The 278,765-nt window shown below is 47.3% G+C and overlaps 18 protein-coding genes across 46 annotated transcripts in view; 8 read left to right on the top strand and 10 right to left on the bottom strand.

Moving 5' to 3' along the window:
- Nucleotides 1–3,434, bottom strand: part of socs4 (suppressor of cytokine signaling 4) — a 3,752-nt gene extending 318 nt beyond the window's left edge. The window contains exons 1-2 of the mRNA XM_078085899.1: nt 3,364–3,434; nt 1–2,807 (exon numbers count right to left, since the gene is read on the bottom strand). The exon at nt 1–2,807 is cut by the window's left edge and continues 318 nt beyond it. Of these exons, the coding sequence (XP_077942025.1) occupies nt 1,591–2,787 (1,197 nt within the window). The 5' untranslated portion in view covers nt 2,788–2,807; nt 3,364–3,434 and the 3' untranslated portion in view covers nt 1–1,590. The remainder of the gene's footprint in view (nt 2,808–3,363) is intronic.
- Nucleotides 3,435–9,244: 5,810 nt separating this feature from the next.
- Nucleotides 9,245–13,419, top strand: LOC120810030 (TIMELESS-interacting protein). Its single transcript, XM_040164242.2, has 8 exons — nt 9,245–9,391; nt 10,168–10,303; nt 10,417–10,510; nt 10,708–10,783; nt 10,878–11,000; nt 11,108–11,165; nt 12,195–12,413; nt 13,013–13,419. The coding sequence occupies exons 2-8, from the start codon at nt 10,180–10,182 to the stop codon at nt 13,264–13,266; spliced, it is 948 nt and encodes a 315-aa protein (XP_040020176.2). The 5' UTR covers nt 9,245–9,391; nt 10,168–10,179; the 3' UTR covers nt 13,267–13,419.
- Nucleotides 13,388–22,243, bottom strand: dis3l (DIS3 like exosome 3'-5' exoribonuclease). 2 transcript variants are annotated; one of them, XM_078085897.1, is made up of 18 exons: nt 22,001–22,243; nt 19,767–19,920; nt 19,480–19,608; nt 18,281–18,416; nt 18,019–18,189; nt 17,840–17,918; nt 17,526–17,717; nt 17,183–17,352; nt 16,930–17,091; nt 16,221–16,471; nt 15,993–16,085; nt 15,579–15,867; nt 15,213–15,448; nt 14,875–15,029; nt 14,563–14,741; nt 14,343–14,488; nt 14,076–14,247; nt 13,388–13,873 (listed from the first exon to the last, which is right to left on the bottom strand). In XM_078085897.1, the coding sequence occupies exons 1-18, from the start codon at nt 22,131–22,133 to the stop codon at nt 13,550–13,552; spliced, it is 3,171 nt and encodes a 1,056-aa protein (XP_077942023.1). In that variant the 5' UTR covers nt 22,134–22,243; the 3' UTR covers nt 13,388–13,549. The 2 variants fall into 2 exon arrangements, with proteins under 2 accessions (XP_077942023.1, XP_077942024.1); XM_078085898.1 differs by lacking the exons at nt 19,480–19,608; nt 19,767–19,920; nt 22,001–22,243 and adding an exon at nt 19,072–19,091.
- Nucleotides 22,244–37,736: 15,493 nt separating this feature from the next.
- LOC120808531 (multiple epidermal growth factor-like domains protein 11) lies at nt 37,737–80,667 on the top strand. 3 transcript variants are annotated; one of them, XM_078085891.1, is made up of 24 exons: nt 37,737–37,956; nt 38,544–38,645; nt 39,554–39,654; nt 43,542–43,634; nt 53,910–54,156; nt 55,143–55,263; nt 55,599–55,735; nt 56,634–56,846; nt 56,958–57,132; nt 59,594–59,714; nt 61,153–61,316; nt 61,393–61,495; nt 63,988–64,134; nt 64,969–65,103; nt 70,573–70,701; nt 70,875–71,003; nt 72,029–72,157; nt 72,315–72,443; nt 72,548–72,781; nt 73,183–73,301; nt 74,490–74,559; nt 75,221–75,274; nt 76,743–76,952; nt 78,736–80,667. In XM_078085891.1, the coding sequence occupies exons 1-24, from the start codon at nt 37,823–37,825 to the stop codon at nt 78,918–78,920; spliced, it is 3,381 nt and encodes a 1,126-aa protein (XP_077942017.1). In that variant the 5' UTR covers nt 37,737–37,822; the 3' UTR covers nt 78,921–80,667. The 3 variants fall into 3 exon arrangements, with proteins under 3 accessions (XP_077942017.1, XP_077942016.1, XP_077942018.1); XM_078085890.1 differs by having other exon boundaries at nt 73,150–73,301; XM_078085892.1 differs by lacking the exons at nt 73,183–73,301; nt 74,490–74,559; nt 75,221–75,274.
- Nucleotides 80,668–82,633: 1,966 nt separating this feature from the next.
- rab11a (RAB11a, member RAS oncogene family) lies at nt 82,634–88,530 on the bottom strand. Its single transcript, XM_040201428.2, has 5 exons — nt 88,368–88,530; nt 85,821–86,016; nt 85,364–85,557; nt 84,204–84,284; nt 82,634–83,908 (listed from the first exon to the last, which is right to left on the bottom strand). The coding sequence occupies exons 1-5, from the start codon at nt 88,405–88,407 to the stop codon at nt 83,772–83,774; spliced, it is 648 nt and encodes a 215-aa protein (XP_040057362.1). The 5' UTR covers nt 88,408–88,530; the 3' UTR covers nt 82,634–83,771.
- Nucleotides 88,531–88,872: 342 nt separating this feature from the next.
- Nucleotides 88,873–94,655, bottom strand: sh2d7 (SH2 domain containing 7). Its single transcript, XM_040201416.2, has 6 exons — nt 94,315–94,655; nt 93,045–93,134; nt 92,770–92,935; nt 92,010–92,240; nt 89,455–90,027; nt 88,873–89,365 (listed from the first exon to the last, which is right to left on the bottom strand). Exons 1-6 carry the CDS (start codon nt 94,443–94,445, stop codon nt 89,321–89,323), a joined length of 1,236 nt encoding a protein of 411 aa, XP_040057350.2. The 5' UTR covers nt 94,446–94,655; the 3' UTR covers nt 88,873–89,320.
- An 884-nt stretch (nt 94,656–95,539) lies between these two features.
- Nucleotides 95,540–101,366, top strand: dapk2a (death-associated protein kinase 2a). 5 transcript variants are annotated; one of them, XM_078085894.1, is made up of 9 exons: nt 95,540–95,611; nt 95,736–95,884; nt 97,009–97,230; nt 97,442–97,580; nt 97,742–97,871; nt 98,270–98,345; nt 98,422–98,574; nt 98,646–98,691; nt 99,579–101,366. In XM_078085894.1, exons 2-9 carry the CDS (start codon nt 95,823–95,825, stop codon nt 100,236–100,238), a joined length of 1,488 nt encoding a protein of 495 aa, XP_077942020.1. In that variant the 5' UTR covers nt 95,540–95,611; nt 95,736–95,822; the 3' UTR covers nt 100,239–101,366. The 5 variants fall into 5 exon arrangements, with proteins under 5 accessions (XP_077942020.1, XP_040057297.2, XP_040057305.2 ...); XM_040201371.2 differs by having other exon boundaries at nt 95,556–95,611; nt 95,791–95,884; XM_040201363.2 differs by having other exon boundaries at nt 95,543–95,884.
- A 271-nt stretch (nt 101,367–101,637) lies between these two features.
- herc1 (HECT and RLD domain containing E3 ubiquitin protein ligase family member 1) lies at nt 101,638–163,446 on the top strand. 15 transcript variants are annotated; one of them, XM_078085883.1, is made up of 79 exons: nt 101,638–101,918; nt 104,626–105,596; nt 105,689–105,784; nt 106,013–106,207; nt 106,357–106,668; nt 106,931–107,027; nt 107,145–107,288; nt 107,644–107,771; nt 107,847–107,991; nt 108,412–108,583; nt 129,118–129,252; nt 129,591–129,756; nt 130,297–130,422; nt 130,514–130,753; nt 130,856–131,008; nt 131,100–131,232; nt 131,331–131,522; nt 132,003–132,227; nt 132,327–132,500; nt 132,593–132,707; nt 132,814–132,934; nt 136,723–136,894; nt 137,414–137,714; nt 137,958–138,075; nt 138,386–138,437; nt 139,246–139,517; nt 139,626–139,841; nt 140,234–140,354; nt 140,604–140,841; nt 140,934–141,106; nt 141,426–141,581; nt 141,688–141,794; nt 141,873–141,983; nt 142,070–142,243; nt 142,969–143,208; nt 143,288–143,371; nt 143,470–144,032; nt 144,978–145,560; nt 145,662–145,920; nt 146,211–146,421; nt 146,499–146,665; nt 146,759–146,875; nt 147,160–147,442; nt 147,712–147,824; nt 147,917–148,164; nt 148,608–148,876; nt 149,404–149,456; nt 149,653–149,853; nt 149,931–150,105; nt 150,260–150,527; nt 150,912–151,125; nt 151,604–151,866; nt 151,942–152,069; nt 152,170–152,306; nt 152,715–152,915; nt 153,023–153,153; nt 153,569–153,792; nt 153,894–154,014; nt 154,120–154,266; nt 154,366–154,467; nt 154,564–154,737; nt 155,266–155,565; nt 155,645–155,710; nt 155,823–155,948; nt 156,138–156,276; nt 156,963–157,144; nt 157,230–157,385; nt 157,765–157,887; nt 158,469–158,571; nt 158,760–158,929; nt 159,025–159,163; nt 159,302–159,471; nt 159,604–159,773; nt 159,972–160,137; nt 160,220–160,296; nt 161,155–161,407; nt 161,711–161,863; nt 162,373–162,678; nt 162,911–163,446. In XM_078085883.1, exons 2-79 carry the CDS (start codon nt 104,652–104,654, stop codon nt 163,094–163,096), a joined length of 14,886 nt encoding a protein of 4,961 aa, XP_077942009.1. In that variant the 5' UTR covers nt 101,638–101,918; nt 104,626–104,651; the 3' UTR covers nt 163,097–163,446. The 15 variants fall into 15 exon arrangements, with proteins under 15 accessions (XP_077942009.1, XP_077942006.1, XP_077942004.1 ...); XM_078085880.1 differs by having other exon boundaries at nt 137,390–137,714; nt 142,073–142,243; nt 145,662–145,905; XM_078085878.1 differs by having other exon boundaries at nt 137,390–137,714; nt 142,073–142,243; nt 151,607–151,866.
- A 533-nt stretch (nt 163,447–163,979) lies between these two features.
- On the bottom strand, nt 163,980–166,298 carry LOC144385366 (hyaluronan and proteoglycan link protein 4-like). 2 transcript variants are annotated; one of them, XM_078085873.1, is made up of 4 exons: nt 166,092–166,298; nt 165,214–165,528; nt 165,094–165,132; nt 163,980–164,141 (listed from the first exon to the last, which is right to left on the bottom strand). In XM_078085873.1, the coding sequence occupies exons 1-4, from the start codon at nt 166,165–166,167 to the stop codon at nt 164,083–164,085; spliced, it is 489 nt and encodes a 162-aa protein (XP_077941999.1). In that variant the 5' UTR covers nt 166,168–166,298; the 3' UTR covers nt 163,980–164,082. The 2 variants fall into 2 exon arrangements, with proteins under 2 accessions (XP_077941999.1, XP_077942000.1); XM_078085874.1 differs by having other exon boundaries at nt 165,214–165,525.
- A 3,158-nt stretch (nt 166,299–169,456) lies between these two features.
- Nucleotides 169,457–201,555, bottom strand: LOC120831746 (C-myc promoter-binding protein). 2 transcript variants are annotated; one of them, XM_040197473.2, is made up of 34 exons: nt 201,201–201,555; nt 190,897–191,220; nt 188,800–189,046; nt 188,598–188,667; nt 188,141–188,310; nt 187,300–187,568; nt 186,636–186,702; nt 186,498–186,556; nt 184,548–184,692; nt 184,182–184,357; nt 183,970–184,070; nt 182,812–183,027; nt 182,481–182,626; nt 181,248–181,286; nt 180,328–180,461; nt 180,115–180,247; nt 179,830–180,036; nt 179,617–179,745; nt 178,945–179,086; nt 178,114–178,212; nt 177,889–177,963; nt 177,377–177,469; nt 176,836–176,985; nt 174,546–175,603; nt 174,276–174,459; nt 174,107–174,210; nt 173,823–173,998; nt 173,580–173,732; nt 173,023–173,185; nt 172,492–172,746; nt 171,770–171,887; nt 171,344–171,506; nt 171,203–171,267; nt 169,457–170,983 (listed from the first exon to the last, which is right to left on the bottom strand). In XM_040197473.2, the coding sequence occupies exons 2-34, from the start codon at nt 191,205–191,207 to the stop codon at nt 170,847–170,849; spliced, it is 5,754 nt and encodes a 1,917-aa protein (XP_040053407.2). In that variant the 5' UTR covers nt 191,208–191,220; nt 201,201–201,555; the 3' UTR covers nt 169,457–170,846. The 2 variants fall into 2 exon arrangements, with proteins under 2 accessions (XP_040053407.2, XP_040053423.2); XM_040197489.2 differs by lacking the exon at nt 177,889–177,963 and having other exon boundaries at nt 201,201–201,551.
- Nucleotides 201,556–202,514: 959 nt separating this feature from the next.
- lctla (lactase-like a) lies at nt 202,515–210,936 on the bottom strand. Of its 4 annotated transcripts, none has more exons than XM_078085870.1 (14): nt 210,841–210,936; nt 210,273–210,418; nt 210,041–210,201; nt 209,217–209,304; nt 207,645–207,751; nt 207,418–207,546; nt 207,224–207,319; nt 206,603–206,657; nt 206,353–206,514; nt 205,775–206,049; nt 204,855–205,181; nt 203,901–203,964; nt 203,736–203,794; nt 202,515–202,849 (listed from the first exon to the last, which is right to left on the bottom strand). In XM_078085870.1, the coding sequence occupies exons 2-13, from the start codon at nt 210,397–210,399 to the stop codon at nt 203,736–203,738; spliced, it is 1,650 nt and encodes a 549-aa protein (XP_077941996.1). In that variant the 5' UTR covers nt 210,400–210,418; nt 210,841–210,936; the 3' UTR covers nt 202,515–202,849. The 4 variants fall into 4 exon arrangements, with proteins under 4 accessions (XP_077941996.1, XP_077941997.1, XP_077941994.1 ...); XM_078085871.1 differs by lacking the exon at nt 210,841–210,936 and adding an exon at nt 210,549–210,760; XM_078085868.1 differs by lacking the exon at nt 203,736–203,794.
- Nucleotides 210,937–211,982: 1,046 nt separating this feature from the next.
- Nucleotides 211,983–214,683, top strand: crybgx (crystallin beta gamma X). Its single transcript, XM_040169127.2, has 6 exons — nt 211,983–212,335; nt 212,614–212,662; nt 213,634–213,755; nt 213,907–214,042; nt 214,259–214,398; nt 214,474–214,683. The coding sequence occupies exons 1-6, from the start codon at nt 212,292–212,294 to the stop codon at nt 214,604–214,606; spliced, it is 624 nt and encodes a 207-aa protein (XP_040025061.1). The 5' UTR covers nt 211,983–212,291; the 3' UTR covers nt 214,607–214,683.
- Nucleotides 214,684–214,686: 3 nt separating this feature from the next.
- ccnb2 (cyclin B2) lies at nt 214,687–217,412 on the bottom strand. Its single transcript, XM_078085872.1, has 8 exons — nt 217,279–217,412; nt 217,074–217,184; nt 216,504–216,788; nt 216,270–216,428; nt 215,953–216,189; nt 215,540–215,680; nt 215,331–215,441; nt 214,687–215,254 (listed from the first exon to the last, which is right to left on the bottom strand). The coding sequence occupies exons 1-8, from the start codon at nt 217,303–217,305 to the stop codon at nt 215,144–215,146; spliced, it is 1,182 nt and encodes a 393-aa protein (XP_077941998.1). The 5' UTR covers nt 217,306–217,412; the 3' UTR covers nt 214,687–215,143.
- Nucleotides 217,413–218,984: 1,572 nt separating this feature from the next.
- Nucleotides 218,985–230,952, bottom strand: cars1 (cysteinyl-tRNA synthetase 1). Of its 2 annotated transcripts, XM_040200448.2 has the most exons (23): nt 230,548–230,663; nt 228,541–228,768; nt 227,128–227,219; nt 226,817–226,905; nt 226,498–226,594; nt 226,149–226,247; nt 225,195–225,344; nt 224,813–224,953; nt 224,487–224,575; nt 224,270–224,391; nt 224,070–224,182; nt 223,832–223,960; nt 223,559–223,688; nt 223,024–223,127; nt 222,830–222,927; nt 222,553–222,742; nt 221,927–221,995; nt 221,498–221,579; nt 221,240–221,320; nt 221,079–221,146; nt 220,356–220,415; nt 220,163–220,246; nt 218,985–220,014 (listed from the first exon to the last, which is right to left on the bottom strand). In XM_040200448.2, the coding sequence occupies exons 1-23, from the start codon at nt 230,567–230,569 to the stop codon at nt 219,886–219,888; spliced, it is 2,466 nt and encodes an 821-aa protein (XP_040056382.1). In that variant the 5' UTR covers nt 230,570–230,663; the 3' UTR covers nt 218,985–219,885. The 2 variants fall into 2 exon arrangements, with proteins under 2 accessions (XP_040056382.1, XP_040056389.1); XM_040200455.2 differs by lacking the exon at nt 228,541–228,768 and having other exon boundaries at nt 230,548–230,952.
- pex16 (peroxisomal biogenesis factor 16) lies at nt 230,689–235,581 on the top strand. Its single transcript, XM_040200495.2, has 11 exons — nt 230,689–230,960; nt 231,258–231,293; nt 231,479–231,555; nt 232,164–232,297; nt 232,457–232,557; nt 233,043–233,123; nt 233,660–233,809; nt 234,043–234,115; nt 234,233–234,352; nt 234,434–234,498; nt 234,776–235,581. Exons 1-11 carry the CDS (start codon nt 230,828–230,830, stop codon nt 234,832–234,834), a joined length of 1,029 nt encoding a protein of 342 aa, XP_040056429.1. The 5' UTR covers nt 230,689–230,827; the 3' UTR covers nt 234,835–235,581.
- On the bottom strand, nt 235,132–244,229 carry arfgap2 (ADP-ribosylation factor GTPase activating protein 2). The gene is made up of 16 exons (XM_040200468.2): nt 243,745–244,229; nt 242,730–242,848; nt 242,197–242,269; nt 241,945–242,076; nt 240,965–241,045; nt 240,433–240,547; nt 240,283–240,339; nt 238,172–238,224; nt 237,959–238,077; nt 237,733–237,864; nt 237,511–237,639; nt 237,218–237,370; nt 236,990–237,116; nt 236,791–236,878; nt 236,440–236,564; nt 235,132–235,782 (listed from the first exon to the last, which is right to left on the bottom strand). Exons 1-16 carry the CDS (start codon nt 243,814–243,816, stop codon nt 235,762–235,764), a joined length of 1,596 nt encoding a protein of 531 aa, XP_040056402.2. The 5' UTR covers nt 243,817–244,229; the 3' UTR covers nt 235,132–235,761.
- Nucleotides 244,230–245,320: 1,091 nt separating this feature from the next.
- LOC120809891 (uncharacterized) lies at nt 245,321–259,950 on the top strand. The gene is made up of 13 exons (XM_040164062.2): nt 245,321–245,609; nt 246,240–246,442; nt 249,344–249,481; nt 250,611–250,728; nt 250,814–251,000; nt 251,319–251,460; nt 251,708–251,863; nt 252,156–252,211; nt 252,309–252,484; nt 254,528–254,928; nt 255,043–255,139; nt 257,379–257,610; nt 258,672–259,950. The coding sequence occupies exons 1-13, from the start codon at nt 245,445–245,447 to the stop codon at nt 258,875–258,877; spliced, it is 2,277 nt and encodes a 758-aa protein (XP_040019996.2). The 5' UTR covers nt 245,321–245,444; the 3' UTR covers nt 258,878–259,950.
- A 7,531-nt stretch (nt 259,951–267,481) lies between these two features.
- Nucleotides 267,482–275,685, top strand: LOC120809898 (uncharacterized). Of its 2 annotated transcripts, XM_078085866.1 has the most exons (15): nt 267,482–268,088; nt 269,669–269,874; nt 269,982–270,122; nt 270,534–270,672; nt 270,757–271,166; nt 271,404–271,588; nt 271,932–272,073; nt 272,167–272,310; nt 272,400–272,444; nt 272,586–272,644; nt 272,907–273,091; nt 273,176–273,576; nt 274,250–274,349; nt 274,760–274,967; nt 275,053–275,685. In XM_078085866.1, the coding sequence occupies exons 1-15, from the start codon at nt 267,966–267,968 to the stop codon at nt 275,187–275,189; spliced, it is 2,625 nt and encodes an 874-aa protein (XP_077941992.1). In that variant the 5' UTR covers nt 267,482–267,965; the 3' UTR covers nt 275,190–275,685. The 2 variants fall into 2 exon arrangements, with proteins under 2 accessions (XP_077941992.1, XP_077941991.1); XM_078085865.1 differs by having other exon boundaries at nt 270,757–271,588.
- Nucleotides 275,686–278,765: the final 3,080 nt, after the last annotated feature.

Genomic DNA, 278,765 nt, shown 5'->3' with positions numbered 1-278,765 from the left:
TTTCCCGGATGTTGGATGCGTAATATATATATATATTATTCCTTATCTATCATACTGTAGGCCGTATGTTTACGTGAAGACCGGTCTGAGACCTGGTCACAATACATTTGCATTTTTTAATTTCTGTACACCAGTTTACCATACTTTTATTTTCTCTGTATGTTGTATCATATTTCACGTCCTTATTAACTTGTACTCTCGTGATTTGATTTTTCTCATCGTTGTTATGAGTATACAGTTAAGAACTAAGAGACAATTAAAAAACATGAACTCAAATCCCGACAGGTCAACGGAGGTGATGCTGACAGGGAAAACTTTGATGAATAGAATAACACATAATGTCAAAAAAAGACCACGTGAAACCTGATATCTGACCACAAACACCAACATAAAACGTTTAAAGCAAAAGGCGTGAGATGATTATTTCACGCCAGCGTTTGGATTCAAACGAGTCACCTCGGGGCGGATCTTTCCTTTTTGTTCTGGGATGTGAACGACATGAATCAGTTTTTAGAAAGAGAACTTCGTCGTCCTCTTCATGTCCTTATCTCCTCATTGGCTCCGCTGCAGCGCTGACATTTAGAGGTGTCTTCCCGTCGCGTCCCGTTTGCCACAGAGGGACACGTGGGCCTGCACGGATGGACGCGCACGACTCCAACTGTCCAGAGGGGACACAAAACCTGAGACACAGTCGATGTTCTTTATTGTTATTTTGTGTATCGGTGTGGTGAATAAAACAGAATCCTCGGGGGGGCAGATGACTGCTCTTTGATTACAGTAAGTTAGTGTATTTCTACCATCCAGAAGAGATACTGTGGAAGTCGAAGCCAGTGAAATACTGTATTTTTAAAAACAGTTTCAGCAAATTACTGTACGTTGCTGTATTTCTTCAACAGAGTAGATATACTTGGAGTTCTGTTACAAGCAAACTGGCGGCCAGTAATTTACTGTTTCTTCACAGTAAAAAGTCGCCGCGTCAGATGCAGAAACACTGCAAGTCTCACAGAAAACAACAACTAGTTAAATTCAATTAGTTAAAAACAGATTAGTCCCCTTATATGAAATTGTTGTTTGTTGTGTGATTGAGATTTAAATAGATTTGCAGTGTTTTCTCTTCCTAACTGACGTCATTTCTATCTGCGTGTGCTTTTCTTCTTCTTCCCTGTAAACATTTAGTTCAATAACAGTCCTGGCAATAAGCTGCAGAGGCACGACTGATGTTCAAACATCCAACGAGCAGCAGCTGAGTCCAGGTTCAGGATGGATGGAGTCTAGAGGGAGGGGGGGCGCCACCTGGCGGCTGTGGAGATGAAAGCAGGCCAACAAGGACGGTGCAGTTCCTCTCGTGGCCCCTGGAGGTGACGCGTGACGAATCATTGATTGAGTGGAAGGGAGGAGAATGGTTGCAGATGATTGCAGGTGTCCTAGCAGTATCTGGACTTTGCTCCAGACTCAGTTCAAATCCACTGCATCAAACCGGTTTTGGTTCTTACATCTCCTCAAACACCTCAAAGTCTCCACTGCTGCACCTTTCGGACCTCAGAGTTCTGCAAAGGCCTCTTCGCCGAGCCATCGCGCCACCTTTCCCCCTCACACGGCGCAGGCCCCGTCGCACCTGACGTGGTACTGTCGCAGGTAGTCCCTGAGCTGCGGAGGCAGCGGCAGGTCGTCCACGCCCCGGTAGGTGGTGCGGCTGCAGATCACGGCTCTGCACAGGTGCTGCAGGGTGAAGGGGAAGGACCTCGGCAGCGGCCGGGAGAGGAGCGGCTCGAAGAAGAGGCAGGTGGCCGGGTCGCTGTAGTGCCGCAGCAGGCCCGTCACGCTGGCGTCCCGGTACATGCACGGGTCGCGCACGTCGAAGCTGAAGCGCTGGTCGTTCTGCTCGATGCGCGCGTGCAGCGAGCGGCTGTAGCGGCGGAAGCTGACCGAGAAGAGGAACTCGTCCTGGGCGGAGTCCCGCAGCAGGAACGTGCCCTCCGGTTTGCCCTCCAGCAGCTCCTCCGCCTCGAAGCGGTTCAGGACGCCCCAGTAGCAGCAGCTGTTGTTGATCTGCAGGAGATCCGGGACCAGGATGTAGTCGGTGTGGCCGCCCTCTGGCCCCCCGCGGGGACAAGAGGGGTCCCAGTCCTCCAGGCTGGAGCCTCTGGGCCCGGGGGAGCAGCAGATGTCCTCCCAGGCCGGAGGGGTCTGCGGCGGGGAGGCGGAGGAGGAAGAGGCGCTGGGTCCGAGGGGGGCCTCCGTGTCCTTCAGGGCGCCTGGGTGGGAGGCGTGGCTTTTCACAAGGTGCCAACAACGGGCCAGCTCGGATCTGGGCGAGAATGGACACTTGTCCTGCATGAGCTCTGAGACGTGAACTTTGCGCTTGGACCAGAAGAGCACGGAGAAGGGTCGCGAGGAGCCCGGGGGGACGTGGTGCTGGTGGTGGTGGTGGTGGTGGTGGGGGCGCAGGGGGAAACACTGGCCCACAGCGTCCTGGAACTTCTGCCGCAGAGAGCGCCGGGACAGGGCCTTCCGACACGCCGAGTCCCTGTCGCCGGACGCCGACGTGTCCCCGAGTGCGCCGCAGCTGCACCTCCTGTCCCGGCGCCGCCTCGGACAGGAGGTGGACCGCGCGGCCGGATCCTCCGGGCCGTCTGCCGCCGCCGCCGCCGCCGCCCCCCCGGGACTCGACCCGGGGCGGGAGCTTCGGGAGCGCTTCTTCCCCCGCCAGACGTAACTGTCCGCACTCCAGCTGCGGAGGCCCGACTTGGGAGGCGGGTCCGAGCCCGGCGGCGTCCTCTCCGACATGCCTGCGTCCTCTCGTCGCTCTGTGGCACGTGAATCAATACAGGAGTCACATCAGGACGACAGCGGCCGTCGGCGTTATCTCACAGGCTCACGTCTCATCAGAAAATGACTTTTTACCTTTTCTTACTAATCACAAAGAGTTCAATGAGAACACAAAATATCATTGCGGAAACCTTTTTGTGCCTGAAGGGTCCGATTTTAAAACACGAGTAAATCCCTCCACGGAGCCACTAACTTATCGATGATATCTCTTATTTTTAAATCCATCTAGCAGCTGCATTTTGCTAAGATCTTTTAATTTAATCAACGGTTCAGAACCAACTGGCTTATGTCTTCTAATCACCTCCCGAGGGCGAGAAATTAAATTAACAAAGCCGAGTTTAGAAACGGCCTGCAGACAAAAATGGATCTGCTCCGGAGTTTAAAAAACACAGAAATTGGTTTAACATGTAAGCAGACGGGTCCATCCGGGCCGCTCTGGGAGGAGAGGCTCTAGTGGAGCCGCTCACGAAGCTGGTTTTTGAAAGTCTGACCTCATTTAGCGGCGCTTTAGGAGCTGATTCAGATGGTTCTTACCTCTCAGGCGGCAGCAGACGTCCTCGCTCGCTGCACAGCAGACATGTGCTGCAGCTCCGCTTCCTGTCTGATTGTCATGCAGGATCCCCGAGGGGGGGGGGGGGGGGGGGGCCGTTTCCTCTCTGGGTATGAATGAAGGGAGGGAGGGAGGGATGGGCGAGGTGGAGACGGGAGGGAGGGAGGCAACCAGGCGTCCTCGTCCATTGACAGATTCCATCTTCCCAGCTCCCCGTTCACAAAGTGAGTCCACATTATTAGCTCTTATTCATATTATAAAAGGGCCCATTAAACATCCCCATATGATTCAGTGCAAAAAGAGGGTGTCAAACACGTATTATTGCTTTGTAGTTAAATATTTAACATTTATTCCAACAGTTTAACATAATAAGAACATCTTATTCAAACAATGCAGTATATGAATATATATATATATATATATATATATATATATATATATAACAATATTCTGAATATGACATATGTAACCATATTGTAACTATTCTACATATCCAATATAAATATCATATAATAAATATATTATATTAAAGGATAAATATATTACAATATAAGTGGGCTCCGTCTGGTTAACGATGCGTCCGGCGGAGGAAACAACCGGGCTTTTTAAAAAGCTCCCGCCAAACGGCTCCATCGGTGCAGGGATGTCACGCTCACAGTGCGGATGACATTTTGGGAGATCTATAATTCATGAAACAAATAGACTGCAGCTGTCAGACAAACACGATTACCCACTGGCTCAGTGTGTGCGTGTGTGTGTGTGCGTGTGTGTGCGTGTGTGTGTGCGTTGGAACAGATAACGGATGGTCATCAATAAACGCCCGACGTCTCAGATAATGTAGTGACACTCAGCTCGCTTTTAACAGAATATTTAATGCTCTTCACATTATCACAGGAAGCAGAAAACAGATTTATACAACTACAAAAAAAACGGAGGAGAGAAACTGAAAGTAAACGGATCCAACTTTGGACAAAAGGATCCAACATCCTCAGAAGAAAGTGGAACTGAAAATGAATGCAAATGAAAAGCAGAGTCACTTCACTCAAGATTCTAACGTGTTTATTTCAGTTTTTGATTTCATGGAGCAGCAAACACAAATCTTCCATGAGAAAAAGAGATGTACTGTAGGAGACTTAACTTCTAGGCCGAGCAAAGACACTCGTATAAGGACCAGCTTTTATTTATTTAAGTAATCCGACGACATGAATCGGGGATTACTGTCTGTCCCCAGGCCTCATTGCTTCATGTCACTCATGCAACATTCAGCCTCTTCATTGACAAATCGATTCTGGAGACAATAGTCAGTCACAGTCAGGTGACCTGCAGACGAAGACTTCACTCACAAATGAAACAGGAAAACGGAAAAATTACACTAAGCTTTTCACATTTTATTCATAAGAAGAAACAGCGTTTCGGCCCCTGCTGACTGACGTTAGCTTTGAAAACATTAAGTACATTTTGTTTTGTCTGAACGCTGCCATGAATAAACAATACACGCGTGATGTTTGTCCATTTAAGAGATCGTCACAGAGCGTCGTCTCCACGATGTAACGTCGGTGAGCGGACCGTAGCTAAGTTAGCCAGCTAGCAACACTAGCTAAGCTAACGGTCAGCGACGCCGGAGGTTCAGTCATGGCTCAATTCAAAGGGGGCCCAAACGGGGGGCCCCGGGGGACGCCGGGAGGGGCGTGGCCCGGCCTAACAGAGGTAACTCGGTGGGCGCGGTGCTGGTTTATCCAGGAAGCGGCTCCCGCGTTGGCGAACTCCGGTGGACCCGTTAAACGCGACCCGGGGCTCGCATCGGTCCACATCCCCGCAGGCATCGATCGTGAATAATTGATGCTGTGCTGATTGAACGGAGACTCTGCTGCTTGTACTTTTATATGAAGGCTATTACAGTTTTTGTTAATTCATACTTAATGCAGTAAGGACGATGGAAACTAAAAATGCCTTTTTTATATATTCAGATTATTCGTTTGATGCATATTAGTTATTTAAACTGCTCACAAACCGGCATCTTACGGATGAAGAGGTACAAGCGGCTCTAATGAATATCTTTGCAGCCACAGTGGATTTAATGTCTGTGTTTAGTACATTCGCCTGACTGCAGTTCTCCCTCAGCGCCTTTTGACGGCTTTAAGTCCATGAAAGCTTAAACCTGAACATGAGTTCATGCTCTCAGTCTCATAGTTTGAAGTCTTGTTCAATGTTCATTTAGTAAATTCCGGTCCATTTAGAGTCAAACGGACCATGGAGCAGGGGACGCTTTAGGGCGGGGCTACTCGCTGATTGACAGGAGCCAACTTTAACCCTTTTGCGGTGTGTTTTCACTTCACAGAAGATAAACTGTAAACCGGATGTCTAAAGAACGTCTCGGGGTCGCGGTGACCGCGTCCTCCTCTCGTGTGCAGTCCACGCTTTAACGGCCGGTACAATCATGTGAATTACAGAAATTGAATCAGCAGAGAGTCTCTGGCTCCGCCGGTCTCAGTTCATTGATCTGTATCAGAAGACTCGTCTGACTCCGGGGTCTCATTACATCTCCCTTAAAGAAACATTCCAACATTTCTCATGCCTGTGCGTGTGTGTGTGTGTGTGTGTGTGTGTGTGTGTGTTGGTGCTTGAATTTGGGGATTTGGGGATTTTTTTTTAGGTGTTGGTCCATTTTCATTCGTGATGTTCATGTTTTAAAACACTCCAGTTGTAGGACGTGTTTTATTGGTTCTCTATTTCCTGTTACTCCACCGCACGTTGATGAAATAACAGTCCAGAATGACAATGCTATTTCTAACATCGCTTTCATACCTTAATGACATTAAATGACTTCCTGGAGGTTGAATCAATAAGCGAGCCAAGGTCAATAATGTCTGTATTTATGACTAATAATTCCATTTGCAGTAAAAGTAATAGGATGCCTGCTTGCTCTAAGGCAGGGGTCTCAAACTCCGGCCCGTGGGCCACATCCGGCGCCCGGTGCGGACTGCAACGCCACCCTCTTACCCCGGCGACCGCCAGCGGCGCCCCTCCCCCCCTGCACCTGACCCGCACCTGAACTGAGTTTCAGACCGCTGCTCGAAGGCCTTCTAACTACAATCATCCTTCCAGAGACAATTTATTATTTGTCTCTCTTTTATCCATCGAGTACTTTTACTTTAAACGCTCACTTCTTTACCCCAAAATAGTTTAATTGTGTGAAATGAGGTACGTCAGCACTCGAGGATTCCAATAGCCCACGGATCACATGCCCGTTGTTCAGCAGCCGTGGAGACGCTTGGATGTGAATCTGCTGTGGACACGCGAGCCGTATCGACTTCCTCGGGGGAGATTTATTTATGCCTGCAGCCGCCCTCTTCCCGCAAGCAAGGTGCGTCCTGAGAGGTTTCTCCTCTCCGCCATGTTGGACACGAGGTAACCAAAGCCAGGGGCAGAAATACACACACACACTGTCACGAAGGGCAATTCTGACATTTGAGATATATATATATATATATATATATAAAAGAACATTAAGAACATTAAGTTGAAATATGTCATGGGAAGAAAATGAAAAAAATATTTGGTAAAAAACTGAAAATATATTATTTGAAGAATGTCATGGAAAAAAATTAAAATGTGTGTTTATAAGTGTATAAAAATGTTAGAATGTTCTATGGAAAAAAATGAAGGTTTTGACCAAACATTTTTTTGACATTTTATTGTTACTTTTTCTTCCATTGCATTTTTGCCCAAATATTTTTTATTTGACTTTTTTTCCATGACATTTTTTAACCTCATATTTTTCCTTCTCTGAAAAGAAATACATTGTGTTATAAGAGTTATAAGATTTTTCACATATTACATTAAAAAAAATAATAAAATTGTTTTAAAATATCAAGTAAAAAAAGGAATTGCTAAAAACGTCATGTGATTCCACTTCCGTGGTGGAGGATACTTTTTTACCTTTGTTTGACTACTTGAAGTCTTCCATACGAATGCACTCCACGGCGGAGCAGTGCGGTCTGACGGCTCTTTCTTACTTATTAGAATTGAATCGAGTGCTTCTGGTCCTCTCACGTGGAACACGAAGCTCATATCCTACTGAAACCATTCGTCATGGTAAAAAAAAACAACTAAGATTCCAACTCCAGTTTCCCCCTGAAGGCACCGCCTGAGCATTCTGGCCTCCTCCTCCCGGCCTCTAATGCCCCGAGGAGAGCCAAGCGAAAGCATTGAATGTCTCTCGCTAGTCAACGTTTGCACACAAACCCCCCCACCGACAATCGATAACCGAGAGGAAACCTTCCAGTAACTGTCTGAAGGCAGCTCGCAGCTGGAGGATGCTGACAGAACCTCGGCATCCCTGATGGCTCTTCTTCACAGTGTTAAACATCGTCACAGTCTGAAATGACTCGAAAGGATTCGGTGGGTGTCAGCGGGTGCAATTGTTGAGCAGAAGGTAATGAATTCCAGAACAGGATGCTTCTAGAATAACAAAAAAAACATAAAAACATACGGGGGCTGTTGGACATCAGTTGATGCAGATGTTCCTACTGGGAAATGTCAGCGAATATGAGACATGGAAATTAAAGATAAACATTAAAGATCATATATATAAATGTGTTACATTACAGTACAGGTCATTTAGCTGACGCCTTTATCCAAAGCGACTTACATTGCATTTAGAAAATTATTATTATTGTCTCTTTTGGAAGGTTATTCTTTTGTTTCAGTTTTAGTTTATTTAATTTAATTTAATAATTTAATATTTCTATCTTATCTATAAGACTCACTTGTTCACAGTTAAGTCACCTGCATCGATCTTTTATGTGTTTGCCTTTTACTGTTTTACTGTTTATTTTTATTTTATTTTTATTTTTTTATTTTTTGTTTGTTTTACGTTTGCTTGTATTGTTCTATTGATGCTGTTTTTATCCTGTAAAGTGGCTGGCCACTGGCCTTTAAAAGTGCTGTATAAATAAAATTGACATTGACATTGACATATAACCCATGGCTATTTACATTTTTGCCCAGGGAGCAATTAGGGGTTAGGTGTGTGTGTGTGTATATATATATATATATATATATATATATATATATATATATATATATATATATATATATATATATATATATATATATTTTTTTTTTTTTTTTTAATGCTGATGCTTCATAAACTGTCTATAATCTATAATCAATAATGGAATACTGAAACAACAACAAAACATACTTTAGCAAGTAGGAAGGAGGAAATTGCACTTTCTTGTTTCTTGTTCTCCTGAGTTTGTACCCTATTGTTTGTATGCACTTATTGTACGTCGCTTTGGATAAAAGCGTCCGCTAAATGACATGTCATGTAATGTAATGTAATAAAGTAGATAACCAGTTGGAACGATATGAATCTGATCCGATATTATATTTTAACGTCTTATATCATTTTGTGACAAGACAGTTCTTTATCTAAATGTTGGTCTAATCTCCATTAGTCGACGTTTTGTCTTCCAGCTTTCTGTTGTTGATTGAGCTCGTTCCCCTTCAAAGCTGAGTTTGTAAAGCTGCTTATTGATTCAATTGATCAGATAAATCACAAAAAGCACCTTTTCCTGCAAAGCGTTTTATCCTTCAAAGTAAGAGCCCCAATTCTAAAAAGGAGGACCCAACATAATATTGGTGTAATCATAGTTTAAAATATTTAATGTTTTTGTCATGAATGAAACTATTTTTCATAACTCAATCATGTTCACAATAAATTGACGTTAAAAAACAGGGAATCATAGTCACATCCAGTCACTGCCCTGATTTAGAAATACTAGTCCTGGGATAATTAGGATAATTAGCCCATACAACTTAATACACGTTTGTTCTGCCACCTAAAACGTCTCTACATTAGTATTTTGTCGTTACGTATTGTTATGTTATTGAACTATTAATGAATCTGTGGGAGTTTATCTTGAAAGAAAGAACATCTTGTACCGGAAGTGGTGCCTGCTAGCTTGATAGCACTTGTTGCTTGGCTGAACGGACAGCTTGTGACCGGTAAATACATATTAAAATGTTATACGTCTTTAATTAAAACAATTACGTCGTGTATAATTAAACGCTATGCTTATTTCCTTCACTTGTAGTTGACTCGTTTTGCTTTACTGTTTCGTTGACAGAAGATAACTTACATGTCAGCTGAGCTAAGCTAGCTAAAGTAAAGTTAGCACAGTGTTAGCACAATGCTAGCTTAGTGGTGCTTAGCGAACCTACTGAAACTTACGGCTTTAAGGAGGAAAAATTCTTCTCACTTTGCGTTTATCTAACGTGGCTTTGAAGATTGTTCACTAGTCAAATATGTTTTGTATGTTGCATCGTTGTCGACTTGTTTGGTTTTATTGAATTCAATGTTACTTAAGTTACTATCACTTAAGTTATTAACGTTATACACAAATACCGTTAGTGAAAGAAACACATGTATAACGTTAATATGAATGGATTATAGTATATATTTTAAATTAATGACTACAGATATACCATTAACATGTATATGTAATATTGAAGTGTAAGTATAATCTCAGCCAAACCACCAAAATAAATCAACAGATCGTCACTTCTTTTCTGCAGGAACTTAAATAAACTTCTCGTTCTGTAATTAGTCAAATAAATCAGTGGACTTAATAAAGTCGAAAACCTTTCTTTGATTGTTACATTTTTGCTTAGTTATCGTGTTTAGTTTTTCTCTTTTCTGTGTGTCGTTGGGAAGCGCTCTGATAGTTCTAGTTCATTATTTTGAACACCATTCGTGGATCACGTGGTTACCTTTCCTCCAGGAGTCGCTCACCATGGCCAAAAGCCTGTCTGACCTCCGGGACTATGACAGCATAGAGGACGAGACTTTCGCCCCCCTGCCGCCCCCTCACTCCCCGGGCCACGGAGGACAGGAGGCCGCAGAGCCTTTCGACGATGGTGAGAAAGTCGACTTAACATCCAGCCGACACCTAGAAGGTGGAGAGACTCGACGGAAGGATGTTGACTTGAGATGCTGACGGAGCAGCGGTCATGTGCTGTGGTTAATGCAGGAGAGGACGACGCCGACGGGTCCAAGCTGGCCGACGTCCCGGCTTCTAAGAGACGAGGAGTAAAAAGGCCGCAACCCAAGCTGGACTCTCAGAGGTACCTCGGCCCTCAGCCACGTCTGTGATGGGTTGTAAGGACCTTAGACGCCGGGACGTCATCTCATTCTAGCTCCACTTGAAATCTACAGCTCCAGATTTAGTCATTTCGATTTAAAAATGTTCAATTTGCCCTCATTAATATTTATTTTATGTGTGAACATTGAATCCAATGAGTTCTTGTACATTTTCCTTCAGGCTGACCTCAGAACGAGGACTTCCGGCTCTACGAACCCTGTTCGACAACGTCCGTTTCAAAGGCAAAGGCCACGAGGTGAGAGCCGGCGAGTCGCTCACGGCTGACCGGAACTTATCACGTAACATTGAGCCGACGCCTCGTGGCGTTTGTGTGTGCTCGCTTCCTCCAGGCCGATGACCTGCGGCTGCTGATGCAGAAGATGGAGAACTGGGCTCACAGGTTGTACCCCAAACTGCAGTTTGAGGATTTTGTGGACAAAGTGGAGAAGCTGGGCAACAAGAAGGAAGTGCAGGTGGGAAGAAGACAGCACGACCTCTCATTTCATTCAAATGACCTTTTAACTATTACACAATTCATTATTATTAGGAGTCATTTTATGTTTCCTTTTGTTTCCTGCAGACCTGTCTCAAGCGTATTCGACTGGACATGCCGCTGACCCACGAAGACTTCATGGGGGGTAAGAGAGGAAAACGTTTTTCTTATTTCCATGAGGCCAATGTCAAAGTCTAGCACCAGTTATTCACTAAATTCAGCTACATGGGGGGGTTGCATTTTAAAAACATGTTAAATAAATAGAAATATTTAGGAAATGTGAAATATGTCCAAATATAATTTACAAATCCCACAACAAACTCACTATGATCATTGTAATGTATCTCGATGAAAACACCACAAAGCTTATATCACAGATGCATTTATAGTGGTTCTGCTCCAGTTCCAAACTTTTCCAAATCCTACAGTGGAGCTTTCCTCTGTCATCAGTACCATCCGTGAGAGGTCAGGTGTATTTTATTATGTGAGAAACAGTGTTAATTTCGACAACGAAAACTATGATGAACATTTTTTCCATGAGTTAAGACGACAACGATGTTAAAAAATAAAAACTATGACTAAATCTATTCTAACTTTCGTTAACGAGACGAAGTCACAATACTTTTCCCCCCTAAATTCGCACGCAGCTGACAGACAACAGACAGACAAAGTACGGCGGTTATTAACGCGTCACGATGACGTCATCCACCAACCCAGAACGCTCCCAGCGCTGCAGCGGTGGTTCTTGTGCACCGACTACGGACCGCGACGACTATTTTACGCTTCGGCGAGTTCTATGAGGGACATCCATAGACCTGTCCTAGGAGGGACATCTAATGGACAACCAACTACTGCAAGCTAGACTATTATGCAGCTGTAGACACACCACAGGGGGTCCCTGGGCCTGAGAAGGGAAGAAAAGGAGTTTAATGTGGCTGTTAAATGAGACTAAAACAATTACCTTTTAGTCTAGTTTTCGTCGACTAAAACTAAGAAGGATTAAAATGACTAAATGTGACTAAAACTAATATGCATTTTTCTACTTAAAACTAAATTAAAAAATAGCTGCCAAAATTAACACTGGCTGAGAAAGACCTCGGCGCTGAAGCCACATGGACGAGTTCTCAGCGAGTCCCGTACAACTAAACGCTCCCTTTGATGCGTCTCGGTTCAGGTGAAGCAGCAGCAGATCCAGAGGCTCAACTTCTGGCCGATCCGGATCCGTTCAACAGCTCGAGCTTCACCAACCTGCCGCCTCCGGTGCACTCCACTCCGGCTCCGCCCCCCCCACAAGCTCCGCCCAGCATGACGGAGGAGCAGCGTGAACGCATGGAGCAGAATCGCCGGCGGGCCCTGGAGAGGAGGCTGACCCGCCAGCAGCAGCAGCCGTGCGGTGAGAGGACGTCAAATGATGGAGACGCACGGCTGCATCCACATCAGTTTAGAATATTACAACAACATCAAACCGTTACTATAACATTTAACTCTGTCTGTTCCGATTGGTCGCTTGACAATCACCTAGGTCATGTGACTGATCATGTGACACAGGTGGACTTGAGTGACTCAGCTATGTGACTTGTGAGGGTGTTTGGGAGCACAGCTGCTTTCATTTGACTTAGTACGTGCTGTTGTATTCATTCGAACGGAACATTGTGCTCTTATGCTCGTACTTCTGTGCAAAGGATTGTGGGTCAGAACAACACAACGCTTTGCGTGCTGCGAAACGCATCCTGGTAGTTTTGGCTGACTGCATATTGTAAAATAGAAAACGCTATTCTGGTTTTATGAGTGTATGAACACTCATTATTTCGGGACTTCATTGGAAATTGGATGAAGACAAATATCTTAATCTTAATTATCTTAAAATAATAATTTTGTGTGTTTTTGTTGAAGCGTGTGACTATTGTTCTGCCGCCACTCAAGAGACGGATTGGAATATACCTAATTTAGGGAAACATTGAATGACATCAGATGTAAAATGTCTCCCTCCAGACTCGTCGGCAGATGAAGCCAAATCCGTCTCATCCGCAAGAGTCCTCAACAGTCCTGAAGATCGGGCTGAGGGGGTGGAGCCTGAGGGGGTGGAGTCAGCCAGCAGCACGCAGCAACAGGAAGCAGAAGCAGAAGAAGAAGAAGAAGAGCCCAGCCAGCTTCCCCACACAGACTCTGAGCCTCCTGCCGGACCCCCCCGCAGCGAGAGAGAGCAGGAACCCGTCCTCAGCGAGGACCGTGAGGACGGAGACTAACGCTGCGGGTTTGGGCGCACAGAAATATTCTTCAAAAGTCCCTGTTTTATAATGTATAATTATTTGTAGGGTCTGTACGTCACATTTTATTATCGGTAATATGAATGTCTTTATGCTGATGATCAATAAAAGTTCCTTTTATTAATAAACAAATATTGGCCGAAGTGAATATTTATAATAATACTCACTGATAAAAATACTGTTCGTAATAGTTTGAACCAGATCATCATGTTAAATATTAACACAAATGATCCAGTTTTGTGAAGTCAGCCATTTAAAAACTTCACGCGGTTGCCGCAGCAACCTGCGACACGGCCTCCAGGTCGAGCAGCGCCAGCTCCCGGACCTCCTCCAGGAGGGAGTACAGATTGGGCGTCTGGCTCTGGCTGAACTCTCGCTCCTCTCTGGAGAGCTTGGGCCGGCGGGCCGCCTTCTCCCGGGCCTGCTGGGACGCCTCCTCGGCCAGACGCACCACCTCCTGCACCAGCTGGCTGCGGCCCTGCGCGCCGGGCCGCTTGGGCTCGGCGCCGCGGTGGGGCCGGTTGCTCACCGCCTCCAGGTGGAGGGCGTCGGCGTGGCAGTGGGTGGAGCGCACGGAGACGCAGACCTGCGGAGGACACGACGTCAGATGAACGTGCTGCGGGGAGGCCAGAGCTCAATGTGTGAAGAGTAATTCTTTAAGCTTTAACAAGAATACGTAAGTTGATAAGTGTAACAAAGTAATACATTGCTTTACAAATATTATGTAAATAAATTAGATGCTTTGAAAGTTTTCTAAGCATAAAACGAAAAGATAAATCGACACTCACGGTGATGTGGTCGAACAGGCGGAAGGTGGAGGTGCCGCAGCTGGACGTGGTGCTGATGTGGTCAGACTGACGCCGCACGGCGCCGCTCTGCCACTCACAGAGACCGCCCTCTCCGGTCGCCACCACCTGACCCTCTCGATTCTTCATGTACACCGGCCCTTTAACTCCGTACCTGCGGGGGGGGGAGGAAGAGATGCTGTCTTCATCCTTTTAAAAAGGTGATGACATATGACTCAACGAGGGGGGGGGGGGGGGGGGGGGTCGTACTCCGGGACAAACACCAACACGCCGTTGTCTCGGATGGAGTAGATGACGGCGTCCGCGAGGCAGCGCTGGTCCGACTGAGGGTCTCTTTCCTTGAAGTAGAGACACTGGAACAACTCTGTGGACAGCTTCTGGGCCTGCTGGGAGGCCTGGGGGGGTCACAGAGGTCAAAAGGTCAGAGGGAGTTTATTCACCTACAGCTAAAGGAGAAACGGGCACCGACCCGGTTCTTGTTGTTGATGTGACGGGTCGTCTCCTCCAGGTCTTTGTTGCTGGCCACGGCTCTGCCGGGGTCACGACCCTCGTCCACGTCGATGGCGGCGGTGAGGAGCCGGTGCACCACCACGTCGGCATAGCGACGGATGGGCGAGGTGAAGTGAGTGTAGCGGTCCAGCGCCAGTCCTAAAACAAACAGGAAGTGGATGTTGTCGTGGTGGAGGCCTCCAGGTGGTGCACGAGTGGAACAGGTGTAGAGGAGATGTGGTTAAAACGCAGAGGATTCCCATTGGGTGAAACCAGCGTCCGGAGTGGGTACCGTAATGGTAGAACTGGTCTTGGGACTGCAGCCCAGTGGAGAAGTACACGGCCTGCGACATGGCAGAAGTGGCCATGATCCTCAGCATCCTGTTCACCAGCGGGTCCCGTGGGTCCACAGCGCGATCCAGAGAGTCCGCCAGGGCCTTGTTGGACCTGGAGGAACACGCGTACCGGTCAGAACATGACCGTGCACCCGGGCAGGAATACAAGTAATGCAGAACCTTTTCCCCAAAACAAGTTGCTATGGCGATAAAATGGAGCCGCGGAGGAACAGCTGATGATGTCGTTATCATCTGTCTTCTCTCAGTTGTTCCGCCGGGCCCCTCGAGCAGTCACCTGGTGTCCACGGTGAACCCCCGGGCCGCGGCGCTCTCCACCAGCTGGCTGAAGAACTCCTGGCGGGGGGGCGGGTGGCGCCTCAGCAGGGCCTGGTGGGGGAAGGCCTCCTGGATCTTGCGCGCCACCCAGTGGTTGGCGTAGATCATGCACTCGGCCACGGTCTCGTGGACCTCCAGCGGCTGACGGGGAACCAGCGCCGTGATGTTCCTCTGCTCGTCCAGCTGGGCTCGCACCTGAGGACACGGGACGAGGGACGAATTTAAATCCTGGTTTAGATGGTTTTTATTTACTAATTAATCCTCACGTGGCCGTTTTTACGCGCATCTGCTCTTTTATTTTGAAGGACGGAGGAACCACTCTCACCTCCACCCCTTCCAGCTCCAGCGCCCCCCCCTGGTCCCTGTGGGCCCGGAGGTGCCTGGCCACGCGGGTCAGCGTCTCCAGAGCCCCGGTGAGCTCCGCCAGCCGGGCGTCCCTCTCCGCGGGCCCGAGCCCGCGCAGCTCCGGCACCTCGGCCGCCCCCCCGTCCAGCAGCGCCTGGGCCAGCTCGTAGTGGAGCTGGTAGGAGGAGCGCACCAGCGTGCGCCCGTACCACACCTTCTCCACGGCGAGGGTCTGCGCGTCCAGCTCCCACACCACGCTCATCGCGTACCTGCGGGCGGGGTCACAGGGTCACATGGGATTTACCCGCCATTGTGCGAGGGAGGTTTTTGTTCGGTTTGGAACGCGAAGGAGCGGCTCAGGACGCCGAGCAGAAACCAGGAGGCGTCGGCTGACCTGTCGACCCCCCCCAGCAGAGAGCAGAGGTCCGCGCTGAGCACAGCCGGCAGCATGTCGTAGCGCCGGTCGGCCAGGTAGTACGTCGTCGCCCTGGAGAGGAGAAGAAGAGTTTATTTGTATATTCTGTCCTGACTGAATATATTGATCCCATCATGAGCTCCAGTCCGTCCTCTCTGGGGGGGCGTCACAAACCCCTCCCCCCCCCCACGGCCTCCCTCAGCTCACCGGGCTCGAGCCTCCAGGTCGGTGAGCGAGCCCTCGGCCACGAAGTGGGTGACGTCGGCGATGTGGACACCGAGCTCCAGCAGCGTCCCTCCGGCGAGGCGGCGCACCGACAGGGCGTCGTCCACGTCCTCGCAGCCCAGCGGGTCGACGCTGAACACCAGGTGGCTCCGCCTCAGGTCCCGCCGCTGCGCCGCCTGGGCCGCGTCCACCGCCCACGGCCGCTCGGGGGAGCTCGCCGGCAGCTCCCTCAGCTGGGGAGGGACAGGTGGTTAACTCACCTGCAGGGGGGGGGACTCTTCTCTCCGCGGGGGGGGGGGGCGCTCTCTCTACCTCGTAAGACGAGCAGATTCGTCACGTTAATAAAATAAAACTCCATTAATCTGTGGGATTAAAACAAAGTGACCTTTGGCCTCAGGAAAGGATTCAGGACTCACACCTTTATAATGATGTCATGTGGTGCTGGTGAGCCCCCCCCCCCCCGCATAAACGCATATTTTAGTGAAGAAAGTGTTACGCTTTAATATTTAATAATATAACACGATACGGGTGAGATGAGCCTCATCAATATAAACATGAAATCTTTATTTCAATAAACAACTTCCAGGGAGACGGAATGAAAACAGCAAAATAAATGACATGAAATGTGAGATTGAGATTGCTGGGGGGCGGGGGGGGGGTCGCGGAGGTCACAGCCCCCCTCCCGTCTCACCTGCGCGTCGGAGAACGGGGGCACGTGGATGCCGTTCTCGATGAGGATGGTCTGGACCTCCGTCTCCAGCTCCCCGGCCCGACCCAGCACGCGCACGCTGTGGCCGTTGGGGTACAGCGACGAGCTTTCCCAGGAATCAATGCGCACCACCACCCTGTGGTCCTGTGGGGGGGGGGGGGGGGGGGGTGTTTCATTCTCACAGTAGCGAAGGACTCAACCACGATATCGGGCCTCGTGCGAGCTGGGACCACACCTGCAGGGCGTCGGCCTGCTGGGTGCTGACGCGGATCTTGGGGATGCGGTGGTCCCAGGGGACGGCCAGGAGGCGCTGGGTGTTCCTGCTCTGGGCCTGGGGTCCTTCTCGGGGGGGGAAGGTCACCACGTAGTCCCTCCAGTTCCTCTGCGGGACGCCGACGACGCGGCCTGTGGATTCAGGGTCAGACAGACGGGACTCATTTGGTGTCGGAAAGCAACTTTGCTTCTGCACGTTTGCCTAAAGACGCGCGTCGTCGTCCATTCACCCGTTTCCGTGGAAACCCGCGGGCTCAGTGGCTCATCGCCGAACCGACTCCAGCATTGACGAGTCGCGACCTCACCTGTGGGCATCGGCTTCCTGTCGGCGTCCTCGCCGCGCTTCTCCTCCGCCCCCCCGCCCCCCGGGCCTTCGGCCAGAGCCGAGTCCCTCCCTCGCCACTCGCCCCTCGGCAGCAGCTCCACCACCACCACGTCGCCGTGCACGGCCCGGTTGCGGTTCTTGGCGCCGCAGACCAACACGCCCCAACTTAGATCTGGGGGGGCGAGACAAAGAGACCGTAGGGGGGGGGGGAGGGCGAAGGGGGGGGGGGGGGGTTAGGACTGATGGAAGACAGATCCGTCCGACGAGGTGAGTCCTGCTGCTGTGGTTCTGCACCTGAGTTCTTGGTGGACAAACCCTCGGCGGTGACGGACGCCTCGCTGTGCGCCCGGTGCTTGCTGACATTCAGAGTGCCCTGAAGGGGGAGGGGAGGGAGGGGGGGGAGGGAGGGAGGTCATCAGAACAGCTGCCGGGCACAAACATGAAAAGCCGCGCAGGTGGACTGGTAGCTGCACCTGCACGTAGCGGCCGGACTTGACGCCGGCCTCCAGGACCTCGGCGGGCAGATGTTCGGCGAACTCCTTCTTCTCGGCGACCTCGCTCTCCTTCTCCTGCAGCGCCTGGGACACGGCGGCGTACAGGTCGTGGGCCGCCGTCAGCTCCGGCAGGAAGTTCACCAGGAAGTCCTGGTTTTGCACAAGAGGGACACGAGTGACGACGGGTCTCCAGAGACCTCCGGGAAACAACGGCCACCACTACGCCTTCAGCGCGGCGTACCCGGACGGAGATGACGTAGACTCCGGCGTTGAGGCTGCCGTACCGAGCCGCGGCCGCCTGGTCCTCCGTGATCATCACCACGTCCTTCATACCGGCCAGATGGTTGTAGTACCACACCGCAGTGGAGTACACACACCTACGCGCACACACAGACACACAATGTAGTACAGCTTCAACTTTCACATCCTGTGTTCAGTCATCAAGCACCTGTTGATCACTGCGATAAAAGTCCTTAGACGGGAGAGTAAAAAGTTTGGGGACGACATAAAGCGTAACACCGGTGGAGGACGTCGATCCGCATAATTAAATCTTCATCGGGACAGAAATCACGTTGCTAAGCGCGACTTTACTGTCTGCAAAGATCGCTTCCCCCAACAGGAAGCTTCCAGGACGCCGTTTAATCTCTGCGGCGGACGACCGTTGGATCCACAATGCATTGGTGATGATTATGCAAATGAGGCTAAAGCGCCTTCACGCGCGCATCGATTGTTTGTTTTTTCTCAGTTTGAATGTTGAGATTTGGGTTTTTTTTATCCGTCTTTCTGCATGAAAATGAATTTAGAAAAAAGAATCATCGTCAAACAGTCAACAAAGCGTCACGTTTCTATTTCAACAGAAGAAAAGAATAGTAATACTGTGTGTGTGTGTGTGTGTGTGTGTGTGCGTAACAACAGACAGTACGACAACAAGACAGACAACATGGTGCAAAAGGAATGAACTATAATAAGATGCTATAGGTTAATGTGTTAGTTTAAAAATAAAGGAGCTTCAAAAAAATCTTTAAAAGTTACAAAATAAAGTGCACCAGCGAACAGAAAGAGACGTGTGTGAGCGGTGAGTCAGTCAGTGGGGGTCCGGCTCTGTTGATGAGGTCTTAGTCCTGATGGACCTCAGCCTCCTGCCAGATGGAAGGGGCACAAACAGGTTTTGTCCGGGGTGGGAGGGGTCGGCTACCATCTTTTTAGCTGCTTCAGAGACCTGGAAGCGAACAAGTCCTGCAGGGACGGCAGGTTGCAGCCGATCAGCCTCTCTGCAGAGCGGAGGACACGCTGCAGCCCGCCCTGGTCCTTGGCTGTGGCTGCAGCGTACCAGACGGTGATGGAGGAGCAGAGGATGGACTCCATGATGGCCGTGTAGAAGTGGACCATCATCGTCTTTGGCAGGTTGAATGTGAATCGTGTGAGGAGACGCACACCCACCTGGTCTGCCACTCCTCCTGCCTCTCCCCCTTCTCCCGCGGACAGTACGAATACTCCTGGAACTCGTTGGCGAAGAGCACACAGTCGTGTTGAGGGTCTTTGAGAAGGTTTCGCAGACGGTTGTATTGCCTACACACACACACACACGTGTCAACAAATTAAATGTGACCCGGTGACCTCTGCGACCCCGGTGACCTCTGCGGAGGTTCCAAAGGAGCTGCAGGTCTCTCTGAGAACAACGCGGCCCGAGCGGCTGGACAGGAAGCTGCTGTGCGACGCCGGCGTACCTGCGACCTTTGACGTGCTGCACGGCCTGGCAGGCGGTCTGGGTGAAGACGACGCCCCGCAGCTCCCGGAACTCCAGAACCTCCAGGTAGTCCAGAACCACGGCCACGTCCGGCACCACGTAGTGGGTCAGGTCCCCCGGCAGCACTTTGGCCCCTGGAGGAGACCACAGCGGATTCTCCATCACATGACATCACATGTCATCACATCACGTGTCATCACATCACATGTCATCACATGTCATGTCATCACATCACATCACGTGTCATTTAGCTGACTCTTTTATCCAAAGCGACATTAAGTGCATTTAAACGACAAGGAAACAAACAAGAAAGTGCAGTTTCATCAAATAAGCCGATGTACAACTCGCTGTAGATAAGAACCATTATAAGTCCAATGTAAGTGCTACAGGTAGTTAGTGTGTTAGTGGAGGTAGAGTGTGAAGAGGTGTGTCTTTAGTCTGAAGATGTGAAGGCTCTCTGTGGTCCTGATGTCTTCAGAGACCTCCTTCCACCATTTAGGAGCAGGACAGCAAAGAGTGGAGATCTAGTCGAGTGTTTTGCTCTCAGTGAGGAGGAACAAGCAGTTTATCACATGCAGAGCGGAGAGTGCCGGTCGGGATGTCCTACCGCTGCGCTGTTTACCAGCGTTGTTTACCGATGTGTTGTTTACCAGCGTTGTTTACCGATGTGTTGTTTACCAGCGTTGTTTACCGATGTGTTGTTTACCAGCGTTGTTTACCGATGTGTTGTTTACCAGCGTTGTTTACCGATGTGTTGTTTACCAGCGTTGTTTACCGCTGCGCTGTTTACCAGCGTTGTTTACCGATGCGTTGTTTACCAGCGTTGTTTACCGATGTGTTGTTTACCAGCGTTGTTTACCGATGTGTTGTTTACCAGCGTTGTTTACCGATGTGTTGTTTACCAGCGTTGTTTACCGATGTGTTGTTTACCAGCGTTGTTTACCGATGCGCTGTTTACCAGCGTTGTTTACCGATGTGTTGTTTACCAGCGTTGTTTACCGATGTGTTGTTTACCAGCGTTGTTTACCGATGTGTTGTTTACCAGCGTTGTTTACCGATGTGTTGTTTACCAGTGTTGTTACCGATGTTGTGTTGTTTACCAGTGTTGTTACCGATGTTGTGTTGTTTACCGGTGTGGTGTGCGCGTTGTGTTGTTTACCGGCGCTGTGTGCGTGTCGTGTTGTTTAGCGCTGTTGTGTGCGCGTTGTGTTGTTTACCGGTGCTGTGTGCGCGTTGTGTGCGCGTTGTGTTGTTTACCGGTGTTGTGTGCGCGTTGTGTTGTTTACCGGTGTTTTGTGCGTGTTGTGTTGTTTACCGGTGTTTTGTGCGTGTTGTGTTGTTTACCGGTGCTGTGTGCGCGTTGTGTTGTTTACCGGTGTTGTGTGCGTGTTGTGTTGTTTACCGGTGCTGTGTGCGCGTTGTGTTGTTTACCGGCGCTGTGTGCGCGTTGTGTTGTTTACCGGTGTGGTGTGCGCGTTGTGTTGTTTACCGGTGTTTTGTGCGTGTTGTGTTGTTTACCGGTGTTGTGTGCGTGTTGTGTTGTTTACCGGTGCTGTGTGCGCGTTGTGTTGTTTACCGGTGCTGTGTGCGTGTTGTGTTGTTTACCGGTGTTGTGTGCGCGTTGTGTTGTTTACCGGTGTTGTGTGCGCGTTGTGTTGTTTACCGGCGCTTTGTGCGGGTTGTGTTGTTTACCGGTGTTGTGTGCGCGTTGTGTTGTTTACCGGTGTTGTGTGCGTGTTGTGTTGTTTACCGGTGCTGTGTGCGCGTTGTGTTGTTTACCGGCGCTGTGTGCGCGTTGTGTTGTTTACCGGTGTGGTGTGCGCGTTGTGTTGTTTACCGGTGTTTTGTGCGTGTTGTGTTGTTTACCGGTGTTGTGTGCGTGTTGTGTTGTTTACCGGTGTTGTGTGCGTGTTGTGTTGTTTACCGGTGCTGTGTGCGCGTTGTGTTGTTTACCGGTGTTTTGTGCGTGTTGTGTTGTTTACCGGTGTTGTGTGCGTGTTGTGTTGTTTACCGGTGCTGTGTGCGCGTTGTGTTGTTTACCGGTGCTGTGTGCGTGTTGTGTTGTTTACCGGTGTTGTGTGCGCGTTGTGTTGTTTACCGGTGTTGTGTGCGCGTTGTGTTGTTTACCGGCGCTTTGTGCGCGTTGTGTTGTTTACCGGTGTTGTGTGCGCGTTGTGTTGTTTACCGGCGCTGTGTGCGCGTTGTGTTGTTTACCGGTGTTGTCGCAGTCCGCCTGGCACAGGCCGCTGTAGCAGGGGACGCGCTCGCGCAGGTAATGCTCTCGCACGACACGCAGCTTCCGGCCGCGGCAGCTCTTGAGGTGAAGGATCTTTTCGGTCTTTTTCATCTTTGGTCGGTTGCTGTTGTTTTCTTTCTCAAGCCGCAAGGCGGGAAAAGCGACCGTTCTAAACAATCAACGATGAACACTTCCGGGAAGTGCATAAAAAAAAAAATACTGACGTCATGACGCAAAACGGGTCGCCCTGCCCCTTTCTGCTGCTGCTGTGTTCAGGTGCTCGCGGGAATTGTGGGCGCTCGTATGTGGAGGCAAATGAGATAATAACAAGCATCAGTGAAATGAAACAACGTATATGTAATTCATATTTTATTCATATTTTGGTATTAAATGACATACCCAAATAATTCCACAGCTTGCAGTTGTATATCAACTTGTGTTTGCGTGCACATACGTTTTATGAAAAGAATACACAATAACCCATGTTTTTGAATGTGTAATGACGGTTTTTATAAAATAAATTGATAAACGATGTATACATATAGTGGGATAGAATTGTGAAAGTGTGTATTTTAAACATTGTTGTCTTCAAAAAGCAGTTGACTATGTTATTTTTATTTCAACATTTGTCTTGATTCGATGCCGAAGTGAAACATAAACCCTTCAAAACCCTCTGCGTCATTTTCCCCCCTGCCTAGAAGTGAGCGCGTTTGTGAGCGGGAGATTGTCCTCTTGCCAACACGCCGCTCTTTGGTCACCGTTCAGTCGGCGAGTGGGAGATTGTCCTCTTGCCACCGCGCTCCTCTCTGGTCTCCGTTCAGTCGGTGAGTGGGAGATCGTCCTCTTGCCACTGCGCTCCTCTCTGGTCTCCGTTTAGTCGGTGAGTGGGAGATTGTCCTCTCGCCGCCGCGCTGCTCTTTGGTCTCCGTGAGGAGAGGCGCCGCAGCTGAGAGGACATCTCACAGCTTCTCCTGTGGACCGCCGCGGAGGACTTTACTCCTGTTGTCTACCACATCTTTTTTAGATAAAAAACAACCTCTTTTTATAGAAACATATTCTACTGTCACGTGGGGTCTCGGGAAGCTCCGTGAGCAGTGTGTTCATTTTGGCTCCACGTTGATGAACTTTATTTAGGACGCGTCCCTCATGCAGGTAAGATTTTAATGTGATGCTTTACACTTTGAGTGATAACAAACTGACTCATAGGAAACGCGAGATTTCATTTAAATGATCAAACTAATGATTTTATAATCATCGAACATACTGTTTTATTATTTAATCCTGGTGTGAAACCTGCTGGTTTATTAGTTTATATCATCACTTTGCACCGGATATCCTCCCTTAAATAACCTGCATATTTATCTTTATTTAAGTTTTCTTATTTCTTATGCTAAATGGGCAGAATACTTTATTTCTTTTCTTAATTAAGGACATTGTTTGTTCAGTTGGCTCACATTCTATCCAGTTATTAATCATAATGACTGTCTGGGTTTTATAGTATGAAGCTGGTCTCATAATACTTCCTTGTGTTTGTTGAGGTTTGGTTCTTATTTACTGCGAGAGGAAAAGTTCAATATATTGGCGACTATTATTCCTTGTGAGTCCATTTCTGAAAGAACACGAGTGATTCCAGCCTCCAAATGTGAAGATCTTCTGTTTTATTTCCTCTTCTATGACAGTGAAGTATTAATATTAACGGGAGGAGTCTTCATTCCATTTCACCTTGATATCTACTCTTTTATTCAATAATCACTCCTCTTAATGTAGTGATGAAGTTTCATGTTGATTTCTACTATTTGATCCTTTGATCCACCCGTAGTATCTTCATCACGTCGGCCATAATCTTCTCATCCAGAAGTCTCCTTCAGGAGCTCTTACATCCCATAACTCCACAGCTTCATTCATTCATTCATTCCGGACTGTTCGTATTGATGAGTGTTACTTCCTCATGCAAGAATGTCAAAAATACTTGTTTTCATCAAATATAGAGGTTTCATACCACTGAATATCTTCACGGAACCAAGCTGAAATAAACCAGACCTCGATGAGGAAAGCGCTTCAGTTATGAACCATAAAACGATAAAATACAGGAGAATTCAAGATGTTCATCCACAAAAAACCCACAGGATGACTTGGTGATGTGCGCTCAGCCTCCAGCCGGCATGTGCTGCACAACAGAAGAACACCAGAACTTAAGAGCATGATCCCAAAGAAAGAGGAAAACCTGCTACCTTCATGTTCCTGCTTTCAGGAACATGAAGTCCGAACCCTCGATGACCCGACGCGGCTCAGAAGTTCTCGTCATAAGCACACTGAGAAGGACGAGGACCTTCAGGAGACGCGTAGACGTGGAGGAGGAGTTATGAACCAGACCAGAGGTTCTCTCGCCCTTTAGACGGGGGGGGAGGGAGGGGAGAGGAGGGTCCATTAAGGTTCTCAGCATCTTATTCATCCGGAAACAAAGGACCGAGGAGACGCACAAGAGAGACCGACATGAGAGACTTCTAAGTGTCTCTGCCTGGGGGACAAAACACCGTGAACGCTGCTCCTCTGGGCGAACGGGGGAGGAACACAGTATGTACAAAGCATACAGGGGGGAGGGAGAGAGGGGGAGAGTAGTGAAATAAACCCGTTCATATTTGGATGTCGACTCGTTGAGTAAATGAAGACGTGTTGTTGTTGTTGTTTGGCCTCAATCCAGAAAGTAATCAGGAAAGTGACTGACGGTGGAATCAATAGTCGTTAATCAGTCGCAGTTTCCTCCCCATGAGGTCAGATGTTCCCTCACATCTGCTCCAGCAACAATTTGACTCATTAGTTCACAAGACACACTCATTGAGCCAAACGCAGGGTTCTGTTGCGTCCTCGTGGCGTTGTCATGGAGACAGCGTCTGCGTCGGGGGACACGGCCGAGGAGCTCTGTGAGAACTTTACCGGGAGTTTGTGTGTCTGCTGTTCTGGTCTGAGGGTTCCAGCAGAGTCCTCGATGATGGTAATCACTTGTCCAATAGGGTGACAGGTAATTAGTTGTCCATCTCCTCTGGACCAATTAGAGTCCTGCTCTGTGTCCCGGCGTCCACCACAGGGAGCAGCTGGGATGGAGCCGCGTCACGGTGAAGACGTGAACCTCCCGCTGTCTTCAGCTGAGATTTATTCTTTCTGCGTAGTTCTCGCTGCCTTCGTCTCACGTTGCCCGCGATGAGACCCGCCCTCCTCTGAGACGAGAGGAACCGAAGCACAGCCGAGATCTCCTGGAGACGCCCCCCCCCTCCCCCCTCGATGGGGCTGAGAGTGTCCTCTCAGACAGGAGGAGTCCTTCAGCTGCTTTCTCCTCCACGTGAGACGCTTCTGGCGGCCTCCCTCCGAGCGCCAATTCATAAATACATAATCCCCCCGAGTCCATCACAGCCAGACCGGCTCCTCTTATGAAGTCTACATGATGGTGGTGTCCGGGGGGGGGGGGGGGGATCACCATGATACCAGAACCTCCTCCAGCGGCGTCGATGATGCCGATGAGGAACGCCGTTGCGTCCTCCGGTCGTCACGGCCACCTTCAGACGCTCTCACTGGTTCCTCGACCACGTCAGGAGAGACGAGCTGTCCATCTGCGCGGATCATTTTTGTAGTGGTTTCAGTTTGGAGGACGAGGACCTTTGTTGGTTTTCCTGCTCTTTCAAAGTCACAGGATCAATTTCGTGGACGCGTCCCCCCGAGGCAAAATGTGTGATTTTGCGATATCAACAAATCAATTGAATTGAATTTGCGGCGGGAAAAAGGCCTCGACGTGGCAGCTGGTTTATTACTGCGGTATATATATATATATATTTGAGATAATAAATGTACATAGCGGCTGCTTGGATAATCTGCTGCTCAGCTGCTCTGAACCCTTATAGTGACCCCCCCCCCCCCTTCAGACGACCTTCAGACGACCTCTCTGGTGTGAACCCTGAAGAGGAAGTCGGGTTCTTTTGATTCGGCGTTAGCAGCGGCGCAGCAACAAGATGCTAATCATGAGCGACAATCCTGAGAGATCCTTTTTAATGCCGGTGGATCTGGAGACGTGTGATGAGGGATGTTAGCGTTTAAGGGGCTGCTGGGACGTACTTATGGATTAACTCCCCCCCCCCCTCAAGTTAAGAAGAGATTTGGCTCCCTGCTCGTGTTCGGCGTTTATCAACTCTCAGATGTGGAACATCGTCACTGAATCGGTGCCGTCGGTGTTCGATCCATCAGTCCTATCGGAATCAAACCAGCAAATAAAAACCATCACACATCAGTATCCAAAGGAGCCTTAACTGATTTGTCCATTCACCCCCACACCCCCACACTGAAAAGGTCTTCATAGCCGCGTTCACGTTGGACCAATGACAGAACAGTTTGCGTGACGTTAAATGTTGTCGTGGGAACGCAGTGAGTATTAACTGCCCGTTTCTATTTGTTGTGTTCTAATTATGAAGAAACGCCGGACGGCCACAGTGCCCTTTGACCCCCGTAGTGCCCGTCCGTCGCCTCCACCAGGGAACTCCAGAACAACGGTGGCCTGCAGGTGTTTATACGATCGGTAAAGGTGTGAAAGCTAGTGTCCACACCTCTGGGAGTCTTCTGGTGGGTTCAATGCAACTCGGATTTTAAATGCCTCTCAGTCAATACCAGTTGTTGTATCACTGCACGCATTCCAGTTTATTACATTACATTAAATACAATCATAACTGTACAGTGGTGATAGCTTCAGATGTCCACCTGGTAGCTGACGTTAGCTGTTAGCTGACGTTAGCTGACGTTAGCTGTTAGCTGACATTTTGAATTTTAAATTGTAATCTTAACAAGTCGTGTCTCTATTTTTGTGTAAAAAAAACATATTTATTTTTAATATGAATTATTACTCCATTAGACCACCGTTACATCTTTCCTCTCGCGCCCCCCCCTAGAGGCCGCTCGCCCACCCAGGGGTAAATGGTTTCACCCTAATGCACCTTCTGGACCCCCGACTGTCCTCAGCGGTCTCCAGCTAAATTTAAACATGAGGAGAAAAAAAATGCAGGCTGCACTTTAATATTTTATACATAAAAGTGGTAGATTCTAAAATATGAAGCTGGAGGTCTTAAAACGAACCATCGATCACTAAACGGAATATTTTGAAAAGTCGGTGTGTCCCACGTTGTACGACAAACCGAAGCCTCGCGAAGCCGACGCGCTGAGACTCGCGGACAGATGGAAGAAGCCACCTGAGAGGACGGTTTGAGACACGGCCATTGCTATGCAGCGCGTGCACCGCTCATTAAAGGGACCCTCCTCAACGTGGCTGAGCTAAAGCCTCACGCAGGACACACACACACACACACACACACACACACGGTTCTTTTTGTAACCCCACTGATCCCGCTTTTCATTTCTGTGCCGATCAATTATTAGCCAGTTTGTCTCAATGACAGGTGCTCCGTCCTCTGCGGCGCCGCGTGTGACTTTTTACAAATAGTGCTGATGTGTCTTCTTGCGCGTGGCGCCCTGCCCGGGGGGGGGGAATATCACCGGCAACCTGCAGCCCGCCGGCTTAACTCCTCTGGCGTCCTGGCGATCGGCCTGTTCAGAGGGTTCTGCTCCCCTACGGTTCGTGACTTAAAACCACAGAAGAAGAAGGCCTCTTCTCGCCCTTGCAGGCGGGTACTTGTGTCGCAAATCCTTGTCTTTTTCTGCGATTCTGTGTTAAAATCTGCTGCCGTGGGCGACGGCGGCGCGTCGGCCTGAAAGGTGCAAACGCACGCTCAGCGTTATCGGCTTCTGCGAGCGCTGATCAATACCGGGGCGAGTCCCTCCCCGGCTTACCGTCTCTACAGGAAGCACATGCATATGCAGAATCTAACTCTACGGGAGCTTTAAAGCCGCACTAATCAATACGTTTATATTAACAAAGGGTCAGATTACTTTGTGACAAACCTCCATAAAAAATAATCACCCAATTGATTAATTATCACTCTGCAGTTTCCCTCTGAGAGTTTCTGCATTGATTATAATTCAGGAATATAAATCTGCCAATTGATCCTCCTTCCCAACACCCCTTGGTTACCGTTGCTAGGCCCGTCGATGTGTTTTCAACAATGTCGGTGAGAGATACTGGTACTGTAACAGAGGAGGTAAACAAGTAGACATTTTTTTTTTAATTATTATTATTATTTTTATTTATTTATTTTTATTTATTGTTACTATAATATACAAGTATTGTGAACATATTGTTCGTCTACAACATCCATACTCGATATCCGACATCTCCGAAGCTCAAGTTTAGTGGCTTCCCTGCATTCTTGCTTCTAATTGATCATTTTCGATTACATCAATAGTAATTAGTTTTGTGCCTCCTTCTTTTTTGATTGTTTTATTTACCAATAAATTTAAACTTACTCAAAAATACAGGTGTTTTTAATGTAATCATTATTTGTGACCACGGATGATCAGTTCTTATTTATTATTATTTATCATCCAGTGATTTAAATTAAGTAGCGTGAAGCAGCTGCAACCGACAGATGAACCTTTGACCTTTAGCTCTGCTCGTAGGGAGCCACTAACTAATATAACCAGTCACACAAGTATCAATTCATCTAAACGGGAAACTGACCTCCAGAAAATGCATTTCATTCCAGCTGAACTTATAATAAATATTAAATATTGCAAGCCCGCATATATCGACACAACCCCAGACTGTAAAGAAGTTGTGGACACAATCGTCATCATCGGTTTGTGGACGGATGTCACGAAGGAGTTCCGCAGTTTTCTACCAGTGAAGAGCAAGTGACCATATGAGGACTGAGGAGGCATAGAGACGCCACGTACGTCTCTGGTGGAGACCTGTCAATCAGCGTGTAGACCCGTCCTTAATACCTTAATAAGCTATATTTGCCTCTAACCATAATTAATGAAATGAACATCATGTCGTTACTAATGAATCAAATGAGAGTAACTTTCCCATAGACGTCTATAGAAACAGAAGAAGGGCCCCTCCATCGACGATAACTGGTGGATCACAGTTTAATTTAACACATTCTGTCCTCCAACAATGATAAACAAACCTTTAAAATGTACCACGTGACCGAGTTGCTCTTTCAGGGTTTTATATTTTGAATCCTGACACTCCTGCTGCCATCTGTCCATCAGTCCATCCGTCCATCCATTGGCAAACCGCTTATCCTGCACACAGGGTCGCGGGGGGGCTGCTGTCCATCAGTGTGTTTTTTAAATATCAAAATACAAAGTACCCTTCGTCCCCCTGATTTGCCTCATTTAAGTTACAAATTTGATGGCAAATTCATTAGAAAAACTCAATACCAGAAGAGTCTGAATATTGTAAATAGGTCCTGCAGAGAAGCATTAAATGTGGACGGAACTTTGTTTTCGCCTCCACTGCTGCTCAGCTTGTGGTCCAAAACATTTGGACCTTTAGAAAGCTGAAATCAGAAATAAGAGTCTGTGATTATGTTTCGAGTTTTTGTTGGTTTTGTCAGAACCACAGAAGAACTTTCCACTCTGAGGCCGAACACATCTCTGCTTGTACTCCTTCTTCTCTCAACATGTGGGGGGAGCGCAGCACGGTTTGAGGTAGAAGCTTGTTTCAAACCAGAACTGAAAATATTCAGTTTTATTATGTTCAGATTTGTTGTTTAGGCACCTGAAGTAAGAACAGTTTTTGGACGAAGCAACAAGCTGACGAGTGAAGTCAGAGCTTAAAGCTGCATTCTCTGTAGTGACCAGCGGGGGGCAACTCCTCTGCTCCCATAGACGTCTATGAGGAAATGACTCTACTTCTCTGTAGTGACCAGCAGGGGGCGACTCCTCTGCTCCCATAGACGTCTATGAGGAAATGACTCTACTTCTCTGTAGTGACCAGCAGGGGGCGACTCCTCTGCTCCCATAGACGTCTATGAGGAAATGACTCTACTTCTCTGTAGTGACCAGCAGGGGGCGACTCCTCTGCTCCCATAGACGTCTATGAGGAAATGACTCTACTTCTCTGTAGTGACCAGCAGGGGGCGACTCCTCTGCTCCCATAGACGTCTATGAGGAAATGACTCTACTTCTCTGTCGTGACCAGCAGGGGGCGACTCCTCTGCTCCCATAGACGTCTATGAGGAAATTACTCTACTTCTCTGTAGTGACCAGCAGGGGGCGACTCCTCTGCTCCCATAGACGTCTATGAGGAAATGACTCTACTTCTCTGTAGTGACCAGCAGGGGGAGACTCCTCTGCTCCCATAGACGTCTATGAGGAAATTACTCTACTTCTCTATAGTGACCAGCAGGGGGCGACTCCTCTGCTCCCATAGACGTCTATGAGGAAATGACTCTACTTCTCTGTAGTGACCAGCAGGGGGAGACTCCTCTGCTCCCATAGACGTCTATGAGGAAATGACTCTACTTCTCTGTAGTGACCAGCAGGGGGAGACTCCTCTGCTCCCATAGACGTCTATGAGGAAATTACTCTACTTCTCTGTAGTGACCAGCAGGGGGCGACTCCTCTGCTCCCATAGACGTCTATGAGGAAATGACTCTACTTCTCTGTAGTGACCAGCAGGGGGCGACTCCTCTGCTCCCATAGACGTCTATGAGCAAATGACTCTACTTCTCTGTAGTGACCAGCAGGGGGCGACTCCTCTGCTCCCATAGACGTCTATGAGGAAATGACTCTACTTCTCTGTAGTGACCAGCAGGGGGCGACTCGTCTGCTCCCATAGACGTCTATGAGGAAATTACTAATTTATTCCCTCGGTAAACATGAGTTTGTGGTCTCAATCTCTAGTATCAAGTCTTCTTCTTCTTCTTCTTCTCCTTGTGGTCGTGTCGAGTCAAACAGACCATGAAGGATGCTGGCGTTCAGGACATAGCGGCGGCGTACCTGCACGGAGCAGGCGAGTTGAGGCCGTTGAGCAGCGCAGGTGTAACGTAGCAACTCCGATGAAGTAGTGAGAGATTGTATTCCTGTTGATCGTACTTTGAAGGATGTACTACGATCTGCTGAGAGGTAATCAGCTCATGAGTCACCTTTAACATTGATGTGAAAATATATAAAATAAGTTTCTCTGCAAAACGATTGCATTGAACGCATCGTAATGAAACTCAATGGAACCTGAGTTAACGTTAGCTGCGCCGGCTGCTAACAGCTAACGTTAACTAGCTCTCCCCGTTAACGTACTACAGGTGTGCGGTGGCGGTTTGCGCCTCTGCGTGGTATTTGGTAGCGGCCCGCGTACCGAGGCGGCACCGAGCATCTCTGGTACTGGCGTGTGACAAAAGCCGGTTCTCGGTGTCAGGGGACAATGGTTTTGGTTTAACGAGGATGTGGATACTCATATTGTCCACGTGTGATCAGCGCCGTGTTTGGACCGATGTTGCATCACCACTTCTTCCTGATTACAAGCTTCCAAAGGCGTATTTTTCCGGTCAAAGTCGAGAAGCTCTAGAAGAAGCTGTGCGAGTGTACATGAAATCCATTCGGTGCGATACGCCGCTGACTGAACCCTCTGCAGCTTAAGTGCTGAATCAGCGGCGTGCGCGCGGCTTCTAGTCGATGGTGGAGGCGGCGGCCCCGTGAAGAGACCTCACAGCGACTTGACAGCCTTCACTCATGAATCACGCCGCCGCCCGGCGGACGACGTGTTCTGCGGTGCACGAGTAATGAGTATAAAACAAGAGAATAAAGTTAGAGTTGGCGCTTTGGGACCAGACGTCGTAACTGGTGACAGAGCCGTCGCGCAGGGTCCGACCCCCTGACCCCCGACCCCTCGTTCAGTCAACAGCAGGAACTGGGCCGCCCAACGTGTGAGACTCGGCCACATGAAGTATCGATGCTCCGCGGCCTCATTGAGGCAGCCGTTCAAAGGGAGAGTAACCGCTGGTTGTACAGCGTGTGCTCATTACCCAGATCCTACGTTCATCTTTCTTTCATTGGCAGGACGTGAGTCCAGTTTGCATATTAACGCGGCGAGATCGGAGGTCCGTGGCGATACGTCGCACTCAGCAAGCTCAATGTGTCGCCTGGGAAAGCGGGTCAATTAGCAGGGGGGGATTATTTTATTTTTTGGTGTGAAATGGAATGAGCGAAGCTAACTGGTGGCAGGAACTCAGATTCGGTGTGAAATAGGCTCCATGCTTCCTGAGCGGACGAGGCCCGTGTAGAATCTACTCCGTCATTTATGCTTTTAAAGGGGTATAGATCATATTACCCCCCCGGCTGCAGTGTCCGTACACATTGTACACATTGTATTACCCTGTTTCTGTCACAACTACTTCGTATTTACGGCTCCAAAGGGTTCGAAAGTGTTCAGGTGAGTCCTGATCACATGAAACGACCTGCAGAGGTGAATGATTGGAAGACAACGGTCCTGCCACCCCCCCCCCCCCCCCCCTTTCTCTGTATTTGTTGATTTCGGTCGGGATTTTAAGGATTATGTCAAAAAAAGGCACGTGCCGACTGTCAACAGGAAGCAGGGACGAGGTCGCTTCCTGCGGCCTCATAACGTTTCTATATATGTTCCTCAATGCAACACGAAGCCTTTAAGAGTCCAGCTGCACTCAGGGAGTCCGTGCTCGCGCTTCTGGCTCCTGGGGCCAATTCACTGGAACCTAATGTGTAATAAGCCCCTGGAAGACCCCGAGCTTTTTAGTCCCGGTATCAAGGACAAACAAAGTAATGGCTTTTTAGAGAGAGAGGGAGAGAGAGAGAGAGAGAGAGAGAGAGAGAGGGGGAGAGAGAGCGCTGAGAAAGCATTTCTGCCTTTCAGCTCAGAGGCCGTTGAGTGAAAAGCATTCATGCTCACGTCACACTTCAAAACAGCACGATCTCCTGAACTACAAATAAATCTATTCCTAAAACATCGACCCCCCTCACACACAAACACACACACACACGCACACGCACACACACACACACACACCGCTTGATCAAGAGATTCTTGCAGTGCAGCATTTTCAAGTAATGACGGCGTCGGAAAGAAAAGCTGCGCAGGCGACGTCGTCTCCCACACTCGTCGACGGCCGAAGACGAGATTCCGCCGCGCGAATCTGTGGCGCTCGAGCGTAAACGACGGGAGCACGTCGGGGGTAAACAGTCCGCCTGCTGCTGACAGTCAACGCTGTCTCTGGTCCTCAGGGAGGAGGGACGCAGGGTCCGAGGCTCCGATCCTCAGAAGGTCACGTCGAGCTGAAGCGAGGATGAGTCCGGCTCGCTGGTCTTGTGCAGTGAGGGGGGACGGGGACGAGGGGGACGTGGGGGACGGGGGGGTCCAATGACAGTCAAATACATGCAACGCAGATGTTTAAAGGCACTCAAGGTTCCGCACAGCAACGGTTTGTTTCTGTGTCCATCAAGGCCGTCCTGAAGGGAACTAATTGTCCATCGATCGGCGGTCGTGCTTCGTCTCCATTGATGGAAGTCGTGTAGTAACGAGCCTCTGCAGATCGATGGCGCCGTGCAGACAGATAATCACCTGAGAGTCGATCGAATGAGACCACATCTGTCATTATTACTCATTTCCTACTGAAGGATTAATAAAATCATTACATCTTCACCATCTTCAGGGGGAAACAAATGTCTGACCTACATCAGGTCCCCAAAATGTAACTCTGGTCCTCCAAGTCCGTAGTGTTCATCCTCTGGGGAGCAAAGTGGTCAATCCAACATCTGTCCACCGTGGACAGACCCAGAGACCAGTACACCGTGGACAGACCCAGAGACCAGTCCACCGTGGACAGACCCAGAGACCAGTACACCATGGACAGACCCAGAGACCAGTACACCATGGACAGACCCAGATCCTCCAGCAGAGACCCGAATGAGAGGTTCTGTAAACGCTGTAGGAGACACTACGTCAAACACGCATGACTGTCCTTTGGAGTAGCTCAGTAGCTTCGTCGAGACCAGTCCACCATGGACAGACCCAGAGACAAAGTCCATCGTGGACTGACCCAGAGACCAGTCCACGTGGACAGACCTAGAAACCAGTACACTGTGGACAGACCCAGAGATAAAGTCCATTGTGGACAGAGACCAGTACACTGTGGACAGACCCAGAGACAAAGTCCACCATGGACAGACCCAGAGACTAGTCCACCGTGGACAGACCCAGAGACCAGTACACTGTGGACAGATCCAGAGACCAGTCCACCGTGGACAGACCCAGAGACCAGTACACCGAGGACAGACCCAGAGACCAGTCCACCGTGGACAGACCCAGAGACCAGTACACCGAGGACAGACCCAGAGACCAGTCCACCATGGACAGACCCAGAGACCAGTCCACCGAGGACAGACCCAGAGACCAGTCCACCATGGACAGACCCAGAGACCAGTCCACCATGGACAGACCCAGAGACAAAGTCCATTGTGGACAGAGACCAGTACACTGTGGACAGACCCAGAGACAAAGTCCACCATGGACAGACCCAGAGACTAGTCCACCGTGGACAGACCCAGAGACCAGTACACTGTGGACAGATCCAGAGACCAGTCCACCGTGGACAGACCCAGAGACCAGTACACCGAGGACAGACCCAGAGACCAGTCCACCGTGGACAGACCCAGAGACCAGTACACCGAGGACAGACCCAGAGACCAGTCCACCGAGGACAGACCCAGAGACCAGTCCACCGAGGACAGACCCAGAGACAAAGTCCATCGTGGACAGACCCAGAGACCAGTCCACCGTGGACAGACCCAGAGACCAGTACACTGTGGACAGACCCAGAGACAAAGTCCACCATGGACAGACCCAGAGACCAGTCCACCGTGGACAGACCCAGAGACCAGTCCACCGAGGACAGACCCAGAGACAAAGTCCACCCTGGACAGACCCAAATACTAGTACACCGTGGACAGACCCAGATCCTCCAGCAGAGACCCGAATGAGAGGTTCTGTAAACGCTGTAGGAGACACTACGTCCAACACGCATGACTGTCCTTTGCAGCTCAGCAGCTTCGTCGTTATGAGTCTCACTCACTGGATGTTTCACACACGTCTCCGTATTCAGAGCACATGAACATGTACGTTTCCTGGTAGAATAATTAGAGGACTGTTCAGTCAGGCCTTCGTAATCCTTAATGGTTTTACACCATGGAGTCCCAGCGGGTTAAAGGTTGGACTGTCAGAGCCGAGTGACGGTCTAATCACCCTCTGAGTCTTCACCTGTGATGGAGAACAAAGACCCAATGAGCGCTTTGTGGCGGCTCCTTGGTTCCTGTGGGGATCCCGGTTGTCTCTTCAAGTTTGACTACACGTCAGGTTCTGAGTTCTGCTGAAATAAGAGCGTAGAATACTCTGTACCGCCGGGATGAACCCGAGCGCCGCATAACATATAATGCCAGGGGAGATGCACGCTCATCCTTTAAGCGACTCGGCACATTAAAGATGCAGCGGGGGGCGTTCATCGTGGTTCTACTGAAGCCCCCCCTGTGTGGCTCCCGTGACATGAAGAGTTTATCGAGCGTGTTTTGCAAGTTTAATATTTGAAAACCCTGTGCGATGAAATGCAAAAGCCCTTCAGTCGACCAAAGCAGCGTGTCCTAAAGACAGAACGTCTAACGTGATCAGTGTATCGATTGGGCTCCACGACCATCAGCACCAACCTCCACCTTCTGCGCCCCCTTCGCCTACAGGTGACCATTGATCAGGGCGAGGTGAAGGGCGAGACGGAGACAAAGATTGGTCTCAAAGAGAGAGAGACCATTGATCTGTGAAGAACAACAAGGTCCCTGCGAGTCTGATGTTAACGAAGAGATACTTTTGTTCTTTGTGTATTTCTTTACAATGACAGGAACATCACAGAGATAACGGATTGACATCTGAAGTCACACTCGATGTCGCTGAGAGCTTTGAAAGGGAAACGTGGAAATGTCTTCAACAGGTGACGGCGGCGTGGAGCGCTGTGAGCGTAAAGGACTATGCATTATGTTAATACGTAACATAACCAGAGCTGTGATTCATCATTGCTCATCAGATAATAAATCAGACAATCGGTTACTCATGAGATGATTCCAACCGTTACATTGAGGATCGTTTCTGTCTGAGAAGATCTAAATGACTCCTCTCGTGAGATGAATCTGCTCCCAGGATTAAATCTAGGAAATGTCCGTTTAGTTCAATCAGAGTGCACTCATCTGATTTATTTCATTCTAATGGGGTGATTTCAGATCTTCTTACTTGCCGTGTAACAGCATCGTGTCCTCTGCCCCTTTAAACGCATGAAACCAGCGTCTCTGTAACAGAATAAAAACCCAGAGCTGAGTCATCCACCGGGGCCCGGGGACATGATGTTTGACCACCATAACTGGGTTCTTATTGATTTTTCTGTCACTATGAGTTGCTGCTTATGAAAACCAGCTGAACAGAAGCGTGGCTGAACCTGTGATTCTCCTGAACTACCTCTCATTCCAACCTCGGGAGAATCAAGCTACTGCTGGAATGTGCTGAGGCCGATGGACGTCTGGTGGACGTCTGGTGGACGTCTGGTGTTTAAATGAATAGAGGGATTGTAAATGAATGAACAGATGCTCAAAATGGTGTAATTCAAACAAAGAAGAATGAAATGATTCAGACCTTTGTGCAGGTACATGACAGGAGGGAAGTCTTTGGGAGTCTTTTATTGTGAAACTCTTGACACAAACAGGAAGCTTCCAGCTGCTTTCTTCCGTCTCTGAGCGTCTTTGTCTCTTCCAGCGTGCGGCCTTTGTGTCCTGAAGTGTCTCGCTGTGAATCCTGCCGGTGTTTTCCTCTCCGTGTTCCTCTCAGGAAGCCTCCTGAGGTGCCTCCACACCGGCCTCCACCGGGTGTCTTTCCCCCGTGACCAGAGAACCATCCAACCCCCCCCCCCCCCGCTGCCGCTCCAGGTAACAGACCCCCCCCCAGCTCATAACCGTTGCTCTGTGCACCATCAGCGTTCTCTCCTCCCGACCCCGGGACCATCGTCCCATCGAGCACCAAGCAGCGGCGTCTTTATGCACATGATGAACCTCTGTCTGGGGACGGTGAACGCGTTTTACTGTGAAAACCTGACTGAAATGTGGTGAGCAGTCTTGCCTCCTGGATGTCGCCCCTCCCCCCCCACTGAGAACCCGCGTGGGTTCCAACCATCTCTGTCTGTCCATCACGTCGTTGTCCACACAGAAAACAAACGTTTCGCTGAAAACGAGCCGCGTGTCACACAAAGTCCACCAACCACAAATAAGAAAAAATGCCTTTTTTCTCCCATTTGAGGAGAGATAGAATGTGGCAGCTGGAGCAACGGGCGCTATTCTGTGTGTTTGTGTAGACGAGCAGTTTGTGTGGCGAGCCGGGCACCAGGCGCTGGTATTTTATTTTGCATAAACTACCGGTGAGATCCGCTTTCATTGTAACCCCCCCCCCCCCCAGCAGAAGATTACAGCACCCTCCTTCCTCTCACACATCTGGGGTCCATATTTGTAGCGCAGATCCAGCTGTTGCATCAGCAGCTTGTTTTATTTTATTATTTTATTGCATCGATCTTCATGAACAGTTCGGCCTGTACGCATTCCACGGTGGGTTGACCCCCGTCCGATCGACAGGACCCCAGCCGTGATCACAAGGAGGAAAAAGAAAACTCATTATTGTGACAGGGGTCTCGTTCCGGCTGGGGGGGTGGGGGGGGGTCTACGCGGATCGCAGGTACAAGGTGTGAACAGCTGGTCGCAGTCGGTGAGGAACGCGCCGCGTTCACCTGCTTGACGTCCTGCTCAAAGTTCACCCGTTTGATTGATTCAACAGGATCGCATCTCCTCTTCCGCAGGACGGAGGCAGGGGGGCGATGGGGGCGATGGGGGCGATGGGGGCCGGCGGGGCCTCCCCCCGAGCCCTGCTGGGGCTCAGCCTGCTGGGCTTCGTCTGTCTGGCCTCGGCCCTCAACCCAGACGACCCCAACGTGTGCAGCCACTGGGAGAGGTGAGTAACCCCCCCCCCCACGCATTCAGCCCCTCCCACCAATTCCCAAAGTGAAATAACGGCTGTCAGAAGCCCCCCCCCCCCCTACCTCCCCCCACGCTGCCACAAATCAAGAATCAAGAGGCTGAGGCAATAATCAAATAGGGGGAGAGGAGTTCACTCCTGGGGGGCCGTAAATCCACAGCGATGATAATGTGACTGCTTGAGTGGTCTCAGCACTCAGCGCTGCACTGAGTCAAAGCCCGGTGTCATTTCTGATGGCAGCAACTCGATCAATAACCCCCCCCCCCCCCGTGTGATCGCCGCTGAGGAATGAACGCTTCCCCCGGCGGCTTCCTCGCTTCCTGCAAATCACAACGCTCGGAAATATATTAAAAAAAAGAAGCTTTTTTGTCCCGTCGGGATTCTGTAAAGTCCTGAACGTTTGTGTCTTTTAGAAAGAACCCAATGAAGCGTCGCTCCACGAGGACGCGTCCTGTCCCCCGATCGATAACTCGTCGTGTCCTGCTGCTCCACAATGACCTGTGTGTGTTCCGTGTCCCTTTCCGAGTGACTAATCTGTCCCCGTGTCCTCCCTCCCCGCGCAGCTACGCCGTGACGGTGCAGGAGTCCTACGCTCACCCGTTCGACCAGGTCTACTACACCCGCTGCACCGACATCCTCAACTGGTTCAAATGCACCCGGCACAGGTTGGTAGGTCAGCGGAGAGGCGTCACACCCATCGCTCACTCAAACGAGGGGAGAGGCAGCGGGACGTCTGATGAGGGACCGTTTGCCTTCCCGTGCAAATGATCCCATCAGAAAAACTCCCATTGGCGAGCGGTGATAGCCACAGCCGCTGAGCGGCGATAGCCACAGCCGCTGAGCGTATCAGCATCTTCTTTGAGTCGGTGGTGAATAAATAAATACCGTACCGACCGTCTGTGTGAGGAATCATCCTGTCCTGATGTGTGTGTGTGTGTGTGTGTGTGTGTGTGTTTGTGTTGCAACAACATGAGCATCATTATCTTACGTGAATCGAACCTTCAGGTCAGATAGAGATCGGCGACCTTTAGACCTCTCTGGACCACGATGGCTCGTTCTAAAGACTGAAACGCGTTTACATCACTAGAAACGACTTCTCCAGCCCGTGAATCTAATAAACAGCTCGTTCAAAGTCTCTTTGCGTGGTCCCAGTTAGCGGTTAGCTGTAGCATCTTGATACCTGGCAGTGAAAACCCCCCCAAACCGGGGTGGTCGCGGTGGGCTAACGGAGACGCTAACCCAAGGTACAAAGGAAAACACAAACAATACTTTGAGTGAATCAGACAAACTCACTAGCGCCTCCACAGGTCACGAGTGGTAATGCGAGACAGGGCGCCGCGGTTAGCCGATTAGCACGCTGATCCCAGGACACGTGGAGTTCTCTCCACAGGTTGATGACGGGTTCGTTTGTGTCCAGCGGACACATCGAACATTTAAGCGTCTCTCGTGTTTCAGAAGCGTCCGGGTAAAGCAGCACCACAACCCTTTATTTGAATGAAAAGAAAGCCATGACAATCAGATAAATGTACCTTGTGTGTGTGTGTCTGTGTGTGTCTGTGCGTGTTGTGTTCAGGATCAGCTACAAGACGGCGTACCGGAGGGGGGTGAGGACGATGTACCGGCGGCGCTCCCAGTGCTGCCCCGGCTTCTATGAGAGCGGGAACCTTTGTGTCCGTAAGTTGTGTAACTTCGCCTCCACCGGCTGTCTGCTGCCCGTCGGGAGGTCAGAAGGTCACTCGTTCTCCGATCTTTCTCCCGCTGCAGCGAAAACGTGTACGGACCAACGGCAAATGTTTAGTTGGGTTTGAAATCACGTCGTTACGTTTAGAGTCTTGGACTTTTCTTTAATGTTTGGATCAGAAGAGTCCGGGACAAGTGAAATCTGTCCAGTATTAATATATCGTAAACATTCAATGATGCATTAAATTATTGATGTTAGCATCAGCGTTATGAATGAAGCTGCAGCTAACAGCAAACCAACACCTGCGTCAGGTGTCCGGTTCTAATGATGTCGCCTTTTAATAGACAGATAGACAGACTGATACTTTATTGATCCCTCAAGAGGGGAATTTTGGTGTCACAGCAGCATGTACAGGGAAGAAAATAGAATAAAAAGATACACATTATATACACATTATATACACTATAATAAGATAAAAATATTAAAGTATTAAATTAAATTAAAGTAAATTAAATAAACTAAACTGAACCAAAAGAATAATAATTTGTAAAAGGAGACGAGGAGGAGCAGCAGCATCACAGCAGTACAGGGTTGTTGTTGTTGTTGTTGTTCTTATTTGGCTCTAATAAGATGTAAACCGTCCGCCCGACAAAGTACCAATTCAGGTTGAATCATCAGCATTTGATGGGCACTTTGTGCCAAAGGACGAATGGTTCCATCCGCACGGCGTAACCCAACAGCGCCAGCGAGGTCCGTGGAGGTCTGCTGTGTTTGCTGTGTGTGCACGTCGTGTCCGATGTGAGTGAAACAGAGCCAACGATGTTCTTTCCACTAACGCCAGAACACACGACGTCTGCGTCGTTACCGTAAAACGTCCCACCCGACACACACGGCTCCCCGGCTTGTCTCGTCTATCGATCCGGTTCTGCTCAGAGTCGGAGGAGCTGGGAGGGGGACGTTTGTGACTCGTCTCACTGGTGGCGCAGCAGACAGGTGGCAGATGTTCAGCCTCTGTGTTTACCTGTAAACAAGCCGTCAGCTGCTGCGCTTAATTGTTAGAGAAGGACGTGTCTTCTGGTTCCGCCACTTTTCTATTCATCTCGTCACACATCTGGAGCAGCTCAGGCTGTTGGAACTGTGGATTTAAGATGTTGGCGAGTTTTGTTTATATACTCTGGACTCATTGATACTCTTTTAAATCCCTTAATCACAACATCTAAAGGTCAGAAGTATTGTTCTGTGTTGCGCTGACCAAGCGCTTTTTAAAAATAGATCAATACGAATAAATGTTTTTTCTCCATGACATAGTGACCATATGAGGACCGAGGGGGACGTAGAGACTCTCTGCTAGACACCTGTCAATCAGCGTGTAGCCCCGCCCCAAGGCCTCCCCTGCTTTATGGTCTGTTTGACTCTAATTCACCAAATGAGCATCATGCTGTAATGGCCGCCGAGAAGAAAAACTCCCCATGCAGACGAGAATAATAATGAAATAAAAAGGAAAAAGACCAATTTCAGTGTCAATAAGAAACAAAACCGATGGTGCAGCGATGAGCGAGTGCTTTTCTATTCTCCCTCCATCAGTAGTTAGTAGTAAAAGACACACAAACCTCCGTCCTCGTCCCTACTCAGCGTCCAGCGGGTCAGGCGTGGCGTAAGCGTGTTGGCTGCGCGGCGTGATCAACCCCCACGCAGCTGCTTTTCTTATGACAGAGAAGTACGACCCTTTATGAGAAAAACTACATTTTTCTAGTCGACTACCAAACATCATCGTTGCAGCCCGGAGCAAAATGTCCCCGTCCTCATCTTGTCCGTCCAAAGAGGACTCAATTATCCGCCCTACATGGTAACTTCTATGGCCGCCGAGGAGGTGAACGGGCTCCTCGAGGAGGCCTTGTGTGTCTCTACTCAACGTCTGCTGGTAAACAACTTCATTAGACCCCCCCCCGGGGGAACAAATAACCATCCACTCTATTGTGTGGCTCGCTCTACCGCACACACACACACACACACACACGCACACACGCACACACACACACACAACCTCGCGCCCTAATTCATCCATGCTAACCAGACGCCGGCCTGGTTGACCGACCCTAACAGGCCTTTTGTTGTGTGATATACAGACTGAAATAATGACAGTGTGTGTGTGTGTGTCTGTGTGTGTGTGTGTGTGTGTGTGTGTGTGTGTGTGTGTGTGTGTGGGGCTTTCCTCGTCCTGGATGTTTTCCATTTCCTGTTGATCTCTGTCTTCCGTCCCTGAGGCCTTTTCTCATCTCTTGTCAGGACGATTCCTCCCTCGGTGTCCCCCTTTGTCCCCTTTTACCCCCCCGGGACCGACTGCTGTCCTCTCTGTCCTCCCTTCTGTTCTCTGGATCCTGAGTGCTTGTTTTGAGGTTCGGTTGCCGTGACCTTTGACCCCCCCCCTCCCCTCAGCAAATAGGAAATCGATGTCTGTGTCATTTCTGATCACGTCTCACAACGACAAAAATCAAATGTTCTTCTCTTTAATTAGTAACTTAGATATTTAAAAGTGCGACAAATGCCGTCGGCTCAGGAAATATAAAAAACATCATCAGAATCTCCTTCATTGACCACAAACACACAACAAACACAACACCAAAGGAATTTGACTTTAATTAAACAGAAATAACAGCGACGGTAAAGCTGGGAAGAAGAGTGATGAAGACATTATTGTAAACATAAATAATAAATATTACTAAATAACTGTTATACTGAAAAATTGAAATTGAATTTGAACTTCAGCCTCAAAACAATGTGGCCAAACAACACCAGAGTGAATAATATAAGAAACCAATGAAGAAAACACAAAACCCAACCTGCACCCCCCCCCCCCCCTCTTTACCCAGTGTGCACGTGGCTGCAAGAAGTTTCGTCCCGACGCACAAAGAAAGCTGTAAGACGTTAAGACGTGCCGCGATACATTTAGGAAGTAGGACCCCTCTGCGGCGCCGAGCTGAAGCCCCCCGGCTCGGCCCCCACCTGACGTAGAAGGCAGTATTCCTGCAGCGATCCTCCCGTATGTTGTTGATGATGATGTCAGACAAAGTTCAGCCTTTGCTTTTTTGCAGAGAGGAAAATAAAGCTGTTTGTCATCTGTTGTTTTCATTAAACAAACACGGCTTTCAGGCTGATGGGTTCAGATCCCAGCATGCATTGGGCTCAGACTTCTTTTAACACTCTCACAGCCACAGCTGGCGCGTCCCGCGCATGTCATCACCTGATCATCATCATCATCTTCATCCCTTCCTCTCTTCTCCCCGGTGAACCGTCGGCGGTGGAAAGCAGATAAATGTGTCGGGGAGGCCGGCTCGCAGAATCTCAGCTGATTTCTTCCGGTCGACGCGGATCGCATAAATATTCAGCAGCGCTCAGCGCGTTCCACTCGTTAATATCCGCCTCATTGATGGATCTTATTGTCAGGCCGCAGCCAACTGAAACATTTCCACTGCCCGGCCCGAGATGTGCTCGTAAAGGGACACTTCCTCCTGAGTGAAGGCCTTTTTATACCTTCATTACTCTGGACGCCAAAAGATTGATTGAGATAAACCTCCCGTCTATTGAGGAAAATACAGGAAGCACAATGTTAACCGGATGGCGACCTCCGCATCTTAAAAGGGAGGCGCACAATACGGTGTAGTGACCAGCAGGGGGCGACTCCTCTGCTCCCATAGACGTCTATGAGGAAATTACTGTACTTCTCTGTAGTGACCAGCAGGGGGCGACTCCTCTGCTCCCATAGACGTCTATGAGGGAATTACTGTACTTCTCTGTAGTGACCAGCAGGGGGCGACTCCTCTGCTCCCATAGACGTCCATGAGAAGCTGCTGGTTTTGATTGTGCTGCTCTTCCTCCTCAGCGCTGTGCACTGAAGAGTGCGACCACGGACGCTGCGTCTCTCCTGATACGTGCCAGTGCGAGCCCGGCTGGGGAGGACTGGACTGCTCCAGCGGTGAGTTCACTGTCCTCGCCGAAATGGCAAAGAATCATGTTTGTGGATCCACGTTTTGCGGCCTCAAATTCTGCGATTCCACATGTTGGATTACGATCTGGCGTCATGTTGTTGTTTTTGTGAGCGGTGAACAGGAAGCGACGCAGAGACGCTGTACACGCCCCTGGTAGAGACCTGTCAATCACTGTGTTTGAAGAAGACCAAATTTGCTATGAAAAAATAACGGCGTCTTTTTGTTGGTATCAATGGAGATTTCTGAAATATTCCTGAGATGATGGGAAGCAGAAGCAAGTAAAAGCTGAGATAGAGGAACCTCTTGGTCATGGTGGCTGAGTGTCACATATCGTGCTGATTGCTCCCTTTAAAATGTAAACGCACAACGTACGACAATGGACCACGGATGCAAATCAGCTGAAGCTCTAATCTGATTCCATTAAAAGTGACATTTATGTGCACATAAATGTCACTTGGTCCCTTTTAAATAAACTCTTCAGACCTGTGGTGTCAAACGCACTACGGCCGGCGGGGGGTGCAAGACGAATCGATATAAAAAAAAGACACGAGCCTCTCGTCCCTCGTCCCTCACGACAGCAAAGTCATCCAGACAGGACGCCGAGCCGGATTTGTCGGATTTGTTTGACTCTTTAGACTCTTTAGACTCATTAGACTCTTTAGACTCTTTAGACTCTTTAGACTCATTAGACTCTTTAGACTCTTTAGACTCATTAGACTCTTTAGACTCATTAGATTCATTAGACTCTTTAGACTCTTTAGACTCATTAGATTCATTAGACTCATTAGACTCTTTAGACTCATTAGACTCTTTAGACTCTTTAGACTCATTAGACTCATTAGACTCTTTAGACTCATTAGACTCATTAGACTCATTAGACTCTTTAGACTCTTTAGACTCATTAGACTCATTAGACTCTTTAGACTCATTAGACTCTTTAGACTCTTTAGACTCATTAGACTCATTAGACTCTTTAGACTCTTTAGACTCATTAGACTCTTTAGACTCATTAGATTCATTAGACTCTTTAGACTCTTTAGACTCATTAGATTCATTAGACTCTTTAGACTCTTTAGACTCATTAGACTCATTAGATTCATTAGACTCTTTAGACTCTTTAGACTCTCACACAGACCAGGTGAGATTGAACCACAGGTGTGTGTGTGTGTGTGTGTGTGTGTGTGTGTGTGTGTGTGTGTGTGTGTGTGTGTGTGTGTGTGTGTGTGTGTGCGCGCGTGCGCGTGTGTGTGTGTGTGTGTGTGTGTGTGTGCGTCTCTGTGTATGTGTGTGCGTGTGTGTGTGTGTGTGTGGGGGGAGTTAGAAGGGATTTAAGGGCTGCTGGTGTTTAATGAGTCACACAGCCTTTTCAGTTTGTCTTTGTTATTGGTGTCCCCCCCCCCCCCTCATTGTTTACCTGTCTTTTATTGCTGGGGGACTGTAGGTTCATTTACCTCCACTTCAGGATGTCGAGTTCACTCTGAGAAGTTCACCTCCCCTACGAGTTATTTCCTTCTCTTTTTTCCTGTATTTATTTGCCTTTCTGTGCACATTCAGCAACGGTTTAGTTTCCACCTGGATGTAAACGTAGCAAAGTGAACCAGAGAGCTGATTCCTGATTCCAGGTTAATATAATTAAACACGATCAGTAACAACAAACAAATATATCACTAAAGCAGCAGGTCAGTGAACACAGTGAGACGTCTCTTGAGACGGAGGTTTTTGTTGGGATGAGGGCTTCGTTTATGTATCAGCCTCACGCCGTCACACACAATGTGCTCGTGTTCTGGAGAAGATCCGTTCCAGTGTACATCTCGTGTTCTGGAGAAGATCCGTTCCAGTGTACATCTCGTGTTCTGCGTCTGTCTAAGTGAGAGTTCAGGAGACATCAGGTCTGTCTGACACACAGGTGAAATATAACTCAATGCACAGATTCTTTTAGGTTCTAAAACAGAAGAAGTGATCTGCACCGGTTCTGCTTCTCCTCTCCGGTTCTTCTCTAGTGAGACACTGAGCTCTGCCTTTACATAGAGAACCCAATCCAGCCACTTTCCACATTTCCTGCACAATTTAGTAATGGACTCCATTTAGTGTCTCAGTAATTCACAAGGAGTTTCTGGTGAAGAAATATCAAATCTCTCTCCATGGTTACGGTGCACAGGTCCTGTTGCCTTCTTGAAGCCCACATACGTGGCAGAAGAAACATCTCCCGCATGTAGAATACGAGTGGCTCTCGGAGAAGAGGAGGCCGTGGCGTCCTTTGTCCTCATGCAGTTTATAATAGCTGGGACAGAAGAGGCGACTTGAGGGAGGCGAGAAGACGAGATGCAGAAAAGGGCCTCAAAAGAAAAGCAAATGAAGGAGAAAAAAGGTGGTAGATAAGGAGAAGTGATGATGGAAATCATCATGCGAGGATGGTGATTATGATGAGGGAGATTATGAGGAGAAGATGAAGAGAGGGAACATTGCAAAGATGCCGTTTAAAGATGGCAGAGGTTCTTCATTGAAGTTGCTACTTTGGCAATTTGGGAAGTGAATAATTTGATCAACGTTGATTGCTTCAGACTAATAATTAATTCATTTGTATCAGTGTACTTTATTAATGTGGATGTTTTTCTCTCTGCACGAAATTATGCAGAAGCTGTAGAAATATCTTGTTAGCAGAAATATTAGAAGAACAGTTTGAGACCTAAAAACTAAGTCTCACCCATATCATAGCGGTGGTCCTGAGCGGGACGGGGAAGGTCACCCCAGAAGTTCTAAAAACCGTCGGTAATGAGTTGTGGATTTAGCTGATGAGCGGGGGAGGCAGTCCTCCGCTCTGATTGGTCCGTTTCCTTCAGGTGGAACCTTGTAAAGACCTTAAGGAGAACTAAGAGGAGACCGAGGGATCTGATTTGTAATCTGATGATCCGTCTCGGATGTAATGGTGTCTTTTAAAAGTGTCCTGTGCCCCTGAACCCACCGATAGATGACTCCGAACCCCCGCAGCTCCATCAGTTCATTAGGCAGCTAATACCTGTTGCACCGCGTTGGAGGGGGGGGGGTCAACGGCCATTAGCCAGCCCCCGTCCTCTCGAGCTGCGTCCACCTCTGAACCCCCCACTCAGGTTTTTAAAAATTATTTTCTAATGACGAAGTGAGTCTGTCCTCAGCCGACAGCTTTGCAGGTACGACTGAGGCCGGTCGTATATTGGGGGGGGGGGGGGCAGCACTATGTGCATCTCGGGGATATACAGGTACCCGTGTGCAAACACACGCACACACACACGCACGCACACACACACACACACACACACGCACACACACACACACCCTGCGCACAACGCTGACGAGGGGACTTCCCCAGCTGCCAAGTCCAATTAACGACTGCAGCAGCATCAACAGGCCCCCCCGCGTTTTAATCCAATTTTGCCACGACTCTCCCGAGGGCCGACTGGTCATGTGAGCGTCTGGTGCCGTGAAGCTATGAAGCTATGAAGCTATGAAGCTATGAAGCGATGAAGTTATGAAGCTATGAAGCGATGATGCTATGAAGCGATGATGCTATGAAGTTATGAAGCTATGAAGCGATGATGCTATGAAGTTATGAAGCTATGAAGCGATGATGCTATGAAGTTATGAAGTTATGAAGCGATGATGCTATGAAGCGATGAAGTTATGAAGCGATGAAGCGATGATGCTATGAAGTTATGAAGCTATGAAGCGATGATGCTATGAAGTTATGAAGTTATGAAGCGATGATGCTATGAAGCGATGAAGTTATGAAGCGATGAAGCGATGATGCTATGAAGTTATGAAGTTATGAAGCGATGATGCTATGAAGTTATGAAGCTATGAAGCTATGAAGCGATGAAGTTATGAAGCGATGATGCTATGAAGTTATGAAGCTATGAAGTTATGAAGCTATGAAGTTATGAAGCGATGAAGTTATGAAGCTATGAAGCGATGAAGTTATGAAGTTATGAAGCAATGATGCTATGAAGCGATGAAGTTATGAAGCTATGAAGCGATGAAGTTATGAAGTTATGAAGCGATGATGCTATGAAGCGATGATGCTATGAAGTTATGAAGTTATGAAGCGATTATGCTATGAAGCGATGAAGTTATGAAGCAATGATGCTATGAAGCGATGAAGTTATGAAGCTATGAAGCGATGAAGTTATGAAGTTATGAAGCTATGAAGTTATGAAGTTATGAAGTTATGAAGCGATGATGCTATGAAGCGATGATGCTATGAAGTTATGAAGTTATGAAGCGATTATGCTATGAAGCGATGAAGTTATGAAGCTATGAAGCGATGATGCTATGAAGTTATGAAGCGATGATGCTATGAAGCGATGAAGTTATGAAGCAATGAAGCTATGAAGTTATGAAGTTATGAAGCAATGAAGCTATGAAGCGATGAAGTTATGAAGCGATGAAGTTATGAAGCGATGAAGCTATGAAGCGATGAAGTTATGAAGCGATGAAGCTATGAAGCGATAAAGTTATGAAGCGATGAAGCTATGAAGCTATCAAGTTATGAAGCTATGAAGTTATGAAGCTATGAAGTTATGAAGCGATGAAGTTATGAAGCGATGCAGTTCCGTCTCGTTGTGAAAGCAGAAGCAAAATGATCCTTCAGCATTTTCTTCACACACTCACACACACACACACACACACACACACACACACACACACACACTCACACTCACACTCACACTCACACACACACACACACACACACACACACTCACACACACACACACACACACTCACACTCACACTCACACACACACACACACACTCACACACACACACACACACAGCTCTTCCTCTTTGGTGGAACCAGCGTTACCTAGCGATGAGGAAGGTTTACAGTAGATGTGAATGAAGAAGAAGGAGAAGAAGAAGAAAGTGTGATTGTGAACAGATAGGGACCCCCCCCCCCCCCCCCTGCACATGGCATTTCCAAACTAACTTGTTTATCTCACGGATTCCTTCTTCAAGGCCGACTCGGCTTTGACTTTGAAAGTGACCGAGAATTATTCATCGGCCTCCTTCACATCTGCTCAGAGGAAGAAGCATCTCCTCGAGTCTGCCCCCCCCCCCCCCCCCATCCCGCTCAGCCATTTAGCACTTCAACACTTCTTGACCTCTCTCAAAGGGGCTGGTGGCGCAGAAGAAGAGGGAAGGTCGGCCCGCCGGCTGCAGAAGGACGGGAAGGAGAAAGTGAACAACCGACACACAACCAGCTGCAGGGAGGACGTCACATTGGAGCTTTAAAGCTGCTCACTAATGTTTTTCCTGTGAAAGGAACCAAAGACACAGCAGGGAATTCTACTACCGCGTACACTCCGTATCCAGCGTAGAGTCTTCAGCAGCCAGAGGGACATTTATGTCCCTCTCAGGATGGTGGAGACCAAAACAGAGTGAAGAGGAGAGAAGATAGTGAATATTCTCCAGGTTAAAATGATCAATGTGTTCATGATGGGACATAACATCCGCTCCGTGTAGCCGCTGATGGCGTCTTCTGCTTGGTTGAAGACGTTCGGGCGGGGGGGGCGGGGGGGCGACCCCCGCGCAGTAATCGGCTAGCTGGATGATTGACGTCTGACCCCCGGAACGCGTGGCTTCATGAGCTCTCACCTCCTCACATTCATCAGCGGGTCGGTGGGAGGACGGCCACCTGCTGGGGGCCGTTAGACCTGACCTCAGGATGCACGCCCCCCCCCCCCCCACCCTTCGCAGAAAGGGAGACCATTAAAACGCAATTAGCCGACAGGACGAATCCGACAACCAAAAACTAACAAACATTAGCGATCGAGGGAAAGGTTCTGCAGCGAGCTGATGATGGCCGCTAATGGCGGCGGTCAGAGCACGACGCCAGCAGAGAGACGGCGGCTCCTCGGAGCATCGATGGGAGGACGAGAGGACGCCGCGGCACGCTGACGCCATCCCCGCGCCGCTAAATTGTGTCATCCATCTGGCCTGTCCTCCATGCCCCCCCCCCCCCGCCCCCAACGCCCCCCGCCCCCATCGACCCGCCTCCCACGCGGCCTCAACCACGCTGCCACTAATTACAATTATTAATTGAAAATAGGAAATCAATGTCTGTGAATTAAACACGAGTGTTCGTATGTGTGTCGGCCGTCTCCTGATTAACTTGACACAGTTATCCAGTGACCAGGTCAACACACACACACACACACACACACACACACACACACACTGAGTTTAGTGGCTTGCTACTGCTGCTTTGGTAAAGTGTAGCGTAGTCGTTGGTGTGTGTTTTTAACCGAAGCGCTGCGTTGCCGGGCAACCGGCTGCTGCAGAAATACAAATGCATTGTCGTCAAGCGCAGTCAGTTTGCTGTTGTTTGTGTTTTATCTCTGCGTCCGGTGGGCTTCGTGCCGGCCGTCGACCTTCTCAATGAGCCCGTAGGACGTTTCGGTTGGAAAGCGTTCTGCTGTGATTTAAAGTAGTCATTTGCACTTCCTCTTTATATCATAAAACACTTTTCCTACTTTATTCAGGCCCTTACTCTGCTTGCAGCTCCTCTCCTCCGTCGCACGGAAACAACAATAGCAATTTGTTTGGAATGCATACAAGCGGGTAGTATTTAATAATAGATGTATTTAGGCAGCGCCGGCGGTAAACACAAAGCAGCGACTGTTTATCACCGAAGGTGTCGTGAAAAACAAGCATCCTGCAGATTGCTTCTCTATTCCCGTTCCATAAGTTACTGACAAAGATGCCATTGAATAAAAAATGAATGAATTACACTCAAGGCTGTGTGTGTATGTGAGTGTGTGTGTGTGTGCGTGTGCAATGACTTGCAAGCTCATTGGCTTTTGCTTTGTTCCTCTGTTCAAACACACAAACCGGTTCGTGTCTCCCTGTTGTGTTTTGATTTCATGGACTGTAGAAGAAGTGGACGAAGTCACGGTGACGTCACGCGTTTGTCGGCTGTTAACGAGCCTCCAGTTCAGCATCTCAGTCGCAACCATCTCGGTTTCTGGCTTAGTGATTTTACTTTTATGCAACCAGAAGTAAGACTGGAAGGTGATATGGTCCCGTCCTGTTTCCCCTGCGCGGAGTCCGTCCCAGCAGTGAGACGGCCGCGAGAGGTCCTCCAGCGTGTGGACAGAGAGAGAGATGACGAAGAGGCCACGGAGCGGAGATCAGGAGCTCCACTAAGCTTCATATCACAGTGTGTGTGAGAGAAAAACTCGCTGTTATCTCACGGCGTGGACAGACCTAGAGACATTTGTTGGCGGGTTGGACAGTTTTAGAGACATTCGTTGGAGGGTTGGACAGTTCTAGAGACATTTTTTGGAAGGTTGGACAGACCTAGAGACATTTGTTGGAGGGTTGGACAGACCTAGAGACATTCGTTGGAGGGTTGGACAGTTTTAGAGACATTCGTTGGAGGGTTGGACAGTTCTAGAGACATTCCTTGGAGGGTTGGACAGACCTAGAGACATTTCTTGGAAGGTTGGACAGACCTAGAGACATTCCTTGGAGGGTTGGACAGACCTAGAGACATTCCTTGGCGGGTTGGACAGTTCTAGAGACATTCCTTGGCGGGTTGGACAGTTCTAGAGACATTCCATGGCGGGTTGGACAGACCTAGAGACATTCCTTGGCGGGTTGGACAGTTCTAGAGACATTCCATGGCGGGTTGGACAGTTCTAGAGACATTCCATGGCGGGTTGGACAGTTCTAGAGACATTCCTTGGCGGGTTGGACAGTTCTAGAGACATTCCATGGCGGGTTGGACAGACCTAGAGACATTCCTTGGAGGGTTGGACAGTTCTAGAGACATTCCTTGGAGGGTTGGACAGACCTAGAGACATTCCTTGGAGGGTTGGACAGTCCTAGAGACATTCCATGGAAGGTTGGACAGACCTAGAGACATTCCTTGGTTCAATTTCAATTCAATTCGAATCATTTTATTTTATATAGCCCAAAATCGCAAATTACAAATTTGCCTCAGAGGGCTTTACAGTCCAACATCCTCTGTCCCGAAACCCACCATTGGCACAGGAGACATTCGTTGGCGGGTTGGACAGACCTAGAGACATTCCTTGGAGGGTTGGACAGACCTAGAGACATTCCTTGGCGGGTTGGACAGTTCTAGAGACATTCCATGGCGGGTTGGACAGTTCTAGAGACATTCCTTGGCGGGTTGGACAGTTCTAGAGACATTCCATGGCGGGTTGGACAGACCTAGAGACATTCCATGGCGGGTTGGACAGTTCTAGAGACATTCCTTGGAGGGTTGGACAGACCTAGAGACATTCCTTGGAGGGTTGGACAGTTCTAGAGACATTCCTTGGAGGGTTGGACAGTCCTAGAGACATTCCATGGCGGGTTGGACAGACCTAGAGACAGTCCTTGTCCCGGGTCACAGCAGGCTGCTCCTCATCAGTCATTAGCCGCTTGATTCGGACTCGTTGCTGCTGAATAACCGAGTTGACGCGCTGCCTCACTGGTGAAGGGAACTAAAGGGGAACCCCCCCCTGTGAGCGATGGACACGAGGAGGAGGAGGGTGCATGAAGAAGAAGCTTTGTCTGAGCTCCGTCCCCTGCAGCGCTGATGAAACATTTAACACCCTGATACCCGGTCAGTGTGTTTTTACATGTTTCCTTTGAACTGTTTGGATTGTTTGAGAGCTGCTGGCGCTCCGGGTGCTTCGCTTCCCTTTTGGAGGACGTGGTTCCTCCGTGAGCATCGTCGACCGCAGACGAGACCTCAACACGTCTCTTCTTTTGTACTTGGTTGGGACTTACAGCCCCGCTGCTCAGGTGACGTAGAGCGGTGATGGAGGTCGGATGTGAAGGTCACAGACTCAAAGGACTTTTCACACTGTGTAGCACAGAAAGAAATACACACCACTTTGACACTTTGCTGTGAGCATTGATCCTTTTATTTTAAATTGAGACATAAATTAATAAAAGTATTATTTCTGATATTGTGGCCTATGTTAATGCTCATTAATACGCATTTTATTTTAATAGGTCACACAAGTAAGAGCAAAATGAGAATCTTAGACATAAAATAGAGTTCAAATATATGGTTCAAATTGAATGAGATATACAATAAAGTATATAAAATGCACGTTTGATGATGTAGTAAATATGAATACATGTATGTATGTATGTATTTTTTGTTGGGATTGCACATTTTCATATTTCATCATGGCCCAGTGTAGTTATTGATTACTTTGAGCTCAGTGTGTTTAGTTCTTTCACATCAGGGAGAGGATTTCACCTCAGACCTTAAAGCCTCCTCCCTCGACTCCATCCTGCTGTTGGTGGGTTCTTTCATTTTAAAAGCGCCTCATGCCGGCAGTAGACTTGACTCGGCGCTGAAGAGCTGTCAGACCAGCTGTGCGGGTAAACATCTTTGTTTGCTGATGTCACAGGTGACGCTTTGCAGATATCTGCTGCCCTCCCAGTTCTCCCAGACTCTCCTCCAGGGTTCATGGAGGCTTTATGGACTGTTGACTGCAGCTGTTCATGTCAAACAAAGACCAAACAAAGTTCTTCTTTCTCTGCTGCTTCCACTGACTTTTTAAACCTTTTTGGACTTCGGTGAATACTGTAATTTCTTTAACTTAAGCAACCTGTGTAATTAAAAATAAAGTAACTTTAGCTTTATATTTGCGTTATAATATAAAGGGAGCAACCGGAACGTCAAACAGGCCGTGAAGCAGAGGATGCTTTAGGGCGGGGCTACGCGCTGATTGACAGGTCTCTAACAGAGACGTGTGTGCCGTCTTTTCGTCCTTCTCAGTCCTTGTGTGATGTTGTGGAATATCTCAATAAAACTAGTTGGGGAGAAGAGAATAATTCGTTTCGAGGTTTATCTGAGTATTGATGAATGCCCAATGCCCAATCCTCATCACCAGACCAGATAGATGGCAGGTATTAAACATATGAAACTAGGTATTGAACCCGCTCAGGACCCTTACAAAGAGTGAAAGCTGAAGATGAAGACGAGCCTCCTCGCTCTCCTTTCTTCAGGAGATGTTATGACATATTTGACCATTACAACGGTCACTTCTGTTCACTGGTTTCACAAAGAACACGGTGGTGACGCCGAGACGACCAAAACGTCCTCCTGCAGACCGGCTCCACCTCACCTCCGCCCTCTCTGATAAACACTCCCCACTTCAGCACCATGAATCACCCTCAGGCGTCGTACGTGAATATCGATAACCACACAGTTTTAAATCACATGTTGACCCCCCCCCACCCCCCTCCTCTCTGTCCAGGCTGCGAGAGCGACTTCTGGGGGCCCCACTGCAGCAACCGCTGTCAGTGCCGTAACGGGGCCAAGTGCAACCCCATCACCGGGGCCTGCGTGTGCACCGACGGCTTCCAGGGCTGGCGCTGCGAGGAGCCCTGCGACCCCCACCTCTACGGCAAGGACTGCCTGCTGGAGTGCCAGTGCCTCAACGGCGCCACCTGCCAGCATCGGACCGGCGAGTGCCTGTGTGCGCCCGGCTACACCGGGGCCTTGTGAGTGCAGCGGGGGGGGGCCACGAGTTGAACACCCACACACACTCCTTCTGGGTTTGATTTTGGATTTCGTTGTACCGGTCTTAAAGCTGCGTTTTCTCTACTGTCCATCACAGGGTACGTATACGTCTCTGTCAATCACACTGAGCCCCGCCCTAAAGCACCCCCTGTTTTATGGTCTGTTTCACTCTAAATGGACCAGAATTTACTAAATGAACATCATTGATGACTTGAAACTAGAGACTGAGACCATAAACTCATGTTTACACTGTTTACTGAGGGAATAAATCAAGAGAGAAGTAGAGTCATTTCCTCATAGACGTCTATGGGAGCAGAGGAGTCGCCCCCTGCTGGTCACTACAGAGAAGTAGAGTCATTTCCTCATAGACGTCTATGGGAGCAGAGGAGTCGCCCCCTGCTGGTCACTACAGAGAAGTAGAGTCATTTCCTCATAGACGTCTATGGGAGCAGAGGAGTCGCCCCCTGCTGGTCACTACAGAGAAGTAGAGTCATTTCCTCATAGACGTCTATGGGAGCAGAGGAGTCGCCCCCTGCTGGTCACTACAGAGAAGTAGAGTCATTTCCTCATAGACGTCTATGGGAGCAGAGGAGTCGCCCCCTGCTGGTCACTACAGAGAAGTAGAGTCATTTCCTCATAGACGTCTATGGGAGCAGAGGAGTCGCCCCCTGCTGGTCACTACAGAGAAGTAGAGTAATTTCCTCATAGACGTCTATGGGAGCAGAGGAGTCGCCCCCTGCTGGTCACTACAGAGAAGTAGAGTCATTTCCTCATAGACGTCTATGGGAGCAGAGGAGTCGCCCCCTGCTGGTCACTACAGAGAAGTAGAGTCATTTCCTCATAGACGTCTATGGGAGCAGAGGAGTCGCCGCCTGCTGGTCACTGCAGAGGACGCAGCTTTAAGACCCCACCGCTGGGTAGCCGCCCGGGCCTTCTCACAAACACCTGCTTGTTGTGTCTTCTCCAGCTGTGAGGAGCCCTGTCCCGCCGGTAAACACGGCGCCCTGTGTGAGCAGCGATGCCCGTGTCAGAACGGAGGAGAGTGCCACCACGTCACCGGACGGTGCTCCTGTCCCGCCGGCTGGGTGGTACGAGTCCGCGAGCCAACCAGCTAGAGTGCATGTGCACCCCAGTTCAGCTAGCAGGACGTGTCCAAATGCTTGACCTTTATCCCCCTGGAAGCCTGTTTAGGAACATCGTGGAGCTTTAACATCTACTCTTGCACAAGTTGGGGTTGAGCTGAGACCTTCATGTTATGTTCCCATAGCATTGAAAACCCCACGTCTACCTCTCATTTGATCCCATTGTTTGACATGATCTCAATCATAACTATTTAAGACTTCTTGCTTGAGTCTACTGCAGTTTACTTAAGTTAACATCTCTTAACATCTCCTCCCTTCGTCTCCTCCTCCTCCTCCTCCAGGGTCCCGTGTGTGCACAGCCGTGCTCATTCGGATCGTTTGGCATCAACTGCTCTGAGGAGTGCACGTGTCGTAACGGCGGTCTGTGCGACCACATCAGCGGTCAGTGCCAGTGTACCGCCGGCTACGTCGGAGAGAGGTACGCTACATCGGCCTTTAGTGCTTTCCACTGTGACTTTGTGTGGTGGCTCACGAGGTAGAGCTAGCTAGCTTGCTAGCGATCTGCTGGGTGACGGAGTACGTGAACTCGTGTCTCATTGGATCGGAGATTACTGAAATGCTCTGTTTTTATCCGCCTCGCAAAACAACCAATAATACCAAAGGTGAAATAAGCCCATAAATAATAATAATAAAGTGGCTGTGCACCTCGTACAGAAGATGGAGACTATGTGGGCGGTGCTATGTGTCAACGCTCCTCCCTCCCCACCTTCCAATGCTCATTCGGGGCCATTATGTACTTTTCCTGACCAAGAGCCATTTGAAATAGTTTTGTCCTTTATATTAACTCTTTTATTGCCCCCCCATCTCTCTCGTCTCTCCAATCCCTCCATCCTCACTCTCAATTGAGCCAAATTACCACCATTCATTTGGGCCCCAGACAGGTGAATTATCCTACATGGAATAATTCCTGGATCGAGCCCCCCCCCCCATCCCCCCCACGTCTTCGTCCTAATGGAATTAGCCGAGATAAGAGTCCTCAGGACGTCGGCATGATTTAGACGTGACACAAAGCAGAAATCCTCACTGGGACGTTTTAATTGAGCGATTTGTCTACTTCCAAATGGTTTTCCACTCGCGCTTCAACAACGGAAGCCCAGCTTCTTGTTCAATGGCGCTCCGTGGGCCCGGTCGGGACGTCCGCTCAGAGCCCGCTGATCCTCGCCATGGAAGAATGGAAAAATTGCCCGTTTGAGATGAACGTTGCTGCCACTTCACGGACGTCGGGTGTTATTTGGTCCGAGCTCCTCTGCTGCTTCACTCTGACCTGAGAGGGTTCCTTTAAAGGGACTAAACACAGATTTGTACCCCCCCCCCAGGTGCCGGGACGAATGCCCGGTCGGCACTTACGGGCCGCAGTGCGCCCACAAGTGCGACTGTCAGAACGGGGCCAAGTGCTACCACATCAACGGGGCCTGCCTCTGCCCCGAGGGCTTCAAGGGGCCCAGCTGCCGGGACCGCTTCTGCCCCGCGGGCCTCTACGGGCTCGTCTGCGACAAGTACTGCCCCTGCAAGGCCGCCAACACGCTCAGGTACCCGCGGCGCCCGTCGCTCTACACGCAGATTAAAATGTGGCGATGAGAACGATAACATGACGCGTTACGACACGCCTGACCTCTCGTCTCTTGACTCCTCCCCCCCAGCTGCCACCCTCTGTCGGGCGAGTGCACCTGCGCGGCGGGGTGGGCGGGGCTCTACTGCAACGAGACCTGCCCGGCGGGCTACTACGGCGAGGGCTGCAGGGCGCCGTGCGCCTGCACCAACGGGGCCGACTGCGACGGCGTGACGGGGGCCTGCCTGTGCGCCCCCGGCTTCATGGTGAGACGCCGGGGGGGGGGGGGGGGGGGGGTCAACGGGTCAGACGACTGAGAAACTACTTATCAACCGAAGAGATGAAGTCCAACATGTCAACAAGAAACATTGTTTAATTCCACTTAAGGAGGTCATTGGGTTTCAGAAAAGATGGTGGTTTAGGTCAAAGGTCAAACTCCTCCCACCGAAAACAACAAAGCACACAAACCTTTCTTTGATCCAAAAAACACACGATTCCCACAAATGCACCTGATTCCAAAGAGGATTCGCCCCCCCCCCCCCCCCCGGTGTCCCACGAGCAGGGCTCCATGGCAGCAGGTGCAGGACACGCACAACAACACGCACAACAACACGCCGGGCATGCTCCAAACACGCCACGAATTCATCAACTGCTGCTGAGGCGGCAGGTTCAGGGCCACAGCACATGTTCCTAAATGTGGAACGGATACTGCAGGTGCACTTCTCAGCCAGGCTGAAGGAGAGCGGGTGTGTGTGTGTGTGTGTGTGTGTGTGTGTGCGTGTGTGTGTGTGCGTGTGTGTCATTCAAACAGCTGTAGGCTAAATGCTAACACATTGGACCATTGAGTCAAATACTGTATTTTCTGTTTTAGAAATCGATACTCAGAGTGAGGATTAAAGTGTTAATCGTGGCGTGAGAGACGGATTGAGTCCATGTGTGTGTGCGAGGCCTCCTGCTGGGTGCACGGATCTCACAGTGGCCATGAGACACCTCAGAGCAGAGAACAGGGGGCCGGGTGGGCCGGGGGGGGGGGCTCTGTTTGGTCGGTAGCAGCTGAACTCGGAGGGATGAAAACAGACAGAATCCCGACGAGGTCGCCGATCAATATCTGTAGAGACGTTAAACTCTGAGCCAAATCAGAAAATGTGCCCCCCCCCCCCTTAGATGCTGTTAGATTCCCCTTTGGAGTATTGGCCTCCACTCAATGATTCATTATTAACAGAAATGAAATTTAACGATGAAACAGTAGTCGTCCTCTTTGTCATCTGAACAGTGTGATACGTAATCAGCAGATTGAAACCCGTCGTTTCCTTATCGAGCATCGGCCTTCAATCAGCGCTTTGTGTGATGTCTTCTTTCCACGTGTCCCTGTTATGAGCGCTGGGCCTGCATGAAGTGCTTTTAGTGCTGTTGTAGATAAAATGATGTAAGCGACGGAGCTCGGCTCGGCCACATTGCTACTGTTATTATTAGACCTCCGGTGACCCCCGGTGACCCCCAGTGACCCCCGGTGACCCCCAGTGACCCCCGGTGACCTCCAGCGCTGCTGTAAATACGTCACCACGGCGTGGAAGTGGTTTTCTGACAGGGATCGTTTGGACTTTATCGTTTCTATTGGTGGTTTGTGGTGTTTGTGTGTGTGTTTGGATACGGATCTTAAGAACAGAAGCAAACACTGGATTTATGGCTTGGTTCTAATCTTGGATTTGAGATTCTGAAGAGAAGAAAGAAAACGCTCATGAATATCAGGATGCGTTGTTGGACGTGTACTCGATATTCCAGAGGTCGCTTCTGGAAGCTCCTTCTCTCCCTCGGGAAACTGGGATGATTTTCTTTATCCTTATTTATTCACAAAGTTGTTTTTTTTAGGTCCTTAATTCACCAACTTTTTAACAAGGCTTCTCGCTTCTCCTGTCGTTGCACATTTGGCCGTCTTTGTGAATATTAGATTAATAGCAATTTAAAAGCAGCAGGTTGGAAGCGCAGCGGCTTTAATTAGCGCAGTTTACATGTTGAAGGTCCTGGAGGGTCAGCGGAGGGAGGCGGGACGTCCCGCTGAGGCCGAGCCCCCTCTTGACCGTGCCCTCGGCTGATTGGACGAGCCCAGACGCTATGAAACAGGACGTTTGATTCGTTCAAACTGCTTTAACCACGTCGTGGATTCACCGTTCACTCCAGAAAGGTCCTTTGTGTTGCCTCGCTGTATTCGTATGATGACAATGAAGCCTGAACAATACTACAGCAAAACAATGTCGATACAGCAATATTCAACTTGTCACTGCAATGAATAAATATTTCCTCAGGATTTGTACTTTCGTTATTCACATTTTTTCCATCTTTGTGGAACCAACGAGGTTCAATGAAGACTCGGTACGTCTTCGGGGAGGCAGTTCTGGTCGAGGTGGGCAGCAAGTTATGAGATCTCAAATGGGAGAAAAATAGAAATAAAACACAAGTAAACGGAGAAAGTCAGTAAAAGAAAATACAAAAGAAAATGGGGACAGACGCGGAAATAAAACACCAAAATATGCAGAAATCAGAGGCTAAAAGAATCAGCTCACATTGGAACATCTTGACAACCACAATATTGTTCAGAAAAACATGTGAAGAAAGAGGAAAGTTCAAGATTATTTAGAGAATATTACAAAACGAACTAGACTAAAGGGGCGCGGATGAGATACTACCACAGTTCATGTAATCAGTGTCTCCGTGTCCTTTCGTCTCCAGGGGGACGACTGCTCCGTCCGCTGCCCTGCAGGCCTCTACGGGACCAACTGCAGCTCCTCGTGCTCCTGCCGCCACGCCGCCTCCTGCTCGCACCTGGACGGCTCCTGCGTCTGCACGGAAGGTTCTACGCTCATCTCCTCTCAGATTTCACTCGCGGCTTCTAATTTGCACAAAACAGATCAAATCTCAGACTTTGGGGCAATTTTTTGAGGAAATGTGCAACTTCTTCAACTTCGTTTCATCTCTGACCCGCTTGTTCCTCAGGTCGATTGTTTCAATTTCATCCCACTTCATAAAGTCACCTGTGGAACCCACGATTTACATTATATATATATATATATATATATATATATATATATATATATATATATATATATATATATATATAGATGTATCCTCTATCCTCAGTTTTTACCCTTTACTCTCCGCTTCACCTCTTTAATATCTCTCAATAAAAGCATCCTTAAATATTAATGCCCTGGTGGGGTAATTAAAGCGGAGAGACATCTGAGAGCTCCGGCAGGAAGAAGTGGGCGTCGGTCTTCACCCCGACGTCCTTTTCCTTCAGAGCGGGGAAGTTATCCTGCAGAAGTTCAGGCTGATTAAAGAGCTTCATCACACACGTGTTGTCCGTGTCGAGCAAACATCTGACAATTCGTGCAGCTCAACACACTTTCAGGACTTCTTCCTTAAGAGGCACGAGGCCCGGGGGGTCCCGCAGCCCTGCTATCAAAAGGAATTTTGTCATTTCTTCAAAAGAAAGAGGGGAAATCAGGACACTCAGTCGTGCAATTTGTTATGTAAATTCCAAGTATCAATGTTTTAGCACTTGTTGCTTTCTTTTGGATAATAGCCAGTAATAACTGACACAAATCCCAGAAATCTCCCCAACATCAACATTTGTTTTCTGGGGCTTAACTTCTTTATGAGTAAAGTTTAATGTTTGCTCACTGTCAGTTTTGTCCTCAAACGAAGGGGTTTAAATAATGTTTCACAACAAAAAACTGTAGATGTTACAAAGCTCTGCTCCCATAGACGTCTATGAGGAAATGACTCTACTTCTCTCGTGATTTATTCCCTCAGTAAACATTGTAAACATGAGTTTACAGTCTCTAGTTTAAAGTCTTATTCAACACGACATGATGTTCATTTAGTGAATTATGGTCCATTTAGAGTCAAACAGACCATAAAGCAGGGGACACTTTGGGGCGGGGCTACACACTGATTGACATCTCTTTACCAAGACACCTACACACTTCTCTACTTCCTCCTCCTCAGTCCACACATTTTTTATTTCTTTTTCACTGGTTGCAAAAAAACAAGATGGTGACATCGTTCAAAACGTCCACAAAGCAGTTGAGTGACGTCACCATGACTACGTTCACCCCCTACATACAGTCTGCGTCTAAAGCCGCAGATTGTCATCAATTCATTTATAGTTGTTCCCAGATCTCAGGAAGTACTCGGACGGTTACTTCATCAGAAATCTATCAATGCGAGTTGTGATGACTGTCGTTCCTTTGACCCGTCCGTGTCCTTTGGACTGTGTCCCCGTCCAGGTTGGCAGGGGGTGGACTGCTCCCTTCCTTGCTCCAGTGGCACCTGGGGTCCCAGCTGCAACCAGACGTGCCAGTGCTCCAATGCGGCGGCCTGCGACCCCGTCAACGGCACCTGCGCCTGCTCCCCAGGCTGGAGGGACGAGTACTGCGACCTGCCCTGCCCCGTAAGTGGCGTGCAGCCCGCCATCCATCTCCTGACCTTTCCAGCGGACCTTCCCTAACAATGGTCTCCCTCTCCAGGAGGGGTCGTACGGACTGGACTGCGGGGAGAGGTGCGACTGCGTCAACGCCGACGGCTGCGACCCGGTGAGCGGATTCTGCCGCTGCGCCGCGGGCTGGACAGGTGGGTCCCGGAGGAGACCGGAGAGGAGGGGCGGGTCCATCGTGTGGGGGACCGGGTCACTCAGAGACACTCTGCTCATTGGACGGAGTCAAGTGACTTCTTCTTGGGAAGAAGGAGGATTGAGCCAAATTTACTGCGACTGCGATCCATTAAATGACCACATGGGGCAGTAAGAGCCAATCAACGCACAGAGCTCCAAATGGAATATTTCCATACGGTGGAATATTCCCCCAGGATCCTCTCTGTTGTCTTTAGAGCCGCTCTGACGCACTTGGACATCACGTTCTTATGAATGCGAGGTGTCGCCGCTCGCTAAACTCCACGGCGAAGTGTTCCGCTGCGAATTTAAATTTGTTCTGCTTACGTACCTCCTCCACCCCCTCCTCCTCCTCCACCTCCTCTGTTGTAACTACACCGCCTCATTTTCACCCACTCTAAGGCTCAGAGGTACTTTATTAATTGAGTTATAATGGCTGCCTGTGCCCCACTCTCGTATTCTCTCATTATCCACGTCAAAGGAAGTTTCTAATGAGCTGCGGATCCGCTGATCTGCAGGAGGAGGAGGGTGGAGGAGGAGGAGGGGGGGGCACTGTATTTGCACATGCATTATTCTTACTCCGTCCTTCTGCTTTTCATATATCCCTGCGTGGACGTGAGTGTAACTAACAATGAATTTAATGTGCGTGTCTGCAGACCGTCCCCTGTGAGCACTGAGGGCACACACACACACACACACACACACACACACACACACACACACACACACACACACACACACACACTCACACACTCACACACTCACTCACATGCACACACACACGCACACACTCACACATGCAAGACTGATGAAAGAAAGAGACACTTCAGCAGATCATTAAAAGGCAAAACGTCTCATTGGGTTAATTTGACAGAAAAGCTTGTTTGTTTTCTAAAAACACAGATTATGTGTTTAAACACGGTTAAAGGTTCAGGATTCAGATTAAATTCAGATTAAATTAGTTTAGTCTTTTACGTGACACACAGTTCACATTTCAGCAAAGATGTTGTTTTCTACTGTTCTACTATTAAAAGACAGAGAAAATGAAAGGAGGCATTATGTTTTCAGGGCTGGGTTTATTGAACGTACATATATTACAAAGAAAGAAAAAAGTGAACATCATGCTGCATCATGTTGTAGAAAACTTGAAAGACTGAGACCATAAACTCGTGTTTACAACGTTTACTGAGGGAATAAATCCAGAGAGTAGTAGAGTCATTTCCTCATAGACGTCTATGGGAGCAGAGGAGTCGCCCCCTGCTGGTCACTACAGAGAAGTAGAGTCATTTCCTCATAGACGTCTATGGGAGCAGAGGAGTCGCCCCCTGCTGGTCACTACAAAGAAGTAGAGTCATTTCCTCATAGACGTCTATGGGAGCAGAGGAGTCGCCCCCTGCTGGTCACTACAGAGAAGTAGAGTCATTTCCTCATAGACGTCTATGGGAGCAGAGGAGTCGCCCCCTGCTGGTCACTACAGAGAAGTAGAGTCATTTCCTCATAGACGTCTATGGGAGCAGAGGAGTCGCCCCCTGCTGGTCACTACAGAGAAGTAGAGTCATTTCCTCATAGACGTCCATGGGAGCAGAGGAGTCGCCCCCTGCTGGTCACTACAGAGAAGTAGAGTCATTTCCTCATAGACGTCTATGGGAGCAGAGGAGTCGCCCCCTGCTGGTCACTACAAAGAAGTAGAGTCATTTCCTCATAGACGTCTATGGGAGCAGAGGAGTCGCCCCCTGCTGGTCACTACAGAGAAGTAGAGTCATTTCCTCATAGACGTCTATGGGAGCAGAGGAGTCGCCCCCTGCTGGTCACTACAGAGAAGTAGAGTCATTTCCTCATAGACGTCTATGGGAGCAGAGGAGTCGCCCCCTGCTGGTCACTACAGAGAAGTAGAGTCATTTCCTCATAGACGTCTATGGGAGCAGAGGAGTCGCCCCCTGCTGGTCACTACAGAGAAGTAGAGTCATTTCCTCATAGACGTCTATGGGAGCAGAGGAGTCGCCCCCTGCTGGTCACTGCACAGAATGCAGCGTAAATGGTCTAATCAATATGATGCATCCGGCTTTGATACACTTTATACATTTGAGTTGATACATCCACTTATTTCTTGACAGTGAGAATTCAATATAATATTGAGGCTATATTACAGCTGTTTCCTTAGATACATTGTCTCTGTCACATCTGTCCTTCACCCAACCCCCCTCCTCCCCTCCTCTGCCCCCCCCCCCCCCCCCCCTCCTCCCCCCCCTCCCCGCCTCTCGCTAATCTTATTTCTTTGCATCATTCTCTCTCCTTCAAGTTCAAGTGACACATCTGAAACCTCTGTGAAGTCAGTTCGACTTCACTTAAAAAGCCGGGTAGCTGAGAACAAAGCCCACTTAAAGCTCTGTGTGCGTGTGCGTGCGTGCGTGTGTGTGTGTGTGTGTGTGTGTCTGCCGGTGTGTGTTTTCTGCAGGTGTCCATTGCGACAGTGTGTGTGAGGAGGGCCGCTGGGGACCCAACTGCTCCATCAGCTGCACTTGTGAGAACGGAGGCTCCTGCTCCCCAGAGGATGGATCCTGTGTGTGTGCGCCTGGATACCGCGGCACCAACTGCAGAAGAAGTAAAGGAACGCACACACACACACACACACACACACTGCAGTGCAGCGGAGGAGGTTGTGTGTGAAAGCTCTCCACAAGCAGTTCCATCATCTTTTGTCTGACACGAGGATTCCAGAGTTAGTTTGAAGCACATTTCAGCAGAAGCTCCATGAATATGAAAGTCTCTGGAGGTTTGACTCCGTGCTGACAGTAGGATTGCGGGTAGGGATGCTGAGGTCGGATAATAAGGTCCCCCCCCCCCGCAGTCCAGACACTGGTGGGGGGGCGGATGTTATTTCCTTGTATTTTCCGTGTTGAAGCCGTTCACAAAGCAGAACCGAGGGGATTTATTACCTCGATGGACTGTGTGTACCATCGGCCCCGATTAGACCTCCTCATAGAGGGGGGGGGGGGGCAGCTCCTTCAAGTTGAATTCTTCCCACATTCGTCTGATGGGTCCCAGTGTGAATCCCGGGGGGGTCCAGGCTATGCGCTGTGGGAATCTTATTTCTGGATGTTGATAGATTAGTGATCCGCTTCCCCCTCGTAGATTTAAGGGCTTTTGCTTCACAGTTTAGCCAATTTTCTAAATTCGGAAGAATCCTGCAAGGCCGGAGAGGTGAGGGGGGGGTTATGTAGCATATATATATACTGTATATGTGTGTGTGTATAGGTACGGTGGAGGATATTTAGCTTTCATATATGTGTGCTTTATAAACTGAAATTGAGACTAAGTGGACCATGAAATCCATTATTGAAATGATCAAAGAACTAATCAGAGAACCAATCAGTTCCCTTCAGACTCTGAAATGGACTTTTCTCTCTGCCCCCCCCCCCACTGTGTGTGTGTGCAGCCTGTTCGCCGGGTTTCTACGGACAGCGATGCGCCCGGTCCTGCCCTCAGTGCCTCTATAGCGACGGGGCGTGTCACCACGTCAGCGGCCACTGTGAATGTCTGTCGGGCTTCTTCGGCTCACTGTGCAATCAAGGTAAGTTTATCTTAACTTAAGATTCATTCAGTTTATCTTAACTTAAGATTCATTCAGTTTATCTGAACTTAAGGTTCATTAAGTTGATCTTATCTTAACTTAAGATTCATTCAGTTTATCTGAACTTAAGGTTCATTCAGTTTATCTTAACTCAAGGTTCATTCAGTTTATCTTATCTGAACTTGAGGTTCATTCAGTTTATCTTAACTTAAGGTTCATTCAGTTTATCTTAACTTAAGGTTTATTCAGTTTATCTTAACTTAAGGTTCATTCAGTTTATCTTATCTTAACTTAAGGTTCATTCAGTTTATCTTAACTTAAGGTTCATTAAGTTGATCTTATCTTAACTTAAGGTTCATTCAGTTTATCTTAACTTAAGGTTCATTCAGTTTATCGTATCTTAACTTAAGGTTCATTCAGTTTATCTTAACTTAAGGTTCATTCAGTTTATCTTATCTTAACATAAGGTTCATTCAGCTTATCTTAACTTAAGGTTCATTAAGTTGATCTTATCTTAACTTAAGGTTCATTCAGTTTATCTTATCTTAACTTAAGGTTCATTCAGTTTATCTTAACTTAAGGTTCATTCAGTTTATCGTATCTTAACTTAAGGTTCATTCAGTTTATCTTAACTTAAGATTCATTCAGTTTATCTGAACTTAAGGTTCATTAAGTTGATCTTATCTTAACTTAAGGTTCATTCAGTTTATCTTAACTTAAGATTCATTCAGTTTATCTGAACTTAAGGTTCATTAAGTTGATCTTATCTTAACTTAAGATTCATTCAGTTTATCTGAACTTAAGGTTCATTCAGTTTATCTTAACTCAAGGTTCATTCAGTTTATCTTATCTGAACTTGAGGTTCATTCAGTTTATCTTAACTTAAGCTTCATTCAGTTTATCTTAACTTAAGGTTTATTCAGTTTATCTTAACTTAAGGTTCATTCAGTTTATCTTATCTTAACTTAAGGTTCATTCAGTTTATCTTAACTTAAGGTTCATTAAGTTGATCTTATCTTAACTTAAGGTTCATTCAGTTTATCTTAACTTAAGGTTCATTCAGTTTATCGTATCTTAACTTAAGGTTCATTCAGTTTATCTTAACTTAAGGTTCATTCAGTTTATCTTATCTTAACATAAGGTTCATTCAGCTTATCTTAACTTAAGGTTCATTAAGTTGATCTTATCTTAACTTAAGGTTCATTCAGTTTATCTTATCTTAACTTAAGGTTCATTCAGTTTATCTTAACTTAAGGTTCATTAAGTTGATCTTATCTTAACTTAAGGTTCATTCAGTTTATCGTATCTTAACTTAAGGTTCATTCAGTTTATCTTAACTTAAGGTTCATTCAGTTTATCTTAACTTAAGGTTTATTCAGTTTATCTTAACTTAAGGTTCATTCAGTTTATCTTATCTTAAGATTCATTCAGTTTATCTGAACTTAAGGTTCATTAAGTTGATCTTATCTTAACTTAAGATTCATTCAGTTTATCTGAACTTAAGGTTCATTCAGTTTATCTTAACTCAAGGTTCATTCAGTTTATCTTATCTGAACTTGAGGTTCATTCAGTTTATCTTAACTTAAGGTTCATTCAGTTTATCTTAACTTAAGGTTTATTCAGTTTATCTTAACTTAAGGTTCATTCAGTTTATCTTATCTTAAGGTTCATTCAGTTTATCTTATCTTAACTTAAGGTTATTCAGTTGATCTTATCTTAACTTAAGGTTCATTCAGTTTATCTTATCTTAACTTAAGGTTATTCAGTTGATCTTATCTTAACGTAAGGTTATTCAGTTGATCTTATCTTAACTTAAGGTTCATTCAGTTTATCGTATCTTAACTTAAGGTTCATTCAGTTTATCTTAACTTAAGGTTCATTCAGTTTATCGTATCTTAACTTAAGGTTCATTCAGTTTATCTTAACTTAAGGTTCATTCAGTTTATCTTATCTTAACTTAAGGTTCATTCAGTTTATCTTAACTTAAGGTTCATTAAGTTGATCTTATCTTAACTTAAGGTTCATTCAGTTTATCGTGTCTTAACTTAAGGTTCATTCAGTTTATCTTAACTTAAGGTTTATTCAGTTTATCTTAACTTAAGGTTCATTCAGTTTATCTTATCTTAAGGTTCATTCAGTTTATCTTATCTTAACTTAAGGTTATTCAGTTGATCTTATCTTAACTTAAGGTTTGTTTAGTTGATCTTAACTTAAGGTTCATTCAGTTTATCTTATCTTAAGGTTCATTCAGTTGATCTTATCTTAACTTAAGGTTCATTCAGTTCATCTTATCTTAACTTAAGGTTTGTTTAGTTGATCTTAACTTAAGGTTATTCAGTTGATCTTATCTTAACTTAAGGTTCATTCACTTTATCGTACCTTTACTTAAGGTTTGTTTAGTGGCGCACAAAGTTATCCTCCTCTGTCCTCTGTCCTCTCTCTGTCTGTCCTCCTGTCCTCTATCACCAGAGGTAATGTATCAGATGGAGTGGACGGTGGGGGGGGGGCGGTTAGAGCTTTGTGGTGACCAACTATTCTCATCCTCCTCACAGATGTACCGTTCGCTCCTCTGATCAAACTCCCACAGAGCAGTCAGACCCCCCCCCCCCCCCCCCCCCCGCTCCCTCTAACACCTCTAATTAAATTCAGGTTTACAACTGGAGAAAAAAGCAAAGCACTCGTGTCTACATCTCATTCTGCGGCCCTTGACCCCCCTCACCTCCTGCCCTACCAAAGGTCCCCCCCCCCCACCTCATTATTTCAGAGTGGCTTCAGCTTCAGCTTCTGGGGGGTCAAACAGGTGTTGATTCTCCGATTGGAGGATCCTGAGCGGCGAGTGCGGTGAAATATTCATCGCCATTAAACATGAAGACCGTGTCCCGCATCGTCCATTCTGCTGCTCGCTGCGTCTTTGAGGGGGGGGCGTCCTTTTCTACGACGGCCGCTCAGCTCTCGTTGCCTCCTCAGGCGCTCGTACGTGAGAGGAAACAATAACACATGATGATGACAAAAATAAGTCTTTAAATCAACCTTTTCAAACGAAACAGAAAGAGGAAGTTTCTTCCCACATTAAGTCGCTGAGACCCTTCGGGAACTTAGTTTACAGCTTCATTAAAGGTGCCGTGTTGTTTTAATTGATTTTTCATTGTTTATTGTTTAATTCATCTTTTTGTTTAATCTATATTGAGGTGCAGATTGTACCTGAAAAAATTGAATTTCGCGGATGAGCCGACGCGAACGGTCATGACTGCAGGGTTGTAACGTGGCTCTGGAGCGGGACGCCGCGGCCGGTGGAAAGCGCTCAGAGACATTTGGGTTGGAACAAGTGCAAAACGTGTAGAGTCGGTGGAGAAGGAGTCATCGTCTGGACCCGAGAGCTGCAGACTAATTGTCTCCTGCAGCTCATCGGGGGGGGGGGGGGCGTCCCAACAGTCTGCTAATTACTTCCACGCGTCCCTTTGATCCAGACCTTACACACACCACTCACACGTTGGCCGCGGTTACGTAAGAGGAGGGACTTCATTAAAGCGTTATAATGATCTTTATTGCTCCAACCGCTGGGGAAGATTCTCCTTCCTACTCTAATGAAGACCATACGTTGTGTGCAACAGCTGGAATGTGCTGATGAAATGTGAATGAGCGGAGAAGAGTAATATAAAGTAATGAACATCTACATGAACTTTATATCTATATATGAAACAGCAGCACGTGTTCGTAATGTTTAAAGAGGACGACCATCAGAGTCACGATCACGCAAACATCCTTAAAATCAGGGTAACAAATGTGCCTCACAGACAACATCCTCCGACCTTTGACCCCCCATCAGCGCAGCACAACTCCTCATGGCGAGTGGCAAAGGAGGGATATAATATATATAATACCTCGTAACCCTCCATTGGGATGAAAGCAGCAGTGAGTCAGTAATATTAATGTGACTTCTTCTACTGATGACGACAGCAGCAGTGCAACAACCACCGTGCAGATGTTAACACATCTGTCTTATGCAGGTCCCCGTTCACTCTGAATAGGGTGACGTCATCAGTTGCAGTCCGTATTTATTTTGTCTGTATCACTACGAATTTGTATGTTCAAGATTTTCGTACACATTTTTACCAACAGGTTTTGGAGATCAGGCCGGTCTTATTGCAGAACGCTTTCATCTCCATGAACTCACAGGCTTCAGTTCAGACCGAACTAACCGCTGAAGAGGAGCAGCTTGTCCTCTCCTTCTAATTGGCAATAATCAAAAAGCCCCCGAGCGCATCCACCAGTGATGTCGCTGTGCGACTGCGTCCACGCAGCCGAACATGAAAACAAGTACAAGCATCACATCCTGAAGCTTCCCGGCTCGATCAACAAGTTCTTCTCCCTTTGGTGCTGCGTTCTGCACGGACTCTAATCACATTAAGAACAATCAGAACAAAGATTCATCTCCATGTTTCATGATTGCACATCGCAAAAAACAGCTAGTGAATCAAATTAAAGATACTGTAGGTGCAGCGATAATAGATTAGATTAGATTAGATTCAACTTTATTGTCACTGCACAGGCAACGAAATGCAGTTTAACATCCAACCAGAAGTGCAAAATAGCAAAAAGTGCAGAGTATGTGCATATGTGAAGTGTAATAAGTGAATAAATAGATATGTACAGTAAGCAGACATCTCTTGCTCTGGACGGCCTCGATGGTGGGGAGTGAGGAACCGGTGATGCGTTGGGCAGTTTTCACCACCCTCTGCAGTGGTTTACGGTCCGCGACAGAGCAGCTGCCGTACCATACTGAGATGCAGTTTGTAAGGATGCTCTCTGTGGTACAGCGGTAGAAATCCTCTAGAATCTGAGGAGACAGATGGACCTTCTTCAGTCTCAGTCTCTTAATAGTGATTAATGTGAGTTTTGTGCTGCTTCCTGTTCACTCGAATCAAATCTCCTTTAGATGATTATCGTAGATTATCTTCCTCCTTTTATACTAACGGTTTCCTTCATTCTTGTCTCTCTTTCAGTGATTAGTTTGAAAAATACCAGCTGGAATCTCATCTATTTAAAAAGAAATTGCTGAAAATTAAGATTAATTTAATCTTCCCTTATCTAATGATTTTGTAGTGTTCCAAAAACAACTGATTACGACTACATGAGTCAAATTAAACAGATCTATTGATGACATTAAGTAGTTAGTAGTCAATTATTAGATTAAAATAGTAAATAATTTTTTAGTAATAATAATTTTAGTCCATAAAAATGTTTTTATCAAGAGAATAAAAAAAGTTACTTGAACTGATTTAACAACAATCTGTTAAAAGTTAAAATTATCTGCAAAAGAAATGTGACCAGAGATCTAAAAGAAATATTTTCTCCCGTTTTTTTTCTCCCGATCGAAGAAGCTTAATGATCCTTTGCATCGCTAACCTGCGTGTGTGTGTGTGTGTGTGTGCGCGTGTGCGTGTGCGTGTGTGTGTGTGGTCCTCACAGTGTGTCCCAGGGGGAGGTTCGGTAAGGCGTGTGCTGAGGCGTGTTCGTGCACCAACAACGGCTCGTGTGACCCGGTCGACGGCTCCTGTCAGTGCTTCCCCGGATGGATCGGCGGGGACTGCTCTAAACGTAACACGCCTCCTCTCTCTCTCTCTCTCTCGCTCACTTATCGACCACCCAGGTTGATCATGAACCAATCAGAGAAGACTCTGGGACCAAAATATTAAATGGTGTGTGTGTGTGTGTGTGTGTGTGTGTGTGTGTGTGTGTGTGTGTGTGTGCGTGCGTGTGTGTGTGGACAGCGTGTCCTCAGGGCTCATGGGGTCCAGACTGCATCCACACATGTAACTGCCACAACGGAGCCCAGTGCAGCGCCACGGACGGAGAGTGCGACTGCAGCCCGGGATGGACGGGACTCTTCTGCACTCAGCGTACGCGTCTCACACACACACACACACACAAACACACACGCACACACACACACACACACACACACACACGCACGCACACACGTCCTCGGTCCTCGTTCTCACTTCTTGCCGTTTTGATCCTCTCATGCTTGCACCTCCATCTGCTGGCAGATAAAACTAACTACATCCTTAAAGACGATCCTTCCTTGGATTCCTCCACCTTTCCTTCATCCTTGCTGAGGGTTTCTGCTGCTCAAGTAGCTTCCTTGTATCCTACCCCGTATCTATAAATAATATATTTTCGGGGGGCCCCATTACCTCAAAGATCTCACAGTCAAGTCTGAAAAGTAAAAGCTTCATGTGCAAAAAAGCTGCATTCTGTGTGGTGACCAGCAGGGGGCGAATCCTCTGCTCCCATAGACGTCTATGAGGAAATGACTCTTGACTCTTCTCTCTTGATTTATTCCCTCAGTAAAGATTGTAAACATGAGTTTATCGTCTAGTCGTCTTGAAACTAGAGATAAACTAGTTTATCTCTAGTTTCAAGTCTTCTTCAACGCAGCATGATGTTATTTGGTTTCGTGCTACTGGTATTATGTAGTTATAAATGGCCAAAAAGCCAAGAAACAAACGTCGCCATGACTACGTCCACTTCTTATAATCAATGATTCAGAGCTGAAAAGAGCTGCAGGAATTAAATCTAAAGCCCAGAAAAGAGAACACATGAACACACTTCCTTTTCCCTCATGTGAACTTATTGTGTTGCTGAATTTGTTCTTATTGGATGTCTGCAACAATGTGTTTATTTAATAGTGAATTTAGAAGCTTTTACGTATCTTGAAGTGTAAACGAGCCGATATTCCCTCTTTTGTTTTTTTAGTTAATTTTTTTTGTTTTTTGTAAACTCTCCAGGTTAAATCTGCTTCACATGCAGGAAAAGGGTTTGGTTTAATCTGCCGATCCTGCGTGACGGAACCGATCAGCCAGCCGCAGTGAAAGCTGCTGATCAGTGGCTCATCTCTGATGTGTGACCCCCCCCTTTCCAGGCTGCCCGGCCGGGTTCTACGGCTCCCGCTGTGCTGAAGTGTGCCGCTGTCAGAACGGGGCGGACTGCGACCACCTGGGCGGGCAGTGCTCCTGCAGGACGGGCTTCATGGGACAGAGCTGCGAGCTCAGTGAGTGTGTAACGTGATGTGTGCACTTTTACCGACTCACTTATTTATGCACTTAGGACACCAAGACAAAGAGGACAAAGGACAGAGGACCTCATTTACCTCTGACCTACTGACTTACTTATAGACTAAATAATGACCCCCCCCCCCTTTGATCCAGAGTGTCCCGCCGGGACGTTCGGCTACGGCTGCCAGCAGCTGTGCGAGTGCATGAACAACGGAACCTGCGACTACGTGACGGGGACCTGCTACTGCAGCGCCGGCTTCAAGGGCATCCGCTGCGACCAGGGTAAGAGCGGCGGGGCGGGTTCGATGCCGCGTCCTTCTGCGGCTTACATGAGGACTGGTGGAAGCTGGAGATCCGGTGCTCACCTGCTCTCCGCTTCCCCTCAGCGGCTCTGATGATGGAGGAGCTGAACCCCTACACCAAGATCAGCCCGGCCCTGGCTTCGGAGCGCCAGTCGGCCGGCGCCGTCCTGGGCATCGTCTCCCTGCTGCTGCTCATCGTGGCCATGCTCGGCCTGGTGGTCTGGTTCCGGTACCGGCAGAGAGAGAAGGGCCACCAGGTGCCGAGCGTCGCCTACACGCCGGCGCTGCACGTCAACTCCACCGACTACTCGCTGTCAGGTAAAGATCGCAGGGCGCTCTTCTGTTTCCTTTATCCCTCCCAGCAGGCTGGACCCGCCCAACTACGACCGGAACCTGGTTCTGATTATTTGTTTAGTTTATAAAACGTGTAAAAGCAAAAACACAACAAATGATTTCAGAGAAAATCAGCAAATGATCACGTTTTAAGTGTTTGTCCTCTTCACGTGAACAAATCATCAGGTAAAGGAAATGTTCCTTTCCGGTTCCTCGTCTTGGTTCAAGCCGGCCCTCCTTTCTTTATAACCACCCAGTGTGACCTTGTGCGCCCTCGGGGTGCAGGGTGCTGTGTGTTGCCGTTGTGGGGGGGGGAGGCCCGGTATAAGAAGGTGTGGTTGTGGTGACAGCAGGGCTGCAGTGCACTGGCCTGCTCTCCTCTCCAGAGTCCTCTCCCAGCAGCAGCTCCGTGGGCGGATGCTTCTCCAACCCCAGCTACCGGACCCTGGGCACCTGCAGCTACGCCGGCCACTACGCCCAGCCGGAGAGGAGGGGCGCCGCCAAGGTGGGTTCTGCTTGTTTCACGAGGGACACAACTTTATGGCGTCACGGCTTCCAGCGGTTTGCTTGAACTTGGGTGGGGAGGTTGGATATTGTCAGCAGCAACATGACGCTCTGCGTGGTCGTACAACTAGGAGCTACTCTTATAATACGATATATAGACCATGAAATGAAGTTATGTCAAATGTAGAAAGATATGAACTTATGTACAGTTTAGATAAAACAAAATAATGTCCCTTCATAAAGTAATTGAACTGAACATTACAGATTTACACACATATAGTGTGAACATTGCTGTCCACAAATAGAAACGTATGGCTGAAAAAATGACCCAGCCTTGAAGTGACATAAACCTAGAGTACCTAGAATGCTCTACTTCCTGTAGCTCCTTTAGCTCCTCTCGTTCATCTAGTTCCTTAAGGTCCTCTACTTCCTGTAGCTCTACTTTCTGTAGTTTCTTTAGCTCCTCTAGTTCCTGTATCTGCTTTAGTTCCTCTCATTCCTGTAGCTCCTCTAGTTCGTTTAGTTCCTGTAGCTCTACTTCCTGTAGTTCCTTTAGCTCCTCTAGTTCCTGTATCTCATTTAGTTTCTCTAGTTCCTTTAGTTCCTCTCCTTCCTGTAGCTCTACTTCCTGTACCTCCTCTAGTTCCTTTAGTTCCTGGAGCTCTACTTCCGGTACCCCCCCTACTTCCTGTACCTCCTCTAGTTCCTCTACTTCCTGTAGCTCTACTTCCTGTAGCTCTACTTCCTGTACCCCCTCTAGTTCCTCTACTTCCTGTAGCTCTACTTCCTGTACCCCCTCTAGTTCTTCTACTTCCTGTAGCTCTACTTCCTGTACCTCCTCTACTTCCTGTAGTTCCTGTACCTCCTCTACTTCCTGTAGTTCCTTTATCTCCTCTAGTTCCTTTAGTTACTGTACCTCCTCTACTTCCTGTAGCTCTAATTCCTGTAGGTCCTGTACCTCCTCTACTTCCTGTAGGTCCTGTACCTCCTCTACTTCCTGTACCTCCTCTAGTTCCTCTACTTCCTGTAGCTCTACTTCCTGTAGTTCCTGTAGCTCTACCCCCTCTAGTTCCTTTAGTTCCTGTAGCTCAAGTTGTTCCTCAAACAACCATCAAGTCTCCAAAAGCTTGTTAGTTGTCATTCCTCTGACCATGTTTTTAGCGTGTGCTTGCTAACATGTATTCCCCAGATGAAGAAGAAGAAGCGGCACAGGAACAGCGCTCCGGAGTGGGGGGCGTACTGTAACCTCAGCGAGCTGGGTCAGTCCACTTCCTGTTTGTTTTACTCTAAGAGGAATGGAACAGTTCCTGCAGAACAATGTGAGGACTGAAGGAGAGTTTTAACACCTTTTCCAATCCTTCTGTTTCATGAAGCGATTCCCCAGAAACAGTTTTACAAACGTATTTTTCAGTGTTTTGTCAAGTAGTTATTCCCAAAAATTAGGTCTGATAATTATTTTTTTTATCCCTGTTTGAATCGCACGTATGAAGTTTATCATTTAAAAGATAATTCTGTTTTTTTTTTTAAAAAAGCCCAGTTTTTCATATTGGTCTCAAGTGACCTTTAGCGTGGCAGGGCGGCCGAGTGGCCCCCGCAGAGGGTACGCAGGTAGGATGGAAATACAAATACAAAACCAGAGAAATTCTGTGGGCCAATGACCGAACTTTACTTTAAAGCAAAGTTATTCAGATTTGTACCAATGTGACTCCACCCTGAAAAAGAGACAATACAACAATCGAATCTTTCAGATGGACAAACACCATCGGGAACAGGATCAAAAACGTTTTCACCAAAACAGGGTCCCATGGTGGTCAACAGGAAGGGGCGGGACTTAGGCTGCCTGTGCTGATTCCCAATAACGTGGTATAAATAGTCAAGAGTACATCGAAGTTGTTATATTTTATATTTTCTTTTCTGCAGGTGTTTACTGCATCGACCGGCGCTTCAGTTACCACGTGGAGCCGCGCTACCGAGGTACGGCGCCGGGGGGGCCGGACAGACCCCACGTGACCTCATCAACCTACGACTCCCCGGCCAATCCCCTCGCTTGAACAGTTCCCCTCGGCCAATGACCGCCCCCCCCCCCGCCTGCCTTTTGAACCCCATGTAACGTTGCTTGTAAGCGGTTCGCTCGTCCTCAAGGGTTCATAAAGGGAGATTATCTCATGGATTCTGGAACATTTGATCAGATTATTTATGCAACGATTCAAATAGGACAAAATGTCAGTTCCTAAATGACTTTTCTTAACGTTGGTTTGAAGACACAACGTCAGTATTCAGGCAACTGAAGACATTTCTGACTCGATATCGATATGTTGTTGGACGATAAGTGAATCAACAAAGCGTGTCTCTGTTTACCAGAGCACATGTTTATGTGAATCATATATAAAGAGATCAGAAAAAGATGAACTATTACTATAACTATAGCATTGGAGATTGAGTTAGTTAAGAAAATAACCACGACTTTCAAATCTCAAACACGGGAGAGAGAATTACATTACATTACATTACATTACATTACATTACATTAGAATGACTTAGAGCCGACGTATGAAAAGATCACCGGGACTTGTTTTGTTGGATAAATTCCATAAATAAAAGTGTTCACATAGTGTTTCACACAGCAACCAGAGAAGGGAAGTATTGATGTGAAAAAGGGAAATGAATACATGAATTAGTTTAAAATGAAACTAAATGTTTACTAACGTAAATACATATGAGCTACACGTCTGCATGAACATTGGGACTTAAAGTCTCTTGATGAGAGCTTCACAGAGACGATTGTCCCCCAGAAAGGACGAAAGGACAAAGTGCTTTGACTCACCTGGAAGATGTCAATGTTGTTTTTTAGGAGCTAAAGTCGCCGCGTGGATGAGACGGCGCCGCGTGCAGCATGAACCCCTCTGGGACCCCCCCCCTTGACGCCTCTCCGTCACGCCTGTAACGTGTGTTTGTGTCTCTGCAGGTCCAGACCCCCCCCCACAGTGTGTTTCTCCTTCTCTGCTATGACCCCCCCTCCCAGAACGCACCCTGGGGAGGTCTTTCCTTCTCAATAACTGGATGCTGATCTGCTTATGAATGTTAAACTAACATGTGACCCTCCTGCAGGAACCGGATTCATCCGCCGATAAAAGTAGTCCGAACGGGTTAGATGGCGCAGCTCGTCTGTTTCAGGCTTTCAGGAAACTCTAAAAGTTTAAAGTTCTGCCAGAAAGCTTGTAGAAGCTTGTAGAAGCTTGTAGAAGCTAACTGTCGGTCGCCTTGTCTACCGAATTGACAGACATGTCGGTTGCTATGGTAACCGCTGTGACCACCGGTCAGTATTTCTCAGTAGCTTGAGAAGCGGAAAAGCTGCGTGTTGTAGTTTCTCTGTAAAGCATTTTGCGTCTTGGAGAACGTCACGCTGTCGTAACGCACGCCGCGCCCTTTGACCCCCCCCCAGACTACATGAAGGGCTCGCCGTCCTCCACCTGCTCCCTGAACAGCGAGAACCCGTACGCCACCATCAGCGACGCGCAGGCCTGCAAACACTCCGAGAGCAGCTACGTGGAGATGAAGTCGCCGGGTCACCAGGAGCGCGTGACGCACTGCTGCCCCGCCGCCGCCGCCGCCATCGCCACCACGACGACCACCAGGAACATCTACGACATGGGTACGTCACCTGGAGGCGCCTGTATTTATACAGCACGTAAAATAAGTGAAAATCAGAAAATGTATAGCGAGCTTTCAACGTAATAAATAGACCAGATATTTGTATTATTCCCCTTTTTACTAGATAGATAGACTGATACTTTATTGATCCCTCAAGAGGGGAATTTTGGTATCACAGCAGCATGTACAGGGAAGAAAATAGAATAAAAAGATACAAATTATATACAATATAAAAAGATAGAAATATTAAATAAAATAAAATAAAATAAAATAAACTAAAACTGAAACAAAAGAAAAACCTTCCAAAAGAGACACTAATAATAATTTGTAAAAGGAGAAGAGGAAGAGGAAGAGCAGCAACATCACAGCAGTACAGGGTTGTTATTGTCATTATTTAGCCAGACAATAAGAACCCTGTACTGCTGTGATGTTGCTGCAAATATTTAACAAACAATCAACTATTTATTCATTCTCTGTTTATATAATGCTTCTAACACAACAATTGAGTTATTTCACCGTGTGGATACATTCAAACATTCTACAGCAGCAACAGCAAACAGGATCATTCCATGATTTAACTCCATGTGAGAGAACGACTATATAATAAAAACTACCATTTAGAAGCTAGGACTACATGTTGAAACACCTGTAAAACTGTGATTTGAATGATTATCGAATGATGATCCATGTGAATGTAGTGAGAGTAACGGCTACTGTTACGTATATGAATTATGTCTTACACAGTTTGGATTTAAAGAACTCAAACTCAAACAAATCTAGAGTGAAAAGACAAAAGCGTTCTTCAAATGAAATGTACTGATAACTATTTAAATTTTCTACAAGGCTGAAATGTGTACGATTAGTCTACTTAAAACTGTCCATCTGTCCAAACTGTCCATCTGTCCAAACTGCCCATCTGTCCATCTGTCCAAACTGTCCATCTGTTCAAACTGTCCAACTGTCCATCTGTCCAAACTGCCCATCTGTCCAAACTGCCCAAACTGTCCATCTGTCCAAACTGCCCATCTGTCCAAACTGTCCATCTGTCCAACTGTCCATCTGTCCAAACTGCCCATCCGTCCAAACTGTCCATCTGTCCAAACTGCCCAAACTGTCCATCTGTCCAAACTGTCCAACTGTCCATCTGTCCAAACTGCCCATCTGTCCAAACTGTCCATCTGTCCAACTGTCCAAACTGCCCATCTGTCCAAACTGCCCAAACTGTCCAAACTGCCCATCTGTCCATCTGTCCAAACTGCCCATCTGTCCAACTGTCCAAACTGTCCAACTGTCCATCTGTCCAAACTGCCCATCTGTCCAAACTGTCCAACTGTCCAAACTGCCCATCTGTCCAAACTGCCCATCTGTCCAAACTGTCCATCTGTCCAAACTGCCCATCTGTCCATCTGTCCAACTGTCTAAACTGTCCATCTGTCCAAACTGCCCATCTGTCCATCTGTCCAAACTGTCCATCTGTCCAAACTGCCCATCTGTCCATCTGTCCAACTGTCTAAACTGTCCATCTGTCCAAACTGCCCATCTGTCCAAACTGCCCATCTGTCCATCTGTCCAAACTGTCCATCTGTCCAAACTGCCCATCTGTCCATCTGTCCAAACTGTCCATCTGTCCAAACTGCCCATCTGTCCATCTGTCCAAACTGTCCATCCCGAGTGTCGGCTACGTTTTATCCACCGACTGGGAAGAGAATGAAATGAATCAGTTATCAAATAATAATAATAACAAAGAAAAGATGCAATCTGACTGACTGAACCCCCCCTCCCAGAACCAAGCATCAGCATGGTGCAGGGGCCCGGCTGCGTGCTGGTTCCCGGGTACCCGCAGAACCCGTACGACCTGCCCAGGAACAGCCACATCCCGAGCCACTACGACCTGCTGCCGATGCGCCCGAGTCCGTCTCACAGCCTCGGCCTGGCGCTGCCCGGCAGCCCGACCAGCTCGCTGCTCTAAACCCCCCCGACCTCCCCGACCCCCCGCCGTGCCAGACTGGACTGGACCAGTACCTCCCAGGTTTGTCCAGAACCCGGAAACTGGTGAAGCGGGAGAATCTCCGTCTGATCGACGGACCCATCGACGCTCCATCTTCCTAGTTCCGCCTCGCCAGAGTGATGCGGATGCAGGCGAAGCGAATCTTTCGGGTGGACGATGGCCAGAGACTCGACCCCCGCTGTGCACATTTTGTTTGGGCGGGGACTGTTGTTCCGGGCCGAGGTCCGCTTCAGATCCACGGAACACAAGAAGCTCAGTACCACGTCTCCGGACCGGCACGGCGAGTGACTCTGGAGAGGAAAGGCGCTCGTGGCTCCAACGTTAAAGGACCAGAGTCCTTGTGGTATTTTTACACATTGTTTCTTATTTCCTGTTTAAGGTACCGATGGATCCCTATTTCCTCTGTGAAAAGCTGTCTGTTTATGTTCTGTAGTGGTGAATTGCTGTATTTATTATTGTGATTTCCTTCTTTTCACGTGCATGCCAAATAATAGATACGATATTTAGTCATGAACTATTTCCTCTTGTAAGCTGATTATTGTCATCTGACTCAACATGGGTGCAACTCTGTTTATCAGTTTATCCTTTTCAATTAATCCATTCACTGTTTGGCCTTCAAGAAGAGCAGCACGTTTGCCTGAAAAATTACGTTAGCTATTAATCGATTGTCACAAAGACCTGCAACGATATTTAACTAAATAGCTGCGGCTCCGATGAATTTGTTGTCTGGAGGTCAAAGTTCAAAGCTACGAAAACAGGAGCGGTTTTCAATTTCTCTGGATGTAGCCACATTTTTTTATGCAGCTTTTTTATTACAATGGCAAAATTCAATAAAAACTACGACCATCGCGCAACGAACACGTCACGTTTCATGTGCTCTTTGCGTTTCATCGAGAAACACTGGAGTTCTGGCTCCGAACTCACAGGACTTATCTTCTTATAACTCATATCTTCTATATATTGACAGTGTCTCGGTCTCCAGACGCACGACCTGACAGGAAAGAACTGTTTAAAGTAATTTAAAGACCTCTCTTCAGGCCTCACAAAGGTTCGCAGGAGAAAGGCCACCAGGCTTTAAATTGAACCCAGTGGCCAAACAGTGGAATTACACCGCGGCGGCTAATTATTATTGTCTTGCAATGGGAGCGACGTCTTAACGCTTGAATAGTTTAAATCTTTAGGTCCTGGAAGTTGTTGAGTTATTGTCTTTGACCTTTACATTTTTAAAGTATTTTTTGCTTTACGGGCAACTGAGAAACGTTTATAGGAGTGACTTGGCTCCGCCTCCAACGCTGTATCCAGTTTATATATTCGTGGCGACCAAGGCGTCCGTTCTTCTTCTTCTACTCTGTTTACTGGAGTCACGACAGCAGGGAAACACATTTAACGGATTCATGTTGTTACAGCATCATTGAATTTCGGTTACCAAACTGTGTAATTCTTACTTGTGGCAACTGTTTCTCACAATACATATGAAAAAACGTTTTCTTTTACATAAAATGATAATTATGCTTTGGCGAAGAGCAATGACGTGTCAACGTTGGGACGCAAGTGGCTTTGTGTTTGGTTTTCCAAATGTTGTTCCCTTTGCTCTGATGTTATCTTGCTCGTTTTTCGTCCCACTTTGACCCAAATAGTTTCAGCTCCAGTAGACGTAAAGTGTTGTTTTCAAGCCCTTAACTCATTAAAGTTGTTGTAGCTCAGGTGAGTGATGTCATGTCCTTTTACACCACAGCTGGCGTTTAATAGTCATGTCGCCTCTTTTTAATAACCTTGTCCATCAGTTATGAACATGTCATGTGTATATACTCAATGTATGAGTGTGTGTCGTCTGCAAAGAAGTTGACATCATGTTGAGTTTGTAGGAGGTGACTGTGACAGGAAATCGCTCTGAGCAGATCGTTGAGTGGCCCTTTAAAATACATTTAATCAGATGTCCCACTGTTACTTGCAGTAGATCACACTCACCCATATTCATATCAGCATTATGTGAACAATTGATTTTGCATTAGCCGTTTCTGCAAGATACATTCTTGGTCATTACCTTACGGGGGTCAGCCTGGGCTTTGGAAGGAAATTAAATCCGTCCGTTAGTAAGCAAGAATTGCTAAACCCCATTAGCATTAGTTTCGGTCATCTCCCGCGGTAGACCGATGGCACGCGATCGACTTGTACTGCCTTTGAGATCGACGTATTGAGCACCCCTGGTCTAGGGCCACCAGAGGATCATCATTTGGGATTTTAAGTGGATTGGCTGAATCATGATAACTAGTGACTTCCTCTGACTTTTCATCAACATTTCAAATTGTCCAATTATTTGAGTTATCACCAAAAACTTACAAATCTCATGACATTTGTGTGTGCTAATTAGTTTAGAGCGCCATGTTTGTGCAAGAACAGACAGCTAGCATGACGGAATGAAGCCGACGCTTCATAAAGGCTGCATTCTCTCTACTGACCACCGGGGGCGACGCCTCTGGTCTGTGAGAAAATGACTTTATTGACTCGCTCAGTAAACATGAGTTTATGGTCTGAACCTTGAGTTTCAAGTTGTCTTCAATACAGCATGATGTTCGTTTAGTGAATCCGGTTTACAAACTGGGGGGCTTCTGTAAAGTAGAGAGAGGTTCTGGCTTCACTCAGCAGAATTCAATCTCATGGTTAGCATTTTATGTTGAAGGCGGAATAAACTACTAATAAACCTCAGGAATATCAAGTAAAATACAAGCATATAAAAAGGTTTATGACTGGTGCGCTTTATTAAGATGAACTGATAACTTAAGATATAGACACAATTGTACAATTTATCAATCTGTACAAAAACATAAAACCATTCATTTTGACTCCCCTCTCACATTTAACCCCTTCAAATCCGTTGAAATAACATTTCATTCCAAATACGTTTATACTGGAATTACAGTCAGTTATAGAGTTCAATATAGTAAAAAAAAAAAAGATAACACGGCTTAAAAAAAACAGCAACAAAAAAAAAAAAAAACACAGAACAATGGAGGTACGTGACGCAGGATCAGAAATCAGATTTCCAGGAGGGAGGAAATAGTCCACGGATTGCCGGCTAAGTGAGTCCGGAGGAGCTCGACTGGCGCCGCCGCCGTCTGTTCCAGGAAAAGGAAAGAAACCCCCCCAGAAAACGCCACTGGCGCCGCCAGCCGAGCGCCACACGCTCCAGAGCTACCCATCAACCCGCTGCCTCTAAATACACACACACACACACACACACACACACACACACACACACACACACACACACACACACACACACACACACACACACACACACACACACACACACACACACACACACACACACACACACACACACACACACATCAGGCCGCTAACCCCCATCAGGCATCGCGTCGGTTCGCAGACTCAGCAGTTAGCCTGTCCTGCTAGCTAGCATAGCACTCAGCAGGACGGTGAATGTTAGCTACGTAAGGCGATACGACGCGGAGTTGCAGTCGTAACAGAAAGCCATGCGTTGTGTTGAAGTCAGAGGCAGCTTGGTGCACGGAGGCGTAATGTGGCGGGCGGGGGGCGGGGCTAACGGGGGGGGGGGCGTTTCCTCGACTCCTTTCTCTGAGGTCAGAGGAGTCGAGGAAACAAGGTCGCGAAAGCATCTTTTGGATGTTTTCTCTCTGTTTTTAAAGTGGCACCGAGGTCCAGATTCCCCCAGTGAAATAAATCTTAAATCAGGCAGGCGTGTGAAGATAAGATTGAGTGACAGATTGCGACGGGTTCAGCCTGGCGTTTCCTTTTCCTACTTCCTCTCAAGTGTCTCCTTGCTACGGTCCTGTGGTTCGGTGCCGAGCAGAACTAAGACGGTACTAAATCATTTACTCCTGCTGTGATTTCATTCCTCCATTTGTAGAAGTGCACAAGGACTCCAAACAGCCACGTGCTGGTTTCTGCATAGTTCGTAGTCCAACGTGGCGCTTTCCGTTACGCCGGACTAACGCGTGTCTTTGATCACAACGTTGCCGTGACGATTGGCCCACGAATCCCCGACTTTAACGTTCAGCTGTAAAAACGACACATTAAACTCCAGATTTCACCACAATGTTGTTACATCCGGTCCTGAACTTCTCGTCTGACTGCCGTTACCGCGGCAACGCGCTACGCGCAACAAAGAGCTACAAAAGGTTGAATGTTTCAGTACGCTGCGCTCGATACAATCCATGTGGTTTTTCCAAAACAGTAAATTGCACTAAAGAAGAGAGACTGTGTGTGTGTGTGGGGGGGGGGGGGAGGGGGGGTGCATATGGGAATACACTTCAGAGCAACTTTGATGTGCTTTAAATTCATATACATACCATAAGTAGATATATGAGACAAGAAAAAAAATGGAGAAATCATCAAAGTATAAAGAAAGAAAACAAATCACATTCATATTTTAAGACATTTTGTGACACGTCAGCGCATCTACAGTAATGAAGCTAAAGTGATATGAAACGCCTGCTGTCCTGCAGAAGCCTAACAACAGAGGGGCTCTGCTTGGGGTGGGGGGGGGGGTCACCCCATGCGGTGACGTTTTATACTGGGATGTATTTACCTGGGGCGGTGGGGGGGCGGGTAAGGGGAGGGGAGGGGGGGGGGGGCACAGAGGGGTGCAGAGTCCGGGTCACAGCCTGGAGAGCTGTGGCTCGTCGCTCACACACCACGCAGTACGACCGAGGCAGTCTATTTTCTGGGGGCTTTGGGAAGGGGGGGGGGGGGGGGAGGGGGCTGTGGAGAGAAGGTGGGAGAGGAAGATGGGGGAGGGGGGTGGGGGGGGCAGCAGATAGACCTGGGCTAGATGTTCTGACAGCACTGCATCTTTGGTTTGTTCTCAGTGGGCTGAACCTGGATGTTGACCACGTTGTTGCTAGGCGACATGTCGCTCTCCTGGCGCTCCGACATCTGCTTCTGGGAGACAATGCGGTAGATCTCTGATGGGGGGGGGGGGGTGAACATGTGGAGGACATCATTATTAACCCAGACAACATTTGTGATCTTTCTGAGCAGACAGAATCTGCCAAAACCAAGTGACCTTTAAACCCAGAAGGTCTTCAAAATCTACATTAACTACATAAGTAAATATTTAGCAGCCTAGATACAGGATTTTCAACCTTTTTCTCGGTTTCTTTTGTTTGTTGCCGTTTGGATCAGACGTTTCAAGGTACGTGGAGACCTTGTTAATATACACAGACATAAATAAGGAGGTTGTGGCGGAGGAGGCGTTACCTGTCAGGATGGTCTGGAAGGCCGTCTCAACGTTGGTGGAGTCCAGAGCCGACGTCTCCAGGAAAGATAGGCCGTTCTTCTCTGGGGAGCAGAAGAGGAGCAGCACATCAGATACAACCGCGTTCCACAGATGCGCTGATACAACGGATCAGTTGAAAGATCAAAAAGAGATTCAAGAAAAATCACAGCAGCTGTTGCTGCGGCACGAGGAGTCACAGGATGAGGCTCAAGTTACGCACCACAAATCATTACCTAAAAATATACACGTATAACAATAGAAATCCGTAGTGATCCATCGTACAGCTCATTAGCATACAAACATCACGTTAATGACACACTTCTAACATTCAGTAAAAACATTGGCGATGACGTTGTTAAAGTTTTTCTAGTTTCTGATCATGTGACTTTGTAAACAGCCAATCAGTGTTTCATCAACAGGAGGCGAGCTAGTAACGTTAGCGGCTAACGTCTAACCCATGGAGATTCACTTCAGTCACATTATGATGCGTTCAGGCGCTGCTCAGTGAACATGATCATCATGTGCAGTGCAGTTTGGGCTATAAACTAGCGTGTCGTGGTGTTTTACTCTGTTAAAAGAGTGTTTGTTGTGGGTTCTTCATTGTGGTTATGAGATTAAAAAAAACACAAAAAGACAAGTAGCTCCTCCATGACGTGTTCAAATAAAACCTGCCACCTGCCAAAGAGCAACGTCAGTTGTTGTGGCGCAACACCGGTGTGAGCGGTACGTGAGAAACTCACGCCGTGTGGAAATGTTATGCCGGTACACCGTGCAGCGCTAACGTCGAGCCTCTGTTCGTTTTACTTCCAATGCAAAAGGCTCTTTCATTATTGATGTAACTGACTGCAGCTGGCGGCGCTTTGTTTCTGCGGTCAACTTCCTGTTTATACAAACGTACGTTAACTACGTTAAAAAAAAATGTTGTTGCATTAATCATATAGATTAATACGTTTATGTTGACAGCTCTAATTATTATGGAGCATTCCAAACAATGAATAATCCTATATTTTTCATTTATTATGTGTTTGAGAAAGAAAACTGCACCATAAATGTTAAATAAACTATATTCAGATCATCTAAAGCAGTTTGTCTGCTCAGATTGATTTTTTCCTTTTTGGTTTTTCTGCAGCGTGCGTCTCACCTGCGAAGGCCCGCGCCTCGTCGGTGGGAACGGCCCGCAGGTGGCGCAGGTCGCTCTTGTTGCCCACCAGCATGATGACGATGTTGCTGTCGGCGTGGTCCCGCAGCTCCTTCAGCCAGCGCTCCACGTTTTCGTAGGTCAGGTGCTTGGCGATGTCGTAGACGAGGAGGGCCCCCACCGCCCCGCGGTAGTACCTGCAGCACAGAGGGGGCGCCGGACCCCCGACAGGTGAATCGGGGCTCTCTGGTCACCATTCTGCCTAAAGGGCTTGAAATCCCTGAGGCGTGTTGCAGGAAACACTAATACTTAGTGGAATACTAAGAGCGGATCCGCCCTCACGGGTGAAATAAAGTTCTGACGATAGTTATAAGTTCAATAAAAACCAATTCGAAGATTCAAGAACGACTGCGGCCCGGATCCCTCCCCATCTTCCTCCCTCCTCCCCCTCCCCACTCACGCCGACGTGATGGCCCGGTAGCGCTCCTGGCCGGCCGTGTCCCAGATCTGGGCCTTCACCGTCTTGCCGTCCACCTGGATGCTGCGCGTGGCAAACTCCACCCCGATGGTGCTCTTGCTCTCCAGGTTGAACTCGTTGCGGGTGAACCTGGAGAGCAGGTTGCTCTTCCCCACACCCGAGTCGCCGATGAGGACCACTGGGACACAGAGGGCACGGTTAGCAGAGAGAGCGTATAAAACTTCCACGGTTACTTTAATTAGAGGGCTGCAGCAACGAATTGATGAAATCGATGACGCTAATTTACTAAAAAAGCGCTTGCGACAAATTTCATTATCGATTTGTTGTGTCGCGCGATTATTACGTCACTCACGGCGAGGCGATAAAATAAAAAAGCGCCGAGCCGACCACGATGTGCAAGCATTTCACACTTGACCGTTCATTTTTCAATATGTTGTCTTGTATACATCAATGTGAGCAGGTACTGTACATTATGGCTCAATAATTACACCTTGTGAATCACTCTCAACCAATCAGAAGGCTGGATTTCATCGACCCGTATTATAGATTATAATACAACATTTCTATCAGTAGACATTCAAATGAATTCTATTACTTAGGACCTGGTCTTACAGAGGACACTTCGGAACCTGATAACAGGATTTTAACACTGAATATCTTTTAGGGAATAACTTTAAACTAATACATTATTCATCAGTCTTTTACCTCAATCACCTGTTCCAGTTGGGGGAAGGACCATGAGCACGTCTGGACAGGTAGAAGTACTCCATGAATGCAACATGAAGTGTTACGATCCTTTTAAATATAAATGTGTTTTTTGTTTTTAAACAGACGTTGGGGACAACCTCCCGCTTCAGTACACGGTGGCGTTTTTAGGTTTCATCTTTCTGCCGTGTTGAAGGGAGCGACACAGTGACAGAGGAGCCGTCTTGCATGCGTTTGCTGTATTTTGTTTTAATCATCTCATTTGCTGTGGTTTGGTTGGTTGGTTACTTTGAAGTGATATTCTTTTATATTTTATGACTTTACGGTTTAGACCTTTACACTGACCTCCCGAACGTCACAAGTTAGTCCCACACGGTCCATTGTCTTTGTTTGAGATATTAAGTGAGCAGTATTTAAGCTCTTTTGTAGAGTTCATTTAACCGTTTTTGCTATAGTGGTCTCAGCCTTCAGAATATCACCGGGTCGTACTATTATAACAAAAGGTACTGAGTAGTACTAGTATTTATGCTGCTATTAATACTACAGCTACCACTAATTTTACTACACATACTAATGGTATCATGTCTGCATTTTTAGCAATTCAATTTAGCTTTTCTCACTTCTGCATTTATAGCATTTTTTAAAAATCCACTACGGCTTTTAGCCTTCAGCTTCAATCTTTCAGCATTCCAATGCATTTTCTACTTGTTCCTCTCTACTTGTGCATGTAAACGACGTACAAACACCCAAGGTTAAAAGTAACTCAATACATTTACTTAAGTAGATATTTGTAAGTATTCAAATGTTACTTTATATCGCTGAGGCAGATCTTGTACTTTTGACTCTGGTCTACATTTTTTTTTAAAGATCATGTGTCCAGTTTATGAGATACGACTGATGTCAGAATAAACTTTACTACAGTACGGTAGTAAAATGTGCTGCATGAGCTTCTACATTGTTAATGGGTGAAAGTATTGGTTATATGATGAAAATAATATAACATTTAGAAAGGAACCAAACAAATAATTCTCACTTTAATACTTAAGTCTGATTTGAGACAGTATGTAGTATTACTACTACATGTAACAGTTCTGAATACTGGTAGATAATAAATACACAATAAATATGAAACATGCAAGTTAGCTGCGAGTTTGATCACTTGAAGACGTTTACTGTCTAAAGTTAATTGATAATTTACGAATAGCCACTTAAATAAGGTATTACTGCAAACAACAACGTGACGTCACATCCCGAACATCCACGGTACCGCGCGCTGACCCAAGTTTGTTTACACGGACCGTATGTTGGTCAAACGCAAAGCGTCCGTGAAGTAACGTTATTATCGGCACTAATGTCATAAATGCTAACACGCTGACCCGCACGTCAGCTCATATCCAGCCCATCGTGGCGTGTGTTTCTTGGAGGATCCACGGAGTTCGCTCCGTGGAGATAACGTGATAGCGGCTGACGCGAGGCGTGTCCGACGTGAAGCGGGTCCGCACCCTGCGCTGGCGAGCTAGCGGCGGCTAACCGCTAACGCTACTTAAAGACGCCCCGGTCTTTCTTTAACGATAGCTGCCGCTGCGTATCGATGGCCCTGCTAGTTTCACGCACGCTGTTCGGCGAAAAGTCACGACGAATCGCGCGAGTTGTCTCAACGCGATGACATTCATCAGCAGGCTCGCTGGGAAGCGTTCGGAGCACAAAGGTTGACGGCGGCTACGTTAGCATAGCCTGTCAGCTGGACCGTTTAGCTTGTCAGCTAATCGACTGGCAGGACCGGAGAGACGCCGCGACAGGAACGAGAAGAATTTCACTTTTTACCTTTGAACAAATAATCATATTCGTCATCTCTGGTGCCCATCGTCGTAGCTGAAAACGGTTAGTCTGAGATTTAATGGGAGGACGGCGATGTGAAGAAATCCACTGTTCCAACGGGAATCTGTTTGGGAGCCGCACTTCCGCAATGTCTTCTTCTACTTCTTCTATTCCGGCAGCGCATCAGCGGCACACGAAGACCGCCACCTCGTGGATGGGAGACGGATGTAAAAACACTAATTTGGCAGAATACTCCCTTACAGATATAAAAAAATGAATGTCCTATTATTGGAATATTATTACTTTTTCTTTTACGCATTTTAATTCAACGTGGTGTAGCACATTTGAACTACTTTACATACCCTGGGAAGATTTTATCTGTAGCACCACAGTATCATATTTTTTAAACGGATAATTTGTGTAAAAATGTTGACCTGAAAATGAACTAAATGCTGACACATGAATGTAGAGGAGTAGAAGATGCATACAAATGGACTCAAGTATACATGTAAGGTTACTATGCAGAAAACAACAAACTTTAATTTATCTTTAAACACAGCTACACACAACAAAACACACCAGAGTTAATCAAACGCATAAACTGCTGTGAATTGCCTCTTCATTACAAATCTATAACTGGTCTGTCACTTTTATATAAATATATATGCATAAATAATTCCAATCAAAAGATAAAACTGTAAATAAGACAAAAGTGAGGGAAGATTTGCTTTTAAGTAAAAAGTGAATTTGTTTGTATTTAAAAACAACAAAATACTGAACCACAAAAACTACTTCTAATAAAAATAATGATAACTTTAAAATGATAGAAACATTGTCTTAACTTGGTTCATTACAAAACTTTAAATTTAAAGGAAAGTAACTTTCTTACAATAACTTCTGTGTTCTATGTGACTCTTATCGAATTTATTTTTAATGCATTTCTGTTGCTGCATCCTTTTTCATTTCTTCTTATGATCAGGAAGGAATTTCTTCAATTTGCCATACTGCCAACAGAGAGAAGAGGAGGGATGTTAAATTGTGCATTCCGTGCTTTCAATGACACCGACGTCGCTGATTGATTGTCCCGACTTACGTTCTTCCCCCAGTTGGACTGGGACTTGTTCTTCACGTCCTCCAGGGACTCGTAGGTGTTCCCCTGGACGGCCTCATCCGGGATCCGCTCGTAGGTGTTCTCTGGCAAACCGGTGGGCGCCGGAATCCTGGGGACCTCGGCGTACGTGGCGCCCCTCGGCTGAGCAGGGCCGGGCCCGGCGGAGGTCTGGTACAGCGGGTTGGACCGCATCGACTCCGCACCCGGCTGCTCCGACCCGCCCGGCCCGGAGCCGGATGCGGGCTGGTGGACGGAGTAGGTGAGACAGGTGGTCTTCTTCAGAGGAGCTGTTGAGTGAGGTTTTGGTGCGGGTGGAGGGAGCGTGTCCTCCTCCTCCTCCACGCTGCCGTGTCTCAGCGTCGGCAGAGATGTGCTCCTGATCTCGGAATAAAGCCAGAAGAAGGAGTCTCCGTCGGGCGATGCCATTGGACTCATGTTTTTCCGGATTCCCTCTGACCCCCCCGGGTCGGTCTGGGTTTGCGGTGTTGTGTCGGGCAGAGAGCCTCTCAGGGAGAGCCCTGGGAGAAGGCCTCTCTTTTGAACTGAAGGAACATCCTGAAGGACACGAAGGCAGGACAAGTTATCTCCACACAGAAAGAAGTAGAACCACGGACTGGATATAACCCACTAAACATTGGACGTCGGATAGACGTGCAGATCGTGTCTATATTGGTCCGTCGGTCCATGACCAATTCTGGACATCTATTCGACGTCCATACTAGGTCCACTATTTGGACGTCCAACCATGACCCAACATGGACAACATATTTACGTTCAAAATTTGACCTTCGAAGCGGGTAAGTTTTGTGGACGTCATCTGGACGTCAATGACAGGCTGTTTATTTACAAATATCAACATGTTCCATGATATGAATAGCCTATATTATTTATAAACATAATTTAATATGTGCATGCCTGTTTATTTATTCAGTGGGTAATTTTCCTGTTTTAGTGAAAAAAACCTACTGAACAATACTAATAATAATTTAATTTAAATTTTATTAAATTAATAAATACATTTGAAGTAGCCAACAGGGGGGGCGATGGCCACTGATCTCAAAATAACTAACAACAACAGAAAAGTTACACCCGAGGACGGGCTGGGTTGTCTTGGCGCAGGGGTTAGAGAAGGTGTGCAGGGAAGCACAAGGTTGGTGGTTTGAGTCCAGGCTGCCCCATGTTCCATGTCGAAGTGTCCGTGAGCAAGACACCTAACCCCTAATTGCTCCCCAGGCAAAAATGTGAAAAAGCCACGGGTTTACAGTGTAATGTAAGTCACTTTGGATAAAAGCATCTGCTAAATGACCTGTAATGTAAAAACCAGTAAACGTCACTCTGATTGGCTGGAGCAACACCATGTAATGATGCCACTCGGTCAAGGCAACACGCCAGACATTTGGCACGATTCAGCGTGTTTGATTTCCTCTAAATTGAAGGTAAGTTCGATAAGCCTAGTGAATTCTATGTCCATGCCCTACATCGTAGCGAATGGCCAAGCATGCCTTAACGACACACATTTTTATTTTGCGTTAGCTAAACAAAAGGAAATTAACTGGTACAGAAAACATGTCCCCTACCTTTTAGTTATAGAAGTAGTATAAAACGTCTAAAATTAGTCTAAATTTGACGTTGAAAAGACGTCTAAAACGACCACATTTGTACTATAAATAGCCCTTATATGGAGGTCCCACGGACGTGAACATTAGACGTGCAGTAGACGTCAAAAAAAGACGTCACCTGGCGTTACAAAACAACCCCTTCAGTGGACCAAAATTGGACGTCCAAAATGACCTAGAAAAGACGTCACACTGACGTCACATTGCGCAGTGGGAAGAAGTGGCCACAGTCACTATTACCTCACAAGATCCTACGGTTTTGAATCTATGAAATTGGCATTTTGGCCGTTGCCATCTTGTTTTTTGCAACCAGAAGTGACACGAGAGGGTGGAGCCAAGTACAACGACACACTGAAGAAGACTAATGTCAACTGTCAAAGTCTTTAAGTTGTAAAAAAAAAAAAACACTACCAACTGGCTGGGCCACGCCTTTAGCAGAGACCTGTCAATCAGCATGTAGCTCCGCCCTAAAGCATCCTTCATGGTCTATTTGACTCTGATGGACGATCATACACTAAATCAACATCATCTGTGTTGAAGAAGACGTGAAACTAGAGACTGAGACCATAAACTCATGTTTACAATGTTTACTGAGGGAATAAATCAACAGAGAAGTAGAGTCGTCTCCTGATTGGACATTGACACGCTTTCTCTGGTCGCCAGAGGTGTACAAAACAGAGCGGTGTTTGTCGGTTGCCATGGCGACAGCACACGCCAGTGAGACCGCATGTACCATGTACTATGTATATGTACTATGTAAAGCCTTTTAGAGTCGCTCTCAATCAGCTGGCTGTTTTTAGAGTGTCTGCAGCTACCTACTGTAGCTAGCTAGCTACCTACTGTAGCTAGCTAGCTAGCTTGTTCAGCCCGCCGTGCGTTGATGCCACTGAGGCCTCGTCTCTGCTCCTCCATCCGTCATACCTGCGAGAGGGACACCGTCCCCGTCAGCCTCCTGCTTTTGAGTTTAGTCGGCAGGGCGGGGGGTCCGACCGCCGCCGCCGCGGCGTCGCTTTGCTCCACAGCGCCGTGGTTGCCGTGGAGATCGTGCTTCTGGTCCCACAGAGTCCGCAGAGCTCGGACGCTGAGCCCGGGCGTCTCTTTGGCGCGGTAATTCACCACGTCATACAGCTCGTCTGCGTCACCTGCGCTCACCTGGAAACAGCGAGCAGCGTCATTGCCCCCCCACACAGTGTAAATGAGGCCTCTCGCTAGTGGAAGCGTTACGTTTTGAATGTCTCAGGTTATCGTTTCGTGTTGCATCAGCACAAATGCAATCTTCAGTCCAAAACGTGCATCAAAACAGCTCAAATATAATAAATATTGTGTCCTATGGATATGCATGTGACAACACACATGTTGAATTTAGTCTCGAAATAGACTCAAACGGGAAATTTATTATAAAAAAGCTTTTACATTGCTGAACAACAAAGTTATTTCACATGAAAAGCCCCCAAATAAAGACATTTCTTCTGGATGTTTGACGCTGTCGTAGCCACATAAGAAGTTAACCACCAAAGCCGTTCTTCTAAAAATTCTTCCTTTTGGGACCCCGAATGTCGTGGTTACTTGCATTTTGGTCCGAACAAATGGTGTCGATGACAAATAAATTTACTGTAAACTTTGCGTAAGAAGCTAACAAGCCTGCTGCGGCTAAAAGCCGCCCTACGCGAGGCCCCCTCACCTCGGACCAGCTGGAGGTCAGGTGCTCTCCGAAGGGCTGGATGGGGCTCAGCCTGTAATGCTCAATCAGCTCACCGAGGCTTCCGTGCGGCTGACTGTCTCCCGCTATCACAAACTGTCCCGCCGGGTTCTGGGTGATGACGAAATGGCGGCACCGGTCGCTGCCCCTTTGTTTGGAGGGAGAGAGAGAGAGAGAAGAGGGAAAACAGTTGAGCCCGGTGAGACGAATGAAAAGGTCGGCAAAGGTAAGACTGTATTCATGGGTCTTTCCCTCACTTGTAGGACAGGATGTAGCCGATGGCTCGGTCACTGAGGCGGATGAGGAAACAGCCCGGAGCTTTATCGCTGAGTAGATCCTCCGTCTCCCTGAAGCCCAGAGAGGAACAAATTAAACAAATTAGGCTTTAAAATAACCGGTTTCCTGTGAGAGATACAAGCCGAACAATCGATGGTTGTTTACTCCTAAACCTATATAGACCTCCATCATTAAAAGAGAAGATTTGGGATTCTGGTGAAACCAGGTGACATCATGCAAGTTCACCAGAACCACTTTCTGCTCAGACTCCAGACCATGTCCACCGAGGACAGACCCAGATCCTCCAGCAGAGACCAGTCCACCGAGAACAGACCCAGATCCTCCAGCAGAGACCATGTCCACCGAGGACAGACCCAGATCCTCCAGCAGAGACCATGTCCACCGAGGACAGACCCAGATCCTCCAGCAGAGACCATGTCCACCGAGGACAGACCCAGATCCTCCAGCAGAGACCAGTCCACCGAGGACAGACCCAGATCCTCCAGCAGAGACCATGTCCACCGAGGACAGACCCAGATCCTCCAGCAGAGACCAGTCCACCGAGGACAGACCCAGATCCTCCAGCAGAGACCATGTCCACCGAGGACAGACCCAGATCCTCCAGCAGAGACCAGTCCACCGAGGACAGACCCAGATCCTCCAGCACAGACCAGTCCACTGTGAAGCAGGACTGAGAGGGCTGTGAGACCCTGCTGAGGTTTCTTGAAAGGGACCCGGTGTTAGATACACTACCACTTTAGTCCACAGAGGGCGCCACAAGCAACACTGAATAAAAGTTTCTCGTCGTAAATTTAAGTACATTTTGCTAGTAAAACTTAGTCCCAACATACATGACCTCTGACCTCAAGACGTCTGTTTCCACGCATAAATGTGTGTACATATATTTTATATATACGACATATGTAGATTTTCGGATTTAGAGAGTTCATTGAGCAAATATTCTGGTTACCACATTAAGAAAAGTAGCAATAAGCATGAGTGAAGTCTCACATTGAAGACAACTCATGATGATCATTACATAGCATAATCAATGACATCATCGGATGATTAGAAAAGCATTTATGTGTGAGTAGTAGGTCGGGTACAAGTACTTTGATGAGTACACCAGTTCCATTCCTTCCACCGCTGCATAACAACAAACAGGAAAACATCCTGCGTTCAAACAAACAAACAAACAAACCCAAGGGCGCAACTTCTCCCCCCATGGGCGCGTCTCCATGGAGACCGTACCTTCGGGCCGCGAAGCCCTTGAACCAGTCGGGGAAGGTCCCGTCGCGCAGGAAGAGCGGCGCCTGCGTCTCCGTGAACCACCTGTGCACCAGCTCCCTCTGGCCCCCGTCCTCCGCCCGCATCTTCTCCATCCCGTCCGTGCTGTGAGGAGGCAGAGGAAAGAGGCCGCGCGCTCGGACACCCCGCACGCGCCTCGTGGACCCGCCGAACGAGCGGACGCGTCATTTGCATGTTTCCCTCGTGCGCGGCGGCCGTCTGAACGGCGGCTTTGTTTTAGCGCAGATGACTCAGGACCGGTTCCCTGTTAGTTTGTTCTCTTTTTTATCTGATGAACTTTCTCCGTTACTACGCGTGCAGAATGGAGGAACATGAACGTGCGTTCGCGCGTGTGTGTGTGTGTGTGTGTGTGTGTGTGTGTGTGTGTGTGTGTGTGTGTGTGTGTGATTGTGTTGATCCATGAGTTCAGGAACCAAAAAGGTTCCGACCTGGAACCACAATCCGTATTCAGGTCAGTTGTTAATAAACAAAAGCATTGGTGAAATGTCTTGTCAATAGGAGTCCCAACATGATTCAAATCCGTCCTCCGAGGAACATGAATGTCTGAACTAAACTGAATTTATAATTTTTTTTTATAAGGACCTGTTGCTCTAAATGACAAGTGCAAACCTACTGGTGGCGCTGTGGCTGACAAACAGAGAATTGCCAAATGTGTCAATAGGGTTCATCCTCTGAGGAAGAAGAATGTCTGTATTAGATTTCAAGACAAACCAGCCAACAGTTGAGATGATTCACAAGCCAAACTCGCACAGGGATATTTTATGTCAATTGATCAGAATATCAATGCATCTACATAACTACAAATGTCAGAAGAGAAAGATAAAACAAAAACAAGTGACAACGCGAACCGCAAAGTTCTGATTGTGACCTGAACCCAGATGCTGCGCGCGCACACCGAGGCGGTGACGTCAGAGGCCAGTTCAGAAGGCACGTGCCTTGATCTAAATATCTTCCGACCCGGTAGTGGTCAGTTTTCGAATTCGGCATGAACCTAATATACTTAATTAACTTAAATCCTCTTTAAAAAAAAAGGCCGTTTCATTGCGTGCGGGGAGGCTGTAGCCTTTGAACTGCACACTACATTACAGTCGAAGGCTAAATCAAAAAAATGAAATGATTAGAATAAACGATGAGCAATGGCACTTTAAACCGAGGCGTGACGTCAGTGAGCGGGTCGCGTCCTGGACTCCTCGTGGGGAGACGCAGCTGTCCGCCACCGGGACGGGACGCCTTCAACACCGTATGTGTTTTAATATCATAATGTCACAGTATCAGTCTCGTGCTTCAGGGTCAGTGAGACTGTGTCAGATGCAATGACATGTTTTACAATATTTAACAACAGCCTTCTTCATTTTGCTGCATAGTGTCGCATTTAGTTTAAGAGTCATAATTCCGAAATCACTGGTTTGTCCTCCCGAGGAGACAAGAAATGACGTTTCATTGTGAGAATCATGGACTCATTCAAACAGCAGAGAGTGGAGGACTTCTATCAAATTGGTGAAGAGTTGGGAAGGTAAGAACATCATTTACTTCACCACGGGGGGGATATTTCGTTTATTTCATTTAATCCAATGAAAGGTCTTTAATGGAAATCAGGATCACAATGGCCGATTTTAGTTTTGCTTATTTCAAACTTTCATCAATCAAAATGTATTTATAAAGAATCTATTCGTGGGAAAATGTATCTTTTTGGTTTTAGGACATTGATTCTTACAGAATCTTCTTCCTTCCATTATTTGTATTATATATTGTTGTTGTTGTTATCAAGGAGTCAGACATCTGTAATATTAATATTAAACGCAACCCTGATATCAATAACCACGTAGAGTTTATTCATTGTTCTTTGGAGGTGGAACATTAAATAAATGTGTGAACAGTAGTAATTCAGTTGCAGCTCCAGAGAGGATGAAGTTATCGCTCCATTGAAGCAATAAGCAAATTACACAGTCATCGCCTGCCAATGCTCCTTTTTAACGACAGTCAAACAGTTTGAGCGGAAAACCTGCTTAATTGTAACTCGGACCTCCTGTGCCGCTGTGAAAGCAATGCATTCTGGGAGTCATGACGTCAGCTGCCTTCTCTGATTGTGCAGCACGCTGGTGAAACTGCTAAAACGGCGTCATTCTGTACGCCGTGATCATGGCGAGTGGAGGTTTGAACGGAGGTCTCCACAGTAGGGACACAAACTGTGTGCCGCTTTGGGCCTCGTCTATCTTTGGCTGCAGCTATTTCTGCTCACAGCCGATAAGGAAGTGGAGTGTTATATTACCAGCCAAGTGAATGAAGAGGTGCGGCTGTAACGCCCTGTGACCTTTTGGATCAGAACGACAGCGAGGCCAGTGTGAGTGTGAGCCGTTGGCTTGTGTCGGATGTATTGATCGCCGATGAGAGACGTACGTGCTGGGATGAAATCAATTATTCAATAAGAGCTTGTCTGTGAAGAAAATAAAGTCCTAGTATAATTTGTTTGTATAAAATATAATGATATGGCTGGTATGAGAACAGAGAAAAAAAACACATTATAGTACATCAGAAAATCTGATCAAATTGTGAATGCTGAGCCCACTTTTCTACCAGGAGATGCTAACAAGATGCACGCTGAACATGTCACCGTGTCACTGTCTGTGCGCCGGTCAGCGGGCAGTTTGCCATCGTCAAGCAATGCAGAGAGAAAAGCTCGGGTTTGGAATTCGCCGCCAAGTTCATCAAGAAGCGGCAGAGCATGGCGAGCTCCCGCGGCGTGCGGCGGGAGGAGATCGAGCGGGAGGTGGACATCCTGCGGCAGACGCAGCACGCCAACATCGTCACGCTGCACGACGTCTACGAGAACCGCACCGACGTGGTGCTCATCCTGGAGCTGTGAGTAAAAGCCACGTGAATTGCGTCAAAACAAAAGCAGGGAGGAAGAAATCCTCTTTGGCTTAATAGCTGAATGAAAGCGTAAAACTGCCTGAATGGGACACTTGATACGAAGGATGCTGCATGTTACTGCACGCTAGCCGTTGTGCGGTTCCTCTTATTCTAAAGGTCAGAGGTCTGGACGTCTGGACGATACGTGTCTGTCTTGCAGGGTCTCTGGGGGGGAGCTCTTTGACTTCCTGGCCCAGAAGGAGTCTCTGAGCGAGGAGGAGGCCACTCAGTTCATCAAGCAAATCCTTGAGGGGGTCAACTACCTCCACGCCAAGAAAATAGCCCACTTCGATCTCAAGGTGGGGCCCGACGAGATGATTAGTTCCACTCGTTATATTGTTGTTGGTGCACATGTAAATGTAGAGTCTGCTTCTCATCACAAGGGGAAATTATAGGATAGTGAATGCAGTTTTTTTTTTTTTTGTAGTCTTAATTAAGCGTCATCTTCTCTCATCTGCAGCCTGAAAACATTATGCTGCTGGACAAGAACGCGCCGTTGCCCAGAATCAAACTCATCGATTTCGGCCTCGCCCACAAGATCGAAGCCGGCGTCGAGTTTAAAAACATCTTCGGAACTCCTGAGTTTGTAGGTCAGAAAGAAGAGAAACCCAAGTCAGGTTCTCCAGATGAGCAGCAAAGAGCCATGTTCATGCAGCAAAGATGCTCAAGTCCGAAGTCGTCGTTATGTTGTCGAGAAACAAAGGAATAAAAAGGCCTAAAAACCCAAAGAAAATCCCTGAGCCACATGCTAATATATATATTATATATTTGTTTGCCCTTTTTAGGGGCCTAAAGGTCAACAGCTCTAATAAACTTTGCATACTTTATGTGTTTCATAGTCGGCTGCTCTACAGCTCCACCTGTAAATGTTCAAAGTTGAAGCACCTTCCTTTAAATTGCGCATGCATGAATTGGATTCGGTAAACAAAACGAAAAGACGTCTTCAAGGTGAACCGTGAACTCAATAGGCGCTTTCTGTCCTCCTCAGCGCCGGAGATCGTGAACTACGAGCCGCTGGGACTGGAGGCGGACATGTGGAGCATCGGCGTCATCACCTACATCTTGCAAGTGAACCCAGGACGCACGCTGCGCCTCCCTCAGGGGTCACGACCCTGACGTTGGGTTACGTTCTTGTTGCAGGCTGAGCGGTGCGTCGCCCTTCCTCGGAGAGACCAAGCAGGACACGCTGGGCAACATCTCGGCCGTGAACTACGAGTTCGACGAGGAGTTCTTCGGCCACACCAGCGCGCCGGCCAAGAAGTTCATCAGCCAGCTGCTCGAGGAGGACAAGAAGTAAGAAATGAAGTTAGTGGTCCACAGAATCAGCGCTCATGTGGAATAGTAACATTCCCTTTGTCTTACAGGAAAAGATTAACAATTCAAGATGCTCTTAATCACCCATGGATCAAGGTAGTTAAGACATTATATTCTTTAATCAGCTATTGTTTTCACAGAAGTGATCATTTTCTCATCATTCATCTCTAGTTTCAAGTCTTCAATACAGCATGATGTTCATTTAGTAAATGAAGTCTATTTACTCTCAAACAGACCATGAGGCCGGGGATGCTTTAGGGCGGGGCTACACGTTGATTGACAGGTCTCTAATAGACCATAAAGCAGGGGATGCTTTAGGGCGGGGCTACACGCTGATTGACAGCTCTCTACTAGACCATAAAGCAGGAGATGCTTTAGGGCGGGGCTACACGCTGATTGACAGGTCTCTAATAGACCATAAAGCAGGGGATGCTTTAGGGCGGGGCTACACGCTGACTGACAGGTCTCTAATAGACCATAAAGCAGGAGATGCTTTAGGGCGGGGCTACACGCTGATTGACAGGTCTCTAATAGACCATAAAGCAGGGGATGCTTTAGGGCGGGGCTACACGCTCACTGACAGGTCTCTAATAGACCATAAAGCAGGAGATGCTTTAGGGCGGGGCTACACGCTGATTGACAGGTCTCTAATAGACCATAAAGCAGGAGATGCTTTAGGGCGGGGCTACACGCTGACATGTTTCTACAAACATCTTCTCTTCATCCTCCTCTGTCCAAATACGGTCACTTCCTGTTCACTGGATGCAAAAAGCCAAGATGGCAAACATATAAATACTGCAATACCTTCATCAAGGACCATGTGGGTCCCTTTGTGATTCCCTAAATCCGAAGTAAGATTACAACGTGACGCAGTGTGGAGGCAAAAATTTATCTGAATTCTTTCTATTCTTAGTTGACTAGTGAGGATATTTAATCACTTGAGCTGCTGTATTTGTGTCTACACGCCCGCCCTCCTCCCAAAGCCCAACGAGCACAAGGAGGAGAGCAAAGCTCAGGAACCCAAGAAGCGGGAGCGCCGCCAGCTGAAGACCACGCGCCTGAGGGAGTACACCATCAAGTCCCACTCCAGCATGCCGCCCAATAACACCTACGTCAACTTTGAGCGCTTTGCCCAGGTGGTGGAGGACATCGACCACATGGAGGGCTCCTTCGCCAGTCTCGCGTCGGCCCACGACTCCCTGCAGGAGGACATCGACGCCACGGTGTCCATCTACAACGAGAAGGAGGCTTGGTACAAGGAGGAGAGTGAAGGCGTCCGCCACGAGCTCTCGCAGATCCGCTACGAGTTCCGCAAGGTGGAGGCCCTCAAGAGGAGCCTGCAGGACGACATGCGGGCCTTCGGCTCCGGCCTCGGCGCCATCAGCGCCCGCTACCGCGAGCGGCAGAGCCACTTTGAGGCGCTGCGCCTGGACCTCGGCAACGAGCTGAAGTGGGTGCAGGACGTGATGGGTTCTTTCCCCACGGACGGAGGAGGCGGAGGAGGCGGTTACCCCGGATGCAGCTTCTCCCCCGTCTTCAATGACGACGTGAACGAAGCCCTGAAGGAGCTGCTGAACCGCTCCCGTGGAGGAGAGCTGCTGACCGGGATCAACCTGGACCTTGAACCTGGACAACAGAGATGATGACAGCGGCCGGTAGCTGCCGTGGATTTTGCTACTTTTTTGTCTTCATTTATTGGATTTTTTTCTCATGTTTATCATTAACGTGACAGACATTTGTCAACATCTGCAAAGGAGGCGTGAGGATCACAAGTCGGACCAAACGCCACCAAACTGGGAGGAGAGCCCAGATAGAAGCAAAGCTAACCCAGCTAGCACCTGAGGCTACTCCACTACCCAGCATGCCCCTGGCTTGCTGGAAGGATGACAGCGGGAGGTCCGTGACTGTTGAGTTCACGTCTTCACCGAGACGCAGATCCATTCAAGCTGCTCCTGATGGTGGACACCAGGACACAGAGCAGGACTCTGATTGGTCCAGAGAAGATGGACTCTGATTGGTCCAGAGAAGATGGACTCTGATTGGTCCAGAGAAGATGGACTCTGATTGGTCCAGAGAAGATGGACTCTGATTGGTCCAGAGAAGATGGACTCTGATTGGTCCAGAGAAGATGGACTCTGATTGGTCCAGAGAAGATGGACTCTGATTGGTCCAGAGAAGATGGACTCTGATTGGTCCAGAGAAGATGGACTCTGATTGGTCCAGAGAAGATGGACTCTGATTGGTCCAGAGAAGATGGACTCCGATTGGACCAGAGGAGATGGATTCTGATCGCACCACAGGAGGTGGACTCTGTGTCTACATCATGATGCTTGGTGCTCAAAGACAGAAATCAGAAATGATGCACAACGTTTTTCTTGTATTGGATTTTTGATGATGTTATCTGACCGGATAGTTAGTTAAATAAGGAAATGTTCAAAAAGCGCTCACCATAACTTTTACTGAGTAACGTCATTCTGGAGAAGATGAAGTGGCCTTTTCCATATTTACTACAAGAACTTGTATTTATTGTTGATTGTAGTGCCCCTTGAGGACTAACGTGGTAGTGTCTCCTACCACAGAAAGCTTCTTATTCTTTAGCTGGGGGCCTGGTTGTTATATTATGTATTCATTATGACTCATTACTCAAAACCCAAGCAACTATATTCTATATGTTCATATATACAACCAGACATATGTATGTATGTATGTATGTATGATACATGGATATAAAAAGATAGTTATATATGTATTAAATGTTGTATTTATCACAATCCCGGTGTATAATATGTTCATGAGTGTGAGAGGAATCGTTCTTTAGGGTGTTGTTTTTACACCATAGTATAACTGAATATACACAAAGGAAGCTCATCTTCCTCACTTCCAGAATCCGACATGTCTTTGGATTTGTGCAACAATTCATAAATACGTTCAACCCTCTTGGGGAAAGTGAAATGACAGAATCAGGAATTAGGAATTACGACATTAAAGCAGATGGCATCACTTATTGATCCCTTTGTCCACGTGGGCGTGAATGTGGCTCATAGACAGACAGGCAGGAAAACAGACAGACAGACAGGCAAGCAAGCAGACAGGCTGACGGACGGACGGACGGATCAGGCAGCCCGCAGCCCTGCGTGTGTGCGCGTGTACGCGGACCTGCCGTTAGCTGCAGTGGAAGGGGAGAGGCGGTTCGGGAGAGGCATGGAAACACACCCGCGCATGTCTCCTTTCACCGTAACGTTTACCAACACCGGAGTGTTCGTGACGCCCGCAGCGTGAAACACAACGCACCTACGAGGACAGGCCCGTTGGCAGTTTAACCGGTGAGCCAGTTGGTGCTATTTTATATTTATTCAGGCTAACCAGAGAGCGGTAGCTAGCATGCTAACCTAGCCACGGTACAGCAGATAAGCCAGTCTTAGTTCTGGAGCTGAATTGGCTTCGTCGGGATGGGGATGCGACTGACCGCGGTAACTCGACTGTCACCTCGCTGTCGTACCTGCTCGGTATCGCGTCCGTGCTTAGGTGTGTTGCGCTCTGCTAGCTGAGTGACGTGAGGAAAGTTAGCTAACGCTAGCTAGCTAACATTAACAGTGGCGTCGGTTGACAGCGGTTACAAAACACACTAACATTAACTGTTACTAACTACATTTAATAACGTCACTGTAACCGTGGTGTGTTTGTAAATGTCACGCTGTGGATGTCAGTGATGTTTGTGAACCCGGTTAGCCGTCGGTGCTTATCATAACAGGGAATCTCGCCCCTTCTAATCTGACACAACAAGCGGGTTAGCTCAAAGATAGCGGTCTGATGTAAGTGGTTAGCTAACCCTCTGGTTAGTTAAGGGCTAACGACCTCAGATAAAACCGAAAGTAAATCAATGTTCGCATCGTGAACCTGTCCGTATCAGCATGAGAGGGTGAGACCATGTAGAGATATATCAGCATGAGAGGGTGAGACCATGTAGAGATGTGATATCAACATGAGGGTGAGACCATGTAGAGATATATCAGCATGAGAGGGTGAGACCATGTAGAGATGTGATCAACATGAGAGGGTGCGACCATGTAGAGATATATCAGCATGAGAGGGTGAGACCATGTAGAAATATATCAGCACGAGAGGGTGAGACCATGTAGAGATGTGATCAATATGAGAGGGTGAGACCATGTAGAGATGTGATCAATATGAGAGGGTGAGACCATGTAGAGATGTGATCAACATTATAGCGTGAGACCATGTAGAGATGTGATCAACATGAGAGCGTGAGACCATGTAGAGTGATCAGCATGAGAGGGTGAGACCATGTAGAGATGTGATCAGCATGAGAAGGTGAGACTATGTAGAGATATATCAGCACGAGAGGGTGAGACCATGTAGAGATGTGATCAATATGAGAGGGTGAGACCATGTAGAGATGTGATCAACATGAGAGCGTGAGACCATGTAGAGATGTGATCAGCATGAGAGGGTGAGACCATGTAGAGATGTGATCAACATGAGAAGGTGAGACCATGTAGAGATGTGATCAGCATGAGAGGGTGAGACCATGTAGAGATGTGCTCAGCATGAGAAGGGGAGACCATGTAGAGATGTGATCAACATGAGAAGGTGAGACCATGTAGAGATATATCAGCACGAGAGGGTGAGACCATGTAGAGATGTGATCAATATGAGAGGGTGAGACCATGTAGAGATGTGATCAACATGAGAGCGTGAGACCATGTAGAGATGTGATCAGCATGAGAGGGTGAGACCATGTAGAGATGTGATCAACATGAGAAGGTGAGACCATGTAGAGATGTGATCATCATGAGAGGGTGAGACCATGTAGAGATGTGATCAACATGAGAAGGTGAGACCATGTAGAGATATATCAGCATGAGAGGGTGAGACCATGTAGAGATGTGATCAACATGAGAAGGTGAGACCATGTAGAGATGTGATCAGCATGAGAGGGTGAGACCATGTAGAGATGTGATCAGCATGAGAGGGTGAGACCATGTAGAGATGTGATCAACATGAGAGGGTGAGACCATGTAGACATGTGATCAACATGAGAGGGTGAGACCATGTAGAGATGTGATCAACATGAGAGCGCGAGACCATGTAGAGATGTGATCAACATGAGAAGGTGAGACCATGTAGAGATATATCAGCACGAGAGGGTGAGACCATGTAGAGATGTGATCAATATGAGAGGGTGAGACCATGTAGAGATGTGATCAACATGAGAGCGTGAGACCATGTAGACATGTGATCAACATGAGAGGGTGAGACCATGTAGAGATGTGATCAACATGAGAAGGTGAGACCATGTAGAGATGTGATCAGCATGAGAGGGTGAGACCATGTAGAGATGTGATCAACATGAGAGGGTGAGACCATGTAGAGATGTGATCAGCATGAGAGGGTGAGACCATGTAGACATGTGATCAACATGAGAGGGTGAGACCATGTAGAGATGTGATCAACATGAGAGGGTGAGACCATGTAGACATGTGATCAACATGAGAGGGTGAGACCATGTAGAGATGTGATCAGCATGAGAGGGTGAGACCATGTAGAGATGTGATCAGCATGAGAGGGTGAGACCATGTAGAGATGTGATCAGCATGAGAGGGTGAGACCATGTGTTCACATGGACCACCTGTTATGCAAAGGTCTACATGTGTGTAGTGGATATATGATATCGGTACAAGTACGAAAGATTCTGTAAAGCTGTATTCAACTACAGAGCAGTGCTCTCTACACCATTAATTTACTGCAGCACGGTATAATGCTGATATATGTAATATTCATTCAGCCTGACGTCTTTTGTCTGACCAATATAGATAACCTACTTTATTTTCTATATATTGGGTTTTGTTGATTCACAATATCATCTGGTGCAATCATGCAATCTGAAAATCTTTAATTACCTCAAACTGAAGATTGTTTTTTCTCATTGATATAACCCTATTTTGCAAATACAAATTACCGCAAAGCTCGATATCGCCAGTTAGCATGATGCCGACTCGATGCTTTCAGGACCGATGGCTCCAGAGTGACATGTCATGGCTTTAATGATCCCCCCGGTGAAGCTCAAATGGCTGGAGCACCTGAACAGTTCCTGGATCACCGAGGACAGCGAGTCAATCGCCACGCGGGACGGAGTCTCGGTGCTCTACTCCAAGCTGCTGGCCAGCAAAGAGGCCGTGCTGCTGCCCCAGCAGGTGCTGTGCCTGAAAGGACCCCAGCTCCCGGACTTTGAGCGCGAGTCCCTCTCCAGCGATGAGCAGGAGCACTACCTGGACGCGCTGCTCAGCAGCCAGCTGGCCTTGGCCAAGATGGTCTGCTCCGACTCTCCCTTCGCCGCTGCCCTGCGCAAACGCGTGCTGGTGCTGCAGCGCATCTTCTACGCGCTCTCCAACAAGTACCACGACAAAGGAAAGATCAAGCAGCAGCAGCACTCCCCGGAGAACAGCTCCGGCTCGGCCGACCTGCACTCCGTCAGCGAGCGGCCGCGCTCCAGCACCGACGCCCTCATCGAGATGGGCGTCCGCACGGGCCTCAGCCTCCTCTTCGCCCTGCTGCGTCAGAGCTGGATGATGCCCCCGGCGCCCGGCCCCGGCCCCGGCGCCGGAGGCAGCATAAACTTGTGTAACGACGTCATTCACACGGCCATCGACGTAGTCAGCTCGCTGCCGCCGCTCTCTCTGGCCAACGAGAGCAAGATCCCGCCGATGGGCCTGGACTGCCTGGCCCAGGTCACCTCCTTCCTGAAGGGGGTGACCATGCCCAACTCCGGGGCGGACATCTTGGGGCGGCGGCTGGCCTCGGAGCTGCTGCTGGGGCTGGCCTCCCAGAGGGGTTCCCTGCGCTACCTGCTGGAGTGGATCGAGATGGCGTTGGCCGCGTCAGCCGTGGTCAGCGCTATGGAGGAGAATAAGCTGAGCCAGGAGGGGCTCATCGGATACGATTGTTTCATGAACATCCTCATGCAGATGAGGCGCTCCTTGGTGAGTAGACATCCACGCTGCTGGCAGAGTGGGAGAATGGTAGTACTTTCAGTCATGTGTGGTCTGACCATGTAAATGTGAAACCGTCTCAGGGCTCCTCGGCCGATCGCAGCCAGTGGAGAGAACCCACACGGACCACCGATGGCTTGTGCTCTCTGTACGAAGCCGCACTGTGTCTCCTAGAAGAAGTAAGACCCTTTGAGAAGTGTTTTACAGATCATTATACTGTAAATAAGACACTTCAACATGCTGATAGCCTTCACTTAGATCCGTATGAGTAACTCCTGCAAGCCACCTGGTGCGTTGTGCTCTTTGTTACTTTGGAAGGAAAACTCGCATTAAGAAACGCAAATCAGAAGAGCTGGATCGCTCACAGCTTCTCACAGCTTCTCCAACCACCGCCCTTCTCCCCCCAGGTGTGCCGAATGGCGTCGGACTACTCTCGCACCTGCGTCAGCCCGGACAGCATCCAGACTGGCGAGGCCGCCGTGGTGTCGGAGACCTGCGAGGTGTACGTGTGGGGCAGCAACAGCAGCCACCAGCTGGTGGAGGGGACGCAGGAGAAGATCCTGCAGCCCAAGCTGGCGGCGAGCTTCGCAGACGCACAGACGGTGAGAGAGAGCGAAAAGAAGAACAACATTGCTATACTCTAGCAAACTATTAGACAGCATTAGTCCATATTAAGTGTACTTTTGGTACTGTATCACTCCCTCCCTCATTCTCTCCCCCCCTCTGTCACTTACTTCCCCCCCCCGGGCAGATCGAGGCGGGCCAGTACTGCACCTTTGTGATCTCGTCCGATGGCTCCGTGCGGGCCTGCGGTAAAGGCAGCTATGGCCGCCTGGGCCTGGGCGACTCCAACAACCAGTCCACGCTGAAGAAGCTCACCTTCGAGCCCCACCGCGCCATCAAGAAGGTCTCCTCCTCCAAGGGCTCGGACGGCCACACGCTGGCCTTCACCACGGAGGGGGAGGTCTTCAGCTGGGGGGACGGGGACTACGGCAAGCTGGGTCACGGCAACAGCTCCACGCAGAAGTACCCCAAACTCATCCAGGGCCCGCTGCAGGGGAAGGTAGGACCTCACCCGCAACCTCTGGAGTCCAGATGCAAAGCAGCAGCGACGTGATCCAGATGTGAACGTCTTTTAGAGCTGGACTTTAAAAAACTCAGGATATCTATTAGATCCTATTGGTTCTTAATAAATATCAGCTGAATATTAAAATGCATTCAGGCATAAAATGCATTTTTTGATAAAAAAAGAAAATGAAAAGGTGTGTTTTAGTGCTTGGTTTTGATTCATTGTGCGTGTGTGTGTGTGTGTGTTGGGGGGTCAGGTGGTGGTGTGTGTGTCTGCCGGCTACAGACACAGCGCTGCAGTCAGTGAGGACGGAGAGCTGTACACGTGGGGGGAAGGAGACTTTGGGAGACTAGGTAAGTCCCAGAACTCCTTCATCCTTCTTTAGGTGGACAAAAGGATGTCTTTGATATTCAGCTGTTTCTTCCAGATGTTTCGCCGTCACGGTTAAAACAACGTTTTCTTCTGTTCAGGCCACGGCGACAGCAACAGCCGCAACATCCCCACCCTGGTCAAAGACGTCAGCAACGTGGGGGAGGTGTCGTGTGGCAGCTCCCACACCATCGCTCTGTCCAAGGACGGACGCACCGTGTGGTCCTTCGGAGGAGGGGACAACGGTGAGGACCACCCCCCCTCCCCCAAACAGGACATCCCCAATGTTATGATTTACTGTTACTTCAATTTAAAAGTTTACATTTTTAAGTTGAAGAACTTTGTACGTAGTACTTTCAGTTTTGTTATTTTTCTGCTTCTTTACATTTACAATTTTACAAAAATTTGAATATCAACAAAGTTTATTCATTTCCTGCGTTTATGCATTTTATTTCTGCTTTTTAATTCTTAAACTAACTTTAATTCTATTTCTAGCTTGTTTAGTGTTTTAATAACTTGTTTTTATATTCCCCTTTCTTTTGCCTTCTGTTTTGATGCTTTGACGTTTTACGCGAATAAACTCACCTCGTCATCCTTCAGGGAAACTGGGCCACGGCGACACCAATCGGGTCTACAAGCCCAAGGTGGTGGAAGCCCTCCAGGGCATGTTCATCAGGAAGGTGTGCGCGGGGAGCCAGTCGTCTCTGGCCTTGACCTCCACCGGACAGGTAGGACCTCCGTCGGGTGTAACCACGGCGCAGCAAAGGGCCCGGTGTGCTGATGGCTCGCGCCTCGCTCCGCAGGTGTACGCGTGGGGATGCGGCGCCTGTCTCGGCTGCGGTTCCTCCGAGGCCACGGCGCTCCGGCCGAAGCTCATCGAGGAGCTGGCCACCACCCGGGTGGTGGACATCTCCATCGGGGACAGCCACTGCTTGGCCCTGTCGCACGGTAGAGTTTCCCCTCTTCTGTCTGTCCCTCTGGATCCACTGAGAGAACTCACTAGGTCTTCAGTGCAGAAGAACACGGTTCCACTGACTGAAATCGGTGTCAAGCATCTCTCCCCTGTCAACAAAGGGGTTTCAATGGAGGGAGGAGTTCCTCAAAGCTCCTCATCTGTCTCAGATGAATCAATGGTGGCTTCATAGTTTCTCTGAGGGGGTCAGAATTGAATGTTTTTTTAGGAGCGTCAGAAACAAACAAAGTTTTTCCTACAGCGCCTGGCTGATAAATGGAGAAGAGGGTGGAAGGTCTCTAGCGTGATGACATGACTTATTTGTCCAAGCTAATACTTAACCGAAGCTCAACATAAAAGCCGCGTTTAAGTACTTGATTATCTGATCTTGTGTCACTTCCCCGACCACCATCCAGACAACGAAGTGTACGCATGGGGCAACAACTCCATGGGCCAGTGTGGCCAGGGCAACTCCACGGGGCCCATCACCAAGCCCAGGAAGGTGGTGGGCCTGGACGGAGTTGCCGTCCAGCAGATCTCAGCCGGGACGTCCCACAGCCTGGCGTGGACCGCCCTGCCCAGAGACAGGTCAGCTGAATGGGGGAGGGGAGGGGGGCGGGTATTGCATAATGTGAGTCAAAGGTCAGAGAGAAACGAGAAACCCTTTCTCTTTGCTTCGGTGTGGCGCTTCCTTTAGGTGTGTGTCACTTTGTCTCCTGATGTGTGAAATGATGTGACACATAAATGAGACGGATCTGAATAATTGTTGGAATGCATTGAGATGCATTCCAAGTATTGTTCTTCGAATCTTTATTGTTGGAATGCATTGAGATGCATTCCAAGTATTGTTCTTCTAATCTTTATTTCCGACTTATTATTCTATTTCTTCCGCGCCCCCTTTCAACTCCTTCACACTTTCAGCTATTAAAATCCTTCAAATATTAAAATGTTCAGCTCCTTTCTGGCTTGAGGGCTATGACTTTTCAGCTTTCTACCTCTTAAGCTTGAATTTATATAAATCAATAATCATTAATATTTTAACATGGTTTTCAAATGGAGTTTGCTTTCAAATCCTCCTAAACTTCTTCAACTTTCAGATTTTTCAGCTTTGCAAATCTTTCAGCTACAGACACCATTTAAACTTTTAAATGTTGACACAAGTCTTAACTATTTTATGAAAAAAACTGCTTCTTGATATCTATTGTACTTTTTTCATAATCACTGATTATGTTTCACTAGTTCTTCGCTCCGTTTCTGACTTTTACATGAGTGTGTATTGCGTCTGCTAGAGTGGAGAGCTCGAGGCTAGAGGCTGAAGCAGCGCAGAAATCTGGTTAAAAAAGTATGGAACTTCTGTCCTTGCAGCCAAAGTATACACTCTAGAGGCTTCATTTCTTCAGATTAATGAGGGTATGGTTGTGCTGATTGGATTAATGTGTTCATGGAATCCCAGAGTTCTTTAGTTTTGGCGCAAGGAGTGTTTGAGTGACACAACCTCTGCCAAAAGCCCCATAGGCTCCAATACAAATCTGCCGACATATTTCTCACAAAAATCCACAAGGTACACGTTTTGTCAACGGCCATAGGAGCCGTATTTATTACCGGACAGACATAAAAACACATCCACGCGTTCGGTAGAGTCTTGGGTCTCATACAAACGCCGTATTTTTTAGATAGCTGTTATAGTTTTGCGCTGGTTCTCATTTGTTTGAGGTGTGGATTCTGTGTAACTCGCTGTCCTGTGTCTGCACTTTTGCAGCCGCACAGGTGCGCCGTTGTCGTGGTTACGAGCACTCACATGCTGCAGGATCTGTCTGTGGCTCACAGCTGCTCGCTCCTATGACCTGATTAGTGGAGTCACATGACGCAGCTATGCTTTCTGTCAACAGACCAATATGATAAAGACACTAGCCCCCCCTCCCCCCTCCCCCCTGACCTCTACTTACTGTTAATCACTCTCAGTCAGTCAGTCAGTCTAATTCTCCTCCCCTCTCCCTCTCTTCCTCACCACCATTCCCTTCCTCACCCTCTCACCCTCCCTCCCTCTATCTACACCCCCCACCCCACCCAATGCAATAGGTGCGCCGTTGCCGTGGTTACTCGTAAACACGCTGCAGTATCTCTGTGTGTGACTCACAGCTGCTCCAATGACGTGATTAGTGGAGTCACATGACGCAGCTATGCTTTCTGTCAACAGACCAATATGATAAAGACACTCGCCCCCCCTCCCCCCTCCACCCTGACCTCTTCTCACTGTTAATCACTCAGTCAGTCAGTATGTCTGTCTATTTCTCCTCCTCTCTCTCTCCCTCTATCTCTTCCTCACCACCCCTCCCTTCCTCACCCTCTCACCCTCCCTCCCTCTATCTACACCCCCCCAACCCACCCAATCCAATAATTTCAAAATAAAAGCCACATGGAGGGAATTTTTACTGTAATGTTTGTGATGAGGCCTATTAATTAAAAACTTCTTAGTTTGAATAACAAACATTCTGTCTCCCACTACGAATATTACTCGTACTTCTAGTACTACAACTGATACTTCTACTACCATACTACTAGTATTTCTACTGCTATTAATACTACAACTACTACTAATGTTATTACAAATACGACTATGGCTAATAGTATTACAGCTGTTTCTACTGCTATTGATACTAAACCTACTATTACTGCTAGTACTACTAATACCACAATTATAACTAATACTACTACTAATATTACTACAAACAATTTTAAACAAATTTAAGCTCCTGCAACTTCTGTTTTTAGAAAATCTATTGAAATTCAGCTTCCCCACTTCCTGTATTTTCAGCAGTTCTTTAAAATAATTTCAGCTATTCTTATGCCTCTATCAACAGCAATTTTTCACTATTCATTTCTGTATTTTTTTGCAATATTTCAAATTTATTTCAGCTGTTTTCATTTCTGCTTTTTCAGCAAATCTATTGAAATTCCTTTCAGCTTCTCCCATTTCTGTATTTTCAGCAATTTCAAATTCATTTCAGCTTTTCTAATATCTATAATTTCAGCAAATGTATTCAAATTCCCTTCAACTTTCTGTATTTTCAGCTATTTTAAAAAGTTCATTTCAGCTTTCAGCTTTTTGCATTCCAACGCATTTTCAGCAGGAAATGCATTTTCTAGTTCATTTTGTAGAGTAGTCAAACTCTTTTATTGTTGGAATGCATTAACGATGCATTCCAAGTATTGTTCTTCGAATCTTTATTTCCGACTTATTAGTTGGAATGCTTTAAGCATTCCAAGTATTGTTCTTCTAATCTTTATTGTTGGAATGCATTAACGATGCATTCCAAGTATTGTTCTTCGAATCTTTATTTCTTCATCTTCAACTTCTTCTATTTCTTCCGCGCCACCTTTCAACTCCTTCACACTTTCAGCTATTAAAACCGTTCAAATATTAAAATGTTCAGCTCCTTTCTGGCTTGAGGGCTATGACTTTTCAGCTTTCTACCTCTTATGCTTGAATTTATATAAATCAATAATCATTAATATTTTAACATGGTTTTCAAATGGAGTTTGCTTTCAAATCCTCCTAAACTTCTTCAACTTTCAGATTTTTCAGCTTCGCGAATCTTTCAGCTACAGACACCATTTCAACTCTCAAATGTTCACACAAGTCTCAACTATTTTATGAAAAAAACTGCTTCTTGATATCTATTGTACTTTTTTCATAATCACTGATTATGTTTCACTAGTTTTTCGCTCCGTTTCTGACTTTTACATGAGTGTGTATTGCGTCTGCTAGAGTGGAGAGCTCGAGGCTAGAGTGTGGGGCAGCGCAGAAATCTGGTTAAAAAAGTATGGAACTTCTGTCCTTGCAGCCAAAGTATACACTCTAGAGGCTTCATTTCTTCAGATTAATGAGGGTATGGTTGTGCTGATTGGATTAATGTGTTCATGGAATCCCAGAGTTTTTTAGTTTTGGCGCAAGGAGTGTTTGAGTGACACAACCTCTGCCAAAAGCCCCATAGGCTCCAATACAAATCTGCCGACATATTTCTCACAAAAATCCACAAGGTACACGTTTTGTAAACGGCCATAGGAGCCGTATTTATTACCGGACAGACAAAAAAAGCACATCCACGCGTTCGGTAGAGTCTTGCGTCTCATACAAACGCCGTATTTTTTAGATAGCTGTTATAGTTTTGCGCTGGTTCTCATTTGTTTGAGGTGTGGATTCTGTGTAACTTGCTGTTCTGTGTCTCCCCTTTGCAGCCGCACAGGTGCGGCGTTGTCGTGGTTACGAGCACTCACATGCTGCAGGATCTGTCTGTGGCTCACAGCTGCTCCTATGAGCTGATTAGTGGAGTCACATGACGCAGCTATGCTTTCTGTCAACAGACCAATATGATAAAGACACTCGCCCCCCCTCCCCCCTCCACCCTGACCTCTACTTACTGTTAATCACTCAGTCAGTCAGTATGTCTGTCTATTTCTCCTCCTCTCTCTCTCCCTCTATCTCTTCCTCACCACCCCTCCCTTCCTCACCCTCTCACCCTCCCTCCCTCTATCTACACCCCCCCACCCCACCCAATCCAATAATTTCAAAATAAAAGCCCCATGGAGGGAATTTTTACTGTAATGTTTGTGATGAGGCCTATTAATTAAAAACTTCTTAGTTTGAATAACAAACATTCTGTCTCCCAACCCCCCCTCACCCAATTCCATCATTACAAACTAAAAGCCTCAATGATTATCTGTACCTTAACCATGAAGCGGTTTCGTTGAAATACGCATTGCTCTTTCAAATACTATAACCACTACGAATATTACTAGTACTTCTAGTAGAACTACAACTGATACTTCTACTACCATACTACTAGTATTTCTACTGCTATTAATACAACTACTACTAATGTTATTAAAAATACTACTACGGCTAATAGTATCAGTATTCCAGCTGTTTCTACTGCTATTGATACTAAACCGACTTCTACTGCTAGTACTAATACCCAAATTACAACTAACATTACTACAAACAATTTTAAACCTCTTTTTATTCATCTCAGCTTTTGTTATTTCTGTACTTTTTAAAATTCATTTAAGCTCCTGCAACTTCTGTTTTGCAATATTTCACATTTATTTCAGCTGTTTTCATTTCTGCTTTTTCAGCAAATCTATTGAAATTCCTTTCAGCTTCTCCCATTTCTGTATTTTCAACTATTTCAAATTAATTTCAGCTTTTCTAATATCTTTTATTTCAGCAAATGTATTCAAATTCCCTTCAACTTTCTGTATTTTCAGCTATTTTCAAATATTCAGCAAATGTACTCAAATTCCCTTCAACTTTCTGTATTTTCAGCTATTTTCAAATATTCAGTGCAGCTTTCAGCTTTTTGCATTCCAACGCATTTTCAGCAGGAAATGCCTTTTCTAGTTCCGACTTATTCCTCTATTTCTTCCGCCGCACCTTTCAACTCCTTCATACTTTCAGCTATTAAAACCATTCAAATATTAAAATGTTCAGCTTCTTTCTGGCTTGGGGGCTATGACTTTTCAGCTTTCTACCTCTTAAGCTTGAATTTATATAAATCAATAATCATTAATATTTTAACATGGTTTTCAAATGGAGTTTGTATTCAAATCCTCTTCAACTTCTTCAACTTTCAGATTTTTCAGCTTCGCCAATCTTTCAGCTACAGACACCATTTCAACTCTCAAATGTTCACACAAGTCTCAACTATTTTATGAAAAAAACTGCTTCTTGATATCTATTGTACTTTTTTCATAATCACTGATTATGTTTCACTAGTTCTTCGCTCCGTTTCTGACTTTTACATGAGTGTGTATTGCGTCTGCCAGAGTGGAGAGCTCGAGGCTAGAGTGTGGGGCAGCGCGAAAATCTGGTTAAAAAAATATGGAACTTCTGTCCTTACAGCCAAAGTATACACTCTAGAGGCTTCATTTCTTCAGATTAATGAGGGTATGGTTGTGCTGATTGGATTAATGTGTTCATGGAATCCCAGAGTTTTTTAGTTTTGGCGCAAGGAGTGTTTGAGTGACACAACCTCTGGCAAAAGCCCCATAGGCTCCAATACAAATCTGCCGACATATTTCTTACAAAAATCCACAAGGTACACGTTTTGTCAACGGCCATAGGAGCCGTATTTATTACCGGACAGACATAAAAACACATCCACGCGTTCGGTAGAGTCTTGGGTCTCATACAAACGCCGTATTTTTTAGATAGCTGTTATAGTTTTGCGCTGGTTCCCATTTGTTTGAGGTGTGGATTCTGTGTAACTTGCAGCCATGTCTCTGCATTTTGCAGCCGCACAGGTGCGGCGTTGTCGTGGTTACGAGCACTCACACGCTGCAGGATCTGTCTGTGGCTCACAGCTGCTCCTTGTGACCTGATTAGTGGAGTCACATGACGCAGCTATGCTTTCTGTCAACAGACCAATATGATAAAGACACTCGCCCCCCCTCCCCCCTCCACCCTGACGTCTTCTCACTGTTAATCACTCTCAGTCAGTCAGTCTGTCTAATTCTCCTCCCCTCTCCCTCTCTCTCTTCCTCACCACCATTCCCTTCCTCACCCCCTCACCCTCCCTCCCTCTATCTACACCCCCCCACCCCACCCAATCCAATAGGTGCGCCGTTGTCGTGGTTACTCGCTCACACGCTGCAGGATCTCTGTCTGTGGCTCAAAGCTGCTCCTTGTGACCTGATTAGTGGAGTCACATGACGCAGCTATGCTTTCTGTCAACAGACCAATATGATAAAGACACTCGCCCCCCTCCCCCCTCCACCCTGACCTCTTCTCACTGTTAATCACTCAGTCAGTCAGTATGTCTAATTTTCCTCCCCTCTCCCTCTCTATCTCTTCGTCACCACCATTCCCTTCCTCACCCTCTCACCCTCCCTCCCTCTATCTACACCCCCCCACCCCACCCAATCCAATAATTTCAAAATAAAAGCCCCATGGAGGGAATTTTTACTGTAATGTCTGTGATGAGGCCTATTAATTAAAAACTTTTAAGTGTGAATAACAAACATTCTGTCTCCCACTACGAATATTACTCGTACTTCTAGTACTACAACTGATACTTCTACTACCATACTGCTAGTATTTCTACTGCTATTAATACTACAACTACTACTAATGTTATTACAAATACTACTATGGCTAATAGTATCAGTATTCCAGCTGTTTCTACTGCTATTGATACTAAACCGACTTCTACTGCTAGTACTAATACCCAAATTACGACTAACATTACTACAAACAATTTTAAACCTCTTTTTATTCATCTCAGCTTTTGTTATTTCTGTACTTTTTAAAGTTCATTTAAGCTCCTGCAACTTCTGTTTTGCAATATTTCACATTTATTTCAGCTGTTTTCATTTCTGCTTTTTCAGCAAATCTATTGAAATTCCTTTCAGCTTCTCCCATTTCTGTATTTTCAGCTATTTAAAATTAATTTCAGCTTTTCTAATATCTTTTATTTCAGCAAATGTATTCAAATTCCCTTCGAGTTTCTGTATTTTCAGCTATTTTTAAATATTCAGCAAATGTACTCAAATTCCCTTCAACTTTCTGTATTTTCAGCTATTTTTAAATATTCAGCAAATGTATTCAACTTCCCTTCAACTTTCTGTATTTTCAGCTATTTTTAAATATTCAGTGCAGCTTTCAGCTTTTTGCATTCCAACGCATTTTCAGCAGGAAATGCCTTTTCTAGTTGTTGGAATGCATTAACGATGCATTCCAAGTATTGTTCTTCGAATCTTTATTTCCGACTTATTGTTGGAATGCATTAAGATGCATTCCAAGTATTGTTCTTCGAATCTTTATTCAACTTATTATTATTATTCTTCTATTTCTTCCGTGCCACCTTTCAACTCCTTCACACTTTCAGCTATTAAAATCCTTCAAATATTAAAATGTTCAGCTTCTTTCCGGCTTCCCTGCTATGACTTTTCAGCTTTCTACCTCTTAAGCTTGAATTTATATAAATCAATAATCGTTAATATTTTAACATGGTTTTCAAATGGAGTTTGCTTTTCAAATCCTCTTCAACTTCTTCAACTTTCAGATTTTTCAGCTTCGCGAATCTTTCAGCTACAGACACCATTTCAACTCTCAAATGTTCACACAAGTCTCAACTATTTTATGAAAAAAACTGCTTCTTGATATCTATTGTACTTTTTTCATAATCACTGATTATGTTTCACTAGTTCTTCGCTCCGTTTCTGACTTTTACATGAGTGTGTATTGCGTCTGCTAGAGTGGGACCTCGCAGGCTAGAGTGTGGGGCATCGCAGGAATCTGGTTAAAAAAATATGGAACTTCTGTCCTTGTAGCCAAAGTATACACTCTAGAGGCTTCATTTCTTCAGATTAATGAGGGTATGGTTGTGCTGATTGGATTAATGTGTTCATGGAATCCCAGAGTTTTTTAGTTTTGGCGCAAGGAGTGTTTGAGTGACACAACCTCTGCCAAAAGCCCCATAGGCTCCAATACAAATCTGCCGACATATTTCTCACAAAAATCCACAAGGTACACGTTTTGTAAACGGCCATAGGAGCCGTATTTATTACCGGACAGACATAAAAAGCTCATCCACGCGTTCGGTAGAGTCTTGGGTCTCATACAAACGTAGTCTTTTTTAGATAGCTGTTATAGTTTTGCGCTGGTTCTCATTTGTTTGAGGTGTGGATTCTGTGTAACTCGCTGCCATGTCTCTGTCTTTTGCAGCCGCTCGTTAATGATCACAGGTGCGCCGTTGTCGTGGTTACGAGCACTCACATGCTGCAGGATCTGTCTGTGGCTCACAGCTGCTCCTTGTGACCTGATTAGTGGAGTCACATGACGCAGCTATGCTTTCTGTCAACAGACCAATATGATAAAGACACTCGCCCCCCCTCCCCCCTCCACCCTGACCTCTGCTCACTGTTAATCACTCAGTCAGTCAGTATGTCTGTCTATTTCTCCTCCTTTCTCTCTCCCTCTATCTCTTCCTCACCACCCCTCCCTTCCTCACCCTCTCACCCTCCCTCCCTCTATCTACACCCCCCCACCCCACCCAATCCAATAATTTCAAAATAAAAGCCCCATGGAGGGAATTTTTACTGTAATGTTTGTGATGAGGCCTATTAATTAAAAACTTCTTAGTTTGAATAACAAACATTCTGTCTCCCAACCCCCCCTCACCCAATTCCATCATTACAAACTAAAAGCCTCAATGATTATCTGTACCTTAACCATGAAGCGGTTTCGTTGAAATACGTATTGCTCTTTCAAATACTACTACAACCACTACGAATATTACTAGTACTTCTACACTAAAACTGATACTTCTACTACCATACTACTAGTATTTCTACTGCTATTAATGCTACAACTACTACTAATGTTATTACAAATACTACTATGGCTAATAGTATTCCAGCTGTTTCTACTGCTATTGATACTAAACCTACTATTACTGCTTATACTGCTAGTACTACTAATACCACAATTATAACTAATACTACTACTAATATTACTACAAACAATTTTAAACAAATTTAAGCTCCTGCAACTTCTGTTTTTAGAAAATCTATTGAAATTCAGCTTCCCCACTTCCTGTATTTTCAGCAGTTCTTTAAAATAATTTCAGCTATTCTTATGCCTCTATCAACAGCAATTTTTTAATATTCATTTCTGTATTTTTTTGCAATATTTCAAATTTATTTCAGCTGTTTTCATTTCTGCTTTTTCAGCAAATCTATTGAAATTCCTTTCAGCTTCTCCCATTTCTGTATTTTCAGCAATTTCAAATTCATTTCAGCTTTTCAAATATCTGTCATTTCAGCAAATGTATTCAAATTCCCTTCAACTTTCTGTATTTTCAGCTATTTTCAAATATTCAGTGCAGCTTTCAGCTTTTTGCATTCCAACGCATTTTCAGCAGGAAATGCCTTTTCTAGTTATTGTTGGAATGCATTAACGATGCATTCCAAGTATTGTTCTTCGAATCTTTATTCTTCATCTTCTATTTCTTCCGCGGCACCTTTCAACTCCTTCACACTTTCAGCTATTAAAACCGTTCAAATATTAAAATGTTCAGCTCCTTTCTGGCTTGAGGGCTATGACTTTTCAGCTTTCTACCTCTTATGCTTGAATTTATATAAATCAATAATCATTAATATTTTAACATGGTTTTCAAATGGAGTTTGCTTTCAAATCCTCCTAAACTTCTTCAACTTTCAGATTTTTCAGCTTCGCAAATCTTTCAGCTACAGACACCATTTCAACTCCCAAATGTTCACACAAGTCTCAACTATTTTATGAAAAAAACTGCTTGTGGATATCTATTGTACTTTTTTCATAATCACTGATTATGTTTCACTAGTTTTTCGCTCCGTTTCTGACTTTTACATGAGTGTGTATTGCGTCTGCTAGAGGGGGACCTCGCGGGCTAGAGGGTGAAGCAGTGCAGAAATCTGGTTAAAAAAGTATGGAACTTCTGTCCTTGCAGCCAAAGTATACACTCTAGAGGCTTCATTTCTTCAGATTAATGAGGGTATGGTTGTGCTGATTGGATTAATGTGTTCATGGAATCCCAGAGTTTTTTAGTTTTGGCGCAAGGAGTGTTTGAGTGACACAACCTCTGCCAAAAGCCCCATAGGCTCCAATACAAATCTGCCGACATATTTCTCACAAAAATCCACAAGGTACACGTTTTGTAAACGGCCATAGGAGCCGTATTTATTACCGGACAGACATAAAAAGCACATCCACGCGTTCGGTAGAGTCTTGGGTCTCATACAAACGCCGTATTTTTTAGATAGCTGTTATAGTTTTGCGCTGGTTCTCATTTGTGTGAGGTGTGGATTCTGTGTAACTTGCTGCCATGTCTCTGCATTTTGCAGCCGTTAATGAGCACAGGTGCGCCGTTGTCGTGGTTACGAGCACTCACACGCTGCAGGATCTGTCTGTGACTCACAGCTGCTCGCTCCTATGACCTGATTAGTGGAGTCACATGACGCAGCTATGCTTTCTGTCAACAGACCAATATGATAAAGACACTAGCCCCCCCTCCCCCCTCCCCCCTCCACCCTGACCTCTACTTACTGTTAATCACTCTCAGTCAGTCAGTCAGTCTAATTCTCCTCCCCTCTCCCTCTCTTCCTCACCACCATTCCCTTCCTCACCCTCTCACCCTCCCTCCCTCTATCTACACCCCCCCACCCCACCCAATCCAATAGGTGCGCCGTTGCCGTGGTTACTCGTAAACACGCTGCAGTATCTCTGTGTGTGACTCACAGCTGCTCCAATGACGTGATTAGTGGAGTCACATGACGCAGCTATGCTTTCTGTCAACAGACCAATATGATAAAGACACTAGCCCCCCCTCCCCCCTCCCCCCTGACCTCTACTTACTGTTAATCACTCTCAGTCAGTCAGTCAGTCTAATTCTCCTCCCCTCTCCCTCTCTTCCTCACCACCATTCCCTTCCTCACCCTCTCACCCTCCCTCCCTCTATCTACACCCCCCCACCCCACCCAATGCAATAGATGCGCCGTTGCCGTGGTTACTCGTAAACACGCTGCAGTATCTCTGTGTGTGACTCACAGCTGCTCCAATGACGTGATTAGTGGAGTCACATGACGCAGCTATGCTTTCTGTCAACAGACCAATATGATAAAGACACTCGCCCCCCCTCCCCCCTCCACCCTGACCTCTTCTCACTGTTAATCACTCAGTCAGTCAGTATGTCTGTCTATTTCTCCTCCTCTCTCTCTCCCTCTATCTCTTCCTCACCACCCCTCCCTTCCTCACCCTCTCACCCTCCCTCCCTCTATCTACACCCCCCCAACCCACCCAATCCAATCATTTCAAAATAAAAGCCACATGGAGGGAATTTTTACTGTAATGTTTGTGATGAGGCCTATTAATTAAAAACTTCTTAGTTTGAATAACAAACATTCTGTCTCCCACTACGAATATTACTCGTACTTCTAGTACTACAACTGATACTTCTACTACCATACTACTAGTATTTCTACTGCTATTAATACTACAACTACTACTAATGTTATTACAAATACGACTATGGCTAATAGTATTACAGCTGTTTCTACTGCTATTGATACTAAACCTACTATTACTGCTAGTACTACTAATACCACAATTATAACTAATACTACTACTAATATTACTACAAACAATTTTAAACAAATTTAAGCTCCTGCAACTTCTGTTTTTAGAAAATCTATTGAAATTCAGCTTCCCCACTTCCTGTATTTTCAGCAGTTCTTTAAAATAATTTCAGCTATTCTTATGCCTCTATCAACAGCAATTTTTCACTATTCATTTCTGTATTTTTTTGCAATATTTCAAATTTATTTCAGCTGTTTTCATTTCTGCTTTTTCAGCAAATCTATTGAAATTCCTTTCAGCTTCTCCCATTTCTGTATTTTCAGCAATTTCAAATTTATTTCAGCTTTTCTAATATCTATAATTTCAGCAAATGTATTCAAATTCCCTTCAACTTTCTGTATTTTCAGCTATTTTAAAAAGTTCATTTCAGCTTTCAGCTTTTTGCATTCCAACGCATTTTCAGCAGGAAATGCATTTTCTAGTTATTCTATTTCTTCCGCGCGACCTTTCAACTCCTTCACATTTTCAGCTATTTAAACCGTTCAAATATTAAAATGTTCAGCTCCTTTCTGGCTTTAAGGCTATGACTTTTCAGCTTTCTACCACTTATGCTTGAATTTATATAAATCAATAATCATAAATATTTTAACATGGTTTTCCAATGGAAATTGTTTTCAAATCCTCCTTAAACTTCTTCAACTTTCAGACTTTTCAGCTTCCCCAATCTTTCAGCTACAGACACCATTTAAACTTTCAAATGTTGACACAAGTCTCAACTATTTTATGAAAAAAACTGCTTCTTGATATCTATTGTACTTTTTTCATAATCACTGATTATGTTTCACTAGTTCTTCGCTCCGTTTCTGACTTTTACATGAGTGTGTATTGCGTCTGCTAGAGTGGAGAGCTCGACGGCTAGAGTGTGGGGGATCGCAGGAATCTGGTTAAAAAAATATGGAACTTTTGTCCTTGCAGCCAAAGTATACACTCTAGAGGCTTCATTTCTTCAGATTAATGAGGGTATGGTTGTGCTGATTGGATTAATGTGTTCATGGAATCCCAGAGTTCTTTAGTTTTGGCGCAAGGTGTGTTTGAGTGACACAACCTCTGCCAAAAGCCCCATAGGCTCCAATACAAATCTGCCGACATATTTCTCACAAAAATCCACAAGGTACACGTTTTGTAAACAGCCATAGGAGCCGTATTTATTACCGGACAGACATAAAAACACATCCACGCGTTCGGTAGAGTCTTGGGTCTCATACAAACGCCGTATTTTTTAGATAGCTGTTATAGTTTTGCGCTGGTTCCCATTTGTTTGAGGTGTGGATTCTGTGTAACTTGCTGCCATGTCTCTGCATTTTGCAGCCGCTCGTTAATGATCACAGGTGCGCCGTTGTCGTGGTTACGAGCACTCACATGCTGCAGGATCTGTCTGTGACTCACAGCTGCTCCTATGACCTGATTAGTGGAGTCACATGACGCAGCTATGCTTTCTGTCAACAGGCCAATATGATAAAGACACTCGCCCCCCTCCCCCCTCCACCCTGACCTCTTCTCACTGTTAATCACTCTCAGTCAGTCAGTCTGTCTAATTCTCCTCCCCTCTCCCTCTCTATCTCTTCCTCACCACCCCTCCATTCCTCACCCTCTCACCCTCCCTCCCTCTATCTACACCCCCCCACCCCACCCAATCCAATAGGTGCGCCGTTGCCGTGGTTACTCGTAAACACGCTGCAGTATCTCTGTGTGTGACTCACAGCTGCTCCAATGACGTGATTAGTGGAGTCACATGACGCAGCTATGCTTTCTGTCAACAGACCAATATGATAAAGACACTCGCCCCCCCTCCCCCCTCCACCCTGACCTCTTCTCACTGTTAATCACTCAGTCAGTCAGTATGTCTGTCTATTTCTCCTCCTCTCTCTCTCCCTCTATCTCTTCCTCACCACCCCTCCCTTCCTCACCCTCTCACCCTCCCTCCCTCTATCTACACCCCCCCAACCCACCCAATCCAATAATTTCAAAATAAAAGCCACATGGAGGGAATTTTTACTGTAATGTTTGTGATGAGGCCTATTAATTAAAAACTTCTTAGTTTGAATAACAAACATTCTGTCTCCCACTACGAATATTACTCGTACTTCTAGTACTACAACTGATACTTCTACTACCATACTACTAGTATTTCTACTGCTATTAATACTACAACTACTACTAATGTTATTACAAATACGACTATGGCTAATAGTATTACAGCTGTTTCTACTGCTATTGATACTAAACCTACTATTACTGCTTATACTGCTAGTACTACTAATACCACAATTATAACTAATACTACTACTAATATTACTACAAACAATTTTCAACAAATTTAAGCTCCTGCAACTTCTGTTTTTAGAAAATCTATTGAAATTCAGCTTCCCCACTTCCTGTATTTTCAGCAGTTCTTTAAAATAATTTCAGCTATTCTTATGCCTCTATCAACAGCAATTTTTTAATATTCATTTCTGTATTTTTTTGCAATATTTCAAATTTATTTCAGCTGTTTTCATTTCTGCTTTTTCAGCAAATCTATTGAAATTCCTTTCAGCTTCTCCCATTTCTGTATTTTCAGCAATTTCAAATTCATTTCAGCTTTTCTAATATCTATAATTTCAGCAAATGTATTCAAATTCCCTTCAACTTTCTGTATTTTCAGCTATTTTAAAAAGTTCATTTCAGCTTTCAGCTTTTTGCATTCCAACGCATTTTCAGCAGGAAATGCATTTTCTAGTTATTGTTGGAATGCATTGAGATGCATTCCAAGTATTGTTCTTCGAATCTTTATTCCGACTTATTATGTTTCTTCTATTTCTTCCGCGCCGCCTTTCAACTCCTTCACACTTTCAGCTATTAAAACCATTCAAATATAAAATTATTCAGCTCCTTCAGGAGAGGGGTGCTATGACTTTTCAGCTTTTTAGCTCTTAAGCTTGAATTTATATAAATCTATAATCATTAATATTTTAACATGGTTTTCCAATGGAGATCGTTTTTCAAATCCTCTTAAACTTCTTCAACTTTCAGATTCTTCAGCTTCGCCAATCTTTCAGCTACAGACACCATTTCAACTTTGAAATGTTGACACAGGTCTCAACTATTTTATGAAAAAAACTGCTTCTTGATATCTATTGTACTTTTTTCATAATCACTGATTATGTTTCACTAGTTCTTCGCTCCGTTTCTGACTTTTACATGAGTGTGTATTGCGTCTGCTAGAGTGGAGAGCTCGACGGCTAGAGTGTGGGGCATCGCAGGAATCTGGTTAAAAAAATATGGAACTTCTGTCCTTGCAGCCAAAGTATACACTCTAGAGGCTTCATTTCTTCAGATTAATGAGGGCATGGTTGTGCTGATTGGATTAATGTGTTCATGGAATCCCAGAGTTTTTTAGTTTTGGCGCAAGGAGTGTTTGAGTGACACAACCTCTGCCAAAAGCCCCATAGGCTCCAATACAAATCTGCCGACATATTTCTCACAAAAATCCACAAGGTACACGTTCTGTCAACGGCCATAGGAGCCGTATTTATTACCGGACAGACATAAAAACACATCCACGCGTTCGGTAGAGTCTTGGGTCTCATACAAACGCCGTATTTTTTAGATAGCTGTTATAGTTTTTCGCTGGTTCCCATTTGTCTGAGGTGTGGATTCTGTGTAACTTGCTGCCATGTCTCCCCTTTTGCAGCCGCACAGGTGCGTCGTTGTCGTGGTTACGAGCACTCACACGCTGCAGGATCTCTGTCTGTGGCTCACAGCTGCTCCTTGTGACCTGATTAGTGGAGTCACATGACGCAGCTATGCTTTCTGTCAACAGACCAATATGATAAAGACACTCGCCCCCCCTCCCCCCTCCACCCTGACCTCTTCTCACTGTTAATCACTCTCAGTCAGTCAGTCAGTCTGTCTAATTCTCCTCCTCTCTCTCTCCCTCTCTATCTCTTCCTCACCACCATTCCCTTCCTCACCCTCTCACCCTCCCTCCCTCTATCTACACCCCCCACCCCACCCAATCCAATAATTTCAAAATAAAAGCCCCATGGAGGGAATTTTTACTGTATTGTCTGTGATGAGGCCTATTAATAAAAAACTTTTAAGTGTGAATAACAAACATTCTGTCTCCCACTACGAATATTACTCGTACTTCTAGTACTACAACTGATACTTCTACTACCATACTACTAGTATTTCTACTGCTATTAATACTACAACTACTACTAATGTTATTACAAATACTACTATGGCTAATAGTGTTCCAGCGGTTTCTACTGCTATTGATACTAAACCAACTTCTGCTAGTACTACTAATACCACAATTACAACTATAACTACTACTACTACTAATATTACTACAAACAATTTTAAACCTCTTTTTATTCATCTCAGCTTTTGTTATTTCTGTACTGTTTTAAATTAATTTAAGCTCCTGCAACTTCTGCTTTGCTTTGCAATATTTCACATTTATTTCAGCTGTTTTCATTTCTGCTCTTTCAGCAAATCTATTAAATCCTTTCAGCTTCTCCCATTTCTGTATTTTCAGCAATTTCAAATTCATTTCAGCTTTTCTAATATCTGTAATTTCAGATATATTCAAATTCCCTTCAACTTTCTGTATTTTCAGCTTTTTTTAAATATTCATTTCAGCTTTCAGCTTTTTGCATTCCAACGCATTTTCAGCAGGAAATGCATTTTCTAGTTATTCTATTTCTTCCGCGCGACCTTTCAACTCCTTCACATTTTCAGCTATTTAAACCGTTCAAATATTAAAATGTTCAGCTCCTTTCTGGCTTTAAGGCTATGACTTTTCAGCTTTCTACCACTTATGCTTGAATTTATATAAATCAATAATCATAAATATTTTAACATGGTTTTCCAATGGAAATTGTTTTCAAATCCTCCTTAAACTTCTTCAACTTTCAGATTTTTCAGCTTCGCCAATCTTTCAGCTACAGACACCATTTCAACTCTCAAATGTTGACACAAGTCTCAACTATTTTATGAAAAAAACTGCTTCTTGATATCTATTGTACTTTTTTCATAATCACTGATTATGTTTCACTAGTTCTTCGCTCCGTTTCTGACTTTTACATGAGTGTGTATTGCGTCTGCTAGAGTGGAGAGCTCGAGGCTAGAGTGTGGGGCATCGCAGGAATCTGGTTAAAAAAATATGGAACTTTTGTCCTTGCAGCCAAAGTATACACTCTAGAGGCTTCATTTCTTCAGATTAATGAGGGTATGGTTGTGCTGATTGGATTAATGTGTTCATGGAATCCCAGAGTTCTTTAGTTTTGGCGCAAGGTGTGTTTGAGTGACACAACCTCTGCCAAAAGCCCCATAGGCTCCAATACAAATCTGCCGACATATTTCTCACAAAAATCCACAAGGTACACGTTTTGTAAACGGCCATAGGAGCCGTATTTATTACCGGACAGACATAAAAACACATCCACGCGTTCGGTAGAGTCTTGGGTCTCATACAAACGCCGTATTTTTTAGATAGCTGTTATAGTTTTGCGCTGGTTCCCATTTGTTTGAGGTGTGGATTCTGTGTAACTTGCTGCCATGTCTCTGTCTTTTGCAGTAGATCGTTAATGATCACAGGTGCGCCGTTGTCGTGGTTACGAGCACTCACACGCTGCAGGATCTGTCTGTGACTCACAGCTGCTCCTATGACCTGATTAGTGGAGTCACATGACGCAGCTATGCTTTCTGTCAACAGACCAATATGATAAAGACACTCGCCCCCCCCTCCCCCCTCCACCCTGACCTCTGCTCACTGTTAATCACTCTCAGTCAGTATGTCTGTCTATTTCTCCTCTCTCTCTCTCTCCCTCTATCTCTTCCTCACCACCCCTCCCTTCCTCACCCTCTCACCCTCCCTCCCTCTATCTACTCCCCCCCACCCCACCCAATCCAATAATTTCAAAATAAAAGCCCCATGGAGGGAATTTTTACTGTAATGTCTGTGATGAGGCCTATTAATTAAAAACTTTTAAGTGTGAATAACAAACATTCTGTCTCCCACTACGAATATTACTCGTACTTCTAGTACTACAACTGATACTTCTACTACCATACTACTAGTATTTCTACTGCTATTAATACTACAACTACTACTAATGTTATTACAAATACTACTATGGCTAATAGTATTCCAGCTGTTTCTACTGCTATTGATACTAAACCTACTATTACTGCTTATACTGCTAGTACTACTAATACCACAATTATAACTAATACTACTACTAATATTACTACAAACAATTTTAAACAAATTTAAGCTCCTGCAACTTCTGTTTTTAGAAAATCTATTGAAATTCAGCTTCCCCACTTCCTGTATTTTCAGCAGTTCTTTAAAATAATTTCAGCTATTCTTATGCCTCTATCAACAGCAATTTTTTAATATTCATTTCTGTATTTTTTTGCAATATTTCAAATTTATTTCAGCTGTTTTCATTTCTGCTTTTTCAGCAAATCTATTGATTCCTTTCAGCTTCTCCCATTTCTGTATTTTCAGCAATTTCAAATTCATTTCAGCTTTTCAGCAAATGTATTCAAATTCCCTTCAACTTTCTGTATTTTCAGCTATTTTCAAATATTCAGCAAATGTACTCAAATTCCCTTCAACTTTCTGTATTTTCAGCTATTTTTAAATATTCAGCAAATGTATTCAAATTCCCTTCAACTTTCTGTATTTTCAGCTATTTTTAAATATTCAGTGCAGCTTTCAGCTTTTTGCATTCCAACGCATTTTCAGCAGGAAATGCCTTTTCTAGTTATTCTATTTCTTCCGCGCGACCTTTCAACTCCTTCACATTTTCAGCTATTTAAACCGTTCAAATATTAAAATGTTCAGCTCCTTTCTGGCTTTAAGGCTATGACTTTTCAGCTTTCTACCACTTATGCTTGAATTTATATAAATCAATAATCATAAATATTTTAACATGGTTTTCCAATGGAAATTGTTTTCAAATCCTCCTTAAACTTCTTCAACTTTCAGACTTTTCAGCTTCCCCAATCTTTCAGCTACAGACACCATTTAAACTTTCAAATGTTGACACAAGTCTCAACTATTTTATGAAAAAAACTGCTTCTTGATATCTATTGTACTTTTTTCATAATCACTGATTATGTTTCACTAGTTCTTCGCTCCGTTTCTGACTTTTACATGAGTGTGTATTGCGTCTGCTAGAGTGGAGAGCTCGAGGCTAGAGTGTGGGGCATCGCAGGAATCTGGTTAAAAAAATATGGAACTTCTGTCCTTGCAGCCAAAGTATACACTCTAGAGGCTTCATTTCTTCAGATTAATGAGGGTATGGTTGTGCTGATTGGATTAATGTGTTCATGGAATCCCAGAGTTTTTTAGTTTTGGCGCAAGGTGTGTTTGAGTGACACAACCTCTGCCAAAAGCCCCATAGGCTCCAATACAAATCTGCCGACATATTTCTCACAAAAATCCACAAGGTACACGTTTTGTAAACGGCCATAGGAGCCGTATTTATTACCGGACAGACATAAAAACACATCCACGCGTTCGGTAGAGTCTTGGGTCTCATACAAACGCCGTATTTTTTAGATAGCTGTTATAGTTTTGCGCTGGTTCCCATTTGTTTGAGGTGTGGATTCTGTGTAACTTGCTGCCATGTCTCTGTCTTTTGCAGTAGATCGTTAATGATCACAGGTGCGCCGTTGTCGTGGTTACGAGCACTCACATGCTGCAGGATCTGTCTGTGGCTCACAGCTGCTCCTATGACCTGATTAGTGGAGTCACATGACGCAGCTATGCTTTCTGTCAACAGACCAATATAATAAAGACACTCGCCCCCCTCCCCCCTCCACCCTGACCTCTGCTCACTGTTAATCACTCTCAGTCAGTATGTCTGTCTATTTCTCCTCCTCTCTCTCCCTCTATCTCTTCCTCACCACCCCTCCCTTCCTCACCCTCTCACCCTCCCTCCCTCTATCTACTCCCCCCCACACCACCCAATCCAATAATTTCAAAATAAAAGCCCCATGGAGGGAATTTTTACTGTAATGTCTGTGATGAGGCCTATTAATTAAAAACTTTTAAGTGTGAATAACAAACATTCTGTCTCCCACTACGAATATTACTCGTACTTCTAGTACTACAACTGATACTTCTACTACCATACTACTAGTATTTCTACTGCTATTAATACTAAAACTACTACTAATGTTATTACAAATACTACTATGGCTAATAGTATTCCAGCTGTTTCTACTGCTATTGATACTAAACCTACTATTACTGCTTATACTGCTAGTACTACTAATACCACGATTATAACTAATACTACTACTAATATTACTACAAACAATTTTAAACAAATTTAAGCTCCTGCAACTTCTGTTTTTAGAAAATCTATTGAAATTCAGCTTCCCCACTTCCTGTATTTTCAGCAGTTCTTTAAAATAATTTCAGCTATTCTTATGCCTCTATCAACAGCAATTTTTTAATATTCATTTCTGTATTTTTTTGCAATATTTCAAATTTATTTCAGCTGTTTTCATTTCTGCTTTTTCAGCAAATCTATTGATTCCTTTCAGCTTCTCCCATTTCTGTATTTTCAGCAATTTCAAATTCATTTCAGCTTTTCAGCAAATGTATTCAAATTCCCTTCAACTTTCTGTATTTTCAGCTATTTTCAAATATTCAGTGCAGCTTTCAGCTTTTTGCATTCCAACGCATTTTCAGCAGGAAATGCCTTTTCTAGTTACTTATTTCAGTTAAATATACTATATCACGTCACATCAGTCCTACGATGGTGTTCGAGGGCCGTTGAAGGTAAAACACATCATGGAGGTGAGGGGAGACGAGAAGGCGTATATTTTTGATGTTTTCCGGGATTACAGTCCCACACTAGCAAGAGCCCCCACCTTCCCTATGAGGTGCTTGAGCCCCCCCACATGAGTGTGCGTATTGACCCCGTGTGGTCTGCAGGCAGGTGGTGGCTTGGCACCGGCCCTACTGCGTGGACCTCGAGGAAAGCACCTTCTCCCACCTGCGCTCCTTCCTCGAGCGCTACTGCGACGGCATCAACAGCGAAGTCCCTCCTCTTCCCTTCCCCTCGTCCAGGTAAATGCACCACTACTAAAAGCCTCATCTAATGTATGTATGATATACATCCGATTGCCATGTGCAAGTTCCACTTAGTTAAACTTAACACACAAGAAAAAGCAACATAATCTTCCAGTTGGCGGATCCGGGCGCTTTGTGTATTTTCTCTTCGTTCACTCCTCCGTTTTCTTTTCAATCGTAAATTGGTGTAAAATTCTAAAAGATCTGAGATATAATCTCTTGCAAGTTCTGAATTATCCATATTTTATGTGATCTGCATTTTATGTGTGAAACTTTCACATCGGCAAAGAGATTCAACATCTCAGTAAGATCATTGTTTCTAAATCTACTTGCAGGGAGCATCATAACTTCCTCAAGCTGTGCCTTCGGCTCTTGTCCAATCACCTGGCTCTGGCCCTGGCGGGGGGCGTGGCCACCAGCATATTAGGGCGGCAGGCCAGACCCCTGAGGAACCTGCTCTTCAGACTGATGGACTCCTCGGTGCCCGATGAGATCCAGGAGGTAAGAAGACGCTCAGACGCTGAGAACTGTGTCACCTTTCCATCTCTTCAGCTGTTCTGTTGGACGCAGTGGTTGTCAATCATTGTGATTGATTAACACAGTGGAACTTAAAGGGACAGCAGTGTGTGTTTCTACGACTAGTTTGTGTTCTGAGTTTGCATGAGTTTGAAGTTCCATTTAGAGTATTTTCACCTCTTGGCTGAAGTCTCTGCTCTTTAAACGCAGCAGTAATTTCAGCTGTCAGATCAGCTGCTGCCTCCATCTGTTTGTGTGTGTGTTATTGTGTGTCTTTGTCTGTTGTAGCAGCGATTGATCAGCATCTCCCATAATATGTGAAGTTAAATCTTTGTTTTTGCTAAATGAGTGTTGGAAGACGGCTTCATTTCCCTGTTCCCTTGTTTCTTTTGTGCGCTCACAATAACACACACCGACTGAAAGGGATTTAATTTATCTACACAAACAAAACGTACTTCATAGAAACCAAAGAAAATGTAAAACAACCTCTGGACCAGCTGTGTGTCTTTGTATCTCCCCCGTCAGGCGGTCATAGAGACTCTGTCGGTGGGGGCCACCATGCTGCTGCCTCCGCTGAGGGAGAGGATGGAGCTTCTTCACTCTTTGCTGCCTCAAGGCCCCGATCGATGGGAGAGTCTCTCCAAAGGACAGGTACGCCACGACACACACGCACACGTGCGTCCTCCAGATGAACCCGGGTGTGTTTAAGTGTGTCTGTGTGTGTCTGTGTCTGTGGCTCCAGAGGATGCAGCTGGACATAATCCTCACCAGCCTGCAGGACCACACCCACGTGGCCTCGCTCCTGGGCTACAGCTCGCCCGCCGACGGGCCCGAGGGGCTCTGCTCCGGCAGCGGCTTCGGCGCCGGCTTCCCGGGTGCCTCGGACGCGGGGGCTGCGCCGGCGGGGGAGGGGGGCCACCCGGACACCCACCTGGCAGAGATCCTCATGAAGACACTGCTCAGGAACCTGGGCTTCTACACTGTGAGTTCGCTCTCATCGGCTAGTGAGCCACGTTTCTTGTGCCGTGCTGACCGCGTACCCTTTTTGAACACCACCCACCCCACGCCCGTTTGTGCCGTCTAGGACCAGGCGTTCGGAGAGCTGGAAAAGAACAGCGATAAGCTGCAGCAGGGCACCTCCTCCTCCGACAGCAGCCAGCCGGCTCACCTCCACCAGCTGCTCTGCTCCCTGCAGAAGCAGCTGCTGGCGTACTGCCACATCAACTCCGTCACCGAGGTAGGGGACGCCGCCCCCACGCCAGCGCTCATTTACTCCACACGCGATGCTTACCCATGGTTGAAAAGAGGCGTCTTCTCCCTCCCTGCAGAACTCCAGCAGCGTGGCCCTGCTGCACAAACACCTGCAGCTGCTGCTGCCGCACGCCACCGATATCTTCTCCCGCTCAGCGGCACTCATCGAGGAGAGCTCGTGGAACGGCAGCATACGGGAGAAGCTGCAAGGTTGAAGAGCGGAGTTCTCTCGCTCGACTCGTCAACCTTTTTACCTTTTACCTAAACGCTGACCCCTTCCCTCTGCCCCCCCCCCCCCCCCCCCCCAGACGTGGTCTACGTGTCAGCGGCCGGCAGCATGCTGTGTCAGATCATCAACTCGCTGCTGCTGCTCCCGGTGTCGGTGGCGAGGCCTCTGCTGACCCACCTGCTGGACCTGCTGCCGCCTCTGGACCGCCTCAACAGGCTGCTGCCCGCCGCCTCCCCCCTGGAGGACCAGGAGCTGCAGTGGCCCCTCCACGGTGAGCATGAGGCCCCCCCTCCCACGCATCGTAAACACTAGATATATAGATGTACAGTACCAGTTTGGACACACTTTGTTCTGTATATTGAGATATATTACACATGTTAGTACATATACTATACAACTGTATATTGGATGTTTGTGTATTGAAACCTGCTTTTACAGGTTACACAACATTATATCTACGGTGGTTTAGCTTACACTTTGACCTCATTTAACACTGATGTTCAGTGAAACAAGGTGGAATTTAGTTTGGATAGTTATAGTTGGTCTTTGCAGTAAAGATCAAATCTTTCTTCTAAGATTTAGCATCTCGATTTAATCATTTACTCATTCTGTGCTTGAGACTTTTGGGGCGGTTTGTGATGCACAAACGTGATTTAGGACTCTCTCATAGTTTTTGGCTCTAATCCCTGTCTGTGAGTCTGTAAACGCTTTTCACGTCTGCTGGCAGTAACTCACGCCCTGCGCCCCCCAGGTACGTCGGACTCGGCCGAGCCGGCCTCGGGGACGTCCCTGCCGCAGCTGGCGCTCTGCTGGGTGTGGCTGGTGGACCTGGAGAGGACGGTGGCCCTGCTGGTGGGCCGCTGCCTGGGGGGGATGCTGCAGGGGAGCCCGACCTCGCTGGAGGAGCAGGACACCGCCTACTGGCTCAAGACCCCCCTCTTCAGCAACGGCTTGGAGGTGGACATCCCGCAGCTCGGTAGGGGAGCCGACAGAGACGCTTTCACCCGCCTGCTGCGCTTTTGTGTTTTCCACATAGATGTGTTTCTTCTCTTGACCCCCTGCTGGCGTCCTGCAGACTCCTCCATCAGCTCGCTGCTGGAGGCGGCGCTGTCCGGGGACGAGGAGCAGAAGCCCTTGGACTCCACGCTGCGCCCCGACTTGAGCGTCCTGGTGGACCTGGCGCTGTGTTCCACCAAAGAGCCGGCCAACAGCCTCTGGATCAACATGCAGGACTACGGCATGAGCAAAGGTCCCCTCTCATGCGCGGAAACGGTGAATCTGGTGTTTTCGGGCCTGAGGCGTCCTGACCCTCAACTGGCTGTACTGTGTGTTCTGTTGCAGACTGGGACAACGCGTCTCTCAGCAACGAGAGCCTGCTGGACACCGTGTCCCGGTTTGTGTTGGCGGCCTTGCTGAAGCACACAGGGCTGCTGGACCAGGCCTGTGGGGAGGGCAGGTAACCCGATCTCTGTGGTCTCTGTGATGTGTGGAGCTTCTCCACACTGTGCCGCACTGACAGAGATAATCAGATGTCACAGGTGTATCTTCATGCCCCTCGTCAGGTACCAACCATCTAAGACCCTGGCGGAGGTCTATCGCAGTGTTTACAAGGTACGGAACCGCCTGCTGGCCTGTAAGAACATGGACTTCATCCAGACCAGATCCTCTTCTCGCGAGAGGAGGGTGAGTTCACCTTCTTTTCAGTCTTCTCGCACAAACAGTTGCATGTTGGGATGGATTTCACATTATCACATCCTCACATAGAACCAGTATCGTATGGGCCGCAGTCGCTCCGTACTACTGAGAACAAATTTATGTTTAAATGGGCAGGAGGACGCGAGATGTTACGTTAGCAGCTCAGCTAACGACTAACACATTCATTAAATCACATTGTGATGCGTCCGTAGAATTCATCCACCATCGGTACCAACCGCATCATGTCTTATCTTATGGTACTGCATCGTATACTATAGTATGATATCATAACTTATGTTGCAGTACAAGATGTCTTATCTTAATGTATCCTACGGTGTCTTAGCGTAATGTTTCTCATATTACTGTATCCTAGCGTAATGTTTCTCATGTTACTGTTTCTCATGAGGTCGGGCTCCCCTGTATCCTCGCGTAATGTTTCTCATATCACTGTATCCTTGCGTAATGTTTCTCATATTACTGTATCCTCGCGTAATGTTTCTCATGTTACTGTATCCTAGCGTAATGTTTCTCATGTTACTGTATCCTCGCGTAATGTTTCTCATGTTACTGTATCCTCGCGTAATGTTTCTCATGTTACTGTATCCTCGCGTAATGTTTCTCATATCACTGTATCCTTGCGTAATGTTTCTCATATTACTGTATCCTTGCGTAATGTTTCTCATGTTACTGTATCCTCGCGTAATGTTTCTCATGTTACTGTATCCTCGCGTAATGTTTCTCATGTTACTGTATCCTCGCGTAAGGTTTCTCATGTTACTGTATCCTCGCGTAATGTTTCTCATGTTACTGTATCCTCGCGTAATGTTTCTCATATCACTGTATCCTTGCGTAATGTTTCTCATGTTACTGTATCCTTGCGTAATGTTTCTCATGTTACTGTATCCTTGCGTAATGTTTCTCATGTTACTGTATCCTCGCGTAATGTTTCTCATATCACTGTATCCTTGCGTAATGTTTCTCATATTACTGTATCATCGCGTAATGTTTCTCATGTTACTGTATCCTAGCGTAATGTTTCTCATATTACTGTATCATCGCGTAATGTTTCTCATGTTACTGCATCCTCGCGTAAGGTTTCTCATGTTACTGTATCCTCGCGTAAGGTTTCTCATGTTACTGTATCCTCGCGTAAGGTTTCTCATGTTACTGTATCCTCGCGTAAGGTTTCTCATGTTACTGTATCGTTGCGTAAGGTTTCTCATGTCACTGTATCGTTGCGTAATGTTTCTCATGTTACTGTATCCTTGCGTAATGTTTCTTATATTACTGTATCCTCACGAATGTTTCTCATGTTACTGTATCGTTGCGTAATGTTTCTCATATCACTGTATCCTTGCGTAATGTTTCTCATATTACTGTATCCTTGCGTAATGTTTCTCATATTACTGTATCCTCACGAATGTTTCTCATGTTACTGTATCGTTGCGTAATGTTTCTCATATCACTGTATCCTTGCGTAATGTTTCTCATATTACTGTATCCTTGCGTAATGTTTCTTATATTACTGTATCCTCACGAATGTTTCTCATGTTACTGTATCGTTGCGTAATGTTTCTCATGTTACTGTATCGTTGCGTAATGTTTCTCATATCACTGTATCCTTGCGTAATGTTTCTTATATTACTGTATCCTCACGAATGTTTCTCATGTTACTGTATCGTTGCGTAATGTTTCTCATATCACTGTATCCTTGCGTAATGTTTCTCATATCACTGTATCATCACGAATGTTTCTCATATTACTGTATCCTTGCGTAATGTTTCTTATATTACTGTATCCTCACGAATGTTTCTCATGTTACTGTATCGTTGCGTAATGTTTCTCATATCACTGTATCCTTGCGTAATGTTTCTCATATTACTGTATCCTTGCGTAATGTTTCTCATATTACTGTATCCTCACGAATGTTTCTCATGTTACTGTATCGTTGCGTAATGTTTCTCATATCACTGTATCCTTGCGTAATGTTTCTCATATTACTGTATCCTTGCGTAATGTTTCTTATATTACTGTATCCTCACGAATGTTTCTCATGTTACTGTATCCTCGCGTAATGTTTCTCATGTTACTGTATCCTCGCGTAAGGTTTCTCATGTTACTGTATCCTCGCGTAATGTTTCTCATGTTACTGTATCCTCGCGTAATGTTTCTCATATCACTGTATCCTTGCGTAATGTTTCTCATGTTACTGTATCCTTGCGTAATGTTTCTCATGTTACTGTATCCTTGCGTAATGTTTCTCATGTTACTGTATCCTCGCGTAATGTTTCTCATATCACTGTATCCTTGCGTAATGTTTCTCATATTACTGTATCATCGCGTAATGTTTCTCATGTTACTGTATCCTAGCGTAATGTTTCTCATATTACTGTATCATCGCGTAATGTTTCTCATGTTACTGCATCCTCGCGTAAGGTTTCTCATGTTACTGTATCCTCGCGTAAGGTTTCTCATGTTACTGTATCCTCGCGTAAGGTTTCTCATGTTACTGTATCCTCGCGTAAGGTTTCTCATGTTACTGTATCGTTGCGTAAGGTTTCTCATGTCACTGTATCGTTGCGTAATGTTTCTCATGTTACTGTATCCTTGCGTAATGTTTCTTATATTACTGTATCCTCACGAATGTTTCTCATGTTACTGTATCGTTGCGTAATGTTTCTCATATCACTGTATCCTTGCGTAATGTTTCTCATATTACTGTATCCTTGCGTAATGTTTCTCATATTACTGTATCCTCACGAATGTTTCTCATGTTACTGTATCGTTGCGTAATGTTTCTCATATCACTGTATCCTTGCGTAATGTTTCTCATATTACTGTATCCTTGCGTAATGTTTCTTATATTACTGTATCCTCACGAATGTTTCTCATGTTACTGTATCGTTGCGTAATGTTTCTCATGTTACTGTATCGTTGCGTAATGTTTCTCATATCACTGTATCCTTGCGTAATGTTTCTTATATTACTGTATCCTCACGAATGTTTCTCATGTTACTGTATCGTTGCGTAATGTTTCTCATATCACTGTATCCTTGCGTAATGTTTCTCATATCACTGTATCATCACGAATGTTTCTCATATTACTGTATCCTTGCGTAATGTTTCTTATATTACTGTATCCTCACGAATGTTTCTCATGTTACTGTATCGTTGCGTAATGTTTCTCATATCACTGTATCCTTGCGTAATGTTTCTCATATTACTGTATCCTTGCGTAATGTTTCTCATATTACTGTATCCTCACGAATGTTTCTCATGTTACTGTATCGTTGCGTAATGTTTCTCATATCACTGTATCCTTGCGTAATGTTTCTCATATTACTGTATCCTTGCGTAATGTTTCTTATATTACTGTATCCTCACGAATGTTTCTCATGTTACTGTATCGTTGCGTAATGTTTCTCATGTTACTGTATCGTTGCGTAATGTTTCTCATATCACTGTATCCTTGCGTAATGTTTCTTATATTACTGTATCCTCACGAATGTTTCTCATATTACTGTATCCTTGCGTAATGTTTCTCATATCACTGTATCATCACGAATGTTTCTCATATTACTGTATCCTTGCGTAATGTTTCTTATATTACTGTATCCTCACGAATGTTTCTCATATTACTGTATCCTTGCGTAATGTTTCTCATATTACTATATCCTAGCGTAATGTTTCTCATATTACTGTATCCCCGCATAAGGTTTCCTTTTGGAGTGAATGTGTTCATGAAACAGATGTTTTTCCATCAATGTTTCCGTCAGATCTCAGACAACCAGGACTCGCTGGACCTGGACCCTCAGGAGCACTCCTTCACGCGCACCATCGACGAGGAGGCGGAGCTAGAGGAGAGAGCCGACCGGGAGAGAGAGGAGGGGCATCAGGAGCAAGACGACGAAGAGGACGACCGGGAACACGAAGTGATGACGGCTGGAAGTGAGTACGCCCGGCTGTGTTCATACGCTTCTGTGTGCTCGTCTGCAGGACTCTGCCCTCATGTATCAAGTAGGCGCGGCCTATTCAGTGATTTCTGAAGTTCTGAATTCAATGGTGATCTTAAATTCATTTTCTGTGACAAAGCATCCTTGTCCTGCACAGGATTTAATGTTTTTTTATTTGGTTTGAGATTTTAAACAATTTTAATATATAGACTAAAATATTTATTCACACTGTGATGAACGGTGTAGTTTTGGGGTCCAGCGGGTTCCTCAGAGGCCTCCACATGACACACAGCTGTAAATGAGCTCTTTGGATTGTAAAGTCAGCGTTGTAGTAGTCTGTAGTGTTGTAGTGTCTCTTGAGGAGTCGTTGCGGGGGCTCCGGCGGGGACCTCAGCAGCTGACAGGAAGTGTTTTGTGCGGCTGCTGCCCGTCCTCTAACCCAGCGTCTTGTGTGTGTCGTATTTGTGTATGTGCATCTTGCACCACACAGAAATCTTTCAATGTTTTCTCTCAGCGCGGGAGGTGGCTCGCAGTCGGGACAGAGAGCGGGCCAGCAGCAGCACGGGACTCTGCTCCGGCTCCGCCTCCAGGAGCGGGGGCGTGGGAGGAGGGGAGGAGGACGCCGTCCCGTCCCAGGAGGGCAGGAGGGGCAGCTCCGGCCTCCCGGAGGGGCAGGACCTGTACACCGCCGCCTGCAACTCGGTGATCCACCGCTGTGCCCTGCTGCTGCTGGGGGTCAGCCCTGTGCTGAACCAGGAGGAGGGGCAGAACCAGTCCGCCACGGGGACACCGGAGGGCCTGAGCTTTATGACCAGGTCAGAGCACCGTCGGCGGGGGGCGAGGGGGGATTCTGTGTTGTTACTACCAGCAGGAAAGCTTGTTTTACCTTCACTCCCTTTATTCACTTCATAAATGAAAGATTCGGCTTTGTAAAAACTACAGACACCACGTTTTAGATGGAGGCACAGGTCACAGGAGACAGATCTTATTATTATATTTATTATTAAAATCAGGGTTATCATTATTGTGTTTGTTTGTGCGTCTGTGTGTATTTTTAGGAGCGAGAGTCTGAGTGCAGAGAGCCGGTCGGTGCAGAGCGGCCCGGGATGCAGACTGAAGTCCAGGAGCGAGTCCGACATCTCTCAGCCCGAGTCCGACGAAGAAGGGTGCTCTCTGGTAGAGCGCACACACACACACACACTCAGACTCTCACAAACACACACACACACACACACACACACACACACACACACACACACGGACTCTCACACACACACACACACACACACACACACGGACTCTCACACACACACACACACACACACACACTCAGACTCTCACACACACACACACACACACACACTCAGACTCTCACACACACACACACACACACACACACACACACGGACTCACGGACTCACACACACTTGTCTCTGAGATCCGAAAGCCGCGTCACGCTTTTTTCTCTCCTTTGTCTCGTCTTCAGAGCGGGAGGAGGAACGTGGACCCGGACTTGGCGTTCTCTCACAAGAAGAGAGGTAAAGATAATTCTTGGGCCAGGATGATGATGATGACGATGATGATGGCGGGTCGTCAATCACGCGCTGCTCTTGTCTCTCCCGTCTCTCGGCTCCTCTGTGTAGTTTATTTGCTTCTTTTGGGCCAGTTGAGCCCCAAAGGCAAGAGGACCTCCAAGCAAGTACACGATGGCATGTTTCTTTCCTCTTGTTAGCTCATGACTGACACCCCCCCCTCCTCTCCATCCATCTGCCATGATGACGGCTCTGTCAAAGTCTACCTTCTGTGCTAATGCGCAGACAGCAAACAGGAAACCAACAGTTCATTCTGCTGCTTAGTTCATGTTTGTTACTCTGCACAGAAAAGGCTCGTTTCTGGTTAAGATTGAGATCTGTGAAGGTTTTCATAGAATTTACTGGTCGCAGAAATCACCAGAACTGATTGTTCAAAGGAACATTAGTGATGTTTAGAGTGGGGTTCTCCTCCAGAGGAACCGTGGAGAACCACAATCAGAGGAAACCACATCACTGTGTCCCTATTTTAACTTGGGGTCTTTCAGTCTGAATATGGAAAATACCATTTCACTTCTAGACTGCAGCATTTTATTTTCCTCCGGCGGGGGTCAGAAACCCGGTGCATTATAGACGGATCCATAATGGCTCATGAAGGCATTTCTCCATCTGACGAGCTCTCATAGCGTAACCAAGCTTTGCTCCTGAAGCGATACAAAGCAACGTGGCCCGTCTATCATAAAAGAGTCCCCTTGTGCATTTATGCATCTGAAAGACCCTCTCCCCCTTCTCCCTCCCCTCTCCTCCCTCTCCTCAGGCCTCCTCCACGGCTCCCCGGACTCCCTGGCCGAGTCCTGGTCCCGCGCCAAGCTGAGCCGCAAGCGGAGCTACGGCTCGGCGCTCTTCTACGAGGAGTCTGAGCTGGAGCTGAGCCGCTCGCTGGGCGTCCACGCGCTCATCGACAACACGGTCAGCTTCATCAGCGGCGACGTGGGCCTGGCTCCGGCCTTCAAGGAGCCGGAGGAGAGCATGTGCACCAGCCCGCAGGCCACCATCCTGGCCATGGAGCAGCAGCAGAGCCGGGCGCAGGTGAGGTCGCCGTCGCCGTTACAGTGCGGCTAACAACAATGTAGCAAACACATGTGACGCTGTTGGATCGTCTACCTGACCGCCCCCCTTTGTGTTTTCCTCTTTCAGCTGCGGTTGGAGGCGCTCCACCAGATCGTGGTGCTGATCACCAGCATGGAGGAGAAGGGCAGCCAGCTGGGGAGCGTGGAGCGGCCAGGGGGGGCCTTCCAGTCCTCCTCCCTGCTCACCTCCGTCCGGCTGCAGTTCCTGGCGGGTTGCTTCGGCCTCGGCACCGTGGGCGCCGGAGGGCTGAAGAGAGAGAGCGTGCAGCTGCATCACTACCAGGTTCATACACTATTTTCACACTCAGCTTTCAGCATAAACCGTATAAAATAAAAGGACATAGTTATCATGATCAATTCGTGCAATTTTGCTTAGACGTCCCCTGCTTTATGGTCTGTTTGACTCTAAATGGACCAGAATGTTCTAAATGAACATCACGCTGTATTGAAGAAGACTTGAAACTAGAGACTGAGACCATAAACTCATGTTTACAATGTTTACTGAGGGAATAAATACAGAGGAGTAGAATCATTTCCTCATAGACCTGCTGGTCACTACAGAGAATGCAGCATTATCACATTCGCTTTGACTACTTTAAAGAACCGAGGTTGCCTCTTGGTTCCCTGTAATGTCGTTGTGGGCACGTTAACTGTGTGTTCACTTCCTCTCTGCAGGATGGTGTAAAAGCAGCAAAGAGGAGCCTCCAGATGGAGATCCAGACCGCTGTTCATAAGATCTACCAGCAGCTGTCCGTCACCCTGGAGCGAGCACTGCAGGCCAACAAGCACCACATAGGTGACATTTATCAGGATGCAGTTATTCAGCTTGTGAAATCTACAAATAAAAGAAGCTCATCACTTAACTTCACTTAAGTCCCAGCGATCGTCTTTCACTTGTTCACGTGAAGCGGTTCTATTGGTTTGCGTTATTTCACTGGAGGTTTATTAGAAGAGTTAGAAAGCCTTTAGTTCTGTGCTGCTGTAGACATCAAGTCGTTCACAAACCAAACTACACCGCGTCTGATGCTCTCTCCCCCGTCCCCAGAAGCTCAGCAGCGCCTCCTGCTGGTCACCGTCTTCGCGCTGAGCGTCCGCTACCAGCCGGTGGACGTGTCCCTGGCCATCTCCAGCGGGCTGCTCAGTGTGCTGTCCCAGCTGTGCGGGACGGAGACGATGCTGGGACAGCCGCTGCAGCTGCTGCAGAAACCCGGAGTGTCTCAGCTCAGCACCGCCCTCAAGGTGGCCTCCACCCGCCTGCTGCAGATACTGGCCATCAGCACCGGGTAAGAGGCGCTGGGGGGAGGGGGGGGGATTAAGTATGTGCTGTGTGAACCCAAAGATCGCATCAACAGAACCCCTCTCTTTGGACTCGCAGGACGTACGCGGACAAGCTGGGTCCCAAAGTGGTCCAGTCGCTGCTGGACCTTCTCTGCAGCCAGCTGAAGAACCTGCTGTCTCAGGCCGGAGGCAGTCTGCTCTCTTCTGGAAAAGAACAAGACGACAGCAAAGAGGAGGACGCGGCGGACTCTGAGAAGAGAGACTTGAGAGGTGAGGACGTTTCGGTCTTGAGAGTACCTGCATAATACATGGATAGTATACAGATTATACTTGAATCATAAATGAATACTACAGGGACGGCACATGGATGATACACAAGTAGTAGTTGATAGTACAGGGATAGTGCATCGATAGTACCTTGATAGTACCTCGATAGTACATCGATAGTACCTTGACAGTACATTGATAGTACATTGATAGTACATGGGTAAAACATTGGAAAATGTTGGTCGTCCCTTTTCCCGCCTCCAGTGAGTCGTTAGTTTTTTATGATTGGTAACCGAAGGTCGTTCCTCGTCTCGCCCCCCAGCGCTGATCCGCAGGCAGCACACGGCAGAGCTGCACCTCGGAGACTTCCTGGTCTTTCTCCGGAGGGTGGTCTCCTCCAAGGCCATCCAGTCCCAGATGGCCTCCCCCAAATGGACCGAAGTGCTCCTCAACATCGCGGCGCAGAAATGCTGCTCAGGTACAACCAGCACTGAGGGGCGGGAGGGAGGGGGGGGGAGCGCTGTGCCTCATGTGGCCAGGCGGAGATACTCATCCACACTGGGGGGGGGCTGTTTGGTTTCTAGGGGTCCCTCTGGTGGGCAACCTGAGAACTCGGCTCCTGGCCCTCCACGTGCTGGAGGCCGTCCTTCCCGCCTGCGAGGCCGACATGGAGGACGAACAAACCACTCAGGTCGGCCTTCTTCGCCTCTGAGCGTGCGAGTCGTCGGTGGCGTGCGCCGAGCTGACGGAGTCTTGTTTCCTCCCGCAGGTGGTGGAGCGGCTCTTCGCCCTTCTGTCCGACTGCATGTGGGAGGCGCCCGTCGCCCAGGCCAAGCACTCGGTCCAGGTTAAAGAAAAGGTCCAGGAGCTCAAGCTGCAGGTGTGGTAATCGCCCCCCCACCACCACCCGCTCCCCTCCCAGACTCCCTCTTCCGCAGTTGTGACTGTTCCTCCTCCCCCACTTAGCAGGGCGAGTCGGAGGAGGAGGACGAGAACCTCCCCATCCAGGAGGTGTCCTTCGACCCGGAGAAGGCCCAGTGCTGCGTGGTGGAGAACGGCCAGGGCCTGACGCACGGCAGCGGGGGCAAAGGCTACGGCCTGGCCTCCACCGGCGTCTCCTCCGGGTGCTACCAGTGGAAGGTACGTGACCCCCCCCCCGCTGCTCTCACAGGCTCCGATGAACTCTTTAATGCAGATATGACGATTGCATTGACCTTTCACAATAAAAGCCCAAGAGATAACAGCTGTTAGCCAGATCTCAAATTCAGATTGCTCTGCATTATTAGGGTGCTGGTAGCTGCTCCTCTAGCCTTTTTAAGACTGTATTCACTTCCACAATGAGTATTTTCCATTATTGTGTTGTTAATTAGTCACACCCTCAATGTGACTAATATAGTTGTTGTTTTTAATTAACATTTACTACCTTTTACCCTCCTGCCAGTTACGTGGCAGCTGAGCGATCCATGAATTCACTTATAGGTGAAGGTTTCTTTCGTTCATCTTTTATAACATCAGTTGCGGAAGTTGTTTTCAACGTCTCTCCTGGTGTTTGTTCTGACTTGAGGGCCTTCGACACCACAGGAATGAAGCGTCCACAAGCGTTGTACAATATCTCTGCTCTCAGCGTTTTTTTAGTTCCTTTGTACCAGACATCAGCTGAATGTCCTCCACTGAATAATATAATAATCTGCAAAAAGGACAACAGCAAACGTCTGGTTATTTTCCCCTGTTGTCTTGTTGTCTATTGCCACACTGTCTACTGTCGCGCACCAACTGCCAAGACAAATTCCTTGTATGTTTGACATATTTTGGTAATAAATGTTTCCTGATTCCTGTTGTTGGATCACATCTCGCCTCCTCCGTAGTTCTACATCGTGAAGGAGAACCGGGGCAACGAGGGCACCTGCGTGGGCGTCTCCCGGTGGCCCGTGCACGACTTCAACCACCGCACCACCTCGGACATGTGGCTGTACCGGGCGTACAGCGGGAACCTCTACCACAACGGGGAGCAGACGCTGACCCTCAGCAGCTTCACTCAGGGAGACTTCATCACCTGCGTCCTGGACATGGAGGCCAGGACCGTCTCCTTCGGCAAGAACGGAGAGGTGAGACCCGCTAAACAACGGCGGAACACAAAAGAAGAGCCACGTGTCGTCCTCTGAACGCTGACTTGTGATCCTGCAGGAGCCCAAGTTGGCCTTCGAGGATGTCGACGCCACCGAGCTCTTCCCCTGCGTGATGTTCTACAGCAGCAACCCGGGAGAGAAGGTGACGTCCACATCCATCTCCTCCGCTGGGAGGAGATCCCATAACGTCCCCGTGTGTTTGTTGCTGCCTGTAACGTTTGTGTGTTGTACTTCCTGCAGGTTAAGATCTGTGACATGCAGATGAGGGGGACTCCTCGCGACCTCTTACCCGGCGACCCGGTCTGCAGCCCGACGGCCACCGTCCTGGCCGAGGCCACCACGCAGCTGATCCGCATCCTGCACCGCACCGAGCTCTGGACCCACTGCATCAACCGGACCATGACGGAGCGCCTGCACAAGATCAAGCCCTGCTTCAGAGAGGCCGCCGGCGGAGGGGGGGCGGGTGGGGGCCAGAGGCTGAAGAAGAGCCGCTCTGTGCAGAGCCGCGAGGAGCACGAGGCCCAGAGGGAGATCCAGGAGACGCCCGTCCGCACGGAGGAGGAGCGGGCGGGACGCCACGGCCGGCAGCACGGCCTGGGCGAGCTCTCGGAGCTCCACCTGCGGACGCTGTGCACGGAGGTGTGGCCGGTGCTGGCGGTGATCGGGGGAGCCGACGCCGGGCTGCGCGTGGGCGGGCGCTGCGTGCACAAGCAGACGGGGAGGCACGCCACGCTGCTGGGCGTGGTGAAGGAGGGCAGCACCTCGGCGAAGGTGCAGTGGGACGAGGCCGAAATCACCATCAGGTACGTGGGGGGCTTTCTCTGTGGTACCTTCTTCTGCCCCCTTCCTTTGTCCTTTTTATATGTTGCTGTTTCGTTATTTACTGGTATCCATTTACACTTGTGTGTACTTTATGCTGTGAGTTTATTCATTATTCTTGTGGATATTTTGACACTCATTTAATGTGCCGAGTCATCGCTTTCTGCTTTTAACGGAAGATCATCACATGAGCAGCGTGCACCAGTGTTCATTTCGTCGACGAAGACTATGACGAAAATGTTTAGTTAACGAACCTTTTTTCCATGACTAAGACGTGACGAAAACGATCTTAAAAACTATGACTAAATCTATTCTAACTTTCGTTAACGAGACGAGATGCACATGTTGGTGTATGACGAAGTCACGATACTTTTTTCCCCCTAAATTCGCACGCAGCTAACATGCAACAGGCAAAGTACGGCGGATGTTAACGCGTCATGATGACGTCATCCACCAACCCAGAAGGGAAGAAAAGGAGTTTAATGTGGCTGTTAAATGGGACTAAAACGATTACATTTTAGTCTAGTTTTCGGCGACTAAAACTAAGAAGGATTAAAATGACTAAATGTGACTAAAACTAATATGCATTTTTCGTCTAAAGACTAAGACTAAATCAAAAATACCTGCCAAAATTAACACTGGCGTGCACAAGCTCCTGCTGCTCAGAGCACGTTGACGCATTCAAACCTGATCACAATCGCCTGGATCTGAATCTAAAAAACTAGATTCAGATCCATCGGTGCTTCTAATGACCTCATGGCAGAAAGAAGGGTAGAGCTTCCTACACCGGCTGAACCCCCCCTGGACCCTCTGCATGCCCCCCCTCTCCTCGTTTCTCCTTCTGTCTCTCTCTCTGTCTCCTGCCCTGTTCCCTCACTGTGTGTTTCCTTCCCTTGTCTCCTTAAACTCTCCACTCCCTTCTATTAAAGCTTCCCAACTTTCTGGTCGCCTAGTGACACTCCGCTTTACAACCTGGAGCCGTGCGAGCCGCTGCCCTTCGACGTGGCGCGTTTCCGCGGCCTCACGGCCTCGCTGCTGCTGGACCTCACCTTCCTGACCAGCATCCACGAGGAGGCCGCCGCCAAGCTCGGCGCGCGGCGCCACGACAAAAAGCACCGCGGCGCGGCCACGCCGGGACCCGAGCCGCCAGCGCACGACGACAAAGCGGAGAGCCAGGAGCAGAGAGAACCCCCCGGCTCCGCGACCTCCGACCTGCGCGTGTCCCACAGCCTGGACGAGGTGAAGGCGCACGTGGCGCCAAACTCCAAGTCGGAGAGCGAGATCTCCTCGGCGGTCGGCGGGAACGATGCGCTCTTTGCCACGCCGCCACACGCCCCCGCCGAGGGGGGCAGAAAGAAAGGCCACGAGCACGGCCCCCGGGCCCACGAGGCCGGCGCCACGCAGTCGGAGATCCACGCCGTGCAGCTGTCCTACCTCTACCTGGGCGCCATGAAGGCCCTCAGCGCCCTGCTGAGCTGCAGCAAGTACGCCGAGCTGCTGCTCATACCGAAGGTACCAGATCACCTCCTCAAAGGGATTCCTTGTCATGGCGCATCATCCGGATCCCGCTCACCCCCTCCCCCCCTCTCTCTCCTCTGACCTCTTACCTCCAGGTGATACCCGAGGCGGCGGCCAGCGGCCACAACGCCGACCTGAACGCGGCGGCCGCCACCTCGCCGGTGTGCCAGGAGGAGGCGGAGATGCGGGCGGCTCTGCAGTTCCTCATGCGCCACATGGTGAAGCGGGCGGTGATGCGCTCCCCGATCAAGCGGGCCTTGGGCCTGGCCGACCTGGAGCGGGCTCAGGCCATGGTCTACAAGCTGGTGGTGAACGGGCTGCTGGAGGAGCCCAATGGAGGCAAGGCCCGGACCGGTGAGGGGGGCGGGGGGGGGGCTTATATGTAAAGAACGGAACCTCCTGCGTTAGCTGTTTCTCCTTTAGAGCAGATGAATTATGTTGTCGTGTGAGTGAATTACTATAAAATACATCTACATGTGTGGTTAAGTCAGTGCTGTTATTCAGTCAAACGGCAGCGAAGGTCAACCAGCTCTGTTCTTACCGACCCGACGGATGTGTTGTTGTGTTTATACTGAATATCCGCCCATATAAAGACTTTTATATCTGAAGGCATCAAACACACTTTCCCTTCCCTCCCCCTCCAGGCGTGAGAAGCGAGCCGGAGGGGGAGGGGGACGGCCCCGAGGGCGAGCAGCTGGCTCAGACCCCCGTCACAACCAGCCCCTCGGCCTCCAGCACCACGTCCTTCATGAGCTCCTCGCTGGAGGACACCACCACCGCCACCACGCCCGTCACCGACACAGAGACCGCCCCCGCCTCCGAGTCTCCGGGGGTCATGCCCCTCAGCCTCCTCAGGTCAGGACCTCCGGTTTCCCGCCAACGATTAAATCCGGAGGATTTTTTTATTTTAATGCTTCTGTGTGACCCGACAGGCAAATGTTCTCCAGCTACCCGACCACCAGCCTGGCTCCGTCCCGTCGGGCTCAGACCCCCCCGGTGTCGTCCCTGCCGACCTCGCCCTCAGAGGAGGTCGGCCGCCGGCAGAGTCTCACCTCGCCCGACTCCCAGCCCTCCAGACCGCAGAACCGAACCGGCACCTGTGAGTATTTGGTGATTCTGTATAATATATAATATATTCTGCGTTCGATAACAATGTCACTGGTGGGTTTGTTGTTGTTGTTGTTTTCTGCAGCGCTGTCGGACCCCAGCAGCAGGCTGTCCACGTCCCCCCCGCCTCCCGCCATCGCTGTCCCCCTGTTGGAGATGGGCTTCTCTCTGCGGCAGATCACCAAAGCCCTGGAGGCCACCGGTCAGTCCTCTCTGTTTGATCCCGTTTATTATGTATTTATCCAGTTCGTATCCTCACCGACACATTGGTTAGTTTAACGCAGAGGATTTTGAGCGCCCGTTGATTGACGTTTTAGCTCTGTGGCGATGACTGAAAAAAGACGAGGTGAATGAATGAGATGGTGCGAGATCGTGCACGTACAGGGACTATTTTTCTGTAGACCACTGAAATGAGATAGACAACGTGTGGTGGCTAATACTATTAGGAGTCTGCGGTGCGACTCATCCTCTTCTTTCGTGTCCAAGGCGCTCGCGGCGAAGCCGACGCCCAGAACATCACGGTGCTCGCCATGTGGATGATCGAGCACCCTGGCACGGACGACGAGCACGACGAGCCTCACGCCAGAGGAGGAGGAGGAGGAGGAGGAGGAGGGGGCGTCGAGGTGGTTGTCGGGGGCGACGGGTCCGACTCGTCCTGCCCGGGAGCGATGGCCTCTTCAGGGGGCAAATCTCTGGAGCGGAGCCCCTACCTGTGCTCCCCCGGGGACATCGCCGACGCCTCGGAGATGGAGGAGGGCTTCAGCGAGAGGTGCGGCGTGTGCTTATCGGTCTATAAAATAATGTTGTATTTATTTATGAGGGCTTTGCAATTAAAGGGAACTTTAAATAAATAAAGTTTCAATTAACGAGCAGTTATGGTCAAATGTTAATGAGCAAAGAACAAATATGAAGTCGTAGAAAACCTTAATAGAAAGTACACATTGTTTACAACAGTATCCTGATGATGTCGTGATCATTTTGGCGATAAACCTCCTGTGACAGCTGCAGTGTGTATAAAAGTGTGCGTCTGTGTTGCAGTCCTGAGGGTCTGGACCAGGACGCCTCCGGCGGCGGGCCACTGCGAGGTCGCTCCGCCGCCGGCAGGAAGCACCGCTTCGACCTGGCAGCGCGCACGCTGCTGGCCCGCGCCGGTAAGAACTTTACTCCTCTTTCCATTCGTCTTACCTCTTACTTTATCCGCACTCACCTCAACTCGGAACCCCCCCCATCCCCCTTTTCCCAGCCGGGCTGTACCGCTCGGTGCAGGCCCACCACAGCCAGTCGAGGCGGGAGGTGGCGTCCCTGCAGCAGCAGCAGCAGCAGCAGCAGCAGCAGCAGGACCCGGGCGCCCTCTACGACTTCAACCTGGACGAGGAGCTGGAGATGGACCTGGACGAGGAGACCATGGAGGCCATGTTCGGCCAGGACCTGGCCAGCGACACCGACATTCTGGGAATGTGGATCCCGGAGGTACTGGACTGGCCAACATGGGTGTGTGTGACTTTAAGCTCTGTCCAGAGGGGCCGCTCTCTGCCTGCGCTGCATCACTCCTCAGGGCCGACCCTCTGAACATCTCAAACATTGCACTATTTAACAATATGCGATTTTCAGATTTAAATGAGAACAAAATGTTGAAGGAAATTCAATTGTAACCTTTATTTTGGCTGCTTTATCCGACGTGAGCATCCGCCCCTAACGATCAACCATTGAACGATTACCACGGCGGTTCAGGGGGTCGACTCTTCTTCTCGGCTCGGCTCTCGTTGGAACGAACGACTAAAAACGGAACGATGCGTCGCCTGTCGCTTGAGACGCCGCGCAGCTCTCTGCGATTCATGTTGGGAGGCGTCCCCACTGTCCTCGTCCACTCTGTCCCGTGTGTGTACTTTTGTCTTCATGTGTGTCACCCTCTCTGCCGCCGTACCTCCACGCAGCACGTGTGCGAGACGGACGACCGGGACGAGGTGGTGGTGTGCGAGCTGTGCGAGGCCAACGTGGCCAACTTCAACCAGCACATGAAGAAGAGCCACCCGGGCTGCGGCCGCAGCGCCAACCGGCAGGGTTACCGCAGCAACGGCTCCTACGTGGACGGCTGGTTCGGGGGGGAGTGCGGCAGCGGGAACCCGTACTACCTGCTGTGTGGGGGCTGCAGGGAGAAGTACCTGGCCATCAAGAGCAAGGCCAAAGTCCCCGTGGTGGAGAGGTAGGCGGCCCAGGACCAAACCGGGGTGAATGCCGGCTGGTGATGGAAGACATCCTCCCAATTTAGATATTCGTTTATTATACATTGTAATATGAGATCGTCAATATAATATCTACATTTTAGTTTTAGTTTAATTTACAGTAGAAATGAATAAATTAACATAATTTGATTGAAATAAACGTAGAATGAAATAAGTACAAACATCAATGATAACTGAAGGGGGTCTGAGATGGACGTAACTTACAGAAGTTGAGGTTACAAATTCACATTTTTAACTGGTTACACATTTCTTACCTTGTTTTGAACTCCCAAACATTGATATTGGCCATAAAAGTTCACCAAAGAAAATCAAACATTTCACTCTTACTTACAAATGTATATTTGTGTGTATTTACATTGTAGTATTTGTGTTTTTTATTTTTTGTATATTATTTTGAGGGCTAATCAGTAAACATGTGAATATATAAGCGATATGTTTTATTCTGAAAGCGGATCCCATGTCATGCCGTTCTCTGCTGTGTATTCAGGTACAAGGGACAAGCTCCGGACCTGCTGGGAAAGCAGGACAGTGTCTACGAAGGTGAACGCTTTGAGCTCCTCGTTTCACACACAGATGTCTCATGTCAACAATAGTGTTGTTGACTTCCTCGTAGTTTCTTTTGTAAAAATGCAAAAAGAAAGTAAACGCCAAAAGTATGGTTTACGCTTCATCCCTCGCCTTCATCACACGCGTGAACCGTCACGCTGAATGTTTCGATCCGCCCGTCCCGCTGCAGAGGACTGGGACATGCTGGACGTGGACGAGGACGAGAAGCTGACTGGGGAGGAGGAGTTTGAGCTCCTGGCCGGCCCGCTGGGCCTCAGCGAGCGCCGGCTCGTCCCCGAGGCCGTCCAGTTCCCCGACAGCGACCCGCTGGGAGCCTCTGTCGCCATGGTGACGGCGAGCAACAGCATGGAGGAGACGCTGCTGCAGATAGGTGCGAGACGCCGCCCCCCCCCCCCTTCCCCCAATATGACAAAAGCATGACTGACCTGAGCGCCTGTGTGTCTTCAGGCTGTCAGACCTCGGTGGATAAGAGCTCGTCAGGCAGGGTGACCCTCGGGGAGCAGGCCGCCGCCCTCCAGAACCCCCACGACCGCGTGATGGCGCTGAGGAGGGTGACGGCCGCGGCGCAGGTGCTGCTGGCCCGGACCATGGTGATGAGAGCCCTGTCCCTGCTGTCCGTCAGGTGGGTGTCTTCTTGACGGAAGTAGTCATTTTCTAATGCACTTCTATGGGGCCGGAGAGGGTCGCCCCCTGCTGGTCAGTAGACAGAATCCAGCTGATGGAAGCAGTTTTCTTTCCATCGTGTAACTCGTGACTTCGCCCTCCCTCCCTCCTAGTGGCTCAAGCTGCTCGCTGGCCGCCGGCCTGGAGTCTCTGGGTCTGACCGACATCAGGACCCTGGTCCGGCTCATGTGTCTGGCGGCGGCCGGCCGGGCCGGTCTCTCCACCAGCTCCACGTCGGGTTCCGGTCACGCCGACAGGCCCCGCGGGGCCGCCAAGGCCAGTAAGCCCATCTCCAGCCTGGCGTATCTCAGCACCGCGGTGGGCTGCTTGGCCTCCAACGGTCCCAACGCCGCCAAGCTGCTGGTGCAGCTCTGCACTCAGGTAACCATTCAGCACATCCAATTTTAAGTGTCTTTTCGGTTTAGAAGAATAGAGAAGTGACAGTTGAACTCTGGATGTTGCAGTGAAACATGCATGTTTTATTTTCCAGCTGTCTCTCCTTGTTTTTATGTGTAAATCAATCACTTTGTGCTGCATTTTTCTGTACGAATGGTGATAAAGTTTAATATAATTATTATTATTGTTATCTCGCTAAAGTAGAAGAAGCATTTCTATTTTTTGAAACTATCAGGTGCTTTAGATAATTATTGTAAATTTAGATAAAAACACCGGCCTTTATTTTGAAATCTGTTTCCTGCTCGGCTCGCAGCCATACATACAAACCCACAACTCTTTGTCGATAAAGAAATGCTCTTTGCTCTGCAGAACCTGATCTCTGCGGCAACCGGCATGAACCTGACCACGGTGGACGACCCCATCCAGAGGAAGTTCCTGCCCAGCTTCCTGCGCGGCGTCGCCGAGGAGAACAAGCTCGTCACCTCCCCGAACTTCGTGGTGACCCAGGCCCTGGTGGCCCTGCTGGCAGACAAAGGGGCCCGACTGAGACCGGCCTGCGACAAGGCGGACACGGAGAAGAGAGGTTTGTACGCTCAGCAAAAGAAAGCTTCTCGTTTGGCTTTTCCTTTAGTTCACCCAAAAAAGCCCAAAACATCTTTTTTTCTGTAGCTAATTATATAATATTATTAAATTGTGCTTTATCAGCCGTAGAGAAGTCTGCAATCCCTTCCATTAGATGACATAAAAAAAGATCTGATCACTCACAATAACCTGCTAGCTCGCCTAGCGCCGCGGAGCTAGTCGACGAGCACGTCGTTACATTATGAGAGCGCTTCCTCCTGCGAGGAGAAGACAATAGTTTCCCCATGACGTCTCGGCTCTGATTAACAGCCTTGCAGGCCGGGGCACGATGTGCACTTTCGTAGTGGATTGGTTCTCTGTCATCATTCCTTCTCTCTGCTTTGTGTTTTTTTTTTTTTTTTTCTGTGTCTCTTTGTGAGTCCGTCCCCTTTGCTTTGCCTCCCCCTCACTCACCGGGTCGCCCTCTGTCCCGTGTCCAGCAGGTCTAATTGCGCACTTGTATGCTCACCCCTCCCATAACCCCCTCGCTGTAGGGCCCCTGGAGCTGGCCAACGCTCTGGCGGCCTGTTGCCTGTCCTCCCGGCTGTCCTCGCAGCACCGCCAGTGGGCCGCCCAGCAGCTGGTCCGCACGCTGGCCGCCCACGACCGCGACAACAACCACACCCGGCCGCAGAGCTTCGCCGACCTGGCGGGAGACCTGCGCAGGTGCTCCTCCGTCAAGCTGGAGGCCCACCAGAGCAGAGTGAGTCCCAGCTGGGGACGTGTGTCTTCTGTGAAACTGCTGGTGTTGGGTGTTGAACGAAGTCCGTGCTTTCAGGTCATCACCTGCAGGTGGTGCAGCAAGAAAGGCCTGTTGGCCACGAGCGGCAACGACGGCACGGTGAGGATGTGGAACGTGACCAAGAACCAGTACGCCCTCCAGCAGACCTGCATCTTCAACAAGGAGTAAGCATGGTTATCATCACCTAACTGGATGATGCGATAGGAATGCTCACATCCTCCCCGTCGTCAGGCCATAACTCCCCGTACTCTCTTTTCTCCTCAGCGACGGCTCGTCGGAGGACGGCACGTCGGGTCTGGGGTCTCCCAGCGACCCCTGCATGTCGCCTCTGGCCTGGAGCGTCACCGGGAAATACCTGGCATCCGCCATGGAGAAGCTGGTCAACATCTGGCAGGTTAATGGTGAGCATTCATGTCCTTTAGGACCGGTCGCCATCGGCTTCTATCGGCCCGTTTCCTCTTTGAGTGGAGCGATCAGGTCCTTCTGCAGTTTGGTGTAAAACATTTAACTGGTAATTTACTTGATTATTCCTACTTTATCTAACTTTATACTTCTTGATCACTACCTCTCAGAGGGAAATATGTACTTTTAACTCCATTTATTAGACAGAATTCGTTACTAGTTCCTCTATTCTGCAGATTTACATTCTAAACACAAAATATAGGTGAACTATGTTGTGTGATTACGTTAAGTTGGCGTTTAGGTGGTGTTTTCTGGAGATAAGCTCCTCCCCCTCTCGCAAGCAAATAAAAGTACAAACCTTTGAGCTCCACCCTGACCTCTGACCCCCCCCCGCCTCCCTCTCTAAGGCGGTAAGGGGCTCCTGGACGTGCAGCCTCACTGGGTGTCGGCGCTGGCGTGGCCCCGGGAGGAGGCGGAGTCTCTGTGGTGCGGGGAGCCCCGGGACGTGCTGCTGGTGGGACGCATGGACGGGTCTCTGGGCCTCATCGAGGTGCTGGACTCCTCCAGCATGCAGCGCACCGAGCTGGAGCACTGCTACAGGAAAGACGGTAGGCGCCGCCGCGCTCTGCTGCTGTCGCCATGTTGCTTTCATCTGGAGGTTTACGCCCCCTCGCCTCCCTCTCCTCACCCTCCTCCCCCTCCCTCTCCCGCTCAGTGGCGGTGATGCACATCGCCTGGTACAGCGAGAACAAGCCCTTTGCCGTCGGCTACGCGGACGGGAAGCTGCTGATCGGATCCAAGGAGCCTTTAGAAAAAGGAGCCGTCGTGGTCATTGACGCTCACAAGGTCAGATGGTTCTCCTGGATTCTTCTCTGCAGGATTCTTCTCTGCAGGATTCTTCTCTGCAGGATTCTTCTCTGCAGGGTTCTTCTCTGCAGGATTCTTCTCTGCAGGGTTCTTCTCTGCAGGATTCTTCTCTGCAGGGTTCTTCTCTGCAGGGTTCCTCTCTGCAGGGTTCCTCTCGGCGTTTGAGTCGTCTTACAACACACACGTATTTAACTGTGACCTGAAACATGCCATCAATCATCTTAAAGATAGACATATAGAAACAAGAGTATCCCAACAACTAAGATTTAAAAGCATCTGATGATGAGACCTGATGTATGAAGAACTTTTGTGAACTCATAGATTTATACGTAGCTCCTCCCACTGCGAGCCTCATGTGGTTGGCGGGACGTTTCTGTCCTCTCGCTGCTCACAGGAGGCGATCAGCAGCATGAAGTGGAGTCCCGACGGTCACGTCCTGCTCACCTGTGCCAAAGAGGAGACGGTGAAGCTGTGGGCCGGTCCGGACCCCCTCCGTCACTCTCAGTCCGCCTCCGGCTGGCGCTGCCTGCAGAGCCTGCGACACCCGTCCCAGGTCAACGGCGTGGCCTGGTGCGGCCAGCTGGGACGCGGCCCGAGGCCCCTCAGCATGTTGGCCATGTAGGTCGACCTCTTGTAGTATATAGATGTTAATATATAATATATATTATATAATATATGAGAGGAAACCTCTCGTGTTGCTTTTCATTCTTTTTTTACAGATGTTGCCAGAACGGCCACGTCTCAGTCTGGACCGTTCCTCAAAACACCTCCAGCTTCCCGGATTCCTCTTCCTCCGAGTCCGAGGGCTGGTGGGAGAACGAAGCCAAACCCAAATTCATGGTACGCACCAGGTTACCCACGTTTGTGACGAGGTTTTTAACTCACAGCACTCACCTTAACCCCCCCCCCCCTCCCCCCTCCGCCCTCCCTCTCCTGGCGTTGCAGTCGTCCCGGTGGTCGGGCAAAGGAGCGGCGTGCGTCTTCCAGCTGAAGGGCCACATCACCCCCGTGAGGACGCTGGCCTTCAGCCCCGACGGCCTGGCTCTGGCCACCGGAGGAGTGGGAGGCCTCATGAACATCTGGTCCCTGCGGGTAAGGAGCCCACACGGTGTGTGTAACTGCTGCAGGTAGAAGTACACACAGGGGTTCACACAGTGTGTGTGTGTGTGTGTGTGTGTCTGTGCCCAACAGGACGGCTCGGTGCTCCAGACGGTGGTAGCAGGTTCAGGTGCGATCCATAATATCGTCTGGATCCCAGATGTTGGTGTCGCCGTCTGCTCCAACAGGTCCAAGGTACCACATCTGGACACCTTGTCCACCCCCCCCCCCCCACCACCCACCTCCTTTTGAAAGGGGACAAATGTCTTTTTGCTCTGCTTTGTCCTGCAGGACGTGCTGGTGGTGAACTGCTCCAAGGAGTTCATGGCGTCCAACCACGTGCTGGCCACCTGTCGCACGGCCCTGAAGCGGCAGGGGGTGGTTGGCCTCCACGTGGCGCCCTGCATGAGGGCCTTCCTGGAGAGACTTCCTGTGATGCTGCAGGAGCAGTACGCCTACGAGAAGGTCCTACTCTCACATTCAGCAGCATTCAGGGACATTCAGTCCAGCAGATGGCAATAATACCATTTTATTTCAACACGTCTCAGCTGTTTTTCCTATTTTTTTATTTGTTATTTATTTTTCTGATTTTCACATAAAATTACTAGAATTATTTACAATTTTATGATATTTTTCAGTAAATTATTTACATATTCATCTTACTGATGTTTGGAATTTTTGGGTTCTTTTTTTTTTCATTATATTTATATATATATATATATTTTTTTTTTTTTTCTTTCACACATTTTCTGACGTTCACATATTATTCCACATACAATTTAAATTTTCAGATGATTCTCTAAAATGTATTTACATATATTTTGGACATCCTTCAGGTGGTTTTCCATATTTTTTTCACATATCATACAAATAATATCTATTTCCTGGTCATTATTTAGAAGGTTTTATTCACACTACATTACATTTACACGTTTATTCATCACATCTCTCGATTGTTGCTGATGTTTTTCCCGTCTTCTCCTCCACCTCCAGCCCCACGTGGTGTGCGGCGAGCAGCTGGTGCACAGCCCCTACATGCAGTGCCTGGCCTCCCTGGCCGTGGGGCTCCACCTGGACCAGCTCCTGTGCCGGCCCCCGGCGCCGCCCAACCTCCGGCACTGCCCGCCGGAGTCCGGCACGGCCGTGTGGTGCGCCAGCGAGTGGGCCTGGCTGGACTGCTTCTCCACCACGGTGAAGGCGGCGGAGGCCCTCGCCCGCGGCGCCAGCTTCTCCGAGTCGTTCTGCGTTCCCGACCTGGAGCCCGTGCCCAAAGACGAGATGGCTCTGCTCATGGTGAGTGGGGGCGGCCCGCTGCCGGGCATCGCTTCGGTCCAACCAACACCTACTGTGTCTTAACACCCTGTGTTTCCAGGACAACAGCAAGTGGGCGTCTGGCATGGACGAGCAGATCATGTCCTGGGCCACGTCCAGGCCAGAGGTACTGTAGACGCCCAGAGCAGCTGCAGCGCCCGACTGAGTTCCCTCTCACACTCCTGACCAGCGAACACTGTATTTTGTGTGTGTGTGTGTGTGTGTGTGTGTGTGTACAGGACTGGCACCTCGGAGGGAAGTGCGACGTGTATCTTTGGGGTGCCGGGCGACACGGCCAGCTGGCAGAAGCCGGCAGGAACATCCTGGTGGCCACGAGCGCCCCGTCCTTCTCCCAGGCCCAACAGGTAGTGAGTCAGTGACGCAGCTCGTCTGCGGCGTAAGACGTAATATCCTTCATAGTGAAACCCAGCGAGAGCTGGCAGCGCAAACAAGCCGCATGCTTTGTGTTCATTCTGTAAATATACAAATATAAACTCGTATAACTACTTCATTGGTGATCAGTGTGTGTGTGTGTGTGTGTGTCCGTCCTGCAGGTGGTGTGTGGTCAGAACTGCACCTTCGTGATCCAGTCCAACGGGACGGTGCTGGCCTGCGGGGAGGGCAGCTACGGCCGCCTGGGGCAGGGCAACTCCGACGACCTGCACGTCCTCACCGTGGTCTCTGCTCTGCAAGGTGGGACGACACATCACACACACACGCACACACGCACACCACACACGCACACACGCACACATACACACACAAATACACACATACACACATATACACAGATACACATATATATACACATACACACATATACACATATACACATATATACACATATACACATATATACACATATACACATATATACACATACACACACATACACACATGTACACATGTACACATACACACATATATACACATACACACATACACACACATATATATATACACACACACACACACACACACGTACACATACACACACATACACACATGTACACATACACACATGTACACATACACACATGTACACACATATATACACATACACACATATATACACATACACACACATATATATACACACACACACACACACACACACACACATATATACATATTCACACACACACACACACATATATACATATTCACACACACACACACACATATATATACATATTCACACACACACACACACACATATATACATATTCACACACACACACACACATATATACATACACACATTTACATGCACACAACATTGTGTCCCCAGTTTATGGTCTCAATAGTTTCTTCTTCAACACAGCATGATGTTGATTCAGTAAATTATGGTCCATTTCCATGCCCCGCCCCCCTCACAGGTTTTGTGGTGACCCAGCTGGTGACGTCGTGCGGCAGCGACGGACACTCCATGGCGCTGACGGAGAGCGGCGAGGTCTTCAGCTGGGGCGACGGGGACTACGGCAAGCTGGGCCACGGCAACAGCGACCGGCAGCGCCGGCCCCGGCAGATCGAGGCGCTGCAGGGCGAGGAGGTGGTGCAGGTCGGTCAGGGGTCACGGGGTCACTCGTCGGGGTGAAACGTCTCGCGGATCGGTCGCTTCACCTGGCTCCTCTCGCTCCTCTCAGATGTCCTGTGGGTTCAAGCACTCGGCGGTGGTCACGGCCGACGGGAAGCTTTTCACTTTTGGGAACGGAGATTACGGCCGGCTGGGTTTGGGAAACACGTCCAACAAGAAGCTCCCGGAGAAGGTCACCGCCCTGGAGGGGTACCAGGTCGGACAGGTGGGTGAGAATCTCGCCGGGTCAGATCGCAAATAACATAGTTATGTGCTAGATGAGCTTGTGTGGGTATTTAAACAGATCATACTCATCTCTAATATCTATTTCATATTCATGTGACATTCATTCAAGACATCTGAATCTATTCTAGTTTATCATTATACATTTTACAGATTACCTGTGAACACATCTTGATAAGGTGTTTTTCACTGATCGGAGCCTGAACGCGTCATGATATAACTGAAGTGAATCTCCATTGGTAACATTGCTGGCTCTCCTCTTGTGGATCAAACACCGATTGGTTGTTTGTCACATGATCAGAGACCAGAAACCCATCGATGATGTCATCAGCTATTATTTTACTATTTATTTACCCCCCCAGGTGGCCTGCGGTCTGAACCACACGTTGGTCGTCTCCGCTGACGGGATGATGGTTTGGGCTTTCGGCGACGGAGACTACGGGAAGCTGGGCCTCGGCAATTCCACGGCTAAGTCCTCCCCTCAGGTACTCATCACATCACACCACATGTCATTACATCACACCACATGTCATCACATTACACAACATGTCATTACATTACACCACATCACATGCCATTACACCACATCACATGCCATTACACCACATCACATGTCATCACATTACATCTCATCACATCACATGTCATTACATCACATTACACCACATCGCATGTCATCACATGCCATCTCATCACATCTCATCTCATCATATCACATGTCATTACATCACATCGCATGTCATCACATCACATCTCATCACATCACATGTCATTTAGCTGACGCCTTTATCCAAAGCGACTTACGTGCAAAAAAACAAAACAAGAAAGTGCAATTTCATCAAATAAGCCGATCTACAACTTGCTGTAGATAATAAATATAAGTACAGTTAGTGTGTTAGTGGAGGTAGAGTCTGAAGAGGTGTGTCTTTAGTCTGAAGATGTGAAGGCTCTCTGTGGTCCTGATGTCTTCAGAGACCTCCTTCCACCATTTAGGAGCAGGACAGCAAAGAGTGGAGATCTAGTCGAGTGTTTTGTTGAGGTTCATCCATTCGTCTTCATTCCTCAGAAGGTGGACGCCTTGTGTGGAAGCGGCATCATCAAGGTGGCGTGTGGAACGCAGTTCTCTGTGGCTTTAACCAGTGACGGAAAAGTCTTCACCTTTGGCCAAGGTATATTATTTATGTGCATATGTATGATGATAATAATAATACAGTAATGAGGTAATGAAGTTAGTTGTTAAGTATAAATACTGTGTACATTTTGGTACATTTTATAAGCTTAATAAGCTCTAGAGCTCTCTTCTATAATAAAGTTGAGATTGACATATTGGTTGTCCTTGCACACATGATTTGATCAGACCGGCTGATCGGGCTCCCTGAAGGCCGAGCCAGGAACCACAACCGGCCCCAGCAGGTCCCGGCCCTCTCGGGGGTCCACATCCAGGACGTGGCTGTGGGGGCCGAGCACACGCTGGTTCTCTCCTCCACGGGGGACGTTTACACCTGGGGCAGCAACTCGGAGGGACAAGTGAGCTGCACAACACACACACACACACACACACACACACACAACGCCCCATGAAGGGATTTCAGCATGTGACCTTTGACCCTTTGACCCTGCAGCTCGGCCTGGGTCACACCAACCACGTCAGGGAGCCCACGGTGGCCACGGTGCTGCAGGGAAAGAACATCCACCAGATCTCCGCCGGGCGCTGCCACAGTGCCGCCTGGTCGGCGCCCTCGGTGCCGCCTCGAGCTCCAGGTCTCTCACACACACACACACACACACAAACACGCGTCCGGGTCACGATGTCATAGCGGACAGAACATTGTTGTCGCAAAACTATTTTTGTGTGACCTTGTGGCGGTCGTGTCTCCCTCTCCTCCTCCTGGTCCTCAGGCTCCTCGGTTCCTCTCCAGCTGGGCCTCCCCCTGGCGGTTCCACCTCAGTACAGCGGGCTGAGGGAGGTCAGCATGGAGGCGGTGAGGGCTCGCCTGCGCCTCCTCTACCACTTCTCTGACCTGATGTACTCCTCGTGGAGGCTTCTCAACCTCAGCCCCAACAACCAGGTGAGCAAAGACGCCTGTCGGCCAATGAGGGCGTGGCTCTCGGGCTGTGGGCGGGGCCTCCCGTGTTTGTTTTTGAAGTCGCCGTCGCGTCACTTCCTGTTTGCGTGTTGACGGTGAATTCTTTCCGCGCAGAGCTGCACGTCACACTACAACGCCGGCACCTGGGGGATCGTGCAGGGCCAGCTGAGGCCCCTGTTGGCCCCCCGGGTCTACACGCTGCCCATGGTGCGCTCCATAGGCAAGACCATGGTGCAGGGCAAGAACTACGGCCCCCAGATCACCGTCAAACGGATCTCCACGCGGTCAGTGCCTGCTTCCTGTGGGGGTCCTCAACGAAGGGCTTTATGGTTTTACTCCTTTGTGAAGTATTTAGCGAGCGAGTTGAGCAAGAAACAAACGTTATTTGTTTTACACGGAATTGGAAAACTAGATGTGTTCTATGTATTTCAGATATTAGAAACTGGTTTGTGTTGAACGCTGTCCCTCTTTAACCCCCCCAGGGGGCGGAAGTGCAAACCCATCTTCGTGCAGATCGCCCGTCAGGTGGTGAAGCTCAACGCCTCCGACCTCCGCCTGCCCTCCCGGGCCTGGAAGGTGAAGCTGGTGGGCGAGGGGGCCGACGACGCGGGGGGGGTGTTCGACGACACCATCACAGAGATGTGCCAGGTAGGCCCGTCACCGCGACGATTCCCCACGGGACATGTTTACCGGGCGCGTGGTGACGGCTCTGTTTTCTCCGTGTCGGTAGGAGCTGGAGACGGGGGTGGTGGACCTCCTCATCCCCTCCCCCAACGCCACGGCCGAGGTCGGATACAACAGAGACAGGTGAGAGGGAATCTGTCAATGTCACAACGATATTTCTGTATTAAACAGGCTACTTATTGTGCTGCATGGAAGTAAAGAGAATCTTTCCTCAGCATCATTCTTCTGTAAAGGATGTTTGTTTGGTGAATCTCCGATGCAGATAAACAATGTCAGGGTTTATTTGGGTAGTATGGACAGAAGGACCGTGGACATTAAACATTCATTCACTACAATGTCCGATGAAGACAAGCAGAGTCGTCAAAGCTAAATGAGTCCATAGAAATGTGGACGAAAGGGTTCCTTCTTTTTTATGCATTTCCAAATCAACTATTACATTTGAGATTATAAAACAGGGGATTTGATATCCGTTTGCTGGTTTTCCTATTTACAAAGCATGTAGGAGTCTCATCATTGGTTCTATTCAACTGTGAGTGACAAATCCAGAAAATCACATTGTAAGATTTACAAAGAATATTTAGCAGTTTATTACGTGACATTAACAGACATCAGAAAAGGCGAACTTAATATTTGGTACACAAACCTTTGTTTGCGATAACAGACGTCATACGTTTCCTGTAGTACCAGGTTTGCACACTGCAGCCACTCCTCCATACAAACCTTCTCCAGATCCTTCAGACTTTCAGCTCCCTCCAAAGAGTTTCTATTGGGTTCAGGTCTGGAGACGGGCTGTCTCGTCACTCACAGTTGAAAAGCACACACACAAATAAAATGACAGACTCATTTTTAAGTAGCAAAACCTGCAAAAAAAAGGCAGTGTATCAAATCCTTGTTCTCTACGCTGTATCTCGTGTCCTCACCTTGTAAAATCTGTCGCCGTGGTAACCCAAACGCCATGCCCCCCCCTTCGCCCCCGCTCAGGTTCCTCTTCAACCCGTCCACCTGCCTGGACGAGCATGTGATCCAGTTCCGGTTCCTGGGCATCCTGATGGGCGTGGCCATCCGCACCAAGAAGCCCCTGGACCTCCACCTGGCCCCGCTGGTGTGGAAGCAGCTGTGCTGCATCCCGCTGACGCTGGAGGACCTGGAGGAGGTGGACCTCCTGTACGTGCAGACGCTCAAGAGCATTCTTCACATTGAAGACAGCGGCATCACCGAGGAGAACTTCCACGAGGTGCGAAACTCATGACGCCGGGACATGTGAACGACACGTGACCAGATGAAACATCTGGATCTCTTTTTAAATGCTTTAGAAAGAAAAGGTCTTAAACTCAAATTAATATTTGACCCCTGAATCAGGTTGTTTAAAGGACAGGTTGCTTCTTTCTGATTTTAATACTCGTTATAAAGGTAATAAAGTAGCCTAGTTCACAGAGTGCGCCCCCTGGTGGGGAGACACAATAATAATCCTTGATTAGTGTTCTGATGTATTATTACAAATATCCCTGTTACCCCCCCCCCCCACCTCCCCCCGCAGATGATTCCTCTGGATTCCTTTGTGGGGCAGAGTGCAGATGGGAAGATGGTGCCCATCATCCCGGGAGGAAACAGCATCCCGCTCTCCTTCTCCAACCGGAAGGAGTACGTGGAGCGAGCCATCGAGTACCGGCTGCACGAGATCGATCGACAGGTACTAGGTGTACAAGTACTGTGAAAGCACAGGTACCGACAGGTTTACGAGTACTGTGAAACCACAGGTACCGACAGGTTTACGAGTACTGTGAAACCACAGGTACCGACAGGTGTACGAGTACTGTGAAACCACAGGTACCGACAGGTGTACGAGTACTGTGAAACCACAGGTACCGACAGGTGTACGAGTACTGTGAAACCACAGGTACCGACAGGTGTACGAGTACTGTGAAACCACAGGTACCGACAGGTTTACGAGTACTGTGAAACCACAGGTACCGACAGGTTTACGAGTACTGTGAAACCACAGGTACCGACAGGTGTACGAGTACTGTGAAACCACAGGTACCGACAGGTGTACAAGTACTGTGTATTGTGGATTCATGTGAATGAATGAAAAGAAGGACTTCATGATCTCAGACATAAACCGTCTCCTCGTGTCTCCCCGTGTCCTCACCGTGTCTCCCCGTCTCCTCGTGTCCTCACCGTGTCCCCTCGTCCCCCCAGGTGGCGGCGGTGCGGGAGGGCATGTCGTGGATCGTGCCGGTGCCGCTGCTCTCGCTGCTGACGGCCCGCCATCTGGAGCAGATGGTGTGCGGGATGCCGGAGATCTGCTGCGAGGTGCTGAAGAAGGTGGTGCGGTACCGGGAGGTGGAGGAGCAGCACTCCCTGGTGCAGTGGTTCTGGCAGACGCTGGAGGAGTTCTCCAACGAGGAGCGGGTCCTCTTCATGCGCTTCGTCTCCGGGCGCTCCCGGCTGCCCGCCAACACCGCCGACATCTCCCAGAGGTTCCAGATCATGAAGGTGGACCGGGTGAGTCTCACACCCCCACACCTTAATAAGGCGCGCTTGATTTGACGTGTGCTGGGTCAGAACCGCGTCGCTGCGGTCTGCGGGAGGGAGAAGTGTCTTCAGAAGAGCGTGACATCGCTTTGACCTTTGAACCCAGAAGATTAAATCCATCCCGCTGAAATATTAATGAAGATTAACTCGTCTTCACCGATCTCACCAACTGTGTGTGTGTGTGTGTGTGCGCCCCCCCCAGCCCTACGACAGCCTCCCCACCTCTCAGACCTGCTTCTTCCAGCTGCGTCTGCCTCCGTACTCCAGTCAGGCCGTGATGGCCGAGCGTCTCCGCTACGCCATCAACAACTGCCGCTCCATCGACATGGACAACTACATGCTGTCCCGGAACGTGGACAACGCGGACGGCTCCGACACGGACTACTGACGCGCACAGACACACATTTTTTAAAAGAATCCCTTTTATGTACTTTCAGCACAGCTTCGTTTCTCTTGGTGGTTCATTAGCGTTTTTTAAATGACACAGAAAATCCACACGAGACGTGTGTTTACTGTTAATTATTATGCTCTCATGACTCCACATCCCATTTTCAGGGTTTCTGCATGGAGGTGCGTTTATTTGTTTGGAAAATGTGTATAAAATATTCAAGCAAGTGGCCGGAGGAAGAATGTTGTACATTGTGTAAAATGCTTCATTAGGAAAATGTTTTGCATAATATCCATATTTATTGTTTCCAGAAGCATTAAAAACAACAACAATAAATGCTGCATAACTGACGCTGTCTCAGGTTTGTTTCCTCTCAGAATGTCACATTTAATTCTGAAGTACAAAATATCACAACGTCCGTCTTTAATGAGGAGCAACTAAAAAACACTGCTTTGGATCCTTATAACTGGAGATGTGCTGTGACCCTCGTCCTCATGCTCTCATGCCGTCATGCCCTCATGTCCTCATGGACGGCATGAGGAATGACGAGTCACATCGCTCTGACCTCTGAACCCAGAAGAAGATTCAAACCCGAAGGGGGGGGGGGGCGGAGCCTCGCCATGAGCATCACATCAGTAGTAGTAGTATTATGTACTATGTACCTCTGCCTCCTTTCTCTTATGTGACTCAACAGAGAGAAGCAGCTGATTTCCTGAAATCCTCCTTAGCCGTAATGTTTCTTAGAAGCAGAAAAGGGCATTTTTATTACCAAGTTCTCTGCATTTAACCCGTCCCACACAGTGGGAGCTGTATATGTGTATGTATATATATATATATATATATATATTCCTCAACTTTATTTATTCATGACACGTAGCTTCTGTTTGGATTCACATAGTTTTTTTATTTCGTTATACAACTGAACCGTGTTTTTCTGCAGCGGCTTCAAACTTCATCGACTGAATACAGAGAATATTCTTCTATTTCTATTCTCTTAATCTCTTCATGCAAACGACCAGGGTGAGCAGGTTTATCCAGGTGGGACCTGAAAAGACAAAATGGCACATTTCCATTTAGCTTGTTCACATTGACTTCACTTTATAAACTACTGTCTCTAATAAACACCTGTTGAAAGAGAAATCTAACATTGTAGGAATATTACATCAAATCTCACAAGAATTCCCATTAGGTGTTATGCGTGTATCCTGATACATCTCATTCCTCGGTGCCAACGGATCCACTACTTCATCACAAAGGTTGAAAGTCACATAAAAGAAACAGGAATTGTGGGAAGTTGTGAAATATGAAGCAGAAACAGAAAACCGAATAAGACCAGCATGCCCCCATTAACCTTCATGCAGTGGAAATGTGACAAATATTATCTGTTGTCAGTTTAAGAGCCCATTCATCCATTCATCTGTTTTTGTAAAAAAAAAGGAATTAATTATTTGTCTGTAATCCTTTATCTGCTAAGTAGCCTGATCTGCTACACTGGGATCGATTGCTTTGGTCTTCACCAAATTCTAGTAGATAGTTTACTGAGGAAACACAAATAAAATCACTGAAACACAGAAAAGGATAAAGTTGTATAAAAAGAAAACGCAACGAACTCCCAGAGTGGACAACGTCTCTGTTAGAGACCTGTCAATCAGTGTGTAGCCCCGCCCCTAAAGCGTCCCCAGCTTTATGGTCTGTTTGACTCTAAATGGACCATAATTCACTAAATGAACATCATGTTGTGTCGAAGAAGACTTGAAACTAGAGACTGAGACCATAAACTCATGTTTACAATGTTTACTGAGGGTAAATGTCCTAATAGACGTCTATGGGAGCAGAGGAGTCGCCCCCTGCTGGTCACTACACAGAATGCAGCTTTCACTCATGAAGCTTCACTTTACAGACCCGGAGTTTTGCCGCCTGCATTTCATGTGTTCAGTTGGTGAGATGTGGTGAAATTACTACCGACATGGCTTGTTTTACACGTCACGTAGACTCACCTGACCGATTCCCTCCGTTTGGTGCCAAAGTGACCGGATCTAAACAAAACAAAAAAACACCTCCTGTTAGCTCACCGCCTGCAAGAAGGTTCCGCCCCCTCACCCGTCACTCACAACCACCTGACATCCGGGCCAGCTCCACGCTGAAGTCGGAGAACTCGTGCGGTTTGCTCACAGAACAAACGTGGGTCCCGAAGTCCTGCGCGCCGACGCTTCGGATGGTGAGCGTGATGCTGCCGGGCCGGTAGGCCACGGCGTACCCGGCCGAGCAGTTCCGGTAGGCCTTGTGTTTGATGTAGTGACACAGCAGCTGGTCGCCGGGGCTCCTCCACTGCACGGACAGCTGGGAGACGCGAGCGTGATCCTCGTAGTGGTACGAGCACGGCAGAGACACCGGCTGACCGGGCCGGCAGAGCACGCGCACCGCGCCGCCTGCTGGGGCGGAGAGGTCAACGGCAGAGGTCACACACGGAATCAGCTCAAACTACGCAGCCTCTTTCAATGGTGATAGGAAGTGTGTGAATAGTTACACCACAAATAAATCCTGCGTGTGATCAGCTAAATGTACTTAAAGCTACTAGAAGGAACGTTTATGTTGTGTTGATTCTGCTGCCCCCTGTGGACTAAAGTGGTAGCGTCTCTACCACCAGGGTCCCTTTAGAAAACCTCTCATTTCACAGCACTCGTTTTCTGTCCCTCAGTCCTGATCCAAAAAGCCCTACATGACTTCATAAATGCAACTTCTCCCACAAACTAAAGCTGTAAGACAAATGTAAAACAGTACAACATGTACCGCTGAGACGTAGTGAAGTGAAAGTACTATATTTACTTTTGAACTTGTGGAAGAAGTACAACGTTGCATGCAATAGAAGTAGAAGTACCTTCTACTATAGTATAGTATAGTACTCATTACAGCCGGTCACTTCATCGTACAGACTTTGATGTCAAGAGATAGTAAACATGTTAAGCCCCATTCTTCTTTGAGTCATTGAACGCACCTTCTCCGATCAAATGGGTCAGGACCAGTCCGAGGCACAGAGCCGTCCCGGTCCGGTCCGGAGCTCGTGTCCTCATTTCCAGACGGGTTCAGTCCGAAGGCTCAAACACACCAGAACATTGAGAGCCTGCAGCACGATGTCCAGAACCTTCTGCTCTTTCGTTTTCACGGCTTCAGATTGCAAGCTGAGTCTGTGGTTTCCGCGGCAACGCCGGGCTCCCGTCACCCGAGGCCACGCTTACAGTTTTTGTTTTGAGCCACATGAGGAGTTTCATCAGAATGTTACGAATGAGTCGTTGAACCCTGAACCCTCAGAGACTTGAACCCTGAATAAATGTGTATCTGTCGCCTGCTGTGTTCAAGGAAACTAAACCAGTTTATAAACTATGAAAGTAGACAATGAGATATATTTAAAGAAGGTTTGTGGTAGTAATTAAAAAAGTAAAATAAATATTTAATTTCCTTAGTAAGAGACACTGAAGTATGAATGTGACTTTTATCAGTTGTACGATTAGTATTTATTATTTTATAACTTAAAAAATAAACTTAACTTTCTCCATCAGTTCTCTGATGAACTGTCTACATATCAAAGTCTTTAGTTACCATCTTGGGTTTAGAACCTATTAGAGAATATTCAGCGGACATTATAGCAGACTTGATGTGAGTCACCTGATCTCCATCCAAGAGAAAGCAGGTGAAACAATGCTCCTCACTTCCTGTTTGAAGCCACTTGGAAGCTTCAGGGAGGCAGAAGCAGGAAGGAACATCTGGAGGTATCAGAGCGTCTCATTGCTGTCCTCACTAGGGTCACACACCTCTGGTCCAGCTGCAGCTGCCGTGGGATCTGATTGTCGTAGGACCTTCTGACTAAAGGCTCGGGACATGCGTCCCACATTCGGCCTCATTATAAACGTCCCGATACGTTGAGCAGAAGTTACTGCACGTTGTCCACGACACACGGAGCTGAGACGCTGAAACCAGGAAGGACGGCTGGTGGGACGATGAAGAGGAACAACTTGAACCATTTCAGTCGACATTACAGCCGTATGATGGTTATGGAAATGTCTGTGAGCCAAAATATGACCTTTGAACTCCACGAGTATGAGTTGGACGTTTGATTGGCGTATTGCGCGCCCCTGATGTAGAGGATGCGTTGTAGCATGATGCTATGTAGCATGTAAAGGAGTGTGATGTAGCATGATGCTATGTAGCATGTAGAGGATGGCGTTGTAGCACGATGCTATGTAGCATGTAAAGGAGTGTGATGTGGCATGATGCTATGTAGCATGTAGAGGAGTGTGATGTAGCATGATGCTATGTGGCATGTCGAGGATGGCGTTGTAGCATGTAAAGGAGTGTGATGTAGCATGATGCTATGTAGCATGTCGAGGATGGCGTTGTAGCATGATGCTATGTAGCATGTAAAGGAGTGTGATGTAGCATGATGCTATGTAGCATGTCGAGGATGGCGTTGTAGCATGATGCTATGTAGCATGTAAAGGAGTGTGATGTGGCATGATGCTGGCATGATGCTATGTAGCATGTGAAGCTGGGGAAACATGTCTCAGCCTCTCGGACCATCAGCACCGGTTCCCCCCAAGGCTGCGTTCTCTCCCCTCTGCTCTTCTCCCTGTACACCAACAGCTGCACCTCCAGCCACCAGTCCGTCAAGCTCCTGAAGTTTGCGGATGACACCACCCTCATTGGACTGATCTCTGGTGGGGACGAGTCCGCCTACAGGTGGGAGTCTGACCATCTGGTGTCGTGGTGCAGCCTGAACAACCTGGAGCTCAACGCTCTAAAGACAGTGGAGATGGTTGTGGATTTCCGGCGGAACAGAGCCCCACCCTCCCCCATCACCCTGTGTGACTCCCCCGTCACTATTGTGGACTCCTTCCGTTTCCTGGGCTCCATCATCACCCAGGACCTCAAGTGGGAGCTGAACATCAGCTCCATCACCAAGAAGGCTCAGCAGAGGTTGTTCTTCCTGAGGCAGCTGAAGAAACTCAACCTGCCAAAGACGACGATGGTCCACTTCTACACGGCCATCATGGAGTCCATCCTCTGCTCCTCCATCAGCGTCTGGTACGCTGCAGCCACAGCCAAGGACAAGGGCAGGCTGCAGCGTGTCATCCGCTCTGCAGAGAGGGTGATCGGCTGCAATCTGCCGTCCCTGCAGGACTTGTTCGTTTCCAGGTCTCTGAAGCGAGCTAAAAAGATCGCGGCCGACCCCTCTCACCCCGGACATAAACTGTTTGTGCCCCTTCCATCTGGCAGGAGGCTGAGGTCCATCAGGACTAATACCTCCTGCCACACGAACAGTTTCTTCCCGTCGGCAGTCGAGCTCATCAACAGAGCCGGTCCCCCACTGACTGACTATAACACTCCACCAGTCACTCCCCCTCACACTGCACATGCCACTATAACTGCAATTCATCACTTTGTCACTTTGTCTCTTGTCTGTTACTTGTTTGTTAGTGCACTTTATGCTTAATATTTTTCTTTTTTACTTTTTTATATTTATAATTTTTTTAACTTTATTCTCTTGTTTTATACTAACCCATAGCCTTATTCTACTAACCCATTGCATTAGCATTCCATTCCACTTTATTTTATTACTTGTGCACTGTTGTCTTGTCTGTCTACTGTCGCGCACCAACCGCCAAGACAAATTCCTTGTATGTTTGACATATTTTGGCTAATAAATGTTTCCTGATTCCTGATTCCTGATGTAGAGGAGTGTGATGTAGCATGATGCTATGTGGCATGTCGAGGATGGCGTTGTAGCATGTAAAGGAGTGTGATGTAGCATGATGCTATGTAGCATGTCGAAGATGGCGTTGTAGCACGTAAAGGAGTGTGATGTAGCATGATGCTATGTAGCATGGAAAGGAGTGTGATGTAGCATGATGCTATGTAGCATGTCGAGGATGGCGTTGTAGCATGTAAAGGAGTGTGATGTAGCATGATGCTATGTAGCATGTAGAGGATGGCGTTGTAGCATGATGCTATGTAGCATGTAAAGGAGTGTGATGTAGCATGATGCTATGTAGCATGTCGAGGATGGCGTTGTAGCATGATGCTATGTAGCATGTAAAGGAGTGTGATGTAGCATGATGCTATGTAGCATGTCGAGGATGGCGTTGTAGCATGTAAAGGAGTGTGAACAAGTTTGAACATTTGAATCCAGTCTGTGTGTACATGTGTGTATTAGTGTGTGAGTACGTGTGTGTGTAGAGGACACATGGACCCGCTGGTTAGAAAGGTTGTTACCACCCGTTGCTCCACAGCGCCCCCCTCAGGTGGGCAGCAGCTGCACAGGGAACCTTTGGCGTCGCCTCATGAGAATAAAGAGAGGAAGTGGGAGGAGTTTCATTGATTTAATTCACAGGTAGAATCTGATCGCTGTACACAACCGTCACACCTAAACGGATTCCTATCAATGCGCATCCCCCCCGTCCCCCCGTCCCTCCCCCAGGCCGACGCTCATGAGACCTCGGTGAGTTTACAAAGTCCTCAGTCAGTCTGATTTAAACGTAAACCTGAAGGTTTCAAAGATGAACTGAGATGTTTGTTTCATCAAGTAAAATTACAAAGAATCTTTCACACAAAGTCAAACATTTACAGACGTAAATACATGCGGCTGATTTGTTTTCCGTAATTTATGAAACACAAATTCTTACACAGAATTAAACGTCAAGGTGAGTTTCCAAAAAATATCAAACTGAGAAAAAACAACTCACAAAGCAAAGACTTTAAATTAATGAAACTTTAGAAATGACAGCTCAACAAAAACATTGAATAGTTAATATTCATATAATAGTGTAACCGCATCAAAGTTAAATCTGTAGAATCAGAGACTTTTCTCTGAGATTTTTACAGAGAAATGACTCGAAATAAACTCTGAATTAAGTGTTTTACAGTAGAGGTTTTTCTATAGTACAAAAAAACATTCTTACGGCGACATTAAAGCCGTTTGAATGAATTTTCATGAATTTAATTCACATGAGCACAAAAATAGTCTTTATTTAGACTACGTGTCAAAGAAGCAGAGAACATGCAATAATAAGAGATGAAATGACCTAAACAATAAGAGCTCTCATCCGACTGCTCCTGTTTCTACTTCCTGTCCTCCAGCTTTTATTTTGGAGAGTAAAATGTAAATACAGTTGGACATGAGATTATTCTCAATTATTTAAAATCTCGCTCCAAATAAACTGGTTTTTAAACAGATTCCGTAGAAGCGGATTATTTTTTTTAACAATGAACCTCATAAACGCAATAACGTTTTAGTAAACAAACATCATTAAAATGAAACATTGATCGTTGATCAGTTTGATGAAGCACAGCAATCATTTATCTTCAGATAACGAACATAACGGCTAACAAATACTTATTTAGTAGTAGTATTCATTCCTTTTGTCCTTGAAGTGTTGAAGGATTTATTGTAGTGATGCTTTAATCACAGATTTATTGATCACTGCGGCTTCGATTAAAACCATTTCTCTTGGTTTCTCTGACTGATAAAACACGTTAAACTTAAAAACACACACAACAATAAATAAAGCTTATTTTGTATAAAATGACTTCAAGTTAAAGTAATTCTAACATTAGTCTTTGTACGCTTTACAAATATCCTCCACTGAGTATTTACACTTTAGTTTGCGTTCCTGAGCTCGACGACGGTCCAGGTGTGTGTGTGTGTGTGTGTGTGTGTGTGTGTGTGTGTGTGTGTGTGTGTGTGTGTGCGTGTGCGTTACAGGTAAGGCTCTCCAAACGTCCTGCGGCACTCCATGACCCCGGTGCCGGGGGGGCGGTCACAGTTGTGGGTCAGCTTCACCAGAGCCGGCGGCAGGCGGTCGTACGCGGACTTGTACTCGCGGTCGAAGGCGTCTGAGGGACGGAGAGAAGAGGCGTGAACTCTTGTGTCCGTCCTTCAGAGGACGAACAGAGGCTCTGAGCTGCCTGCTTATTCTGCCCCCTTGTGGCCAAAACACAGCGTTAAAAGGTTCATTCTTGAAGTAGTTTTTCTTTAGATCAAACTATTTAAACCACAGACAGTGATTGATACACGTATTCGCCTTAATGATCATAAAAACATGGATGACTCACCGATGTCGATGTTGTCTTTCCCCAGAGCCACCAGGGAGAGGAAGAGGACGTCTCGGTACAGACTCCTGAGGGACGGAGAGTCCAGGTTACCAGACAGTTACTAACCAGCTGCTAGGTGACGGCTGGCACTAACTAGCTGACCTCTGCCGTTTGACCCCCAGCGTGTTCGCCAGCAGCTGCAGCAGCTGCGCCATCGGCCGGCCCACGTCGTTCCTCTGGATGCTCCTCACCACGCTGTGCAGCAGCTCCTCGCTGAGCGGCTTCTCCTCCTCGGGGACGGGCCGGGTCAGAGGGTACCCCACATCTACGGGACACACACACACACACACAGAGAGACACACGAACACACACACACGTCAGGTGGACTTGTCTCAAACACAAAGGACCAATCAGAGCGCGGCGTTCCACAGACTCCACAAGAGACTCGCTCTCTAACCACAGAGCACACTTACGACCTGCTAACAGCTGTTAGGCCACGCCCCCTCTAACAACCAGAGGCTGGGAGGACCGGGCCTACGGCCCGGTCGGTCCCTGAACACAGCGCGTCAGAGAGGACGTGTGACTCACTGAAGGTGTTCCACAGGATGTAGAGCGGCTGGACAGAGTCCTGGTGGAGCTTCAGGTTGTCCCACAACATCTGGATCAGCACGTGCTTACTGTCCTCAGACATCCAGTGACGAGGGACCTGGGGTGGGCGGGTGAAGAGAGTATGTTGTGTGCATTATTGTGTGTTTGCCGTTTGTGTATCTTCTCATTCAATGCAAATGAGAAAGTTTGTCCAACTTTTGATTGGTACTGTATGTATCATGTGTGTATGTGGTGTACATCATGTGTGCTGTGTGCACAGTGTGTCGCTTTTGTGTATTATGTGTGCATGTTGTGTGCACAGTGTCTCTTTTGTGTATTGTGTGTGCATGTTGTGTGCACAGTGTGTCTTTTGTGTATTGTGTGTGCATGTTGTGTCTATTGTGTGCATGTTGTGTGCACAGTGTCTCTTTTGTGTATTGTGTGTGCATGTTGTGTCTATTGTGTGCACAGTGTCTCTTTTGTGTATTGTGTGTGCATGTTGTGTCTATTGTGTGCATGTTGTGTGCACAGTGTGTCTTGTGTGTGCATGTTGTGTGCAGTGTCTCTTTTGTGTATTGTGTGCATGTTGTGTCTATTGTGTGCACAGTGTGTCTCTTTTGTGTATTGTGTGTGCATGTTGTGTCTATTGTGTGCATGTTGTGTGCACAGTGTGTCTCTTGTGTATTGTGGGTGCATTGCGTGTATGTTGCGTGCGCTCTCACCTGTGAGTCCCTGTTGCAGTGCTCTGAGGTGAGCATGAGGCCCGGCAGGTTGCTGGGCAGGTCCAGCCTCCTGAAGTACCAGACCAGGTTCCAGTAGATGATGGGGTGCTGGTCCACCACGTCAGCCTCTGTGATCACCGGGTCGCCCTCGTTCTCCAGCAGGCTCTCGAGCTCCTTCCACAGCACCAGCGGGCTCAGGTAGGGCACCGTCACCGGCTCGGGGTGGTGCAGCCGCCACTCCATGTTCAGAGGGTCCTACGGTGGATTTACAGCTCAACTGGTTAAAGTGAACTATTTATTTGTCGTGAGATTATAAATGATAAACTTTTTTAACGAGATGTAGTTGTGTTCACACACGATGCGTTCAGGGACCCTCTGCTTTGATAAACACTGTAGTTCTGCAGATTGTTTTGGGGTTCAGAGGTCAAACCCACGGCTGCTAATAACGGCTGAAGAGACTTTCTACTAAATAAATAAATAAAGCTGTGACCCGTTTCCTTGTTGCCATGGCGACAGTAAAGAGGTCCGTACCGTGGTGTCGTTCAGGCGGCTGGGCAGGCTGCCCGACGTGGGCACGCCGCGGTGGAGGCGTGGCGGCTCGTCCAGAGGGCCGAAGGCGCTGATGCTGCGAGCCATCGGGGCCCCGGGGGCCGGGGGGGGGCCGCTGATGCCCTGAGCTCCGCTGGGTCGGGTCCTGTGAAGATTTACATTCATTGCTTTTTAAGATTTAAATATGTTCTAATCTTCACTGTTGGGAAAAAAAGAAGCACCAGCAAATGTTTTAAGGGTCTGAATCATTTCAAGTGGGAACATTTTTTAAATTTTATTTTGCATTTGCACCAAAACACAATAATTACCAAATAACATGAAGCTGGGACTTTGCTTTTGAGTAAAATGTGTTTCAGTCTGAAGAACAGACATTAAAAGTGTGATCAAGAGGTTTCAGGCTCTCAGGTTGAGAAACTCGCACACAGATGAAGGAAAAGACGTTTACAGGAAACATCAAAAAGATTCTTTCGGAATTTTCACTATTTAATCATAATAATAAAACTCTGAAAGAGGTTGTTGCAGATAACTAAATGAAGTACCGTCTGCTCCCCGGACCCTCGGGGGACGGGGGGAAGACGGCTGTGGTGGGACACGGGGTGGACAGGGTGGAGGCGCCGGTGTCCGGACCCGTGGAGGCGGAGCACGACGAGGTCACGGCCTCCTCCACCGACGAGCTTCCCTTCAGGAAGAGCCTGCGGAGGAGCGGAGGTTATCACCAGGCGCTGCACACGGGGGCCACACGGGGGCCACACGGGGGCCGAGGACCCGAGCGACTGCGGTACCTGCCGGGTCCCCTCAGGTCCCGGATCTCCACGTTGAGGAAGGGCAGGAAGGGGTTCCCACAGAAGGGACAGGTGGTGTTCAGGTTGGAGTCGTCCGCCGTCCAGCCGGCCATGATCTCCTCGTCGTACACCAGGCAGTCGCACGTCTTACAGCGAGAGCAGCTGGAGATCAGCAGCTGGACGGGGGGGGAACATATTTGGATAAAGAAATAAATGGATAAAACTACAGTTTCTGTTTCCCCGTCTTTGACCTCCGGGACTTCTCCACCAGGGGTGGGGTTTACCTCCATGGCGTAGCTGTTGAAGATGCTGGTGTTGCTGGTGTAGTGGGAGGAGCCGAGGTCCGACTTGTCCGTCAGAGGAAAGCCGGGAGGCGAGAGGACGCATCCTGCAGGAGACATGAGAGATGAGACATGTCCCTCGGCGACGTGTCGCGTCCTCAAGGTGACCCACCAGGGAGCAGCGATGAGGGGCTGTCCAGCCCGCTGCGTCGGGGGCTCCTCCGGCGGGGCCCCGGGGGGCCGTTCCTCTGCGGAGAGATGACGGAGCCCCCGCGGTCCTCCTCATCCAGCGGGGAGGAGCGGTCCGGATCCCCAAACCCGAGGGAGGAGACGCTGAGGCGGTCGCTGTGAGCGTCCTGGAGGGAGAGGGGGGGGGGGGGGGTCACACGATAAGATGAATCTATGACTACCTATGACCTCTGACCTATCCTCGGCCCCCTACCTTGGTGGGCGTGGTGTACGTGGACAGGCGCGAGTACCAGCGGCTCGCCTTCTCCGCCACGCCCTTCCCCGCCGAGAACACGCTGGTTTTGAACACGTCGAGCGACGGCGTGAGCAGGGTCTCCAGCGCGAAGGAGGAGGAGGAGGAGGACGATGGCGACGCCAGGCTGCCCCGGTCCGCCCGGTCCCTGCGGGGGCTGGGTCGGGGGCTGGCGCTGGGCGTGGTGTTGCCGGAGCTGCGGCAGGACGGCGAGGACAGCAGGCGCTGGCGCGGCACGGGCCGGGAGGGCGAGGGCGGGTGGAAGGTGCGCGAGCGCGTCACCCCGGCGGCCCTGAGGGGGGAGCCGTGGGGCAGGCTGGCCCTGCGGGGGCCCGCCGGCGGCGGCGGCGGGGCCGGGGGGAGGAGCAGCGAGCCGCCGTAGTCCTGCAGGTCCAGGCTTGGCGTGCGGCTGCTCAGCGGGCTGCCCATGTGGTTCATGTAGAGCTCGATCTCCCGGGCCAGGTGCCCGCGGGCGCTCGGCGTGCCGACCTCGGCCCCCCCCGGGTACCGGTCCTCGTCCTCGTCCTCGTCGGGCCGGGACTCCGCCGCCAGCAGGGACAGCGGGTCGTAGCCCGCCCGGATATCCGTGCGCTTCACGCTGCGCTCCACGCTGCGCTCCACCACCTTCGTGTGCGATCTGCTCCGCCCCCCTGTGGGTTTTTTTTCCGAATCCAGGTCCTCAAGGTCAAAAATGGCGTCCGCGTTGCCCCCGTCCTCGTCGCTGGAGTCCCGCCCCTCCTCGTCCCCCTCCCTGCAGGCCGCCCAGCCCAGAGCCAGCGAGCGAGGCCTCTCGCTGAAGGTGGCGGCGGAGAGGATCTTAACGTCGGCGCCGAGGTGCCCCGCGATCTTGTCCGGGTCGGTCTCCCCCCGGCTCATGCCGAGGCCCAGGACGCCGCCGCCTGCCGAGCCCCCGCCCACCGCGTCCTCCAGAGCGCTCTTGTGTCTCCTCAGCAGGCTGCGGGTTCGAACCTCGCCGATCTCCTCCAGGGAGGAGGTGAAGAGGAGGCCCGCCACGTGGCCTGTGAGGGGGGAGGGAGGAGTTCAAGAAGTAAACAACACGATCATCCGACGAAGCTGCTTAAGGAAGTTTTTCCTTTAGTCAACACGTCTTTACTGGACATGATGTCCTTGTTGACACCGTCCTTCAACGCAGCTGTAATCAAACCTCTTAGACGTTTTCTCCCCATGAAGCTTCTCATCTCTCTGGGGAGTTTTTCCTGTGACGATGTGAGCGTCTCAGCACAGAGGATGTCGCATGTGTACAGACTGTAAAGCCCTCCGACGCAAATTTGTAATTTGCAATTTTTGGCCACAAAATCAAATGAGTTGATTTGAACAGCTGGAATACTTGTGGCAGAAAACAAAGAAAAAGGCGATAGAGGTGAAATAAAGTGGGTTTCATGAGAAGCTGCTGATGTGGACGGACGGCTGTAATCAAATAAAACAGAAGACGACGACTAAAGAAGAAGGACTGAAACACACTCATTTAACACTGACAAACAGTAAAACTGTTTCCATAATCAATGAAGTCCTTCAACTCTTTTTCAACGAATGCAAAAAAACAAACATCTCAAAGCGTCAAAACTTTTAAAGAAATGTGGAATCAGCTTCACTAATACGATGACTGGAAGAGGAAAGGCGGCTCCACTCTAGTGACGCAGAGCCGGTCGGATCGCAGTTGGGTATTTAGCAACATGGACCCCCCCCCCTCCTGCTCTCCTCCTCATCATCATCCTCATCCTCATGCAAATTCCATGTAACGTTAAATGAGTATCTGTCCCCTGGTGCTCTCTGTCCACGGCTGGAAACACTGAGCTGACAGCGGCCGGTTATCAAAACATCGGCCAAATGACCCGTTTCAGACTTTATGATGAAACACAGAATCCCTTTGTGTTCATTTCTAAAGCCGCTTTGAGACACACGTCACTTTATTTAAGACGCTGCGCTACTTGCAGGTCTCTGTGTCGTGCCAGATTCTCAATTAAGTTAGAAAAAACGTGTACGGCAAACCCGCGGTGATGAAGATCCTCATTTTATTCCTTTATTTTCATCGTTACACGGAATCTGCATGTCGCTAAATACCCAACTCAGATCGCCTCGTGCGTTCTGAGAAGGGATCCGACCACTCGGCGCTACTGTAAACACGACTCTTTGTAAAGAGGAGGCCCAGATAAAGTCACGTTTTATATCTCAGTTTCCATGGCAACGGGGCTCGTCGGCGGCGGTGGTGCAGGCGGACGTCCCTCCTCACCTGCGCTGGAGGAGCCCTTGGGTTGGCAGGAGGCGTCGCCGTAGGGACAGCTGCTGCGTACGATGCCGCGGGGTCTGAAGGAGGAGTGGAGCTCCGTGTCCGGCTGCGGGAGGAGGTCCTTGCTCCCCTTGGTGCTGTCCGACTCCGACACTGAAACAACGAGAGCATCGTTCAAATAAGAGCCGCGTCTTGAGGCTCCGCCCACGGCGAGGAACTCTACATAAAAGTAAAGCAACACTGTGAAACTACTCCAGTCGATTTGTTACTCTTGCAAATTCTGTAATAGAATGTTTAAATATAACATGAGGAGTTATCTTCTTAAATGTGGTCCACAAGTCAAATGTGAACGTTGAAGTAAAGTTGGGAATATAGAATCAAATAGATTGAGTTTTATCTCCTTGAAGGATAACACGACTGAAAACGCTTTGATGTTGAGAATCCTCAAGAGAATGAATCCTCTGTGGAGGAGAGAGATGAAGGAGGAGGAAGAGGAGGAGGGATGGTGTTTCTAAGAAGGTTCAGTAGACACGAGAGAACTGACGGGAGCTGCAGTCGCTCTCCTTCTTGGTGTCCGGAGCTCCTCGCCGGACCTCCTCTTTGGACAGAGAGTTGTAGCCCAGATCCGATTGGTCACCTGGAGGGAGAGAGAGAAGAACAGGAGGAGTCAGACGAGAGGGACGCACGTCTCTAGATGTTAAACCCCATGACGAGCCGGGCAGAGGAAGAGGAGCAGGAACGAGACGCTCCTTCCTCCCATGATCCTTAATGACCTTTATTTCAATCTAAATTCTTGTTTTAACAAAGAAAACATTTGGACTTCAAGTTAACTGAAAACTTTTCAACATCTGATCAATATCTGATCTTCACGAAGGTTAAAACGACTGAAATGTGACTCAAACCACGAGAAAGATTCGTATTTAAAGACTAAAACTAAATGACAAAAACCACACGAGGGAAAAGGAGGCGGGGCCTCCGGGGATCACTCCGGAGGGAGGAGGCGGCAAAGAGGCCCCCGGAGGTGAGACACGCAGACAGACAGGAGGAGAGCATTACCTGGGTGGGGGGGGGCTCCTCCGGGCTCCCATCCCCCCCGCCGTGCATGAACCACGCAGCCGCCCCCGCGTGCCGCTGCATGCAAGCAGTGAGTGATGAAACAAAGAGAAGGGACAATGATGGAAAAGAGGAGGAAGCGAGGAAGACGCCGGTCGGTGGGCGGAGGAGGTGGGACACAGAGACGGCGTGGAACAAGATGGCCGCCGGGGGGGGGTTGGCGGGTACCTGTGCTGGATCTGTCGTCGGCGGGGTCGACCCGGGCCAGGGGGGCGTCGGCGGAGATCTCCAGGCTGGCCTGACTCACGGCGTCCAGGTCGCTGCCATCTGCCCAGAAACAACAAGACGTTACAGGGAAGCTCCTCCTCTCTGCGCCCCCCCCTTCCCACCCCACACACACACACCATTAAAGCTTCCTACTCAAACCAGCTTTAATACACCTTTACTGGTGTATTAACCAGCTGCATCACCGTGTGGTACGGCAGCACATCCACCGTGGACCACAAACGCCTGCAGAGAGTGGTGAGGACGGCAGAAAAGATCACCAAGACCCCACTGCCCTCCCTGCAGAGCATCTACCACCGCGGGGTTCACAGGAGAGATGCCTCCATTCTCAAAGACCCCCCCCCACCCCAACATGGTCTGTTCACGCGTCTACCCTCAGGCAGGAGGTACAGAAGTGCCAAATGCAGGACCACCAGACTGAAAAACTCTTTTTTCCCCACTGCCATTAGAGCCGCTGAGAGGACTCCAACTGCTCTGCACAGCTTGTTAGGATTCACTGTTACTGTACTGTTCATTTATATTGCACACATTTAATTTAAGTATTTTTTTACAACATGCTCAGTCTTGCACTTTTCCCCTTACCTCATCTCTGCCTTATTTTTATTTTATTTCATGTGTATTTATGTAAATATTGTATTTTTTTTTCTATTATATTATTTTCTGGTCGGCTTTCCAGAAAAGGCAAGCACAATAATTTCAGTACACAGGGCGTGTGTAACTGATAATAAAAATCCTAAACAGGAAAAAAGTGGTTAATATTTAAACCAGCGGTACCTGACAAAGGATTCTGGGTAATCGGAGCATGGCGACGTAGTGCCCGCTTGAACTGAGCCACGCCCAGAACCACATTCCTCAGCTTCATCCACAGGAAGTAGCCTCCCCTGGTTCTGGAGGGCCACGTGCTCTCCAACACTGCCTGCACGCCAGGAGGAGGAGTTATCAGCAGTGATGAACACATGAAACTCCTCTTTCCTCTCCTCGCCGTTTGAATAATTAATACAATCAAAATGTAACACACACAAAACATAATTAAGATTCTGATCATCGAGAAACACAATTCATAATGTGGAATAATAAAACTTCACGATCTGAGAGACTAAAATTGAATAAATAAAAGAACCACTGTAACGTTGTCCCTGCTTACGAACATGGTTTTAGTTAAAGTGACGTGTGTTAGGAAGATGGATCATCGGAGCGCTGACATCACTACTGCTTAACTGCTCCACGCAGGCTGAGCTTCACAAACAGAAGCTGCCAGCGGCCTTCAAGCTGCAAATATCTCAACCGCCGGTGACTTTTAACCGTGGAGCTTCAGGTTGTGTCTCTGCACTCAGTTCAGGAGGAATTTTAGTCTTGTGGATTTATGCATATAAAGGACAAACGAGGAACATCACTGCAGCACATTCGATCCTTTACCACTTGGGCATCAACAGAGCAGCACTCCACCTTGTTGTAGTAGCCGTAGGTGATGGCGTTGGGGTGCACGCCGGCCTTCTTCATCTCAAAGAGGACCCGCACTGCCAGGACGGGCTGTCCATACTGTCCACACAGCTGCATCAGCACCCGGTAGCAGACCTGCACACAACACGCGCATGAGCGTCGCGGTAGAAGAGGACGATGAAACAGTGCAGCGGCGTTGGATCACGGGGGTGCGTGCACCTCGTCGGGGGGCTGCAGCTTCTTGGCCTGCATCTTCCGCAGGACGTCGTACGCCGTGCGGAGCGCCCGCACCTTGGAGTGGCAGACCTGGACGTAGGCCGGCAGGCAGATGAACCACAGGCCGTAGCAGTGGCGCAGGAGGCACTTGGACCACAGCTGGGGTACGGAGGAGTACTTCCTGGCTATCTTCTGGGCTGATTTGATCTCCTGTGGAGGCAGCGGGGGGGGGGGGGGGGGTAACAGGGTGCTCCACAGCAAGACAGTGGATGATGGCGTGAGACTGACCTGCTTCGTACGTCTGAACATGGGGGCGGGGCTTGTGGGGCAGCTGTGCCTGGCGGCGAGGCGGGAGGTGGGGGTCCTGAGGCCCTCCAGGGGGTCGAACAGGTCCAGACTCAACACCGGGAAACCGTCGTACCTAGAGGAACGTGTACGGTATGAAAGTATCACACCAATTGGCCAATTGCCAATGTGCGGTGAAGCAGTAACCTTGGTTACCTGTAACAGAGAGGGTGCTCCGCCCCCTCGGGGAGTGGGGGCAGCTCGGGGGGCGTGATGAACACGGTGTGCTCGCTGCGCTGGGACTCGTCGGTCTCGATCAGGCGGCTCTCCTCTGCTCGCTCGCCCTCCGCCTGCAGAGCGGGCAGACGCGTTAGGGCGGAGGCACCGCCACCCTCCGTCCTCACAGCTCCCTCTTTAGCCGCAGTCCAAACCCGCCCGCGACTCAGCCGGCGAGCACGCTGCCCTCTTCTCCCATCTGGCGTTCAGTATACTCACGCAATGAGCCCGTTGGACAGATTACGTGTGATTATTAATCGTTGTATTCATTGCATTGAGGATTTGGCGTCACTGCTCTCAGAAAGGGGGAGTAGAGGCACCCGAAGGGAAGGAGAGTAAGCGTGAGCTGAAAGCGTGGGAGGGTTACGGTTGTACCGTTGGACCGTTGGAGAACCGTCGCTGCGGTTTGTTGGCTCTGCAGAGGATCTATTTTTCGGACTGTGTTATTTGTCTCCGTAAGAGTAGATATCTGGCGAGAGCTCTGGTAAACTATTCTTTCTTCATTTGAACGTGTGGTCCTGGTCAGTCATTTTAACTACGTATGGGGTGAGAAAGAAAGAATTGAACCTAAACCTCTTTCGCCACTTAGGAATCTAGGAAAAACAGAGGTTGGGGGCTGCTACAATTAACATGAATATTTCTTTAGAAGAATACACCTTGAGAGCCACATGGATTCATTCAGAAGTGACTTTATTAAACGGAGCCGGGGAAGCAGATGCCTTCTGATGTGCTTCAAAGTGACATCCAGGACCCCGCACAGGCTTCAGAAGCCCCCGAGGCGTTAAAAGCCTCTGGTCATGAAACATTCAGGGCTCACACATTTCATTTGGGATCAAGAACCCCCCCCACCCCCCACGTACCTTTCCTCCTTTGTCTCCACTCCGCTCTGAGTTGTAAAGCTGCTCGTAAACAGAAGCAAAAAGAAGGGAAACAGAAAAGGGAAAACTGAAGTTAAAACAGAAACCATTAAACTACATCAGAGGCTAAGCCCCGCCCCTTCTGCTGGACGGCAATGGGACCGTATTCTGTAAATAAAATGCCAGGCGAGAAACATAGAACCGTGAGATCCTGTTTGAATAGAGCGACAGGACTGTTGGCTGATAGGAATAAGTACTGAGACACAATACACTCGTTAAAAACACATCAGGTGATGAAGCGCTTTGAACAAAGGTAGCTAGTAAAGCCACGGTGACGGTAAAGGCTGATTGACAGGCCTCTAATAGACCATAAAGTAGGGGATGCTTTAGGGCGGGGCTACCCGCTGATTGACAGGTCTCTACCAGAGACGTAGACAATGGCTGCGCTGGAACAGTCCTTTCTTCTTAAGAAGGTTCCTCACTAAGTGAAGTGAACTAGTGGAAACGGCCGCCATGATAAGGAAAGGAGCCTCAATGCTTCCTTAGCTCCTATAGCATAGGAACCATTGGACCATCCTTTACAAAAGGAAATGAGATCATTCCGTCCCACAATTCCTAGCAGCGCCGATATTAAAATAGTGACGCATCATTGGTCCGTTCAGGAGGAACATCGATCATGACGTAGAAACGCAGATCATGTGAGTAACCGTCATTTATGTTAATAAACATAATTTATGTTAATAAAGTTTTCCTTTGAACCGGGTTGTTTGTGTGTCCGCACAGCGTGACTCACACTAACAACACGTGAAGCATCCGAGACGCTTCTTTGTAGCCGCTGCAGACTGACGTCACCATCACAACAACACAACCGTGTCCTTTCCTAACTCCTCATCCACTCTCCTAACCACCTTCCCTTGACCCTGTGACGTTTTCCACAGAGATCACTGAATAGAGGAAGGACATTTTTTGGTTCCTCAGCCCTCATATGGTCACTTGTTGCAAAAAAAAACAGATGCTTTTTTTCTTGCATAACCAAACAGACTTTCAGGACTTGTGATCTTGATCTTTTAAACTGACAGACATTTGTGTTATTTGTACTACAATTCAATAACACGGTCCCATGGGGGACACAGGAAGGGTCCCCCATGGGACCCCTGCAAAAGACTAAGATGCCTTTAAAATAACATGAAAATACCTACAATAATCCTAATAATATTTTTTAAAAGAACAGCGTACTTTGTCCACGCAGTCGTCGAAGAAGGCCAGGCTGGCGTCCTTGTCGCTGACGAAGGAGCACTCCTCAATAAAGCGGATGAACATCTGGGTTTTGGTCATCAGCGAGTAGAACTTCTGGTGTGAGCGGTCGCGGCTCTTCAGGAACCCTGAGGAGTGATTTATAGAACATATCACAACATCCCCCATTACACGGGGAACCCTTTATCCTACTGAGAGCTTTCCTTATTTAAATATGTATAACAGCTGGTTAAGATTGCAATGCTTTATATCAAAATATCATGCATATGCAAAATGAAGACGAGCTGGCGACGAGCGACCTGCATCCAGGTACCTTGCAGGTCAAAGAGCGAGCTGGCGTCCGTGGCCTTCTCCGAGGGCGCCTGGGTGATGGGCCGCAGGAAGGAGCGGTAGCCTTTCAAGATGGCCGCCATGAAGCGCAGGAAGGCCTCCTGGATCTCCAGCTCCAGCGCCTGGAGGCTCTTCCCACAGCTCAGCTCCGAGGAGGCGCTCACGCTGAGCTCCAGCTGCCCGTCGCAGCGCTGCTGACCTGCAGACGGATCAAAGTCATTACTTCTGCAGGGAGTCCGTGACGCGTACCGATGTCCTGATACCAGAGGAGGTTTCAGCCTGCAAAGATATCGGAATATTACAGTAAGTCATTTGTCTTTACCCACATTATACCCACGATTCATCAGAAATCATCCTGGATAAATGCTTCATGAAATGCATTCTGAAGTCTTGATTGGAGGATATGAATCAAGAGGACGAATAGTTTACATTATTATAATAATAAAGTCAATAAAGAGTTTGAAATGTCTCAGCATTAAATATCAATATTCATCACTAGATGGAATTTCAACTTCACTGAATCAGATGATTGATTTTATTCCGTTTCTGTTCAATGATTCATGGGATTATTATTAAGGTAAAGACGGAACCATCCAAAAAGCTGACAATGATGAATGAATGAATGGGAATACTTACAGGTACAAGTCTGAGGTACTATTTAAGGCAACTTTATGCTTCTCTACTGATGTTCTATTGAAGTACACTGCAGTCTAACTAATCAATGGCAACAACGCGTGTCCGTCCTCCGACTCGTGTCATTAAGCCGTCATTGGAAAATGGGTTCTGGTTTTATCTGTTTAAGTTCTGTAGCATGTGGGTTGATACATTTGTCCCTTTGTTGTTTCCATCATACGAACGGCAGGTCACTAACCCTGTTTGAGAATGTTTTACTTTTATACTTTAAGTAGTTTTGAAACCAGTACTTCTTTAGCTTAAGTTGATACTTTAACTGCTACTAAGTTATTTTATTTTAGTATCTATACGTAATGCATGTGAAGACTTTTGACACCTCTGACGATGAGTACATTTGTCTGATACTGTGGTAACACCATATCTCTACAGGAAGAGGAGATGCTTCCTTTCAGAATAAAAGCAGCATGGAGGACGTCCTCCTGAGAGAACGTTCAGTCCATAAGCTCACCGTCCACCAGCTGCTGGTAGAGAAGGTTCAGCACGTTCATCAGGTTCTTACAGGCCTTCTTGGGCAGGATCTTCCACGTGAGGGCTCGCTTGTCTTCATTGCTGGAAAGGCAGAAGCACACGGTGAGCTCCCCCCCCCTCTTACAGGGACTCCAGGTCGACCCCGGGAGCTCATGAGTCGGCAGCTCTATGGTGCGTGTGCGTCGGGCTCACTGGAAGATGGTGCTGGTGTCCAGGTCCACGCAGCTCACGTCAGGCGGGGGGTCATACAGGTCAAAGTAGCGGGAGTCCACTCCAACAATGAAGGGACAGGGGGCGCTCAACACGTCTGCCAACGCCAGCGGGCACAGAGGAATGTAGGGGCAGGGCCAGTGGAACGGGAAGATCATCTGGGGGGGGGCAGAATTTACCACCGAGAAGTTACAGAGAGAAGAGCCGGATGGGAGGTCGCAGTCACTTTGACCTTCGACCTCTCAGCAGCACAATCCCATGAGCTCTTTGAAAGGGACTCCCTGCAGGTGTTCCTGTGATACCAGCGAGTGAAGGGGGGGAAGGGGGGGGGGGGGGGGGGGGACTCACGGACACCAGGGCCTCGGTGACGCTGGTCAGGACGGCGGGCCGCAGCGAGTGGACCAGGATCTTGTGCTCGGTGACGGCGAACACCAGCAGGGTGACGGCGTTCTCCGGGCCCAGGTTCTGCAGCAGCATGGAAAACCGGCCGCCGCTGCAGAGGAAACGCTCGGCACTCAAGATCTACTTTACGTCTTTACGAGACATCCGACACCAAAAAGGGAGTCCGAGCCGACGGTCCTTGATCACATGTGACCAACGCTTTGCTCAGAGAATAAATAGAACATCAAATTCTGATATTTCATTTACAAAAACAAACATTTTATTCTACATTTCTCCTTTAAATAAACTGTTTACTTTGACCAAAATCCGGTAAGAGATTAAATTCTGATCTCCTGACTGAAACACATGAGGATTCATCTGAGACGTCAAATCACAGAAACTTTATTAAAAGGAAATGAACGTTGTATTGGCGAGTAGATTGAACAGCTGATCCTCAGTCTCAGTAGTTTCTTTTCTTTCTACGGTTATTCATCATTTAATGGCGCGTCTCAGTGTGTTTGTCCTTGAAGAAACAGAATAAAATCTCCCACATAAATTCCTTTAACCATCTCTCCTCTTCTTGTTCAACTGCTACTCTTTGCATCTCCTGGGCCCGGTTTTTCAAAAGTAATCCACTAGGATTTTGGATAACGGATTGGATAAAAAAAAAAAACGGATTACAAAATCGGATTGGATCACGTAATCCAATATTGGTTTTGATCCGGATCAAACCTTTAGTTTGGGTTTTTCAGAACTTTTTTTGTAGGATTTGGATCACTTTGATCCAAAAAATCTGGATTAAACTGATCCCATCAGAAGGGTGGATTCAGCGTGGATTTCATGCCCAAAATGTAATGAAAACTTTAAAAATGTATCAAATAATACTATTTTTGGATCATGCAGTATCTTACAAGATATCCTATTTATTCATAAGGTTTTAATTTTATTTGTTCATCCGTCAGGCTACAGTGATTAGGTAGGCTTTAACGTAGTCAGCCTTTCAGTATAGACCTACAGCAAAGTAGAGTGTGGTCTCATAAAATAATCCCCCAAACAGCTGTCAAAATTGACCAAAAACAATACATTTTATTCTGTCACTAATTGACATATATATTCATCACAATCGAAAATATTTTAGTTTTTAGAATATTTTTTAGTGATGCATGCAATGATTACAGAATAACCAAAAAATGCAGAGAATGGCAATCACTGATTTTTGAAATCCAAAACAAATCCAAATCAGAAATAGTGTCTAACTATTGCGTCCCTTGTTGCTCGTCCTGTTTGCTGACTGACTCTGACCAAACTGCAGCAAACCAAGGCCAGACTTGAGATCCGCCTCCTAAAGGCTACGCTCAGACAAGCTGGTCTCTCCACATCAGATCAGGAAGTCTGAAAATATTGGAGTATTTTACATTAAGTCTTTTTTTTTAATTCAATACATCTATATTTGAAACTTGTTATAAATATCCTCAATGTACAGTGTTTGTGTTGTAGGTCTCGGATGAGCGCACTGCTGGAGGAGGATGGAGTCTGTTTTTCTTGGTTTTAGTTTTTTTAAATGTGTTTGTTTTCGTTTCAAAATAAAAATAAACTTATATTGACCCCACACTGGCTATTCTACTGGTTGCTCTTTACATATCTATAGTTCTACATTGTGATTTCCTATCCTGTTTGAGCGCTGGTTATCCAGATTTGGTGATCCTGAAAAGTTCCTATCCGGATCAGATTGATCCAATCCGATGTTGCTTTGAAAAACTGTCTCAAAAGTAAACTGGATTACGTGATCACGGATCGCAAGAAAAAGGATTACTAAATCCGGATCAATTTGACCGGGCACAGATGCTGAACCACTGAAAGCATTTTGAAATGCATGATTCCTCCCCACGGGGGGGGCAGGTGTGCAGCCGCTCTCACCTGAGTGGCAGAGGAGACGACACCGGCTGGCTGAGCATCAGGCTGTCGTGAGGAGAGAGCTGCAGAGCGAGAGGAGATCGTTTAAACGTGGAGGACGATGTGCACGAACAACAAATACTCGTTTCCAACGCGACTCACCTGCACCAGAATGCGAGGCCTCTGAGAGGAGGGGAAGGGAACTTTGTGCATGAAATGACAGATGTGCCTGCAATAAGAAAAGAGACGGTGGGATGTGAGGCCAAAAATAACAGCAGCTGTTGGAGAATAATCTGGTAAGATTCAGTATCCTTCGGCTTTTCTTTCACTAATCACCTGCGTTATTAATTACTACGTGGCTTGTTATAGATAAGATAATGCTTTATTACAGATTATTGCAGAGTTTCGTAGCAGCAAAATGAAAAAACACATAAAAACACCAAAGTTCTCTTTTTAGGGTTTGTTCCATAAAGAACCGTCCAATCACAGGGCTTCAAACCGTCGGATTAGCACCTCATGCGTGCTCATTAATCAGGCAACTCTTAGTTTACAAATTCAACAGAGAAGCATGTGACGGGCCGCTGAGGCTCAGGGGTATTTTAGGGTTTGGACAGATGTTTGGTGTCTCTCTTCCCAAATAATTCACATGGGCCTGAAAGTTCTCTGGGATTCTACGTGCAGAAGCATCGAGGACTTTAGTTAGAGAACTAAAACGCAAGTACAGAAGGTGTCAAATGAAGCAGGAGAAGTCATCGGAGCCTCAGGAGGAGGAGGAGGAGGAGGAGGAGGAGGAGGAGGAGGAGGAGCGGTGGAGGGGGGGGCTCACTTCTCGATGGGCAGCGCGTGGGGGCCAGAGATGGAGTAGCGGTACAGGAATGTGAGGAACTTGCGGAAGGCGTCGAAGAAGGGCCAATGGGAGAGCAGGCAGATGCACTTGTTGGTGTGCACGGAGCGCGTGGGGGAGGTGGTGTTGGTGGTGTTGGTGGTGCAGGGTGGCTGTGGGTCGGGGCCCAGCAGACCCAGCTGGGAGCGCTGCTGCTCGCTCAGACACTCCTCGGGGAAGGGCTCGTAGAACTGGATGGCCGCTCCGTAGACCTGAAACATGGAACATCTCAACCTGAAGCACAACCACCACCTCTCTAGAAACACAGGGGACGGAGTCGTGTCACTTCACGGGTGGAGCTTTTTACGGTGTTTGTGAGCCTGTAATAAAATGTCCAATCAGCCTCATGTGATCGATAATAAAAAGGGTTTTATTTCGTTCAAATGTTGCTCGACGTTGACCTATATATATATAAAAATAATATATATAATGCACATTAATATACGATATGGAATAAAATACACATTTTATATTATATTTTATATAATTTACATATTATTTTTAATAATATGAGATATATAATATATATATATATATATATATATATATATATAAATAAAAGAGTGATCCTTTATTTTATGAGATTAAAATAATCGTCATATAAAACTGTGTTTTGAAACCCTCCAACTTTCGAGTCCAAGTTAGAAAAAGGTTTTCCATGCAGAGACAATGTGCTGGTTAAAGTCAGCGTGTGTGTGTGCGTGTGCGTGTGTGTGTGCCGCCCCCCCCGCTGAGATGTTTGTCAGCCATGTGAGTGAGAGAGGAGCAGACTGGTCCATCGTACCTTCTCTGCGGAGGCCCCGGTGAGGACGAAGGTGGAGAACACGGGGAGGGAGTACTTGGTGGTGGGGGGCCAGCACTCCATGGTGGCCCCCATGGGGAGGCAGAAGAGGGGGACCGACTCGGGCAGAGGGAAGGACTCGTAGTCCTCCTCCGGGTACCTGCTGAATAAACCTGGAGACGAGAAAACCAAAGACAAACCCACTGAGGACTCAGAAGACAGAGACAGAAGAGGATGGAGGCGCTCCATCTTCCCTCCACAACAACGTCAGCTCTTTAAAGCCTGAAGGTGGACTGATGGTGTCCTCTGGAGAGGCAGTGCGCGATCAATCCTTCAGGTCGTTCAGCAGCTGGTCCAAACGTTCCATGGAGACCACTTGTGAACGTAGACTTTAAATGAATGTGTGTGGTCTGTCGCTGAAGGATGGAGAAGAGACTTATTCTCACACACACACGTTTACCTGCTTTGTAGGCGATCATGTTGGTCTTGGCCACAGACTTCTTGTAGCACAGGTAGACGGAGGAGCCCCACTGGAACCAGAGCAGAAGCAATGAGACAATGAGGAACATCAGCAGCGTCTTCCTTTAAAATGAAACCCGATTGTGATGAATGATTCTGACGCGCGTCAGAAGTCTTAACAGAACGTTGTGGAGCGCTCTCACCATGCTGCTGTTGAGGTTCTTCTCCACCTTGCAGAAGGTGTGGGGGGGCGTCTCCCCCTTGCTGGGGATGATGACGCAGACGTCGGTGACGGCCAGCGCCGAGTGCGGCCGGCTCTCGGGCGCCCGGCGGTAGGTGACGTAGACGCGCTGGGAGGAGTTGCCGCTGATGTTGGCGGGCCGACCGGAGGCCGTGGTCTGGATGAGCTGGCAGCCCTGCATGAGGCGCTCCTTCCACTCGTACAGCACGCTGGGGGAGGGGGGGGGGGCATTATTAATATTTAACGGCTGATTTGCGTGCCGTTGGTGATCAATGAGCTTGTGGCGAGGCAGACAGAACACCAACGTCTCAATAACCTCCAGCACTTTCACACACAACAACAACAACAACTCCTGCAACTTCAGGGAAACTTCAGACTGCTGGTTGCAGGAAGTCTGGAGGCTCGTGGAGCTGCACTCAACAAGCACTGACCTGAGCAAGTCGCTACCAACCTGCATCGCTACGTGATTATTTCTGCTTCCTTTTAACCCGTTTACTGCCGCTAACCACCTGGGAGTTGGTGATGTTTCCACGTGTGGAGTTGTGTTTGTTGGACCAACCTTCTTTCACTGTTTAACACGACGTCACTGGCTTTTGTCACGTGGATGCTTTTATTTTGTCAACCGCTACAAAAAAACCTCCTTGTTGACTTTAGCGAGACACACACACACACACGCACACACACACCTAAATGTACATTTTCTCTATGTAAACTACTACCAAATTAATCTTCAAAATGATGATGTTTTTATCCAAAACCTTGAGATTAAAACCTTTTTACGTTTGTTAACCCATAAATGGTGGTGGGTGACCCCCTGCTGTGCTTGGAGTCAGTGAAAACACACCAACAAGACATCACTTAGTGGACTCACAACAGCAGTGAACCCAACCATCACTGCCACGATTACTGACTTGCGTGGAGCTCCATGAGTGTTTTGTGGCACTTTTTTTTGGAGATTTTTATTTTGTCTGGTTTTCTTATGGGGCGGCACGGTGGTGTGGTGGTTAGCACTGTTGCCTCACAGCAAGAAGGTCCTGGGTTCGATTCCGCCCAGTGGCCTTTCTGTGTGGAGTCTGCATGTTCTCCCCGTGTCTGCGTGGGTTCTCTCCGGGTTCTCCGGCTTCCTCCCACAGTCCAAAGACATGCTCTGGGGATCAGGTCAATTGGGGACTTTAAATTGCCCGTAGATGTGTGAATGTGAGTGTGAATGGTTGTCTGTCTCTGTGTGGCCCTGCGATTGGCTGGCGACCAATCCAGGATGTACCCTGTCTATCGCCCGAAGTTGGCTGGGATGGACTCCAGCCCCCCCGCGACCCTGTGTGCAGGATAAGCGGTTTGACAATGGATGGATGGATGGATGGTTTTCTTATCAGCCTACAGTGCACCGCGTCCGCGTTGAACCAGAGAGACCTGAGAAACCACACTGGTTTAACGTCACATCTTAAAATCATTTGGAACGAACGTCTGCCGTGAGAAAAAGATAACAAGCCTGTTTGTGTATTCTGAATATCTGAATCAGCGAGTTAATACTTGATTATTTAGTGAATTATGGTCCATTTGGAGTCAAACAGACCATGGAGCAGGGGAGGCTTTAGGGCGGGGCTACACCCTGATTGGCAGGTCTATTTGGTGTCTCTACGTCCTCCTCAGTGGTTACATGAACACGTTTAATGGTTGCCCAAACAAGACATGCTCCTTATATGCAGTCCGTGGTTAAAAACGTATTACTTTTCTAACTATTCCCTCTGCAGCCTGAGGAACAACTCACTATCAGCTGAGACAGAATGGACACACACACACACACACACACACACACACACACACACACACACACACACACACACACACACACACACACACAACCCCTCTGGGCTGTCGGCGCAGACCAGCTGCTGATGAGGTGTGAGCAGTTTGATAAGCTGGTCTCTCCGTGGTGTCGGAGTTTTCTCGGCCTGGTTCCCGTCCCCCTCGCGGATGTATCGTTAGAACGCTATTGTTCTCACCGAGCCTCATCACCGGGTCACTATCTTCATCCGGCGAGGAGGTCGCCGGTACTCACCCCAGGTCGGTGAGCGGCGGCTTGTCTCGGCCTCGCCTGTAGCACAGGAAGATCTGAGGCGCCATGAGGCCGCCGTTGTTGAGGTCCGCCGAGTGGCCGCCGGGCGTTTCCTCCACGCAGGTGAAGCCCGGGGGCACCTCCTCGCCCATGGAGCGGATCACCACCGCCACGTCGGTGATGGGCGCCCTGGGCGTGGCCGACTTGTGGCAGACGTCGTCAAAGTGGATCTCCTGGTCCAGCGGCTTGGACGGGTCCGTCAGACCGGCCACCACGAAGTAGTCGGCTACACGAGGCCCTTTGTCCTCCATCATGGCCCATCCCCGCCTGCTCAGTTACAGAGGGGGAGACAAAGAGGGGGGGGATTGATTTTTGTTGTGGTGGCAGGTAGGATGCTTCCTGCTCTCTTGCAATGGCAGTAAAATAAAATCGGATAGTCATAACTCTTGCCGGTGGACGGGCAAAAGAGGCGGTACAACATGAGGAAGAGGGCGGATGTTTTCGGTTTAGGTGGACGGACGGCCGCTGACCGGATGGAGCTTAAAAGTTTATTGGCTAAAGGTTGGAGGTGGAGGAATTTCTTGTTTCCTAGATTCATAAATCACCAGTTCGGTTTACTTTCAGCTCAGTGTGAGTAACACAGTAGGAGGCAATCAGATAGAGACCTGTCAATCAGGGTGTAGCCCCGCCCTAAAGCATGTTTTATGGTCTGACTCTAAATGGACCATAATTTACTAAATGAACATCATGTTGTATTGAAGACTGAGACCATAAACTCATGTTTACAATGTTTACTGAGGGAATAAATCCAGAGAGAAGTAGAGTCTTTTTCTCATAGACGTCTATGGGAGCAGAGGAGTCGCCCCCTGCTGGTCACTACAGAGAAGTAGAGTCATTTCCTCATAGACGTCTATGGGAGCAGAGGAGTCGCCCCCTGCTGGTCACTACAGAGAAGTAGAGTCTTTTTCTCATAGACGTCTATGGGAGCAGAGGAGTCGCCCCCTGCTGGTCACTACAGAGAAGTAGAGTCATTTCCTCATAGACGTCTATGGGAGCAGAGGAGTCGCCCCCTGCTGGTCACTACAGAGAAGTAGAGTCATTTCCTCATAGACGTCTATGGGAGCAGAGGAGTCGCCCCCTGCTGGTCACTACAGAGAAGTAGAGTCTTTTTCTCATAGACGTCTATGGGAGCAGAGGAGTCGCCCCCTGCTGGTCACCACACAGAACGCAGCTTTAACTCATAAAGCTTTGACTTCACTTCATAGACTTTGCGTTGACGTTGCTTCTGTACCAACAGGTTGGGCGGAACAACTGTGCTTGAAGGTAAAGATTTGACAGTCTTTTGTTCGGGATGTTCTGAGGATGACCAGAGGACCTTTAACGGGTTCACTGGGGCTTTGAGCCTGGTTGTTTGCGGAGTTGCGACCACTGTGATTTAGGACCAGTGAGGCCAGAGTTGAGAGAACCATCCTCCATCAACATCCGGGCTAGGCGGTTCTTATACCTACAGGTGGACTCTCTAAAGCCGGGACACTGGCATCTTATCGGTGTGAGATATGACCACGCCATCCCGGCACTTGTAATGTATAACCTTGTTTGTTGAATGAAACATGTTGAAGGGTTACATACGTTTTTGCCATCACGTCATCCACTGAGGCGGCGATGTCGTGAGGAGAAACTGGGATCTATGAAGAGCAGCTGCTGGCAGCGTGGCCACATTTGGGTTCTATTGGTGTTTCTCCCTTCTTTTTTAAAAAGGGATTTTTTTTTTTTTACTCCTTGATGTGACTTTTAGGGGATTTATATTTCAGCGGTCCTGAATTACATTTTGAGCTTCAGAGCTTTAGTAGAAATCGACTTGTAATGATTCTCCGTGTGTCATTAGAGCAGAATTCTTTGTTCGCACGCTCAGCCGCTTCGCACACAAAGATCAACTCAAAGTGTTCGAAGTTGTTTTTCTGACCTCACGTTTGGGTCTTGCTTGTCCACATAATCGTATGCAGCCGCCAGGCGCAATACACAGAGATGCATTCTGGGTCTGAGCTGGTTATGCATGCTGAGAGCTGTAGGAAATTGCAGCTGGATGTATTTGGCCAATAAGGCAACTTTTTAAACTAGAATCGCTGCCTTTGTGTCGGGCCACTGTGCAAAATGTCATAATTAACATATGAATTTATGAGATCAGTGACCTCTGACCTCCAAGTGTGACGCTTCTGGCAAATCTGAAGAAGAAATTCCCCCGAGGTGCTCCTGAGTTGTCCCAAATTACCAGAATCTGTCCCCCATCTACGATCTTCCTCTAGGTGTGAGCACAAACGATCCAATGCAGCATCGTTTGGCTGGATTATTTCACGTAAACGGCATCACTGGTGTCACATGATTCACAGCAGACCTTTGCGTTTCTTTCATACAGATCAAAGCAACGTTCATCATGTGTCGTGAACGGCACATTGTTGGCCCTGAAGGATGCTGCTCGTGTGTCGGTGACCACTCAGAGAAAAAGGGAGTCTTCTCCGGTCTGAAGACCCCGAGCATTGAACAGAAATCACATTTTGTATAAAAGCACAAAGAAATACTGTGGTCCCGTTCCGTCTGACGCTGGCACGTATTGTCTTAAAGCGCCTCGCTGGCTGGAGTCTTCACTCGGCCTCTGACACCCGAGCACCCGGGAAACCACGTCGATTCCGCGGGGGGAAATGAAACTTTACCCCCCCCGACCAGAACCAGAGCAGAGAGGAATGTTTATGCTTACACGGCAGATTGAATATCAGAAACAGACGATTCAAACGTGTCTCAGCTTTTCGGTTTCTTTGAACACATTCCCTTGTCGGTGACACAGATCATTTTAGTCACACTCAGACATCTCATTGCAACCACATTTTCATTTATTGTTGAGTAATCGCACTGGATGTGGTCTGTGATTCTGACCACATGCAGTGACAGAGTGTGAGGATCAGCGAGCACGCTGCTGGCTGAAACGGAAAGGAGGTGAAACAGCTGCCAGCTCCCGTCAGCGTGACGCTATGCTCGCTGGCAGCTCCTCCTATCATTTTCCTCAAAGAAGACATGAGACTGAGACCTGAGACTCGTGTGTACAGAGGGAATAAATCAGGAGAGAAGTCACATTCTCATAGACTGCTGTGGGATCAGAGGAGTCGCCCCCCGCTGGTCACTACAGAGAAAGCATCAAACATCAACTTCACTCTGCAGAACCGGAGGTTTCCGTGTCCTGGGAATAATTGGTTAAACGAATACCGACCTCTAAAAAAGGAGGCCGCACATCTGCACAGCATTCCGAGTCCAAACCACAGACTATGCTGCACTTCCTGTCCAGCAACCGGAGCGCGATGACGAACGCTGGCGTTACACCCCGGAGACGGGAGACGGGCCACGTGCTCACACCTCCCCCAGACACTCAGGAGAGGGAGGAAACACCGCGCTTCACGTCTCACAGTTTAAACTCGGCGCTGTTGTGGTTCACAGTGTGCGTGTGTGTGAGATTCTTGCATTTTCACAGGCAGCATGAAAGACAGAAACTAGTGTCGTCAACACGTTATTTTTTGCTTTACGCTTTGCAGGACAGTAAAGTACCAGACCAAGTTCCCCATTGGAACATTTTAAAAGCACACGCAAGCGATACCCTCATGAAGGAGGGCTGGAGGGACACTGGGTGTGTCGGTACCGCGGCCTCATTGACCCAGAAGGTTTGAGCATGAGACAGTTTGAGGCTTTCCTGGCACACATTGTAAGCACGGCTCACTGACTACATGCACACTCATGTTACACTCATGTAATCATCGTGTGATGAGACGTGTGCGGTATGGGGGTCCTATTCAGGCTTTAGGAGGATTGATTGTACGGAGCGCATTCTGAATATGCGTCGTAGTCATAGACTGTAAATAAAAGTGGACGTAGTCATGGCGACGCCACTCTTTCATTTCTGGACGGATGCTTTGAAGCGTTTTTGTTGCCATTTTGGATTTTGCCTCCAATGGTGTAAGAATGTTTCCATATTCGAAATACAGAACAGCGACGTGTAGCCCCGCCCTAAAGCATCCCCTGCTTCATGGTCTAGTAGAGACCTGTCAATCAGCGTGTAGCCCCGCCCTAAAGCATCCCCTGCTTCATGGTCTAGTAGAGACCTGTCAATCAGCGTGTAGCCCCGCCCTAAAGCATCCCCTGCTTCATGGTCTAGTAGAGACCAGTCAATCAGCGTGTAGCCCCGCCCTAAAGCGTCCCCTGCTTTATGGTCTGTTTGACTCTAAATGGACCATAATCTACTAAATGAACATCATGTTGTATTGAAGAAGACTTGAACTAGAGACAGACCATAAACTCATGTTTACAATGTTTACTGAGGGAATAAATCAAAAGAGAAGTAGAGTCGTTCCATCATAGACGTCTATGGGAGCAGAGGAGTCACAAAAGTAGAACAAAAGTCTACAATCCAAGAAGAAACACAGACTTCAGACATTGTCAAGCCAAAGCAAAAACTGGAATGTTGGTGCAGGTTTTCTAGAACGGTGGCTTAGTTCGTTATAGAACTCTGGTGTGCCCCCCCCCGGTTGGACCAACCAAAAGAATGGCACTCATCCCTGCCATGCAGTCAGTCCGCTAAAAATACAACGCACCCTCTGGCCCACGACACACAAGGACCACATACATATATATTCATTTATATATGCAGGATATGTGGGACAATCCTGAACCCCTTTAAAATCAAACCGCCTAATTTTCACCAGAGGAGAAGAAATCCTCAGCGTGAGAAATGGATTTCACACTTTCACTTCTTTTAAAGTTGATGAAGCAAAGATTTCTGGGGACAATGTTGCACTCGCCCCTAGAAGAACTCCAGGTGTTCGGTCTGCACATGTGTACAAATGTAACAGGCAGCGTTGAGTTGAATCAAAGCGCTGAGCAGGCACATCTGGATTCTCTTACACCTGCATCCAAAAAGGTCTGAATACAACAGATCTGCATCACAGCTGGATGCAGAGAACCACTACAGGGACCACCACCATCAGACAGAACCACAGATCTACCTATCACCGTCCACAGTGGACAAAGACTTTAGAGAAGGGTAATGTTGGTTTATGATGACAGGGTTAGTGTCCCCAACGTTGGAAATAAAATGGAAGCTCTACTTGAACATCTCATCCTGACATCCTCTCGTCTTCGTCAGCCTTCTTTGGTCATGTGACTTCGATCACCGTCCCCGCTTTGCACTGAGCAGCAACGCTTTTTTGGGAAATGTATTTTAATATTCCGGTTGGAATGAAATGTTCATTTCAGGGTTTCCATAAAATGAGCTGTCGGAAAGACATAATATATAACGAGAAAGAAGTTTGAGTTTTTGTCGATCCCGTCATTTCGTTTTGGGGCCTAAACTGGGGCCCCATGAGGAGCCTGGCGCCAGAGCCGTGGACATAAAGCTTCCCAGCCCAAACTCGCTGACTCATAACAGCAGCAGATGTTGGGGGGGGGGGGCACGAGAAGACGTAAAGGCCCGACAGCCCGTCAGCTGCTTCCACAAGGGTCTCGTTTTAGCCGGACACGGACTGCGCGCACGTGGAGGAAGGTGAAGAGGAATGTGAACACAAGCACAAAAGCCGGTGGGGAGCATCTCCAGCCAAACATCTGCTTCCAGTTAGCCCGGCGGGGACGGGAGGCTCTTCACTGGAGGAAAGACGAGCTCTGTGAGAAACACGTCCTTCCACGTAGCGCCGCATCTGGTCGCCCGACGCCGCGTCGGGTTCAAATAAATACGAGAGGAACTCAACGCTGCTCACCGCCGCAGATGAGTCTTTGCGTGGGAAACGCTGAGGTCACACAACTACAATGGAAAGAATTGAAATAATAGACATTAGTGCTATAGAGTGAGTGTCTGTTCGTGGGAAGTAAATCCTCATCGGTTTCCAGGTAACAATAAACACGGTGACGATTGAGCTGATCAAGTATTCACTTTGTTCGTTAACGAGATGGAGAAAACGCACCGGCGAGCGTGCTTTTGGGATGTTTCTGTTCATTCGTTCCTGAAGCGGTTGTGACCATGAATACGACTGACAGCAGCTTCATTAGGAGCACAAGGAACCAACGGATATCGTCATTGTGCATTAATTAACTAGTTGTTTGGTTTATAGAATGTAAGTTTGTTAACCTTTGTTTCCCAAAATAGCAAAAGAAAGATTTTGTCTCTCGTTTTTTCTCTTGAAAAATAACTTGATCATCAAAATATTCATTTAACCGATGACAGCCCATCCATTCTTCTGTTGGCATCAGGGCAGATTCAGGGTCAGTTTGGCGTGACGAGTTATTGACTTTAGTAAAATGATATAAATAAATGTATAAAGTCAGAAAGGCTCCAAATCCGCTCCATAACATTTCATTAATAATTGAAAATAAGAGCTGATACGGATGCCGTGACGCATACATGTAACAATAAACCCTTATTTATTTATCTGCATGCAGTCCTTGTGGTTTGTGTTTAGATATTATGGGACGTCTGACGCTGTGCGTTGAAGGTAATTGAACAGAACACCACTAAGTGGAGGATTCATGGAGCCATTTGCTCCTCGCTGGGACGAACATGCAGCATTCATGAAGATGCTAATGCTACTCCAGGCCTCGCCCTCCGTGCCTGATGGGTAATCAGCAGAGAGCGTGATGGATGGCGATGCAGCAGCGTGAGGCACAGAAGTGTCAGACTTCAGCTACCGATCCAATTAACATCGCTGATTACATCGAGAGGAGAGACAATAAAACGCTGCGGCGTTTCTTCTCATCCACATACGCTGCGTTTTTACAACTTCCCTCAGTGTGCTAAAGCAAAGCGACCTAATTGTTTAGTGAGGGTCTTAACTTCCCACCTGGGTTAGATTAACGTTTTATAGGGAGATCACAGAGACCCGTTATGACGTCACGATGACGTCCTGCACTGATTTTGTACAACAATCCGGGATCACAGACCCCCCGGCTCCAACGCCACAGCGCCCGGTCCGCCTCAGAGCCCGTGGGAATCAACACCAGCTCTCAGGGGGAACCCGATCGCGGCGACCCGCCTCGTCTCCCAGCCCGATCTTTTAAACCCCTCCTGGCAGAAGAAGAAGTCACACAAAGTGATTCACACGTGTTGCTTTTTCCGGTGTGATCGGTTATTATTTGCGGCTTGTTGACTCTGGCGTCTGGCAGCTTTGTACTAAGCAACGCCTAAATTAAGGTGGGGGGGTGAACCCATGTGAACCCAGCACCGTCAGATAATTACAGCAGAGGCTTCAGTTAAATGATCAGTGTGGGACATTTTAACTGGCTGGGCTTATTTATTGTTTATTGGTTCACATGTTTTCCTCCAAGTCAGTGTTTCTCAACCTTTTTTGCGTCAAGGCACACTAGAGACACAGAAAAAAATATCCCGGCACACCAACAACCGGAGATGATATGAAAGTCAATCCCAAACATAGTTTCAGCATGAGCATAATATACTCTGAGAAATCAGGGAAACGCGTGTTCTATTTGTTGTGTTTTATTAAACTTAACATGCATCCTAATGCCAAGATGGCACCGGCTTTATGCCCAGGTGTCTCTAAAGCCTGGTTTATGCTTCTGCGTTTTCAGAGCGACGCAGACGCAAGACGCCCTTCGCGTGTGTCGAGACATTTTTCTAGGCTTGTGTCGAAAGCGACGCAAGCAACGCAAGCCTCCCGCAGCGCACCAGGCTGCGATCGGTCCGCTAACTGCGTCCTTTACGGAGTCTCACATTTACGCTTTCACAGCCCGACGCCGCCATTATTAAAACTAAGAATGTTTACGAGAGAAACGGATCAGATTTAAGAACTTTTGTCCGAGGAAATGTGCAAATATGAGCGCAAATATGGGCGCTTATACGAGCCGTCATTGGTGGGTTGTAGAAGCGGGTTGGATTCACGGAGGGAGATCGCCGCAAAACATGCGCCGGCCTTAAATCTCACTTTTTTAAATTGTCGCCTCAATCTGCCTATTAATTATGCTGCGTAGCGCCACCCACAGGCAGAGGGGAGTATTGAGCCTCCATACCACCAACAGCGCGACGACACACAAACACACAAGTTGGCTCTTTTTTTTCACCAATGAAGTGACAGTATGTAAAAAAATATTTTTTTTCACGGCACACCGGTGTGCCGCAGCACACTGGTTGAAAAACACCGCTCTAAGTGGAGTCGAGTGGGATTCCCACGTCTCCCAGTTATGAAAAGCCTCATTTGAGGCTCACATTGTAACGTCCCGACCCGAGTGGAACACGAGAGAAGAACAGACACGGCCCTGTTTTCCCGTGGTGGTTTTGACTTGTGCAAAGATAAATGGTGGTTGTTGTTGGTGGTGGTTGCCATGGTGACAACAGCCGTCAGCGGGGCGAGAGACGCGTGGACAGACGGACCCGGCGGCTCCCCTCATTAGTGGCATTGCAGCGGCTGTGAGGAAGCTTAGCTAGCGAGCTGTCCGCGGGTTTCCGAGCCAGCTTTAGCTTTAGCGTGGCATTACGGAGGAGGAGCCGAACGACGGCGTTCCCGTTGATCGCTGCGTTCTTTCCTTCGCCGGGAGAAGAGCGTCAAACACATGTAACTATGACCTCATGCAGAAGAGGGAGAGTCATTTTCACATAGACTTCTATGGGAGCGGAGGAGTCGCCCCCTGCTGGTTGCTGCAGAGAATGCAGCTGGCTCAAACAGAAGAAACAAGCAGGCGGCGAAAGCTCAGTGGAATGACTGGACGCGCGCGCGCACACACACACACACACACACACACACACACACACACACACACACACACACTCTGAGGACAGCGCTCTGAAGTGGAACTCATGTTTACCAACTTGTGTTTGTGTTCACTGAATTACGCAAGGCGCCCTGCGCCTCCCGGGTCTCCACGCGACTGCAGCCGGCATCGACCCCCTGAGGGGGGGATCAGAGTCTGAAAATGCTCCCAGCAGACTCCGCCTGGTGTTTTACCGGCTCCCGTAGGAGGGATGCGGCTCATCGTGCGTCCTAGTGATGGACGATCGAAGAGTGTTTTACTCACTCGGTTCTTTGAATCTCGTTCAGTAAAACGAACAAATCTTGTTTCGAGTAATTCGTTCATTTAAACGGGGGGTGGGGGTAACAGTGTGGTGTAACAGTGATCCAGCGAGTTCCAGGATGAATGAAGCGAACTCACGGGGGAGTCAAAGACTACCCGGCAGATGAACGAATCGTTCACCGCCCGTGTCTTCGGATCAATGACTCGTTCATCTGCCGGGTACGAGTCTTTGGATCATTCTTCACGTGACCTGCATGGGCTCAGCAGTACCCAGTCGGTAAATGAACGAATCAATGAACAAATCATTTGTTTCCTTGACTGAGCCAACGCAACAGTCCAAATGCGCGGCCACGAGGAAATGAACGAATCTCCTCTGAGAGGACTCGTTACCCCAGAGTTCAAAACGGACGAATCGTTCACCAACAACACATCACCAATGCGTCCTTCTACCTCCCTCTGGCACGCCAACGTGAACGCACCGTAACGCAACGTCCATCACCGCGCACAACCACACAATCTCACCCGGAGAAATCCCTCCCCAGTGTGTGGGGAGACCCTTGAACGAAGCGCCAGAGGAGCGACGGGGTTCAAGCGCAGGTCACCTTGCCGGGGCCGTGCAGCGCGGATGAGGGTTTTTAAAAGCCAATGAACACAACCATATTTTTAGTTTTAAGATGTTTAATTAATATGATCTTTATTTTCACTGTCACAGAACCCTGTGGTATTAAATATTAGGTGTTATAGCCCTAATTACACTGTGATTAAATTATTTGTGTGTAACATTGCATCTGTGTCATCTGTCTGAAGAGGATCCTTTTGAGTTTCTCCTGATGTTCAATGAGGGTCTGAGGACAAAGGACGTCCTGCTGTGCAGATTCCAATCGATTAGATGTCATTGCTCCACAAGGCATTAATGACTCACGAATAATCCCATAAAGAGGGACAGACTAAATAAAGAACCACCTTAAAAGCAGCCGCTGTTTTAGGGGGTATTTTTAGTTGCGCCGGGCGGGTAAAACAGACGGTCCACGGCGGCAAGTTCTGTCCTTCACAGGTGATTTCAATATTGACAAATTGCTGCTATTCAACCTGTAGCGCTCACGAGCCGCGGGGTGACGACACGAAACGCGCGTAAACAAACGCGCAAGTGTGCTAACCGCCGCTAGCCGCGGGAGGACGTCCGGAGCTAGCGGCGGCGCTTGCGGCGGAGCGCCGCCCGGCCGGAGGGTCACTGTGGCGGGTCATCGTCTCGCACTCACCCCTCGCTGGTGGACGGCGCGCAACTTCTCCCCCCCGGTGTCGCTCTACCGGCGCCGGTTCATCGCGCCGCTAACGGAGAGGAGGGTGTGAGGACGACTGGGAGGGGGGGGCGGCTGGAACGGTCGTTGTTTGCGGTCCTGTTATTTAATCCCCGGGGGTTGATAACCGTTATCTGCCCTTCGTCTCCGGCCCGTCCGTCACCGAGCGGAGCCGGCTGTCCGCCGCGCCGCCATCTTGGTTTGTGATGGGGATCCGACGCGCGTGCACGTCCCCCTCTACACGCGCACCCCACGTCACAGGTAGCTTCTCTCTGCGCGACGAGAGTCTCTCTATTATCCAATCAGTTTATCACGCATTCTTCTTTTCACGCGGCCCTATTTCCGATCCTCTTATTGAACGATATAGTTTGTAAAAGCACGTTTGCCTACAACAACGTGTTTGTGTTATTATAAATGATTATTGGTTATATTCCAATGTGCATTGAAACCCATTGAATGGCCAGGAAAAAAACCGTAAAATGCAGACAAAGTTCTAAATGGTGGATTTCCTGTTTAAGGGCATGACCCAAATTACCCTTTTAAGTCTAAATGTGATAAATGTGCCTACTCAACGTGGTAAATCTCGATCAGTACCGCGGGGCTTTATTGAGCAGACTTGCCACTATAGTAGCTTTAAAATGCCTCAAGATTGCTAAATGTAGAGCTTCTGTGTGTGAAAAGGAAGTCGAAATATGTTGGAAAATGCTTTTTTAAAAAGTACTGAAAATATTCGGTAAAAAACTGTTTTGAAAATATATTTTTTTAAGTAAAAATATGTTTGGTTGTAAAATGTTCTAGAAAATATTAGGTCAAAAAGTGACATGGAAAAAAGAATATGTCAAAAATATTAGGTCTAAAAAAGGTTTAAAAAAATTCAAAAGCTAGGCTGAAAAAGTTTTATGAAAAAATATTAAGTCAAAAAATGTTTTGAATTTATATTTATATAACATAAATAACATTTTTTTTTTAAAGAAAATCAAAATATGTTGAAAGAAAGAAGAAAGAAAATTAACATGGAACAAACGTTTTAAAAATTAGGTCAAAAATATTTTGATAAAAAAGTCTAAATGATACAAAATTGTCATGGAAGACAAGGTTAAAAAATAAAAAAGCTAAACATTTTTTGTCGGTGAATGTCATGGACAAAAGTGAGTTTTAAGTTTGGAAAATAAAATGGCAGCTTTACGATACTAACCTACAGTTTTACTTTCAACAACAGATAAATTCTGTTTATTTGAATTCTGGCTGCACAGAGGAAAAGAAAACTGTTACAACTTTGCTATGAATGCGCTGGACATCTTTTATTTTTCACCATCATGAATCGTTGGATATGAGGTCATGCTTCAATGATAATAACTGTTAAACTAGTGCCGGATTTTCCGACTCGATGGTGACGACCTGGAAAAGTGTTTGTTCAAAATAGACCAGCAGGACAGTTAAATAAACAGAATATTCTCGACAGGATGAAGTGTGTGTGTGTGTGTGTGTGTGTCTTCAGAGGCGTCCACGCAGCAGGAACATGAGGAAGACGGCACTGAGGAGGATGCACAGCGTGCACACGGTGGGAACCACGATCTCCGTCACCATCTCCATGTGGCCGATCAGCGGATCTGAGACCCAAACCACAGAAACGTGAATTTAGATCAGTGGGAAACCCGATCGGATTATTGATCAGTGTGTTTGCACATGTGAGCACTTCAGCAAAGGTGAGTGGTGCCAAACACCAAATAGTATATTGTGTGGATTTGTGAATATGTTTACAGCCACTGTTGCATTACACATTTATTCAGTATTCCAAATATTTAGAAATAAAATAATATAAAATACATCCAAACTGTTAATTAAAGGGTCAAGTGTATATATTAATATTTCATATATTTATGTATAAATGACGGGACCTTTAAAATGTTCAATACGAGTCATGCAGCTCATAGATATGTGTTATCATTTATGTATCTACTACTGAGTGTATTTGTCTTTTCAAAATTGGTTGAGTTGCTTTTTGAACTCAAAGCCTTATATTTTATTTTATTCCTCGTGCACTGTTGTCTTGTCGTACTGTCTGCTGTTACGCATGTCTGACATGTTATGGTGATAAATGTTTCCTGATTCCTGATTCCAAAGGACAAAACACGTTAAATGTATTTAAGTAGCATCAATCTCAATAATAAGTAACAATATCTTATTCATAGTAAAAACAATAATAAGAGTAGTAATAATAATAATAATAGTGATGATAGTAATTACAATAATAACAGTAACAATACTAGTAATGATGGTAGTAATAATATAATAAAAATAGTAATAATAATAATAGATATTTAATTCTATTCATTTATTCATATTTAAATGTTAATTAATTTGTCAGGTTTAATCATTCTTTGTTAAGTTGCTCTTTGAATTCAGAATGAAGAAGCATTGATCTCCCTCAGAATAATACAAATATTATCAATATAAATAATATTAGTAATAATAATAAAAGAACAACTGTTGTACCTAAACTTCATCATGCACTGGCCAAGCCTGATCGCGACCCCCCCGGGGTTCTCTTCTAGCTGGAGGGGCGAAACAAAGAGTGAAGAACAAGCTTGAGACAGACTCTTCCTTTGTTTGGCCCCCGCCGAGCTACGTCACAGCTACGTCACCTCGTCTCCTACTCACCCGCGGCCAGCAGCTGGTTGCTGGAGGAGCAGGTCTCCACGGCTTTCCTCTTCCAACTCTCCACCTGCGGAGAGAGAGGTCAATGAATCACCGCGTGCTCCACCATGTGCTCCATCATGTCCTTCATACCATGTCCTCCACACCATGTGCTCCATCATATCCTCCCCACCACGTCCTTCACACCATGTCCTCCACACCATGTCCTCCACACCATGTCCTTCACACCATGTGCTCCACCATGTTCTCCACACCATGTCCTTCACACCATGTGGTCCACCATGTTCTCCTCACCACGTCCTTCACACCATGTCCTCCACACCATGTCCTCCACACCATGTCCTCCACACCATGTCCTTCACACCATGTGCTCCACCATGTTCTCCACACCATGTCCTTCACACCATGTGCTCCACCATGTTCTCCACACCATGTCCTTCACACCATGTGCTCCACCATGTTCTCCACACCATGTCCTTCACACCATGTGCTCCACCATGTTCTCCACACCATGTCCTGCACACCATGTGCCCCATCATGTCCTCTACAACATGTCCTCCATCATGTGCTCCCTCATGTCCTCCACACCATGTCCTTCACGCCATGTACTCCATCATGTCCTCTACAACATGTCCTCCACACCATGTGCCCCATCATGTCCTCTACAACATGTCCTCCATCATGTGCTCCCTCATGTCCTCCACACCATGTCCTTCACACCATGTCCTCCACACCATGTCCTTCACACCATGTCCTCCACACCATGTCCTCCACACCATGTCCTTCACACCATGTCCTCCACACCATGTCCTCCACACCATGTCCTTCACACCATGTCCTTCACACCATGTGCTCCATCATGTTTTCCACACCATGTCCTCCATCATGTCCTCCACACTATATGCGCCACTATATGCTCCACCATGTGCTCCACCAGCTGCTCCATCAGGCGCTCACCTCTCTCTGGTTGGGGAAGCCGTTGGAGCTGATGATGCGCTTGTAGAAGTGCACGGAGGCCTTCGGGTAGCGCGGCTTGGTTTTGCTCCTGAAGTCGACGTAGTAGAGTCCGAATCGCTCGGAGAAGCCCTCGTCCCACTCAAAGTTATCGAGGAGGGACCAGGCGGTGTAACCCTTCACGTTCACCCCGTCCTTCACGGCTTTGAGCATCTCATTGATGTAGTCTTTGAAGTACTGCATCCTCCAGTCGTCACAGAGGTCGGTGCAGAGCATCTTCTCCGACACGCCGTTCTCCGTCACGTGTATCATGGGGTTTCCATACTGCGTCTGAGAGACAGAGTCACATTCAGGGTGGAGTTCACACTGATGCGTATCGTTACATACTCCATAACTCACCTATTTGTCAAGTATCACTTGTATTTATGTATATGTATATATATATATATATATATATATATATATATATATATATATATATATATATATATATATACAGAGCTGGAGCTAGTAGGCCATTAGCTTAGCTTAGCATAAAGACGTGAAGTGGAGAGATTTAGGTACCCTTGTTCTCTTTAGTGTTCAATGGTATTTACGCAGAAAAACCTAAACCACACATCGCATTGAGTTTGTTTTAAATCCATCAATTGATTCTATTGAATATTGAATTTTTTTATTTTATTTCAAATGAATGAATAAATCTTTTACGTTGTTCATTCTGTACACATGCGACCTCCTCCTCCTTTGGAAAACTCCCCCTGAGAAAAAATAATAAACCTGAAGGAGAGCAACAGAGGAGGGATATAATATAATATGATCATATATAATAACCCTCTGTCAGGATGACAGTGTTCTGATAGATGTGTGCGAATTGTCCTCGGTTTACGATTGGTGACCCTACAAAATAAAGTGAACTTTGTCACCTTGACAAAGTTCAATAAGCGCCTGAAGCCCCAGGGAACCGAATAGAGCCACTCGGAGCCCGGGTCCGGCCACCGCGGGTCCACCAGCTCGGCCAGGTCGCGGTCGGCGAAGTAGCTGTCCCCGAGGCCCGACGGGTAGTTCTTCAGGGTGACGTAGCGGGTGGTGAAGTGTCCGAGGCCCAGGAAGTCGGAGGTTCCCTTGATGTAGCTCTTCTCCTGAGGCGAGAAGACAGGCAGCCGCGAAGCTCCCAGGCCCTGCTGGCCGCTCTTCCTGCCTGGGGGGGTCAAAGGTCAGGGATGGTGAGCCACTTAAAGACAGGGTCTGACCTAAAGTGTTAAGAGGTAGGAGTTTCATGTATAACTAAAAATACAAAAGAAGAAATCCTTTAGCTGAGAATGATGACTGAATAGAATGTAAAACCTACAAATGTAATCATGAAGTGAAGGTGCAACAAAGTCCTGAACTTCTGCTTCTTTGATATCTTCATCAAGTGAAAAGTCTGACTGTACTCATGAGACGTTATTGTGAAGAGCTCGGTCGGCCCTCGTTTCCCTGAGATGCCGCGGCGGAGACGCACCGATGTAATCCTTCATGACCTGAGGGTAGTCGCCGCTGAAGATGGGAGAAGCAAACCACCCCAGGTAGAACTGGATGTATCTCTCCGCGGCCTCGATGTCCCTCTGGTTGGTGATGTCCACCGGCTCCCCCCAGTCAGCCGTGAGCGAGATCCCAACCAGGCCTGCACACGCACACGCACACACATCTTATCTTTTGACTTCAGTCACACATAAAACACATTTCAAAATAAAATCTTTTTCTTTTCGTACCTTTTTGTCTGCTTCGCCACTTCATGTCGTACGTGTGCCACACTTGAGCATGAGCCTGTTTGAAGGTTTAGTATTGTTACATTTAGAGACATTAAATCACACAGATAAAAACGTAGGGGATTTATGTCCTTTGGCGTCATCGGTCAAAGACCTCAAAGAAGCACGAGTTCATGATTTTTTTGCACTTCTTAGAATACATTTCTACTTAAGATTTAATGACTAAAGTTATAACATTTGGTTCATGAAAAAACAAAATGTAATTGAGGCTTATACGATCAATAAATTTCCCCCGTATTGCCAAATATTATAAAAAAAATCATGTCAAACAGGCAAAGAAGAAAATACTCCTTGAATGTCTCATCACTTATTCAAATGATTTTGTTTTTTTGTATTGTGCAAATGTAACTATTCAAGGTTCGGTCACTGACAGTAGAAATGTGCTGCAGTGTAGACGATGTATGTATGTATGTATATATGTATGTATGTATGTAGAGGAATGAAGTGGACTGAACGCAACTGAGGGGGATTGAAGTAGACTGGACTGAAGTGGACTGGCCTGAAGTCGACTAAAGTGGACTGTAGTGGCCTGAAGTGGACTGAAGTGGACTGGGTCTTTCACACCTTGATGATGTGATGAGCCGCTCTGTATGCTCCCGTTCCTCTCAGCTTCAGGCCGGGTGCGTGCTCCCCGGTTTCATACCCCTCCACCGCGATGGACTGGAACCACGAGAAGCCAAAACGTCACCCCTGTTCTCACAAAGCCCCCCCCCAAAAAAACCCCAGACCCCTCAGACCCCTCAGACCCCCCAACCTACCCACGGGTTGTTGAAGGTGATCCAGTACTTCACTCTGTTCCCGAATCTTTGGAAGCACAGGTCGGCGAAGTCGTTGAAGTAGTTCACCATGCTGGCGTTCTGCCAGCCGCCGTACTTCTCCTGCAAGACCTGCAGGGGGTAGCGAGGGGTGGGGGGGGGGGGGGGGGGGGGCGTTAGCATTGCAGCCTGTGAGAGCACAGAGACACGACGGGGTGGTGGGGGCTCACCTGTGGTAGATCCCAGTGGTACAAAGTAACGACGGGCGTGATCTGATTGTCCAGCAGCCTGTTGATCAGGTCCTCGTAATATTTGATTCCTCTCTCGTTGAGCTCAGCTGACGGATTGAAGCCTCATCATCAACACTCATCATCAACACTCACCATCCACAGTCATCATCAACACTCATCATCAACTATCATCATCAACACTCATCAACACTCATCATACACACTCATCATCAACTATCATCATCAACACTCATCAACACTCATCATACACACTCATCAACTATCATCATCAACACTCATCATCAACTATCATCATCCAACACTCATCACCAACACTCATCATCAACACTCATCACCAACACTCATCATCAACACTCATCATCAACTATCATCATCAACACTCATCATACACACTCATCATCAACTATCATCATCAACTATCATCATCAACAATCATCATCAACACTCATCACCAACACTCATCACCAACACTCATCATCAACACTCATCAACTATCATCATCAACACTCATCAACACTCATCATCAACAATCATCACCAACACTCATCACCAACACTCATCATCAACTATCATCATCAATACTCATCATCAACTATCATCATCAACTATCATCATCAACAATCATCATCAACACTCATCACCAACACTCATCATCAACACTCATCAACTATCATCATCAACACTCATCAACACTCATCATCAACACTCATCATCAACTATCATCATCAATTATCATCATCAACAATCATCATCAACACTCATCACCAACACTCATCATCAACACTCATCATCAACTATCATCATCAACACTCATCAACTATCATCATCAACACTCATCACCAACACTCATCACCAACACTCATCATCAACACTCATCATCAACTATCATCATCAACTATCATCATCAACAATCATCATCAACACTCATCACCAACACTCATCATCAACACTCATCAACTATCATCATCAACACTCATCAACACTCATCATCAACACTCATCATCAACTATCATCATCAATTATCATCACCAACACTCATCACCAACACTCATCATCAACACTCATCATCAACACTCATCATCAACTATCATCATCAACACAAGGTGGAATTCAAGATGATCAAATGTGTGTAGTTTTGTGTTTAAAACAACATTAGCAGTTAAACAACTGTGTCTAAAATACACACTTTCTAAAGAGATTACTCAAAAACAAACATTCATTTTAAACAACATTCTAACAACAACAACAACATGTGCAATGAAACAGTTTAAATTATTTTTAATGTATTGACATCCCTAGTAATTATTGACTTTTTCTTTCCTTTTTGAAATGTCAATTAATTGTGAAAAACAATTAATATAATATGTTGGAGCCTTTGGTGATGTATTATGAGTTAAAACCATTTAGAAAAGTTATAGAAGCAACACTGGGATCAGCTAATTAAAATCAGTGTGACTATTTAGGTTATTGATTTAAATTTTCAATCATTTTGAATACTGATTTCAATCACAAGCCACTAAAAAGGTGAAAATGGTGAAAAACCATGATTACTTTTCTGTCCGCTTGGTAAAATCCTCGGCCAGGAAATGGAGAACCGATAATGGTTCAGTTTCATGTCCTTCATCAAGGTGATGTCATCCTGCAAAACAAACCACAAAGACACGTTCTAAAGATCAAACAAACGCACACTGAACTTTATTTTAATAAATAATTCAACTTTTTGGCTTTCTTGCTGAGAGTGAGATATAGAGAGAACGGCAATTAGCTCAGCTTAGCATAATGACTGTAAACAGAGGGAGCAGCTAGCATGTCTCCCTCCAATCTGGCAACCAGCTCGCTAAGGACCACCATACCTCTTGGTTAGAGCTTTTATTTTATAAACATTGTGTGTACATAAATAGAACAGGAGACAATCAAATCGATAAGGCCGTATTGTCCGAACAGCGGCCGTCTTTATTTGTACTGTTGCCCTGGCGACCATCGTAGCGGACCTTTGTTCTGGAGAAGCTTGGTGGAATGAGCAAACTAGCCAGCCAATAAATGAGTCATTTTAAACAAACCACTTTCATCCCTTCGTAGAAAATACAACTTTGCTCATTCTCTGTAACCAATGTAGCATTTAGCACAGTGGAATTAGCAAACTTGCAACCTAACTAGTGGACAACTCACTACTTATTTCATTCTACCCAAAGATCACATTTAGATTTCTCAAAAATTAACCCATGCAAGTGTAAGTACACACGGACTGTACAGTGAAACTGCAAATGGCTCATTAAATCTCTGCATTGGCAACAGGAAAGGACGGCACTTTATATAAAAAATAACTTCTAGCTTTCCTTTTCTCTCAGTGCACCAACCTCCCTTCATCATGTCACCTTGAACTTGGAGTATCCGTCACACGAGGAGTCCCCCGTGTCGTTGGACAGTATCTTCCCCTTCTTGTGGGCGAAGGCGTCCCAGATGCTCGTCCCTTTGCCGTCCACGTTCCAGGCTCCTTCCGTCTGGTAGGCGGAGCTGCCGGCCCCCCAGGAGAAACCTGCACGGCGGCAAGAGTCGAAGGTCAAACCGACGTTGGGTCGTCACCTCGCGTCCAAAGGCGCCACTCACCGGTCGGGAAGGTTCCGTAGTAGAAGGCCGTCCCCTCGTTCTTTGTCCAGTCAAAGTCGTCCCCTGCGCACACGCACAGCACCAGTGCGAGCACGTGGTGCGGCCTCAGGATGCACCGCCGCGCCATGGTCGGTCCACGGTTACACCTGCAGGGACCATGAACATCAGTCGCACAGACATCACGGCCCTCAACGGAGACGAAACCTGTCGAAGCAGCTCGACGGTCACATGACATAAAAGGTCCTAAATCACCGGCGTCTCAGAGCAAAAACTCACTGGGACGAGTCACGTGTCCACAGGTTTTCAGTAAAAACGCTCTTTGTTAAAACAGCCTCAGATAAAAACACCGGCGGGGGTCTCAGCCCTGAAGGAGGAATCTAGTCTGATGGGACCCAGCTGGAGGACCACCAGGGACAGGAAGTAAGCCAGCTTGTCCAGCACGCTGAGGATGAGCGACATGTTGCAGCTGATCTAGGATCTGTGGTAATAAAAAGGTTGTGTGCTCGCCTCCACCCCAACCCCCCCCCCCCCTCCCCCGCCCGCCCCCCACCACGGACGCACGTCTGACCTGCTGCACTTGCCTCCCGCCGGACGCCGAGTGCCAGAAACGTCCCCCGGCTTCTGGACGTGGTCAGTGGCTCCCGGGGCCCCTCTGCCCCCCCCCCCCCCCCCCCCCCTCTATCCCTCTACCCCCCCGAACCGTCAGGGTCACAGTCAACGTCACGGAGAACAAAAACAGAGTGAAGCACCCAGCGACATTCTGCTGTCAATCATCAGCCACACGGACGCACACACACACACACACACACACATGCACACACACACAGACACACACGCACACGCACACACACACACACACACACACACACATGCACGCAGTGTGAGGGCAGTGAGCTGTGAGAGTAAATCCGCTGCGGCAAACAGATCTGTTGGAGAAAGGAGGGATTCTGACGCTGTAAGCAAAGTTTGCAGCTCGGTCTGGTTCCGAAAATATAAAGTATGAAGTAAAAGAAGAGTAGAAATAAAAAGAGAAGTAAAGGAAGATGAGTTCATCAGTCTGGATAATAAACTATACATCATGTATCACATATGATAAACTATACATCTTGTATCACATATGATAAACTATACATCATGTATCACACATATAATAAACTATACATCATGTATCACACATATAATAAACTATACATCATGTATCACATATAATAAACTATACATCATGTATCACATATAATAAACTATACATCATGTATCACACATATAATAAACTATACATCATGTATCACATATAATAAACTATACATCATGTATCACATATAATAAACCATACATCATGTATCACATATAATAAACTATACATCATGTATCACATATAATAAACCATACATCATGTATCACATATAATAAACTATACATCATGTATCACATATAATAAACTATGTATCATCACTTATATCAGACGTGTGATTAATGTCGACCAGTTGCAGAGCTGCCTCTGTACATTTAGGTTCACGGAGGCCTTTGCGCCCCCCCACCCCCCCCTACCCCCCCTCCCTCGGGGTCACGACCTCTTTCAGTGAATACGGCCTGCTGGAGCTTTGCACAACGCACAAAGCGAGATCACAAACCTGCTCGTGAGCTGCTTTGTTGCACAGAAAAACGCTGAACTGTCCAAAGCCCCCCCTCCCCCCTAAATGCCCCCAAAAAGTGTTGGCACTGCACTCTCACGTGCACGGAGCCTCTGCGCTCCTTGTGTTCCACGTGCACCATTTCTATCGCTGTGTTTCTAGGTTGTTGTTGTTTTTTGTGCTCCGCATGCACTTGCAGTGTTGTGTGTTGAAGACGACACGAGTCCTCTGTGTGTGTGTGTGTGTGTGTGTGTGTGTGTTTAGCATATGAATGGCATCCAGGGCCCCGGGGCCCCGGCAGCAGAACCGCTGTGAGGGTTCTAGCAGCCGGCGGCCCGCTCGGCCTCGCAGTATTTAAGCGGCGCGGTGGCGGCGGCGCAGAGCGGACATGAACATCTTTACTAAAGTCCCAGGATTCGCCCAACAAACCAGGTACGTGGGGAACCCTGCAGCCGGACCCCCCCCCCCTCCCAAACGCACACCCCCTCCCCCCCACCACCGGAGGGATGGACGCCTCCAACACCAGTTTCACAAAAAAACGCACACAAACTGTACAGTTTAGATGCAAGTGGATGCTTTTATTTTGAAAGACCGGAGTGGGATGACACTTGCTGTAACACAAGTTATGAGCTCTTGTAGCCTCCCCGGGGAGTTCCTGCTGTGTTTATTCATGGGGGGTTGTGTTCGGGGGGGTGTTTCTGTGTCCACAGCAAGCTGGGTTCTGTGCTCCAACGCGCCTTCTATGGGTCCAGTGGGAGGGTGAGTCAGCAACTACCATGTTCCCTGTGCTTTAACTTCCAACATGATACTCAAGTCCTGAGGATTTCTGTTTGTTTGTTATATTTTACTTAGTTCCTTTATTTACAGCCATAACTTGGTAAAAATGTAAAAATCATCACGTTTTTAGTGTGCATCACAGCACAGATAATGGAGGCAGGGGGAAAAGCTCCTAAAGGTAGTGTGTTGTTTTGTCTGATATGAATTAATGTTGGTCTTTTTGTGTCATTGAGGAGTAAAATGGTGCCAGTTGAGCGACTTGAGCTTTACTCATTGTGGACTCATTAAATTAAATAATCATTCTAAGCCAGGGACGGCCTTCATAATATCCAGAAATAACACTTTTTGTGAGCGGGATCCAACAGACCGTTAAACACGTATTGTGACAAATATCTATTTCTTTAAACAGAAACGTTGCTTTTGATTTGCTTAAATATATCGGTTTGTTATTTTAAGCCCACCCTCAATGTGTTTTCTTTTCCTTAATTCACATTGAATGTTTTTATGGTAATGAAAACTTCTTGCTACGCAATATTTTGCATTTTGGGACAATTTGACTTGTGTCACTTGTGTTTATGGTCGTTTGCAATCTGCCGCTTCACCACCAGATGGCGCCAGATCTCACGTACATAAATTGACCCTTTAATTTGTACTCAATTGTTTTAATCAACACACAAACAATAGTTACTAGTTATGGAGTGCAATTGTACCTCAATGACACACCCAAGTTACCAGGAAGATTAATATTTAATCCGCATTACTACCTGTAAAAAAAAGTAATATTGCAGTTATTTGTAGTTCTAACCGGCCTCTTGAATCACACATGACTCTGCGATAAACGACGTTTACCGGTGTGAAAACGTTGAAGCAAGACGAGAAAAAACGTGTTGCTGGAGTTCGAGGCAGTTTAATGAAAGCAGCTGATTGGTGACGTCAGCTCGCGTTGTCCTCAGGTGACCCTTTTCGAGCAGCGGAACTTCGCCGGCCGGCGGCTGGACCTGAGCTCCGACTGCTCCCGGATCAGCGACAAGAACTTCCCGGAGCGATGCAACTCCGTGCAGGTGGAGAGCGGAGCGTGAGTCCCCCCCGAGACCCCTTCACCCACGCGTGTGGTTTAAGTGGCACTAAAATGCAACACGAATATCATTTAGAAAAGGACGTTGAACCCGGAGGTGACGACACTAAATTACGTCATCAGTAACTGGACGTGCATGACGTCTCTCCAGGTGGGTCGGCTACGAGCACGAGAACTTCCGCGGCCGCCAGTACCTGTGGGACATGAGCGAGCGCGGCGAGTACAACTGCTACGACAAGTGGTGCGCGCAGGTGGACCACGTGTCCTCCGTCAGGGCCGTGAAGCAGGTGAGGCGCGCGCACGCGCGGAAATGTTGGTTTGGACCATTTGAGTTCTGAGTCACAAAATGAAGGTTTTTCCACATTTGTTTCTCTTTAAATTAGTTTGTAGCCGCAAAAGGAATAAACACCAGTCACGCATTCAGAGGAAAAGGTCTTTAGATTACGAAAATTAAAAATTCATTCCCTCACTGGAGTCCTTTCCTTGCGTCCTCGTGTCTCCAGGACAACAACCCGGGCAGAGCGCAGCTGTTTGAGCGAGCCGGCTTCTCCGGGAAGAAGATGGAGATCCAGGACGACATCCCCAACCTGATGAGCCGCTACAGCCTGAACAGAGTGGCCTCCATCCGGGTGCTGGGAGGAGCGTGAGTGAGACGTCTGTGTTTACGGGTAATATGTCCCGTCTTTGGCTCCGAGTGACTCCTCCCGTCTGTGTGCAGGTGGGCCGTGTACCAGGAGCCCAACTACCGCGGCCCCCACTACATCCTGGAGAAGAGGGACTACAACAACTTCTCGGACTGGGGGAGCCAGAACAGCACCGTGGGCTCCATGCGGAGAGTCCGCTTCACCTGAAGCCGGCGCGCCGACCCGCCGGCCTCACGCACACAAACCACAAAACACTTATTTTAATAATAAACTGTTTACAAAAAGAGTTTGGGTGATTTGTTTTTATTGTATAACTGGTGGCACCAGCTGTAAACAATTATAAATACAAGGAGATTCACTTCATAAAACAGTGCACATGGTCATAGAATATTAAAACGACTGAATGAATAAAAGTTCACTACCGAAACAAAGCAGCAAAAAGTCAAGATGCTTTAAAGTTTTCAGTGACGTAGATTCAGATAAAAAAAAATGCAGCCAAGATGTGAACAGATTGTTAGAGTTTGAGGATTAAAAGAAAAACATTTCTTCCACAAGGTACAAAATATTAAAAACAAAGCGGAAGGAGGTCGACTTCTCAACTCTGGTTAAAGTGCACAAGAGTAAAATCAGAGGTTCCGCCAAACATCGCGAATTAAAAATAAATAAACAGAAAGAAACAAAGCCGGGTCCTAAACGTCCCCGTTGGATCAGAGATCAAGTGCCGGTTGGACTTGGGCGGCGGGCTCAGAGGTCGGCGAGCAGCGCGGAGGCCAACGCCGTCACGGTGGACGAGCTCAGCTGAGGCAGCAGGCTGACCTTCATCAGCTGGCTGCTCGAGTACTTCCTCTTCACCGCCTGCAGGGGGCGAAGCCCACGAACGCGTTCAGGTTCCAGAGACACAATCGCAAGCCAGCCAGTTTGTTTTACTCACCTGGAACTTGCTCCTCCCATCGTTCACCATGACAAGGTTCTTGGCCACGTGCTGCACGATGGGCTTCAGGTGGGCGTCGTCGTAGGTGGAGTAGAACGTCTGAGTGACAGACTGAGGCAGGGCGGGACGATGAAGAGAATGAAAACCCCGGAGCATTATGAAAATGTGACCATCCAGCAGGGATCAGAGTGGACGCTTCTTTCACTCACCCACGGCAGCCCGTCCAGCAGCAGCTGGGAGAGGCACAGCGCGGCGGCGGCGACCTCAGAGGGCCGGTAGTGGACCATGTCGTAGTCCAGGAGGGTCAGCTCCATCAGATACTTGGCCAGCGTGTGCCTCTGTGCGTCAGACTGAGACAAACATCAGAACATCTTAGACCGTTGGTACCAACGAGAGTCTGCAGGCCGGTTAAAGACGAAGGCCCCAAAGTCACCGTCCAAGCTACATCCTGGTCCACTCAAAGTGGTCGAGGAATTAAATTAAAGACGCTTGGATGTGGACAAAAGCACATTTGTTCCATAAATTAGGATTCTTACTGCAGGTCTGGCCCAAACAAACTTTACACCAGCTCATGAAGCCAACGCAATGACATCATCCACATTGAAGCCATGCAGGAACTCACGTTGGCCACCTTGGAGGCCCGTCTGAGGAAGTGCAACGGGAGGGGACGTCCCAGCTTGAAGTTCAGCGTCCTCAGGACCAGCTGCTCCATCTCCAGGACCTGGGCCTTGGTGAAGGCGTTGTCTGTGATGTAGGTGAAGTCCCCGACCTCCGGGGCGTACATCTCCTCGTACTTGCAGGCCACCAGCATGGCGGTGACGCCGACCAGCTGCAGCTTCCCACGAGAGACCTGCTGGACCTGCAGCACGGTGGTGAGGGGGGGGGGGCTCGTTCACAAGTCACCAAAAAAAACACAAAGACTGTTTAAAGGGTTCTCACCTGGAGGAATCGATCTATCACGGCGACGGTGAGGTACAGGGTCTCCTGCAGCAGCTGGAACCTGGAGTGGACCTGGACCAGCCAGTCCACCAGAAGAGCCCGCATGCGCTCTGTGATCTTGTAACCCTGCATGTAGTCGGCCCGCACGGCCTGCTGCACCTGTGAGAGGGGGGGGGGGGTTAAACAACGCCCCCTCCTGGGAGCAGCTATGGCTGCACGGAGGGAGGCACCTACCTCCAGGACGTGCAGGTAGCTGTAGATGTCTTTGACGTATTCAGAGCAGAGCTGAGGGAGGTCAGAGTCCTGCTCGTCCACGTCCTCCACGTGGAGCAGCGCATCGGAGAAAGCATGGCACAGCTCCTCCACCTTCTCCTCCTCCTCCTCCTCCTCCACGGACATGTCAGACTCGTCTGAGACCAGGGGGAGAAGATCGGCAGGAGGCACCTCCTCCGCCCGGACCAGAGGATCCTCCACCCGGACAGCTTTCCGCGCTGGTTTGGCCGACGGGTTTCCGGTCCTCTGGAGGACAGAGAGACACGAGGATGAAGAGCAGCGGACCTCCTCCGCTCCACAGGAACAAACTGGAGGGACGATGGAACCTAAACTACCCAGCATGCTCCCGGCTCACTGAGGCGTCAAGTGAAGATGTCAATCATCTTCCGTGAGAGACTCACGGAATACAAACATGTAAATGTCTAAAAGACTTTTTCACGTTCCCGTTTGGCAATTAGTGAATCAATGAGGCGTAACGTGTGTCCAGGTGTGTGTGTGTGTGTGTGTGTGTGTGTGTGTGCGCGCGCGCACCTTTGTGTTGTTGCCCGCGGCTCCGGTGAAGTTCGTGATCTCCCCGAGAGCAGCCCTCCTCGGGCCCGCGGGGGCCGCGCTCTTCTTCCCCGGGATCCCCGCGGCGCGGAGCTGCGGGGAGGGAGAGAAAAGCCGCACGGACGCCGTTTAAAAGAGGCTCCGCCCACCGCGCGCGGTGAGAAACACATGGCGACATTTAACTCACCACCACGCGCGCTTCCACGGACGACATGTCTGACGGAGAGGTCAACGGGAGAGGTCAACGGGAGGCGGGAATGTCTGCGCGGTGACACCGGCGGTCTGTCAACAAGGTCTATCTGCAGGTAAACAACGCGGAACCGGAACCTTTTAAATAGCGCGCGGTCAAATGTGATTGGACAAAGATTCGGTAGGACGCTGCTGATTGGCTGAGGATGAGTTCAAGGTCCCACCTACGTAGTCAGAATGACATGATAAAAATACAGTAATACTGTAATAATACTATAAAGGGGAGCAATTATTACTGTGACCAAAAACAACAATAATACTAACCGCAATATTAGTAAGATGAAAAGTTTAATTAAAATTGATAAATATATATATATATATATATATATATATATATATATATATATATATATATATATATATATATATTTATCCATATATATTTATGCATTGATACTATTAGATGATTATTTTTAAAAGACATTCACACAGCCATTTATATAAAAATATAAAACTGTACCCTAAACTGAATCCAGGTTTTAGAATAATGAAGTCACATTTAACACTGTACTGCTGTGATGTTGCTGCTCTTCCTCTTCTCCTTTTACAAATTATTATTATTGTCTCTTTTGGAAGGTTATTCTTTTGTTTCAGTTTTAGTTTATTTAACTTAATTTAATTTAATAATTTAATATTTCTATCTTATTATATAACGGGCGGCACGGTGGCGTGGTGGTTAGCACTGTTGCCTCACAGCAAGAAGGTCCTGGGTTCGATTCCGCCCAGTGGCCTTTCTGTGTGGAGTCTGCATGTTCTCCCCGTGTCTGCGTGGGTTCTCTCCGGGTTCTCCGGCTTCCTCCCACAGTCCAAAGACATGCTCTGGGGATCAGGTTAATTGGGGACTTTAAATTGCCCGTAGATGTGTGAATGTGAGTGTGAATGGTTGTATGTCTCTGTGTGGCCCTGCGATTGGCTGGCGACCAATCCAGGATGTACCCTGTCAATCGCCCGAAGTTGGCTGGGATGGACTCCAGCCCCCCGCGACCCTGTGTGCAGGATAAGCGGTTTGACAATGGATGGATGGATGGATCTTATTATATTGTATATAATGTGTATCTTTTTATTCTATTTTTTTCCCTGTACATTCTGCTGTGATACCAAAATTTCCCTCTTGAGGGATCAATAAAGTATCAATCAATCAATCAACACATTTAACCTTTCAGCTGGGACGCAGTCACATCTCGGCCTGAGACCTTATCGATGGTCTTATTGAGAAATCCCGCTGCTGTCACACAACAAACCAAAGTGACGCCGGCTCACTGCGTCTCTCAGGGATGCAAACGCGTGTTTGCTCAAAATAGAGAACTGAAGCTTGATACGAACGCTGCGGGGGGTCGAAGAGGAACCAGCGCTTTTTGTTTTTTGCGTGATAAATTGGATGTGTGGCGGGAGCGTCACGATCAACGCGTGAGTGATTGTTGGTCAGCTGTTGATGAAATTATAATCAGACCCCACTTAAAAAAAACCTCCTTGTATCTGCACGATTCACACAAGTCACCAAACTGAGGTGAAAAAAGCGCCTGTTTGCGTCCCTGGTCTTTATTTGAGCTTCTTCACAGCCTTGAACCAGACACACACACACACACACACACTAATATTAGTTATTGTTCTATTAAGAAACAAACCTGACAAACAGAACCAAACCAGTGACGCAGAGCTTTATTGACTCGAATGGTTCGTAAGTAGATCGGCTGGTTTAATATTTACATCCCCAGTGTTAAGTTAGACAAGTCAGAAAGAGCTCAGAGACAAACACATAGTTTGGTCTTTTCATTTGGAGATTAAATGACACAAGACAACCAACAGAACATCAACATCCTTCAAGACAAATCCAGAACCTTTCTAGAATAATAAGTGGAACTAATAACATCCTAAAATAACCCAAAATGTTCAAGACCCAGTAGCTGCTAAAGAGCACTGGTCACGCTTATTATTGTAGATTTGTGAATTCCATCAAATACAGGAACAAAATATTTTGTTGAAATACCACTAATAGCTATTAGTAACCATAGTAACGGTTTCTACAGAAAAAAAATCAAGATTATTTGTTGCTTTTTATTCAGTTTGAATCCAATTCACAGGAGGAACTCAGTAAAAACACATTCACTGTATTTATTGATCTGATCATGAATATTCTATTCAGATAATGAGCCACAATTTATGTGAACCGTGAATATAACGATTGGAAGTTAAGATGATAAAAGATGTAAAGCGAACGTCTTTGTGTTCAACCATTAAAACCAGGAATCTTCTGAAAGAATACTGAAAAAAACCTGATTGATCAGACAGATGTTGAGGGTGATGAAGATGAGGAAGATAATAGCTCTGTCCTCAGTCACTTCCTTCTAGTGTGGATGCAGACGGTTCATTTCAAAGTAAAAGGAGACACCGAAACGCGTGGAGGAGCTCGCTAGGGGCGTCATGGCAACCAGAAGCTGTGGAGGCTCGATGAGGAACAACAAGATGAAAAGTGTTTCACAGCTTCACACAAAGAACTTATTTCAAATGTAACTATTTGACTGTTGTTGTTGTTGTTGTTGTCTGATCAGTCGCCGCTCAGGTTCATCTGCAGGAAGTCGTTGTGCAGCTTCTCCTGGGCCTCGAAGAGCTTCCTCAGCTTCTTGGCTTGTCCTTTGCTCAGCTCCTTTCCTTCAGCGTCGTGGGTGGGAAAACCCTGTGGGGCGGGAAGGAGCACGACGTCAACAACAACAACAACAACATCACTCAGCGGACTTCTTCTTTCCCAGTGTGGCATAAAATCAAGTTATAGTACTCTATACTCTTCTTTTGGTGCTTCAAAAAGACCCTTTGAAGGGATTTACCGTTTCGTCAAACTTGGAATACTTTTCGGTCTCCGTGCGGAACATCTGGCCCGGAGGGAGCTTCATCTTGGCCAGTTTGAGCATCTGAGAAACAAGGAGAGGAATAGAAGAAGAGGAGAAGAAGAAGAATAACAGGGTGAGTGAGCGAGGCTCCTGAACAGAGAAACCCAACGAGTGGATCCGGAGGACTCACCTCCTGCTCCTGTTTCCTCCTGGCAGCGTCTTCCTTCTTCTTCTTCTTCTCCGCCTCCATCTGCAAAGAAGGAAGACCGGCAGCTAAACATCGGAGCCTTTTAAAACCTTTAAAACGTCCACGAATACAAGACTTCATTATTATTATTATTATTATTAATGGGTCGCTGGTTTCCTGCCGTGGTCCTCATATAATCACAGGGACCTTTTTCTCATTAATGTACATCCTAAAAGTACCTTTGAAGTATCTTCTCAGCAGAGTACTGACTAAAGTGATGATGTTAGCAGTGAAATACAACCTTAGCATTCAGTTATTACAGAATATTTACTGTAGGAATTATGATTGACATGGAAAGGTAAATCTCATGTACTTCCTGTAATCCAAAATACCCCTTAGGGGTACTAGTACCACCATTAGAGAAACACAGTTCGTTTATTGCACTTATTGTACGTCGCTTTGGATAAAAGCGTCCGCTGTAATGTTTATCATGTGATTCATTTGCATTAATGTTTTCTAATATATTATTGTATATTAAACCTGTACCGTTAATCCGCAAACTCTATTCGTGGTTTCCAACCCTGAAAAAGATCCACCGCTTTGGTCTCTACCTTTCACAATAAAAGCCCAGGAACTCAAAGAGCATTTCACTAAAAGGAAACTCGGGCAAAGAGCCAACCTATTTACCCATGATCCTCTCTGTTATGTGTGAAATATAAACCTCACCTGCTTCTTCTCCTCTCTCTCCTTCAGCAACGTCTCCTTGTCCACCAGCTTCACCACCGTGGGCAGACCTGGAAACACAGAGCGACCCACTCGGCTTATTTGACCGAGCTGAGGGGTGAAAACGACCCGAGGACACAAGATGAAAGTTTCCGTTCCGTTACCTTCGTGGTCTTCTAGTCGGACGCCGAGCTCCGGTAACGTGTCGTCACGGACGACGTCACACAGCTGCAGCAACTCCGTCACTAGATAACGTTAGATCAATTAAACGGAAAAGGAAAGTATTTTTAAACAGGAAGAAAAAAAAAAAGGAAAAAAGAAATATGAATTTAAAGTAATATTTTTAAAAAATGGTAATAAAAAAAATACTAAGAAGTGGAAAAAAGAAAATAATAAGACGCTGAAAAAGACGCTGTTATTACCTTTCTGCTCTCGGGCAATTTTTCGGACTCCCTCTCTGAAATCTGACAGCACGGTGAGGTACGGCATCACGGTGCTCTCCAGCTAGCAAACAAACACAAACACAGCAGAACGTTGCAGCTTGTTTATCAAATCATCTGTTATCAGATGTACATAATCTAAACAAATCGAGTGAAGTCCCAGAATATAAGGGGAGTCCAAAGAACCTGGATGAGATACTTATGGATACTTATAACTGCCAGTCGAGTGTACCTTAAATTAGCAGTGACCAGGATGTTAGTCACATGGCTAACCTCCTGGTCAAAAGAATAAAGTGATCTTCAGACATGAGAAATATTAAAAGTAATTTTGCTTGATTTAATGATCATCATTCAAAGTTAGCAGACCAGTTTCCGTAAACCATAAAATAAAACACAAATGTGTCGACTCACATCGATGCTCTGACTCTGTCCTCCCACCGGGAAGCCGATGGGCTCCGATCCTTCGATGGCCCCAAATACCTGAATGACAAAAGCCTCATTTCAGTTTCATGCAAACTGCAGAACAACAACAGCCAACTGGATGCAAGCCAGTCGCGGCACTACACATCGAGCTAATCGTGCAGCATCAGGACCATGTAGCAGCGAGCTCACCATGCAGCATCAGGACTCTTTATTAGCGAGCTCACCGTGCAGCATCAGGACTCTTTATTAGCGAGCTCACCGTGCAGCATCAGGACTCTTTATTAGCGAGCTAACCGTGCAGCATCAGGACTCTTTATTAGCGAAGCTAACTGTGCAGCATCAGGACTCTTTATTAGCGAAGCTAACTGTGCAGCATCAGGACTCTTTATTAGCGAAGCTAACTGTGCAGCATCAGGACTCTTTATTAGCGAGCTATCCATGCAGCATCAGGACTCTTTATTAGCGAAGCTAACTGTGCAGCATCAGGACCATGTAGCAGCGAGCTATCCGTGCAGCATCAGGACTCTTTATTAGCGAGCTAACTGTGCAGCATCAGGACCATGTAGCAGCGTGCTAACCGTGCTGGACTTAGGCCCCTTAACCTTTCATCTCACCTTCAGCATGCCTGTGAGGTACGTGGCGATGCCCTCCAGCAGCATGCGGTTGGGCCTCAGCTTGGCGCCCTTCCTGCCGGCGATGTAACTGTTGCTCAAGCCGACCAGCACCCTCATCTCCTCCATGGCGGTGCGGGTGTCCACATTGTCGCACAGCGCCGCGTGGACGGCCGACTTCCTGTCGTAGAAACTGGACGAGACGGGCGAGCCCTCCGTTACGAGCGGATGTTTACGCGCGACGACCTCCTCGTTCTCAATCGCGTCTTTGGTCTCTCACCTGTTGTTGAGCTCCATCTCGGCCGCCTCCCATTTCTCAAAGCGCCCCGTGATGTCGGTGGGAGCTCGCAGGACGTCTTTGACATTCAGGAAGAACTCCTGTCACACGGAGGGGGAGCGACGGCAGCCGGTTAACGGAAGGAAAACAAACACTCAAACTCTGAAGTAGAGAAACATGCGTCACGCTGCCATTACATTCATGAACTTCTCGTACTGCACGGCCGACTCCATCGTGTTGGAGGAGTAGTCCAGGGTGTCTTTCCAGGAGTGCATTAAGAAGGCCAGACGGAGCTGACGAGCTGCAGAAAGACGGAAAGAAGAAACGCTGCTTACTTCTGTCACTTAATAAAAAACAGAACCTCAGACAATGATTTCTGCTGGATCTTAAAAGGGAAAACTTCTCCTCCAGAGTATCAGCGTTCTACTAGATGGAGCAGAAACCACAACCAGAGCAAAGCAATGTTCAGCTGTGGACGTATTTTAGAACATAAAATAATCATATTAATCAGTTTAAGTATGAAGAATGTTTTCACTTTACGTTGAAGCTGTTTTTCTCCCTACAAACACACCCCACTTCATTCATGAAAACAGATATTTTAGTTTCTGAAGTACTTCTGCCTCCATCTGTTGGTCTGTTAGTTTGTGTATTGTTTTAATTTAATGTGCTTCGGTTTGGCCTTCAGACAGATTTACAAGCGTCTGCGACGTCCTGCAGAACCAGCCGAGTCACCTGTGTTCTTCGCCAAGGCGTCTTTAATGGTGATGAAATTCTTCAGAGACTTTGACATCTTGCAGCCTGCGATCGTCAGGTGTCCAGTGTGCAGGAAGTATCGGACCCAGCAATCGTTCTGGTAGAAAGCCTGTGAGGGGAAAACAACCGGAGCGCACACAGCGGATCCTCTTTAACTGCACACGAGCGCAACAAGTATACAACAACCCCGAAAGACGAACAGGAGCAACGCTTTCCAATGAGCAAATACAGCCGGATTCTGTTTGTTTGTACCTCGGACTGAGCCAACTCGTTGTCGTGATGGGGGAACCGGAGATCAAACCCCCCCCCGTGGATGTCCATGGACTCCCCCAAGATGGAGCCGGCCATCGCCGAGCACTCGATGTGCCAGCCGGGCCTCCCCTGTGGAAGCGGAACAGCATCCCGGTCACAACACAGAACAATGGGCGGGGGGGTTCAGCGAGTTCTGGTGGAGACCGGACCCCTCCCCCGCCCCCCCCCCAACACCCACCTTCCCCCACGGCGAGTCCCACGAAGGCTCCCCGGGCTTGGAGGCTTTCCACAGGGCGAAGTCCTTGGAAGACTTCTTGTCACTGAGCCGGTCGGCGGAGATGCTCAGGTCGCCTGCGGGTACAGTCGGATCACTACCAGTCTTTGTGCTAAGCTACGTTAGCTTCCAGTAGCACCAAGGTGAATCGGGCGGATATCTACCTTCTCCTTCTTGCAGGGCCTTCTGATCCCCCACCGCCTCGGGCACCAGCTTGGCGTACGAGTGCTGCGGGCTGCCGTCGAACTTCAGCGTGTCGAAGTAGACGGAGCCGTTGGACTCGTACCTGCAGAACCGGCCGGCAGGACGGGAACAGAACTGTTAAAACCGGGGGGCCAGAAAAAAACCCGACCGCCAGCCCGCTGAGTTTCTCTCCCTCACCCGTAACCGTTGGAGACGACCGTCCTCACAAACTCCACGATCTCCGGCACGTATTCGCTGACTCGAGTCAGCACGTCCGGAGGAAGAACCTGTGGTCAAAGACAATTTGTACACAATCAACAACCGTGTGACAAAAAGAACACTTTTACATTTGAACAAATAAATTCTCTCTGTATGTATGTGTACCCGCACACACATTATATATATGTATATATAAAATAACATTCTAGGGACCTCAAAGATTAAGAACCTTTATTAACATGGTTTAAAGTCCAGACAAAGAAAATGGACCCGCTGAATCATATTATAATATAACAAATACCCACGTTCAGGGCCTCCATGTCTCTGTGGTACTCTCCCTCCCAGTAACTAGGGAGAACGGAGAAGATGGAATTCTCTGTGACTTCGCTCCCAAACTGCTTGTCCAACCAATCAGAGAGCAGGTCCTTCGAGTTCTCCAACAGAACCTGAGAGGAATCAAGGAACAAATTAGAAACGTGATTATCCCAATATCTAATAATTCACTTTTTAATTTCCACGCAAAGATCCCCATGATGTTGTCCATTAAATATAAAGTACGTTGGATATTCTGTCTACGTTATTAAGTAGCAAGAGGAATAAACGTACACTACGGATTTTAAGGTAGGTAAAAGTGATCATTTGTGTTTTTTAGGGAGTAACTCTTTACACGTAGAGGGGAAGTCTCACCTCGGCAAGCGGCTGCACGACCTCGTGAGCGGCTTTGCCCTCGGCCGCCGCCTGCAGGGGCAGCAGAGCGGCGGAGACGGCGGCGTCGAGCCTCTCCATCATCTGCTTCTTATCCGGGTCGGTGGTGGAGGCCAGGGCGACCTTAAAGGGCTGTGAGGTCACAAATTCATCTCCATGTAGGTTCTCACCCTCATTCATTCTTTGGTTTTACTGTTTAATAAGTTAGTTTTGTGGTAAATATTGTAATTAATATTTTATTAAAAAATTTCCCGTTGTGATTTCAGTGTTTGACAAGTGACCTCCAGTTCTATAAAGTGATGTCAAATCTGCATTCTCTGTAGTGACCAGCAGGGGGCGACTCCTCTGCTCCCATAGACGTCTATGAGGAAATGACTCTACTTCTCTGTAGTGACCAGCAGGGGGCGACTCCTCTGCTCCCATAGACGTCTATGAGGAAATGACTCTACTTCTCTGTAGTGACCAGCAGGGGGCGACTCCTCTGCTCCCATAGACGTCTATGAGGAAATGACTCTACTTCTCTGTAGTGACCAGCAGGGGGCGACTCCTCTGCTCCCATAGACGTCTATGAGGAAATGACTCTACTTCTCTGTAGTGACCAGCAGGGGGCGACTCCTCTGCTCCCATAGACGTCTATGAGGAAATGACTCTACTTCTCTGTAGTGACCAGCAGGGGGCGACTCCTCTGCTCCCATAGACGTCTCTCTTGATTTATTCCCTCAGTAAACATTGTAAACATGAGTTTATGGTCTCAGTCTTTAGTTTAAAGTCTTCTTCAATACAGCATGATGTTCATTTAGTGAATTATGGTCCATTTAGAGTCAAACAGACCATAAAGCAGGGGACGCTTTAGGGCGGGGCTTACTATGATTGACAGGTCTCTACCGGAGGCTCCTTGTCATCGTACCAAAGACTGACAGACAGTTTGTGTCTCACCTCTCTGGCGTTCAGGACGTCCTGCAGTATCTGAGCAGCTTGGGGCTGTTTCTTCTTGTACTGGTCCAGGAGGTGGTTCTGCCGGGCCCTTCTGATGATCTGAGAGGAGAAACACACTTACATCTTTGATTTTAATTTTATTTATTTTGAAAAATAAACTGTTTTGATCACACGCGATGTGTTCAGGGACATTTGAAGAAATGAATATCTGGTGATAACCACAGATGAACGCTGCAAAAACCTATTTTTTTAAGTTTCAGAAGGTTAATAAAAGATATAATACTATACTGCCGAGACCACGCCTACCGAGACCACGTCTAATACTATAATAAATCTTTCTTGTACTCACTTTGTCGTCGATGTCTGTGATGTTTATGCAGTAAAGAACATCGTACTTGAAGTAGTCCTTCAGAATCCTTCGCAGAATATCAAACGATATGTAGGATCTGCACACAGAGACAAAATATTCTTATATTATATTATATTATAATATAATATAACGATTAGTAAGCCAACTGATTATTGATTAACTTAGAAACAAATTGATTTCCAGCCTCTAAAATGTGACTTTTATTGCATTTCTTGACTCTTTCATGACAGTAACTTTAATATCTGACAAAAACAAGTCATTTGAGGACGTCGTCTTTGGCTCATCGGCGTCCTGGTACCTGGCGTGTCCCATGTGCGAGGCGTCGTACACCGTCGGGCCGCAGCAGTACCACGTCACCCGGTTCCCCCTCTGAGGGACAAACGGCTCCTGAAACACAAAGTACACATGTGGGATTTGAACAACGTGGTGACTGGAGGAAAAGTTTCTTAAGGACGATTTAACAGAAACAAAATTTTAAAATCAGGACATTAGAATGAAAAACTGAGATTTGATTTACTAAAGAGAGGAGCCCTTTAACATAACGTAGACCTCCTGGTGCTCCTCAGTTTGACCTCTGGATCCTCCTCAGAGACAGACATGGAGTCCTACCTTCGCTCTGGTCAGGCTGTTGTAGAGGTGAAGTGAAGGAACATCTGTCCCCGCTGGAGGAGACCAGGGCGGCTGAACACGCTTCCCTGTCACTGGAGGAAAAAGAAGAAAATAGACAATTGGTCAGTTTTCAAAAATGTCCATTTCTTTCCTCCCAAGCTGTAAAGCATCTTCTGGTCCTCGGGTCTCCTCACTAGAACCGTTCGTGTTCCAACACGTGTGTCGAAGATTCTGCTCTTTGGTTTTGGGTTCTTCTAAGAGAAGAAGACTCCACACAACCTCGTGGTGAGGTCGCCGTGCTGATTGGACGAATCACTTCTCACACAGAACAGGTGTTGATTGTGTCGCCCGCTGTGGACTAAAGTGGCTCTAGCAGGGTCTGTCAGTCTGCCCCTCAGTCCTGGTCCTGGGTCACCCAGACCCCTTCCCTCCAGAATCCAGAACCATAAACAAACAAACCATCTTCTCCCTGAGGGTCTCGTTTACTGATGGAGGTCTATACCGGTACGGCCGGCGAGGGGGTGGTGCTGACGGTACACCGAAGTAGGCCATACTCCCCCGTCGGCGGCGGGCCGCAACGGTTTGAGCCCCCTGCTATAGAGGATCAGGACTACACTGAGCCTGGTTGACATAGAGGATCAGGACTACACTGAGCCTGGTTGACATCGAGGATCAGGACTACACTGAGCCTGGTTGACATCGAGGATCAGGACTACGCTGAGCCTGGTTGACATCGAGGATCAGGACTACGCTGAGCCTGGTTGACATCGAGGATCAGGACTACACTGAGCCTGGTTGAAATCGAGGATCAGGACTACACTGAGCCTGGTTGAAATCGAGGATCAGGACTACACTGAGCCTGGTTGAAATCGAGGATCAGGACTACACTGAGCCTGGTTGACATCGAGGATCAGGACTACACTGAGCCTGGTTGACATAGAGGATCAGGACTACACTGAGACTGGTTCTTCTTGTGACCCCTGTGAGGTTTTTCCCAGCTGCTGCTGACGTTTTGTTTGAACACCGATAAACTCTCGGCTACAAACACCACGAGCTCCTGTCGCCTTCATGCAGGTGGATGTTTGACGAGGTGCTCGACCTCAGACCGCCACACATCCAGGGACCGAGACCACGCCTACCGAGACCACGCCTACCGAGACCACGTCTACAGAGACCACGCCTACCGAGACCAAGTCTACTGAGACCACGTCTACTGAGACCACGCCTACTGAGACCACGCCTACTGAGACCAAGTCCACTGAGACCACGTCTACTGAGACCACGTCTACCGAGACCAAGTCTACCGAGACCACGAAAACCGAGACCACGCCTACCGAGACCACGCCTACCGAGACCAAGTCTACCGAGACCACGTCTACCGAGACCACGTCTACCGAGACCACGACTACTCACTGCTGCTCTCGGGGTGGAGGTCCGGCTGCAGGGCGGCTATGTGTCTGTACCAGCGCAGAGCGTGGACATGCCGCGGGTGGGGGGGCCCGCGGAGGAGCCTAAAGGCCGTCTGGTCGGCCTGGGAGGGGCTGAACCCGGCCAGGTAGCTGCGGGGGCTCAGGTAGTCGTTGAGGGCCGCTGCCAGCGGGGCCTCCTCACTTATCTCAAGCAAGAAGCCAAACTCAAAGGCTGCAGAAACAAGAGGGCAGACGGGTCGCAGAGTTACCGACCGGGCCGGAGGAAACCCGAGAGGAGACCCCCGGTTCACCAGAGCCCCCCCCCCCCCCCCCCCCCCCCCCATCAAACAACCACAGGACCCCTCAAACACGAACAGAGCCGCCGGCTGTCTCTCCTCTATATGGAGGGTTAATGAAGGGGAGTGATGTCGTGATGTTGTGATGCTGCTCTCACGACGTTTTACTTTATTTGAGACACTGTAGACGTCTGACATGACGTATCAGGGGGAGGAGAGACTCCTCGGGTCATTTCCCACATGTGACCAGTGACTGAGAGTGAAACTGTGAAAGTGTGAAACCCGTCAAACGGAAACTTAAATGTATTTTCTTTCTCTACTGATGCAGGATGAAGATTTGAGACGGAAGACGAGAGTCAGAAAGAAGCTGCGGACGGTTATTAATACAAAGTCTTGCTATAATAATAAAAATTAATCTTTGTCTAGACCAGCGGTTCCCAAACTCAAGAATGACAAAACATAAACTAGGGATGATTAAATGACCTTAAGAATTCAACCGATTAAAAATGTATTTACCGACAATGTATGTTTTGTATAATATTTTCTCCGGAGCTCATGTGCCGTGTTTTCCGCACAATAAGGCGCATCAGATAGTGCAGTCTATCAGCGCAAATCACTGTCAAAATTCGAGAGCGCAAATCAGGTTGATCTGTTCGTGTAAATTGTTTGTGCTTCATCAATTAATGTGTTTCACATAACTAATGTGCCGCATCATACATATTTTTTTAATTGAAAATTAAAACTTGAAAAAACTTTTTTTTAAATGTATTTATTGTAAATGACCTCTCTCGGCCCACCTGCAGTACCTTTGCGGCCCACCATGGGGCCGCGGCCCACACTTTGGGAATCGCTGGTCTAGACGATATCCACACACAGTAGAAATAAATACTGTTCTCGGGCAGCTTTTAAACTCCCATCATCATCATCATCATCATCATCACATGACTAAGAGTAGCTAAAATACGGATAATTAGAAACAATTATAAAAAAAGTCACAAAAGTGATCAACAAAAGATGCAACTGTGCAAAACTGAGAGTGAAAACATACACAAACAATTACAAACAGGATGGTGAACAATTGATAACGGCAGTATTTGTAATGATATCATTCCAAATCGTATTTTCGCGAGACCTTGATTCAAATAAACATATTCTAAAAAGATCGAAAATAAAACCCCAGCTCATTAGGAAATAAACAAATAATACAAAATGTGTGATTTAATATTAACTTTCCACCAAGATATTCCCGCGAGGTACTTCTCTCTGAGTGGACGTGAAATAACATCTGGCCAGATGTGCAGACGTCATAAAAGATGCTGATGTGTTTAGATGGAATAAACGGGCCATAAAATGACACGTTTTTGTGGTTTTGGTGATCTCCCATTAAAAACACGGGACCGCTTGAAGCGCAGTCGGGGCTCCGAAATGACGCAGAATGGAAGACGTGTGACCGATTGAGCAACGAGCTCCTTTAAATGAATAAAACCTCTGACACGTCCTCTGTCGCCCTCCGTTCACTGTCATTTCAAACCGCCGGACTTGTGACCGGGAGTCGGTCGGTCGTTAACGGACCCGGTTAGCCGACGTCAGAGCTTTAGCTAACGAAGCTAACGTTCGCGCGCCTGCCGTGACAGCTCGTGGACGCGCGTTACATGGCGCCGCTCGGGCCCGAACGTGTCTGATACGACGTGTAAAACGCAGAGTATTTGCTGTACCTGGCTCTGCTGAAGTCGACATCGCCGCCGTGCTGGAGAGTCGGAGGATGCTGATGCAACAATAACGTGTCCGGAAGAAGAACCCCGCGGTAGGAACCCGGAACCAAAGTGCTTTCGGCCCTGAGAGCGGCGGCGGGGGGGGGGGGGACGACGATGGGGGACGGACCGTCGACGCGGAAGTTTGTTTTCGCTTTCGGATGCGCCCCTAAACTAACTTAGCGGGTGTGTTTCGTAAACTCTGCGGCTAAATGAAGAGTCCTCGTGTAGCCGGAAGCTAAACATGTCCAACATTAAAGCGCACATCGCGAAAGCGACGCGCCTCTATGAGCGTTACACCGAGTACGTGAGGAGGAACCCGGGCGCCACCGCGCAGCTGGAGAGCACCGTGCGGACCCTCTCCTACCTGATCGCAGGTCAGTGACACCTGCGCCTTGGACGCATGGAGGACGGGACACCGCGAGGGAACTCTAGTTGGGTTATTGCTGCTTTTAACGCCTCTGAACTCTGTTTCAGACACTTTTAAACACGACAATAAGTGACCGTGTGGTGCACAGAGGGGCACTTCTCGCCATGTTTGCGGCACATAATGCATGACGTCATCTACTTACGTTTACACACTACATACTTGTTGATTCCAGCTGTGTTGTCCATGTTAATGACCGTTATGCTTATTTCTGTGTACATTGAATTCCTCGAGTCTTATTTTGCAGGACGATTTGCAGATTCCCATGAAATATCTGAACTGGGTAAGTGAGGGTCAAGGGTCAATAAGCCGGCTCTTTCGAGGACAGTTAGCTTATAAAATAAGACAATGCTTTGTCCCTCTTGAACTTGTACAGATTTGTTGGGATCCCAACATGAAAATGAGACATGCTTCTAGAATATCTGTTTACACGAAGGCCGACCTGATGAACCCTCGTCTCTCTTCCAGTGTACTCGGCCTCCAACCTGCTGGTGCTCTTCAACGACAGCATTCTGCGCAAAGGGCTGCGATGCTCCTTCTCTGTGGTGAGCGCCTCCACAGAGCTCCATCACAGACACGGGTGGTGCTCGTACAGACCGGCCTCCGTCTCTGCTACGCGGGAAGGAAAGCAAAAAAAAGATTTAATCAGAATAAAAGCTGCACTAAGATTCTATATTTAGATTTATTGCCTCAGAGGCCGGTTGCTGCGTCACATGACCTCCAGCCTGAGTTCAATTTACACAGAAATATTAAGCAGTACAGATGGGAGGATATTTATTTATTTATTCATCAACTAAATAATATTGAGTAAAAATGATTTAAATGACCCCTCATGCGAGGAAGGAACCTTGATGACACTCAAATCGAGGAGTTAAATGTATCAAATAAATACTCACATCTGTACATATTTGCGACGTTGTTATGGTGACATGAAAAGTGCCGTTCTGTTGTATTTGCACGCATTGAAGACCTCTCAGTCACTCAGCCATCCGCCAGGGTCAGTGAGTCCTCGAGGGGGCAGGCCTTAAGGGTTAGGGTGCAGGCCTTAAGGGTTAGGGTGCAGGCCTTAAGGCCCTAGGGTGCAGGCCTTAAGGCCCTAGGGTGCAGGCCTTAATGGCTCCATGTGTCTGACTGTGGGCTCCTGTGTGCTCAGCCCGTCTCCCAGCAGAGGCTCCTCACCTGGCTCTCCGTGCTGGAGCACGTGGAGGTCTTCCTGGAGATGGGAGCCTTCAGGCTGTGGGGGGACGCCGGCCGCTGGCTGGTGATCGGACTCGTCCAGATCTTTAAGTACGTTTGTTGAAAAGTGTTTATTATTATTTATTTACATTGGCTTGTGTCTTTACCTACTTTGAAAAGGTAAAGTGTGTGATGTTTTGGTGCGTAATACTGTGTCATCATCGCCCTTCATGGTGGAATGAATATTTAAAACGCTGAATTCTTCTTCAGGGCAGTTTTCCGCCTCGTTCTTCTTCTGTGGTACAAATCCGGCCTCCTGACCTCCCCCCCCATAATCCCGCTGGACCGAGGCGCCGAGTTCGTTGGTGAAGGTCGGTGCTCGTCTTCCTCTCGCTGTCTTCAGTCTGAAATGCGTCTCCTTCGTATTTGATGAGGAGGAGGAAGTGACGTGTTACACTCCTCACATGTTGTAGACGTGACGTTCGCTCAAATGAAAAACAGTATTCCTGCTTTTAGGAGCAATAATTGTTCAGGGGTTTATTTATATGTTCACTGAAGCAAACGCAGAGACGCAATAGTCCCGTAAGGATGATGATGGGAATCCGCTTGTGAGCAGGAATTGAATAATAGAAATAACATTTATACGTTTTTTACTCTCGAGCAAATTTAGTAGATGACCTCTGCTGTGACCTCTGATGTGACAGTTTGTTGATCCCGACGTGACTCAGCACCTAAAACATGAAAAGGAACCTGATCAAAGCTGCTTCATCGATATTCTTCAACCGCAGAGCAAATGAGGCATTTCCGAATACATAATTATGTGTGTGTGAGATATTTTCTGTCCTCTTCTCCACAGACGACGGTAACCGGGAGCAACAGGCGGACACCTGCTTTGTGGGTCAGAGGTCAGGGCGGGTCATCAGGCCTCTCGGCAGCGGTAAGACTCGTTAGTGAACAACTCTCGGTTCAATAAACTTCTTAAGCTGAATAAGAATCTGTGCAACTGAGTTCCCGTCAAAATAAAAGCCCGCTTACCAGGCCAAAACACTTTAGCGTTCAGCCGAGGTTCTGTAATGTCAAAAGACAAAGACAAATCATTAATACGGCACAAGTCAGTTTCCTTTACGCAATCTTTAACCTCGTCTTTCACTTAAAAGGTGACTTATTAATGACCTTCAAACATCCCGTTTACACATTTAAAGGATCAAATCCACACAAGGTCAGAGGTCACAGACGGGCTGCCTCTCATCTAATTTCTCCCCCACCGTCGACATTTCATATCAACTTTATTAATGTATATTACATTATAATACATTAGGACTTACATAAAATAAGTAATATGCAAATAATAAAATCTGTATATCAAAAATAATGATGAAAATCCACTTTCTTCATGCACGTGAAATAAAGACATCTAAACGTAAGAGACGTATGAGGCTTTCTGTCCCTGCGGTGAACCCGTCCTCCTCTCAGCCCCCTCCCTGCAGGCCCGGCTGTGGGGGGCGCCGACTCAGAAGAGGCGGAGCAGCTTCAGCGGGGAGAAGCTCCACAGCGAGCCGACGCCGCTCGGCCTCCGGGAGACGCTCGCCGAGTCCGCGTTCATCGGCCGGCCGCTCGTCCACCGTATCCTGACCCATCACGGGGACTGACGTCTTCAGAAGAACCTTTTCGTGTGATTGACTAACGGGTGTCCTTAATAGTTCTCATTACGGACGGCTGAGGAGGTGCTGAAGTAGTAGTCGACCTCGAGGTGGCAGAAGGTTACACAGTCATTGTTCCCAGAGTGAGAGACGGCGGCGTCTCCCAGCCATAAAGCATTGCACCTTCTAAGACGTTTTCCTTAAAGTCCCCCCCAGTACTCTGCCTGGGGCTCTGTGGGAAACGCTCGTGGAAGCCGTGGCTCGTCTCCGGCGTCCTGGACCTCTGCAGGTCTGCTCCTCGTGTCCTCATTCGTCCGATAGTAAATCATCTGCTCTTCAGACGCGGAGGATCGTATGTGTTCGGAAGTCGCAGCGTGTCACATTTTATTCCTTCCCCTCCCGTCAGCTTCGCCGTGCTCAGAGACGCGAGGTTCGTGACCCGCTGGGAGCGAGCGGAGATGAGGAGGAGAACCTTTCTGCTGCTCTACTACCTCCTCCGCTCGCCCTTCTACGAAAAGCACTCCGAGTAAGTCGCTCGCCCTCCTCCGGGTCGCTGTAGCGAGAGAGACATCCGACCGGCAGCTTTACCCCCTTGTTTGACCCGCAGGGAGAAGATCCTCTTCCTGCTCAGACTTCTGGCCGATCACGTCCCGGGAATCGGACTCGTGGCTCGTAAGTACCGGCCGGCTCGCAACCGAACGGTCCTGAATGTGGTTGTTTTTATTGTTCCGGAGGAGAGAAACAAGTGTTTTAACGTTGTGCTTCTGGTTTTACTTTGACTTGTTGTTGCTGGATCTTTAAAAGTGAATATTTCTGTCTGAAGACATTTATCACCCAGGACCTCCATCCTGTGTTTCAATTCATTTTGTAGCCCAAAATGGTAAATTAGTCTCGGGGGGCTTTACAGCCCACATGCGACATGTAATGAAGGAGACCTCGTTCCTTGCAGGTCCCCTCATGGATTACCTCCCCACCTGGCAGAAGATCTACTTCTACAACTGGGGATAAGAAGCCTCCCCGAGAACAACGTGGATCTGACGTCCACTTCGCTCCGACGGAGAGACAGTTTCATTTTACTAACAGAAATAAAAGCAGACGTGAAAAGAGCGTGCGCGTCGGACGTGGGTCCAATTCCTCTTCACAGTTTTGTACGGCGAGCGTCTCCCGTGTGATTTCCTCCCCCCACCTGGCCGGGCCTCCTTTAGAACTTTGAGCTCGACGCTCTGAAGACGAGAGGAAGAACCGGATCGCCTTCATTCCTGCTGAACTTCAGCTCCTCGTCAATCAAAGCTCAGGAGGCGGGACGGCGGTTTCAAATCTTTATTAACATATGGAATACGTTTCCTGTTTGTAGCCTCCAATAAATAGTTCAACGTTTCGTCCTTCTTTCATCTCAGGCTCTGAAGCCCTGAAGTAACATTTAAATCTTAAAACGGATCTTTGACTTAACAGATTCAAATGTAAACTTCCAAATGACAAAAAAGGTCCAACTGCACAGTTGAGATTGAAGAAGTGAGGTGGAGACACGGGACCCGTTGGATCCCACCTGGCTCTCACAGCCGGTTCTGGTCTCCACAAGGTAATAAATAAGCAGAGCCGCGCTGGTTTTATGATGTACGGTCACCGCAACAGGAATGTCAGTCTTTGAATTAAACACTGAATGCAAAATAATCAGTTTTCTTCAAATTATTGGTGGAAATAAACTGCACTTTTCTATTAACGTGGCAATAAAATAAAAACATTTGAAAACGTGAATCAATAGAATGAACACATTTTTTTTGAAAACAAAGACCAAAATAATGAAAAAGAATAAATCCCCCTCTTGACGGTTTCCTTTATGAAAATACATCAAGAGAAATACTGCGTCACTCCTGTGAAAGCGTCTCTGGGGGAGGAGGACGGCGCGCGGGCCTTCCTGCCGTCGGGTCCGTTCCATCAGTACGAGCCGTAACGATCCTGAGACAAAAGATTTAAAGGAAGAATCATTTCACACAGCTCCGTGCAAAGAATCTGCAGCAGATGGAGGAGAACCAGAGACGACCAGTGTCCTCGTGTGGACGTGTTTTGGGTCGTAGAATTCACCCTCATCAGAACCTGTCCCACCGAGAGGCTGCGCTCCGGCCTCTGCGCCGATAGTAGCCCACCCACGATAAGTAACAACCAACCGCTTTGTCTATCTAGACATAGTCAGTCAGGAGAAAGAGGGACGTCGAGTGTTTTGAGAAATAAATCATTACAACACAAACGGAACCTTTGCATTTAGTGAAAGGCCTGAAATGAAATCACAAACAGCCCTCGAGTCCTATAAAACAAGGAGATACCAGGTAAAAGCACATCTACGTGACTCATGCGTAGGAGCAGTCCACTTTTTCATCTGATCTATTGGATCCGACTAAATCCCTCGACCACCCACGAGCCAAAACGGGTCGAGTGTAGCTGAAAAAAAAAAACCCTCCTCACCCCCTAAACCTGCGCGGAAAGCGGCGACATTTTCTGTGAGGCGGCTGCACGTCACTCGCTAAAAACCACGGGTTCATTTCACGATTCGCTCGGGATGAATGTTCCCGTTTCTGCTCAGAACCCAAATGGGTGCTTTTGATTCTGACGTCTCACCTGGATCGTATTCATCACGCCGTTGGCCAGGACGGCCATCTTTCCTGCAACCGTCTTCACTCCCTGCTTGAACTGTGCGATGTCGGGTCCGGAGGGGAGCACGCCGTCGTAGCCCGCGGCGCGGCCTGAGAGGACGTTTGCACAAACGCCACATGTGAGCTTTCTCTTCTGGATCAGTGTGCTTGGATCATCATTCATTTGGGGAAACTTGGGTGCAAATATGACATTTTCTCGAGACATCAAGACAAAATAGTCCAACAGATGCACTATTTGTTTGTTTAAAAGACGACGTTGATCAGGAATTAATGAGCTTTTTTCAAAAACAAAGCTGCCAGGTGTGCCAGGTGTTACCTTTGAGGTCCGTTCCGTCCCCAAACAGCTCGGCCGAGCTGATGGAGGTGCTTCCAGACATCGTCTCCAGGCGGCTCTTGGCGTCGTACTGAGAGAGGAACATCAACGACCATCAGGTTTGTTTCATAAATCCCCCAGAACCGTACCGTAAAGGCCTCTGTGGGGGGGGGTTACGGATCACAGGGCGATGAGGACGCACCTCAGCGCTGCTCTCCCGACCGAAGAACATGTCGGAGGAGATGGCCTTCGCGTTGGCGAACTTCTGCCGGGCCTCGCTGGACTCGGACACCGGAGACGAGGCGTCGGCTTTCCTCCTGCTGGGGAGTCTGGGGGGAAAGAAAAAAAAAAACGGGAGAGCGCGCTCGCACACACGGGTCAGAAGGAAGTCCCGCCCCCTTTATTTCTGTGACCGGTAGAAATGAGACACCTCTCTCCGATGGGCTGGATGCTGGAGATGGTGACCTCCTCTTTGGGCTCTTCTTTCTCCAGAGCCCAGGAGGTGGTGAAGGAGGCGGTTCCTCCCTCTGTGTCCCACCGGGACCCGAAAGCGTCCCCCACCGTGAACGGGTTGTCCTTGTACCTGGAACATCCGTCAAGGGGTTTGATGAGCCAACGATGCCAACGTCACATTATGCTACAACAAACTCTATTGTGCAACTCTGTGGAGGCCGACGACCACGCAGAACAACACATGGCCGTCCTCCGAGGGGCCTCACGTACTTGGGGGGTCCGGAGGTGAAGCCCGGCTCCTCGAACATGTCCAATTTAGAGCGAGAGGAGGACTTGGTTCCCACCGGGGTCTCCTGCTCGATCACCTGCATCTCCGACATCACGGAGTGGGACACGGCGCTGAAACGAGACGCCGCGTTACTCAGACGAGAGTTACCGTGACAACGGGAGCCGGAAACCCCCCCCCGCCCCCAGCCGGACTCCTCTGTTTACCTCCTGTTGCCAAAGCCCATGCCCAGCCTCTCTGCCTGCTCCCTCTTCTTGCCCTCCATGGTCTGGATCTTCTTCTCCTCCATCTTCCTGTCGATCTCCAGCTCTTTGTAGGCCAGCCGCATGGAGGCCACGCTGCAAGAGCCACAACCATTAGACACGGAACGGCTCCTCCGAGGGAGGCCACGCTTTGAACGCTGAGGAAGAGAGGCGGACTAATGTTCCTCACATGGACTCCTCGGCGGCTCGATCCTCTCGCACCTTCTCCGCCACCTGCGCCTGCCTCTCCACCTCAGAGAAGCTCTTGCTGCTGACCTTCTGGGCTCCGAGGCCTTTCTTCGCCCCGAGCTGCGCGGAGTCAGGGGCACATGGGGAAGGTTAAACAGGGGGAGGGGGAGGGGGAGGGGGGCGCGCTGAAACATACGAGGTCTGTCCGACTCACCCCTTTCTTGGCCGCCATGGGCTTCTTCTTACCGATGAGGGAGGGCTTCACATCTGTAAGCCAGGAGAAGATGTACTGAAGCCTTCAGAGTTAGCAGAGCACAAAGCTGCTCTCTGAAGGTCCGTAGGAAATATACTTATGAAACATGCTTCGAAATGATGACCAATAGTTTCACCTCCAAACTACCGATAGAACGTTGCTATGATCCACAATACGAACATTAAACTGCGTTATTCCCTCATCCGGACAAGCTCGTCCCCAGCTGACCTTTAGTTCTCATCTTCTTTGTACTTTTAATTAATTAACGTGGGAACGTCAGCCTCAGAGCTTCATCTGCGGTTTCCTTTACAAGCTGCACCAACAAGACAAAGCCTGCCGCGCCTTCACAGCCGGAGGCTAAATGACCCATCAGGGAACGATTTGTTCTAGAGGATCCTTCCTCAGGCGGCACGACTCCGCCATGTCACCCGGCCGCTGAAGAGCCGCCAGCGTTTCCCCGGCAACCTTCAGGTATTCAAGCCGCACAACAACCTGGAACTCTTCATGACACGCCGAGCACAAGGAGCCCGCGCAGCCGCAACCGGGGCAACGTAACCCGGCGCGCTCGCGCAGCCGTGGTGACGGACGCGTGGTCGTCCAGGCGACGGGACAAACAACCACTTTCCCAAAACACAAGAGGCCGATTCAGCATCAGAATTAACGCTTCTTGATAAAGAAATTTGAGCCGTTAAATCACATTTTCTCTGCCTGTTAGGATCCCAAACAAACGAGTACAAAAGAGTAAATAACAAATAATAATAAAAAGATAACATAATGCTGAAAGCCTTAAATAAAGCAGCGGGTGTATAAGATGAAGACGCTCACAGGTTGTTTAAATGATCAATCGATCGATCAATCAATGAGTTACAAAGATGTTTCAGTTCATTTTGTTTCAGATAGTTGAGAATTATTCAAAAGGGGTTTCAGTTATTCATCAATGTCTTGTGATGTAAATGTTTTTATTCTATTTCCTGCAGTGCTGTAGTGGTAAAATTAGAGGTGGGTAAACTCTGACTTTTGTGATCATACAGACCTCGACGCGATGCGAAGTAACGCAACACAAAGCGTCGCGACTCTGTAAGGCTGTCCTGGCTATATTGCATTATGTTATCAGTAAAAGTCATATACAATCAATGACAATGAATAAATGTGTTAGTAGTTTATTAAATTTAAGAAAACCGTAAAGAAAAGTATGTCAACACAACAACACAATTCCTCTCACTGCCTGAAAAAATATGATGAATTTAAGAATTAACCTGTTAAGCAGCCTGTCAATTACACTGACAACACTCATGTACTACCTACGTCATCATAAATAGCCTACAGCATGGTTTTTTTCACATTGAGAACTGACTTGTTTTCTAATCTACGCGTCACCAGGCGTTTTTGTTGTCCTTTTACCGTGCACGACCAGCGAACACAGAGCGCGCGACTAATACCCCCCCCCCCCCGCAACGACTACTACCCACCCCCGTCGGACCTTCTCGACCAGTCCGCGAAATATTGTCTGACATGAAACCGGTCCGTGAGGTAAAAAGGTTGGGGACCACTGGGCTGATCCACAGCGTGTGTTTACACACCTCCTGGATCCTGATTGGTCGCTGCTGCAGCCGCAAGGCACTGATTGGATGCTCACAGACCGTAATACAGCGCAGATGAACATGATTCAGAATACGGCGTTTATATGTTCGACAATAGGAAACGTAGACTTAGCGGTTTTAAAATTACACAAGTTTATTTCGGATTATTCCAACGGAATAATACAAGGCGCAGGGAACTTTGAAGTGCGTAAACGCTATTTCCAAAATTGAAGAGGTGCGTAAACGGCGTTTACCCTCCATTACAGCCCTGATTTCCTGCTATAAGGTAACCTGTAGAGCAACATGCTAACGGATTAGCTGCTAATGATCGAGATCCCCTTTAGAAACAATTCTCTCCCTGATATTTAATTCTCCAGTTCAGATGTTCATCTCCATCTCTTTGTAAGCAGAGATGAGATGAACATCACTGGTGTCAGACACCACAGGGCGGTTCTGAGGTTCTGAAGGAGGCCGGTCGGGCTCGGGACTCACCCACGGAGGCTTTGGGCGACGTGCTCAGCCCTTCGATGCTCGGTCCGTCCTCCACATCTGTAAACACACACACACACACACAAGATGTTCATCCAGCCTCCGCCTGCAGACCACATCTCATGATGATCAGCAGAAGCTTTTTCTACTGACGGATGTCCTCCTGAACTTTGGCCGTCGGCTCCATCAGCTCCGACAGCCGAGAGCCGAAAGCGGCGCCGTTCTGCTCCGGGCCGGCGGGCGGCGCCACGGTCCAGTCATCAGAAGTCTGACAGCGTGAAAAAACAAGGAGGATCCAGAGATGTTTTTATGTTAATTGAGAGAGAGAGAGATAATAGACACACACACACACATTGTTTGTGATCTTTTAACATTTATACATAATCTATACCCATTTATCTAAAATGTTACCTATTTTTACTGTAGTTTTTGTCTTTACTTACTGATACTACCAGTACATTTACTTTCAGTTGTACTGTTGTATTTAACTTTATTAAATACTTTTATTTTTAAGAGATATTTTGTGTGTTTAAATGAATAGTGGCCAGAATTAGCTAAATATTCACTTTTACTAAGATAATACACAAAGATATTCCCTGATATGTGGCCATCATTCATTGGGCCCAAACTGATTGCGGCGTGTATTTAAAACAAAACATGCACGCACACACACACACACACGCACCTGTGTAAGCTCTTCAAAGAAGTCGGTCTCCTTCCTTTCTGGAGCTGTAGGAGTCCCTCCTGGAGAAGACTCGATCCACAGCTGCAAAGACAAGAGGACTTATTGAGACGCGGCGCTCTGGGTCTCTGTGGCATGGCGCCTGGTACGAGCTGCGCTGCCATTAGTGCTCTGATCGACGCGCCACGCGCTCAGAGTCCGGCTGAACCAGTTCCTCGGGTCGCTGTGTGAGCGCCGCCAGCTACCAGAGGCTGCGTGCGCTCGGTAGCAGACTCGGGGCGACGGGGCTGAACGGCACACCGGTTAAAACGGTATAAGATTTGCGCACGGTGAGAGTTTGTCGTTCATACCGGCAGAACAACACAAGAGCGGACGCTGCTCTTCGGCACGCGGCGGAATTTATTTCTACACGTCACGGAGGAGGAACGTTCAGCAGCCGGAGCCACTTGTCTAACATGTGTCGAAATTAATGGTTATAACAACAATGAATAACACACAACAAACGCTCTTTAACAGGGTAAAACACCACGACACAACAGCTTGTGACACATAAACTATTAGTTACACTAATAATTGCTGAACTGCATGCTGGGTAAAGCTCCCAACAAGAAGTAACTCTGTTGCTACATGGAAACACGGAAAAGAGCGACGCAGGAGGAACAAGGAGAGACCAGAGATGCACCAACACAACTTGTGCCCAACAGAGGAGCTCAGTCCGTTTGGAGGGTTTTTGGTTTTGGAAAAACCCGACGTAAGTTACGTTAGGTCAGAAAACGATTTATTGCAAAGTCTGTCGAGCCTCAGGTGGCAACACTAGCAGCCACAACGAGCTAACACGCTAACGAGCGGTGAGCGGCTGTTCGGGTCCTTTTCAGGGTCAATGAATTAATGCGTTTACGTCACATACCGGGGTACCGTCAGACTCTAAATACCGTGATATGGATTTCCGGCCGTACCGCGCAGCCCTACCGGACGATACTCACGTCAGAGCCGTACTTGGACAGCGCAGCGTTGGCCTGTTGCCGGACCTTCTCCCGGTACAGCTGAGCGGCCCGACTGTTGTACTTGGCGTTGGTGTCGTTGGTGGAGCAGCCGTGCTGGCGGAAGAACACCGTCTGCAGACGGGAAGGAGGCGATATGGATCCACAGCAGTGAATCAAACTATTCATTCATTCAATGATTATCTGGTTTCCTATTAAATGGATTGATTCACGCCTGACTCGCGCTGGCCTTACCGCGTTGGCATTGCCTCCAACCTGCATACATCTAAGCTGGAACCAGTTCCAGTTGGAGTCCAACTCGGTAGACCTGAGGAAAAGAGAGAAGAATATGGAAAACCAACCAGCCCTCCGGTGTGGCCTGTGACCTCATCGTGGCGTACAGGTCACGAAGGCTGCGCGTTTGGTGAACAGCAGGAATCCACTGAATGTGACACATGCCGGTTTCCCAGAAACCAGTTAAACAGGAACAGCGTTCCTCAATGTCCTCGTCTTCTGTGTGCATCACCAGCGGATGTGGTTGTTTACTTCTACTCTTTAGCTTCCATCTTCTTCACCTGCTTCCATCCCCACACGTCCCACAAACACCTACTGCATTCTGTCTGCTTCTACCGTCACTTTTCCCACATCGTAGATAAACAGACATTCTGGGGGTGCGGTTGGCGGAAGCGTCGACTGGCCCGGTGACGTAGCTTTCACGCCGTAGCGCCAGGTGACGGCGCCTTGCGTTGAGCCCTCCAGGTGTCGGTGTGACGAACTCGATGGCTCACCTGATGAAGCTGAGGTGGACCCCCAGGGAGCGGTGGATGCCCGAGCAGTCGATGCATAGGAACACGCCGTGAGAGATGCTCGCCCAGCTCGGGTTTTTGGCCGCGCAGTCAAAACACACCTGAGCAGAAACAAAACACTTTTCAGGTGAACACCTGAATGATTGTGACACCCGTTGACAGTTTATCACAGTCAACACCAACGCTTCCGTTGTATAAACATTCATCATCATAACTCCTTTAAAAGTCAAATATGTACTACATTAAAAAGAACAAGTTACATCTGAAACGTAGCGTAATAAAAAGTACAACACGTACCCCCGGGATGTACTGAGGTTACAATAAACGGTACAACATGTACATCCCAGATGAAGTGGAACAATATAGTTACATAACAAGTAGAATAACTGTTCTCACTTCGCTGCCACTGGATTTGATTAAACCTGAAACCAGCTCGATAAAAACGTTGATTTTAAAATCGGATACAATCATCCGGAATGAATATTAAAATTCCATTACGTCAGACGCTGCTAGCATTGGATAGCATCCGGTTCGTACGGTCAATCGTTATGACTCAAAATCACAACGTAACGTTAAATATCTTTACTAAACCTCGTGTCATTGATTTGGACATGTACGGTTTAGACTAAACAGTTGAACTGTTAATACATTTCCATCACGAATTGAGTGGTTAGCTTCCCTCCTCAGTATGAACACAACTAGTATACGTGGCCTTCATGTTCCACTGCTTCGCCGGCAGGCTAGCGGGCTAGCAGGCTATCAGGCCAGCGGGCTAACAGGCTATCATGCTAGCAGGCTAGTAGGCTAGCAGGCTAGTAGGGTAGTAGGCTAGCAGGCTAGCAGGCTAGCAGCCCCGTGTAGCCGGGCCGAGCCTACGTGCTAGCAAACAGTTTACCGGGTCTCTTTTTGGACCGAAAGAAGTCAACCGAATAACCGCCAGCACGACCCACTCACACGGATCGACACACACAACGCGGCGGCGTCACATCTCGGTTACCTTGTTGGTAGCGACGGATCTCAACCTTTTAAAAATGGCTAGGATCTCAGTCTTATTTGGTTCCGTAGCCATCTTGTTACTCTGACGATTGCCATTAAATTACGTCACTACGAATCGCCGTTGGTCAGAAATCCAACAAAAGCGAAAGCCCTTTAACGCTGACGTCATCGGCTTGCGTAGAGAGATCGGTGCGCGGCTTGCTCATTTTTAACTTTGCATTAATGGATGTCAAATCACAGAAGTGTTTTAAAATAAGTAGTCAACTGTTATTGGTTAGCTCATCAAGCAAGAAGTAAGAGTCATCTAAAGAAATGTAACAACACACGTTATTCACAGTAGTCCAGTATTTATGGGCTACAATGAATAACGTGTGTTACATTTTACGTGTGTTAACTCCTCTAATAGACACACAGTTATAAGAACCTGTATAAAGAACCGGTTTATAATAAGACCAACACATCCATTACATTACATGTCATTTAACTGACCCTTTTATCCAAAGCGACTTACAATACGTGCATCAACCATAAGGATACAAAGGGATATTCCGACCTTAGAAGAAGGCAAAGTAAAGTCCAGAAGAAATCGCATTAAAGTAAATTACCATCAATTAAAGATAATGTGCAGAAGAAAACATCTGTATCATTTGTTGTCAGCTAGGATTTGAGTGACGGTAACATTTCCTCAATAGGCCTAGTAGTTTATAGCAGGAATAAGCATATTAACAGTAATAAACTGAAAATACAACAAAAATATGACAGGAAATAATTAGAAGAAAACGAAGAAGAAATGAGAGAGCATTCATCAATATATTTAATAATATTAATAATAAGGACATTGATAATAATAGCATCCATAATAATACGTTCAAATAACAATAACAACAACGCTAATTTATAACTACTAACACTAAAAATACTGAGGCTAAAAAAACATTTTTTTAAACAATATCCCAAAATGTTTTATGTGGTTGAAACAGGAATAATAAAAAACAAACCTGCATTCATATGAAATAAAAAGTAAAATTGAAGGAAAAGACGTTTTGATAGAAATATGTTACTGATTCTGAGTGTTCAGGCCCCTGGTGGAATAAAGTCAATTCAGTTAAGAACTAAACTAAAACTTAACTAAAGTACGTTTATAGAGTATTTTCCGTTTTTATTAATTAAACGTCACGCAAAATGGTAGAAAGTCTCCACTTGAACCGGATCCTCTATTACAAAATATAAAATGGTATTTATTAAACATTGTTTATTTAAAAAAAAAACTGTTTCGTTTATTTATTTATTGTTTTAATATTTTCAGGACATTTTACTTTAAAAGTACCAGCGTACTGGTTGTTTCGTAAACGGTGAGTTGGTTCACGAATGTGCAGAAGACAACGAGACGATAAAGAAGCAACACGACTGGATTAAAAGCTAAAAAGATTCATTGACCCACATGCAGAAGAACCTGCTTTTCTGTTGATTATTGTCCACTTAGTCGGCGCCCCGCAGTGAATAATGATTTAACGGCAAACAACAACAACAACAACAACAACAACAACAACAACACAAGGCTCCTCCCACACCGAACCTCCCCGCGCCCTTCACAGCAACCCAAGGAATCCGGTCCGCCCGGTCCGCCCGGGACGGGGCCGCGCCCCGCGCTCTGCATCCGACGGGCAGCGCTCCTCGGCGGGTCACTCTGCGCGGGACTCGATGGAGGCCTCCGCCAACACGCCGACGCGGCTGCTGCTGCTGCTGCTGCTCGCACTCATCGCCTCTTCCTCCTCCTCCTCCTCTTCCTCCGCGTCCACGCAGAGCTTCTACGGGGACAGCGTGAGCTTCATGCCCCTCCAGAGCCGGGGGGACAACACGTACCAGGTGCGTCTTCTTTAAATACTCAGCATGTTTTATTACAAATGGCTTCTACTGTACGATGGACGATAGAGCAAATACCACATATACACTCACCTAAAGGATTAGACACATTGGAAATGCGCTTAAATTAAGAAAAGCCTTTTGACATAAGAGATGTTACTAATTCGGTAAGTGGCGGCTGGTGCATTTGGGCAATGCGGGCAAAAAAAAAAGTTATTATATTAAAACTACATTTTACAAATAGTCAATATTTGTGTATGTGTGTGTTAAGCTGTTGGAATAAATGTTAAATATTTAACTGTAAAGTAATTATGCGTGTTTTGGCCCTACCAAAAAAAAATCCACCAGCCGCCACGGTCAAACTTATTTTCCAATGCTTAATAATTGTTGTCAAGAGGGACGTTATTAGGAGAGAATCTGGTCAATTTAAAACATTTTTCAGAAAACAAGTCAAAAGACAAAAAATAAAGTTTATTTATTCTTTTTTATGGTCCGCGAACCCATTGTTAGGCACCACTGTGCTAGAACAGCTGTTTCCATCTTCTCACGTGACACAAATGAATCCGTGAGGCTCAAACTATTTGTGTCCCCCCCCCCCCCTCCTCCCCTCCCTCCCACACGCACACCTTGAAGGTGACCTTCCATCGCAGGCAGAACGGGAGGAGCGCGTGTGACGCTCAGTCGTCACACGCGTGTGACAACGGGCTGTGCACGCGCTCCAACCAGTCGGCCGTGCAGCAGACGGACCGGGACGCCACCGGACGGGGGGGCTGGTGTCAGTCCGAGAGACGCACGACGGCCACCGTCTCCACCAACCGCACCTCCTTCTCCCTGAGGTGACCATCGCTTTCGTCTCCTCCTCCCTCTCCTCTTTTTCCTCTCTTTCTTCTCTTCCTCCTTCACCTCCTTCTTCCTTCTCCTCCTTCTTCTCCTTCTCCTCCTCCTCCTTCTTCCTTCTCCTCCTTCTTCTCCTTCTCCTCCTCCTCCTTCACCTCCTTTGTCTCTTTCTTCCCGTTCTTCTCGTTCTTCTCTTCCTCCTTCTCCTCCACCTCCTTCTTCTCTTTCTTCCTCCTTCACCTCCTTCTTCTCTTCCTCCTTCACCTCTTTCTTCTCCTTCTTCTCTTTCTTCCTCCTTCACCTCCTTCTACTCTTCCTCCTTCTCCTCCACCTCCTTCTTCTCTTTCTTCTCCTTCTCTTCCTTCTTCTCCTTCGCCTCCTCCTCCTCTTTCGTCTCTTCCTCCTTCACCTCCTTCTTCTCTTTCTTCTCCTTCTCCTCCTTCTCCTTCTTCTCTTTCCTCTCTTTCTTCTTCTCTTTCCTCTCTTTCTTCTCATCATTCTCCTCCTTCACCTCCTCCACCTCCCTCTTCTCTTTCGTCTCTTCCTCCTTCACCTCCTTCTTCTCTTTCTCCTCCTCCTTCTTCTCCTCCTCCTTCACCTCCTTCTTCTCTTTCCTCTCTTTCTTCTCATCCTTCTCCTCCTTCACCTCCTTCCTCTCCTTCCTCTCTTTCTTCTCCTTCTCCTCCTCCTTCTTCTCCTTTGGCTCCTCCTTCTTCTTGTTCTCAATATGTTATTTTTCTGTTTCCAGGAGATTACGTCAACAAAAACAACGACAATTACAGGCGTGTAAACAAACACATCTTCCATACATACACAAAGATAGAAAGATACAATTAAGTTCATAAATCCTTAAATAAATACAAACCCAACAATTAAGTGAAATAACTCAACATAGATTATAGTGTGTGAAAGCGAATCAGCAGTCAAAACAAAATAAATCGATAAAAGCGAAAGAGACACGACCAGCCGCCGATGGGGGACACGCGGGGACACGCGCCGCCGATGGGGGACACGCGGGGACACGCGCTGCCGATGGGGGACACGCGGGGACACGCGCTGCCGATGGGGGACACGCGGGGACACGCGGGGACACGCGCTTTCGTCTCTTGAGCTACTTTTCACTCAACTTTCCAATCCAAGTCATGGGGATCTAACAACCCTCATGGAGGGAGATCTCCACCAACGAGGGGAACAAAGTCGTGGAGGAAAATACGGGACAGATGTGTCCTTGATGAAAAGCAGCAGTGTGGATGCACGCGGCAATAAAGTCTATGATAAATAAATAAAGCAACCAGCGACTTCCACATACAAAGACGTGACTTCAACAAAACACGTTACTCCGCCTGTTGTTCTGGAGGTGAATCACACGCGAGACCTTTAGAACCAGGAGCAGGCCGACCTGGTCCTCCTGCGCTCACTCACAGAGGGCGCCCCCCAGTGGACTTCTTAGGAATAGCAGCTACTTTTATAGAAGTACAATTCATGTCTTTCTGTAATTCTCACAATAGCAAAGTTATCCGGCGGGCCGCATTCGGCCTTGAGTTGGACACATAATGATGAAACCTCTCTTCTCAACATCTTTCTAAAATAAAACAAAAATCAACTTGTTTGACTTCTGAATCAAAACACGTCTTTTCCTATAGATTTGATTTCGTGTTTTGGGGCTTAACATAAACATTTTGAAAGAAAATGAAACACAGAGTTCAGGATAAGTGTGAAAAGTGAAATACAGCCCAGCTGTAGATATGAACATGAATCAGGTGAATGAATGTGGTAAAACCTTTAGGAGGACGTGATGACTTCCTCAAAACGTTTTAGCTCTGTCACTTCTGCCTTTTCTCCCCTTTGTTCTACAAGTTAAAGATCCGATGATCCGTTGCTAAGGTGCGCTATCGAGAGATGTTGTTTCCCGTGAACACAAATGGGATGATACAAGATGTTATCGTGATTAAAAATCACGATAAGTCACAAATATCTTCAATGTCAAAGATCTTTTTTGATTAAGAAAGATGAAGAATGGGAGCTAAAATAAATAAATAAATACTACGTTAGAGGGAGCAAATTAGAGAATGTTCTGTTTCTCTTTAATCTTGTGGAAAGGACCTGAGGGAATATGAGGCAGGTAATGAAGGTGCATTGCGATCCTGTAGATACACGCTCTACAACATCAGGAGAACACGTCCTCTTCTCACTCAGAAGGCAGCGCAGGTACTGATTCAGGCTCTTGTCGTCTCCCTCCTGGACTACTGCAACTCCCTCCTGCAGGTCTCCTGCTACCACCATTCCACCTCTGCAGCTCATCCAGAATGCAGAAGCTCCACTGGTCTTTAACTTTCCCTAGTTCTCCCTCACTCCTCCACTCCTCCGCTCTCTTCACTGGTACCGGTGGCTCATCCAGTTCTAACCACTGGTGCTCACATACCACGCTGTGAATGGATGGGGTCCAACTTACATCCAGGACCTGGTCCAACCCGACATCCCGACCCGCACTCTCCGCTCTGCATGTGATAAACTGCTTGTTCCTCCTCACTGAGAGCAAAACACTCCACTAGATCTCCACTCTTTGCTGTCCTGCTCCTAAATGGTGGAAGGAGGTCTCTGAAGACATCAGGACCACCGAGAGCCTTCACATCTTCAGACTAAAGACACACCTCTTCAGACTCTACCTCCACTAACACACTAACTAACTGTAGCACTTACATTGGACTTATAATGGTTCTTATCTACAGCAAGTTGTACATTGGCTTATTTGAGGAAATCACACTTTCTTGTTTCTTGTTCTTCTGAGTTTGTATCCTTATGGTTGAAAGCACTTATTGTAAGTCGCTTTGGATAAAGCGTCAGCTAAATGACATGTGATGTAATGTGAGTGTGTCACTGAACCTCCTCGTCCTCCTCAGGGACTCGGGTTGCTGCTGGACGTCCAACATGGAGGGGCAGACGAACTGGACGTCCCACGCAGAGTTGGACCTGGGCAGCCGATCCGACTCACAGGCTCTCAACGGCTGTCCCGTCAGCACCACGGTGTCCTCTCTCCGGTACGAGCGCCTCCCCCCGGACCGGGACGCCTCACAGATGTGCAGGAAATGTACCGTGCAACATCACGAGAGGCTTGACCACCACTTTAATGAATACGAACAGTATAAGTGTGAAATATGAACAAAGGGCTTTGAAAACAACATCATACGTCATATAATCACATCCATCCATCGTCAAACCGCTCATCCTGCACACGGGGTCTTGGGGGGCTTAAGTCTGTCCCAGCCTACTTCAGGTGATAGGCGGGGTTCATCCTGGACTGGGTACCAGCCAATCACAGGGCTACACAGAGACAAACAACCATTCACACTCACATTCACACACCTACGGGCAATTTAGTGTCACCAACCAACAATGATCCCCAGAGCATGTCTTTGGACTGTGGGAGGAACCCATACAGACACAGGGAGAACATGCAGACTCCACACAGAAAGGCCACTGGGCGGAGTGGAACCAGGACCTTCTTGCTGTGAGGCGTTGACCACCACGCCGCCGTGCCGCCCCTCATATAATATCAATTTCTTTTAAATAACAATACAAACATTCACAACCACTATATGTTTAACAATATCTTGGAGACAGAAACAGGAATCAGGAAACATTTATTGCCATAATATATCAGACATACAAGGAATATGACTTGGTGGTTTGTGCGCAACGGCAGACAGTACAACAATAGACAAGACAACAGTGCACGAGGAGTAAAATAAAAAATAAGGGTATTGGTTACTAGTATAAGGCGATGGGTTAGTTAAGAAATTAAAGAAATAAAAGTTAACGTTAGAAAGTTAAAAACACTTAAAAATTAAAGATTCAAATTAAAGTGCACCAGCGAACAGAAAGTGACCGGTGGGATGTCAGAGTCAGTCAGTGAGGGACCGGGCTCTGTTGATGAGGTGTTAGTCCTGATGGACCTCAGCCTCCTGCCAGGGGTCGGCTACCATCTTTTTAGCTGCTTCAGGGTCCTGGAAGCGAACAAGTCCTGCAGGGACGGCAGATTGCAGATCACCCTCTCTGCAGAATGAGTATAGAATTGGCATAACGATCGTAGAGTATTACACGTGTAAATACAATACATCCAACATGTCAACATGCTTTTGGTTTAGAGTCATTTCGATTTTCTTGCAGGGTGCCTCAGAACTGCTTCTCAAGGATCCAACTTCTGGCCCACGACCCGGACGGAGATCACGTGAGATGTCGCTTCGCCTCCAACGCTTCCGCTCCGGCAAACTTCACCATGGACGAGGTGACCCTGCGCCACATCGCGTCCTCCATGTTCAGGGTTGACTTGATTATATATATACATTTATTTTATTTAACTCTCCTCCCAGACCGGGTGTGAGCTGAGGGCTGCGGGTCTCGTTGCCGTAGGCGACCACGTGTTCAAGCTGTTTCTGGAGGACTTTCCTCGCCAAAACTTGACTTTGAGGTACGCGGGCGGAGCGTTGGTGTGGCGGGAAGCCTCCAACATGAACGCACCGCCTCTCTGCAAAGTCATGCTGCAGTTCTCCCTCAAGAGTGAGTGGGACCAGCTCCGCTGGACGCTTTGGTCACATTGGAACGACGTCGCCGCAAATCTTACAAGAAAAACGTTAAAAAGAATTAGTGGCTATTGAAGAGGCTTTGCATGTTTAAACATAGCGTTTCAGACAATTTACGACCCAATAAATAATCCTCACATGTCAGTAATGAATTTCATGTAAATATCTATGAGTTCATATTAGACCCCATTGACCCGAGTCTTCAACATGTCTGTAATTTGACTACCGCAAGCTAGTCGTAAATGTCTGAAAGGTGCCTCCTGCCCGGGTAACAACTAGTGTCTCTGGGTTCCAGTTCTTCCTCCCATCGCCTCCTGTGAAGCCGGCCACGGGCTCCCCGTGTTCTTGTCCCGGACTCCTTCTCATGGAGATGTTCTCTTTGCCACCGTGGGTCAGATGTTCCAGCTTTCTGCCCGAGCACAGGCTCACCATACCAGGTACTTTTAGAGTTAGCACTCTTTTTCATCCAGTTTTGTGTCTCTTTGTAGTTATTTAGAGTCTCTCTGTAGTTGCATATCGTGTCTTTGTAGTTGTTTTGGTCTTTGGTAGTTGTGTTATGTTTGTGTTTGTTTATTCACTTTATGTCTTTTTAGTTCTTTGGCCTTTAATATGGACCTTTAAGCAAGATCATCACATTTATAGTTGCCCAGAAGAAGATTTCACCAGATCATTGTTCTCCTGCAGCATCCACGACTTCCAGGTCAGCGGCCCCCAGAACATGAACAAAGTGTTCAAAGACGATCAGAACGGAGAAGCTGAAGTGACTCTGAGCTGGACTCCGGAGCTCAGCGACCTGTACAGATCCGTCCCAGTCTGCTTCACGGCAGAGACGAATGAAACGTGAGTTCCTCCACAGCCACTCATGGCCAAAGTATTTCCTTTTCATTGCTTGGTTTCTCGTTGGCGAAGCGGACATCTTTGGTTTCTTTGAATAAATCGGGGGAAAGGCCGGCGAGGAATAAAAGATCTTGTGTTGCTGTTTTCTGTACCCAACACTCGCTTTAAATATTCTCTCATAAACCTAAATGACAAGATGTTAACTTCAGTAACTTCATTGTAAATACCACTATCACCGATTGTTATATTTTTCCCTTTTTTGGCTCTGAAACATTTTCTCTGCTTTGGCATTCAGACAAACAGAGATGCGGTGCGTCGTTATCATGGCGACCCAAGCGGCTGTCGTTCAAGGTTTGTTGACTATCGGTTGTCTCCGTTTGAACAAAACATCGGTATCGGTACGCTCATTATCAGTTTCACTCTGACACCACGTCTACTTGATTTACAGGCCAGGCCAGCGTCACCTGCTCGCCCAACAAGATGATGGTCGCTCTGGAGAAAGCCTCCATGCCCGGCATCGACGTGAACTACCTGAAGCTGAGGGACACGTCCTGCTCGCTCACCGCCAACGCCACTCACATCTTGGGCGTTATGTCGTTCAGCACCTGTGGCACAAAACTGGAGGTGTGCAAAAACATTTACACTTTTCATCAAAATAAGCAGGTTTTCTAACTTGAACAATTGCAAAAGAGAGCTGCACGGGTGCTTTATTTCTTGAGGTTAGCATCGCCAATAAAAAACAATGAGAATCTTCCACTGGCTTTTTGTACACAACCAGGCGTGATGGCGTTCTCAACTAGCCCCATATTAGCGACCGCCTTCAAACCACTACCAAATTTACCAGTTGGGTATTTACTGACATATTTTACCATCATGGAACAAAAACTCATCAGCTTGTGTTGAGGACGTTGCTTTATTCAGACATCCAACTCAATTTAAAAAACACATTGACGCTCATTGCTGCAGTACTGCAATAAAGACAGAATATTACTTACATCACATGTCATTTAGCTGAAACTTTTATCCAAAGCGACTTACAAGTGCATTCAATCATAGGGAAACAAACTCGGATGAACAAGAAACACGAAAGTGCAATTTCCTCAAATAAGCCAATTTACAATTTGCTATAGATATGAACCATTATAAGTACAGTTTAAGTGCTACAGTTAGTGAGGTAGAGTCTGAAGTGGTGTGTCTTTAGTCTGAAGATGTGAAGGCTCTCTGTGGTCCTGATGTCTTCAGAGACCTCCTTCCACCATTTAGGAGCAGGACAGCAAAGAGTGGTGATCTAGTCGAGTGTTTTGCTCTCATTGAGGAGGAACAAGCAGTTTATCACATGCAGAGCGGAGAGTGCGGGTCGGGATGTCGGGTTGGACCAGGTCCTGGATGTAAGCTGGACCCCATCCATTCACAGCATGGTATGTGAGCACCAGTGTTTAGAACTGGATGAGCCACCGGTACCAGTGAAGAAAGCGGAGGAGTGGAGGAGTGAGGGAGAACTTAGGAAGGTTAAAGACCAGTGGAGCTGCTGCATTCTGGATGAGCTGCAGAGGTGGAATGACCTGCAGGAGAGAGTTACAGTAGTCGAGGAGGGCGATGACAAGAGCCCGAATCAGTACCTGGGCAGCCTTCTGAGTGAGAAGGGGACGTATTCTCCTGATGTTGTAGAGCGTGTATCTACAGGATCGTGATGTCGCAGTGATGTTGGGAGTCAGGGAGAGTTGGCTGTCGAGTGTCACGCCGAGGTTCCTGCAGTCAAAGTGAGCGTTAACACGGAGTTGCCAAAGTTGACCGTCAGGTCCTGGGTCGGAGAATCTTTCCCGGAAAGAGAAGTAGTTCAGTCTTGTCGGGGTTGATTTTCAGATGGTGACCGGATCCACTGAGAGATGTCAGTCAGACAGGCAGAGATCCGAGTGAGGGAAGGAGAGAATTAGTTGGGTGTCATCGGCATAGCTGTGGTAGGATAAGCCGTGCGAGCGAATGACAGCGCAGAGAGAGTTGGTGTAGAGCGAGAAGAGGAGGGGACCCACAACGGAAGCCTGAGGAACTCCAGTAGTAAGAGGACAAGGTTCCGACACAGATCCTCTCCAGGTTACCTGGTAGGTGCGGCCGTCGAAGTAGGACGAGAGAAGGGAGAGAGCAGAGCCTGAGACACCAAGTTCCTGAAGGGAGGAAATAAGGATCTCGTGGTTGACTGTGTCAAATGCAGAGGTTACAAGGGTAAGAACTTGGTTAAGAGACAGGGGGGTAAAAGAGGAAAGTGATGGCGATAGAGGTGAAGTCAGGAGAGTCTCTGCAGCAGCGTTCGGATGCAAGAGTGAGAAGGAGTCAGTAGAAGGGAAAGCTGATAGAACAGAGGAGGCCAGGGAGGAGGGAGAGGGGGAGCGAATGTTTCAGCAAACAGGTACACAGTCAGTCGATGGGCTCTGGCAGATAAACAGCAAGAGCTAAAGCAAATCCGCAATCAAATTAACTTAAAACACTAGAATCAACAACAAATTTAGCAGACTAGCTTGATTTAAAGAAAAGATACTTTTTCAGGTCGTCTGGATGTCTGATGGCCTTGTAGTAGAGATGCACGCTGTAAAACAGAAAATATTTTTGTTTTTTAGAACTTGAACTTGTTCATTTTCCTCTCATACCATTATTTTTTGGTTTGTAATACAGGATCAGGGCGACTTTCTCATTTTCCATAATGAGATAAACTCCTATGTGCTGCCAACCGAGGTTATAATCCGAAGGAAGAAAGTTAAGATTGACATCAATTGCCAGTTTCCGAAGACAATCAGCATCTCCAGCTACTTCAACCTCCAGAAATCTGACTATATCTTCACCGAGTCCAGCTTTGGCAGCTTCGGCTACACTTTTGAGATATTCACCAACAGCAACTTTACAAGCAAGGTGGCCGCCAGCGCCTATCCGGTGGAGGTCAGGCTGCTGGAGATGATTTACATGGGCATTCAGGCAGAATCAGATCTACCAAACGTGAATTTGTTTGTCGAATCATGCAAAGCCACTCCTGATGATAATCCGGGCAACACCCTCTCCTACGACCTCATCAAGAACGGGTGAGTGCTGATGCTCGCTTTGCTTTCTGATTTGAAAAGATTTGAAAATCATCTTTCATACACGGTTCCCTGATTATGTGTGTGGGTGACTTGTAACACATCATTTATTAACAGGTGCCAAGTGGACGAGACAATTATCATCCACAAATCGAATGAAACTTCATTCAACTTTGAGGTTCAAGCCTTCAAATTTACAGGAAACTATGACCAGGTAATAATGATGAATACTGATATAACGTTATATACTACATTACATTACATGTCATTTAGCGGACGCTTTTATCCAAAGCGACGTACAGTAAGTGCATTCATCCATAGGGTACAAACTCAGGAGAACAAGAAACAAGAAAGTGCAATTTCCTCAAATAAGCCAATTTACAATTTGCTATAGATGAGTGACGTTACAAGTACAATTTAAGTGCTACAATTTGTTAGTCTTTAGTCGGTAGAGTCTGAAGAGGTGTGTCTTTAGTTTGCGGCGGAAGATGTGAAGGCTCTCTGCGGTCCTGGTGTCTTCAGAGAGCTCGTTCCACCATTTCGGCGCAAGGACAGCGAAGAGTCGAGATCTAGTCGAGTGTTTTGCTCTCAGTGAGGGAGGGACGAGTAGTTTTGCAGATGCAGAGCGGAGAGTGCGGGTTGGGATGTAGGGTTTGACCATGTCCTGGATGTAAGCTGGACCCGATCCATTCACAGCATGGTACGTGCTGCATTCTGAATGAGCTGCAGAGGTCGAATGGCGGTGGCATGGAGACCAGCCAGGAGGGAGTTGCAGTAGTCCAGGCGGGAGATGACAAGAGCCTGAATCAGTACCTGTGCTGCCTTCTGAGTGAGAAGGGGACGTATTCTCCTGATGTTGTAGTGCGTGTATCTACAGGATCGCGTTGTCGCGGTGATGTTGGGAGTCAGGGAGAGTTGGCTGTCGAGTGTGACGCTGAGGTTCTTAGCGGTCAAAGTTGCCGTTAGTACGGAGATTCCAAAGTTGACTGTCAGGTCCTGGGTAAGCAAATCTTTTTCCGGGAAAGCGAAGTAGTTCAGTCTTGTCGGGGTTGATTTTCAGATGGTGGGCGGACATCCACTTAGAGATGTCAGTCAGACAGGCAGAGATCCGAGTGAGGGAAGGAGAATTAGTTGGGTGTCATCGGCATAGCTGTGGTAAGAGAAGCCATGCGAGCGAATGACAGCGCCAAGAGAGTTGGTGTAAAGCGAAAACAGGAGGGGACCCATCACGGAACCCTGAGGAACTCCAGTAGTAAGAGGACAAGGTTCCGACACAGATCCTCGCCAGGTTACCCGGTAGGTGCGGTTGTCGAGGTAGGACGAGAGAAGGGAGAGAGCAGAGCCTGTGAGACCAAGTTCCTGAAGGGAGGAAATAAGGATCTGGTGGTTGACCGTGTCAAATGCAGCAGAGAGGTCCAGAAGGATGAGGACAGAGGAGAGAGAGGCAGCTCTAGCAGTGTGGAGTTGCTCTGAGACAGCAAGGAGAGCAGTCTCTGTGGAGTGGCCTGCCTTGAAACCTGACTGGTGGGGGTCAAGGAGGTTGTTACAGTGAAGATAAGAGGAGAGTTGATTAAAGATGGCACGTTCAAGGGTTTTGGACAAAAAGGGAAGAAGAGAGACCGGTCTGTAGTTGTTTTCTTCAGAAGGGTTAAGGGTAGGTTTCTTCAGGAGAGGGTTAACTCTTGCCTCCTTCAGAGAATTGGGAAAACAGCCAGATAACAGAGCGTTGTTGATGAGACAGGTGAGGAACGGAAGAAGGTCAGGTGCGATAGATTGTAGAAGATGTGATGGAATGGGGTAGAAAGAGCTTTTGGCAGCAGAGATAGAAGCAGAAAACGAGGAGAGGAGAGATTGAAATTTAAGCAGGTCGTCAGGTTGTTTATATTTACGCCATCTCCTTGCCGACGCTCGCATGGTGGCTCTCATGGCACGGACCGGTTGAGACAGCCACGGAGCCGGAGGGGATTTGCCTGTCCGTCGTGTCGTAAGAGGGCAGAGAGAGTCTAGAGAGGAGGAAAGAGTTGAGAGGAGAGTCTCTGCAGCAGCTAAACTAAGTCCATATACTAAACTTAGTCCAGCGCATCCGGTTGCTAGGCAACGGGAGCGGCGGAGAAAAAGTGTCCCTGCTTTTTAGGCCGTCACCAAAGTGTTTTTCTGCAACCAGAAGTGACAGTAGAGGGTGGAGCAACGTACAGCCGCCAAATAATATTTATAGGCCACCAACATGATACAATAACCTCTAAATCTGTGTGTCCAGTTATACTCCCTGTTTATTCAACACTTGGCAGCTGATCAGAAATGACAATATTGTCAAAGACAAAATCAAATCAATCAATCAAATCAAATCAAATCAATGTTTGTGAAAGAACATGTTGAAACGCAAACGTACCTAACATGAGCCCCACCTTCCTGTTCTGAAAAGATCACTAAACCTCTTAACTTCCATCCTTCAGGTGTACATCACCTGCTCTGTCATCCTGTGCGAGGCTGGGAGTTCCTTTTCCAGATGTGCCCAGGGTTGTCTAAACGATCCGTCCCGGCGCAGACGCAAGCGATTGGCAAGCAGGGAGACAGTTGGACACTTCATTACCCAGGGTCCTTTGCGGTTTGTCGGACAGGCTGTTCCCAATATAGCTGTGGATGATAACGGCACTGAGATGAAAAAGAGTGACCCTCCAGCTGCAGGTGAATATGTGATCTATCAAACCAATTATTGATCTATCGACCGACCGACCGACCTAGCCCTTCCTACTTACCTTACCAACGAATTACCCACCTACGGTTAAGACTTGCCCCAACTCTGACCACGTTTAAAACAAGACTGAAAACTTTTATGTTCAGCTTCGCCTTCTGCTAAATTTTACCTACATTGCACTTTTAACCTCTGCTTTTAATTAAACAATTTAAATAAGATTTTAATTTATAATTTTATTTGCTGTTTTTAATTGTCTTCTAATTCCTGCATTTTATTTCACTTTATTGTATGAAATGTTATAATGTGAAGCACTTTGAGTCTGCCTTGTGTATGAAAAGTGCTATACAAATAAAATTGCCTTGCCTTGCCTTGCCTACATTCCTTCCTACTGACCTATCTAACACACCCTTTCAACAATTTTACCTTCCTACCTATCTACCGTACCAACAACATAGCTATCCGCCTTACTATCATTATACCTTTCTACCTAATTATCTATCTATCTACCTACATACCCAACACTTATCCTATCTTTCTGTCTTTCTATCTACCCTCCCAATGACTTTCCTAACTACCTACCTACCCACCGTACCAACAAACTTATCCATCTTCCTGTCAACAGACCTACAGTGCCATGAAAAAGTATTTGCCCCCTTCTTGGTTTCTTATTTATTTTTACGTATTTGGTACACTTACACAGGTCCTGAAGCTGCTAGGCAGCCCCAGACCATCACAACATCTCCCCCTTCTATGACTGCTGCTTGATATGACAGGACACACCCCTTCCAAAAAGTTAAACATTGGTTTCATTGGTCCACAGAATTAAAAAAGACATAAAAAACAAACAGAAGAACATTTGTTGGATGATCTGAAACATTTTATTGTGACGAATATGCAAACAGCATAAGAAACTAGAAAGGGGCCTTACTTACTTACTTACTTTTTCATGGCACTGTTCCCACTGACCAACCAACCTACTTACGGAGCTACTTACCTTTCAACTTACCGACCTACCACTCAAGTTAAAATCACACGTACTGTTGTATTTCAGTGAACCCTCCACCAGTTTATCCAGACATTAAATCCAGCGAAGGAGTTTGGGGAATCAAGAAGGCCCTCAACAACATCAGCACTGCGGTCTTTGCCAGCACCTTCTGCGTGTCACTGGTGTTGATGGCTACGCTCATTGGTTACTTCATGAGAAAGAGAAGAGATGAAGATCGCAAATCTCTTTTAGTTTCACAGTGGGAAAACTAAACCCAACTAATGTCAGTTACTATTTGTTTTATTTTGTCTTTCTCCAAATAATATTGTCTGTATGTAGATTCAGTCATGATCAGGTCTGGAAATCTGCATCACCGTCAGCCTGCCATGCTTTGACTAACTCGCACCAGAAATCTCTATTGCAGTCAACGACTACTTACAACATATTTTGCAATGTGTGGGATAGTGGACCTTTTTTGAAGCAGCCTTTGAACTTAGGGCAGAAACTATGTGCGTTCATGCAGGGATCGGCCTGATTTTCATACCCCTACTTCAATATACGTTGGAATGTTTTTTCTTGAGATCTCTTCCATCAGATGGCCAGAATGAACGGGAGGGGGTACTGCAGAAGACATTACCTGTTTCATTGTTCATATTAACACCTGACTGTGGTTGAAAGACTCAAACAGTTATATGACGGGCATTCCTGGTGGTGGATTGTACTACGGTGCATAATGATATATCCCTGAAATTAATCTGGATAGTGTAGCCCTACCTCTTCCTTGATTCCTGTGTAACTCTAAAATGAAGACCATAATAACCAACCTTAACCTGTTAAACACCAGCGCCCTCTGGGAGAATACTTATCAGATAACTGCCTCAATGAAGTCACAAATCACAAAGTTACATTTTATGTTGCATATCCTATTAAACATCAGGACCTGGGCTACCAGTTAAACTAAACTCCCCCCAAAAAATGATTACCAGATGTCAACATTCCCACGTGAGAAAATGCACAGAAAGTGCGCAGATGTTTAAAAAAAATGACCAGGTTTTAACAGGTTAGAGCCAATTCAATTGTTAGTACAATTGTCACTAACAATTGTTATTAGTTATCTTGTATAACGGCGAGGAAACCATTCGCACGCCCACACGCAGCTCAGTATTCACTGAATAACTTTTGGTTTCTAGAATTTAAAGAACGTTTTTACAGCTCATTTGCATCATTTTTCATTATATTTACCAGACAAATTTGGAAATACAATACAGGATAGAATAGATTTATGCATTATATAAACCTTCCATTCTATGTCTTTCTTAAATAATAAACAATTCTTTGTGTGTTATTGTGAGTGTGTGCAATGTAATTATTCAGGGATAATGCCAGCATGCTAATGCCAGCAACATGGGTGTATGTTAAGGAATAAATGTATAAAAACACCTAACTGGGCCAGCAAAGACCAACCTTTCCTCATTCCCATCTCTCTCTTAACCTTCTTCAGATCATCATATCCATAATGAGGTTTCCCATAAGAAGCGTAGTATGCTGATGAAACTGCAAAAGATGTGATAAATGTTAAATGATATATCTAAATGTTAAATATAAATGTAAATGTTATATCTAAATATATCTAAATGTTAAATCTAAATCTAAATGTTAAATGTTAAATGCCCCCCCCCTCCCCCCCTTGAACGGACCATTGCCAATGATTTGATCGCGACCGTCCGAGCCTGTGCACCGTTTGACGGGGGGGTTGCGCGATGATCCGCGCCCGTGCCACCAACCACCCCTGCATGACATGAAAGTGGACAGTATGTGGACTCCTAGCTAAAATGAGTATGACACCCCTGTATTATAAAAAGGGCTAATTCATTCAGACTTGCCAGCTTGTCTTACTGGGGCGTGAATTACCGTAAATATTGTAATGTTCAGTCGTCAATTCTGACATGTACAACATTTACATTTTTATTTGTTGGAATGCATCAAGCATTCCAAGTATAGTTCTTCGAATCTAAATTCCGCCTTCTTCTATTTCTTCCGTCGCACCTTTCAACTCCTTCACACTTTCAGCTATTAAAACCGTGCCAATATTAAAATATTCAACTCCTTTCCGGCTTTCCAGCTATGACTTTTCAGCTTTATACCTCTTAAGCTTGAATTTCTATAAATCAGTAATCATGAATATTTCTTCTAATGGTTTTCCAATGGAGATCGTGTTCAAATCCTCTTAAACTTCTTCAACTTTCAGATTTCTCAGCTTCGCCAATCTTTCAGCTACAGACACCATTTCAACTTTCAAATGTTGACACAAGTCTCAACTGTTTTATGAAAAAAACTGCTTTTGATATCTATTCTACTTTTTTCATAATCACTGATTATGTTTCACTAGTTCTTCGCTCCGTTTCAAAGTATACACTTTTGAGGCTTACTTTCTTTGGATTAATGATGGCATGGTGATTGGATTCATGTGTTCATGGAATCCCAGAGTTCTTTAGTTTTGGATTCCTGAGTGTTAAAGTGACACAACCTCTGCCAAAAGCCCCATAGGCTCCAATACAAATCTGCCGGCATATTTCTAAAAAAAAACAGAAGGTACACGTTTTGTAAACTGCGATAGGAGCCGTATTTATTACCGGACAGACATAAAAACCGCATCATGCGGTCGGTAGAATCTTAGGGGGGAGGGGTCTTAGGGGGGGGGTCTCGTAAAAACGTCGTATTTTTTAGATAGCTGTTATAGTTTTGCGCTGGTTGTCATTTGTTAGAGGTGTGGATTCTGTGTAACTCGCTGTCCTGTGTCTGCCCTTTGCAGCAGCTCGTTAATGAGCCCAGGTGCGCCATTGCCGTGGTTACTCGCACACACATGCTGCAGTATCTCTATCTGTGACTCACAGCTGCTCCTATGACCTGATTAGTGGAGTCACATGACGCAGCTATGCTTTCTGTCAACAGATCAATATGATAAAGACGCTCGCCCCCCCTCCCCCCTCCACCCTGACCTCTACTTACTGTTAATCACTAAGTCTGTCTAATTCTCCTCCTCTCTCTCTCCCTCTATCTCTTCCTCACCACCCCTCCCTTCCTCACCCTCTCACCCCCTATCTACACCCCCCCACCCCACCCAATCCAATAATTTCAAAATAAAAGGCCCATGGAGGGAATTTTTACTGTAATGTTTGTGATGAGGCCTATTAATTAATAACTCCTTTGTTTGAATAACAAACATTCTGTCTGCCAACCCCCCCTCACCCAATTCCATCATTTCAAAATAAAATCCTCAATGATTATCTGTACCTTAACCATGAAGCTCAGAATGAAGCGGTTTCGTTGAAATACGTCTTGCTCTTTCAAATACTACTACAACCACTAAGAATATTACTAGTAGTACTACAACTGATACTTATACTACCATACTACTAGTATTTATATTGCTATTAGTACTACAACTACTACTAATGTTATTGCAAATACTACTATGGCTAATAGTATTAGTATTCCAACTGTTTCTACTGCTATTGATACTAAACCTACTTCTACAGCTAGTACTACTAATACCACAATTACAACTATAACTAATACTACCACTAATATTACTACAAACAATTTAAAACCTTTTTATTCATCTCGGCTTTTGTTATTTCTGTACTTTTTAAAATTCACTTAAGCTCCTGCAACTTCTATTATAAAATCTATTGAAATTCAGCTTCCCCACTTCCTGTATTTTCAGCAGTTCTTTAAAATAATTTCAGCTTTTCTTATGCCTGTATTAACAGCAATGTTTTAATATTCATTTCTGTATTTTCTTTGCAATATTTCACATTCATTTTAGCGGTTTTCATTTCTTTTTCAGCAAATCTATTGAAATTCCGTTCAGCTTCTCCCATTTCTGTATTTTCAGCAATTTCAAATTCATTTCAGCTTTTCTAATATCTGTAATTTAAGCAAATGTAATAAAATTCCAAATTCTGAAGTTCATTTCAGCTTTCAGCTTTTTGCATTCCAACGCATTTTCAGCAGGAAATGCATCTTCTAGTTAACATTTATATTATCTAACAACTGTGGTACTGCCAAACATTATCCTTTGAAAAGTTATTGCATGAATTTACATGAATTTCTCTCTAAACTGACACGGGCGTGTGGCGGAGCCAAATGCAGCACAACGGCACGGAGTGTTTGGTTAACGCTTTTATTGAACACGGCCTCACAGCAGGCGTTCAGGCACAATGAGAGGCAGAGCAGAGTGCGGTCCTCAGGATCGGGGAGGAGATGCCGGGAGACAGCTGGTGCGATCGCTGGGCCGGTCGGGAATCCGGAGCACAGGGGCAGAGGCGCCGGGCAGTCCAAGGAGCAGGCAACAGAAACCCGAGGCGCTCAAGCAGGACTCGTGGTCAGGGACAGAAGGCTGAGGTGCTCACCGGGGCGGAGACAGACGAACAGGTCGGGAACAGGCAGGGTCGAAACCGGGAGATCAGTCCAAGGTAGAGTGCTGGAGAGACTTGCATGACGCGAAGAACAATCTGGCAATGACAGGCTGGGTGTGCAGTGCTTATGTAGCGGGGCTGATTGTGAATGCGAAGGAGTTGTGGAAGGCAGGAGAGTGACTGATTGTGGATGCGGGGCAGGTGTGGAAGATCGAGCTGGCAGGTGAGTGTGACATAAACGTTTGAAAAAAAAAAGTGACATATGAATATTGTCGTGCTTTTTTTACACTACATTACACTACATTACAGGTCATTTAGCTAAAGCTTTTATCCAAAACGACTTACATTGCATTTTTAACCCATGGCTATTTACATTTTTGCCTGGGGAGCAATTAGGTGTTAGGTGTCTTGCTCAGGGACACTTGGGACACACTTGGGCAGCGCACCCTCTCTACCCCTGCACCACATCAACCCCGGTATTTTACATTACATGTCATTTAGCTGACGCTTTTATCCAAAGCGACTTACAATAAGTGCATTCAACCATAGAGGTACAAACTCAATAAACAAGAAAGACGTTACAAGTACAATGTAAGTGCTACAATTACGGCGACCTTGGTGAAATACAAGTTTGACTGCAATGCGTTTGTGGTGGCGTGGTTTGGCTCAGCTGCAGAGGGGACGGAGAAGGGAGTGGCTCAGGGAACGGTGCCAGGTGGAGGCATAATTGGCCACAGGTGCAGGAAATCAAGAATTGTTTGTGCCTGTATTTCAGTGGTGGAGATCCGGCGACAGAGGCGAGAGACTCAGCCAGACGAGGAGGCTGGAGGCGGATGTATACTGCGCTGAAGTACAAAATAAAGTTCTTTACCGAAGCTATATGGTGTACACTCGTCATTCCGGGACCCCCCAAGGAGCCACACGTTACAGCGTTGTTGAATAAATATCTTCAACGTTCTGTACAAGGATATTAAACACTTTGTTACTTGTTATAACTGTTGTAGTATTCCATTTGTCTCTCCATCACAAAACTCGTTCCTAATCGACTCGACATTGGAACAATTTTCTTCGGGAACGACACAGACTGCTTTCAGCAATGCTGAGACATGAAAAGAGAAAATAAGTATATACTGTTTTTATCTGAGTGTAGAAAGGCGAGAGTCCAGTGGCAGCATCATCAGCTGGTGGCTGGAGTTGTTTCCTTGTGGAGCTTTCTTTGATTTTCTTCAAAAGAACTTTCTGGATTGCTGCTTATAATAAGCGTTATGAACATCAATGTACCAACATACTTTTATAACAAATAGCACAACGGCTGAAAAGAGACTGTTTATGCTGCTTCCTGGTTGACAGATTGATAAATGATAACTTACGCTGCCTGGAAGGTGCCTGTTATAATGTAACTTTTTTATAACAAACTAGATAAAAAGTTAATGCCTTCTCAGTGGCAATTAAGTATAACTGCTCTCAGGTAGAGGAAATTCTGCTGTTAAAAGGCACCTTATTTGTTTAAAGTGTTTGTAAACCAGGAACCGGAATCAGGAAACATTTATTGCCATAATACGTCAGACATACAAGGAATTTGACTTGGCGGTTGGTGCGTAACAGCACAGCAACAGTACGACATTGGATGACAAGACAACAGTGCACGAGGAATAAAATAAAATATAATGCTATGGGTTAGTAGTAAAAGGCTATGGGTTGGTTTAAAAATGAAGTAATAAAAGTTAAAAAGTAAAAAATACTTTAAAATGAGTGCACCAGCGAACATAAAGTGACAAGTGAAAGTGACGTGTGCAGTGTGAAAGAAAGTGACCGGTGGAATGTTATAGTCAGTCAGTGGGGGAGCAGCTCTGTTGATGAGCCCGACTGCCGACGAGAAGAAACTGTTGGTGTTGCGGGAGGTCTTAGTCCTGATTGACCTCAGCCTCCTCCCAGATGGAAGGGGCAAAAACAGGTTTTGTCCGGGGTGAGAGGGGTCGGCTACCATCTTTTTAGCTGCTTCAGGGTCCTTGAAACGAACAAGTCCTGCAGGGACGGCAGATTGCAGCCGATCACCCTCTCTGCAGAGCGGATGACGCGCTGCAGCCTGCCCTTGTCTTTGGCTGCAGCGTACCAGACGGTGATGGAGGAGCAGAGGATGGACTCCATGATGGCCGTGTAGAAGTGCACCATCATCGTCTTTGGCAGGTTGAATTTCTTCAGCTGCCTCAGGAAGAACAACCTCTGCTGAGCCTTCTTGGTGATGGAGCTGATGTTCAGCTCCCACTTGAGGTCCTGGGTGATGATGGAGCCCAGGAAACGGAAGTCAAACTTAAATGTCTCGTCTTCGGAGGGGAATCAGGACTGTGTATGACCACATCATCCAAATATGCCGCCGCGTACCTCTTGTGGGGAGCAAAGACCCGATCCATCAAGCGTTGGAATGTGGCCGGTGCTCCGTGGAGACCAAAGGGGAGCCGGGTATACAGATAGAGCCATCTCCGGTGAATGTATCTCGCTTCCAGGACCCAGCCTCTCGTGACATCACAATATATATATATATATATATATATATATATATATAGAGTGTATATTTAGCTCTCCCCTCCTGCGCACTACAACAGGAAGTGAAACAGATATTCTCCAGTTAAATAGCAGGGAGTGGCGTTTCCCACAAGGACATCTTTTAATAAATGCTGCCAGAAGCAACATCAATTAGAATGTCCTTCTTTGTGTCCTTCTTTGTTTTGTTATTACTCAACTTCAATACCAAGAGAAGGGTTGAGCCCAACACGTGTGCAGCTTTCAGGTGATGATGTAAATGTTGAAAAACACTGTTTGGAGAGGATACACTTATATGTTTAGTGCAGAATAGAATATGTAACCATTTTTAAAATGAGTGGAACTCTAACTGTATCTATACACAAACACTTTTCTGTCTACATATCTGTATAACCTTGTGTGCTTGGAGTCTTGGTCTGTCTTGAGCCTCCTTCTAGCTTCCCCTCTCGTTCTGACAGCCTGTATTATCAACCTTGATATAGCGATAGCTAAATCCCTACTTACACAATTACACAGAGATGATTATAACACGAATATATGTTGGAATATAGAAAATGTTTCCCTCCACATTCCCCGCTTGAGCGACACATAGAGAATGGATCCTGCTTTCGATCTTCAGGTCTTTACCACTGTAGAGAACGCCCCCCCTCCCCCACCTGAGGTTACTAGCACCTGCCAAAGGAGGCCGAGGGTCCATGTAATGGTAAAAATATGTTATAACATTGTTTTGTGTTAAAGCCGTGTCTCAAGTGTCCTGTATTTGACCCTGATGTGCAAAGAGCAGCATGATACAAAATGTTAGTTTGCAGCTGTGCCCTGAGAAGGGAGGACAGTTGACTCGATCTCATAGAAGCTTCAAAACAAAGGACTCCTGTTCATGTCCTTGGTTCATATCTTATTCTGTACGAAAGTTCTGGATCCAAGTTTTACTTTTATGTCAAGTAATAATGATTTGCAGCGGCCATTGAGGAGGATCTTGTGTGTGTGTGCTACCCTCAGCTTCACCTGGGTTCTTATCTCAACCTGCTTTGCAGCTTCTCGTAACTGGCACGGAGAATGTCCTTCATATGTGTATAAAAACTCAGCGTTTTTACTGCTCGGAGACGCCATTTCCACAGAGCACCGTGATACGTGCCTGTGTATTTGACCTCCTGCTTGCAAGCAATAATTGGACTTTTTGCAACTTTGATCAGTCATCAAGACTCTGTTTTATCAGACAAATCATTCTCTTCTACCAAGCTTTTATTGAAATATTCCACAACATCCATCTTCTCACACGTTTGTGCTCCATCCTGGAAGACCAACGGTGAAGCACTGGTCATACTAACACTTCTAGACACATCCTGCATGTGTAACTATTATTCCAAATTCAAGATCCCAATCAACCACATGCCACTAACATTTAAGATGAACGTATTTAAACCAACATCGTAAACTAAATTCTAACTAACATTTAACACATTTATGAACACATTTAAACACAGATCACTTATAGTGACTATCACTATCGTTTCTATACCAACATCCTCGGCCTGTATGGTTCTAAACTTCACATGTGAAAAATGGAAATGCAACATTTTATTTATCCAGCTCATGGATACACAAGTCACTCATTGTTTTAAGATGAATTGGTCATATAGAAGTAAACTAAACTAAATAAGGGAACTTCCCACATCATCACGCATGTTCTATCTAAATAAGTAAACAGGTGAAAAGGAGGTGTGACTCTGGAACTTCTGGAATTTTAACTGTGTTTGTGTAAAGAACATAGGCGAGGCCTCCGGTAAAATATGTACAGTCTAACAGGTCTAACTAAAGAATATGAAGAAAAGAATGTTTGTGCTTTGCTCGAGAACTGGTTTGGCTCTCTGCCATTCATGCATTAAACAGGTCCAACAATGAAGGTGCTCAAGTTCAAGTTGTTTCATTGTCATACACTCAACCGAGAAGCTGTTGATGTCAAAGACTTCAATCTCAAGCTCCGTCTGACTAATACATCTTTGCATAAATAAGATATAAATATAGTAGATAGCAGGTTATTTGTGCAGTGATGTACTGCACAGTGATATGTACGATGCCCAACATGTTCTGTCTATGGACAATTTATACTGCAACTGAGACTGATAAATAGCACACAGGTAAGAAGAACAATGTCTTTGATTCCCGGCACGGTGAGCAGCATGCTGCCATTCGTCATGTTTCATGTTTGTGTAGCTTGGCACTGTTTCAGGGGCTTTGTGGCAAACAAGTTCGACAGCCTATTCCGGCACATCTCATACATTCCATCAAAACTGAAAGGGTCACCGTCATCGGCTCGGCGCAGACCTTTGTGTATATAAAGATGCTGCAGGTGGATGTGAGTGGCAGAGAACCTCCACACAGGTGAGTTAAGGGCATCATGGCTTCCACCTCAGTGCTCCTGCTTCAGCTGCTCCTGGTCTCTCAGGCGTCTGCATCTCACTTCTTTGGGGGAACCACGACCTACTACTACAAAGGCAAAAACCCAGATGGAACATTTAAGGTAAGAGATGTGACTTCATGTGATGCGGGACCGATGATCCGTGTCTCCCATGTGACCTGCCCCTTGACCCCTATAATCCCTATGATTGAACACTCTGAGTATGAACGTTTTTCGTTATTAATTATATACATTTTTGTAAAGCATGTTTGATTACATCAAAAGTATTTACATAAAATATCTGATTATTACTTACTGCTCTGGTTATTGATATAGATATTGATATCTACCAGTGAAATCCCCCCTGTGGGTGCTTAATGGATATTCTTATGTTTTAAAGCTCCTAGAGGGAGCTGGGATTTTTTTTGTAGTTATTGCAATTTCTACATCCACATCTTATTTCAATTAAGAGTCTTTAATGCGTGATGCAAGAAAAATGAATATGGGTAAATTTCTGATACATTTTTTCATCTTTGCTGAGAGGTTACATTACGGATTTTCACTGTTGTTGTTTCTTATAATCACTGCACACTCAGGTCAGATAAACACCCTAAATGATTTCACACAAGATTTATAACAGGGGTGTTATACTCATTTTAGGTAGAGGGCCACATAGTGTACACTTTAATCTCAAGTGGGCCAGACCAGTAAAATCATCGACGTAGACGAGGGGGGGTGGAAAATAAGTGCACGAAAAGTATTTTCCAGTTGAATATAGTTTTGACTCCGTTTTATAATTTTTATTTTTATAAAATATTTTTCGTGCACTTATTTTTATTTTGAATACATTGTTGTATTTTTCAATGTTCAACTACAAAACTTAATCTTTCAGGTTCACATTTGTTTTTCAAATGTTTCAGACAAAACAATTGGAACTTTTCTGACGACTTGCACTGTGTGGAGTCAGCCATGTTTCTTTTGAATGAAATAAAACTGTCCGTTAGTTAGCGAGAGTCAATCGCTAACTAACACAAGTTTTCTGTTAGCTCCTGCGGTCGATTGCGCATGCACGGGGACCTGACGTGATTTATATCCCAATGGCAGATCTACCGGCACTGACTTGGTGACCGACCTGGTCCCCCTGGTCTAACGCATGCGCTTACTCAGAGTGCGACCCCCAGTGGACTGATTAGGAATAGCAGCTGCTTTTATAGAAACGCAATTTATGCCTTTCTGTAATTCTCAAAATAGCAAAGTCATCCAGGGGGCCAAGCTGGACCCCCTGGGGCCGTATGTTTGACACCCTCAACCAGAACTTGTTCTGGTAAAACAAAGAATTTCCCAGTGGCTCGAATTAAAAAACCAATTACTTAACCAAAGAAAAGAGGAGAAAAGCAAGCAACAGTTTGATGAAAACAATGCTTTTATTTGTGTGATTTGTGTGTTTAACAGTGAAGACATCCTTGTCATTGTTGCCTTTATAGTTCCATCGTTTTCGTTGCTCTTCTTAGAACATATTGCAATATTATTGTTTTCATTATTTTTAATAAAATGCATTTTTTTGATGCTGCTTATGATTCAATTATAATTATGATTATTGAGTTAAAGAACTGGTGTGTTTACAAAATGCAGATAAATGTACTTGATAAGAATGTGCTCAGCTTCAGTAGAGAACCATCTTTAACTGGAGGATCTTCTTCCAGGTGGACCTTCGCTACAGGGACACCTTTGATGGGTGCGATTACTCTCTCTACTGGAGTTGTTCCCAAGGCAATTGTGGTAATGTCCAAAGAAGGGTGAGGGGTGAGATTGAAAGCAGCACCAATGCACCACTATTCAACAGTCAATGGTGTGAAACTGAAACCGTCAGCAGGACAATCCTCCAGAGTAACAAACCTTTTCAACTCACGTAAGTTGTTCTTTTACTTTAAATCCTAACATGTTTTTAATGTATTTGTTGTGCTTATAATAAGAAATGAAAGTTTTTATGTGTTTTCTGATTGATGCATTCATCAGGGCTGCCAGCTGCTGTTGGATCCCAAAGCGTACCGGGAATAATGATCAATGGAATCTACTGACTGCGGTGGATTTGGGGATCAGATCTGACACTAAAGAACCAAACAGATCACCAGCCGTTGCTATCCTCCCTTTCCTACGGTAAGTCCTCTGCAGGTGGCATCAGGTTTCTGTTTGTGAAAGAATCTGTGTAAAATGTCCTGCTTCACTGCCTCATAGTGGTTGTAGTCTGCCAGTCCTCTTCCATCCGAATCATTTGGAAACTGGTGTAATCGCAGAAAAGGAGTGGCTTTGGTTTCATGATTCTTGCAAGATAGTTCAATTACTTTTATTACCTGGAGTGCTTGCATGGATCCCTGGAATGTGTTTTTAAACCATTTTCCTGTTGGGAAGAGTCAAAGTAAATTAATCAAATTGATTGTATTTTATTATGAATTATAGTATAGTTACACATTTTGGGATGTGTTATCTTATATGTAACATGTTCTGAACTGTGCTACATTACTTTACATTACATTACATTACTAACACATGTGAATGTGTCTACTCAAGAGTTCCCCAGAACTGTCCCCGCACATACAAGCTGATGTCCTTCGATCCTGATGGAGACAAAGTTCGATGCAGATATGGAAATATCAACACTGGAGAGTGTTCCCTGTGTGACCAACCTTCAGGCTTTCACTTAGATCAGGTTAGTTGAAAAGTATATTTCCTAATACATTGTTCAATGTTCACTGATGCTTTGCTTCACTTAACTTGTTGTTCACATTGTCAGGACACCTGCACATTACATTACCACTCGTCTCTGGCTGACTCCAGAGTTTATGGATTTGAGTTGGTGGTGGAGGATTTCCCGGTAGGCTCCATCACTCTGACCTACTCCGATGGATCCCAATCCTCCAGGGCCCCACTGCTTGTGAGGCGTAAGAGATCACCAACCACCGTAGCCGAAACAACCACCGTAGCCGAAACAACCACCGCAGCACCAACCACCGCAGCACCAACAACCGCAGCACCAACCACCGCAGCACCAACCACCGCAGCACCAACAACCGCAGCACCAACCACCGCAGCACCAACCACCGCAGCACCAACAACCGCAGCACCAACAACCGCAGCACCAACCACCGCAGCACCAACCACCGCAGCACCAACAACCGCAGCACCAACAACCGCAGCACCAACCACCGCAGCACCAACAACCGCAGCACCAACCACCGCAGCACCAACAACCGCAGCACCAACAACCGCAGCACCAACCACCGCAGCACCAACAACCGCAGCACCAACCACCGCAGCACCAACAACCGCAGCACCAACAACCGCAGCACCAACCACCGCAGCACCAACAACCGCAGCACCAACAACAACACCATACCCCTGGTGGCATCATCATACAACCACTGCACCTCCAACAACAACACCATACCCCTGGTGGCATCATCATACAACCACTGCACCCCCAACAACAACACCATACCCCTGGTGGCATCATCATACAACCACCGCACCCCCAACAACCATTCCACCCTACCTTACCACCAGGATGCACAAGCATGCCACCACTCCTCCACTCAGTAAACTACCTTTGCAATTCTCCTTCCTTGGTGAGTCCATTTTGATTGTATTTGACATTTTATCAATGAGCCAATATTTTAGAAATCTTAACGTCAGGATTAGTCCCTAAAGTCCCTAACAAATGTTGCTTTAGATTTTCAACATTTTATAAATTCAGTAAAATCTTTGATCCTGACAATGAAGGCCGACGTTGTGTAAAAAACGTTTTCCTTTAAAATATCAACATAAACAGCCGCAGCCTGCACGCATTTCATGAATTTTTAACAGCCTTCCTCGGACGGCTTTGACGTTTTGATCCACAGACAGCAGCAGTGTCGGTTTTCAGCTTATTGCTTTTGGTCATTTAAATCAACCTTCTATTTTCAACTCCAGTGGACCCACCCGTTCCCTCATGTGCCGAGGGAGTCTACCTGCCGAGGTTTGTGGAGCCAACACCTAAAAATGGAGTCCACATCCAGGCAGAGGTCAACAGAGAAGTGGAGATCAGAGTGAAAGCAGTAGCGGCGTATTCAAAGTAATTGAGATTTAATGAGATCGCTGTTGCCTCGAGACGATCAGCAAGAAAGAGTCACTACATCTCTGGTTCCTCTGTGTTGTTTTCACACAGAATACATGATATAATCATAAGTGGCCCAGTGAACATCACCACGCAAAGGAACACAGATGGAGACTTTGTCATTAGGTGGACGCCGATCCAAGACGACCTGGGGGATTTCTTCTCCATCTGCTTTGCTGTTGAATCAGTGGCCGGGTGAGTTTTGGGTTCCTCGGGAGAGAACTTCTTTCTGTGTGCGTGTGTGTGTGTGGAGAGCCATGATTTGACTTCTGACATTTTTGCAGGTCCCATGGTAACACACCGCATTACTACACCACCCCGTCCTCACAGTAAGTGACATTTCTCCGTGTTTGGCGTCTTTTTCAAGCAACAAATTTAGAGATTAGAGACGACGAGACAAAAACACCAGTAGTAACTTTAACTTAAGACATTAGGATATAGCTGCTTAAATCTTCACTGATGCTCCTCAGGGCGGGAGTCTATCAGACCGAGATGAGGTGTGTTGTGGTGGAGGTCAAGACGAAGCACGGTGAGTCTACTTTAATGTCACACAACATGTGGTTGAGCTGCAGCTGTAATGGTGTACTTAACTTCTATAAAGAGCTGTGAGTGGGTGAACTGACCAAACTAAATTAAGAAGTATTTCCTTATTAAATGTATTTTGGAATGTTTATTAAGTATTTTAGATGAAAAGTCTTCTTCTTCCTTGTGTTTGCTGGAACATGACTGAATTAGTGAACAAGAGGAAAACTACAGGTACGATGTGTATTTTTAACAATCTCGTTCTCTAGTTAAAAGCAATGTGATCTGCACCGAGACCACAATGACAATAGAGCTTGAGAAAGCTTCTCTCCCCGGACACCATGCGGACCATCTGAGGCTCAACGACGCCACCAACACCGCCTGCCGCCTGAAGTCCAACACCACCCATATCTTTGCCGTCATCCCCCTCAACGATTGTGGGACCGACATCGAGGTGACGCGAGCTGCGCTCTTCTCCTAGTTGTTGTTGTTGCCTTTTATCTTCTGATAACTGACACTTACCTCTTTCACTCTGCAGGAAGACGACATTAACCTCAGGTTCAAGAACGCAATCACCACGTTTGACAACGTGGCCGACGTGATCACCAGGAAGCACCTGCTGGAGGTGGACTTCTACTGCCAGTACCCCAAACGTGGGAATGTGACGCAGGTCTTCACGGCACACAGGCCCAAGATCGAAGTTTGGGACAAGGGCTTTGGCACGTTCACCTACCAGTTTGAGTTCTATCCCAACGACCAATACCTCACCGCCATCGATCCCAGCACATACCCGCTGGTGTATGTTCTGGGGAGCAGGATCTTCATGCAGATTGAGGCCACCTCCTCCATCAATAACACCGTGCTGTTCGTGGAGTCCTGCAGAGCTACGCCATATGACAACCAGAACTACCAACAAACCTACTCCATCATCGAGAACGGGTGGGCACGAGTACTCAGTACAGATTGTTTTCTGTCATGTGAGAGTGGCTTCATAGATGGAATTGAAACGTCTCTCTATGTTGTGCTTCACTGTGGAGATCGGGGCTGCCCAATAGGTCGATCACCTGCCATTGACTAAAAAATCCAGTCGGGTCAATACGCATGCGCGGTCGTCCGCGGGAGCTAACGGAAAACTCAGTGCTAATTAGCATCCTTGCTTACTGTTACTGTTCCGTTCCCGCTACTACTCATTCGATGGGGGGGTAGTTCGCCATGACTTGGTGAGCTAACAAGTAGCTTGTAGGCCAAAAAAGTGTGGGCACCCCTGGTGTGGAGGATTGTCTCCTCTTGCTTTAGAGGCTCTATATGATTTCACTAGGGGTTGCCACCTTTAGTACAGAAAAATAAGGGATGCTTGACGACAGCTCGGAAAATACGGGACGATTCCGTATTTTAAGGGACGGGTGGCAACCCTAGATTTCACCGTAGTGGAGAAATGGCCCCTGATGTAGGCACTGTAGGTTTGTGGCTGTAGGCCAAGAGAGTGTTGACATCAACAAATGTTGATGTCAACACTCTCTTGGCCTCTTGTCCCTACGGCAGCGTCCGCTGAAAGGCGCCGACTGACAAATGTTCTGCGTCTTGTGCTTTTCTTGTGTCCTGCTCTGACCAGTTGTAACGTGGATCAGACTGTTGAAATCCACTCCACCTCCCACCAGAGACAATTCCAGTTCAGCATGGAGGCCTTCAAGTTCATCGGCTCGCACGATCAGGTAGAGGACGCAGCGGTGCACTGCTATGAATCTCTAAAAGATTCAACTAATTCATAATGTCCTGATGACCCATTCACACTTGTTGGACATACACAATGTTTCATCTGCATTGACTTGTTTTCTACTGAAGCCCCAGGGTGTCACAAACAAATCTATGTTTTGAAAGATTTTCCATGTTTCCCTGCTCACCTTCATAGAAAATTCAAATTTTCAAAGTGTTAACAATGAATTTGATTGGTTGTCACAAGCTGACATTGCACACTTGAGGTCTAATGATGAAGAGAAAGATATACGATGTTTGGAGGGACTCGAGGTGGAACGCCACCGTCTGTCACGTAGAGGCACAGTGGAGACGAGGAGGCTTTTTTACTGTCTGCTGATGTCATGACGACGTGTCCCGATGCATTCAGGTGTACATCAGCTGCACGGTCCTGATGTGTGAAGCAGGAAGCCCCAAAACCAGGTGCTCTCAGGGATGCGTCAACTCCACAAAGCAGAGCGGTTGGCCTGCTGCTCACCACCACAGGAAGAGAGAGCTCATCGCTCAAGGTCAAAGGCACTTTGTTTCCCAGGGTCCCTTGCGCCTGGGGAGATCAGCGGAGGACAACAAAAGCCCAGGTGGGAAAGCAGAGAGCGATTTTTTCATTTGTTCCTGCCCCACTTTGGACCAGATGTAATCAAGAACTGTGCTTCTTTCCTCCAGCGCTCCAGCTGAATCTGAACCTGGTCTTCATCGCCGGATGTCTCCTTGCAGCCGTTGGCATGATCAGTGCAGTGGCCTTGTACAAGGCCAGAGGGTCAAGGGTCAGATACCAACCTTTGTCCACGTTTGAAAGTTAAGTCAACAGGCGGAATTCCAAATTCGGTACGACCTTCATTCGACGATGTAAAGCTTTGCCACCAGTGGGGTGCTGGTGTTTCTTCTGTTTCAGCTTCATATGTTAACACCTCTATACCACCAGTGGACTGCTGGTGTTTCTTATGTTTCAGCTTCATATGTTAACACCTCTATACCTGTCTGCAGCTTCAATGGTAGAAATACTGAATCTGAGAAGAGTTTGGGGTACTTCTGTGTCTTTTTAAGGGGATTTTGTTCTTTTTTGCCATTTTGTGTCCCATTGAGGTGGTTTTGCTCCCTTTAATAGTCGATCACTCTCTTTGAGTCTCTACATGTTTGACCCATTCAGTAAGATGGCATGATTTAATCAATAGGTGCCACCCTATCCAGTCATTGTCATGTCAAAGGTTATCATTACATGTCAAAGGCTCTTTTAGTACTGGAACGTGTAATTTATGAAACACTTGATGGATCAATAAAAGCCTATTTTTTCCTGCATATTTGTTGCTTGCGTCCACTTTCATTATTTTTTCTCACTTATATACAAACACTTATTTTGATTCCTTATTGCCCATTACAGAAATATATCAAAAGACATGAACATGAACTCTGCAGCTCACTGATTAAAGTCAACATGAAACCTTCAAATGTTGTGTCTGTCAGAAATTCAGAGATGTTCCCTAAACTTTCTTTAAAAACAGAGCTGAAGACACATTTTACAAGTTGGGACCACGAAATCTCTTTAAAAATGAATATGCGGTAGAGAGGGTGTGCTAGGAACCACAAGGTTGGTGGTTCGAGTCCCGGCTGCCCCATGTCCCATGTTGAAGTGTCCCTGAGCAAGACACCTAACCCCTAATTGCTCCCCGGGCAAAATGTAAGAGCCATGGGTTAAAAATGTAATGTTAGTCGCTTTGGATAAAAGCGTCTGCTAAATGACCTGTAATGTAATATATCTTCAATTATAGGTTTAGGCATTTCATCAGTCCTCAAACATAAAATATAAATGTGATAAAGTCATAAATCTTTATAGGTGCAGGACAAAGACTAGGGAGTCTTTCGTGGAGTCCTCGGGGCGGCTGAATGCGGCGACTTCTGATATTTTTAATAATGTGTTTGACCCTTTTACCTGTCCGAACCTCTTCCTGCAGATACTACTGCCGGTCAGCTACTCGCAGGGCAGACTTCATCTCCGGCTTCCTCGCTCTCACTGAGACTTGGATCACACCTGAGAACACATCCACCCCAGCGGCTCTCTCCTCCAAAACATTCATGGATAAACACAATGTGGGTTAGTTTCGAGTTTAAAAAAAATCCTGTACACCTCTGCTGAAATAATGTTACGTAAGTAGTACAGGCTTCTGCTGTCCCGAGTTTATCAAATTATGATGATGACAGGAAGGATTTATGGTCTGTAGTCTGCATAATTAATACTGCACAATTGCGTTGACACACCACAGGGTGGCGCAATAATTGTCTTTATCAAATTATGATGATGACTGCGGCTTCCAGCGCTGCTTCAGGCGGAGCAGCAGCCGGTCTGATGACCTGTTGTGTCGTTTCGGTTTGTGTCTCGGTTACACACAAACTAACTTACAGGCGTTCAGTCTCTGTGTGCGTCTCTGGTCAGCGGCCGTTTAATAACGTGTATTCACGCTGTGGCAGCAGGACGGCGGTGATGACAAGCGGATCATCTCAACGCTGATTGGCTTTCGATAGACAGCGTCAGGCGTCTTTTTCAAAGTTGAAATATTTCAACTTTGGGCAAAAGAGCGATTTATTCACTTTGCTCGTTTTGCCTTTTCACGTCCCAAATCTTAGATTTTCTATATTTCAAAATAATTACTGCAGAAACTTTTATCAGTTTTGAAAGCAGTGTGTTAATCTGCAAATATACCGTTTTTTGCAGTTTTTGGAGTATGAATGACAAAAGTGTGGATTTTGAAAAATTTGGTGATTGAATGTATTTTGTCTGCAAGCAATGAAAAATTATTCACAGTTTGGTCCGTATACACTTGTGTATCTATGAATGTCTGAGTTTTGAAAATGTGGTTTGAGTAATGAACAATGCTTGTTAGCAATTGAAAAAAACTGTCACGTTGATTATTCGGCACTTTCTTGTTTCTTGTTCTCCTGAGTTTGTACCCTATGGTTGAATGCACTTATTGTACGTCGCTTTGGATAAAAGCGTCAGCTAAATGACATGTAATGTAATGTAATGTAATGTACAGGATTTTTTAAAACTCATTGTAACTAACCCACATTGTGTTTATCCATGAATGTTTTGCCCTTGATACATGTTTTTTCTTGTTTCTTAGATGTGTTATGCATTTCCTGATTTAACCTTTTGTAGTCCATTCAGCAGAACAAAGGAACGCCATCATTCCTTTCAACCATTCTATATACCATCAACACCCTCAGGTTGTTACCTTAGCACAACCATAAACAGACTCCCAGTGTTCAGTAGAGACCCAGTGCTGTTCATTGAATGGAAGGCTTTGTTCATATCACTTGTTGACAAAAAGGGAATTTCTTCAGATAATAAACTACATTACCTAAAGAAATCTATTTCATCTTGACTACTAGGACTTCAGACATCGGGGCGACCTGAAATCGGACGAAGTATCTTTTCTTTAAACCGAGCTAGTCTGCTAAATTTGTTTGTGATTCTACTGTTTTGAGTTTAACTTGATTGCTAGTTTGCGTTAACTCTTGCCATTTATTAGTGCCAGTTCTTGCTGTAGACTCTGCTATTAAGTTGACTGCTAGCGTGCCCTCCTATCTTTGCTAGGTTTGACCCGATCTAACTCTGTTCTGCCTTCTCTTCTGAAGCAGAGCTGACTTGAATCCTTAAAGTTTGTCAAAATAGTACATGTTGATTTTACTAGCGTGAGTGTTTGTGCAGACAGTACGACAATGGATGACAAGATAACAGTGCACAAGGAATAAAATAAAATATAATGCTATGGGTTAGTAGTATACGGCTATGGGTTAGTTTAAAAATGAAGGAATAAAAGTTAGTTAAAAATATAAAAAACCCCACCAGCGAACAGAAAGTGACGTGTGCAGAATGAAAGGAAGTGAGCGGTGGAATGTCAGAGTCAGTGGGGGACCGGCTCTGTTGATGATGTTCGTGTGGCGGGAGGTCTTAGTCCTGATGGACCTCAGGCTCCTTCCAGATGGAAGGGGCACAAACAGCTTTTGTTCGGGGGGAGAGGGGTCGGCGACAATCTTTTTAGCTGCATCAGGGTCCTTGAAACGAACAAGTCCTGCAGGGACGGCAGATTGCAGCCGATCACCCTCTCTGCAGAGCGGATGACACGCTGCAGCCTGCCCTTGTCCTTGGCTGTGGCTGCAGCGTACCAGACGGTGATGGAGGAGCAGAGGATGGACTCCATGATGGCCGTGTAGAAGTGGACCATCGTCTTTGGCAGGTTGAATTTCGTCAGCCTCAGGAAGAACAACCTCTGCTGAGCCTTCTTGGTGATGGAGGGAAGGCGTAACAGGGGACTGAGGAGGACTGGCTTAATGCAGGACACGTGAAAGGTGGGGTGTACCTTGAGGGACTTTGGCAGCTT

The sequence above is a fragment of the Gasterosteus aculeatus genome, chromosome 12 (assembly GCF_964276395.1).
Source record: "Gasterosteus aculeatus chromosome 12, fGasAcu3.hap1.1, whole genome shotgun sequence".
NCBI classification, from domain to species: Eukaryota; Metazoa; Chordata; class Actinopteri; order Perciformes; family Gasterosteidae; genus Gasterosteus; species Gasterosteus aculeatus.
Note: the sequence above shows the minus strand (reverse complement) of the source record. Positions and strands in the feature narration are given on the sequence as shown.

What these genes read in the sequence shown, in the direction of transcription:
- LOC120810030 (XM_040164242.2), top strand. Translation starts at nt 10,180, where the DNA reads ATGGCCAAAAGCCTGTCTGACCTCCGGGACTATGACAGCATAGAGGAC. An exon ending in CGCAGAGCCTTTCGACGATG is followed by an intron (nt 10,304 to 10,416) that starts GTGAGAAAGTCG and finishes TGGTTAATGCAG; the next exon opens with GAGAGGACGACGCCGACGGG. An exon ending in TCAAAGGCAAAGGCCACGAG is followed by an intron (nt 10,784 to 10,877) that starts GTGAGAGCCGGC and finishes CGCTTCCTCCAG; the next exon opens with GCCGATGACCTGCGGCTGCT.
- dis3l (XM_078085897.1), bottom strand. Translation starts at nt 22,133, where the DNA reads ATGAAAAAGACCGAAAAGATCCTTCACCTCAAGAGCTGCCGCGGCCGG. An exon ending in CAGGAGGAGTGGCAGACCAG is followed by an intron (nt 18,417 to 19,479) that starts GTGGGTGTGCGT and finishes GTGTGCGCGTAG; the next exon opens with GTGTGTGTACTCCACTGCGG. An exon ending in AGCAGGCCGACGCCCTGCAG is followed by an intron (nt 17,092 to 17,182) that starts GTGTGGTCCCAG and finishes CCCCCCCCACAG; the next exon opens with GACCACAGGGTGGTGGTGCG.
- LOC120808531 (XM_078085890.1), top strand. Translation starts at nt 37,823, where the DNA reads ATGGGGGCGATGGGGGCGATGGGGGCCGGCGGGGCCTCCCCCCGAGCC. An exon ending in CCCGGCTACACCGGGGCCTT is followed by an intron (nt 54,157 to 55,142) that starts GTGAGTGCAGCG and finishes TGTCTTCTCCAG; the next exon opens with CTGTGAGGAGCCCTGTCCCG. An exon ending in GCCGGCTACGTCGGAGAGAG is followed by an intron (nt 55,736 to 56,633) that starts GTACGCTACATC and finishes CCCCCCCCCCAG; the next exon opens with GTGCCGGGACGAATGCCCGG.
- rab11a (XM_040201428.2), bottom strand. Translation starts at nt 88,407, where the DNA reads ATGGGCACCAGAGATGACGAATATGATTATTTGTTCAAAG. An exon ending in TACCGGGCCATCACGTCGGC is followed by an intron (nt 85,558 to 85,820) that starts GTGAGTGGGGAG and finishes TCTGTGCTGCAG; the next exon opens with GTACTACCGCGGGGCGGTGG. An exon ending in CTTCCAGACCATCCTGACAG is followed by an intron (nt 83,909 to 84,203) that starts GTAACGCCTCCT and finishes CCCCCCCATCAG; the next exon opens with AGATCTACCGCATTGTCTCC.
- sh2d7 (XM_040201416.2), bottom strand. Translation starts at nt 94,445, where the DNA reads ATGGAGAAGATGCGGGCGGAGGACGGGGGCCAGAGGGAGCTGGTGCAC. An exon ending in GGCTACATCCTGTCCTACAA is followed by an intron (nt 92,936 to 93,044) that starts GTGAGGGAAAGA and finishes CTCCAAACAAAG; the next exon opens with GGGCAGCGACCGGTGCCGCC. An exon ending in AGTCCAACTGGGGGAAGAAC is followed by an intron (nt 89,366 to 89,454) that starts GTAAGTCGGGAC and finishes CTCTGTTGGCAG; the next exon opens with TATGGCAAATTGAAGAAATT.
- dapk2a (XM_078085894.1), top strand. Translation starts at nt 95,823, where the DNA reads ATGGACTCATTCAAACAGCAGAGAGTGGAGGACTTCTATCAAATTGGT. An exon ending in CTGCTCGAGGAGGACAAGAA is followed by an intron (nt 98,575 to 98,645) that starts GTAAGAAATGAA and finishes TTTGTCTTACAG; the next exon opens with GAAAAGATTAACAATTCAAG. An exon ending in TTAATCACCCATGGATCAAG is followed by an intron (nt 98,692 to 99,578) that starts GTAGTTAAGACA and finishes CTCCTCCCAAAG; the next exon opens with CCCAACGAGCACAAGGAGGA.
- herc1 (XM_078085875.1), top strand. Translation starts at nt 104,652, where the DNA reads ATGGCTTTAATGATCCCCCCGGTGAAGCTCAAATGGCTGGAGCACCTG. An exon ending in TACTGGACTGGCCAACATGG is followed by an intron (nt 148,165 to 148,607) that starts GTGTGTGTGACT and finishes ACCTCCACGCAG; the next exon opens with CACGTGTGCGAGACGGACGA. An exon ending in CAACATCTGGCAGGTTAATG is followed by an intron (nt 152,307 to 152,714) that starts GTGAGCATTCAT and finishes TCCCTCTCTAAG; the next exon opens with GCGGTAAGGGGCTCCTGGAC.
- LOC144385366 (XM_078085873.1), bottom strand. Translation starts at nt 166,167, where the DNA reads ATGAGGACACGAGCTCCGGACCGGACCGGGACGGCTCTGTGCCTCGGA. An exon ending in GACCCATTTGATCGGAGAAG is followed by an intron (nt 165,529 to 166,091) that starts GTGCGTTCAATG and finishes TCTCCGCCCCAG; the next exon opens with CAGGCGGCGCGGTGCGCGTG. An exon ending in GGAGCTGGCCCGGATGTCAG is followed by an intron (nt 165,133 to 165,213) that starts GTGGTTGTGAGT and finishes TGTTTTGTTTAG; the next exon opens with ATCCGGTCACTTTGGCACCA.
- LOC120831746 (XM_040197473.2), bottom strand. Translation starts at nt 191,207, where the DNA reads ATGATGGAGGACAAAGGGCCTCGTGTAGCCGACTACTTCGTGGTGGCC. An exon ending in CACGCGCTGCCCATCGAGAA is followed by an intron (nt 186,703 to 187,299) that starts GTGAGCCCCCCC and finishes TTCTTATTGCAG; the next exon opens with GCACATCTGTCATTTCATGC. An exon ending in TGTTCAGACGTACGAAGCAG is followed by an intron (nt 180,037 to 180,114) that starts GTCAGTCTCACG and finishes CTGCCTCCACAG; the next exon opens with GAGATCAAATCAGCCCAGAA.
- lctla (XM_078085868.1), bottom strand. Translation starts at nt 210,399, where the DNA reads ATGGCGCGGCGGTGCATCCTGAGGCCGCACCACGTGCTCGCACTGGTG. An exon ending in ACGGATACTCCAAGTTCAAG is followed by an intron (nt 209,305 to 210,040) that starts GTGACATGATGA and finishes TTTGTTTTGCAG; the next exon opens with GATGACATCACCTTGATGAA. An exon ending in TCACCTTCAACAACCCGTGG is followed by an intron (nt 207,320 to 207,417) that starts GTAGGTTGGGGG and finishes TCGTGGTTCCAG; the next exon opens with TCCATCGCGGTGGAGGGGTA.
- crybgx (XM_040169127.2), top strand. Translation starts at nt 212,292, where the DNA reads ATGAACATCTTTACTAAAGTCCCAGGATTCGCCCAACAAACCAG. An exon ending in CCGTCAGGGCCGTGAAGCAG is followed by an intron (nt 214,043 to 214,258) that starts GTGAGGCGCGCG and finishes TCGTGTCTCCAG; the next exon opens with GACAACAACCCGGGCAGAGC. An exon ending in ATCCGGGTGCTGGGAGGAGC is followed by an intron (nt 214,399 to 214,473) that starts GTGAGTGAGACG and finishes GTCTGTGTGCAG; the next exon opens with GTGGGCCGTGTACCAGGAGC.
- ccnb2 (XM_078085872.1), bottom strand. Translation starts at nt 217,305, where the DNA reads ATGTCGTCCGTGGAAGCGCGCGTGGTG. An exon ending in TGATAGATCGATTCCTCCAG is followed by an intron (nt 216,190 to 216,269) that starts GTGAGAACCCTT and finishes ACCGTGCTGCAG; the next exon opens with GTCCAGCAGGTCTCTCGTGG. An exon ending in GGGCCTCCAAGGTGGCCAAC is followed by an intron (nt 215,681 to 215,952) that starts GTGAGTTCCTGC and finishes TGTTTGTCTCAG; the next exon opens with TCTGACGCACAGAGGCACAC.
- cars1 (XM_040200448.2), bottom strand. Translation starts at nt 230,569, where the DNA reads ATGTCGACTTCAGCAGAGCCAG. An exon ending in TCGCACATGGGACACGCCAG is followed by an intron (nt 226,595 to 226,816) that starts GTACCAGGACGC and finishes CTCTGTGTGCAG; the next exon opens with ATCCTACATATCGTTTGATA. An exon ending in GAGACATGGAGGCCCTGAAC is followed by an intron (nt 224,576 to 224,812) that starts GTGGGTATTTGT and finishes CTTTGACCACAG; the next exon opens with GTTCTTCCTCCGGACGTGCT.
- pex16 (XM_040200495.2), top strand. Translation starts at nt 230,828, where the DNA reads ATGTCCAACATTAAAGCGCACATCGCGAAAGCGACGCGCCTCTATGAG. An exon ending in GGACTCGTCCAGATCTTTAA is followed by an intron (nt 232,298 to 232,456) that starts GTACGTTTGTTG and finishes ATTCTTCTTCAG; the next exon opens with GGCAGTTTTCCGCCTCGTTC. An exon ending in CGGCCGGCCGCTCGTCCACC is followed by an intron (nt 233,810 to 234,042) that starts GTATCCTGACCC and finishes AGTCCCCCCCAG; the next exon opens with TACTCTGCCTGGGGCTCTGT.
- arfgap2 (XM_040200468.2), bottom strand. Translation starts at nt 243,816, where the DNA reads ATGGCTACGGAACCAAATAAGACTGAGATCCTAGCCATTTTTAAAAGG. An exon ending in GATCCGTCGCTACCAACAAG is followed by an intron (nt 242,849 to 243,744) that starts GTAACCGAGATG and finishes GTTTCTGCTCAG; the next exon opens with GTGTGTTTTGACTGCGCGGC. An exon ending in CGAGCCGCCGAGGAGTCCAT is followed by an intron (nt 237,865 to 237,958) that starts GTGAGGAACATT and finishes TGGCTCTTGCAG; the next exon opens with CGTGGCCTCCATGCGGCTGG.
- LOC120809891 (XM_040164062.2), top strand. Translation starts at nt 245,445, where the DNA reads ATGGAGGCCTCCGCCAACACGCCGACGCGGCTGCTGCTGCTGCTGCTG. An exon ending in ACGGCAGAGACGAATGAAAC is followed by an intron (nt 251,864 to 252,155) that starts GTGAGTTCCTCC and finishes TTTGGCATTCAG; the next exon opens with ACAAACAGAGATGCGGTGCG. An exon ending in TTACAGGAAACTATGACCAG is followed by an intron (nt 255,140 to 257,378) that starts GTAATAATGATG and finishes TCCATCCTTCAG; the next exon opens with GTGTACATCACCTGCTCTGT.
- LOC120809898 (XM_078085865.1), top strand. Translation starts at nt 267,966, where the DNA reads ATGGCTTCCACCTCAGTGCTCCTGCTTCAGCTGCTCCTGGTCTCTCAG. An exon ending in AACAAACCTTTTCAACTCAC is followed by an intron (nt 269,875 to 269,981) that starts GTAAGTTGTTCT and finishes TGCATTCATCAG; the next exon opens with GGCTGCCAGCTGCTGTTGGA. An exon ending in GCTATCCTCCCTTTCCTACG is followed by an intron (nt 270,123 to 270,533) that starts GTAAGTCCTCTG and finishes TGTCTACTCAAG; the next exon opens with AGTTCCCCAGAACTGTCCCC.